We start from the raw sequence: 288358 nt of genomic DNA, 5'->3' as shown, positions 1-288358 counted from the left end.
AGGAATGGCTCTTTCAGTCGCCAAAACTTTTCTGGATGTGGATGGGGTGACTTTGGAAGGTTTGCAAAAGGTGAGTAAGGCTGAGCTGCAAGAATTAGTAGAGAAGCTGGAATTGGAACTGCCTGCTTCTGTGAGGTTAAAGATCACACGACACCAGGTTATAGTCCAACAGGTTTAATTGGAAGCGCACTAGCTTTCGGAGTGACGCTCCTTCATCAGGTGGTAGTGGAGGGCTCAATCCTAACACACAGAATTTATAGCAAACATTTAGTGTGATGTAACTGAAATTATACATTATTATATAATAATATTACACAAAATAAATTATACAAAAATTTTCAATGTATAACTTCAGTTACATCACGCTGTAAATTTTTGCTATAAATTCTGTGTGTTAGGATTGAGCCCTCCACTACCACCTGATGAAGGAGCGTCGCTCCGAAAGCTAGTGTGCTTCCAATTAAACGTGTTGGACTATAACCTGGTGTTGTGTGATTTTTAACTTTGTACACCCCAGTCCAACACCGGCATCTCCAAATCATGACTGCTTCTGTGAGGAAAGCAGAGATAATTACAGCAGTAGCTCAGCATTTCAACTTGCTGGAGAAACCATCAGAATCTATACAAAAGGCAAGGATTCCATTGCAAACAAAGCAGCTTGAGTTAGAGGTGAGAGATAAGGAAAGGGCAGCAGAAATGAAACAGATTGAATTATGATTAAAAGCCAAAGAGAGGGAAAAAGAGAGAGCAACAGAACTGAGACAAAAAGAGAGCAGCAGAAGAGAGGGAAAAAAAGAGCAGCAGTAGAGAGGCAAAAAGAGAGAGCAGAGAAAGAAAAAGAGAGAGCTTTTGAACTTCAAAAACTGACACTTAAAAAGGAAAGCCAGCTTAAAAGGCTGGAGAAAAAGGTTGAGGGTAGGCTTTGTGAGGAAGAGAGTGAGGAGGAGCAAACCCTTGATAGTCAGAAGCCTAGTAAGAAACTGTTTAAGTATGTTCAAGCATTACCTAAACTTGATGAGAAGGATATGGAAGTCTTTTTCATCTCATTTGAAAAAAGTGGGTAAACAAATGCAGTGGCCAGTGGCAATGTGGGTTTTATTGATCCAAACGAGACATACAGGTAGGTCTAGTGAGGTATTTGCATCATTATCAGAGGAGATATGTGGGGAGCATAAGGAGGTGAAAAAAGCCATTTTAAGTGCATAGGAGCTTGTACCAGGAGCCTACAGACAATGTTTCAGCAATCTAAGGAGGAACCCTGGTCAAACCTAAATTGAGTTTGAAAGGATCAAACAGAGTAATTTTGATAAATGGGTAAGAGCTTTAAAAATCAAGCAAACCTATGCTGCCCTTAGAGAGTTAATTATTTTGGAGGAATTCAAAAATTCACTGCCTGAAGTAGTGCAAGCTCATGTGGAAGAGCAGAGAGTTAAAACATCAAGGTGAGCAGCTGAAGTGGCTGGTGATTATGAGCTGGTCCATAAAGCACAGTTTGGCTTCCAGAATCAAGTTCAGTACATGAGGGATAGAAACTAGGGCAAAGAGAAATCCCCACATCGAAAGGGAAAGGTAGATCTCAGTGAAGATCATAAGGATAACTTACCACAGGGTAAAAATGAAACGTTCAAGGGGGACAAAGAAGTTAACAGGCTCCGATGTTGTTATTGTGGGCCCCACAAAATCACAGTGTTGGTGGGCTAGGAAAAAGCCAGATGGAGATCTAGGGTGGCATGGTGGCACAGTGTTTAGCACTGCTGCCTCACAGCACCAGAGACCAGGGTTCAATTCTTCCCGTGTCTGCATGGGTTTCCTCCGGGTGCTCCGGTTTCTTCCCACAGTCCAAAGATGTGTAGGTTAGGTGAATTGGCCATGCTAAATTGCCCGTAGTGTTAGGTGAAGGGGTAAATGTAGGGTTGCTCTTTGGAGAGTCAGTGTGGATTTGTTTCCACACTGTAAGTAATCTAATCTAATCTAAAAACCAGACAAGCCTGGGAGTTTTGTTGGACTAGTAACAAAAAGCACAAGGAAAGTTAGATAACTGCCTCAGAGTGTACAAGATAATCAGAGGTTGACTAAGGAGGAAGTGCCAGATCTGCTTAAAAAATATACAAGCAAGGGTAAAGCTTATTCACATAGACCAGAAACTATAGGTTAGGATGTTACAATATGAAGGAACACAAGACCCTCTCAGTCTGTGATGATGAAGGATGAGGATATATGTACTCCTGATTATTGCCAGGAATTCATGGTGAGACAAAATGTGCTGTTATGTAAAGTGAGGCAAAACAGTCCCGAGAAGAGTGGATAATTTGTGGTAGGAGTATTGGACAAACTCACAGCACCAGGAATACAATGTGTCCTTTCAAGTGATAATCTGATTTACCGGAAGGCATGCTACCTACTGTAGTTGAAAAGCCAGTGGAGACGCAGGCAACTGAAGACATGAAGAATGTTTATCCAGGAAATTTCCCTGATTGTGTGATCACAAGTTCATAGAGCACAAGCTGAAGCATTAGAGAACAAAAGGCACAGGTAAGGAAGCTGACATAGCTTTATCCGAAACTTACTTTGATCAGATAAGTAGAACAGAGAAGGAGCAAATAGGTAAACATGCAAGTATCTTTAACTCTGCTAAGCTGAATGAATTCCATCTGAAAGATGAGTTAAAACAGTTATATCAAAAAGCATTTACAGAGAAAGAGAGTGAATGCTTTGCTGTGTGTTCTTACTTAACAAATGATGTCTTAATGAGGAAACGGAGACCATCTCCTATTCAAGCAGATGAGAAATGGGCAGAGAATCATCAAATTTTGCCAGTAGGGTTTGGAAGGACGTGCTGTGAGTGGTGCATGAGCTACCACTTTGGGGTCATTTAGGGGTGAGGAAAACATAGGCTAAAATACAAAGACATTTTTACTGGTCTGGTCTACACAAGGATGTAGTTGAATTTTGCCAGGTGTCATGCATGTCAGCTAATCAGAAAACCACAGGCAGTAATTAAACCTGCACCTTTAAAATATATTCCAGCATTTGAGGAACCTTTCACAAGAGTCTTGATTGATTGGATAGGTCCTCTGCCTTAAACAAAAAGTGGGAATAAGTATTTATTAACAATAATAGATGATTTGACTAGATTTCCAGAGGCAATCCCATTACACAACATCACAGCTAAATGTGTTGTCGAAGAACTATTTACATTTTTTTGACTAGATACAGACTGCCATTAGAGATCCAGTCAGATCAAGGATCAAACTTCACATCTAAACTATTCAAGGAGGTTATGGATAACTTGGGAATAAAGCGATTCAAATCTACTGCATACCATCCGGAATCGCAAGGAGTGCTCGAGACCATGTTGAGAGCTTATGGTCAGGATTATCTAGATGATTGGGATAGGGGAGTTCATTTGAATGTTTTGCAATCAGAGATGCACTGAATTAATCAACCAAATTCAGTCCATGTGAATTAATTTTTGGGTATGAAGTCAGAGGACCATTGAAATTGATGAAGGAAAATAAGTAAGTCAGAACTCAGAGACCACCCATTTGGACAATGTGTCAAATTTTAGAGAACAATTAAATAGAGCTGGAGAGTTGGCTGGACAGCATTTAAAATTATCACAGCATACAATGAAACAAGAAGAGGATAAGAAATCACAAATTCACAATTTTGCAATTGGGGATAAGGGGCTGTCACAAAGCTAGTCCAGGCTGGGCTCTGATCAGTCTGGTCTGGTACATAGCTGAAACATATTTTGAGAGGCCTTTTGTTTAAATGTAAACACATGAGACTTCAAGCCAAAGTGGTCATGTTTTAGAAGTGACCTGTATAATGAAAGGGGAGTGGTCAGCTCTTGAGCTGAGCAGTTTAGTTCAATCCTGAACTGGTGAGGGGTTCATGAGGGAGTTATATGGAAACTCTCTCTGTCTGCCCTTCAATTGCAACCTGTAAGCATGTGTTCCATTTAAACTGGTTTTTAAAAGGAGTTTGCTTATTGAGACCATTGTGTATATTTGGAACAAGATACTAGTTTGGATAGTCTGAGTTCTGTAGGGGTTCTTTATTCTGTTCTTTGTGTTTCATTGTGTAATTTTGTGAATAAACTTTTTGTCTGTTTTAAAATCTATAGTCAACCTAACTAACTTCCTCCAGGTAATTTTTACTGTACACTTACTGAAACAAATTGCAAAGTTATGGTCTGGGCTGCCTGTTTAAGAATGTTTTGAGTGGTCTGGCCTAGTCCATAACAATACAGTTTATTCAAGGAGAATGAATACTGAATGAACACAGCCTGCCGATTTCTCAGCAACAAACCTGAAGAAGCAGACAAAATGCATCCAGAAACCCATACCACTCTCCCCTACATCAAAGACATTTTGGAAATGAATGCTAGACTACTCAGACCTTTTGGCATCATGGTAGCCCACAAACCCATCAACACACTATAATAGCAGTTAATGAATTTGAAAGTCCCTATACTGACCACAAGCAAAATTAATGCCATTTACAAAATATCTTGCCAGAACTGTAACAAACACTACATTGGACAAACAGGCAGAAAACTAGCTACAAGGATACATGAACATCAACTGGCCACAAAAAGACATGACCCACTCTCACTACAGAGTGGGGTCTTTACATACAGATGAGGAAGGACACCACTTTGACTGGAACAACACATCCATCCTCGGACAAGCCAAACAGAAACATGCATGAGAATTCCTAGAAGCATGGCATTCCAACCAGTACTCTATCAACACATGCATTGACTTGGATCCCATTTACCACCCCTTGAGAAAAAGAACAGGAAATGACATCACCAAATCCAAGGAAACCCAAACACATAAATGAGAAGCAGGCCATACCACCAGTGCTTCACTGGCACTTACTGATGATGGTTACCTAGTATGGTGATGAAAAGTCTGAAAATGAACCTTCCTGCTCAGTGAGCAAACTTACATCCAGAACCCCAACCTGAGCTACATGTCTTCTTTGTAAAAAAACACATGTCGTACTCAACAGTTCAATATATCTGTAAGTAGTTTGAGGTCATGATCCATTTTCATGATAATGTGATATAATAAAAGCAAAAGGAAAGCTTGCATTTATATAACTCATTATCTCATCTCTTCACATAATTTGAAAGCTCTTCCCACATTGTTTAGATATTGTTTTTATCTAGATACATATATAATACATTTTCATACATATTATGCCCTCAAACCACAATGGAATTGATGACCAGCTAATCTGTTTTAATTGGTGTGGGAGAAGTATGATTGTTGGCTAGAACACTTTCTGCTTTTCTTAAGTACTCCCACAGAGACTTTAGTAATCAACTGAAAGGCAAATGAGAACTTTGTTGGTAGATTTAAAATCATTTGTAGTATGTTATCTCCAGCAACACAATATTCTCTCAGTATTATACTGGGTTAGTTTCGAGTATTGGAGTAAGGATGCTCTGTTAAATACTGCACATCACCAACATATAACAGAATGTATTATATACAGATAAAATGGCCTTTTTAATCAATATAGTCACTTTAATATGACTCATCGCTGACACAATGAACTGACTGCTGACCTGAGATACTCAAACTTCTGTTGCTTCACATAAAGACATGACACATTGCAGAAATTCCTGATATTCGAGCATCTGGAAATTGCAATGATGTATGCATTTCTATTGACCCTGCAACGTCCTCTTTACTAAGTTTTTTTAAATATTCATTCAAGGGATGTCAACATGTCTGGCTGAGTTAGTGTTAAGTGACCATTCCTGGTTCCCTAGAGAAGCTGCCTAGCCAACCACTACAATCCATGTGATGTAAATTGACCTACAATATCTTCAGGAAGGGAGTTCCAGCATTTTGACCCAGTAACAGTTAAAGATTAGGTGACATATTTCCAAGACAGATAGCGTGTGGCTTGGAAGGAGACTTGCAAGTAGTGGTGTTGCCATGGTGTTCTTGTACTTTGACATGGTGGTGGTCATGAATTTGGAAGGTGCTGTCTATGGAGCCTAAGTACATACTGTTAATACTGATCGATGCTGATGGAGGGAGTGAATGGTTGTGGATGTAGTGCCAATCAAGTGGGCTGCTTTGTACTGGATGATGTCAAGATTCTTGAGTGTGAATGGAGCTGTTTTTATCCAAGCAAGTAGGAATCTCATTTCACTACAGTGCAGCCCCAAGTTTTTCACTACTTTGTCTACATTATTCCATTACTTTCATTTACACAGTTATTGTAAACATTAGACAATAGGCAATAGACAATAGGTGCAGGAGTAGGCCATTCAGCCCTTCGAGCCTGCACCGCCATTCAATGTGATCATGGCTGATCATTCCTAATCAGTATCCGCTTCCTGCCTTATCTCCATAACCCTTGATTCCACTATTTTTGAGAGCTCTATCCAACTCTTTCTTAAATGAATCCAGAGACTAGGCCTCCACTGCCCTCTGGGGCAGAGCATTCCACACAGCCACTACCCTTTGTTTCTTAGAAGCCAACCAATTTTCAATCCAGTCTAGTACTTTGCCCCCAATACCATGCGCCCTAAGTTTACTCACTAACCTCCTGTGTATGACTTTATCAAAAGCTTTCTGAAAGTCCAGGTACACTACATCTACTGGACCTCCCTCATCCATCTTCAGAGTTACATCCTCAAAAAATTCAAGAAGATTAGTCAAGCACGATTTCCCCTTCATAAATCCATGCTGACTCTGTCCTATTCTGTTACTACTATCCAGATGTGCCGTAATTTCATACTTTATAATAGACTCCAGCATCTTTCCAACCAGTGAGGTCAGACTAACTGGTCTATAATTTCTTGCTTTCTCTCTCCCACCTTTCTTAAAAAGTGGTATAACATTAGCCACCCTCCAATCCTCAGGAACTGATCCCGAATCTATCGAACTCTGGAAAATAATCACCAACGCATCCACGATTTCCCGAGCCACCTCCTTCAGTACCCTGGGATGTAGGCCTTCAAGACTTATCAACCTTCAGACCTAACAGTCTCTCCAACACCAAATCCTGGCAAATATAAATTCCCTTCAGTTCAGGTCCTTCAGCCACTGTTACCTCAGGGAGATTGCTTGTGTCTTCCCCAGTGAACACAGATCTGAAGTACCCATTTAATTCTTCTGCCATTTCTTTCTTCCCTGTAATATATTCCCTTGTTTCTGTCTTCAAGGGCCCAATTTTAGTCCTAACCATTTTTTTGCCTTGCACATACTTAAAAAAGCTTTTACTATCCTCCTTTATATTATTGGCCAGTTTACCTTCGTACCTCATTTTTCCTCTGCGTATTTCCTTCTTAGTAATCCTTTGTTGTTCTTTAAAAGCTTCCCAGTCCTCTGTTTTCCCACTTATCTTTGCTATGTTATACTTTTTCTCTTTTAACTTTATATGTTTCTTAACTTCCCTTGTCAGCCACAGCCGCCCATGCCTCCTCCTGGGATCTTTCTTCCTTTTAGAAATGAACTGATCCTGCAACTTCTGCATTATACACAGAAATATCCGCCATTGTTCCACCACGGTCCTCCCTGCTAAGTATTACACCATTGAACTTTGGCCAGCTCCTCCCTCATAGTTCTATAGTTCCCTTTATTCAACAGAAGTATTGTCACTTCCGACTGTACCCTCTCCCTCTCAAATTGCAGATTGAAGCTTAATGTATTATGGTCACTATTGCCCAATGGCTCTTTCACTTCGAGGTCTCTGACCAATTCTGGTTCGTTACACAATAATAGATCCAGAATTGTCTTCTCCCTGGTCGGGTCCAGCACCAGCTGCTCTAAGAATCCATCTCTGAGGCACTCCACAAAGTCTCTTTCTTGAGGTCCAATACCATCCTGATTCTCCCAGTCTACCTGCATGTTAAAATCCCCCATAACAACTCATCATTATTGTTATCACCATTTTCGCCCACAAAATCTGAATCTCACAAGCCCAGATGATCTGGAACAATAAAAGAGTCCAGTCTGGTTTGGTTATGCGCCACACTAGGGTAATAGTGTTGTACCATTTCTGGAATAGTTGTGCTAATCTGTGTCAAGATTAGAGTGGTGCTGGCAAAGCACAGAAGGTCAGGCAGCATCCAAGGAGCAGAAAAATATATGTTTCGAGCAAAAGCCCTTCATTGGGAAGGGCTTTCGTGCTCCTCTGGTGCTGTCTGACTTGCTGTGCATTTCCAGCACCACTCTAATCTCCAGCATCTGCAGAATGCACTTACGCCCTGTGCTAACCTGTGTACTGTTTGATATAGGATCAGTATGGTTGCCCCATGTAATCACAGTCCCATTCATAGTTAGAATAAGATCAATGCCTTCTTATTCCTCCTGTATGTTCCTTTAGGCTTTCTGCCAGTATCAAAATCTCAATTGATTTGTTTGTTTGATGACTGTGGGTTCTGACTTTCTGTACCTTAACCAGATCGTCTGCCCTTGCTTTAAAGTTGACATTTGTCGAGGTGGTTTACATTTTGTGGTCTTGAGAGGTTATGTTTGATTTGAGGTTGTGTTCTGAAACTGGTAAATCTGTTTTCAACTTGCTCCACATTAACCATCTCGCTGGTGAGTAATTCTAACCCGTTCCCTAGCTTGTGATGTGCGGTTGCAACTTTATCTTTACAGGGTAAGCCCTTGCAAATTCAGATCTGAAAACCATGAATATTTACTTTTTTAAAACCTCTGGCTCCCATGCCTTGGCCCTGATTTGGTCCATGTCTGTTTTCTGAGGTTCTGAGGAAGGGTCGCTGGACCTGAAATGTTAACTCTGATTTATTTCCACAGACACTGCCAGACTTGCTAAGCTTTTCCTGCAATTTCTGTTTCTGTTTTCAGCTAGTCAGATTCAGAGAGCAGATGAACACTGGCTGTTGCTAGGAAAATGTTTCTAGGACAGTGTTTTAACGAGCCAATTTAGGAATGCAGTAAGTTTGAAGTCACCGTAATATTGTTGACACCAGAAAGAGGCATCCAACTTTATGATTTTGCCACCATCTTTTCCAGGGATCAGCTTCTGTTCCAGCCCATCACAGATGGTGAAAATCCACACCCAGGGCCAATTGAGCATTTCAAAAGAGAAGTTTATGAATTTTGTTATTGCAAACGATATGAAGTTTTTGCAAGGACAAGAGCAATGTGCATTTAGTTAACGGATTTGACGTAGTCAGCTTCCCAAGGTCCTTCACAGGGATGTTATCAAACAAAACTTGACACCAAGCCAGGAGACATCAGAACAGAAAGGACATAAGTTTTAAGGAGTATTTTCAAGAGAAATGTGTTTTGGAATGATGAAGCAATTTAGTGTGGGAAGTTCAGAGCTCAGGGAAGATGCAGCAGGTAGCACGGCAGGTAATGGTGGAATGATGAAATTCATGGATGCACAAGAAGTCAGAATTCAAGGGAAGCAGAACATTTGGTGGGTCAACACAGGGATTATAGTGATCAAGGAGAGATATAATCAATGAGAATTTTGAAAACAAAGACAAGAATTTTAAAATTATGGAATTTCTCAATCAGGACCCGATGTAGGTTAGCATACACAGGGATAATGAGTGAATAAGTTTTAAAATTATTTTATTTTTATGGAAATTCGAAAGATGGGACATTAATCTGGAGAGCATTCAAATATCCAAGTCTAAGGAACAAAAGCATGGATGAGATTTTCAACAGTAGATGAGGAGAAGCAATGTCAAAATGAACAAGATTCAAGTAATATAAATAGGTAATAGAAAATTCAAGTAAATGGAAGTCAGTCATGATTTAATCGAAAGGTGGAACAGGCCCAAAGCACTGAAAGGCTTCATTCTGTAATCAATCAAGGAGGCTAATGGAGCGCTATCCTCTATTACATGAGGAATTGAACATAAAAATAAAGATGTAATTCTTCAGCTATGCAGGCATTGGTGCGACCACACATAGAATATTATGTGTAGTTTTACTCTCTTTATTTAAAGCAGGATGTAAATATTTTGGTTCGAGACAAAAAAGCTGCAGATGCCAGAATCCAAGGTAGAGAAAGTGAAGGCTACAGATGCTGGAGATCAGAGTCAAGAGTGTGGTGCTGGAAAAGCACAGCAGGTCAGGCAGCATCTGAGAAGCAGGAGAATTGATGTTTTGGGCATAAGCCCTTCATCAGGAATCAGATTTCCCAATGATGAGCTTATGCCCGAAATGTTGATTCTCCTGCTCCTCGGATGCTGCCTGACCTGCTGTGCTTTTCCAGCACCACAGTCTTTACTGGAATCCAAGGTGGACAAGCAGGAGGCTGCAAAAACACAGCAGCCAGGCAGCATCAGGAGATGGAGAAGTCAACATTTTGGGTATAATCTTTCTTCAGGACTGGGTGTAGGGGTAGAGGGAGGCATATTTGGGATGAGGAGAGTAGCATCCCACCCCAAAATCCCATCCTGCTTATCTGGAGCTCCCCCTACCCTGACCTCCAGTATATACATAATGTTAACTTCTCCACCTCCTGATGCTGCCTGGCTTGCTGTGTTCTTCCAGCCTCCTGTAAATACTTTGGAGCAGGTTCAGAGGAGGTCAACTAGATTTATGTAAAATAAAAGAAAGTTTACAGATGTTGGAAATCTGAAACAAAAACAGAAATTGCTGAAGGAACTCAGTAGGTCTGGCAGCATCTGTGGAGAGAAAGGTCCTGGTGAAGGGTGCACTAGACCTGAGATGTTCACTGTTTTCTCTCCACAGATGCTGTCAGACCTGCTGGTTTCTCCAGCAATTTCTGTTTCTAAATGAGATTTATACCTGAGATGAACAGGTTATCTTATGAGAATAGCTTAGACAGACTGGGCTTGTTTTCACTGGAGTGAGTGAGTGACTTGATTGAAGTATATAAGATTCTGAATGGCCTTGATAAGATGGACATGGAAAGGATGGTTTCCTGTTGTGTGTGAGTCCAGAACTAGGGAGCACTATTTAAAAATTCTGGATTGTCCTATTAGAATGGTGAAGAGGAAAATGTTTTTCTCTCAGAGGATTGTGTAATTTTGGAACTCCCTGTCGCAGAAGGCCATGGAAGGAGGGTCATTAATTATTTTTAGGGTGGAGCTATATAGACTCTTGTTAGGTAAGGGAATTAAAGGTTATCAGGATGGATGGGAATGTGGAATTTCAAACATAAACAGATGAGCATTGACCGTATTAACTGATGAAGCAAGCTTGAGAAGTTGAAAGGCGACTTCTGCTCTTATTTTGTATGTTTGTAGAAAAGTGCTGGAAAGAATCCCATAGCATATCAGTCAGAAAATAACAGATAAATTTATCTCAATTAACCTCTTTTTCCAAACTAAAAAATAAGAGTTGAGAAACACTTGAACAGTGGAGGAGGTCTCAAATATTGAATGGAATCTTCCGGTTCTTGTGCTTTGATAAATTAAACTCACAGATCAGTTTGAATCTGTAATAGACAGGAGCAGATGCAAGTAACAAAGTGTATGTGAGTGACTGAGGAAGTGAGAATCTTGGTAGAAAAGAGAGAATAGGGGCAATAGAAAATATACACAGATATGAAATTAAATGATGTTTAGAAATAACAATATCTAAAGTCATTTCTGAGGAGCTTTTGTCAAGTAATGGCAATGGGAAATTGGAGAAACCTTCATAATCAAAGGGCCACTTTTCCGCCCCATATATTGTAAACTCCGACACATTAACTGAGATCTATCAATCCTTTACTGAAACAAAATTCAGGCATATGGTGGTGAGAAAGTTGTGAAAGTTGCAGCAAAAAGCAACTGTGGGTTTAAAGCTCTTCGAAACGACCACAGAAATTCCACTGGGATGACACACCATCTGCTCACCCTCCACAGGACAGCTCAGAGAAGCAGGGCGTTGCTCTTCTTGCTGGGTGGTCCTTTTGGACTGCCATTGGTATAGGAACCTGCTTCCTTTGTGGTAATGGCTCTATCCTTGACATTTAGGAAATGGCTGGGGCTGGGGGGTGGGGTCAAGTGTTGCTTAAAGTCATGTGCTTAAAGCAGCAGTTCTGTCCCTAGCTCTAATGAGACTGTAGCAATTTATCCAGATTTAGGTATGTAATTATCCCAAAATAAACTTCAGTAAACGTCAAAAACTGAAAAATACTTAATTGACTGTGAATGCTTTAAGATGTCCATTGCTGTGGAAAAGTACTCAATTAATGCAATTTTTTAATTAACTTCCTAAATTAGTTATCAGCTTGACTGAATAGTAACATGCTAACCTTCAAATCAGAAACTGTAGATTCAATCCTTACTTCTTAATTTGAACATAATCTGATCTAATATTTACGTACAAAACTTCCACATCAAAATTTGGGAAAACAAATCTGAATGAGAGCAGAGACATTTTCTGGTTAAAATATTATCCCCAACCAAAACCATTGAAATAGATTAGTTATTGTTCAATTAAATTGATGTATGTGAAACGTCTATGAAAACTTTCCTAAATATAATGGTGTGATTATACAATCAAAACTTGGTGTAAAGTGTTTTGCTCATTTTTGGGCAACTCATCTAGTAGTTTAGTGCAAACATTTTGTCAGATGACACCCCTATAAAGGACCCTGGAATATTTTCTTATATCAGTAGCGTTACATTAAGTTTTTTTAGCATTTCTTTTTTTTTCTTGGGATTTCAAAGGATGTGAAACACCCTAAATGAAGCCAATCAAATTGGATTAAAATCCCTCCTGGCATTTGTTCCAAAAAGCAGGTGTGTGCTTATATTCTGTTTAAAACAGGTCTATGTTAATAGCCCACAGTGGTGCCTTTGTCAGGGAGAACTATTTTTCTATGTTTACCAGCTGTTGGTAACCAGGTGGCTCCCTCAGCAGCAATAACAGCAGAAGAATGTCAACTGAAGGATTCCCATCCAAACACCTCTCCACTTTTCAGCACAGCATATATAAACAGTACAATACCTCCCAACATTCCTCGTGAAATACTTTCTGAATTATTCATTTTTCAACTGCGCAATTCAGATAGAAATGAATTTATTTAAAAAAAAATTGTGTCCATGTCTATTATTTATCATTAACTGGTGTAGATGGAGAACAATAGGCTGGACAAACAGGCGAAGCGCTTCCAGGCAATGTTTGCACCTTGTCTATGATTTTACTTCATATTTGAACAGACAATGAAAACTCTTGCCATAGATAAGCAGAGGAATCATTCTAATACTTCCATTTTGTTCTCTCCTCCAAACAAATGGTCTGGATCACCACTTTGTTAATTTGTATTTGTTGGTCAGGAGGCCTAAGGAGCACAGTTCAGTTGGAACAAATATCAATGAATTGTCAGCAAATGCATTTTCAGCTTTCTTTTTGGCCAAGTTTTCAGTTTTTTATGCTAAATTGGTGTATTTTAAACATATGTGGGTGGAATTTCCCCTCCCGGGCGTCACATGAGTAATAGCCAGAAAGTGAAAATGAGCAAGTCTTATTCTCTGCATTGAGAATGATTTTTTTTCGATTTTCCCCTCAAGCTGTAAATGGCAAAATTTTGAATCTTACCACGGAGCAATGACTTAGAGCGACTGAGTCATAGAGATGTACAGCACGGGCCTACTGCATCCAGAGGTCCAAGCTCCACTGCCAGACCAGGCTGTTCTCTCACCACTCCAGCTGTTCACCTTCCAGATGTTGCCTTGCTAGCATCACCACCATTGCACCATCTCAGTACACTAGCATAGAAACAAATCATGAGGACTGTAATGATCTAAAAAGATGGACGTCTTGAAAGACAAAAATGAGTGAAGTAAAAGTCATGATTGAAGAATTCCATGTTTTCTGAGTGGAATTTGAATCGGAAGAAAAGGCATCTATTTCCTCACAAGTGAGCAACACATAGGGCAAAAGTTGGATGAGATGCTTAGTCAGACATCCAGGATTTATTGAACACTCCAGACTCAATAGCAAGTCTCATATAGAATGTATAACTTCCCTGGTGACCCTCCCATTCATACATCCTTTCAGTATTTGTGTAACCTGGATGTTTATTGTGTCCCAGAATACACTTCTGAGCACAATGAAGGCTCTCCACTTCTTGGAGTTATGCCTGACACAAAGAAACTTGGTTGCGGTTGTTAGATATCAGTTGACGCAGCTCCAGTATATGCCTGTAGGAGTTCCATTGGGTAGCATTCTAGGCCCAAACATTTTCAGCTGCTTCATCAATGACCTTCCCTCCATCATAAGGTGAGAAACGGGGATCTTTCTGATGAGCACACAATGTTCAGCACCAAACCAGCATGATGGCTAGAGCAGGCCATGTGCAGCACAGAGGCTTCTGCCGGTGATCTCCTCTGCTTTTTTCACCCACCATCTGTTCTTGTTATTATTTGTTTTGTTTGTATTACTGCTTTTCGGATGCCTAGTGGACTGTTGGTTATCTTATGGTGAATTTTCAAGTCTGTAAAGGCTATGTGCTTATGTTTGATTCAATTTTGCTCAAGTTAATCACAATGACAGAAATGTGGAGGACATATTGTTAAGGTGAACTTTATGTATTGAAACACTCCTAATTTAACTAATTTTGAGTGGGACCGATTTTTAGCTTCTCCTTCAGGCAATATTCAGGTTTAGTCCATCCCCTGTTTTCATTCTATTGGTATGAACAGAATAAAGCTCTCTTTATGTTTAGAGCTCAGACACCAAATCCTGTTGAACAAAGGTTAAAAAAAATCCTGATACTGAAAATGTGAAATGGATCAGGAAATTCTGGAAATGTTTAGCAAGTCAGTCATTACCTTTGGAGAGGATAAAGAAATTAATGATTTGGATGGAGACGGGGGTTGAAACTGGAATATATTATAACATTTCAAACAGGAACATAACTGGACAGAAGAGGAGAAAAAAGGTACTAAAATTTGTATGCAGGAAAAATTGGAATAGAATAATATGAAGTATGTAATTGGAGGACAGGAGATAGTCTGTTGGATGATGGGAGCTTAGTAGACTACAATAGAAGATAAAATAGGAGTAATCTAACTATAGAATGTAGACAAGTGACAGAAGACGTTTGAACTGGTAAAAAAGATGAAAACTCAACAGGTGGGAATGGAAGCATGAGAGTAGTCTAGGAACATGATAGAAGAGAGCAAGAAGAGCCTCAGTTATTTGAGCAATTCTATCATGTCAGGTCAAAGTAATTGTCATCCATATTTTGAAACCTGATACTCAGATCATAGGTGTCAAATACAAACTTATAAAAAATATAAAATACATTCTATGTAACATGCATAAATCTTATGTAGGTAAAGATCAGAGTTGAAAGAGAAGACATTTAGAAATTCATTAAATTTTTAAAAACTCCTTGCTGTGTCCCCAAAGGTTCAGCGTATAAACAAAATAACTGTTCTCCTTATGTTTGACAATAAATTATATATCAGAGAAGTTATTCCAGTGTGCTGTTTGCTCCCGCAGCAGCATCACATGGAGCATGGCCAAGGGGTCTTGATGCCAAGAGTCGTAGAACTCATTTGATGACTCATTGCCCACTTCTGGCAATAAATCTCTCTTTTGTTTTGCACCACCTGCTCACTGTGTTGTTAAACACAAGTAACTATCTCTTCTGGAGAAGCAATCAACTGTTCTATTACTTTGAACACTTTTATCTTACACGTTTGAAATATTTCTAACATTCTTGAAATGAGTTAGATCCTCTAGTTCAAACAAGTGTAATTAAACAAACAAATAAAAAAAGTTCAAAAGGCACAGCAGATCTATAGACAAAAAGAGGATTAGAAAATGGAAAGATTAGAGAAAGGATAGGAAAGTGTTTTGAGATCGGAAGCATTGATGAAGACATGTTCTTTGACAAACGCTGCCTGAAGTCTCAATAGTTTCAGCCCATATCGGGGGCTTTTTGATATTTGTTGCAGATGAGCAACAAGCAAGTGAAATAGACATAAAATCAAATGACTGGAAAACTCAGGCAACATCTGTGGGGCGAAACAAAATGAACATTACTGATCTGGTAACCTTTCATCAGAAAAGAAGCAAGATGGAAATGTAAGAATTTTTACATAATTGCAAGGATGCAGGAAAAGCAAAGGAGGAGAGTTGTGAGGGGGTGGAGTGCAGAGGTGCTTAACTGATAAAAAGATTTAATGAGACAACAGCTGAAAGTGTCATTAGATTAGCAAACAAAGGTTGTGTTGACAAAAGGCATACTGTAAATGGCTATATAAGAAAGTCTGAATGTAACATAAAGGAATACAGACAAAACAAAATATGACCACCCAATTCAGAGAAAAACAGAAGCAAAAATCACAGAACAATTTAAAGGCAGAGGCTATAATCTGTGGATATTGAACTCGATATTGAGTCCAGAAAGGAAGATTGAACCAGGCTGTGGATAGAAATTGAGATCAGCGTGGGAGACTTAAAGTGGAGAATTAAGTGGTAAGCAACGGAAGCACGGGTTTCTGATTATGGGCTGAACTGGGGTGTTATCAGGATGCATTTGGTTTACCTAGTGTGGAGGAAATCATATTTTGATCAGTAAATACAATATAGTAAATTGCAAAAAGAACGAGTAAGTCATGTTTCACTTGGAAGAATGCTTGCAGCCTTGGATAATTGAGAAGGGAGTAGATGAAAGGACATCTCCTGTGCTTGCGCAGAAAGGTGCCTTGACAATGGGAGAGTATTGGAGTGAAGGAGAGGGCTAGTGTTTCTCAGAAGGAATACCTCATACCGAATGCTGCAAGGAGAACCCGGGGAAGATGTATGTGGTAGTGGGATCATGCTGAAGCTGGCAGAAAGGGTGGGGGATGATATTTTGAATACAGAGGTTAGTGAGGTTTCATGAGGACATGGGGAAGTCCTCCATATCATGGAGCTGACTTGTAAAATTTCTGTGCTTCATATCGGTAGCTACACCCACTGGGTTGTTTCAGAGGGAGTTGCAGAATTTTGACTCAGTGACAGTGAAGAACTGATAATATTGTTCAGAATCAGGATAGTCTTTGGCTTGGAAGGGAACATGCATGCTGTGGTGTTCCCAAGCATCTGCTGTCCTTGTCCTTGTAGGTTGGAAGGTGCTTTTGAAGGAGCCAATGACAAGTTGCTACAGTGAACTTTGGCAAGGGTACATGCTGCTGCACCTTGCAAGATACTGGAGGAACTAAATGTTTAAGTTGTTGAATTGGAATTGGATGAAACAGGCTACTTGTGCTGGATTATGTCAAGCTTCTTGAGTGCTGCCGGATCTGCACACATCCGGGCAAGTGGGATGTATTCCATCACACTCCTGACTTGTGCCCTATAGTTGGTGGACAGGTTTTGGGGAGTTCGGAGCAATAATGTAACTAAGCTGTACAGCCATGAGAAACACTGTGCTCATTGATCATCAAGCAACTGACATGACTTCCATTTCTGGAAACTGCTGCCATGCACCCACCTCAGATGTCTGCACAGGATCACAGAACTATAAAATCCTGACAGTTTGGAAGCAGGCCATTCTACCCACCAAGCCCACACTGACCACCTGAAGAGCATGCCATCCAGACCCCCATGCCCACCCTCTCCTGTAACCCTGCATTTCCCATGACTAATCTACATAGCCTGCACATCCCTGGACACTATGGGCAATTTAACGTGGCCAATTCACCCAGCCTACACAAATTTGAACTCTGGCAGAAACCAGAGCACCCGGAGGAAACCTATGGAGACACAAGGAAGAATATGCAAACTCCACTCAAATAGTCGCTCAAGAGTGGAGTTGAACCCAGATTCCTGGTGCTGTGAGGCAGCAGTGCAAGCTACTGAGCCACTGGGAAGAAAGAAAATAAGAGGGAATATTGGTCAGGAGATTACTCAGCTCAGAGCTGACCTGTTCTAGCTGGATTGCTCTTATTGGCACCTTGAGAGACCAACGTCTCTTTCTGTGTTAGAACATTCTGATCTGTCCCAAGGAATCTTGGCCACTATAAGGTCAATGCTTAGGAAGGGTGATGTATATTTCAACAGGGTGCTATTGTAGTGAGGCCTAGGTTAGGGGAGGCATAAATATATCTGGTCTTCCAGACCCTCAAGAAATTTTTTTTTATAATTCATTGGGATTCCAACATTACTGGCTGGATCAGCACTTCTATCTTTTTGAACTACTGTGGTCTATTTGTTGTCACTGCACCTATAGTGTTGTTATGGATTCAAGACTATTGACCCAGTCACAGTGAAGGCATGGTAATATAGCTCCAAATTAGGATGCTGTGTGGCTTGGAAGGGAACTTACAGGCAGTAATGCATCTGCTGCCATTGTCTTTCTGGTTGATAAGGGCTGTGGGATTTTAAAAATTCTGTTGAATTTGCTGTAGTGCATGTTGTGAATGGTACATACTGTTGTTACTGAGCGTTTGTGGTAAAGGGATTGCATTTTGCTTTAGGTGGATGGGATCCCAATCAAAGCGACCATTTTACTTGTTGAGCTTCCTGACTGTTGGTGGAGTTGCATTCATCCAGGCAAGCGAAGGATATTCCATCACACCCCTGACTTGTGCCTTCTAGGTGGTGGACAGATTTGCAGAGCTAGGAGGTGTGTTACTTGCTGCAGGATTCCTAGCTTCTAACCTGGTCTTGTGTCCACCTGAAGAACATAAAATGTTACTTAACTTACCCTCCTCTGCCCACTTTGCTGCATCCATTCTCTAACACCAAACAATTCCCTCATTCTCATAATTGCTGGTTAAAATCACATTGAAGCATGAGTAGCATCAATAAATCTTAACTTTTAGATTTAAATTAGCAACAGGACACTTATCCAACTTCAAAGATGACAAAAATAAATGGCATGGTAATATCTCTAAGGTGCATTGGGAAATCAATTCCAATATTGTGCAAGAAATCCCAAAATAAGTTCAATGTAATTTAACTAGTTCATTTGTTTTTATCTTCAGGTTTGTTGGCCAATTCTTGGTAGCATTTGACTTGCAGACCTGAATAATGCAAATCTAGTGTTTAAACCAATACTAACATGAGGAGGAGTTGAGAGTTGGAACATAGACAGCAAACCCCTATAAGCTGAAAGCAGGAAATTGATTGTTAGCACCCCTCTTTAATAACATCTCTTTTCATGTTCTGCTGGTGGCTGTAAAGTAAACCACAGCGAAATATTGCTCCTCAACAAAGCGAGAGAAAAACCTAAAGATATAGTGCAGGCATCGCAGAAGGACAGCAGTCTCTCTATTGAAGGATTCAGTGCAATGAGAGCTTTAATGGTGTAAATAGATATGAAGTTCAAGTATAGTTACACATTTGGTTATGTTCTACTGTGCATATCATCTGAAAGCTTCACTCTCCCTTCTCAGATCTTTTGTCCACTCATATTCCTCTTTCATTGCACTCTCTTCAGATGTCCATCACTCCTTCCATTCACACCCATGCTTAAACTGTTTCCAATCTCCCCCTCTCCCAACTGCCTTATGGTTGATCTGGCCATTTTTGGATTCCACGTGCACAGACAATGCCACACGGCACCTGTGGCAAACCAACCAAAATCACAAGCTGAGAACCTGATCATGGTCATCATAAGTGAATTGACATCCCTTTGGGAGTTGACATAATTGCTGACATTAGTAAACAAGCCATCAGCTGACTGTCAACGGACCACTGGCTGGGAGACTCTGAACATTTCTGCACAGGAAAAGGACACGAAGACAAAAGAGTTTGAGTAATGGAGTCATTGGTAGCCACTGGAAACACACAGTCACAAGGTCCAGCAGAAACCAGTCGTCTTTGAGAAAGCTGCTGATGTTTGTGGACATGTGATATAAGATTCCATGACTGCTGAGGCATTACTGTTTGAACTCATCAAGAAAGCTAAGCTTGTGCCCATGCACCCTATTTTCCTGGGGTGGGGGATTGGGGAGGGGGGGAGGGGTGGAAATGGTCCTGAAAGCTACGCTTCCCTGCAGTTCTCCCTGCTGCAGCTGCAGGTGTCTGAACACAAGCCTGCTTCTGCTTCTGCTGTTTGATTGTTCCTTATCAAGGTTCAACCTAAAATAGACAGATCACCACCCATTCTGATGGGATGCATCAAGCATCCAAAAGGTAGAAAATTGTCTCTTTGTAAAAGTATTATGGACATCACCAGCTGATGATAAAACAGCCACATGAGAATTGGTGATTTGTTTCAGTATTTCCACATTTTGAATTGGTTCCTTCCTTGCTACTGTGTTCTTGTCTTGTCACTGGTGAGTTCCAGTAAGCCCAGTAAACCTCTGCATGGCCAGTTAAACGTTAAAGTCAGTTGAAACATTACACCAGTTAAACATTTGACACAAGCAATCGGCTCTTCCTGAGTTTGTTTCATATGAGCTTCCTAATGCACTGCAGGTAGGAGCTGCTTCCAAAGTGCTGATGTTTTGCTGGATTTAAGTTTTACTGCTGTCTGCACCTAAACCCAAGCACTTTGCCAGATTAAATGCACCATGCCAGCATTGGTTCTGCCAGGCACAGCTGAAATTGAACCCTACATCTCCTCAGCTTTATCAGGGACCATAGCTCCTCTAATTATACAATGTCAGGAGTCTTGCAATTATATAATTAATGTTTCCACTGCTTCACAATTCTGCCCAAGTTGGAGTCAGTCCAAAATGTTAACCTGCCTTTCATTTTAAAGCACATATGCTCAAACAGAAAAATTTGGAAAGACCTGTCAATTATGGTTGATTTTTCAGATTGATGCCTCCACATATTAGGATAGGAGAAATGAAACTATTATGCACACAAAACCAAATCAAAAACGATGCTCATGTTTACTGCTGCAGCAAAGGTTTAAACAATAAACTCAAATGTTGGGAGATTGAAGGATATCATCCATGCTAATACTCTCGAGATTGTAATTAAATAGCTTGCCTCCTAACTACTTTTGCTGTAGTTTCATTCCTATTCAGTAGTTAGATTCTGAGAGTTTTCTTTTTTTCCTGTGTGCATCATTAGGACGCATTATGATCTCTTTTCCATCCTATTTACATATTTCACTTACATGGTCGATGTATGCACAAAGCAGTGTAAAGTGCAGCAAATTGGAAAACTGAATTAATAAATGCTTTAAAATGTGGTCAATATACATCTGCATCAAAGATATAGATCATTTTATTTCAGATAAAGGTTACACACTTGCAGTGCATAATAAAAGAGTATAGTAATATTCAGGTGGTATCTTGCACTTGGTGCCAATAAATTGCTGATCATTCATGAATCATTATATCCATAATTCATTAGAAGGGTTTGTTCACATACAGATGCATAAAACAACATTCAATTTATATCGGGTGCAATTACATTATGAGAGGATCGAAGGTTCACATGCAGAACTATTTCCAGTCAAATTATTAGCATACGTCATCTGGACAAAGAACATAACAAACATTTGAATAAATGAAGTAGAGGCGAGCAAACAAACTTAAACACTTCACCCAGTCAAAAATGGGATAGGTGCAATTTAAAACAGCGACACGAATACTCACTGCAAGGTTCCTGTTCCATTAGTGCCTACCATAAACTTAGCTGGATATTTAGTTTAAGTAGATGAGGCACTCACCAAAGTGGGTAGTAATCTCACGGTATATTTTAATTAGGGTCTAATGCAGTCTATAGAACTCTAATATTATTTTAGCAGCCCTTTAATCAAGTCTCTTTTTGTTGTTTGACAAGGTCAGTCAATCACTAGGACATAAATGAGACCCAGCTATTAAGGTCAGCAGAAACTGCCAGGTGTAAGACTGACAAACAACTTCTGGATTTGAACTAAAATCCGTCCTTTCAGGGAACGATTCAGGGCTCTCCAATCAAGAGTCATAGAGTTACCCAGAAAGGATACTGATCCTTCAGTCCAATTTGTCCATGCTAACCAGATATCCTAAACTGATCTAGCCCCATTTGCCAGCATTTGGCCCATACCCCTCTAAACCTTTCCTATTCATGTACCCTTCCAGATGCTTTTTAAATGTTGTAATTGTACCAGCCTCCACCCACTTCCTCTGGCAGCACATTCCATACACGCAGCACTCACTGTCCCTTAGATCTCTTTTAAATCTTTCCTCTCTCACCTCTCACCTAATTTCATTGTTATGTTTGTCCTTTAAACAAACAACACAATCCACGCCCAGTGGTGCACAATGTACTTCTGCTCCTGTGCTTGAATACAGCCACAAACATAAGCATACACACAGAAGCAGGCAGGCATACCCAGGTACTTGCAGAAAGTAGTCTCTCTCTCTTCTCTCTCTCTCTCTCACACACACATACACACACACACACACACACACACGTACACATTCACTCATGCACTCACGTCATGGAGGCAGTAACAAAGGACTTGCAAACCTTACGCTACTACTCTGAGGGGATGAATTCAAATCCTACTATTTAGCTGAGGAATTTTAAATAAAAATGATAAATTAAACTTGGGCAAAATGCTATTCTCATTAATAATTATCAGGAAACTGCTGGATTGTCTTAAAAATAATCCAACTGGTTCACTAATGCCCTTTAAGGGTGGAAATCGGCCACACGTTCCCTCTCAGGGCAAAATGTGACTTCAAACCCACAGCCATATAGTTAATTCGTTGCATTCGGAAAAGGCCCAGCAAGCCAATGTGTGCTATCAAACATGCACAGGATAAAGCATTGCAAATGTATCTAGCCTGTAGGGAAGTGATGGTCTCGTAGTATTGTTGCTAGAGCTAGTAATCCAGACACGTGTAATATTCTGTGGACTTTGCTTTAAATCCCATCATGGGAGATAATGGTTTGAACTAAATAAAAATCTGGAATTAACAACCTGATGAAACCGTTCCTTTAGGGAAGGAAACTGACAACCTTTCCTACATGTGACTCCAGATCTGCAGCAGTGTGGTTGACCCCTGACTGTCCTCCGAAATGACCGAGCAATCTATTCAGTTATATCCAAGGGCACGTCGTGATGTTGAATTAATGCTGGCCTAGGCAACAATGTTTACGTTCAATGAGTGAATTAAAAAATAAATTGAAGCAGAGAAAAGATATCACCTTTTCAGGAAGATGTAGGGGTGGTCAATAAATGCTGGCCTTGTCTCTGACAGTCACATCCCAAAAATACACTGTTAAAAATCTTGCATTTAAATTTACAATCACAATCACACAGATTTCCATGCACTCATATGTGTCTGACCACTCACATATATACATATGGGGGATACGTTTCCTCAGGGTTGCCTTTGCCCCTCTGTTGTAATTGCAGAGGAAGAGTCACCAAAATCCTGGAAGAAAACAGCATTACTCTGTTTTGCTTGGATTTCTGTGGTTCTCCTGTTTAGGTTTTGAGTGAATCCTGGCAGAAAACCAGCCCCATGAGTAAATACAAATACATGCATGCAAGCAAAAACTCACAGCCGAAACACAAACACAATTCATAACCCAATATACACAAATGTGCACCTAACATACACATAAGTACAAAGAAGGAATACCGGCTAGGACGCCAACAGAAATTCCGTCTACATCAAAGACTCTCATACAAGAGATTTTGATATTGTTGGTACAATGGTCTGGACTTTATATTAAAGTATGTGCAGATTTGTTCAAAGGTGTCACTTCCACTTCGGCCTGTGGGCTTTCTTGCATGACTACACACTTTTCAACTCATCACATATGCAAGTATCCTGGAAAGTTAATTACATAATGAATCCACATGACTAGTGGGTGAAAGTTCTTGTCCCTGTCAGGACTTTCTTGGCTTGAAGGGTCTGAAATGGGCAATTCTGCACTCACTGCACCACAGGAACATCAGAGGTTGTTCTGTAACACCTTAGTCAGAACCAGTGAGAACAGTTGCAAAAGAAAATTGCCAAAGATGACCACAATAAGAGTTGCAAAAGACCATGATCCAGGAATGAGAGTATTAAAGACGTTACTTTGAATGTTTGTTCATTTTGGTCGCACAGAATAATTTTCGCAACAAGTAATTTTCAAGAGCAAACATGCCCCAAATACTAAAAACGTTACGATGACTATCATGTCAATGTCACACCAGATACAGAGTATTGAACTCACCAGAAAACCAGCAAGTGAGTCTGTGCACTAGCCAGGATATTCAACAACTCAAGAATGATTGTGATGCATGCCAACTATAACAACACGAGTAAAGGCAGCCTTTACAACTATATGATGTCCCATCAACTCCGCAAATGAATATAGCAACAGGCCTATTCACAACATGAGGGGAAGATTACTCCATTGTTATGAATTACTTCTCCAAATATCCCATTGTTCTAAGGCTTGGCAACACATTGAGTGCAACCATCACTAACACAATGACCACTGTTTTGAGTTTATTCTGCATCTCAAGATGGATGGTATCTGACAACGGACCACAACTCATGTCGAGACATATATTAAGTATGAATGATCCCCACAAACCTCACTCAAATGATCTAGCAGAATGTATGGTACTTAGTATCAATTCAATGAACATCTGATGGCGAGCACAAAACAAGATTTTCACACTGCATTGCTATAATTTTGTGCAGGACAAATTACCATCCCCAGCAGTATGCTTGGATGATAAGTGTGGACACCAGTGCCCAGCAGCAAACTGTTCTAACCATTCAGAGACACAGGGCATTCATTTTCAAGGACAGAGGAGAATGAAAAAGATAAATAACAATTCAGAAGACAGAGAACTACCAAAACTGAGAATTGGGCAGAGAATATATGGTGGAAATACAAACATAAATACATGGATACCAGCAATTGTAAAATGTGTAACCAGTCCAGATTATACAAATTTCTTAGTTATCATTGTACTACACTATGAAAATCAGAAATCAGCTCAGACCAATCAGCAATGCACTAATCAGACAAGAAGAAAGTGAGAGAGGAATCTGTGATGATAATAAGTATGTTTATGTTGAGTAATAGCGAGCAGAAAGAAAATGTCTAGGTTGTCAAACATGTGCAACAGAGGATAGAATGTCCCTCTTCAGATGGATGCGACAATCACTAAAATAGGATAATTTATCAAGCTTCCAAATTGTGCTTTGAATAGTTAATCTGCTCCCTGTTTATCATATGTTATTGGGCTTGGTGATATTCCTAGCAGACAGTGTGCTAACTGCTTGGATGTATTGATTGCACATTGGCAGCACAAGTGAGGAGTGGGAGAATGAGATAGGAATGGGTGGGAGAATGCATAAAATTGGGTGACATGGCAGGAAGCATTATACCTGTTGCCTTCCTGCCTTTGTTGATCCATCCCCACTCATGGACAGGATGAACTTCTCACTCTACTGACTGGACCCACGCTGACAGCAGCTAACTATTCCCTGACCCAGCAACCTGAATTCTCGAGCTATTCTAAGGACACCTCCACTTACCTGACACACTATCTCTTCATCCACCTGGAACTCTATCACCTGACCCTCCACAGCAACCTGGAATCTTACTCTCAGTTACCAGCCTCCCACCCCCCTTGCTTACCTTCCACACTTACCTTCTCTCAATGGTTTGTAAATTAACTGCAGGACCTTGAAATCTGCTGTAAAAAAAAGGGGTGGGTTGGGTGGGTTGGGGGGGTGGGGGGGAAATGGGTGATGTGTCACAGTGGGGTAGCTGGGGGTGGTTTCCACATTGATCCACTCAGCCCCTGTCCAATTGTCTTTGCTGCTTTCAGTTAGAAGGCTCCTGGCCAGAAGCTAGTGAGCAGGGCTTCTCTAAAGGTGAGGAATTTTTTTGTCTGATCAGGATTGGAATTAGTGGGTGGAATTTTCTGTGCCTTCCTGAAGCTGCCGGAATGGCAGCTGGGGGCTTGTTTCTCTTGGTCAGATAATCTAAAACAAGGGAGGACAATTTCACCAAAACAGCCTAATTGTTTAGAATTAAGATGTATTGAATTCTTTTCATTTAAGTGTGCTGAATCTATGAAATTCAATCCCCAGACAGTACAGTTGCACTGTCGTTAAATATAGTTAAGACTATGAACTGCCTAGAGATGTCCTGAGATCATAAAGTCTCCATATCAATGCAATTATTCCTTTTATAACTTATTGTGTTACATGATAACAATGCTGTCATTTGAGAAGGATGAAAAAAATTATCTGAACAAGTGTATCATTTCATAAGGGATACACCAGGAACTGCTTGAGTGGTGGACATGTATTTTCCTCATCCCTGTTTATCAACATCATGCCTGAAGTACCAATACCACCTAGTGGCAAATACCCCTGACTAACTCCACTTGTACTTCTAGGCACTATTAAATCCATTCTAAAAGCATGTACACTGTCATCCACAAGATATGTGTATCTACACATGAATTAATAACAAAAGGAAGAGTGTAAACTAGTATTTTTTTAAAAATCTTCGAGGATGAATCAGACAGCAAGAGAATCGATCATTCAGATAATGAAAAGGAGGTTCTGATTTTCCCTACTCTTTTTTTTACCTTCCTGCAAGTCTTGCTCACAACTTCCACCCTACAAAATGCCTCCTTGCCAAGGGTCTCAGATGTTGTGAGTTTAAAAGTAGCATGTATACAAATACACATATAAAAAATAAGATACTGTGGATGCTGGAAATCTGAACTAAATACAAGAATGTGCTAGAGAAACTTAGCAGATCTGCCAGCGTTTGTAGAGAGTGAAATGTTTTGAGTCTGAGTGACTTTTCTTCAGCACTGTTATTGTGAATTGAAGTATAGGATTGAGCCTTCTTCTAGTGTTTGAAAGACTATTCTCTCATGGACCGAAATCTTGTTAAGTTGTCAGTGTTTTCTCCTGATAGCTAGAGAGCCGGTGAGAGAGCTGTGCTGTATTTTCCAGTGAAAATTGTCAAGCCAAGTGCATTGACGAGGAGATTGGCTGGCCATTCACTGGAAACAAGACCAGGGAAAGGGGGGGATACACAGTCATCCTGCCCAGAAAGAGTTGCCTGTCAATCAGAGAGTACCTGCATGCTGCATGATGGACGGGGTTGTGTCTGCTGGCGAAAGGACTATTTTCCAAACCCTTCAAGTCCCAGAGCAAGTTAAAGAATATAGTACAGCTAGGGAGTATTGTCATGTGGGGTTCACTGCTGAGGAGGCAGGTGAGTCAGAAATAGGTTCTGGAAGAGCACAGCAGTTCAGGCAGCATCCGAGGAGCAGTAAAATTGACGTTTCGGGCAAAAACCCTTCATCAAGAATAAAGGCAGAGAGCCTGAAGGGTGTAGAGATAAGCTAGAGGAGGGTGGGGGTGGGGAGAAAGTAGCATAGAATACAATAGGTGAGTGGGGGAGGGGATGATGGTGATAGGTCAGGGAGGATGGTGGAGCGGATAGATGGAAAAGAAGGTAGGCAGGTAGGACAAGTCATGGGGACAGTGCTTAGCTGGAAGTTTGGAACTAGGGTGAGGTGGTGGAAGGGGAAATGAGGAAACTGTTGAAGTCCACATTGATGCCCTGGGGTTGAAGTGTTTCGAGGCAGAAGATGAGGTGTTCTTTATGGCTCCCATAGCCATCTGGATTACACCTCTTCCCACCCTACCTCTTGCAAAAATGCCATCCCATATTCCCAACTCTTCTGCCTCCACCGTATCTGCTCCCAGGTGGACCAATTCCACCACAGAACACATCAGATGACCTCCTTCTTTAGAGACCGCAATTTCCCTTCCCACGTGGTTAAAGATGCCCTCCAATGCATCTCATTCACATCCCGTGCCTCCACCCTCAGACCCCACCCCTCCAACCGTAACAAGGACAGAACGCTCCTGGTGCTCACCTTCCACCCTACCAACCTTCACATAAACCAAACCATCTGCTGACATTTCTGCCACCTCCAAAAAGACCCCACCACCACAGATATATTTCCCTCCCCACCCCTTTCTGCCTTCCGCAAAGACTGTTCCTCCATGACTACCTGGTCAGGTCCACGCCCCCCTACAACCCACCTTCCCATCCTGGCACCTTCCCCTGTCACCGCAGGAATTGCAAAACCTGCGCCCACACCTCCTCCCTCACCTCTATCCAAGGCCCTAAAGGAGACTTCCACATCCATCAAAGTTTTACCTGCACATCCACCAATATTGTATCCATTGTTCCCGATGCGGTCCCCTCTACATTGGGGAGACTGGACGCCTCCTAGCAGAGCGCTTTAGGGAACATCCATGGGACACCTGCACCAATCAACCACACCACCCTGTGGTCCAACATTTCAACTCCTCTTCCCACTCTGCCGAGGACATGGAGGTCCTGGGCCTCCTTCACTGCCGCTCCCTCACCACCAGATGCCTGGAGGAAAAATGCCTCATCTTCCACCTCGGAACAGTTCAACCCCAGGGCATCAATGTGGACTTCAACAGTTTCCTCATTTCCCCTTCCCCCACTCACCCTAGTTCCAAACTTCCAGCTCAGCACTGTCCCCATGACTTGTCTGACCTGCCTATCTTCTTTTCCACCTATCCATTCTACCCTCCTTCCTGACCTATCACCTTCATCCCCTCCCCCACTCATCTATTGTACTCTATGCTACTTTCTACCCACCGCCACCCTCCTCTAGTTTATCTCTCCACACTTCAGGCCCTCTGCCTGTATTCCTGATGAAGGGTTTTTGCCCGAAACGTCAATTTTACTGCTCCTCGGATGCTGCCTGAATTGCTGTGCTTTTCCAGCATCTGCAGTCATAGTTTTTACCGAGTCAGAAACAGGGTCAGCCGCCAGCAAACCACCTCCTCCCGGCCCAAGGTCCAGACTTCTGATCAGGTACTGAATGCACTTGATCAAGGATTTTCACTCCCGCCTCCCCCTACCCCTGCAAGGTAAGAGGCTGCTGCATGTGAGCAGCTGCTACATGTGCTGAGTGTGAGGCTAAACCCGGTAGTGGCAGGTTGAGAACCCTTAACCAGCCCTTCATTGGCCATTAAAGGACCATTAAAGGGTGGGAAAATCAACCATGGGCCTTCCCACATGGAACATAATTCTGGAGGAAGTGGGAAGACAGTGGCATTTGGGTATACCATCCACCCTCCCTAAACTAAGTGACCTTCCTGTTGTTAATCTCACTGCCTCTGGGATTTCATTCAAGATTTTCTGGGAGTGGGAAGGCTGTAGGCCAACTGGAATACAGTTAGTGAAGAGTAGTAGATAATGAACGTAGAGGCAGGCTGAATTTCAGTGTGAGGCACTGATTGTACATTATTTCATATAATCCATGTAAAAGCTGCATGTATGTTTAGTGTTCTGTGCTCATTCTTATTAGGTACACGTCTTTGAGTTTTGGCAGCCCTGTGGTACAACCTAGAAGTAATAATAAATAACTTTTGCATTGGTAGGGTAGTGCCAGAGAATGGGCCCAATGCCCAATGGAGTTGATTTCAGGATCTGCCCCACCTCTGATCCCAGCATTGTCAGGGACCGTAACTCCAGCCACAATAATCTGCTTCATAAAACACATGAATGATAATTACACATTATTTGCTTCCAAAATAGTTTAGAAACTGCACCCTTCCTAAAGCTCCTGGATATTTCCAATTACATTCAATTAGGATGTACAGACCTACCATTGTCTGGGTTAGTAGCAGTTTCCTGAACATTTGAGAACTTGCCAAAATCTAAATTTAGTTGTGAAGCAATTTTCCCTGTGTTTTATATAGACCAGAATTGAATTCCTTCCCAACTTAAAACATATTTATCATCTGCATCCTGTTTCTTGGAGACATCATCCAAAAACATGATGTCAGGCTCTACTTGTACACTGACATCACCCAGCTAAACTTTACCATGACCTCTCTACTCCTCCACAACATCTTTATTGCCATGTTAAATAAAAGTCATTCAGAGAATGCGGGTGTCACTGACCAGGTCAGCATTTATTGTTCATTCCTACTTAACTTTGAGACTGTGGTGATGAGCTGCCTACTTGAACTGTTGTAGTCCATGTGGTGTCAAGGGAGGAGTTCCAGGACTTTGACCTAGAATCAGTGAAGTCAGGTTTATACGTGGCTTGCAGTGCAATTTGCAGGTGATGGCATTCCATATATTTACTCCACCTATCCTTTGGGGTCATAGAGATTACAGGTTTGGAAGACACTGCTGAAGAAGCCTTGGTGAGGTGACGAAGTGTATCTTACAGATGTTATACACTCTGCTGCCACTGTGCATTAGTGGGGAAGGATGTGAGTTTGAAGGTATTAAAGGGAGTGGCAACAACGGATTGCTTTGTCCTGGATGGTGTTTAGTTGCTTGAATGCTGTGCATGCTGCACTCATCCAGGCAAGTGGGGAGTGTTCCATTACACTCCTGACGTGAGTCTTGTCAGTGATAGACAGGTTTTGAAGAGTTATGGAGATAATTTAATTGCTGCAGAATTGCCAGTCTCTGGTGTGCTCTTACTGGTACAGTCCAGTGGCTAGTCCAGTTTGGTGTCTGGTTAATAATAACCATGAAATATTCATATTGGGAATTCAGCGATGATAAAGTCACAGAACATCAAGGGGCAATGGTCAGATTCTCCCTTTTCAGAGGTGGTCATTCCTGGCATTTGTGAGGCATTAATGTTATTTGTTACTTATCAATCCGATCCTAGACGTTTTCCAGATGTGGCTGCATTTGTCCAATAACCAATCCTGGATGAGCAGCAATTTCCTCCAACGAAACACTTTGAAGATCAACTGTCTTCAGATTTAACCTCAAACTTCAGCGTTTTGTATTTGATGCCATCACTTTGTCAGACTACTGAAGTAGGTTGTTTGAAATCTTGGAAATCTTAGCCTCCAAACCCATATTAACTATTTTACAAAAATCTGCTTGCTTCTGTAATATCTTCTATCCTTACCTTTCTGCATCCATGCTTATATTACCTCCATACTTAATAACTCCAATGTTCTCCTAAATAGCATCTCATCATCCACACTCTTTCGGCTTGAACTCAACCAAATCCTTGCTATGCATGTTCTATTTTCCATCGAGTGTGACCCATTACCATTGTGCTTCAGAAAATTAGATGGGTTCATCATGGCTGCTTGTGCTGAGGCCCCAGGCTCGGGAGAGAATTCTTTTCAGCAAAATCACTTCCATCACTTAAGAAAGTAGGAACATACAAGCATGATAGGAAATAGGAACAGAAGTAGACCTTTTAGCTCTTCAAATCTGCTGTGAAATTCAATAATATCATTATTGATCTTTTACCTCAATGCCATTTTCCAACACTATCATATCACTGCATTAATATATTGAAAGCTTTCAGTTTCTGCCTTGAATGGATTTAATATCTGAACTTACTCAGCCCTCTGGGGTACAGGATTCTCATGTTTCGCCATCTGAGTGAAGAAATTCCTCCTCATCTCTGTCCAAAAATAGTCTGCTTCTTATTCTGACACTGTGTCAAGTGGTTCTAGATCCCACAGACTGGGGAATTATCTATCCTGTCGACCCCATACGAAATTTTGCATGCTTGAATGATATGATCTCTCATTTTTCTCATCACAGTCTCCTCAATCTCTCCTCATAGGAATATTCCACCATCGCAGGGATCCATCTTGTGAGCATTTATTGCACTCCATCTATGCTAAGTATATCCTTCTTTCGGTAATGCGACCAAAACAGTACATAATACTCTAAACTATACACAATGCATGAGGTACGGTTTTAACAATGTGGTGAACAGCAGTGCAGATTTCAACTTGACAGTGCAAGCCCAAAGAAACCACTTCCACAAACATTATTGACATCTGATGAGAAGAAACTGGAATAAAAACTCGAGTCAAAAATATTGTGAGTGCATCTTCCAAGTCAGCAACTTAAAGGGGCAGATTTTAAAGTGAAAAGAGAAAGATTTGAAAAAGACATGAGGGGCAATTTCTTTTTAATGCAGAGCACGGTTCATCTTTGGAATGAACTTCCAGAGGAGGACATGGATGTGGGTACAGTTATGACTGTTGATGCCTGCATGAGTCCAGCAACCACCAGCTGCTGTCTGAGTCCAGCACTTACCGGCTGCAGCTGCTGGTGTGCGCAGAGAGGAGAAGAATTTACAAGTTACTTTATTAACGTACACTTATCTCTTATATATTCTCTTGCAATCTAGAGTTTATATATTTTCCCACAAACAGAATTAAAAACCTATTTATACACCCACTTAAGTCCCCTGACACTCCCTGAGTAGTCATAGAATCCAAAATATAAAACTGGATCTGGTTAACTGTTTTGTTGCTGCTGAGGATGGCTGATGCTGGCCACAACCTGTTTTCTCTCTCTTCATGTCCCTGACGTAGCATCTTACTTCTGTGATGGTGAGTCTTCAGTCTTGTCGCTGCCTGTATGCCTTGAGGGTCTTCTTTCATCCTCTCTCCTTATCTTTCTCTAGTCGTGGTGTCTTTTCACTGTTGGCCCAGGCTCATCTACTTATTGTAAGTCTTTACCTTATTGGCTCTGGATCAAGGAGCTAGGTAACATTACCTCATTGCCACTCGACCAAATAAGAGTTTCGCATTACCTCATCTTTCTTATTTTTTTTCTAAAGAATATGGTTGGTACAAGAGCACCTGGACTCCAGTCATTCTTAGTTCACAAGTTGGTTTCTCAAGAGGGTCAACAGTTTTTGAGCATTCTCAGCCCCCATCAGTGACTGGTACCTCTCGACAGCCTCCTGGAAAACATTTCATTTTCAGGAGCATGTCTTTGACTGGTCCCCCTGTCTCTCCCTCTGCAGCAGCCTGGCTAAAAGACATTAAAAGTCATTGATAAGTACTTGAATAAGAAAGGCTTGGAAGGATATGAACCAAGTGTAGGACCAAGTGGGTAGGACTAGTTTAGTTTGGGATTATGGTTGTCATGGACTGGTTGGACGGAAGGGTCTGTTTCTATACTGTATGACTCTATGACTCTATGAACCTACTCAGACCCTGTGAGTGGAAAGACTGCAGGAACTATAGAAGTTTTAAGCTGACCTGTGAATGCTCAAATAAGCCAGAAGCAGTGCAAAATATTTTAAAAGCTGGTGAGCACCAAGCAGAGTCTTATAAAAGTTGTTATTGCAATCCTGAGTACAGCAGTCAACAATGAACATGTAATTTGAGTTAAGTTGCCCAGTGGAAGGGTGAAACAATTTGTATTTAAAAGGAAAATTCAGACGGAAAGGCTGAAAGGAATATTTAATGTGCTTTACTTAGAAAATTAGCTTTGTTTTAATGCCTTTTAAAAAAAATCAGGAAACGTTGCTAGAAAAGCCATTGTGAGAAACATATACTTGTTGAGAAAATTTCCAAAATAGCAATATTAACTGTTGAATATTGAAAAACTGAAACCAGGAGTTCAGTTAAAACAATGGTTTGAAGTGAAATGATTGTTCAACTGAAATTACTGCTTAAGATGCAAGATCAATCCAAAGTCATTTTCTTTAATGTAAAATTGTGTGAAAAACTGGCAAAAGAAGCAAGAAGCATGTGAATTCTCCATTGTGCTAAAAAAGGCAGGAAACTCAGAGAGAAATGGAAGATAATATTCAGTTACTGGTTTTCCACCATTTTATACAAAACTTAAAATGCAGTTTCTCTTCACTTTAGTATTTCAATGATATTTAAATGTTGGAAAATAATTTTTTACAAGAAAACAGGAGGCTAATTCTGAAACATAGAAGTTTTCCAACTTTAAAGAACAGAAATTAAGGAGAATTTCTGATAAGGAAATCAGGGAGAACTTAACAATCTTAAAAGTCAGCAAAGCTCTTAAAACAATGTGCTATTAATCTTCATAATCCAGCAATTAAAGGAAATAATGACTGTATTTGAATGTGATAATTTTGCTGAAGACTGAATATTTAATACAATTTAATTAATTATAACAATTTAAAATACTGAAGTGTAAAATGAGTAGTATTTACAAAGTTTTTTTTTGAAACTCTGCAATTGCTTTCAAACAAATCATTTGAAACCAAATTAGCAACAATGGTTAAATATACGAGCAGCCCGGAATTGCGAATGGGTTCCATTCTGGAGTTATTTTGCAAGTCAGTTTGTATACAAATAGGAACACAATGCAGGGCAGGAAATGTTCATATGTGTTGGACATTTAAAATTACACCCTCCACTCCCATATGGGATAGCATTCATAAGTCTGATATTTATAAATTGGGGACCTTCTGTAATGACAGTGGAGAAAAATATGATACCTCCAATCAGATTTTAAATCACAAGTACTTCAAATAGGGAATTAAACTAGATAGTACAAAATAAAAACACTTCATGAGATACTTCAGAAGAAACCCTGAGCAGATTAAGTGAGCACATTTTCTTACTCTGTATATCTGAAAGCCCAGCACATTTTAAAATGACAAAATATACAAAAAGTGAGGTACCTCTGAAAATATTCTAACAGCATTTGAAAATTAGGTTAAATCACCACCACTGTATCATGGAGAGAGTAAGATTGAAAGCAAGAGTACAGCTACCTGAAGAACCTGTGGACAGTATTGAATTCAGGTTGCACAGTTCTAAGAAAAAATTCCCCAAAAAGCGAATGAACTTCTAGGCTACTCGTGTCATCTGCTTTTCCAGCTTGTATGTTGATTAAATTCTGCACGATTATCACTGAGCCTTCCTTAATGCTTCATCCTACTGGTTGCTTACTGTTTGGAGGGGAGAGGGGTGGGAGGAGTTAGAGCATGTTCACCCTCCCACAAGTGACTTCTTGCCATTCTGGCTAAGCTGCTGGCATCAGAATTAAAGCTCAATCGCATGCAATTTCAGATCCTACAAACAAGTAAGAACTTATCAAACTGTGATGCTCACCACTGATGTTAGAAGATGTTGCAGAGGAAAGTCCTACTCCCTATTTTTAAGACAGGGATGTGGAGCTTCTGGTGGATACATTGATGGAGAGGAGGGCAGTCCTGACAGTGTCAAGAACCTGGACCCAAACAGCAACACAGATCAGTGCTGTGTCCTTCATCAAGTGGGATGTTCGTGCTGACCCATGCCGACCAGATATTCTAACTTAATCTCGTCCCATTTGCCAGCACTTGGCCCATATCTCTCGAAACCCTTCCTATTCATATACCCATCAAGAATGGCTTTTAAATGTTGTAACACTTCCTCTGGCTGCTCCTTCCATACATGCACCACCCTCTGTGTGAAAACCTGTCCCTGAGGTCTCTTTTAAATCTTTCCCCTCTCACTCTGAACCTATAAACTCTAGTTCTGGACTTCTCCATTCTAGGGAAAAAAACCTTCTCTATTTACCCTATCCATGTCCCTCATGATTTTATAAACCTCTATAAGGTCACCTGTAAGCCTCTGACAGTCCAGGGAAAACAGCTCCAGGCTATTCAGCCTCTCCCTATAGCTCAAATTCTCCAATCTGGCAACATCCTTGTCAATCTTTTCAGAACCCTTTCAAGTTTCACAACATTCTTCCTGTAGGCGGGAGACCAGAATTGTACGCTGTATTCTAAAAGTGGCTTAACCAACGACCTCCTAACTACGATATCAATGCTCTGACTAATTAAGGAAAGCATACCAAATGCCTTCTTCACTATCCTATCTATCTGAGACTCCAATTTCAAGGAGCTATGAACCTGAACTCCAAGGTCTCTTTGTTCAGCAACACTCCTCAGGCCTTTACCATTAAGTGTATAAGTCCTGCTCTGATTTGCCGTTCCAAAATGCAGCACCTCACACTTATCTAAATTAATTTCCATCTGCCACTTCTCAGCCCATTGGCCCATCTGATCAAGTTCCTGTTGTAATCTGAGGTAACCTTCTTCACTGTTCACTACACCTCCAATTTTGTGTCATCTGCAAACTTACTAACTATACCTCTTATGTACACATCCAAATCATTTATATAAATGATGAAAAGCAGTAGACCCAGCTCCAATCCTTGTGGCACACTACTGGTCACAGGTCTCCAGTCTGAAAAACAAATCTCCATCACCACCCTCTGCTTTTTGCCTTTGAACCAGAGTTGTATCCAAATGGCTAGTTCTCCTTGTATTCCATGAGATCTAAGCTTGCTAACCAGTCTACCATGGGGAACCTTGCCAAACACATTACTGAAGTCCATATAGATCACATCCACCGCTCTGCTCTCATTAATCCTCTTCATTACTTCTCCCACAAACTCAATCATGTGTGAGAGAAAATACCCAATTGAACAGAGACCACATAAGCACAGATCGGGTGAAATTGACAAGCTGTTTATTACAATGATATGGCTGGAAGAGAAATTGACAAAGCTGACACAGAACTGACAGTCCGTACACGTAGAGCAAGGGTTCTCTTCCTCCAGCAGTGGGCACAGGCAGGTTTATAGGGGTATAGTAATGTGGTGTGAACTACAATACAATGAAGAGTAAAACATAATCAATGGGAGGACAATCAACCATCTGGGTAGCAACAATCAGTCCGTGGCTGAGTTAAGCAAAAGTAATGCTGCAGCTGCTGGAGATTAGAGTCAATAGTGTGGTGCTGGAAAACCACAGCAGGTCAAGCAGCATCCAAGGAGCAGGAAAATTGACTTTTCAGGTAAACACTTTTCAGCAGGAATAGTGAGTTAGGAGATTACAATCCTCTGTGAGAGTGGGTGCTAATATCTCTCATCCTGGCATGAATGGGTTTCCATTGTGGTTAGTCTGCAATTTAGGTACATTGGTGCCTTTCAGTCTGAGCATCTTTTGTGGAGTTCCAGTCTGTATGAGGAGTGAGGCTGCCCTTAGGGTTTTGGGAGCAGTTGTACTTACTAAGGGCTAGGCAGTCTATCATCAGGCTGTCTCAGGAAGTGTATTCCCCAGTCTGGAAGTGGCTTGAGTCATCTCCGGTTTGCTGCCTAGTGTCTTTGCCTGTTTGGTCAAGGCTGAGGAACTCTGGGTAGTTTCTGTTGTGGCTTAGGCAGACATGGTTCCTTGTGTTCTTTGTGGCCATGCTGTGGATGGACAGGGAAGCAGATATTCTCCCTCATCAAGTTAGTGAAACATGATTTCCCATGCACAAAACCATGTTGACTATCCCTAATCAGTCCTTGCCTTTCCAAATACATGTACATCCAGCCCCTCAGGATTCCCTCCAACAACTTGCCCACTACAGACATCAGGTTCACTCGTCTATAGTTCCCTGGCTTTTCCTTATCACCTTTCTTAAATAGTGGCACCAAATTAGCCAACTCCCAGTCTTCCGGCACCTCACCTGTGACTATCGATGATACAAATATCTTAGCAAAGGATCCAGCAATCACTTCTTTAGCTTCCCACAGATTTTGAGTGTATACCTGATGAGGGCCTGGGGATTTATCCACCTTTATGCATGTTAAGACATCCAACATCTCTTCCTGTGTAATATGGAAATTTTTAAATATGTCACCATCTATTTCCTCACATTCTCTATCTTTCATGTCCTTCTCCACAGTAAACACTGATGCAAAATACATGTTTAGTATCTCCCCATCACCTGTGGTTCCACACACAGGCTGATCTATGAGGGGCCATGTTCTCTCCCTTGTTACCTGTTGATCCTTAATATATTTATAGAATCCCTTTGGAATCTCCTTAATCCTACTGGCCAAAGCTATTGCATGTCCCCTTTTTGGCCTCCTAATATACCTCTTAAGTATACTCCTACTGCTTTAATACTCTAAGGATTCACTCGAACTCTCCTGTCTATACCTGGCATATGCTTCCTTCTTTTTCTTGACCAAATCTAGCATTCCTTACACCTACCAGTCTTGCCATTCAACCTAATGGGAATATACTGTCTCTGGATTCTTGTTGTCTATTTTTGAAGGCTTCCCACTTTCCAGCCATCCGTTTACCTGCAAACACCTGCCCCCAAACAACTTTTGAAAGTTCTTGCCTAATACCATCAAAATTAGCCTTCCTCCACTTTAGAATCAGTCTATCCTTTTCCATCACTATTTTAAAACTATTAGAATTATGGTCGCTGGCCCCAAAGTGCTCCCCCACTGACACTTCAGTGACTTGCCCTGCCTTATTTCCCAAGAGTAGGTCAAGTTTTGTACCTTCTCTAGGAGGTACATCCACATAGTGAATCAGAAAATTTTCTTGTACACACTTACGAAATTCCTCTCCATCAAAGTCCTTACACTATGGCACTCCCAGTTTATGTTTAGAAAGTTAAAATCCCCTACCATAACCACCCTATTATTCTTCACAATCTCTTCACAAATTTGTTTCTCAATTTCCTGCTATCTATTGAGGGGTAGGAGTAAGGGCCACCATCTTCTTTCTAGTATTTCTTCACACTCAGAGTGACACCATTCACTCCAACACAGTTATTGTGCACACATCTCAACAAGGTTTATGGACCCCAACTCACTTGCATGCACCTTGTTCATTCAATGGCTGTCATCAACCACATCGTCACACTCAATCTACTACTTCCTTCCTCTGTGCTTCTTAATCACTGACTGGGGACATCAGAGTTCTTCTCCTGCTTGTACATGGCCATTAACTACGGTTGCGCCCAATCCCATCAGACTCAATCCCTCCATTTTATTAAAATGATATCAAAATTAGGTTCACTACTGACCCCTGTCTTGTAGGACTTTCTACATGCTGACTTAAAAAAAAACCTCCTCAGCACATTTTAAGATTTCTGTCCTTCTCAAGCTTGTATACTTGTTTTTCTCAGTTAATAATGAAGTTGAAATCCCCTACTATTATGAACCTATTCATTTTACACTTCCCTGAGACTTGCCTGAGTAGCTATCCTTCCATTCTAACCTTAGTGTTTAAGGGTCTATTGTAAACTCCAAGCAATGTGATTACCCCCTTACTATTTTTAAGTTTCACCCCTAAGGCCTAATTTGAGGAACCTTCTATGACATCATCCCTCCCTCTTGCAGTTAGATTAGATTAGATTCCCTACAGTGTGGAAACAGGCCCTTCAGCCCAACAAGTCCACACTGACCCGCTGAAGAGTAAAATCCAGTCCCATTTCCCTCTCACTAATGCGCCTAACACTGTGGGCAATTAGCATGGCCAATTCACCTGACCTGCACATCTTTGGACTGTGGTAGGAAACCGGAGCACCCGGAGGAAACCCACGCAGACACAGGGAGAATGTGTAAACTCCACACAGTCACCCGAGGCCGGAACCGAACCTAGGACCCTGGTGCTGTGAGGCAGCAGTGCTAACCACTGAGCCACCATGCCACCGTGATTCCTTGATCAATACTGTGACATCACCTCCTCACTTACACCCATTCTTCCTCCAATGTGCTATTTGAAGATTGCATATCTTGGACTGATGAGCTGCCAGTCCTATCCCTCCCACATCCATATCTCTGTGATCGCACTGATGTCAGATTTCCGTGCAATAATCAATACTCTTAACTCATCTCCCTCATTTGCAAGACTTCTTGCATTAAAATATTTATATCCAGCTATGCTCCCTTATTCCTTAACATCACCATTATGCTCTGCCTTCCAGACTGACTTGATTATTCCTCTATACTTGACTGACCATCATCCCTTATTGTATCTTCACTCTACATCCCATTCCCCAAATAGTTTGAACACAAACCAACAGCACCAGCAATTATACCCACCTTGGCAAGGATGTTGGTCCCATTCCAGTCCAGACACAACCTGCCAGGTCCCACCTTCCCCTAAAATGGACCCAATGTTCCACAAATCTATAGTTCCCCACCCCCACCAATCAACTCTTCAGCCACTCATTCATCCACCCTCTCTGCCTGTTCCAACATCCACTAGCATGTGGCAATGGGAGTAATCCAGAGATTATACACTTTGAGATCCTGCTTTTCAATCTTACGTAATAAAATAACTCCACAGAGGCCGGTATCCCATCACCAAGTCACCTGTATTTACACATGAACAATTGTTAACTTTAGTACTGCCTCTTCTGAGTCAGCTATCAGAGTGTCAGTATCGTTGACATTCCTCATTTTTATCTGTCAGCCAGGACTCCCTGATTGGACCAGAGTAACAGCCCCAATCAGGGAACTCATATTTCATGAGGTCCAGCTGGCTGACTTCACTACAATACTACATCTAGCTCCCCAACCCGTTGTTGCATGACATGAACACTCTTTTTTTTGTTTTATGTTATTGATACCAATGTATACAATGACTGTTGAATTTTCACTCTCCCCCCTTCTGAATGCCCTTCAGCTATTCAGTGACATCCTGGCCACAAGGAGACAAGACCTATTTTGGGTTAAATCTGCTGCTGCAAAACTCCCTGTTTGTATCCATCACTATTGAGTCTCCTACCACAATTGTTCTTCCTCTCTTTCTCCTCCACTGCCTAGGTTCTGGCTGCAGTCCCCAGAGGAAAGGGGACTTCAACACATGCTCCCAGAAGTGATTTCAACATATGCTCTAAAATGTCCACCTCCTTGTCTAACTAATCAATTGACAATGCAGCATTCCCCACTATCAAAGCTGCCTGTCTCTTTTTCTGCACAGAAAGGCAATTTAAATCATAGAGGCTGGCAGCATATAACAGAACATTAAAGATCTGAGTGCCAAGATAACAATGCAACCAACACAAAGATTGGCAGCCTGTACACGAGTGCAGATGTCAGTGTGAATAAAGAAAGCAATTTGAAATTGTCAGAAGCTAACAGCTTCTAAATAAACACTAATGTCATTAGGTTTTGCACTATGAAAGCAAGCCAAATCTTAAGATGCATGTGTCAATGTCAAACACAAAGGCATCCTACATAGGCTCATGAGATGCATTTCTGTCTCTGCACACAAAACCACCTGGCAATCTTATGCAAGTCTCTGAAGTCAAAAGTAAAGAGTTGAAGGGCTGAAGTGATGTGTGATTTGGTCTGGGAGTAGACATGATAATGGGGTTTGCCAATATCGACTTATGTAGATGAAAGGTAAAGGAGGATGATGACCATGGAGAATGCTGGGACATCATGGCAAATAAGTAATTGGATGACACCTGGGACAAGAATTCAGTGAAATGCAATTACTGGGTATCTGCTTTCATTTAAATGCCAAAAATTTGCAATGCCAAGTTTCTTAGTGAAGGAAGAGGGAATTGGAAATTTTAAATCAGGTGAATTGTGATTATGATGAGGTGCAAATGCATGAATGTAATGTAATCTTCATCCCAGGATGAGAATTTGAATTTGCTTGAGGTGAAAATCAGGAAAATATTTCTCGTTGTTGAGAATCTGATTTTTAAAATTCACTTCTTGACATTACTGTCATCACACGGGCAGGCACAGGTCTGTCCAACATGCTGGCAGTGATGTTACAAAAATGGAGTGCAAGCCTGAATCTTTATTCCACATCAGCAAAAACCACATGGGCTCATAATGGGGCTAGATATCCCAGTATTGTTATTATTCATCATTTTGAAATGACTCTGGGGTCTTTCCAACTCTAAGAAAGTCTGTGCCAGAGAAACAGAAAACATACAATGTAGAAGGAGGCCATTTAGTTCATCATGTCTGCAGAGAGTGGGAAAAGAACATTTTAACCAGTCCTATTTTCCAGATCTTTCACTTGTTATATCCAAATATTTTTAAAAACAAGATTCGTGTTTCCATTGTCCTTTAAAGCAGTGAGCTCCAATCCTTCATTACCTGCCTTAGTGAAACAGCAAATCGTCTCCACTGTCTCCCTCATCGCATCCTTAACCTTGAGTCTCTTCCCTTTCAGATACCCAACAGCACAAACTGGATGAGAATGGAGGCAGATCTAGAAGACAATGCTGGTGAAGATACATCATCTCCTAATTTTACAATCACAGCTATTTGTTCAGACTCTGAACCTGTGCATATAGTGGATAGAGGTTGGATCAGTACATGGTGAGACATCCAGCACAAAAGTGCTCTAGCCAGGGCAGGGGGAAAGGATAACAGACCCCAGCCCATGGGAGGGGGAGATCAAACTCAAATTCTGCTTCCAGGGATTCATGCTCATTTTGATTTGCTGGGTTAAGAAGAAAACTGCTGGGTGTAAATAATGAACTGCCTGATGCATTAGGAAGTCTCCAGGAAGCTCACAATCAATATCAAAGACCATGGACTCTAGGACTGACTTTAAGGACTGACACAGGTTTTAAGTAAAGTTTGGAGTTTATCCTTACAAACATTATTTAGTTTAAAGCACTACCCATAGCACCAGGTATATGATTCACAAGGACATCCGAACAGCTCACTCCTTCCCCAGTACTGGTGCCAATGTCTCAGAATTTGCACCTGTTTCTCCCACACAAATCTTTGAGACACACATTAATCTCTGTAATCTTGTTTGCGCTGTCCCAGTTTGCTCGTGACTCAGGTCATCATCCAGAGATTATTACCTTTATGGTTCTGCTTTTTAATTTAACCCCTATCTGCTCATATTTTCCTCTTTTTACCTATGTTATTAGTACCTACATGGACCAAGACCCACTCAATCTTTCCCTTCCAACTCCAAGGTTCTCTGCAGCCTAGATGAGACATCCTGAACCCAGGTAGCTGGCAGGCAACACAGCCTTCAGGACTTGATCCCTTTGTCGGAGAACAGTGTTTTTTCCCCTGACTATACTATCTTCGATTACAACTACATTTCTCTTTCTCCTCCTTCTTTAATGGCTCCTTGTACCACAGTGTTATGTCAGTTTGCTTGTTATCCCTATAGCCTCTACTCTCATCCACATGGGGAGCAAGAATCTCAAACTTGTTAGACTAGCTCAAAGACTGAGGCTCCTTCAACACTATCTCCTGGATCCCACAACTTGCTTTACTGCAGTCACACCCTCATTCCCTGACAACTGACAAATTCAAGGTTGTTAATTTAAGGGGTGTGACTACTTCTTGAGACACGGCGTCCAGGTAACTCATCTCTCTCCCTGAAATGTCACCATATGCAATGCTCAGACTCCAGCTCATTAACTCTGAATCGGAATTCCTCAAGCAACCAACACTTACCACAGATGTTGTTACTAAGAACCAAAATGGGGTCCCACACCATGCAGCTGCAACACATCACCTAGCCTGGCATCTCTGTCTTAGTTACTTAGCTGTTAATTTGATGCTCAAAAATTTCATTTGATCTTTTAGTTTGGAGCCTGTAAATATTTCTCCTAATTACCTGCAGTCTGAGAGTAACATACAATAGATAGTCAAATTAGTAAATATCAACAAGTAATGAACTTAAATTAGAATTGGCTTTCAGAATCAGATCTGGCTTTATTTTCATGTGCACTCAAATGAGTGCAGTGAAAACTTTGTAATGTTGTTGCCTTTGGTTGCATTTTAGGCAGAGGATACCCAGGTACAGATACTTATCAGAGCTGAAAATGTATTGCTGGAAAAGCGCAGCAGGTCAGGCAGCATCCAAGGAGCAGGAGAGTCGACATTTCGGGCATGAACCCTTCTTCAGGATAACAGATACTTATCATTTTGTTACAGAATTGAAAGAATAATACATGTGATGTCACACTTTTGTGGTGAGCCCCTGATCCTGGGCTTCAATTTATCCTGTTAATAAAAACCTTACAAACTATGAGCCAATAAATAGCAAACAAAAAGCTTCTCCTCTGCATTGAAAATTCCCTGAATGATATATGCGTTCGGGGTATGTCAACTCTGGATGTGATCTCTCCTTCTTGACCATGTGAAGCTTACTTTTGATCAAACCCCATTTTAATATGAAAAACAGTTCTATTCTCATTTTGCCTACAAATTCCCTGAACTATATACTTAGGTTATGTCACCCTCTGGATGTGATCTCTCCTTCCTGACTGTGCAAAGCCTACTGATCTGTGTGACAAAACCCCTTTCTGTCTGAAGGTGGAAAGATAGGGATTTCCTGAGAACCTTCCGATAGATTAAACTATCACACATCCAAGTGGTACACAACACTCACTCAACTTCATGGCAGCAAGTAGTTAAATACGATTATGTGTACGATTGCAGCTCCTGAACTTGTCATTTCTAATTCTAGTATTTCATCTCCCACATGCCCTTAATGAGCCTCACAGGAAATGGTGCAGGAGGAAACTAAGAATGTTCCAAGGATGCCTGTCAGTATCGCTGACAATGTACCATCACACCACAAACGCAGATTATGCATCAAGGTACACACACTTTGATGGGACTAGCAAGGCCAGTTGTGATACCCAGTAAGGAGTTAACCTCATTAGCAGAGACTGCTGATCACATTCTTGAAGGACAATTAGCTCATTGGAAACAAGTTATCCTAAATGTGGTATTTCCTGGGTATTGTACAGTAACAACACCACAACAGAACTTATATCTTTTGGAGCCAGGATGTCTCCACCAGGAATGGACAAGGGATGAGAGGTGCCAACCACCCACCATTTCGTAGAATGGGCCCAAGTAAAGAAGCAATTAACAGCACAGTGTGCTTGACATGTTGAATTTCACTGCGTGGAAGGGAAGAAGAATAAAAGTAAGTTTTTTAACTGTTTAATGCAGGAGCTCCAGGAGACAACCCAAAGCTGGGACTGCAAGAAGAGAACCCCTGGGCCTGATCTGATCGCCCTGAGGAAAGATGGGTCATATTATATAAACACTCAATGGTTGTTTAGTTTGTATAATTGTAGTATTTCGTTAGTAAGTCACTTCTAATGTAATAAACCATTGCAATTGTGAAAACAGTCATTTGTTTCTCAGGGTTGTGAAGGTAGGGACAAAACTGAAAGAGCCCTGTCAGAGGGCAAAGATGCTGTAAGCTCCGCACAGTTGGACACAGATTTAAACCTCGAAGACTACTCATGAAGATGCTAATTCTGGAGCAGCAAAAGAAATTGTGTAAGGAACTGTTAATGTTTCCATAGACATTGTGCAAAACTGAAGGGGTCCACCTGTATCATGAGTGTCATGATGTTACAGCCTTTGAGGCTGATATCTATGTTTCCAAGTGGTCAATTGAATGGAGTATCAAATACATTATTCACATGAGTGTACAATGATCCTTGCATTGACTTCAGTGCTCTGAATGTCACTTTAAACAGGACTGATAATAGCCTAGTCTTGACCCTTTGGTCTTGCTGTGCAGAACAGTGTTCTCCAGGACATTGTTAGCCAGGAGGTGAGGGTAAACTATGAGAGAAAAGATGGAGGAAGAGGATGTGGAAATGGGAACATGCTGAAAGCTGTTACCCTGCATTTCTCAGTTGTAACTTGTCATACTGCAATGGCTGAGTCTGTCTTCATTCAGCTGCAGATGAGTAAGTCTTTGGCATAAACTCCCAAGATCTCTAAATCCCAAAGAACAGCAGCCAAGATCATCTGCACAGGGACCTGAGTTGCCTCCATCTAGCTCTGCTGAAACTACAGCGTTGCACTACCTAGGAACAGGTGAGAAAGAAAGAGTGAGGAGTTGCATAAAAGTATCTGCAAGAGTGTTTAAAGGCAGATAGGCAGAAAAAGAATAGGAAGGCAGTGCAGGTGTCCCCTGCGGTCATCTCCCTACAAAACAGGTATACCATTTCGGACACTGTTGGGGGAGATGGCTCACCAGTAGAGGGCAGCAGTTGTCAAGATCATGGCACTGTGGCAGCACTGCTGTTCAGAAGGGTGGGAAAAAGACTCGGAGGGCCATAGTCATAGGGGTTTCTTTTGTGAGGGGAGTAGATAGGTGGTTCTGTGGCCGAAAACGGGACTCCTGGATAGTATGTTGCTCGGGTCAGGGATGTCACCGATTGGCTGCAGAGCATTCTAAAAGGGGAGGGTGAACAGCCAGTTGTCTTGGTGCATATAGGCACCAATAATATAAGTGGAAAACAAGATGAGGTCCTGAAAGAAGAATTCAGGGAGCTAGGAAAGAAGTTAAAGAGGAGGACTTCAAAGGTAGTGATCTTGGGATTACTACCAGTGCCATCTGCTAGCCAGCGTAGAAATGAAAAAATAGGCAGTATGAACACGTGGCTTGAGAGATGGTGTAGGAAGGAGGGGTTCAGATTTGTTGGACATTGGGACCAGTTTTGGGGAAGGTGGGACCATTACAAAAATGGACAGTCTACATCTGAACCAGACCGGAACCAATGTCCTTGGGGAGTTTTTGCTACTGCTGTTGGGGAGGTTTTAAACTGATGTGACAGGGGAGTGGGAACCAGAAGAAAAAACAAATAGGCAGCGAGGGGGAGACTGGAGACTGTAAGAATCATGAAGATAACATTAATAAAGGGAAGAATAGGCAGAGAGCAGATGAATGCAAAAGAACTTGTGGTCTGAAATGCATCTACTTTAATATAAGGAGTATAGTGTGTGAGGCAGATGAACTTAGGGCTTGGATTGGTGCCTGGGAGTATGCCGTTATTGCAATCACGGAGACTTGGTTGAAGGAAGGGCATGATTGGCAACTACATTTTCCAGGATATAGATGCTTCAGACAGGACAGGGAGGGAGGTAAAAGATGGGGGGTGGAGTTGCATTGCTGGTCAGGGATGATATCATGGCTGTGCTAAAGGAGGACACTATGGTGGTCTTGGGTAGTGAGGCATTATGGGTGAAGCTGAGAAATAAGAAGGGTGCAGTTACATTGTTGGGTCTGTATTACAGGCCTCCCAACGGTGAGCATGAGGTAGAAGAACAAATAGGTAAACAGATTATAGAAAGATGTAGAGGCAATAGGATAGTGGTGATTAGAGATTTTAATTTTCCCAACGTTGACCGGGATACACTTAACGTCAGAGATCTGGATGGGATAGAATTTGTAAGAAGCATCCAGGAGAGTTTTCTAGATCAGTATGCTAAGAGTCTGACTAGGGAAGGGGCCATATTGGACCTGGTAGGGGGGAACGAGCCAGGACAGGTGGTAAACGTTGCGGTGGGGGATTTCTTTAGGAACAGTGACCACAATTCTGTAAGTTTTAGAATGCTCGTAAATAAAGATGACAGTGGTCCTAAGAGAAGAGTACTAAACTGGGCCAAGGCCAATTACATCAAAATTAGTCAGGAACTGGGAAATGTGGATTGGACACAGCTATTTGAAGGGAAGTTCACATTTGAGATTGGGAGGCTTTCAAAGATAGGTTAGAGATGGTGCATGATAGGCATGTCCCGTTGAAAGCAAAGGATAGTAAGGGCAAGTTTCATGAGCCATGGATGGCAGGAGAAATTGTATGACTAACCAAAAGAAAAAGGGAAGCGTACATAAGGTCTAACCGGCTAAGAACAGAACGGGCCCTGGAGGAATATCGGAAGAGTATGACATCTTTAAAAAGGAATCAAGCAGGCTAAAAGAGGTCATGAAATAGCTTTAGCAAGCAGAATTAAGGAGAATCCCAAAGTATTTTATTCTTATTTAAGAGGGAAGTGGGTAACTAGAGAAAGGATTGGTCCACTAAAGGATAATGAAGGAAGGCGGTGTATCAAACCTAAGAGCATGGGTGAGATTCTGAATGATTACTTTGCATCAGTGTTCACTGAGGAGAGGAACATGATGAATCTTGAGATTAGAGATAGACGTTTGATTAGTCTGGATCACGGTGACGTAAGTAGAGAAGATGCGTTGGGTAGGGTAGAGGTTATTAAGGTGGACAAATCCCCAGCACCAGATGGATTCTATCCCAGTTTGCTGAGGGAGGCGAGAGAGGAAATAGCTATGGCTCTGACAGATATCTTTGTGGCATCCTTAAATACAGGTGAAGTGCCAGAACACTGGAAGATTGCTTATGTTGTCCCCCTATACAAGAAGGGTAGTAGGGATATTCCAGGTAACTACAGATCAGTGAGCTTGACGTCGGTTGTGGGAAAGTTGCTGGAAAGGGTACTGAGGGATAGGATCTATTTATGTTTAGAAAAGAACAGGCTTATCAGACAACATGGTTTTGTGTGGGATACACCGTGCCTTACCAACTTAATAGAGTTCTTCGAGGAAGTGACCAAATTGATAGATGTCAGAAGGGCTGTTGATGTCATATACATGGACTTTAGTAAAGTGTTTGATAAGGTTCTATTAGTTTGGTAGACTAATGGAGAAAGTGAAGTCACATGGTATGCAGGGTGTTCTAGCTAGGTGGATAAAGAACTGGTTGAGCAACAGAAGACAGAGAGTGGCAGTTGAAGGGAGTTTCTTGAAATGGAGAAAGGTGACCAGTGGTGTTCCACAAGGGTCAGTGTTAGGACCACTGTTGTTTGTGATATATGTAAATGATCTGGAAGAGGGCACTGTTGTGATGATCAGCAAGTTTGCAGATGACATGAAGGTTGGTGGAGTAGCAAAATGCATAAGGGACTGTCAAATAATACAGGAGGATATAGACAGACTGGAGAGTTGGGCGGAAAAGTGACAGATGGATTTCAATCCAGCCAAATGTGAGGTGATGCATTTAGGCAAGACTAATTCTAGAGCAAATTATACAATGAAAAGAAGAGCCTTGGAAAACATTGATGAGCAGAGAGATCTGGGAGTGCAGGTCCATTGTACCCTGAAGATTGCTGCACAGGCGAATAGAGTGGCCAAGAAGCCATATAGTATGCTTGCCTTCATTGGACGGGGTATTGAGTAGAAGAGCTGGCAAGTCATGTTAAAATTTTACAAGATATTGGTTCACCCGCATTTAGAATACTGTGAACAGTTCTGGTCGCCACATTACTAAAAGGATGTGGACGCTTTGGAGAGGGTGTAGAGAAGGTTTATGAGGATATTGCTTGGTATGGAAGGTGTTAGCTATGAAGAGAGGTTGAGTAGGTTAGGTTTGTTTTCATTAGAAAAAAGGAGATTGAGAGGGGACCTGATTGAGGTTTACAAAATCATGAAGGGTATGGACAGGGTAGATAGAAATAGCCTTTTTCCCAGAATGAGAGGTCACATGTTCAAGGTGAGAGGTGGGAAGTTTAGGGGTAGATTTGGATCAGCTCAGACTTGGAGGGCTGAAGGGCCTATTCCTGGGCTGCAAATTTTCTTTGTTCTTTGATCTTTGTTAAAAATGGGTGTCTTGTACATGAATGAATTGTTGATTTTGTAATTGTTTATGTTGGGTTTGTAGGGTTAAGGGTGGATATGACTGCCAGACAGATACACTGTTTCATTCAAACTAAAACACGTTCAAATCAGGCCAACCCAGCAACCTCCATTTGTAGGCATTTCCCCCCACTATATCCCTCTCCCTGATACTCATTATGGTCCACCTTATCCAAAGCAGTAATGTACTCACCACATTCTTGCCCCTGAAGCTATAGTCCTCACTCTTAAAATAGAGTAGAACAGAAATTTATTGTTATGTGTACTTTTATGTAAACAATGAAGTGAAACATTTTATAATTCTCTCCACCATGGCACCTACGTCAATAAGGGAACTGCAAGCTTTCTAGTTACTCAAGCTCACACATTCGGATGAGCACCCTGTATCTGACCAGGCACCCTAGTGTCACAGTTGTTCACTTGATGATGGCTCTTGTGGTCAAGTCACAAAGATTATCTTTCCTAGACATCAGTGTCTGAGTTCCTCACAGAGCTCTTCTCTCAAGGATCATAGAAGTTCCCTAGTAATCTTGCACAAACATGCATGATGAATTTTTTGAGTGATTACACACAACATCTTATCTCTAGGTAAATAAACTTTTGCAGTTAACAAAGGCTCCAGAGTGAGCCAGGAGGTCATTGATTGCCATATGTGCAACCTGGTCCTTTTGGAAGTCAGCAAGAGCCACAAAACTGAGAACTCATTCATTTTGACTAATATCACCAGCTGAAGTGTGCAAATAAGTCTGGGTGAACATGACTTGGTATGTTGGACCAAATAGTTCCTTTTATAGCATCATTATCTTCTAATGCAGTTACCTGTGTAATAAAATGACCAATTAAAAGAGTATTTGCACGACTCTGCATATGTATTCTGTAGACCCTAGAATGAAACAAAGATAAAGAAATTAAGGTTAACTTCCACTATGGCTAGTGGTTGGTTCAGTTGACAGAATGTCTTCATCTAGGAGGTTACTAATATCCACAGCTATCTTGCAAGCCAGCCTGGACCTTCTGAAGCACTGGTGCTTGCTCATGTCTGGAAAGTTGATCCTTTTTATATATAACATCTTTGTATATATCCTCTCTTGGAGTAATACACTCCTATTAGGTGGAATTCTATACTTATCCTCTCCCTCCTGGGAGGTGGCTGGTGAGTGAAGATGAGGATACTGCGATTCATTCAGGTTCTCCATCTGAGTTCCACAATAAAATGGTACCCAAACTGAACTGAAGCTTCAAATTCACTAAAATCCAAAGTAGCAAAAATGATCTTGAAAGCACTAAAAATCTCCTCCAAAGCAGTTAAAATACATTCACAGGTAGACAAGCAGGAGGCTGGAAGAACACAGCAAGCCAGGCAACATCAGAAGGTGGAGAAATCAACTTTTCATGTGTAACCCCAAATACATTCGCAGGTAAAACCTATGAAAAGGTCCTTTTCAGCCATGATAGAAAACAGTTACGAGATCTTTAGCTTTAAAGGATTTTTTTTGTCTGTTATTTGTTTAACCTCTTCAAATTCCATTCTGCTTTCATCTGGATTTCCTTGGTGAGTCAGCGAAGGTTATGAAATGCAGATGCATTTTGTTGTATTATGTCTCAGTATGTCAGTTCAACTTTAAGAGACACTTTCATGATATCAGCACTGTGTCATAATATGTGAGCTGAGAGTATAAAGGTCTTATCCTCCATCTTGACTCGGGTCACTTGAGGTATGACATGTTAATGGAAGCATGTTGCTTTTTGGTTACTCAATAGCTAAATATGAGTCCAGATGCTTATGTGCCTGTGAAGTATTGTTGTAAATAATAACAATCCATTATAAACATCTTTAATGATAGACTTTTTAATACCACAATTCCAAGCCTAGTTTCTTATGTTAACATTAGCACCGCTGCATGACGTAAAGTACTCTGCTGGAGGCAAAAACTCACAGCAACACACAGTTATATTTGAAATTCACAGTGAACCAGCTTTAAATTAGCTTAATTTGTATATTATAATTACCAATACACCTCTCCCAGTAGGCTTTCCTGCCTTTAATCAAATACACAGAAGTTAACTGGTTGCTGCAGGCTTCCTAATGTGCTGTCAATTGCAACTGTTTTAAACATCAGCCTATGTCTGAAATCACTCACTTCTTCAGGTTAAAATGTCCTCCTCTGTGTCTCTTTATATAGCTGATGGATAACATGCGGAGTGTGGCCAAAATCTTCTATGTTTAGTTGCAGATTTGAGAACTTTAACTCTTTTCCTTTTGGATTGAGGTTACTGTGGTATTTCAATTACTCAAACAAATGCAGCCCAAGGTAAGAAGACACTGCTGGTCCCCTCGCTTTTCTTCCTTTTCCACATCCTCATCCTCATAGTCCTGATTCTTAATTTTCCATGCTGGCAATGGCCATCTTATGAAGGCAAGGTTTTGTAGCAAGCCTCCAACAATCTTAGCTAAGTACAAGAAGGCTTCTCCAGACAGTCCAGGCTGAAGTATTGTTCATTCAGCATGCCTGTGAGTGCTCTATCACATTTCTCGCATACATGCGATTGTGAAGTAGTGATAAACTCTGCAGCCCAGTAATGCTCTCTTAGGCTAGCTTTGGGTCAAATACATCTGGTACCATTGACTGCTACACAAAGAAGGCATTATAACTACCTCCTTAAGTCTTGATCTACATGATAATATCTCACATATGGATTGTATGTTGAGGAACAGCCAGTGTTATTGACTTTATTACAGGGTGAAGTTGAAATGTGGCATCTACAAATCAATGTGCAATGGGGCCGTTTACAAACTTTGTATTCACTTTGTCCACTTCTGTCCTGAAAAAAAATGAATTAAATGAAGTTTTCTCACTTTGCCCAAAGATCCTCAGTGACCTCTTTTATGCAACAGTGGGTACAAACTGTAGGATAGTAAATTCTCCAGTGCCAATCTAGAAAGAATGAGACTTGTAAAAGATCACAGCAACGGTCACTTTCACAGCCACTAGCAATGTAATCCTTTGTGTACTTGGGGGTTTCCATTGTGACTGCAGCAAGGGTGGATGTGGTCTCCTGCTGAGAAATCTTTTTCTCCTCTTCCTTCTGCTTCTTGTAGCTGTTTCTTTTACTCTGTGTGTCACTCTATCAGAAATGCTCAGTTCCAAATCCCGCATGTCTGACAGCATCAACATTGTAAGTCCTAAAGTCAGCAAAAACAGCTTGAGCATCGGCCACATTCCTCATTGACTTGGGAAGCTTCTGAAGGAAGCACCAAATGACTTAATTGGAGTAACAAATCAGCTTTGCATGCTTGTGGCAAGTCATTACTTTGCATGAGAATGATGTGTGTGTATGTCATTTTTAAGTGCATTATTGCACCCAAAACCTTACTCTTTTCCTTCCATATATTTGTGCCCCTCTTAAGGACTTGAAAATGTAGCCTAAACTGATATTCCCACTATTGCATTAATGAGAGAGTGCTGTGTTGGCAGAGGTGTTATCTTTCTGTTTGAGATAAAACACAAAGGTGTGGTCTACCTTCCCTTATTAGGCTGCACACATGTCGGGAAAATGTGAGTGGGACAAACTTAGTTGCTGATATGCTCAGGGCAGCTCAAAATCAGAAAGGCCCTTTAAAACCCCCCTCATATATCTAAAGAGATTAATGTTTGCTTTAGGTGTCTGCTATGGATACCTGAAAACCCCCCAACACAGCTTCATATTTTAGTTTTGACTATTGTATGAACAGATACTGGATATTATGAGTTAACTCTAGCAAATAAAGGATGGGGCATTTTCGTATGGAGGCGAAATGCCACTAAACCCAGGAAAGCACACCCAAGTTTCTTACAAGACCTCACTGCATTCCTGGCCAAAAAAAAACTGCAGAAGAATGTCATGGAAAAAGAACATTGTTGATGTTATGTTGACAATTTCATGTACTAATGGTTTTACTCTTCTGCTTCTTATTACAAACAAAATTACAGCCTACAGAGCAAAGGATTTTGGTATGGGTCATGTGAGCAATATACCATGAGTTGGATTTCATGTGATAGTGACTGTTTGCATTTGACTGTTGCCATGCAGAGTAAAATCATCTTCCACTCAATGAAAATGGTCTAGTCTGAGCCATTTTCTTGTTAAGCATAAAAAAGCTAAACTATCATTGTGCAGCAACATTGCAGCCACCAGAGCTCCATACAATATCCTATTATTTGGAAACCATGATGGATTCTGTGGAGCAGGATCAAGCCACACCAGTCAAAATCCAGTTATACTTTTTTCTAATTATTCTCCAATCTTCCAGGGTTAATTTAGGCCAAAGATCATTGAAAATCTGTTGAAATATACCAAATCAAATAGAGCAAAAAACTTTAAGTGCATCAGTAAATGCATATCTTTGGAGCAAAAAGAAAGATTAAGAAAAATTAATTCACAGACATCTTATTGAAGTGTCAGGTGGCATAATATACACATTGCTGGTGGAGACCTGGCACCCAATATATTGGTAAGGAATTACACAGAGATAGGACAAAGGTGGATATATTGAGTTAGACCATAAAGCAGTCATGAACTCATCGAATGTCAGAACAGGCTTGAAGAAACGAGATTTCCTATTCCTGTCCCAAAGTTCCCATACAGTTTCCATTATTCGTGGCCAGGGTCCACATCTGCAACATATGTTAGGCTCTTTGCATGTGTTTACTATCAAATGGAGGCCCTCATTTCAAAGAATTGAACTGTCCAAAAAAGCCAGCACCACATCTGCAGCATTCTGGATAGTTGCATCTATTGCAGTCAAATGAGCAGTCCTTAGGTGGAAGTTTTAATAATGCCCAAGCTCTTTAAAAATCTTGCCTTTTATTAATTCTGATTTTTCTGTTTGGCAGCAAAGTTGAAAATCAGCCTTCACTTATGTTGCAACTTCCAGATATAGTTTATTCTTTGTAACTCTGAATCCTGATAATGTGCTGTTACTTTGCTCTGCAGAGTCTTCTTAAATGAGCTGAGTCAAGAAAAGGGTGAATATAATTATATTGAAAGGAAATCAAATAGAGCATTATTTGTTGTCAACTTTTTTTATTTGTAACTTAAGCTATTCTGATTTGAATTCCATTGAAATAGCATGTCCTATTTTTCTGCTATCTTTTGATGCTACAGAAATGTAATCAACCTTAAGTTTCATCTCATTCAATTAAGCATTATGGAGTTTATTGAATTACAGAATTATAGAGTCATTGAGGGGTACAGCACCAAAACAGACCCTTTGATCCAACTCATCCATGCCGACCAGTAATCCTAAATTAATCTAGTCCCATTTGCCAGCACTTGGACTATATCCCTCTAAACCCTTTCTATTCAGGTACCCATCCAGAAGCCTTTTAAATGTTGTAATTATACCAGCCTCCACCACTTGCTCTGGCAGCTCATTCCATACACGTACCACGCTTTGCACTAAAAATTTGCCTCTTTAAATCTTTCCCCTCTCACTCTAAACCTATGCCCTCTAGTTTTTGACTCCCCTGCCCTGGGGAAAACACTGTCTATTTATCTTGTTCATGCACCCTTGATTTTCTAAACCTCTATAAAATCACCCCTCAATCTCCGACACTGTAGGGTAAACAGCCCCAGCCTATTCAGCCTCTCCCTATAGCTCAAACCCTCCAACCCTGGCAACGTTCTTGCAAATCTTTTCTGAACCCTTTCAAGTTTCACAACATCCCTCCTATAGCAGGGAGCCCAGAATTGCACACTGTATTCCAAAAGTGGCCTCACCAATGTCCTGTTCAGCCACAACATGATCTCCCAATTCCTATACTCAGTGCACTGACCAATAAAGGTAAGCATACCAAATTCCTTCTTCACTATCCTGTCTACCTGTGACTTCACTTTCAAGGAACTATGAATTAATTCAATTATTTGAAACACAAATTTCTGCAGTTGTAAGGCTGACTGGCCAAATACTTGGACCAAACCGATTACAAGGTAAGATCAAAGGGCCATGCATTATGCAGAATCAAGAGCTTTGGGAAACTGGAAGCTACATTTCTGATTGGATTACTAATCATTGACTAAGCATTCACATGCTGTGGTTGCAAAAGATGTGAAACAGATTGCCAGAGTAAACACAGGAGGCAGGTAGTGTGGAAATATTAACTGGACAATTAGATGGATATTTGAGAGGCTGATTGGCTCAATAACTGAGGCCTGCAGCTCTCGGGGTCATGCTGTGCTTCAGGTCAGGCGTGACACCACTACGGTCAGGTGAGGCTGCTGTTCTCATGTTGGGATAGGGTAATTTGTGTACAGTTTGGGTGGGTGGGCTCTGCGCTCGGGTTGGGGACAAGGTGGCGACGCTGTGGTCCCACGATTTCTGTCATTAACCCCTTATAGACAGCAATAAGACAAAATAGAGAGATTGGTCAATATTTTCTGCCCCATGCTATTCAGCATGTTCCTGATGTGAAAAAGCCAACTTGAAAGTTAATCACAGATTAGGATAGATGTCAAGGCATTTGGAAGTAATTTGAAAGATTCAATGGTAACTCTGTGCAACTTGCTGATGAGATCACATTTGGAATATTGTGTGCAGATTTGGGTATTCATCCTTCAAAATATGTTTATTCTTTGGAAAGTGTTCAGAGAGGAAGAACAACAAGGATGGATTCAGGATTTAAAGCACCATGTCATGAATAACTATACTTGCAGTGTAGAACTTGTTTTAACTGGAGACTAGAGGTCAGAGGGAACATGATCTGCATCTTTAAAATGTTCAGAAGTATAAATAATGATGAAATAAGTATTTAACTTGGACTCTGAGCACAGACATAGGTCATAGGTTTCAATGAACAAGTCTTAAGCAAAAGGAAAGAAAATTACATCAAAGCAAATGCAAAATGCAGTAGATGCTGGAGATATGAAATTAAAATAGAAAGTGCTGGAGAAATTCAACAGATCTGGCAGCATCTGTGGAGAGGGAAACAAAGTTAATATCTTGAGAAAGCATTTTGAAACTCAATTCTGAAAACATCACATTAGACCTAAAACATTAGTTTAATATTTTATGTAAATATTTGGGTAAAATATGACGTGTTTTCTCCTGAAAAGTGAACAAACAGACATCAAGGAAAAGCAGATGATGACTTGTTGATAAATCTTTCAAAGCTGCCTGCCAAAACATTCAGATGAGATCAAGGTTAGAGGTTACACTTAAGAGAATCTGATACTCCACAGGATGCAATGGTTTTTGTGATCTAGGGTCTAAAACAAAAATGTCTGGAAATATCTGCAGAAGAAAGTAGGCTTGTAATTGAGCTGTAGGCATGTGTGAACTAATCAATATTCTGATATTTTAGCTTGAATGTATTTGAGGATCTGAGATTATTTATGTGAGAATTTCAGGAGATCAAATGTGAGTGGTTTTAAAGTTCATTATGAGATCGATGACTAATGGACTGTGGAAAGGTGGGCTAATTTGAATTTGTTTCCTATTTCCTTATTCTACATCGAAATTAAATTAGGGCAATTTGAATAATTTTCAAAATGCTGATACTAGATTAGAAAGTCTGATGTACACTCTTGAGATTTTGGGCCAACTTATGGGGAACTTGGGGATTTTACTCGCCCCAGGCTTGCTTTGAAAGCTTTGTTGGTAATTGTCTGGGCACTTGCCCTATCTCTCTTGGTCCCTCATGTCTGCTCTTTTGTTCATTTTACCCCAGTTTATTGAATTTTGAAGTAATGTTTATCACTTCCTCATCAGTACAGAATTGTAGCACCATTGAATAGTTATAGAAAGAGGCCATTCAAGTCAATCCAGTTTTTTAGATTAGATGAGATTCCCTACAGTATGGAAATAGGCCCTTTGGGCCAACAAGTACATGCCGATCCTCCAAACAGTAACCCACCCAGACCCATTCCCCTACTGTATACTTATCCCTAACTAATGCACCTAACACTATAGGCAATTAAGCTTAGCCAATTCACCTGACCTGTACATCTTTGGATTGTAGGAAGAAACTGGAGCACGCGGAGGAAACCCATACAGACATGGGGAGAATGTACAAACTCCACACAAACATTCATCCGAGGTGGGAATTGAAGCTGTGAGGCTACAGTGTTAACCACTGAGCCACTGTGCCACCCATAAAGAATATGCAAGAGTAACTCAACCAGAACTATTCCCTCACTCTCGCTATAAAGCCCTCTCAAACGTTTCTCCTCAGATAGTTATCCAATTTATTTTAGTCTGCCATCACCCCACATCCAGTGCATTTCAGATCCTAATCACCTCAGAATACACTCTCTGAAATAATTAAAATTTTGCTATGCAATATTAGTAATAATATATTCAGGCTTATACAAGGTGTCATTATCTGCCTTTATGAAAGCAAGTTTAACTGTAAAAAACACCAGCAGAGGAGTATTTGGTATGATATAATAGTAACTGGTGTTTTAATATTTAATGTGAGTCATGGAAACCTAGAGTGATATCATAGAATCCCTTCAGTGTGGAAACAGGTAATTTTTGCCCAACAAGTCCACACCAATCCTCCGAAGAGTATCCACCCAGACCCATTCCCCTACCCTATTACTTTACATTTCCCCTACCTAAGGCAACTAACCTACACATTGCAGAACACGATGGGCAATTTAGCATGACAAATTCACCTAACCTGCACATCTTTGGACTGTGGGAGAATGTACTGGAATCACCCTGGGTCCCTGGAACTGTGAGACAGCAGTGCTAACCATTGAGCCACTGTGCCACCCTATGGTACAAAGTAAAACTGACTCTTTGAAAAGTTTTCGAGTAAAAAATGAGGTCTGCAGATGCTGGAGATCACAGCTGCAAATGTGTTGCTGGTCAAAGCACAGCAGGCCAGGCAGCATCTCAGGAATAGAGAATTCGACGTTTCGAGCATAAGCCCTTCATCAGGAATAAGAGAGAGAGCCAAGCAGGCTAAGATAAAAGGTAGGGAGGAGGGACTAGGGGGAGGGGCGATGGAGGTGGGATAGGTGGAAGGAGGTCAAGGTGAGGGGTCTTGCGGAACGCTGCCTTCGTCTCCGCCGCATCTGCTCCCAGGAGGACCAATTCCAACACCGCACAGCCCAGATGGCCTCCTTCTTCAAGGACCGCAGATTCCCCCCAGACGTGATCGACGATGCCCTCCACCGCATCTCCGCCACTTCCCGCTCCTCCGCCCTTGAGCCCCGCTCCTCCAACCGCCACCAAGACAGAACCCCACTGGTTCTCACCTACCACCCCACCAACCTCCGCATACAACGTATCATCCGCCGCCATTTCCGCCACCTCCAAACGGACCCCACCACCAAGGATATATTTCCCTCCCCTCCCCTATCAGCGTTCTGCAAGGACCACTCCCTTCGTGACTCCCTCGTCAGATCCACACCCCCCACCAACCCAACCTCCACCCCCGGCACCTTCCCCTGCAACCGCAGGAAATGTAAAACTTGCGCCCACACCTCCACACTCACTTCCCTCCAAGGCCCCAAGGGATCCTTCCATATCCGCCACAAGTTCACCTGTACCTCCACACACATCATCTATTGCATCCGCTGCACCCGATGTGGCCTCCTCTATATTGGTGAGACAGGCCGCTTACTTGCGGAACACTTCAGAGAACACCTCCGGGCCGCCCGAACCAACCAACCCAATCACCCCGTGGCTCAACACTTTAACTCTCCCTCCCACTCCACCGAGGACATGCAGGTCCTTGGACCCCTCCACCGGCAGAACACAACAACACGACGGCTGGAGGAGGAGCGCCTCATCTTCCGCCTGGGAACCCTCCAACCACAAGGTATGAATTCAGATTTCTCCAGTTTCCTCATTTCCCCTCCCCCCACCTTGTCTCAGTCGGTTCCCTCAACTCAGCACCGCCCTCCTAACCTGCAATCCTCTTCCTGACCTCTCCGCCCCCACCCCACTCCGGCCTATCACCCTCACCTTGACCTCCTTCCACCTATCCCACCTCCATCGCCCCTCCCCCTAGTCCCTCCTCCCTACCTTTTATCTTAGCCTGCTTGGCTCTCTCTCTTATTCCTGATGAAGGGCGTATGCTCGAAACGTCGAATTCTCTGTTCCTGAGATGCTGCCTGGCCTGCTGTGCTTTGACCAGCAACACATTTGCATCTTTGAAAAGTTTTGTCCTGCCACCCCACCCCACCCCCCAGCCCCTCCTCTTTTTCCATAGTGCTGCAAACATTTCTTCTTCAAGCATTCATCCAATTCTGTTTTAAACCTATCATTGAAACTTCCATATCACCAGCACTCTAGATCATAACAAACTGCAATGTACTTTTCCCCTATACTTTGGGTCTGCCGCTTTTGTAAATTGTACTAAATCTGGCTTCTGATTATTGACTGATGACAGTGAAAACATTCTCTCCTTCTTGTTGTATCTAAACCTTTCATGATTTTGAGCACTGCTGTTAAATCTCTTAAATTTCTTTCCCATGAAGGAGAACAACCCTATTCCCTTCTCTCTCTCTCCACATAACTAAAGTATTTTGTCTCTAGCACCTTGTTTCACATAGTGCCACTAAAATGGTCATAAAGCTGTCAACCTGCCACTTTAGACTGCAATAACCAGTATATGGTGGCTTATTTTCTGAGAGTCACCACTCCATTCTGAACAAAGTATAATTCTGAGAATGACTTGTTCCTTGGCTGATAAATTATCAGTGAGGGGACCTACTGCAAATTGCAAATCTAGTGAGCTCTGCTGGTAAATGCTATTCTGTGGATTGCAGGCAAGGAGAGGACTGGGTTCAATTGTGAGGTCCTCCACAGGTGAAGAGCTTACCAGCATTCATTGCTTAAGCTCATTTCTCGGAGAATGCCGCTGAAACTGTACCGGAAACAGATATACTGTTATCAAGTCAAGAGATTAAGAAAAATAATATAAAATGTGGGAAGGGCTCTTGTGGCAGTGATAGTGTCCCTGTCTCTGAGCCAGGAAGCCTGGGTTTATATTCCACCTACTCCAGAGATGTGTAATAACATCACGGAGCAGGCTGATTAGAAAATATCTACAAATGTGGGGAAGGATTTAATGGGATTTAAAAGGATCTAATGACCAGTAATGAAAATCACAGAAACTAGGCCGGAGTGGAAAATTGTACCCTGTAGCAACATTGTGTACATTATATATTGAAAATCAAGTATACAATTTTCTCTTACAGCAATAACTTAAATAGTCACAAAGTTGAAAACTGACTCAGTCATCTTTTATGCTATAATCAGCTAAGTTACCTTTGGTTTAAACAGTTTTTTGGATGTTTTATAGAGTAATGATGGTCTACATCACAGAAGAATCTCTGCTAGTCAAAAACAAGCACCTAACCATTCTAATCACACTTTCAAGTACTTGGTCCATAGCCTTGCTTACCTTGGCATTGCAAGTGTACGTGTAAATTATTCTTAAATTTTATGAGGGTTTATGCCTCTACAACTGTTATAGGCAGTGAGTTCCAGATTCCTACCATTCTCTGAGTGTATTTCTTTCCTCACAGCTCAAAACATCCCATTCTTTACCATAAATCCATAACTCCTGGTTTTTGACCCCTCTACCAAAGGGAAAAGGTGCTTCACATCTACTCTGTCAATGCTGTTCATATTTTTATACATCTGAGTCATAACCCCCCCTCAGTCACCTCTGCATCAACGAACACAACCCCAGTTCATCCAACTTTTCTTCATAACTGAAACTCTCCAGTCAAGGCAATAGCTGGATGAATGTCCTCTGCACCCATTGCAATATAATCACATCCCTCCTATAATGTAGCTTCTAAAACTGCACACAATAGTCTAATGTGGCTTAATCACCCTTTTATACAAGTCCAGAATAACCTCCCTGCTCTTAAATTCTGTGCATCACCTAATAAAGACAGGGTGCCTCCTTAAACACTTTATTCACTGCCCTGCTATCTTAAATGACTGGTGGACATGCTCCCAAGGTCCCTTCGATTCCTGGTCCAGGGTTATTGTGGACTAGACAATATGTTAGTGAGTCAGGTCCCATTGCAAAAAATATTAATAGAAAATGTTAGATTTTTATGATTTTCAATGTAACAGTATTTTAAATGAATTTTGAGATTAGCACAAAAGAATATAAGAACTAGAAGCAGGAGAAAGCAATTAAGCCTCTCAGGCCTGCTCTAAACCATAGCTGATCTCATCTTGGCGTCACTTCCACTTGCCTGCCTGCTCTCCATAACCCTTCAACCTATTACTAATTACAAATCTGTCTAGCTCTGCCTTCAAATTAGTCAATGTCCCGATATCCACTGCACTCTGGGTTAGCAAATTCCACAGATTCATGTCCTTTTGAGAGAAATAATTTCTCCTCATCGCTGTTTGATATCTATCACCCTTTATCCTAAAACTATCATCTTTCATTCTAAATTGTCCCCCACGTGAAAACATCCTCTCTAAATGTAATTTTTCAATCCCATTTAGCAACTTATAAACCTCAATTTCATCTGCTCTCATCTTTGTGATTTCCAGTGTGTATAGATCTAAACTGCTCAATTTCTCCTAATAAAACAAGACTTCCACCTCTGGAATTAATCTAGTTGAACCTGCTTTGATCTCCCTTCAGTGCAATTAAATCCTCTCTGAAATGGAGGTGCCGGTGTTGGACTGGGGTGGACAAAGTTAAAAATCACGCAACACCAGGTTATAGTCCAACTGGTTTATTTGGAAGTACTAGCTTTCAGAGTGCTGCTCCTTCATCAAGTAACTAGTGGGGTAGGGTCATAAGACACCGAATTTAGAGCAAAAGATCACAGTGTTATGCAATTAAAACCAACACTGTTGTTAAGTTTTTCATCGTTTAGAATGGGTTGCAGGTTTTGGTTCATTTATATGTAAATCCCAGAACTTCTTTTAAGTCACCTTCTCGAGAAAACTTAGGATTTTATTTTAAAAAGTGAAATTTCAGCTCAGACAATATATTAAAGGTGTGAGGTTAGAGTCTGCCTGTATCCCAATCTTGAGTCAGACTGGTTCTATTTCCAAAGTAGGAAATAATAAAATGTTACATGGACTGATTGCCTGCATTGACTGCCTTTTGTGTGCTTCTTGAGCAAAAATAGAATATATCTGCAAATACAATTCTCACTTTGGAAATAAAACAAGTGGTATGTATATGGAATGAGCTGCCAGAGGATGTGGTGGAGGCTAGTACAATTGCAAAATTTAAAAGGCATTTGGGTGAGTATATGAATAGGAAGGGTTTGGACGGAAAAGGGCCGGGTGCTGGCAGGTGGGACTAGATTGGGTTGGGATATCTGGTCAGCGTGGACAGCTTGGACCCAAGGGTCTGTTTCCATGCTGTACATCTCTATTCCTTTATGACTCAAGATTAGGATTTACATATCAATGAGCCAAAACCTGTAACCCATTCTAAAAGATGAAAGACTTTACAGCAATCTAGCTTTGTTCAATATATCGTTTTAATTGCTTGACACTGAGAGCTTGTGCTACAATTTCTGTGTCTTATGATCCTGCCCCACTAGTTACCTGGTGAAGGAGCAGTGCTCTGAAAGCTAGTAATTCCAAGCAAACCTGTTGGATCATAACCTGGTGATGTATGATTTTTAACTTTATCCTTCCTGAGGTAGGAGGATCAAGGCTGTACACAATACTCTAGATATGGTCTCACAAATGCCAAACATAATTGCAATAATACTTCACTCCATTCCTTTAGCAATAAATCCCAAAGTTCAGTTTACCCTCCTTAGTACCTGCTGTACCTGGGTACTAGCTTTCTGTAACTCATGCACGAGTATACCCAGCTCCATCTGCATTGAAGCATTGTGGAGTTTCTCTCCATTTAGATAATAGGTTGCCTTTTTATTCTTCAGACCAAAGGGGATAACCTCACATCTACCCTCATTTGCCAAATTTTGGCCCCATGCACCTAACCTGTCCTTATTAATTTGTAAATTTCTTCTTTATTCATTGTCACTTACTTTCCTATCTATTTTAGTGTCATCTGCAAGTTCGGCTCCAGTACTTTCTATCCCCACATCCAAACCATTAATATAGATTGTAAACAATTAGGGCTTGAAAACCAAAGCCTGTTTCAACCCACTAGTTAAAGCATGTCAACCAGAAAAAGACCCATCTACCCCTGACTCTTCTTTCTGATGGTCAGCCAATCCTCTATCCAAGCTCATGTATTGCTCCTAATCCTGTGTATACCTTGTGTGTTAACCTTTTGTGCGACACTTTAGCAAATGTTTTCTGGCAGTCCAGATATACTACATCTATAGGACCTCCGATTATCTACTTCACTTGTTTCATCTTTAAAGCACTCTAGCAAATTATTCAAACATGATTTACATGATTTCATAAAACCATGCTGACTTTGATGAGTTGCTTTTCTGCTTTTCAAAAGTCCCTTTAAAACTTCCTTCATAATAGATACCAACAATTTCCCAACAATAGATGTTAAGCTAACTGGCCTTAGGTTTCCTACTTCCTCCTTTCAAAGAAAGAAATGGATGCTAAAATATAAATGATTTCTGAAAGAATCTGATGGCGTTTATCAGATCAACTATCCCATTGCTTGGCAATGATAAAAAGAAAATTGTTTAAATATAAAAACATAAATTGTCAATCTCACAAACTCCAGATGACTAAAGATCTTAAAAAGGTAAAGAAAAAGCTGGCAATTGCATAGAACCTTTCACAACCTGAAGGTGTCACAAGATTCTTTACAATTAAAGTATTTTTGAAGTTTACATATTATTGTTACGTAGTTAACAAATCAGTTTCAAAATTAAATAGAGAATGTGGAAAGTTGTACGCCAGCTAGTAAACTGATGTGGTGTAATGGCCACCATTACAGACAGGGACAAACAAACTGCAGATGCTGGAATCCAAAGTAGACTAGTGGGAGGCTGGAAGAACATAGCAAGCCAGGCAGCATCAAAAGGTAGAGAAGTCAATATTCTGGGTTTAACCCTTCTTCGGGACTGGAGGTGAGGGTAGGAGGAGCTACAGATAAAGCAAGGGGGGAGGGTTTTGGGTGTAGAGAGGGGCAAAATGGGGGACTTAGTGATAGGTTAACATAGGTGGTGGATACGACATAGTTGCCCAATGGGAGGGATGAATCCAGGTGGTAGCTGGAATGAAGGGTCAGAAGGTAGAATGGAAGGGAGGTGGTGGGACTGGATGGGAAGGTAGGGAATGGGTAGAAAGCTTATTTGGAATTGAGTTTATTTGAAATAACCTTCCCACCCATCCCCTGACTCCTTTTCCTCCTGATGCTGCCTGGCTTGCTGTGTTCTTCCAGTCCCCTGCTTGCTTGCCATTATAGATATAGTTCCAGTTCCATTGATATTCAATTCTTCTGGCCAATACAATTCGTAAAGTTAGCAGTTAATAATTTTATGTTTAAGCAATATTTACTTTAGCCACTGTCGTACAATTCCTTGAGAACATTCAGGAGGCAGAATCTGATAATCTCAGAAAACAGATTATGGAGATCATGATGCATGATTAGCTACTGCTATTCGGTTGAAGGTAGACAAAGAGAAATATTCTATTGCCTTAGTTACTGCATTAACTAACCAATACTAACTGTGGTGTTCAACTTAAAGTTACATTGTATCGCTTCATTCTCACCTGCACTTTTTTAAAAGGGTGATGCAGTGTATCTGATTGACATGCTGGGAGTGTTAATTGAAGAGAAACTGATCTGTGAAACATTGGGTGGAATCTAGTGGAGACCAGAGACGTTTCAGCCATCAGCTGAAGAGTGAGAGAGGGCATCCTTCAAGAAATCCTGTTGCATCTTATTGCATCAAGCATTTCACAGGCCAATGGTGGGCCTTTCTCCGGGATCAAAGATCCCAGGAACAGAAATTCCTCTTCTCAATAATGCCACCTAATCACAGACCAGCAGTTGTATCGAAAGACAATACCATTGCGAGGCTGTGAGAGTGCTACCATTATTACATATATTCTAGGTCTATGTTACTGATCTCAGGTCACAGGCAGGAAGGGGATCACATGGTGGTAACAATAGAGGAGGGACGGAACTGTCAGCAGTAAGGGCAGAGGTTGGCTCCCTATAGGCATCCCCCACTTCCCAATGTCAGGTCCCTCAATCAGGCACTGAGTTCCTATGAGTATTTTTCCTGAGAACCCAGAAGCAACCTTACATTGGTTTGTGTGTCAGTATCTCCCCATGGTGAGCCACTCACCCACATCCGGTTAATTCAAACACTGGAAAGTAAAGTTCAGTTGTTTGACTAATCATTAAGCCCTTATAACCATATTTGCTTCAAAAAACAAGGAATCATCCCACATGGCAGCATGGCTTCAAAATGACTGTTGATTTTCCTTTTCCCTTCAGCTCATTATTAATGGTCTTTAAGGCAGCAAATCATGCAAATGTGGATATTAGTGCAAGATTTGCCATGAATACTGATGCAGTCATTATGCCCACATCCCATCAACTGAATTTTTAAAAAGCACTAAGTAGATGCAAATGGCTGAAATTCAAACACTATTGTGTCTCAATCCTTAAATTATCATTGGTGTGGAGAATAGGAAATCAGATATGATAATCATCTGACCAAAACCACACTATGACAAGGAACCCTTAAGAACAAACATTTGGTGGCATGTCAGTCTGGGAGATAAGGAGGGGCTGAGGGAAGCGATCCAGCCCAGATCCAACCCAGCCTAGAATTCAGTAACAGGTATAACAGGGGAGGGGAGCCTGCCTTTTATTGACCAATTTGTAGACACAGGTGAAATCTTCATTATAGAGGTTCAACTAAACCTTGACTCAAGGAAAGCTAGAGACTACCTAATAAGGCAGTATAAGTTCATCCCCAGAAACCTCCAAATACCATTTCTTCAGTGATCCAAATGGAAAATATCAGACCTGCAATATTTTAAGACTCAAGTATAACAGTTTTGAACATATTTAATGTGGAATCACATTCTACCTATTTGTTATCACGTTTTCTTGACTGCATTCGTGTCTGTGAATGAAGTTTGTTGTAAATAAATTTGAATGTTAAGAAATAAAAATGATTTATTCTATTTTTAAAAGAAAATTCAGAAGAAAAACCTGCCTTAGTCTGTTAAGAGTCACAGCATTAAAATCAGTAGAACACTTCTTTTAAAATATACCCATCTCCAGTCAGTTGAGAAGTGAAGAGAGGAGGAAATATCCTATTACATCCCCCTTTTAAGAACAATGTAAAGCAATGGAATAAGTTATTTAGTCCAACTTGTCTGTGCTGGCAGTGATGTCCCACACAAGATTCCTTCCAACCTTCTCTATTAAACCCTCAGATTCTGCCCTTTTTTCCCTCGCGTGTTTGATTGTTTTTTGCTTCCACTTATTCAGCTTCCCACATTACAACAGTGATCACAGCTTAGAAGTATTTCAATGGCTGTAAGGCACTTTGAGACACTCAGTCATTGTGTAATGCACTATATAAATGTAAATCTTCTTTCTTAAATGCTTGTATTCTATTATCCCTTATTTTTTGGTTATTTGTCTTAAATATTGTTTGTAGCAGCATGCTTCACATTTCTGGGTAAATGCTTTTCTCTGGAGTTCCACTCAGATTTTTAAGTGACGACCTTGTATTTATGACCTCAAGTTTCTCAAAAAGAGAAACATTTTACCTTCATCTTGTTTTTCAAATCTTTCCACTATTTTAAAGGCCTCTATTAGATTATTTTCTATTTTCTACACATTAAAGTTCTTTGATATCTTGACAGTTCTGATGAATTAATGCTTTTTATACACACATTTATATCTGCATTAAACAACCTCACAAGGCACTTAACCTTTCCAAAACCTGGTCTCTCCCAATGGGCATGTGCCATCTCCCATTGGTAGAAAGTGAGGACTGCAGATGCCAGAGATAAGAGTCGAGAGTGTGATACTGGAAAAGCACAGCAAGTCAGGCAGTATCTGAGGAGCAGGAGAATTGATGTTTTAGGCATTAGCCCTTCATCAGGAATGAGGCTTGTGGACTGGGGTGCTCAGAAATAAATGGGAGGGGGTGGGACTAGGGAGAAGATAGCTGAGAATATAATAGATAGATAAAGGTGAGGGGGAAGGTGATAGGTCAGAAAGGAGAGTGGAGCGGATAGATTGGAAAGGTGGTGGACAGGTTAGGAGGGCAGTGTCAAGTTGGCAGCTTGGGCCTGGAATAATGTGCAGGGAGGAGAAATGAGGAAACTGTTGAAATCCACTGATTCTCTGTGTTTTCAGGGTCCCAAGGTGGAAAATGGGGCATCTTCCTCCAGATGTCAAATGGTAAGGGTTTGGCGATGGAGGAGGCCCAGGACCTGCATGTTCTTGACAGAGTGGGAGGGCAAGTTGACGTGTTCAGCCACAGGGTGGTACAGTTGATTAGTGCGGGTGTCCCAGAGATGTTCTCTGAAACGATCAGCAAGGAGGCGTCCTGTCTCCCTGATGTAGGGCAGACCACATTGGGTGCAACAGATACAGAAGATGACATTGGTGGAGATACAGTTAATTATCTGTCGGATGTGGAAGGATCCTTTGCGACCTTGAACGGAGGTGAGGTGGAGGGTGTGGATCTAACAAGGGAGTCATGGAGGGAATGGTCTCTCCGGAACGCAGATAGGGGTGGGGAGGGAAATATGTCCCCAGTGGTGGGGTCTGTTTGTAGGTGGCAGAACGTAATGTGCCCTTAGTTTATATTTGGTGTCATTGAAGACCACATCAGGAGCACCAGATACAGTAAACTAGGTTGGAGGAGAGGCAGATGAACTACTGTCTCACCTGGAAGGACTGCTTGCGCTGTCCTGGATGGAGCTGAGGGGAGTGGTGCACCAGCAGGTTTTGCATCTTTTGTTTACTTTGGATTCCAGCATCTCTAATTAAAATCCAAGCCCACAGTTAACTACCCTGCCATTCTTTGATTGATGCCCAAGAAAGTATCTGGAGCCTCCACTTGACATGGTAATAATGGTAGTCCAACATTCCCTCGGTGTTGCTCTGAAGTGTCACTTCAAGTTTCACAATTAATTTCTCAAGTGGGACTTCAAGCCAGAATATTGTGATTCAGAGGCCAGATTGTTATCAGCTGAGCCATAGCCGATATTGAATTGAGGCAAATATTTTAAAATAAATGTTTCAAATAAAAATGGACAGGTATTTGAATGCAAGAACATAAAAGTGTTGATAAATTTGATCAGAGTAAAAGTGAGAACAGCCTTCTAGCATCCAGCCACAGAAATGTCACTGAAGGTTACTGTAACATAATCCCTGATTAAAATAAACTCATGTTCCTGAAGTTGAAATTGGGGGGGAAAACAATGACTCTTGAATTTAGTTGCAACATTTGAGATGGTCTCAAATATAGTATGGGCAATATAGAGGTAAAATTCAACATTGGCAGATTTTAAAATGAGTGATGATAGATGGAAAATCTAAAGGAAGGAAAGTCAGGCAGGGTCTGCAATGAGTGACCTATCCACCCATGCCTGTTTTGGAATTCTCCTGTGGCTCAGTTTTACCTGCTGTGAATTTTAGGTTGTTCACACTGTATCATTTTTGTTATTAGTACATGTATAAACAAAAGGTGCAACTTGTGTTTCTTAAAACATTAAATTTGTGTGTCTATTCATAAAGAGCTAGTGGAAACCTCTGTCAATCTACTAATGGTCTCCATCCAACTCGTGGTAATTTAGTGTCGGGAATTTTTCCAGTTCCTTAGTTGTGAATATACATGCAATTCTTTAGCAGCTTAATGGTAGGTATACATAATCCTATTCCCTGTGGTTGAGCAATGGGTATCTAGTTCCACTTGCACAGAGATGGATTACAGCAGTTTGATCATCATGCAGACCGCAGGGAAAGTTGGTAATTCATTCCTGGTGTCTAGAAGAAGGATGTCTATGTATTCTAACTCTCCAGCCTTCAGACAAAAAGCGTTACTGGCCTACGGCGGCCAAGGAAGTTTTAAAGAGGAGTAAAGTTTGAACATTCTTAACTTTACAGATTTAAAATGATCTAAATTTGTAGGACTTCAAATAAAAATTAAACTTTAAAAACCAATAGGCCGGTGTTGACAGGTGCCATTAGTGAGGTTTAATGAGAGAGAAAAAGATCAGGGAGAATTGAGTGGAAAATGTAACTAAAAATGCGGAGGCAGCTGCCTTCAATTTAGTTTATTTACTACAATATGATCATGCCAGATTCCCTCATCCCACTCTCAGTGACAGCTGGCATAAACTAGACTCTCAAGCTGGATTTAACTCAAAAATGTAAAGGTGAAACCATTAGTCTGAGACTCTTTCAACTCCTGTGAAGTTAGCCAACAAAATGTTGGAAGAAGAATGAGTATGAAATAAATGGATTGGAATGAAATGTGAATTACTGGAATCTGACCACCCCCTTTAGTGAGTCAGTAAATATGACAAGCAACTATATTAAAATAAATGGAAGGCAAATGTGCTTATGGACAGAATTTCAATACAAAGTCAGGCGTTTATTTTAACTTAATGAATTCTGCATGAATCCTTACACATATGTTGTAAGAAAGCACCTTTGCATCCATAACCTTTGTAACCAAAAAGTCATGTAAGGGAGAAACACAAAATTTTATTAATGCCATGAATGTTCACTACGTGAATTGTGTTGGCCTGACTTTTGCAGTTAGTGGTGAAGCAAGGGTGCTCTTCCCTTACCTCAAAGAAAAATGTCAACAAAGATCAGCAGTCCCTGTGATGTGGTTTTCCCTTTCTTCAAGGCAATTTAATTCTGGAGCCAGGTCAAGAGGATATCTTGGCAAGCAACACAGTGATATCAGAAAGCAGCCAAGGAAACAATCACATTGATGTATTCACAGAACAAACAAGCACTTAACATCCTCTAATTTCAACTTACATTTTCAAATTGTGAAATAAATTAAGACTGAATTAAGGCAGAAGCTAAAATAAAGATAAACAAAAATGAAAAAAAAATTGAATGTTGAAGCGTTTAATTATTATGGAGAAATTTGAAAATCCACAAATATAAAATTGACTTTTCACAGCCAGTGAGGATGGTTTGCAATAATTCAGAAATTAGTGTGCTTTAAAATTTCAGTTGCAACTTAAGATGCTACATTTTCAATGGTTTTACACCCAAACTAAGAATGTTTGAGTTGAAGGTTTTGTCAAAACATGATTGTAATAGTGATTGCAGTTTTTGAGAAACTCTACAGATCACTATATGGAGGGGCATGCGAACATGAACAGTAACTTTGTGTTTATGTAATATTCTGCCTCGTGTTGCCATCCATTCAGTGCAGTGAACAGAACAAGGATGGAAAATGGTATCATTGCCATGGCAAAATTCAAGACATTATCTCTACCAGACGGTTCAAAAGGAGGTTACCATACTTGAAGATGATCTGTCAGCTCTTGGTTATTCATTAAGTCTCAATTTTATCTCAAAATGGCTACCATTCTCTGCATTTTTTTCTGTAGCATGGTCTCCAGTACAAGATCAAGAGTTTGGAATACTGGAAAATACTCTGCCACTTTGTAGCATTTTGTAATACGTCCAAGTATAGATTCTTTACCAAGTGTCTCAAACCACCTCTTTATGCAGGACATAAAGCAGAGAAGCAAGTTATTTGAGCCAACCTGTCCATGCTCCTATTTATGCTGCATGTAGCTATCTACCCATTTTTCTCATCTAAATCCGTCATCATAACTGTCTCATTACTTTCCCATGAAACGTACCTGACATATTCCCTGTGGTAGAAAGTTCAGCAATCTCACCACGCTTTGGGAAATAAATTTCTCTTAATACCCAGTTGGATTTTTTGGCGGTTAGCTTATATTAATGATTTCCACTTCCCCATTGGAGCAAACATTCTGTCTGTGTCCACTCCATCAAAATAGTTAGGTCACTGCTCCGGCTTCTAGTTTCACAAGAAAAGAGACTCAGTCTCATCCTTTGCCTGGAATTTAAACATGCACATTCTTGGCATCATCTTTTGTAGAGTTTTGGTTTGCATACAGCAATTCACTGATTTTAGGTGGTTCAAATCATCCCCATATCCCTGGTTCTAGACACAACTTATTTAGGGAATGTTAAAAAGAAGAAGGCAGTAGACAGGTGCTTCAGGGCAAAAGAATCTCTGCATTTATTTAAATATAAAAGGCAAGTATAATACAAGAAATAAAGGCAAATGCAACAAACAGTGAAATTATACAGAGGACAGTAATGAATACTATTCAATTAAACACAGATTAAATTAATCACTATTGGAACTTAAACAGCAGTTTTAAGCACAGATACTTACATCAGACTTCCTACCCTTGGGGTCCCACACACTGCTGCCAACTGCCTTTCCTTCCTTGCTAGCTAGGTCAAATATGGGGCTGCAAATGTGTTGCTGGTCAAAGCACAGCAGGCCAGGCAGCATCTCAGGAATAGAGAATTCGACGTTTCGAGCATAAGTCCTTCATCAGGAATAAGAGAGAGAGAGCCAAGCAGGCTAAGATAAAAGGTAGGGAGGAGGGACTAGGGGGAGGGGCGATGGAGGTGGGATAGGTGGAAGGAGGTCAAGGTGAGGGTGATAGGCCGGAGTGGGGTGGGGGCGGAGAGGTCAGGAAGAGGATTGCAGGTTAGGAGGGCAGTGCTGAGTTGAGGGAACCGACTGAGACAAGGTGGGGGGAGGGGAAATGAGGAAACTGGAGAAATCTGAATTCATACCTTGTGGTTGGAGGGTTCCCAGGCGGAAGATGAGGCGCTCCTCCTCCAGCCGTCGTGTAGTTGTGTCCTGCCGGTGGAGGAGTCCAAGGACCTGCATGTCCTTGGTGGAGTGGGAGGGGGAGTTAAAGTGTTGAGCCACGGGGTGATTGGGTTGGTTGGTTCGGGCGGCCCGGAGGTGTTCTCTGAAGTGTTCCGCAAGTAAGCGGCCTGTCTCACCAATATAGAGGAGGCCACATCAGGTGCAGTGGATGCAATAGATGATGTGTGTGGAGGTACAGGTGAACTTGTGGCGGATATGGAAGGATCCCTTGGGGCCTTGGAGGGAAGTGAGTGTGGAGGTGTGGGCGCAAGTTTTACATTTCCTGCGGTTGCAGGGGAAGGTGCCGGGGGTGGAGGTTGGGTTGGTGGGGGGTGTGGATCTGACGAGGGAGTCACGAAGGGAGTGGTCCTTGCGGAACGCTGATAGGGGAGGGGAGGGAAATATATCCTTGGTGGTGGGGTCCGTTTGGAGGTGGCGGAAATGGCGGCGGATGATACGTTGTGCCTTGGGTATTTCAGCTCACCATTGAGGGAAACACAGTTTTAAAATGCATCCAGTTGCTGAGGTTCTTGCTGTCAGTTCTCTTGGTTTGGAACAGGCCTGTGCCTGGAAGCTCTTGTTCAAATAGTGCTTGATTGGTTTCTCTCCCTCTCAATGTCCTTTGTTGCAATCATACTCATGGTTCAGCTTCCCGATTGAGCTTCTCTGTTCAGCCTTTGTAGTTCCTGGTTCAAAAGCTGCTTTTTGGGGCTGAAGATCTGTGGGGAAGCTGTTTCTGCAGAAGCTTGTTGTGAAAAAAGCTCTCTCTCAGGTAAACTCAAGGCTGGCAGTTATGTGTGCTCCGTTATCTCCCCTCAAATCTGTGTTATCAACTGTGTGTCTGGTGTTTCCTTCTGAAGTCAATTGGTTTCCCAATGGCTAGAGTATGTGTGAATGGACTTTGATTGAGGTTAAATGTTCAGTATCTCTGAGGTTCCATACAGTCTGTACAGTGTGGCCTGACATGTAAAGGTTAGTTTCAGTCTAGAGAGTTAGGTTTGGTTGATTGTTCTCTTAGAGCAGAGGTGTAAATTGGAATTCCAGGCTGAACAGTAGTCGAAGACTGAAATCATTCTGGCTCTGTGTGTATTTGTTGTAATCTGAGCTCAGGATATTGTCCATGTTTTTGGATGTTAGAAAGGTGTGGGGTCTTGTCCAGTATTGTAGATGAGAGGGATTTTTGCTCAGTCCCACACCTTTTAAATCTGCTCTGCAGCCTTCCAGTGCCTCCGTATCTATTTTGCAATATTAGTAAGGACAGGGAAGAAAGGAAAGTCAAAGTGTGCATTCCCTTTTAATAAGACAACTTGCTTTAAAAAAAATTATAACATCTGAGTTATTTTGATGACCAAGAAAAGGCAAGTGGCAAGTTTTAGTAAGTTTGTTAAGTAAGAAAAATCTTTTATTTTCGAGACATCTTTATTATATTTGCCTTTCCCTGAGATCATGACTTGAAGTGATCCAGGCCTGTAATCATTTATGCCCAAAAGCTCTGGTCATTTTGAGGGACAGACTGATGGTAGTTTTACATTGGCAGTAGCAGATTTCCCTTACACTCCAGGCAAGGTGCAGAGCCCCAGGACAACTTCTCTGAGAGTTCAAGGCCAACTCGAGTTTCTGCCTACATGTGGGGTAGGAACATATATTCTTAGCTAGGGTCTTTTGGCATGGATTATGCTGAATTCGAATCATATTGTCTTTTTAAACCCTTAAGTCAGAAATTTTGATTGTCACGTGATCAAAGCATTTTTAAAATCATTGTCCTTATGCTCTCAGTGAATATCTCTCATCTTCCCACCATCTTGATAAGATAAAACTTTTCACACACATTTACTGAATCTTAATTGTTTTTGGCTAAATCCAAGTGTGTCAGGTTTTTTGGTGGGTACTTCACCTTGAGGTTTAGTGAATTACTTTGTGATATCTTCCCAAACTCACCTCATTTGTTACCTACTATTCCCCTATGAAGTTGCTCCACAACAATTTGGCACTCAGCAGATATCCACCAATAGACTAACACCCCTTGTGCCCATGACATCTTTGAAAAATCACTGAGAAACTGTTCAGGTGTTGATGATCGTTCATTGCCCGTCACCAGCACCGTCAGGAGTCAATGCCTCCTGGAAAATCAGTTTTTCATTGACGTAAAAGGGAAGTTTACATGCAAGCAAACAATTGACCAAATAAATGGATTGCAAACAAAGTGAACAGAGCCTGAAAATCACCCACAACGGAACCCAAATTTTGTCATTATAACAAAAGATTAGTTTACAATCCACAACAAAAACAGAAGTTGCTGGAAAGCTCAGCAAGTCTGGCAACATTTGTGAAAAGAAATCAAAGTTAATATTTAAGATCACCAGAACAAAATGTTTAATTTGATTTCCCTGTTATGCTGCTATGATGCTGCTGATCCAATGAGCTTTTCCAGCAACTTCTGTTTTTGTTTCTCATTTACAGCATTCGCAATTCTTTTGGTTTTTATTTTAGAGTCCAGGATGGTCTGCTGCACACAGCTCTCATCTATTGAAAGTGAGTGACATTGTAGTTCTGACTAGCTTTTTGCCCTGAAGAGCTGAGCTCTGTCATGGACAAGGAGAGCTCTCTCTTCCCCATTGTCCTCTTCCTTCCCTCTCCTCCTCTGAAGACTGCTCCCATTGCCCCATTCCTCAGCATCCATTACATCATCTCATTGTCTGCTCCACTTGTGCACAACACAACACGCCAGGATGATATGGCACACACTGCCGAGACTATACTCAGGGAACCCTTCAGACTGGTCCAAAGATTGGCACTGTCCCACCGTCTGCTCTACTGTGGCACTGGGTGAGACCATTAAACATGCATCCCACATCAACCCGGTGGTTGCACAAATGTGTTGTGAGTCATGGCTGCAGGAGTAGCCCTAGACCCCAGTAAACAGCTCTGAACCCTCACAAGTACACAAGAGTGTTCCAAAATGTCAGAGTCATAGCAGCATAACAGGTACACGCCTCCAGGAAGCGGTAATGATGATCAAAGCTGAAAATGTGTAGCTGGTTAAAGCGCAGCAGGTCAGGCAGCATCCAAGGAACAGGAAATTCGACGTTTCGGGCTAAAGCCCTTCATCAGGAATGATGATCAAAGGTCACTTGACACATTGACCAAAAGGAGCGCTTTCCTGTTGATGAATTCCGCAATGCTGTGTTATGGCCTTCTCAGTGTTACAGGTGTGTGCATTTGATGGTACTCTATACCTGTGGAAAGGAGGTACGACTAACGTGGTGCCACTATTTAAGAAAGGTGGTAAGGAAAAGCCAGGGAACTATATACCGGTAAGCCTGGCATCGGTGGTGGGAAAGTTGTTGGAGGGAATCCTGAGGGACAGGATTTATATGTATTTGGAAAGGCAAGGACTGATTAGGGATAGTCAACATGGTTTTGTGCGTGGGAAATCATGTCTCACTAACACAATTGAGATTTTTGAAGAAGTAACAAAGAGGATTAATGAGGGCAGAGTGGTAAATGCGATCTGTGTAGACTTCAGTAAGGCATTCAACGAGGTTCCACATGAGAGACTGGTTAGCAAGGTGAGATCGTATGGAATACAGGGAGAACTATCCATTTGGACACAGAAGGTGCTCGAAGGTAGAAGACAGAGGGTGCTGATGGAAGGTTGTTTTTCGGACTGGAGGCCTGTGAAGAGTGCTGTGCCACAAGAATCAGTGTTAAGTCCATTGCTTTTCATCATTTATGTAAACAATTTGGATGCAAACATAGGAGATATGGTTAGTAAGTATGTAGATGACACCAAAGTTGAAGGTGTAGTGGACAGTGAAGAAGCTTACCTCAGAGTACAACGGGATCTTGATCAGATGGGCCAATGGGCTGAGGAGTGGCAGGTGGAATTTAATTTAAATAAATGTGAGGGGCCACATATTGAACAGGCCTTTTCTTAGGGCGGCACGGTGGCACAGTGGTTAGCACTGCTGCCTCACAGCGCCTGTAGACCCGGGTTCGATTCCCGACTCAGGCGACTGACTGTGTGGAGTTTGCACGTTCTCCCCGTGTCTGCGTGGGTTTCCTCCGGGTGCTCCGGTTTCCTCCCACAGTCACAAAGATGTGCGGGTCAGGTGAATTGGCCAAGCTAAATTGCCCATAGTGTTAGGTAAGGGGTAAATGTAGGGGTATGTGTGGGTTGCGCTTCGGCGGGTCGGTGTGGACTTGTTGGGCCGAAGGGCCTGTTACCACACTGTAAGTCTAATCTCAGTCTAATCTAATCAATACGGAAGGACTTATACACACTAAATGGTAAGATCCTGGAAAGTGTTGCTGAACAAAGAGACCTTGGAGTGCAGGTTCATAGCTCCTTGAAAGTAGAATCGCAGGTAGATAGGATAGTGAAGAAGGCGTTTGGTATGTTTCCTTTATTGGTCAGAGTATTGAGTAAAGGTGTTGGGAAGTCAAGTTGCTGCTGTAGATGCCATTGGTAAGACCACTTTTGGAATATTATGTGCAATTCTGGTCTCCACGCTATAGGAGGAATGTTGTGAAACCTGAAAGGCTTCAGAAATGATTACAAGGATGTCACCAGGGTTGGAGAGCTATAGGGAGCAGTTGAATAGGCTAGGGCTATTTTCCTTGGAGCATCGGAGGCTGAGAGGTGACTTTACAGAGGTTTATAAAATCACGAGGGGCATGGATATAGTAAATAGACAAGATCTTTTCCCTGGGGTAGGGGAGTCCAGAACTGGAGAACATCGGCATGGATGAGAGGGAATAGATTTGAAAGGGACCTAAGAGGCAATTTTTTTCATGCAAAAGGTGGTACATGTATGGAATGAGCTGCCAGAGAAAGTGGTGGAGCCTGGTACAGTTACAACTTTTAAAAGACATCTGGATGGGTATATGAATAAGAAGTGTCTAGACGAATATGGACCAAGTGCTGGCAAATAGGACTAGATTAATTTTGGATATCTGGTTGGCATAGACAAGTAGGACTGAAGGGTCTGTTTCCGTGCTATACACCTCTATGACTCTATGACTCAATATTGCAGACTCTTTCTGCCCAGGCTATCGCACTGACCTCACCATCAGGAAATGAAATGAATTGCCATGAGCTGTTCTGATGCATTTGTTGGTGCATGACTGAGAGAGCCCGCACAGGTCACCCATTGCTTCCTGGAAGAAACCAGCAGCGTAGAAGCTCAAAGCAGCAGGTTCACAGCCATTGGGCGAGGATGAACTCCCTCCCTGTAGCCTTCGGATCCCATTCCAACATCCGGCACAAATCTGCCACTGTGGCCCAGGAGATATAGAGCATGCATCAGCACTGCGCTTCTCTCATCCTTCGGAAATTGAGTTGGGACCAGAAAACTCTGGGCCACCCCCTATTCATCCTGAGGGTCCCTGCGGTAGCAGCCTCTCACTAAATTAGGTGCTTCTTATCTTCTGTGAGTTCCTGCTGCTGCTCCTGGACTGTCAGCCTTACTCCTCAGCCTGTGCAGTAACATGGTGAAGGTACTGTACCAGCTGAGTGACCACCAAAAAGAAAATGCCAGCAGCATATCACCACTTTACCATCTCTGGACCCACATTCGTAAGATGAGAACCTGTGGTGTTGGAGGTAGTTTTTCAACATGAATAGAGGATTGGTTAACTCATAGAAGACAGAGTTGGAATAAGTGGGACATTTTCAGTCTGGCAACCAGCAACCAGGGGATTTGTCTTGGGGGTGGGGGGTTGTCACAAGTACTTATGTTATGTATTAATAACAGCAGATAAGGAGAGTGCACATACTATATCCAAGTTTGTGGATGACTGATAAATAGTGGAGGAAGGACAAGTGGTAAGAATGATACAAACCACCTACAGAGGGTAAACGAGTGGCAATAACTTGACAGATGGAATATAATGTAGAGAATTATGAGGTTAAGCATGCTGGCAGAAAAACAGAGGAACTAAATATTATTTAAATAGAGAAAAGAAATGAAATGTTGGCCTTTATTTGAAATGGAGTGGAGTATCTAAGTGGTGAGATTTTGCTAAAATTGTATAAAGCAATAGTCAGATCAGAGCTGGAATACTGTGAACAGTTTAGGGTGTCTTATCTTTGGAAAGATATACTGGCTTTGGAGTAGAGAAGCTACACGAGGCTGATACCAGGATTGGAAGAACTATTCTCGAAGAGAAGTTGTCTACTCATTAAAATATAGCATAAGCGGTGATGTAATTGAATCATTAAGCCTTAGAAGACTTGACAGCGTAGATCCACTTCGACACTACAGTCAGGAAAGCACACAAATGCCTCTACTTCCTCAGAAGATGAAGGAAATTAAGCATGACCACAAAGATTCCGATCAATTTTCATAGATGTACCATAGAGAACATCCTATTTGAATACATTGCAGCTTGGTATGGCAATGGCTCTGCCTAAGACCGCAAGAAATTACAGAGAGTTGTGAATGCAGCCCGGTCCATCATGAAAGCTAGCCTTCCTTCCATTGACTCCATCTACACTTCCTGCTGCCTCAAGGAAGCAACCAACAAAGTCAATGACCTCTCCCACCCCAGTTATACTCTCTTTCATCCTCTTCCATTCGGCAGAAGATAGAAAAGTTTGAAAGCACATACCAATGGAGACAATAACACCTTCTTCCCTGCGGTTATCAGAATTATGAATGGACCTCTCATATATTCGAGTTGATGTTTCTCTATACATTCTCTGTAGCTGTAACACTATATTCTACATTCTGTTCTGTTAACCTGATGCACTTATGTGAGGCATAATTTGTCTGGATAGCACAGAAACAATGCTTTACACTGTATCTCAGTACATGTGACAGTAATAAATCAAATCAAATCAAATCAAAGATTTTTTTCCCCTTATGGAGGAATCTAGGACCAGAGGATATTCAAAACAGTACCAGAGAAGAACTCTCCAAAATTTAAGGGGAAATTGACTGCCCTCCAAAGCTCTTCAGTCTTCCCTATTCTTTCAATCACTAATCCACTTAGTGCAGAGTTTGACAGAACCATATCTGACAGGTTCAGGGTGAAGAATGGAGTGAAACAGTCCTTCTTTCAACTCTGTTAATATCTTCTTCACAATGTCCCTGATCTTTGTCTTTCCTGGAGGTATTGAGGGAATTTACTTGAATACTCGGTCAGTTACCAAAGCTGAATAAGATAGGGGAGGCGATGATCTAATGGTATTACCGCCAGACTATTTATCCAGAAACTCAGCTAATGTTCTGGGGGCCTGGATTCAAATCCCACCTTGGTGGAGAAGAAACACTTATGGAAAAGGAGCCTACTGATTATCATGAAACCATTTCCAATTGTTGGAAAAATGCATCTGGCCCATTCAGGGAAGGAAACCGGTCATTCTCACCTGGTCGGGGCTACATGTGACTCCAGGTCCACAGCATTGTGGTTGGCTTCCAACTGTCCTCTGAATTGGAATAACCACTCAGTTAAAGGGCAGTGAGGGATGGGCAGTAAGTACTGGCTAGCCGGAAATGCTCACATTGCATGAGCAAATAAAAAAATGCAAACTGAAAACAAAGACAAAACCTCAGTATGTCTGAATCAGAGAACTCCTCAGGGCTGATTATGCTCTGCTACTCACTCACACAGAATCTCAGATTCTCACAAAGAATCATGGACTGTCTCTCCCATTCCTATAACCTGTTCTCCCTTATTATAAGCATCAAGAAAACCATAGTCAAAGGACCAGGTGTTGTTCCTCCAGCCTGATCATATTACATAACACCAGTGACTGACAATCTCCGCCTTGATGCAGAACTTGATGTACGCATACAGAAAGCTGCCACATTTGGCCAATGTATGAAATGTGCATGGAATAATATTAAGTTAACTTTAGAACATTTTATTAATCAGCACCTGTGGGACCAGGTCTGCTCCAGTTGCTCAAATATTCCAGTTTGTCAAGAGATCCACATCATCAACGTAAAACACACACTAAGTAATAAAAACATAATAATGCAATGGGTATACACGTCACTGTTATACTTTATTTACAACATAAATCATCTTAAATAATAATAAAACTTTGTCTTAAAGAAAACTTACCAGCAGAGAACTTTCTCTCACTTTCAACTGACTACTCAGACATCAGAGAGATTGTGACAATAAGTAAACTTACAGTGTTTGAGGAGTATAATTTTTGTCAGTTTATTGAAAGTACCTGTTCATAGGTGCCAGTTAAAACATAGTTTGCTGGTTATAAGTTCCCTGATCTCAGCACTTTCTGGTATGTCTGTAAATCATGGACGAGTTACAAAAATGAAGAAAGAAAACTCGAATGCAGCACATTCTGGGCAAATCATGGAAAAGCCAAAATCACAACTGGGACTGTACTCCCAAAAGCAAAACTCACAAGTATGCTGGTAATCATCAACAGACATGATTTAACTGGCTGAGGCATGTTTAAAGGATGCAAGATGGTCGCATACCTCAGGTTTATATGCATGGCAAGGTAACTGAGCCAGATGACCAACAGTTCACCCAAAGTTGCACGTTAAGAATTTTTGCAAGCTTAACAAGAAGGCCCTAAACATTCATTCTCACACTTAACAGACACTAACTGTTGCAAGAAGAAAATGGCAACATCACTTGTTGGTTGTTCTACATCATCTTGGGGATCAGTTGCACCAAAACAACACCATAAAATAACAACACTCTTTGATATCTGATAATCACTTCATTATGTGGCATTTGTGGCAGAACTGCCTCTCACGGATTGTTCTCTTCAGCTTTCTGCAAAAGTGTACTATGTCATTGTACCTTCATCACCAGTAGATCTAATTTGCTGCCTATCCATCACTGAGTGAAGATGGAAAATGCAAAAGTGATGGCTTCAGAATGATAGCTTAGTATAATAAATTTCCCATCTCTCAAGATATCCCAATGAATTTAAATAGCATAGTTTCAACATCCTTTACATAATGAGATAGCCAAAATGGAATAATTTGTTCTAGATGTTGCCACAATATGCCCTTGGTAAAGAATATAATTTTCTTGGCTGGATTTGAACACCAAGGTAGTTGAAGATAATTAAATTCAACTGTTGGTTCCTATTCATTTTTCTTCCTTGACTTTACAGATTTATTTTGAAATTGTTCTTTCTTGTATTAGAAACATACTTTTCATTAACTGCCAAATACTAATATTCCATCTGACAGAAATCTGTGCTGAACTAGTATTCAAAACCACAATTCAATGAATTAATCAGCATTTCAGAAGAAAAACTGAAGACTGCATTTCTTAATCACTATTTCACAGAAATAGCTCTCTTGTTAAATCAAGAGAGTCAGTCAGTTTATAGTAGATGTTTTTTAAACAAGTCGAGGCTCCGCCGAGATCTACTATAAACCGACTGACTCCCACAGCTACCTAGACTACACCTCCTCCCACCCTGTCCCCTGGAAAAACGCCGTCCCATATTCCCAATTACTTCGTCTCCACCGCATCTGCTCCCAGGAGGACCAGTTCCAATACCATACAGCCCAGATGGCCTCCTTCTTCAAGGACTGTAAATTTCCCCCAGACGTGATCGACGATGTCCTCCACCGCATCTCCTCCACTTCCCGCTCCTCCGCCCTTGAGCCCTGCCCCTCCAACCGCCATCAGGACAGACCCCCACTGGTTCTCACCTACCACCCCACCAACCTCCATATACAGCGTATCATCCGCCGTCATTACCGTCACCTCCAAACGGACCCCACCACCAGGGATATATTTCCCTCCCCTCCCCTATCAGCGTTCCAAAAAGACCACTCCCTCCGTGACTCCCTCGTCAGATCCACACCCCCCACCAACCCAACCTCCATTCCTGGCATCTTCCCCTACAACCGCAAGAAATGCAAAACTTGCGCCCACACCTCCTCCCTTACTTCTCTCTAAGGCCCCAAGGGATCCTTCCATATCCGCCACAAATTCACCTGCACCTCCACACACATCATCTATTGCATCCGTTGCACCCGATGTGGCCTCCTCTATATTGGGGAGACAGGCTGCCTACTTGCGGAACGTTTCAGAGAACACCTCTGGGACACCCGGACCAACCAACCCAACCACCCCGTTGCTCAATACTTTAACTCCCCCTCCCACTCCACCAAGGACATGCAGGTCCTTGGACTCATCCATCGCCAGACCATAACAACATGACGGTTGGAGGAAGAGTGCCTCATCTTCCACCTGGGATGAACACAGATTTCTCCAGTTTCCTCATTTCCCCTCCCCCCACCTTGTCTCAGTCAATTCCCTCGAGCTCAGCACCGCCCTCCTAATCTGCAATCTTCTTCCTGACCTCTCCACCCCCACCCCACTCTGGCCTATCACCCTCACCTTGACCTCCTTCCACCAATCACATCTCCATCTCCCCTCCCCGAAGTCCCTCCTCCCTACCTTTTATCTTAGCCTGCTGGACACATTTTCCTTATTCCTGATGAAGGGCTTATGCCCGAAATGTCGAATTTCCTGTTCCTTGGATGCTGCCTGACCTGCTGCGCTTTTCCAGCAACACATTTTCGGCTCTGATCTCCAGCATCTGCAGACCTCACTTTCTTCCTGAATTCTTTCTGTGACTACCACCTCATGTCAAGGAGACTGAGCTTTAATATTCCAGACGACATTCTCAAATGTTCTTTCTTCCACTATGTTCACGATCGGATCTTAACATTTGTCCTGTAAGCACCTTCCATTGTTTTGGCAAAGATTGACTTCTTGTCACCTATTTTGTCAGCAATACTGTCCCACTTTTCTGTACATTCCCAATAATTTAATCTTCTTGCCATACCTTTTCTTCAAATTGCCCACACCTTCTCTGTTACTACACGTCTGTTCACTCTTAACCTTTCTCTTCTTTTTTTCTTCTGTGTCTTTCCTATCCATTACTACCCAGTGCACCTGTAAAGTGTACAAGGATTTCATTTTTTTAGAGGAAAAATAGAATTTCAAATGAAGAATTGTGATTGTAAAGTTGCACTTATCCTTTGGTTTCCTTTGTCTGGGACCAAATAATTTCTTACTACATCAAACAATTACCTTCAATTCTTTTTAACTCCTTCTGTACTAAAATACAATAATGAAAGTATGTTGTATTTGTTAGAAGTCAGCCAACTTTACAGACAAACCATAAGCTGTATCTGGTAACAGTGTCTGACATCAACAGAGAATTAATTTTAGATACTCTTGAGAGGTAATACTTAGGTAAATGTAAATTGCCATTTTAAGCATAATAATATCAATGGGTTTGAGTGACAAGTAGAACAAATGTCATAATGCTCTTTATATAATGCATGTGACCTTATCTATTCATGAATTTATTTAAATTAATGTAATTGCAATACTTTTTTTTAAGATTAGATTACTTACAGTGTGGAAAGTCCACACCGACCCTATGAAGTGCAACCCACCCAAACCCATTCCTCTACATTTACCCCTTCACCTAACACTACAGGCAATTTAGCATGGCCAATTCACCTAACCTGCACATTTTTGGACTGTGGGGGGAGGAAACCAGAGCACCCAGAGGAAACCGCAGACACAGGGAGAATATGCAAACTCCACACAGACAGTTGCTTGAGGCAGGAATTGAACCTGGGTCTCTAGCAGTGCTAACCACTGTGCCACCATGCCGCCCACTTCTAACAATGAAAGTGAACAACTGCTCACTTGCAGTCACCAGAAGTTATGTTAGTTGTAATAAATAATCATAGGCATTTTGGAACAAAATTCATATCCTCATTCTACATTGCTCACCAAAGCAAGACATTGCTAAACTAGTTTATGCAGTTGACAATTAAATAAATTAATTAATAAAACTCTCACACAAACCAGCACCCATTTAGGCTCCTTATTGAATATTTCTCAATAATTCCTGCAAAGTTCTGAGATATAAATTTTTACAGGCCAATTCTGCTGAACTTTGACCTGGAAGTAGAAAGGGAAACTCGTAATTTATTTTGAATGTCTGTAGAATCTAAAATTATATTTAAGAATATTTGAAAAGGACTTTTAAGAGTTCCCATTAATTGTAATTTAGATAGTAAGAAGTACTGCCCCATGTGTCCTGACACCCCTTGACCTGAAAGCAGTACCAATAAGAAGGAAGTTAAGAAAAAAATCCATGTGGCTGGCAGACTCAAAGCAGAGCTCTCAGCATGAGTGTTTCAGGTAGAATGTGATCAGCACATTGAAGCAAATATAATGAAAAAACAGACAGAAATAAAAGTGGAACATACAAGCTTCTTCTAAGCGCAAGCATATATCTCTCAGGAAGAAATCAAATGTTCTGTTTGTTAAGGAAAAGAGATAAGAGCTTCTAGAAACATTATGCAATTTGACTCAAAAATCTAAAATGTGTGTGAATAGCTCAGTTATGCTAAAGAACTGAATGATTTTACAGAACTGAGCAAAGTGTGATCTGGGGTGTGTTTGGGTGTGCTTTTTTACAAATACATTGGACAAAAGGGAGAAAATAGGGCCCCTCAAAGATCAGCAAGGCAGCCTTTGTGTGGAGCTGCAGAAAATGGGGGAGATGCTAAATGAGTATTTTGCATCACTATTTACTGTGGAAAAGGATATGGAAGATATAGACTGTAGGGAAATAGATGGTGACATCTTGCAAAATGTCCATATTACAGAGGAGAAAGTGCTGGATGTCTTGAAACACATAAAAGTGGATAAATCCCCAGTACCTGTTCAGGTGTGCCCTAGAATTCTGCTGGAATCTACAGAAGTGATTACTAGGCCTCTTGCTGAGATATTTGTATCATCGATAGTCACAGGTGAGGTGCTGGAAGACTGGAGGATGGCTAACGGGGTGCCACTGCTTAAGAAGGGTGGTAAGGACAAGCCAGGGAACTATCGACCAATGAGCCTAATGTCGGTGGTGGGCAAGTTGTTGCAGGGAATCCTGAGGGACAGGATGTACATGTATTTGGAAAGGCAAGGACAGATTAGGGATAGTCAACATGGTTTTGTGCATGGGAAATCATGCCTCACAAACTTGATTGAGTTTTTTGAGGAAGTAACAAAGAGGATTGATGAGGGCAGAATGGTAGATGTGATCTATACGGACGTCAGTAAGACATTCGACAAGGTTCCCCATGGGAGGCTGAATGACAAGGTTAGATCTCATGGAATACAGGGAGAACTAACCATTTGGATACGGAACTGGCTCAAAGGTAGAAGCCAGAGGGTGGTAGAGGGTGCTTTTCAGACTGGAGGCCTGTGACCAGTGAACTGCCACAAGGATTGGTGCTGGGCCCTCTTCTTCATGTCACTTATATAAATGATTTGGATGCGAACATAAGAGGTACTGTTAGCAAGTTTGCAGATGACACCTAAATTGGAGGTGTAGTGGACAGTGAAGAGGGTTACCTCAGATTACAACAGGATCTTGACCAGATGGGCCAATGGGCTGAGAAGTGGCAGATGGAGTTTAATTCAGATAAATTCGAGGTGCTGCATTTTGGGAAAGCAAATCTTAGCAGGACTTATACACTTAATGGTAAGGTCCTAGGGAGTGTTGCTGAACAAAGAGACCTTGGAGTGCAGATTCATAGCTCCTTGAAAGTGAGGTCATAGCTAGATAGGAGAGTGAAGAACGTGTTTGGTATGCTTTCCTTTATTGGTCAGAGTATTGAGCATAGGAGTTGTGAAGTCGTGTTGCGGCTGCACAGGACATTGGTTAGGCCACTGTTGGAATATTGCATGCAATTCTAGTCTCCTTCCTATCGGAAAGATGTTGTGAAACTTGAAAGGATTCAGAAAAGATTTCCAGGGATGTTGCCAGGGTTGGAGGATTTGAACTATAGGGAGAGGCTGAACAGGTTGCGAATGTTTTCCCTGGAGCGTCGGAGGCTGAGGGGTGACCTTATAGTGGTTTACAAAATCATGAGGAGCATGGATAGGGTAAATAGACAAAGTCTCTTCCCTGGGGTCGGGGAGTCCAGAACTAGAGGGTATAGATTTAGGGTGAGAGGGGAAAGATATAAAAGAGATCTATGGGGCAACCTTTTCACTCAGAGGATGGTATGTGTATGGAACAAGTTGCCAGAGGAAGTGGTGGAGGCTGGTACAATTGGAAGATTTAAGAGACATTTGGATGGGTATATGAATAGGAAGGTTTTGGAGGGATATGGGCCTGGTGCTGGCAGGTGGGACTAGATTGGGTTGTGATATCTGGTTGGCATGGACGGGTTGGACCGAAGGGTTTGTTTCCGTGCTGTACATCTCTATGGCTCTATGGTCAGTCAGTTTAACAGGGATTTTGCAAAGCTACACCATCAGAACTGTCTTCCCCTGGTGGAGAGAGCGTTTAGAGAAGTGCGCCATGCTGATGAAAATTGTACCCTTGAAACTTAGAAATAAAAACTGTTGGCTGACTGTTACTCTACCTGAATAAACAAAAATATTTTGAGAAACTGTTTATCTAAATAATATCACACATCTCTGGGAAGGGATATGGTTGGTTATCGTGGAGCAAGATGTAACTGTGTTATGTCAACAATTTAAGGTGACATACTTTTATGTTAAATATCATTTTCCTGTTAATTTATCTTAACTTTATTACATTGGCTCTGTTTTAGTTTTAAAATTTAAGTTACGTAATATGAAATCTTGCTGGTATTTTTTTCTTTGGAAAGGATTCAATAAATTTGATTATCTTAAATGATGTTCGCCCTTGAGATTCATAACACAATGCAGCTCATATTTTCATCATTCCTTGTGAATCATGTAGTCTTTACACTCCTAACATAAAGGTCATAATCAACAAATCCAAATGCAGTCCCTTAATTAACTGGTAACCAAGTACATAGCTCAGTAATTAAATAGAATTAGAAGGTCAGCTTTCTTTTACCCTGGGATTATTTTGGGAAATCTAATTAAAGCAAAGTGCTATAGCTTTAATTTTAATTATTCCTATCCCTTCTTCATCATGGCAGCATTATTCCCCAAGTACTGGAGGCTTTTCTAGGTCATCAACAGAGTAATGACCAGCTGAACACAATCGTGATTGCAATACAAGCTTGAATATTTCAACACCTTGACCTAAAAAAAATCTCAATGGCTATCACCAAAGGCAAAGTACATAAGCAGAAACACTTGTATGAAGATTAGAGGAGGCAGTGAAAGTTCTACCACAAGTGGAGGATTTGAGATTTTTCATGTTTTTTTGTGGTTAGGATGGGACTTAAGAAAGGAATACTACAATCAGGGCTCTGGTTAGTGTAGCTTCTGCTGGTGATCCAGAGCCAAATGTAGGATTGAAATCTTAAGATGCGATATTATTTGATGTATTGATAGCAAGAATGGATTTATCATATGATTGAGAAATTCAAAATAAATTCTTTGGATTGAAATTTATTATGGAGTATTGGGAGATGGGGTGGTATTGGGGGATAGGGTGGTGTGTAGTGGTTGGCAAGAATTTGAAAGTGAAGTTCTTTACCAGATGGATGTTTGAGGGCAAAAGCATAAATCCGCTCAAAGTGAAGTAAGATACACACATGGGGCAGAGAAAGGATAGAACAATATATTGATAGGATAAGATGAGCTAAATAAAGCAGGATCGGACTTTTGTAAAGGATAGACCTGTTGAGGCTTGTTTCTGTAAAATGGCATCTAGCCCTGTGTAAAAGCACAAATATTGTGTAGAATGCAGAAGTTGAAGGTTTTGTAGATTGGAATTAATCTTTTAACACAATAAGAATAAAAAGGAAAAAGAGACAGTGTTACAGTTTATGTGATGTTGGTTTAGGTGAATTTCAACTTGTAACCTTTAGAATTGTTATCTTTTTATAGATGTAGCTGATACTTGTTGGACAATATATGAACAATCACGGGTGCAAAATAAGGTTGGGTATTCTTATATAATTAGAAATCATTCACTGACAGTAAGGCTTTGAAGAATATAAATCCCGACACTGATTGTTTCTAAGGGTTGGAAGAATGTAGTGATTAATCAGCAACTAAACAAACACATATTAGCCATAGATGATTTCAGAATGTTTACAGTGGATGATAGTCACCTAGTGCTTCGAAATAAACCTGTTGGACTATAACCTGGTGGTGTGTGATGTTTAACTTTGTCCACCCAGTCCAACACTGGCACCTCCAAGTTACGGGGATGAGGCATCACTCTTGACAAGAGATTAACTAATGCCAAAGATTTGGCAATGAACTCATCAAGAGAAACTATTTTCAGAGCATGATTGGTTATATTGGAATGGATAGGAGCAATATAATTCCGAGATAAATCATTTCATCTTTATCCACATTCTAGTACAAACTTGGAAGGAAACATTTAAATTTAGAAGTACTTTGGAGTTTTATTTAATGAGAAAGTAACATTGAGTGCATGCAAAGCAACAACTATAATTTGCTTCTGCATCTAATACACTTAATGGTTATAGAAACTTGGCACTGAATCTTAACTTTTTTGATAAAGTGTGAGTCTTGTCAAGTTCTGTGGAGCAACTCTTGCACTGAGGCCGAACAAGTTTCTTGCAGTATTTTACCAAATTTGTTGCTTTAATTGCCATTTCAGGCCTTGTGACAAGAATCATGTTAGCTTTCCACCCCATCTTATCACACGCAGTTCCTGGAGCAACTTACTGCTCAGCACAGGTCCTCCAAAAGACCAACAGCCCTCGGGGCTGCACCTTCTTCTGAAGCACTGCCTGCAGGAAGCAGTCATTGGCAAGCAGTGCTGCTCGATTGAGGAGGGAATGAGGAGAGATGGTGGAGAAAGGAAGGTTGGCAACATATTTTCATGGAGGGCCTTGCAGATGAGATGATGGAGAGGAGAGGAATCCTTTTTCCCAGCATAGCTCACACATCACCTATCATATTAACATTTTCAGCGATCCTCACCTGGTGAGGAGGACTGGGCAACAGTGGAGGATAAAGATCTACAATCTCCCCTGTTCTGCCAGTGCAAGTGCAATGCTCTATCCTCTGCTACCTCACACTTACTGGTGCCACTGTACCCACCTCCCACCAATGTGTATGTTCTGATAGCCCCTCTGGTGCATGCAACACCTTCTCTCACTTGCTCTTGTAACCCTCTATCACCCCACCCCACTAACCCTACCTGCTGTCTGTGCTGCTTCCTCACTTCCTTGGAACATCTTAATACCCTTCCCCCACCCACACCAGCCCTATCGGATGTGCTATCCCGTTGCATGTTACAAATTCAGCTCCTTTATGTCATTGCAGACAAAAAGGTCCCATAACAAATAAGAACGACATAGGGCAGGAGCTGAAAATTCAGGCCCTCAATCACTCAAATGAAAAGATGCTTGCTCTGGAGAAAACAGGGACTGCACCTCTCGGGATTAGGAGATACCTAGTCCTGACACATTTTAAATGACAATTAACATCCCATTGCAATGGTTACATGAAGCACACATCTAACACCACAACTAACCAGTGGCTGCAATGTTGTCTACTTCGCATGCAGTATACCCATCCTCCCAAGGATCAGCTCATCTCCCACAAAGTTCTTCAATATTTCCAGATGATAGTGTAGACACATCGGAGGAACCATTGTCTCCAAAATTACAGATAATGATATCTCAGTAGATTCCAAAAGGGCACACGGCGTGCATCTGCATCTTCTCAGATGGCCAAGGGAGAATTACTTCAGGTCACTGGCACCCAGAGGCCTGCAGAGACCAGGTACCAGCAGAGCCTCCAGGAGGAGAGGAGACTGCAGTCTCAGCAATGAGGGATTTCATTGAGATGCACAGGGAGGAGGAGCAGTGGCAGGCTGGTGTACAAGAGGCACATAACAGAGAAGCTAAAGCATTGCAGCTGGTCCAGCTATGTACTGCCCATTATCTATCAGACACTGCAATGTTGCATCCAGTCCTGTGACTGTCAGACTGTGTCCATGAATATGTTGGCAGTTGCCATGGAGAGGCAGGCTCAGTGCCCTCATATACTACCCAAAGAGATGAACACACCTGCACTCCATTGCCCAATGTATTGGTCACCAGGACCAAAGGCAAGGTGAGCCTTGAGCTTAGTCTAGGTGTCCCCTCTTCACGAGGAGGCATGACAGTGCCACAATATACCAGCTGAGGAGCAGCCTCGCACAGGTTCCTCGATAGTCTCCACTCAGGAGACAATGGAAGTGGCTGGACTTTCCATCTCCATCCTGCCTGCCAAGGGGTGTCAACTTCCCATGGTAAAAAGACCCTTGACATGTCTGGCCCACCCAGGCACAAGCACCCCCGGGGTTACCCCAAACAAATCTCCAGGCAATGGGGCTCCAAGGCTTACAGAGCAGGGTTCCTGCAATCCATTTGCAGAGCAGGGGCAAGACAGCAGGAGAGAGAGGAGAAAACTCTACAAATAGAATATGTGGGTGATGGCTGGGAAACTCATGTAAGTAGTTTATGCAGCATACAATGTCATCTGAATTTTATTTAGCATACAATGTGATGTACATTTCTTTACAAAAATTATCATATTGGAAGTTTGTTTTCAAATAACATCAGTTCATTAGTTATTACAAATCATAAACCTTTGTGTTTCATCGTTGACATGGTTATCCCTGTATCTATCTGTTTTGCCTGTAGAGGCTTTGTAGTGTCTGCAGCATCACTCCTGGGCCATTAATGAGGAGAGTATGCTGAGTGCCAAATACAGCGTGTAGGAGTAGGTACTGCAATGTATATACATGCCATTAGCTCATTCCAACATCTTAGCTCCCATAACTCCCATCTGCTGTTCACACGACTGTGTGCACAGGAGTGTGTATCTGAAGGAGCTCCCCATCAGTGATGCCTACAGGGATGGCCAGAGGGTCCTACTCACCCTATTCCATGATTACAATGATAGCAAATGGTCCTCTATCTGTGGCTTACAGTCTCAGTATTAATATGCTGTAGAAACCCCAAAAATCAGCTGTAAATGCCTATCTGTCCTCCTTCACACTTACAACAGACTCCTAACCATTGGCCACTTTCACCACCCCCTTCTCCTTTAATTCTTGTGAACGAAGGCAACAGGATCACTGTGGTCCACCCCCTTGATTGACCTGAACTGTCACCCAGCCCTCAACTCTCCAGGCCCCCGACAGTAGAAGTCATCCCCCTAGTTTCAATAGTCCTCCCTCCCACATTGACTCCAATGGCTAAATGACAAAAGACTATGACCCACTCTCGGGAGCACAGAGGCACAGAGACCTGTGCAGTGCCATTCCAACCAGATACCTAATCATGGGCGAAGCCAGGGACTGGTATGGCAGGCTGCCTTTGACTAACTGTGCCTGGGCCTCCATGGATTTCATAATGGGCTCTTCCCTCGGACTTTCAGGCATAATGTACTTCCTGCTGAGATGGTGCCCATGTGCTTGGGTCAAACACTGCATGGTACAGGTTCTGGAGTGGCGTGACACACTGATGTAAGGCAAAATGCAGGTACTGTGTTTGAGGACTGCTGCACATCAAAATCACTGACTCCATACAAGGCATGGTAGTGAAAGGTAGCAATGTAGGCTGTGGTTATGTTGCTATCAGGCACACTGACAGAGCAAGGGAGGAGCCCTGCTGAGCAGTCTAGTACGTGTTATGTAATAGAGTTCGTTCTCTGTGCATTACTTGTACCTGATGCAATATACATTGCCCTGTTGTTGCCCTGCCCAGTCTATCCTTGTACGGTGCCCAATGCAGGAGGATGCCAGCATGATTACATTACCTCCCTTGAAATGACATGTGCTGCCGATGTTGGTGGATTGTGTCCTGTCCTGCAGTTTGTCCATGGTTCAGTTGGAGATCTATAAAATCAAGGTGAGTTGAAACCACCGTGTTTCCAATGACAAGTTATCCAAACAGTTTTTCCTGGTGAGTTGCTAAGATTGTAATCCATGGCAAATTGGTCTGGTGACAAGACAATTAAGAAGCAGTAATGATCCCCACTGACTAACAAGAATCTTTCCACAGTGCTTGAGAAAAGCAAAAAAGGTATACAGATCAACCTTAGTTATCCGAACATCAATTATCCAAATTTCGGATTTTCCAAACAAGGTCTCAAGGTCCCTGTACATGCATTTCAACCAAAGCAGGAAAATCCTATTCCTCATCCATTTAATGCATCATTTTGTAAATTGGAACTGGAATATAGATGCAAGTATGCTTTCAAAATAATTACACACAACCACTTGATGAATAAGCAGCACTTCAAAAGCTCGTGCCTCCAACTAAACTTGTTGCACTGTAATCTGTTGTGTGATTTTTAACTTTGGATTAGTGGTGCTGGAAGACCACAGCACTTCAGGCAGCATCCGAGGAGCAGTAAAATCAATGTTTTGGGCAAAAGTCCTTCATCAGGAATAAAGGCAGAGAGCCTGAAGGGTGGAGAGATAAGCTAGAGGAGGGTGAGTGTGGAGAGAAAGTAGCATAGAGTACAATAGGTGAGTGGGGGAGGGGATGAAGGTGATAGGTCAGGGAGGAGGGTGGAGTGGATAGGTGGAAAAGAAGATAGGCAGGTAGGACAGTGCTGAGCTGGAAGTTTGGAACTAGGGTGAGGTGGGGGAGGGGGAAATAAGGAAACTGTTGTAGTCCACATTGATGCCCTGGGGTTGAAGTGTTCTGTGGCGGAAGATGAGGCGTTCTTCCTTCAGGCGTCTGGTGGTGAGGGAATGGCGGTGAAGGAGGCCCAGGACCTCCATGTCCTTGGCAGAGTGGGAGAGGGAGTTGAAATGTTGGGCCACAGGGCAGTGTGGTTGATTGGTGCGGGTGTCCCGGAAATGTTCCCTAAAGCGCTCTGCTAGGAGGCGTCCAGTCTCCCCAATGTAGAGGAGGCCACATCGGGAGCAACGGATACAATAAATGATATTGCGGGTAAAACTTTGATGGATGTGGAAGTCTCCTTTGGGGCCTTGGATAGAGGTGAGGGAGGAGGTGTGGGCGCAGGTTTTACAATTCCTGAGGTGGCAGGGGAAGGTGCCAGGATGGGATGGTGGGTTGTAGGGGGGTGTGGACCTGACCAGGGACTCACGGAGGGAACGGTCTTTGCGGAAAGGGGTGGGGAGGGAAATATATCCCTGGTGGTGGTCTTTTGGAGGTGGCGGAAATGTCGGCGAATGATTTGGTTTATGCGAAGGTTGGTAGGGTGGAAGGTGAGTACCAGGGGCATCTGTCCTTGTTATGGTTGGAGGGATGAGGTCTGAGGGTGGAGGCACAGGATGTGGACAAGTTGCATTGGAGGGCATCTTTAACCATGTGGGAAGGGAAATTGCGGTCTTTAAAGAAGGAGGCCATCTGGTGTGTTCTGTGGTGGAACTGGTCCTCCTGGGAGCAGATTCGGCAGAGGCGGAGGAATTGGGAATACAGGATGGCATTTTTGCAAGAGGTAGGGTGGGAAGAGGTGTAATCCAGGTAGCTGTGGGAGTCAGTGGGTTTGTAAAAAATGTTAGTATCAAGTCGGTCATCATTAATGGAAATGGAGAGGTCCAGGAAGGGGAGGGAGGTGTCAGAGATGGTGCAGGTAAATTTAAGTTCAGGGTGGAATGTGTTGGTGAAGTTGATGAATTGCTAAACCTCCTCATGGGAGCACGAGGTGGCGCCAATGCAGTCATCAATGTAGTGGAGGAAGAGGTGGGGAGTGGTGCTGGTGAAATTATGGAAGGTGGACTGTTCTACGTAGCCAACGAAGAGACAGGCATAGCTGGGGCCCATACGTGTGCCCATGGGTAGCCCTTTGGTGTGGAGGAAGTGGGAGGATTCGAAGGAGAACTTGTGAAGGGTGAGAACCAGTTCGGCGAAACGAATGAGAGTGTCGGTGGAAGGGTACTGTTGGGGATGTCGGGAGAGGAAAAAAACGGAGGGCTTGGAGGCCCTGGTCATGGCGGATGGAGGTGTAGAGGGATTGGATATCCATGGTGAAGATGAGGCATTGATGGCCGGGGAAACGGAAGTCTTGGAGGAGGTGGAGGGCGTGGGTGGTGTCTCAAACGTATGTGGGGAGTTCCTGGACTAGGGGGGATAGGACAGTGTTGAGGCAGGTAGAGATGAGTTCATTGGGGCAGGAGAATGCTGAGACAATGGGTCGGCCAGAGTGGTCAGGCTTGTGGATCTTGGGAAGGAGGTAGAACCTAGCAGTGTGGGGTTCCTGGACTATGAATTTGGAAGCTGTGGGTGGGCGATCTCCTGAGGTGATGAGGTTCTGTATGGTCTGGGAGATGATGGTTTGGTGATGGGGGGTGGCGTAATGGTCAAGGGGGCAGTAGGAAGAGGTGTCCTCAAGTTGGCGTTTGGCTTCAGCAGTGTAGAGGTCAGTGCGCCAGACTACCACTGCACCCCCTTTATCTGCTGGCTTAATGGTGAGGTTGGGATTGGAGCAGAGGGATTGGAGGACTGCGCGTTGTGAGGGTGAGAGGTTGGAATGGGGGAAGTGGGTAGACAGGTTGAGGCGGTTAATGTCCCAGCAGCAGTTGGAAATGTGGAGGTCGAGGACAAGTAATAGGTCAGTGTGGGGTGTCCAGGTAGATGCAGTGTGTCGGAGGTGGGCGAAGGGGTCCTTGGAAGTGGGTGGGAATCCTGATTGTGAAAGTAAGCTCGGAGGTGGAGGCGACGGAAGAAGTGTTCGCCGTCATGGCGTGTATTAAATTCATTGATGCATGGGCGGAGGGGGATGAAGGTGAGTCCTTTGCTGAGGACTGATCGTTCGTCCTCAGTGAGGGGGGGGGGGGTCTGGAGGGATGGTGAAAACTCGGCAGGGCTGGGAGCTGGGACAAGGTGTGGGTGTGGAGCTGGGAGTGGGGGTGGAGCTAGTAACTGGAGTGGGTGCGATGGTGGGGGGAATGGGGATGGAGTCATGAGCAGGGGTGGTGTTCCCCTCAGGGTTCTGGGGGTCATGAATGGTGACAGTGGGATCTGTGGGGGGGGGCGTGTCAGCAGAATGCAGGTGAGTGGTGTTGGTGGGGGCGGAAGTGGTGGCAGACATGGCAGTAGGGGTGGCGGAAGTCATGAGCGTGTGACATCAGCAATGATGTGGGGTCGGAAGTGATGAAGGGGGCATGAGGAATTGTGAGGGGTGGGAGTGATTGTGGGAGTGGCCATGATGGGGGTGGAAGTGACATCATCTATCAGCGTGGGGGTGGCAGCTGCACCAGCCGCATGGCTAATTGTGTCCAAATAGTTCCAGAGGCTGGGAGAATCTTCTGGAATGTTTGAGGAGCGCTGGTTATGGAGGTGGGTAGGTAAAAGTTTGTTATACTTACAGTTTTTGATGTTTGAGATGTTTGTCCATTCCAGTATAACACCAGCACTCCAAATCATAATTTCAAATATACACTCAGCAGCAAGATTCCTTTTCAACATTGGCTAGCTCCATTTTGCAAACCCAACAATTTTTTTCCTCAGCTCATTTTCTGGAGATTTAAGTCAAAAAATGGGCTTGCATTTTTTTGTTTCCGTTATTTTTTCCTCCCGTTATCCCATGACGACTCTTTTTCTTCCAACCAAAAAATAGTTCAATATCTTTCAATTGACAAGAAAATTTATGTAACTTCTTTTTTGATGGGGAGAGCAAATTGTAGTGAATTGGCACATGTGAAAATAAACAAGAGGAAAATTTGACTGGAGGAAAACGTTACCGCTCTCAAAAAAAATTGATGAGTGTATTGAAACTGAAGTCAGCAAAGAGACCTTCCCTCTTTCTCGTATTCCCCCTGTATTTTGCACCTCTCTGTCTCTCTAAGGGCTCTGTGGTCGCTGAGGAGGGAGGGACAACACTTGGTTAGTCTGGACGGCAGGACAAAAAGATGCTTACTGCTGTCGAGGACTGGGATAAAACCGAAGAAAATGTCAGTGAAACATTTCACAGACTTCAGTCAAACTCTAGCCTAACAGAGATTTTATTTGTAAAATATCATGAATCTTTAAGCAATGTCCAATGTTTGTACACATTTTATTGACTGAATTAAATAAAAACTCTGTAAACATGCTTTTTTATGTAATTATGTTCAGTACTGTTTCCCTAGTTTACGATCAGATCAGTTATCTGAAAAATCAGTTATGTGAACAAGATACTCCCCACCTGTCTTGTTCCGATAAGTGAGGTTGTTCTGTAATGAGATGGTCTCCACATTGAGAAGGGACTCAGTGAGTATCTCAACTGATTCTACCACTCACATCCAAAAACACACATAAAAGCAAACAAACACTATTGACAAGATTTTCTGCTGCAGGTATGGAGCCACTGATTCTGCCTTCTACATAACTATCCAGAAGTTAGAATTGATCCTAGTATGAGTGGAAGATAGATGAGAAGATTGGAGAAAAAAAGAAGTTCTCTTAGTGAGCCAGAAATAAGCTGCAAGGAGGTGATGTAATGTACTGGATCTCATGATTCATTTGTGGTGAAGGAACAGGGAAAGGATTTAAATGCAGTACATGTGATAATGACACTTGGAACAGCATGCTATCAGCATGGGTGTAAATCAAAACAGGAGAAAGCCAGTTTAACATCGTGTGCATATCAGGTGAACTGGATATTTCCGTAATCAGGTGAATGTAAAGTGAAGACTCAAGTCTTGCTGATACACACATAGACGTAGAGACAGGAAGTAAGTTTAGATGGAATAATTGAAGTACTGTAACAAAACAGACAGAATAAAGAAGAATCCTTCTTTCTTCTCCTGCAGCAAGGAAAAGAAATTATGATAGGAAATTTGCACCAGTAAGACTTGAAAAAGACTTGAACAAGGAAGACACATACAGTCATGGAAACAGACGCTTCAATCCATGCCAACCATGTTCCCAAACTAAACTAGTCCCATCTGGGTGTGCTTGGCCCATATCCCTCCAAACCTTTCCTATTCAAATATTTACTCAAATGTATTGTAACTGTACCTGCATTCACCACTTCCTCTGGTAGTTCATTCCACACACCACTCTCTGTGTAAAAAAGTTGCCCCTCATGTCCTTTTTAAATCTTTCTCTCTTATCATAAAAATATACCTCCTAGTTTTGAACTTCTCCCCCTTATGGAAAAAGACCTTTGTCATTCACCTTATCTATGTCCCTCATGATTTTATAAAACCCTATAAGGTCACCCCTCAACCTCCTATGGTCCAGTGATAAATGCCCCAATCTATTCAACCTATTTTTATAATTCAAACCCTCCATTCCTGACAACATCCTGGTCAATCTTTTTTGAACCCTGTACAATTTAATAATATCCTTCCTATAGCAGGGTGATCAGAATTGAACACAGTATTCCAGAAGAAACCTCACCATGTCCTGTACAACTTCAACATGACATCCCAACTCCTATACTCAAAGGTCTGAGCAATGAAGTCAAGCATGCTAAACGCCTTCTTAACCACCCTGTCTACCTGTGACACAAATTTCTAAGAATTATATACCTGAACCCCTAAGTCTCTGTTCTGCAACACTACCCACGGCCCTACCATTAATTGTATAAGTCTTGTCCTTGTTTCTTTTACTAAAATGCAATGCTGTGCATTTATCCAATTTAAACCCCATCTGCCACTCCTCAGCCCATTGACCTAATTGATCAAAATAGCTTTGTCATCTTAGATAACCTTCTTCACTATCCACTATACCACCAATTTTGATATCATCTGCAATCTTACTAACCATGCCTCATATATTCTCATCCAAACAATTTATGTAAATGACACACAAAATTGGACCCAGTACCACTCCTTGTGGAACACTGCTTGTCACAGGCCTCCACTCTGAAAAACAACTCTCCACCATCACCCTCTGCCTCTTATCGTAAAGTCAATTATGTATCCAATTGGCAAGTCGACCCTGAATACAATGTGACCTAATTTCACTAATTAGTCCACTATGCAGAACCTTATCAAAATCCAAGTAAACAACACCTACCACTCTGCCCTCATCAATCTTTTTTGTTGCTTCCTCAAAAACTCAGTCAAGTTTGTGAGATATAATTTCCCTTGCACAAAACCATGCTGACTATCCTTAATCATTTCTTGCCTCTCCAAATGCATGTAAATCCTATATTTCAGAATCACCTCCAATAACTTACCCACCACTGATGTCAGATTTACAGGTCTATAGTTCTTTGACTTCTCCTTACAGCCTTTTCTTAAAATAACAGCACAGCGTTAGCCAGCCTCCAGCCTTCAGGTTCATCACCCGTAGTTATGGATGATACAAATATCTCCATAAAGGGCCTTGCCAGTTCCTTCCTAACTACCCACAAAGTCCACTTGATCAGGTTCCAGAGATTTATCCACCTTTATGTTTTCTAAGACCTCCACCACTTCCTCTTCTGTAATGTGAACTGTCTTCAAAACATCAGTATTTACTTCCCTGAATTCTCTATCCTCCACTGCTTTCTCCAGTAAAAACTGATGCAAAATATTCATTTAGTATCTTTCCCATTTCATGAGATTCAACATAAAGATGACCTTGTTGATTTTTAAGGGGCCCTACCTTCTCTCCAGTTGCTCTTTTTCTCTTCATGTACTTGTAAAATCTCTTTGGATTATCCTTAATGTTACCTGCCAATGCTATCTCATATACTTTCTTTGCCTTTCTGATTTCCCTGTTAAGAAAGCCTCTGCACTCCTTATATTCTTCATTTGAACCCAGTTGTCTATATCTAATATATGGTTCTTTTTTATTCTTGTCTAGAACCTCAATAGCTTTATTCATCCATTGTTCCCCAATCTTATGGACCTTACCTTTCACTGTAACACTCCAATAATGTTTCTGAACTCTTATATCACAGTTTTAAATGCCTCCTACTTTTCAATCCTCCCTTTACCTGTGAACAGTCTACTGCAATCAAACTTTGAAAGTTCTTGTCTCATACCATTAAAATTTGCCTTACTCCAATTAAGAACTTTAACTTTTATGGTCGGCTAATCCTTTTCCGTAATTATTTGAAAACTAATAATATTATAAACATTTGCCCAAAACTTTTCTCTATTAACAGTTCAGTCACTTGCCCTGTCGTATTTCCCAAGAGAAGGTCAAGTTTTGTTTCTTCTCTAGTAGCAGCATTACATTATTGAAATGTAAACAAGGTCAGCATTGGAACAAATAGTGAAGCAGTGCAGTGTGTTAGACACCTGAAGGGCTGCATGACATGTTAGTAGGATATGGACTTATGGTATAAACCTTTTGTGCTGTGGTTGACAAGAATAGAGTAAAAAATGAGGTCTGCAGATGCTGGAGATCACAGCTGCAAATGTGTTGCTGGTCAAAGCACAGCAGGTTAGGCAGCATCTCAGGAATAGAGAATTCGACGTTTCGAGCATAAGCCCTTCATCAGGAATAAGAGAGAGAGCCAAGCAGGCTGAGATAAAAGGTAGGGAGGAGGGACTAGGGGGAGGGGCGATGGAGGTGGGATAGGTGGAAGGAGGTCAAGGTGAGGGTGATAGGCCGGAGTGGGGTGGGGGCGGAGAGGTCAGGAAGAGGATTGCAGGTTAGGAGGGCGGTGCTGAGTTGAGGGAACCGACTGAGACAAGGTGGGGGGAGGGGAAATGAGGAAGCTGGAGAAATCTGAATTCATACCTTGTGGTTGGAGGGTTCCCAGGCGGAAGATGAGGCGCTCCTCCTCCAGCCGTCGTGTAGTTGTGTTCTGCCGGTGGAGGAGTCCAAGGACCTGCATGTCCTCAGTGGAGTGGGAGGGGGAGTTAAAGTGTTGAGCCACGGGGTGATTGGGTTGGTTGGTTCGGGCGGCCCAGAGGTGTTCTCTGAAGCGTTCCGCAAGTAAGCGGCCTGTCTCACCAATATAGAGGAGGCCACATCGGGTGCAGCGGATGCAATAGATGATGTGTGTGGAGGTACAGGTGAACTTGTGGCGGATATGGAAGGATCCCTTGGGGCCTTGGAGGGAAGTGAGTGTGGAGGTGTGGGCGCAAGTTTTACATTTCCTGCGGTTGCAGGGGAAGGTGCCGGGGGTGGAGGTTGGGTTGGTGGGGGGTGTGGATCTGACAAGGGAGTCACGAAGGGAGTGGTCCTTGTGGAACGCTGATAGGGGAGGGGAGGGAAATATATCCTTGGTGGTGGGGTCCGTTTGGAGGTGGCGGAAATGGCGGCGGATAATACGTTGTATGCGCAGGTTGGTGGGGTGGTAGGTGAGAACCAGTGGGGTTCTGTCTTGGTGGCGGTTGGAGGAGCGGGGCTCAAGGGCGGAGGAGCAGGAAGTGGAGGAGATGCGGTGGAGGGCATCGTCGATCACGTCTGGGGGGAATCTGCGGTCCTTGAAGAAGGAGGCCATCTGGGCTGTGCGGTGTTGGAATTGGTCCTCCTGGGAGCAGATGCGGCGGAGACGAAGGAATTGGGAATATGGGATGGCGTTTTTACAGGGGGCAGGGTGGGAGGAGGTGTAGTCCAGGTAGCTGTGGGAGTCAGTCGGTTTATAATAGATGTCTGTGTTGAGTCGGTCGCCCGAGATAGAAATGGAAAGGTCTAGGAAGGGGAGGGAGGAGTCTGAGACAGTCCAGGTGAATTTGAGGTCGGGATGGAAGGTGTTAGTAAAGTTGATGAACTGTTCAACCTCCTCGTGGGAGCACGAGGCAGCGCCGATACAGTCATCGATGTAGCGGAGGAAAAGGTGGGGGGTGGTGCCAGTGTAGTTGCGGAAGATGGACTGTTCCACATATCCTACGAAGAGGCAGGCATAGCTGGGGCCCATGCGGGTGCCCATGGCAACTCCTTTAGTTTGGAGGAAGTGGGAGGATTGAAAAGAGAAGTTATTCAGGGTGAGGACCAGTTCAGTCAGTCGAAGGAGGGTGTCAGTGGAAGGGTACTGGTTGGTGCGGCGGGAAAGGAAGAAGCGGAGGGCTTTGAGTCCTTCGTGATGGGGGATGGAGGTGTACAGGGACTGGATGTCCATAGTGAAAATAAGGCGTTGGGGACCGGGGAAGCGAAAATCCTGGAGGAGGTGGAGGGCGTGGGTGGTGTCCCGAACGTAGGTGGGGAGTTCTTGGACTAAAGGGGACAGGACCGTGTCGAGGTATTGACAAGAATAGAGCCTACTCCTGACAAATTTTCTCCTTGTGAAAAACTGTCTGGCTTTTGCTTTTTGCATCTCAATGATAATAAAGTCAAGTTATTCTGTTGAGATACCCTCAGGATCATTTTTATGAACCTTTGCCCTATTATTAGTGGCTTAGAAAGGGCACCACCCATGATGTCATCGTATTACTTAGCAAAAAAATTTACTAATAAGACAAAACCGCACATCCACGCGTGAGAGAGATATGAGAAAGTATATACATTATCCTACAGGGCTGCTGCATAATTCTTAGTGTCTACATTTATAGTATAGCCAAATCTTCAGAGCTGATGAAAATGTCAAGAGACAGTGCAGATTGAGAATCTCACATTTGGTTGTGAGACAGATTTGTTTGTGTGTCAGTGGAATGGTTGAATTTCACAGCTGATTGAAATGTCAGGAGACTAGGTTAGGAAATGAAAGTGACCTATGTTTCACAGCCAACTGTTCAATTCCCTGAATCTCCAATTTCCTGTGAATTTTCTGTCAGACGCTGCTGTTGTAACAGTATGCAAATAGAGTGGAATCTCATGACTAATTTAACTGGTCCTGTCTTCTAAGGACTCAGGAGTTGGATTGGAAAATTGACTTTAACTATATTTGACAGACCCCTACATGATGAGTTCCACACTTCTGTTAGCATAAAGATTGTTTCAATTGGTTACAAATGATGAAGAATTTATTGCTGACATTTAAAAGTTTTTACCCTTCTACCAGAGGATCAAGACCAAGCAGAAAATTTTCTAGCAATCCAACTAATCAATCACAAATTCCTGGTGATTCCAGGCCCCAGGGGTTTAGGGCCAAGTGTGGATAATGGTCAAGGCCCCAAATTTCTCAGCACTAACCTCAGAGGTGAGAATTATTGCCAGAGTGAAAAAGAAGCTGAACAAGGGAAATTTGAAACATAAAATAGAAACCTGAGGAACAGATGTCGGGGTTTTTATGAAGGGAAGTTTTGCAGTTGGTGAGAATCTTGTGAATGGCAACAGATATTTGATATTTGAAAATCTCCTTTCGTTGCTCAGTCTTTTGTTCTAGTGCAGCCTTGTAAGAGACATCTTAATCCCTCTAAATAACCAATTTTTATCTCAATCGCTCATACCTCCAAGGTAATTGGTTGAGCACTTGCCCCAGTATGCTCACTTAGGCAAACATACAGTGAAATATTTCTCATCAACTTATAGCCCCTCCGGGACATCAACTACAAAGGCAACATCAGAGTCAAATGAAACACTGATGAGACCTAGCTCTGCCTTGCCGGCACTTCTTTTAACAGTTCCATTGTATAGCATTTATCATGCTGCTACCATGATACTCGATATAAAATGAAAAAAAAATTTCCTCCAAGTACATTTTGGCAGCTTAGGCCTTGATCCTGTCCTAAACTCTCTCCTCAACCCACCAATTCCATCCCCTTCATAGGACATTGAAGCTGAACTAGACTATTCACAACCTCAACAAAAGTGAAACTGTGATGAGTCAAATTATAGGAGATCTACACAGAAATTTGTGTTAAACAAAGTCTTAAGATAAATGAGGAGCACCTATGTAACACATTAAAATTTTTTCTTGGTACACAGTCATTTAAGATGTGAGTGAGACCAGTCACTTGTTATTGCTGCCATAATTGTTCCAAATGCTCGAGCATGAGAATAATTGACAGACTCAATCATTGAACTTCCCACTCCTTTGTCATGTCCACCTTCTGCCACGGTTTTCCCTTTGCTTCAGTTTCTCTACAATTGACAACACACTTAACTTTCTTGCAGGTCTAGCCACTTGCTGGGTTTGAATATTCTTCCACAGGGACAGCCTAGCATCAAATGAAAGTTTACCTAGATCTCCATGAGTTCTTGCTCTAGTGTGGTCTAACTTGGAATCTGATTGGCATGGTCATATGAAAAGATTGCATGAGGTCAGCTGGTCTGCAATTACCAGTCCACAAATTCAGTTTATCGAGGTCATCATTCTATTGGGTTTGTTATTCTGCTGGTAGTGCTCCTAGTCTGACAACTTAAATACACTGGAATTATGGACTATCTATGCAAGATGCATCATGATTCCACTCTATTTGGCTCTGAGATAAACTTCTAATCTCATATCTTTCTTAAAACCAAGATTACCCCTTTTGATCTCCATAATATTGCCTACTTCTGCCCCTTCAGTTACTTACAGAATGGACTCTTTAAGATTGACCTGCAGCCTCCCATCATCTAACTGCCATGAACTTCAGTTCATCCAAGCTCGGGCTTCTGTATCATGACTCACACCAAATCCAATAACTCACACCCAACCATCAGCCTTGATCTACATTGGTTCCAAAATCATTAAAAGCAATATTTTCCTTTGTTGATGAGTACATATAGTATTGTTTAATTTATGAGATTTTGGCTCAGATCCAAATAGAATCAAAACAACAGGAAACAGAATGGTTATATTTAGGAGCTTGACTGGAAAGAGGTTATGAAAGGGATATCCAGGAATCTACCTTGGGACTTCTGTTAACTTTTTATCTATATTAATGGCTTGAACGAAGAATTGGCAAGCAATGGATGGAATTTTACCGCCCTTTCCTTGCTAAAATATGGGGCCGTTTCCAGACAGAAAACCTAAACTGATGAATTGTAGCTCTTTCTGTTGCTCTTTGCAGATGGCAACCACTTAATAAGCTGCCTCTGGGATGTTTTCAGTTAGGCAGTTTGATGCTTCAAAGATTCCGTGATGTGGAGGACCCAGTGTTTGATAGGGGTGGACAAAGTTAAAAATCACACAACACCGGGTTATAGTCCGACAGGTTTAATTGGAAGTATGTGTTTAAAGGGTCAATAGCAGCCTTTGGAGATGCAGCTGTGAATTGCCTTCATAGTTATCACAAGGAGCATTTGCTTCTGATTGTTGTCCAAAAATATGGGAGAAGGCAGAAGATCTCCAGATGATTGTCTTCCAACATTTTTTTTTAAATGCTACCCCCCTCTGATCTCAGATCTTTAGTGACCTGAGAAAATTCCATTTAATATTTCCAAATTTCTAATGAGACTAAAGTAGGGCATGAAAAGGTACTATAAGCAATGAAACTGGAGGTTAGGAGACTGAAATTTAGATTTAGATTACTTACAGTGAGGAAACAGGCCCTTCGGCCCAGCAAGTCCACACCGACCCGCCGAAGTGCAACCCACCCAGACCCATTCCCCTACACCTAACACTACAGGCAATTTAGCATAGCAAATTCACCTAACCTGCACGTTTTTGGACTGTGGGAGGAAACTGGAGCACCCAGAGGAAACCCACGCAGACGTGGGGAAAATATGCAAACTCCACACAGTCAGTCGCCTGAGGTGGGAATTGAACCCGGGTCTCTGGCGCTGTGAGGCAGCAGTGCTAACCACTTTCAGATAATCAGGCCATTTGATGTCAAATGTAATTTAATGTTCATCAAATAAGATAATTTGCAGGAGATAGAAATAAAGATGAAAGATATGTTAATGGTAACATTGTGTATTGCTCAGGAAAATGTTAAATCCTGAAATAATAAGGGCAAGTGGAATATTGAGTTAGAGCACCAGAAAACCTGCTACAATCTAAACTTGTTGCTAGTTGATATGTTAGGTTATATTCAGATAATTTGCATGGCTTTTCTCTTCAACTTCCAATCCAATTAAAAACAGACAGCGCTTAACTTGAAACCATATCGCTTTTACAAGCTTTCTTTGATTAATTCATTTAGTATTTTGTGAGTGCTCACCTTTGAAAAACATTTCTGCTTCAGACTTCATTCATTTGTGGGCAGAATATTGCATGTTTACGCTGGTTGGGATAAAGGAGAGGTGAATTGTTTTGCATATGTTAGCAATACACAATCTTTTCTTGATACGTTATTGGAGTAAGTATGGCCTGAGGTGGAAGGCTGTTGATTTCATTGAGGGCAATCAATATTCAGAAAGAACTGCTCTTTGTAACCTGTAAATGGGTGCCAATGTAAATAAGGTGCATATTATTCAGCAAATCAGCTGTAATTTGGAGAAACGACAAAAGGTCTCACCAAGTTAGCGAAGCTAGGGTGATTTACAATGCCCATTTTCAAGGCCCACGCTACATTTCTCTGGAGTTGGCAATCTCCTGGCTTTGGACCAGCGTCATATCGGATAGCTCAGTGGCAAATTGCATCTGGATCCCAGTGCACAGGTAATGTTGAAAGATTTAGAGTGAAGTGATGATATGGATTGACAACATCCCCCAATGCTTTTGCAGAGCAAATAGGAGCAATCCTTTTCCATGGGGTAGCACTAAATTATAACAATGGAAAAAAAATCCTTTGGGAACAATTTTGGGCAGCAAGTGGAAACCTTTCAACATCAGGCAGTTGAATTCTAGGATACTGGCATCATTGTGCTGCTGAGGGTGTCTCATATTTTGATTATAGAACAGATTTTGTTTTAATTGAAAGACAATTAGTTTCTTTACTCTTCTGTAACCAAATAAACTATAGCCTAACCCAGGATTTATAACAGAGCAACTTTACTCTCATGGTATATGTTGTATGCTGCTATATATTCTTTCTTTCCATCAGATAGTTTACTGGACAAAAGCATTGATTTCCATCATAATATACTTCCAATGATCTGATTAATTGTCAAAATAACCACAACATTTGCTTTCTCTCTGCAAAAAAAATTGAAGATTGAAATATTTAAATGTACAAGATCCTGAGGGGATTTGACAGGGTGGGTGCTGAGAGGATGTTTCCCCTTCTGCAAGGGTATAAAGCTAGAGGGCACAGTTTAAAAATCAGGAGTGTCTCAGGTCAGACGGGGGTGAGTTTTTCTTTACTCTTAGAGGCTCATAAGTCTATAGAATTCTCTTCTTCAGAGAGCAGTGGAGGCAGCACATTAAGTATTTTGAAGGCTGAGTGGGATCCTTAATTAACAAGAGAGTCAACGTGTAGGAAAGTGAAGATGAAGACACAATCAGATAAACCTTAATCTTGTCCAATTGTGAAGTAGGCACGAGGGTCCACTCCTTCACTGAATTCACATGAATTACATGGCACATGGGAAGACAGTGCAGTGACAACTAGGGGTCCTGATTTGTATAGGAAAGGGGCCCATTACTTGAAAGCAATGGCGTTTCGAGACTTGCATGATGAAGTCATTTGTACAAATGGTAGCAGCTGAAGAGTTGATATGAAGAGGCTTGTGCATTTATCACCCGATGTGAAAGCAGTACTGCTCTGTTAATGACTTAAGCTACAATCAACAAATTATTATTCACCCAGAGTGCAGTATTTCAAATGTAGCTTTTTAAATCACCTGACCCAGAAGGGTTAGGAATTACTCCACACCGTGCAGTTTTAGTGCCATCATGTATCCATCACAAACGTTTCACCAAAGTGAGGCATCAGCCACGTGGAGAGGCAGTGACTGATGGCAGTAGCAGCAGTTACCACTGCAACAGGAACAAGGGCAGGAAGGGAGCAATAAGGAGGGTTGTGATTGTTATCACGGGTTTGCAGGAGGGAACTACAGCCAAAGAGGGCAGCAGCCAGGCAGGAAATTAGATGTTGCAGCTTGGAGTGTGATAGCATTAACTGGATAGTGTCAGCCAGAAGCTTGGTGGGGGCTCATTAGGGAACGATATTGTGGGGAGGGGGTGAAGCTGTTGATATGGAGTCTGAAAATGAATGAGATTAAAGGCCCTGGAGGGGTTGGCATGGACAGGGTCCAGGTTGTGGGTGGAAGAAGGGTAGAGGACAAGGAGGAGAGACAGAGCATGGGTCATGGTGATAGATTGTAAGGTAGTGAAAAGTTTGGAGGGCAGAGGCCTTTGAGAGAAAGTCATTGGGTGTCCAAAGAGTGGAATCTTCTCAGGCAGGACCCTGGATCCAAATCTTTATCTTAATGAAACTGTCAGGTGCCCCAAGTGCAGAACGAGAATAGCATTGAAGGTCGCAGCCTCCGAATATATTTTTCCATGATATCATCAGGTCCGCAAAAATGCCTGGCACCACACTCGCAAAACAATGGCTCTAATTGATATGGTTAAGGGCGTTTGCAGAAGATGTTGGAGGACTGGAGACAATGAGGAAGTGGTGCAAAAGAGAAGAGTTCTCTTCCTGGAGAATCAGCAGAGGAGGCCACTTCACCAGACTCTGATCCAACATTACCCCACGCACAGGCATCTCAATGGACTTTTTCTCCATTGTCAACCAACAAGTCTCAAAGATTAACTTGGTAAAAACAATGATTGCAGATGCTGGAAACCAGATTCTGGATTAGAGTGGTACTGGAAAAGTACAGCAGTTCAGACAGCATCCAAGGAGCAGGAAAATCAACATTTCAGGCAAAAGCCCTTCACCAGGAATACAGGCAGAATGCCTGAAGGGTGGGAGATAAATGAGAGGCTCATTTATCTCTCCACCCTTCAGGCACTCTGCCTGTATTCCTGGTGAAGGGCTTTTGCCCAAAACGTCAATTTTCCTGCTCCTTGGATGCCGTCTGAACTGCTGTGCTTTTCCAGCACCACTCTAATCCAAAGATTAACTTGCCAAGGCTCCCTCCCATATCATCAGCTTCCTTGGTGCTTACCACCAACCTAACCCCACCCATTTAGCCAATCATTTAGTCTTTGTGGGCAGACACAACTGATAGGTTGTTGTCTAACTCCAAGGGCAGCTTAACTGGATAGTCCAGGTGAGAGTTGCACAAATCCATGAATGGTTGCTATGTATCCCCATGACCACATTAGCTTTAGCAACCTCCAATCCCCTGATTGACGGGTGCTTCCATGGATTTTGGTGAGGACTACTCTGCTAAAATTTTAAGACATGGCTGCTCACTTGATGCATATCTGCTACCAAAACTGCTGGCATACGGTGAAGGTGTGATTGACGTAGCACACTGGCATACAGCAAGACGCACACTCCATTGACATGGCCAGTAATGCAAGCTCTTAGCTGTGTGTCCATACTAATTGGCACAGCAAGGCTGGTAAGGATGCATAGAGTTTGCACAAAGGCGAGTGATGGAGTACCAGGAGAGAAAGTGAACCACCCTGAGATGCACCCTAGTCTAATCTGTGAGCTGGCTCCTTATCTGTAACAGCAAAGTGAGCCTGCTATAGCATCTCAATGCTAAACCCTATAATACAAGGCTGTGGTTTGTGAGTGGCCAACACAATGGATAAAATCCTTGCAACAACCAAAATGGGGTCAGTACAAATTCAACACAACATTCAGAAGGTCCTGATAAGTTTAGGTTTCCATTATATTTGAATCTTCTTTGTCTTACTTATAAAAATTGGATCTGTCAGAAATTGAGGTGGGACTTCCACATCTGGTTCCCTTCCACCACTTTTTAAGGTCTGTGGAGTCTTCTCACTTATGTTTAAATCTGATTCCTAAGAGTTTGAGTAATTATCACTGCAAAATATAAAATTAGTTTTGGTGTACCTGTGGGGTCAAACTCAGTAACTATGCTGGAAAAACTACACCATACGAAGTATTTCTGTCTCATTATCAGCAGCAGCACTTGAGAAGGCTGAAGGCACATGCTTATCAATGTTGTGCAGGTTAACTCAACTAATAACAGTTGATGTGAGTGGACTTTTTTTGAAAATCATACATTATAGTTTATGCCTTTAATTATAGATCTCAAAGCAAATTTTCTCACTGATAGCAGGTAATGGAAACTTTTGATTTCATTTCCTGATGACTTGTCAAATATTTACATTATTTTCTTTTGTTAAGTTACTCAGTGCAGAGTTCCCTGTCTCTCTCTAATCTGCCGTGACATTAGGTTGCAATATTAGTATTTCTATAGTTAAGCCAATCAATAAATTCAATTATGGAGTGTAAATAAGCAAAATGAAGTAATTTCATGTCAAAGAATTGAATAGTCAGCTGATTGAAAAATGTAACTTTAAATTAAGGATTGGTTATACTGTGTGACTTATCTAAGTTAGGTTCCAAAACAAACTGATACACATCTGAGTCCATAAAAGTTCCAGTGGGAATTTCATATTTGAATCAGCTATTAATTACAGCTGGTCTTCTCAACTTTGAATGACTGCTTAAAGCAATTCCATGAGGATTATTTGCTCAAGCATGATTTTTGGAAAGAGGTTTTATTAGCTTGAGGATGCCAAGACATTGCAAAAATCTGTGTAAATTCTGTGATCACTTCTAATTAATGTTTAGAAAAAACTGAAATGTACAAATTAATAAAAATGCCTCACCATCCTTAAATTGACCACTGCTCCTGCTCTACCTGGTTTTAAAGAAATGTTAAAAGAAAGGTAGTGTAAAAAACTGCAATAAAATACAGGTACACCAGTGTCAGGATCAGAGAAGATGTATAGTCGTGCAGATGGAACTGGAAGTAAAAAAGCAATCACGTGCCTCTTCATAAATTTGATTGAGTTTTTTGATAAAGTAACAAAGAGGATTGCTAAGGGCAGAGTGGTGGACGTGATCTACATGGACTTCAGTAAGGCATTCAACAAGGTTAGCAAGGATAAATTGCATGCTATACACGGTATAAATTACACTAGACCTATGCCTGCTAGTTCTGGAGTCACCCATACCAGGGAAAATACGTTGCCTATTTAGCCTATCCGTGCCCCTCATGATTTTATAAACCTCTATAAGGTCACCTCTCAGTCTCCGACACTCCACAGAAAGCAGCTCCAGCCTATTTAGCTGCTCCCTGTAGCTCAAACCTTCCAATCCTGGCAACATCCTTGTAAAGTTGCTGTTTCGAGCATAAGCTCTTCATCAGGAATGAGGGAATAGCTCAAGTGGGTTGAGAGATGGGTCATGTGTTGCTGGTCAAAGCACAGCAGGCCAGGCAGCATCTCATGCTGCCTGGCCTGCTGTGCTTTGACCAGCAACACATTTTCAGCTGTGATCTCCAGCATCTGCAGACCTCATTTTTTACTGAGAGATGGGTCATACCCTCATTTCTGATGATGGGCTTATGCACAAAATATTGACTCTTCTGCTCCTCAGATGCTGCTTGACCAGCTGTGTTTTTCCAGCACCACATTCTTCAAATCTGATCTCCAGCATCTGCAGTCCTCACTTTTTTTTAACATCTTTGTAAATCCTTCCTTAGACATTGGGGCCAAATACGGCCTGACCAGAGATTTATACAGCCCCAACAATACATTTACACTTTTATGTTCTAGTCCTCTCGAAATGAATGCTAACATTGCATTTACCTTCCCGACTGCCTGTTAAACCTATGTATTAACCTTAAGAGAATCCTGAACTAGGACTCCGAAGTCCCTTTGTGCTTCAGATTTCCAAATCATTTCCCCATTTAGAAATTAACTTATGCCTCTATAACTCCTACCAAAGTGTGTAACCTCATATTTTCCCATATTGAATTCCATCTGCACTTCTTTGTCTAGCCAGTACAAATCCTTCTGCAGTCTCACTGCTCCCTCAACATTACCTAGCCCTCCATCTATCTTTGTGTCATTTGCAAACTAGCAACAGTTCCCTCAGTTCCTTTGTTCAGATTGTTAATATATAACATGAATAGTTGTGGTCCCAACATTGACCCCTACGAAACTCCACAAGTCATTGGCTGCCATTCTAAAAAAGGCCCCAGTTATCCCCACTCTCTGCCTTCTGCCAGTCAGCCAAATGTCTTACCATGTCAGTACCTTGCCACGAACATCATGGGCTCTTATCTTATGTAGCAGCCTCCTGTGTGGCTCCTTGTCAAAGATCTTTTGCAAATCCAAATGCAGCACATCCAATGGTTCTCTGTTGTCCAACTTGCTTGTTACCTCCTCAAAGAATGCGAATGAATTTCCCCTTGACAAAGCCATACTGAGTCAGCCCGACTTGACCATTCACTTTCAAGTACTCCACAATCTCATGCTTAATAATGGATTCTAAAATCTTTTCAATAACTGAGGTCAGGCTAATCAGTCTATAATTTCCTGTCCTCTGCCTCCCTCCCTTCTTAAACAGGGGTGTTACATTCGCAATTTTCTAGTACTCTGGGATTCCTTACTCCGGTGATTCCTGAAAGATTACCACTAATGCCTCTACAATCTCCTTAGCTATCACTTTAGCAACCATACAAGAAGGAGTGCCTTGATTGAGTTTTAAAGATATTAACAAGAAAAGACGGTGGCACAGTGGTTAGCACTGCTGTCTCACAGCGCCTGAGACCCGGGTTCATTTCCCGACTCAGGCGATTGACTGTGTGGAGTTTGCACGTTCTCCCCGTGTCTGCGTGGGTTTCCTTCGGGTGCTCCGGTTTCCTCCCACAGTCCAAAGATGTGCGGGTTAGGTGAATTGGCCATGCTAAATTGCCCGTAATGTTAGGTAAGGGGTATATGTAGGGGTATGGGTGGGTTGCGCTTCAGCGGGTCGGTGTGGACTTGTTGGGCCGAAGGGCCTGTTTCCACTCTGTAAGTAATCTAATCTAATCTAATCTAAAACCATTTCCACAGGTTGGAGGTTCTAGAACTTATGAGCATTGTCTAAAAATTAGGACCAAATCAATCAGAAGAGATGCTAGGAAGCACTTCTACACACAAAGTGATATGAAGAACGGGGGTTTGAAGACAAGGTATTCGTGACTCTTCTGCAGTTCCATTTTTTGCAATAAAGTGCCCTTTGTCAAAGGTCCAGGCAAAGGCATTGACCCTGCTGACTGCTCACATTACTAAGGAATTAAGCTTCTCATGTTCTTCACACAGATTTAATGGATCCAACTCTAATAGGGGTTATCATCACTGAGGTTCTGGTGCTGCAAAGGGGCAGTGAAACAAAGGACGAACAGATGTGACAGTAAACCCAGAAGTAGCAACAACCTCCAAAAGCTGTTGAACAGATTCCACATGAAGAAGTCGCAGCTAAAGGTCCCCTCAAAATATAGAGAAAGTACAAGAGTTCCGGAGTCCATCATCCTTTAGATGGCACAGTGTCGTCAAAAACAAAGGATGTGCTGGAGCATTGCCACAGTAACTTGAGGGGATGGGTGGTCTTCCTGTACCCGTGGTCAACAAGGTGACAGCTACATTAAACTTTTTATAAAACACAATGTTTCCAAGGTTCTACTAAAGATCCGTGTAAGATCTCACAATGTTCAACAAAAATGGATCAAAGCTGATCCCAAAGTGCTGAATCACAACGCTTTTTCTTGGTTTGCTGTGCCGAAGTCAGTGGTACAGCCCAGGCAATAGGTTGTGACAACCTATGCTGTGCTGTACAAAATTGCAGCAAGTGAAAATAGGATTTGATGGAAACTGAAGAACTGGGAGAGTGGCAGCAGTCTTCCACTGAAGAAGCTCATGACACCATGCAGGAGAAACATTACCATCAGCATGATAGAGCAGAGTAGCATCAGGGTCAACATGCCAGACATGACTTATTTATTTATTTCTAATCAACCTGTTTGTAGATATTATTATACACCTCTGGGCCAGGTAGGACTTGCAGCAACAACAATGGCATAAATATCAACATCCTTACTTCCCTGAAACTGACAGCACTTTATGAAACATAATTATGCAATTTATGACCAATGAAGCATGGCAACCAAGAGGTTGCTGTCAATGATCTTAATCTTTTGTTGAAGTGTTTTCAGATTGCAATGAATTAAAAGCCATTGAACGAACAAGAACTTTTCCTTTGAACTTAAAGTTATTAAAGTTTCCCTGAAAGTTTTACAAATTGTTAATGAGGAAAAACTGGGTTTTTAGTGGTGGATTGAAGATTGAATATTAGCAAATAACCTCTTCGACTATGGAAGATGACTTCTATATTTATGCACCATCACTTTTCTCATTTTGATTAAAAAAGTCCAAACTTTTAAATTTTTTTTATTTCTCAACCTTTTCAGAAAATTCAGTTTCTAAGATTAATTGCTATAATTATTAAAATATTAATTTTTATTCTTTTTTCTTTGAAGTCCAATAAGAATTCAAGTGAAATATAAATTGTTGTATTTTACTTCCTGGCGTCTTCTCTACGAGAATACTTCAATGTCTTTTCTTTTCATCCTACTTGATGGCATCACTGCTGCTGGACATCTGGACAGTAGATTCAAGCTAATGTTGGGAAAGGTGATATCCCTGCCATAGATGTTGCTGAATCATCATTGCGCAGCTTTGTCCAAAGTCAGTGACAAGTGCCATCAATGCTAACAACATTTGAGCTGATAAAATCAGTTCCATTATCATATAAGTCATATCAAAGACCTTCGACTTCATCCTTCCAGGAGAGACTCATGCAATTTTTGTATAATTTCAAAAATATAACAACTATATTACTATAAGTAATAGACTTTTGTTTTTATAATAAGTGCAGAAATTACTTTTCTAAGTAAAATACTGCATTCTTAAGAATGTCTTAATTCAATAATTCATAATTAAAGTGGTTGGTCATATACTAATTCTGAGGAACTCAACAGATTTAATTTGATTTGATGTATTGTAGTCACATGTACCTAAGTACAGTGAAAAGCTTTGTTTTGTGAGCAGTACAGACAGATCAAAACAAGCAAGGATATACAGAACATAGGGTGCTTAGACAGAGCAAGGCATACAGGTTACAACTGCACATGAGGTGCACAAAACAAGATCAACATTAGTAAGTTTGACATTACTTGGAGTTAAAGAGTCCATTCAGAAGTCTAGTAATGGCAGGGAAGAAGCTGTTCTTGAACCCATTGGTTCAAGCTTCAAGCTTCTGTATCTTCTGTTTGATGGAGGAGTTGTAATGAGAGCCCACTGGGCTGGGAGGTGTCTTTGATGATGTTGGCAGCCTTGCCACGGCAACGAGAAGTGCAAATGGAGTTCCTGGATTGGAGGTGGCTTCCGTGATGGTCTGGGCTGTGCATACAACCTTCTGTAGTTTCTTACGGTCCCAGGCAGAGCAGAGTGACCAATAAGAAATATGTTTACATACCTTACAAAATTCTCCAATTATTCCTCTAATTCATGTGGAAAAGGTAGATTATATCAATATAAGACTTTGTGGAAGATGTTTTATTAATTAAAAATTTTGGGCTTGGTTAACTTCTGTGACTCTGTTTTTTTCTAATTATTTAAATGGGGTTCTAATTAATTTGATTAACTTTGCATTTTGGAACTTAGCGTTTGATTTGGAACGATATTAAATGTAACTGTCAAATTATATCTAGTAGCAATCCCTCACATATGAAGCATGGGTCAAAATCCTGGAATGCCTTTCCGATGAGCATTATGTGTGTTCCTAAACCCCAAGGACTGCTGCAGTTAGAGAAGATAGCTCACTGTGACCTTCTCTGGGGTAGTTAGGAATAAACAATTAATTCTGGCCTAATCAGTGACTTCCACATCTGATGAATGAATTTTTCAAAATTATATTTGAACACTGCAATAATTCCTTAAATTAAAACAGCAATTTACTGTAAGTAACAAACTAGCCAGTTAACTTGGTTGGCATTTGCATTGGAACAGAAATATTAACCCATCTTTCTCTCTCAGATTTTGACCAACACACTGTGCAGTTCCAACATTCAGGTTTTGAATATTTGTCAGTTTTTTTTCTCATTTGTAGTTTATACTTCGCATTTTGAAATATATTTCCCTATTACAGGACTTACAGTGGCCCTGTCTTCAGCCATAAAGTTGTATGCTGGTTTTATGAAGGTTTTAAAAACATAATAAACAACTTTGACATTTGCCATCATGACTCAATCCATGTGTAACACATTTTACTATCATATTTTACCACTGGGAATATATCATAATGGAAACAAAATTTAATATGACCCATTTAATGGAAATAATAAAATCCTGTTATCGTTTGATTCACTGCTACATTTTTATCACCTGCAAACTTTCAACTCTGCTGAAACAAATCAGTCCAGTATATTTGTCAAACGATTAATTCTCAGTCTTACTCTAACTCTTGCTATTTTCGTCAGAGTTTCCTATGCAGTTCCAATGAAGTTCAACATAAGCTTTAGAAATAGCTCCTTGTCTTTCAATAAGGCATTTTACAGACTTCCAGACTCAATACTGAACTCCGCAATTTCTGATTATAAATTTGGACAGCAGTGGCTGCTGATGATTCTGATAATCCTTACACCTCCTCTAGATGCATTTTTTTATTTGTCATGATCATTTTTTTTCTGCACTTTGTTATTTAATGCCTTCTGTCTTCCACTCTATCAATGAACTTTCCTTTTGCTTTTTTTTTCATCTTTCTTCTTATCTTGTCTCTGGGCTTGGTTCAAACTGCTTAAGTCCTGAATTTAATCCAGTTCTCACTGACCTGAAAGATTAAGTCTAGTTCCCTATCCTCATATGCTACCACTTACGGAACATTTTCATCATTTTCTGATTTTAACTTCAGATTTCCAGCATCCACAGTATTTGGCTTGTCAAACTTTTTTTGGTACAGAAATGTCCAAGATCCAATTAAAGCCATTAAAATTAAAAGTATTCAGTAATTTACATATTTCAGCCTGAAAGTTGATACTTCCTGAAGAAGGACGTTATTTTCATCAGCTGGCAGGGATAAAACATGGAGACAGTAAGGACTGCAGATGCTGGAAGCCAGAGTCAATAGACGTAAAGCTGGAAAAGGATTCTGGGTAGTCCAAGATGGAGGATGGGGAAAAGGTTGTGGCTGCAAGAGCTGAACCTTGTTTGATGTAATTTCCTTCAATTTCAGGAGCTGTAATTACTGTTTTATAAGCTGTTGCATTGTTTTGGAACTTCAGGGGAAATTTTTCAAAATAACAGCACTTTAAAAAGGAGAAAGAGAGGAAAGGCATCTACCACATGGTCAGTGTGAAAGAGAGAGAAATAAACCTACCTACCCACACTGTTGTCTGGCACAGCAGTGAATCTGCACAGCTACTTTCTTTGCTCAAATATTTCTGGACATCAGAGTGTGTCTAAGAAAAATTAACAAACAGTGAAATTCAAAACTAACCTTGGAGGAAATTGTGCAGAAGAGCTTACAGCTCAGGAGCAGATAAGATGGCTTTTAAGTGTAAACTTGCTCTTTTTTTTAATAGTGAGTGGAGTGAGTACTTTTGGTTATATGTTTTATTGAGATCTGTCTCTTGATTAAAATTAAAAAATATAAAACATCAGTACTAAGTAAGCCTGGAGCAGTTTTTTGTTCAACAATAAGGTTGTGCTATTTTCTGTAGATTGTTATGGTGCAAAGATGGTCTTTAGTAGAGTGATGTGCTCTTCCTGTCAGATGTGGTTGGTTTAACAGCGTTTTCATCTTACTGATGATTATGTCTGCAGTAAGTAAGTTTGGTTACGAATCTTATCAGATTGTATGGATCGGTTGGATCAGCAGTTAGAGGCAATGAGGAATTTACAGGAGCAAAGGGGTGTGATGGATGGCAGTTATAGGAAGGGAAAAAAGCTGCAGATACAGTTTGGTAGATGAGTTACTGGCAGAAAAGGTAGGAGATGGAGGCAGGTAGTGCAGAAGTCTCCTATGGCTATCCCCATCTCAAACAAGTAGGGAGCGGAAAACGTAGGGGGTGAAGGCCTCCCAGGGAATGTAGCACAAACAGCAAGTTTCTGGTACTGAGCATGGCTCGAATGTAATGAAGGGTATGTCAGGTTCCAAGTGATAGATTGTGATAGAGGACTGTCTAGTCAGAGGCACAGACAGATGTTTCTGCAGCCGGCTCTGAGAAATCAGAATGGTGTGTTGCCTCTCTGGTGCCAGGATCAAGGATATCTTGGAGAGGGTGCAGAATGTTCTCAAAGGGGAAAGGGACAAGCAGAAAGGGAAAAGGATGAGATTCTGAAGGGAGAATATAGAAGGGCAGGAATTTAAACAGGAGGTCCTCGAGGGTAGTAATATTTGGATTACTCCTGGTGCTACGAACTAGTGAGGATAGGAATGGGAGGATAAAACAAGTGAATGAATGGCTGAGGAGCTGGTGCAGGGGAGAAGGGTTCACATTTTTGGATCATTGTAATTTCTTGGGTGGAAGTGACCTGTATAAGAAGGACGGATTGCACCTGAGTTGGAAGGGGACTAATATACTGGCAGGGGAATTTGTTAGAGCTGTTTGGGAGATTTATACTGGGAAGGTGGAGGGATGGGACTCAGGAAGATAGTGAGGAAAGGGAGAAGTCTGAGATTGGTACAGTTGGGAAATGGAATAAGCCAAACACTCAGGGGAGGCAGGAATAAAGCAGAGAACGAGATAATTAATCTGTATTTATTTCAATGCAAGATGCCTAACAGGAAAGGCAGATGAGCTCAGGGCATGGTTAGGAACAGGGGACTGGGATATCATAGCAATTACGGAGATGTGGCTCAGGAATGGACAGGACTTAATGTTCCTGGATACAAATGCTATAGGAAGGATTGAAAGGGAGACAAGGGGGGGTGGGGGGGTGGTGTTTTTGATAAAGGATAACATTACAACTGTACTTAGGATATTCCTAGGAATACATCTAGTGAGGAACTGAGAAATAAGAAAGAGATGATCACCTTTTTGGGATTGTACTATAGACACCCCAATAGTCAGCAGGAAATTGAGAAACAAATTTGCAAGGAGATCTCAGTTATCTGTAAGAATAAAAGACTGGTAATGGTAGAGAATTTTAACTTTCCAAACATGGACCGGGACTGCCATAGTGTGAACGGTTTAGGTGGAGAGTAACTTGTGAAGTGTGTAGAAGAAAGTTTTCTGATTCAGTATGTGGATGTACCTACTTGCGAAGGTGCAAAACCTGACCTACACTTGGGAAATAGGGAGGTGATTGAGGTGCTAGTAGGGGAGCACTTTGGGGCCAGTGACCATAATTCTGTTATATTTAAAATAGTGATGGCAAAGGATAGACAGGATTTAAAAGTTAAAGATCTAAATTGGAAAAAGGCCAATTTTAACGGCATTAGGCAAGAACTTTCAAAAGTTGATTGGGTGCGCGTGTTTGCAAGTAAAGTGACAGTTGGAAAATCTGAAGCCTTCAAAAATAGATAACCAGAGTTCAGAGACAGTGTGTTCCTGTTAGGATGAAAGACAAGGCTGGTAGGTATAGGGAATGCTGGATGGCAAAAGAAATTGAGGGTTTGGTTAAGAAAAAGAAGGGAGCTTATGTTGGGTATAGACAGCAGAAATTGAGTGAATCCAAAATGGTAAGTACAAAGAGAATAGGCCACCTTAAAGATCAGCAGGATCACCTATGTGTGGAACTGCAGGAGATAGGGGAGATACTAAATGAGTAATTTGCATCAGTGTTTATTGTGGAGAACGACATGAAAGATACAGAATGTGGGGAAATAGATGGTGACATCTTGAAAAATGTCCATATTACAGAGGAGGAGGTGCTGAATGTTTTAAAATTAATAAAGGTGAATTAATCCCCAGGTCCTGATCAGGTGTATCCTGGAACTCTGTGGGAAGCTAAGGAAGTGATTGCTGGATCCCTTGCTGAGATATTTGTATCATCGAAAGTCATTGGTCAGGTGCCAGAAGACTGAGGTTGGCTAAAGTGGTGCCACTATTTAAGAAAGGTGGTAAGGAAAAACCAGGGAAATATAGACTGGCGAGCCTGACATCAATGCTGGCCAAGTTGTTGGAGGGAATCCTAAAGGAATTTGGTGTATTTGGAAAGGCAAGGACTGATAAGGGATAGTCAACATGACATTGTGCATGGGAAATCATGTCTCATCAACATGATTGAGTATTTTGAAGAAGTAAAGAAGATGATTGATGAGGGCAGAGCGGTGGATGTGATGTACATGGACTTCAGTAAGGCATTTGACAGGGTTACTCATGGTAGACTGGTTAGCAAGGTTAGATCACGTGGAATGCAGGGAGAACTAGTCATTTGGATACAGAACTGGCTCAAAGGCAGAAGACAGAGGGTGGTGGTGGAATGTTGTTTTTCAGACTGGAGGCGTGTGGAGTGCCACAAGGATTGGTGCTGGGTCCACTACTTTTCATCATTTATATAAATGATTTGGATATGAGCATAGGTGGTATACTTGATAAGTTTGCAGATGACATTAAACTTGGAAGTGTAGTTGACACTGAAGAAGGTTACCTCAGTGTACAATGAGATCTTGATCAGATGGACCAATGAGCTGAGAAGTGGCAGATGGAGATTAATTTAGATAAATGCAAGGTGCAGCATTTTGGGAAAGCAAATCTTAGCAGGACATATACACTAAATGGTAAGGTCCTGGAGAGTGTTAGTGAACAGAGACCTTGGAGTGCAGGTTCATAGTTCCTTGAAAGTAGAGTCTCAGGTAGATAGGGTAGTGAAGAAGGCTTTTGGTATGCTTTCCTTTATTGGTCAGAGCATTGAGTACAGGAGTTGGGAGGTCATGTTGCAGCTATACTGGACATTGGTCAGGCCACTTTTGGAATATTGCATCCAATTCTGGTGTCCCTCCTCTCGGAAGGATGTTGTGAAACTTGAAAGGGTTCAGAAAAATTCTACATGGATGTTGCCAGGGTTGGAGGATTTGAGCTACAGGGAGAGGTTGAATAGGCTCGGGCTGTTTACTCTGGAACCTCGAAGGCTGAGGGGTAACATTACAGAGATTTACAAAATCATGAGGGACATGGATAGGGTAAATAGACAGAGTCTTTTCCCTGGGGTGGGGGAGTCCAGAACTAGAGGGCATAGGTTTAGGGTGAAAGGGGAAAGATTTAAAAGGGTCCCATGGGGCAACTCTTTAAGGAAAAGGTGGTGCATGTATAGAATGAGCTGCCAGAGGAAGTGGTGGAGGCTGGTACAATTGCAACATTTAAAAGACATGTAGATGGGTATGTGAATAGGAAGGGTTTTGAGGGATATTATCCAAGCGCTGGCAAATGGGACTAGATAGGTTAGGATAACTGGTCGGCATGGACAAATTGGAGAAAAGGGTTTGTTTCTGTGCTGTACGTCAGTATGACTCTATGACTGTAACAGGTCAGATAGCATTTGAGAAGCGGGAAAGTCAATATTTTGGGCCAAAACCTTTGGTCAGGACTGGGGAGGGGAGCCCAGAGGTAAATAGAGAGTAGGAGGTATGGCTGGGGGAAGGGTAGGAGAGATGGTGATAGTTGAAAGCAGGTAGGGGGTTATTGTGATTGGTTAGTGGGAGGGATGGAGCTGATTGGTGAGTAGGAGGATGGACGGGTTAGGTCAAATCAGGAAAGCGAGTAACTGGGGGATGCTAGACATGGAATAAGGCTGGGGCTGGAGGGAGTTTGAGGCAGTTGAAGTCAAATGTATTCCAATTTCACTCCCATCTATTGGACCTATTACAGTTTACAAACTCATCTTGCTGATGTGCAGAAATTTTAAAATATTCAGCAAAAATTTTATTCCATAATATTTTCTCATTGTTTCTTTTCTTCTTATTCATCAATTTCCTGAAACCAATGAGATGTTGGGAGAGACATTAGCACAGATATCAGCAGCTCTCTGCAACTTGCCTCAAACAGAGACACTTTGAAGTTGAGCCTAGCTAATGAATTTCAGTACTGAAGGTATCAAAGCCTAGTTTTATGTTGCCTTTATGTTCAAACAGAACCAAAACAGTGCATAGAGTTCACGAAAAGCAATTAAACAACTGTCGTATTCCACATCTGAAGAGCCTGAGATCAGGAATTTATTCTTATATTCTCAGTTCGTGTAGCTTAGATTCACATCAGGCACTACATTTTAACACCTAATAATGAGTACCTGTACTTCTAACTTCTATGTTTTCACACAGATTGAAAATAAATCCCAAGCAGAAACCGACAGCCAGCTCAAACTGTGTCCACAATAAACTTGTAAATAATGGTGTGCACCCCATCCTCTCTCTATTCTATTATTCCTTTTTCCAGGTTAAACCCCCTCATTAACACGATCTTAAAATAGCTGATTCGTAGTACAGACATTGAGTAGTGTCTAAAAAAGACACAATTTTGATGAGGGTTAACAATCTGCATTCATCAAGACTTGTGTAAGAGTACCAGTGAGAAGGGGAACAACACTTTATACTGTATGAGAAGACTATTGATGTGTTGGCAAATGGGCTCTGATTGGTCAAGGTGATGGCATGGAGAATATACCAGTTAGGTGATCACTTGTAATTAACTGTCAAGCATTAATTCAATCTAAACCAGGCAGTGTACGCAATATAAAATATTGTTCCCCTTTACTTTGGTATTGTTGTAAAGGTACTAATAAGTGTGGGACAAAATGCTTTGACAAGGTATATCATTTTTCACATATCCTTAAAAATTGACTTGTCATCTGCATTAATCACTAAGTTTCATAGTCCATACCCAGCCATACAGACTACTGAGTGTGTTAATATCAATTGAAATTTGTGTGGACGCGGATAGCAAATTAAATATAATCAGATACATATTTATGGTTGGCTTAGCTATAATAATCTGACTTAACTGAACTTAAGAATGGATAAAATACAATTCTGGAAATACAATGGCTTTTCAAAAGAACTACAAGTAAACAGGGCAGCTGTATAAAAATGTGTAAAAACACCAAATTAAGACCATAAGACATAGGAGTGGAAGTAAGGCCATTCGGCCCATCGAGTTCACTCCGCCATTCAATCATGGCTGATGGGCATTTCAACTCCACTTATCAGCATTCTCCCCGCAGCCCTTAATTCCTTGTGACATCAAGAATTTATCAATCTCTGCCTTGAAGACATTTAGCGTCCCGGCCTCCACTGCACTCTGCGGCAATGAATTCCACATGCCCACCACTCTCTGGCTGAAGAAATGTCTTCGCATTTCTGTTCTGAATTTACCCCCTCTAATTCTAAGGCTGTGTACACGGGTCGTAGTCTCCTCGCCTAACGGAAACAATTTCCTAGCGTCCACCCTTTCCAAGCCATGTATTATCTTGTAAAATTAACAACTCTAAATATACTCTATCTGAATGCATGGATCACTTGCGATAATTTTCAGCTCAAATAATTCAAAACTGTTGGTATGATTGTAATTACATGGCTGCAGCATGCCCAAGGCTGGCATCTAAACATTCAAGGGTATTCAACTTTTAGGAAGGAGAGGTTAACGGAAAAGGAGGATGCTTGACATAGTCAGTATAAAATGAAATCGTACAATAGTAAAGAAGGATCTTGATGCAGGAAATGCATGTGTGAAATCTGTCTGGATGGAGCTCAGAAGCAACACTGGATGGAAAACATTACTGGGAGTTATGTATAAGCTTGCAATCCATGTGATAAGATAGGAAATGGTGCTAAACAGGAAAATAGAAATACATGCTCCAAGGGTGCTACAGTAATTTGAGTGACGTTAAGTTACATGTAGACTGGGAAAACCAATCTTTTAGATCCAATTGTATGGCTTCAAGATGACAAGGATTGATTATTGAGTATTGAGGGGTATAAAATATCCAAGGAAAATACAAAATACAATTGTCAAACCAGATGGGGAATAGGCTATCTTAGATTTGGTTTTGTGCATTGTCCCATGGTTACTTAATAATCTTGGCGTCAGGAGTCCTTTCAGAAAAGGCAACTGTAATAAGAAAGAATTCTACATTAAGATAAAAACTGAAGTCATCCAATCTGAAACTAGGGTTCTAAATCTGAAAAAAGGAAACTTAAAAAATATGGGCTGTGATGTGGATTTCTTCATTAAAATGGATAGCAGTGGATAGGGTATAGCTAATATTTATGGGAAGGTGCCTGCATTACAACAGTTTTACATTATTTTTGGGAAGAGAAGACAATAGGAAAAGTATTTCATTCATGCTTATAGGCCTAAAGACAATTCTCAGTAATATTTTCCAGTCATTGTTTTCCTCATGCTCACCCAAATGGAATCAACATTCTGGTCTCCTGATCATCACTTATTATTGGACATCTTTGATTAAAAGTGCTACACCTCCACCTTTACCCACTTTTGTAATTGCCTTGAATATTTTATACCCCTCAATACTCAGTAATCAATCATTGTCATCTTGAAGTCATACATCTATAATGGCTATCCAACCATATTTATTCACTTCAATGTATACTATCGATTCATTTACTTTGTTTTGAGTACTACACACTTTCTGATATCGAGTCTTCAGTTGTGTATTTTTAATATCTTTGTAACATCTAATCTTGATTGTTGATGGATTGCTGAATTTTTCTCTGAGCGTCTTCCTGCTATTCTCTGGTCTCACTTAACATATGACTGACTATTTTTCTCTTACTTTGTCCCATCTCTTTTCAATGCATTACATCTTTCAACATTTGATTCCTTACCCCCATTATTAGTGTAAAGCCCTCTCCACTTCCCCCATTATGCACTTTAATAGAACACTGGTTCCAGTAGTTTCAGGTATAGACTGTCCCAATGATATCGCCCCCTCATTTTCCCTAGTATTGTTGTCAGTGGCTCACAAACTGAAACTCACTTCTCCTACCTCAGATGCTGAGTCACATATTCATCATTCTAATTTTATGTATACGAGGCCAAGTTGCATATGGCTGAGGTAATGACAATCCAAAGATTGTAACTGCTGAGGTTGTGCTTTTTGATTTTGTGCCTAGCTCCTCATACTTTCAATGTGGCACCTATTTCCTCTTTCTATCCATGTAATTGTTACATGGACTTTGATCAGTGGATCCCTCCACTCTCACAGCAAGTTCCATTCCAGCCGTGAGCAGATGTCCCAAAACCTGGAACTGGGCAGATAATACAGCCAAATGGGTGATCTCTCTTTGCTACACAGGATGGTGGCCAGTCTCTCTCACTAAGTTATTACCTGCTTCTCCTAAATACATTTTAGCTCCACCCACTTGAATACTGTAATACTGTAAAATGGTCAGTTTGGCCATTCACCTGCAGTCCCCGTTGTTATTCAAACAGGATGACACAATCTCAAACACGCTTTCCTCAATATTTGGAGATGCTGGTGTTGGACTGGGGTGTACAAAACTAAAAATCACATAACACCTGGTTATAGTCTGACAGGTTTAATTGGAAGCACACTAGCTTTTGGAGCGACGCTCCTTCATCAGGTGATTGTGGAGGGCTCAATTGTAACACAGAATTTATAGCAAACATTTGCAGTGTGATGTAACAGAAATTATACATTGAAAAATTGATTGTCTGTTAAGCCTTTCATCTGTTAGAATACAGTGATAGTTTCACTTCTTTCATGTGTAAATTACAAAACCCTTCTTTTTAAAATTGCATTCTCGGGTTAGCTGCTAACAACGATGATAGCTAGACAATATGTTGAACAATATGTTTGCTATAAATTCTGTGTTATGATCGAGTCCTCCACAATCACCTGATGAAGGAGCGTCGCTCCGAAAGCTAGTGTGCTTCCAATTAAACCCGCTGGACTATACCCTGGTGTTGTGTGATTTTTAACTTCCCTCAATATGTTTTGCTGCAAGTTGACAGAGCTCCGTAAGATGGGGACTGAGATCTTTGTAATCAGGTCATATGTCATGATATAGTGATGACATCATAAACATGTCCTTTAAAATGATATTGCATATCTAATACAAAGTATAACACAACAGCCCCCCTTTTCTAAAGCAAAGAAATCTCAGCCAGAAAGATATTGTACTTTGGCATGTGTTGTCAATTCAATCATAATGTATGCACATAAAAACAGAGTCAACAAGATTAATAGTTCAAACTTCAATATAAAGTTTTGGAGGCTTAATAACTCATTCTGATTTGAGCGATGACATCCCCGTGGAGATTGGCATATGTTGTTATTATTAGCTGCTCTTGGTTGACAACTTGGTTGTTTTGCTGCTAGTTGCTGTTACTCAGTATTATTGCCTAATCATCATTATTAGATTCTATTCCACACTCTGTGTGTCCATGATTGATCTGAGCTGACTTTGGTTTCTTTGTAATGTAGCACCATGTAAGCAATGACTCTGTGACCTGGACAGATCGCATATCTTCAAACCCTTTGCTGGTTTCCAGGTAACTGACTTGCACTGTCTGCCTGAAGCAGAGAAACATAAAATAAAAGCAGGAGTTGGCTGTTCGTCCCTTCAAATCTGCCCTGCCATTCAATCTGATGATAGTTAAAAATCACACAACGTCAGGTTATTATCCAACATGTTTACTATACATGAAAGTACAAGCTTTTGGAGCACTACTTCTTTGTCAGGTAGTTAGTGATAATATGATCATCCAATACATACCTAATTCCCACTTTTTTTCTGATCCCTTTGGCCCAAGGATTATATCTAACTCCTTCTTAAACAATCAATGTTTTGGCTTCAATCACTTTATGTGGGTGAAGAAATTTCTCCTCTCAGTCCTAACTAAGCATAGCTCACATCCCTTAAACTGTGGCAATTGGTGACAGTTCATGGGACCTCAAGGGTAGAAAGCCTAAAATGTCTGTCATCAAAACGGTTGTTTAGGTTCTACTAGTATTTAATTACTGTCCTCTGTATAATTCTGTTAATCCCACCATTTTATCGCATTTGCCTTTAGTTCTTGTTTCATACCTACCCTTTTTGTATTTAAACAAAAACAGAGATTCTTTTACTCTGAAACACCTGCCAACAGCCTTCTTCATTTCACATTCTCTAAATAAGTCCAGTGTCTAAAACCAGAGATCGGGGGTTGATTGAAATCACTTAAAATCAGCAAACTACTGAGTGCAAACGAGGGCCCTACATTTGTCTAGTCCTGTTCCTCTACTCCTGATGAAGGACTTTTGCCCAAAACATCGATTTTCCTGCTCCTCGGATGCTGCCTGACCTGCTGTGCTTTTCCAGCACCACTCTAATCTAAACTCCAGAATTTTATAGGTGTCTATGAGAACACCCCCCTCATTCTTCAAAACATCACTGAATGTAGTCCTGACTGATCCAGTCTCTCTTAATCCTGTTGTTCTAAGAATCAGTCTGGTAAACCTGTAACTGTTTTCCCTCCATTACCAGAATATCTTTCCATAGATAAGGAGGCTAAGATACCTGCTCCTGGGTGATATGTCTCTTTAATTCTTGTCTGCCATTACAGAATAATATCCTTTTGGCTTTATTATTGTCACACACCATTGTGGTTTGAATCTCATGGATGGTTCCAGTGCTATGATCTGAGCATACTGGCAATCTTGCACTGTTAACCTGCACACATTAACTCGAACATAGGTTCATGTTGATGCACCTAATGGCTGTTTAGTGGTGTTGACGTATACTGGCAAGAAGTGGAGCTATAAGTGTCAAACTATTTCATATAATCAGTCTCAACTGAATACCAACCACCTGGGAATTTACATCTGGGTTTTAAATAATAGTTCTTTTTTTTAAAAAAAGGCATGCATTTCCCAGAGGTTTTCATGATTACAGTATGATCAGTGCTGCAGATCATGGCCATATAGTGATCTGCAAATACATGGAGCTAAGTCTCTCTCATTTTAATTTGACAAAAGTGGGTCTGAATGAAATGAGGTGGAAGAGAATGAAGTCAATGCCCTTTCATTGTTTCACTTTACCAAAGCTTCATTTTTGCAGACTGCTTGTTTGCAGTAAGTCAACACAGATGATGTTTACTTCCCCCTTAATATGTGATATCTGTTTCCATGGGAAATCTCACCTGGCAACCAGGTTAAAAACTGATGACACTGTACATATTTATGAGTATTTCAGCACAAAGCAATACTGAAACATTAACTATTGGTCTCCAAAGTTTAATATTAATCTCTTGTAATTTGCCAATGTGACAGTCATTTTACATTTGCTATATTCCTTTTTTTCTGCAACATCATTATTACAAGAGCTGTGCACTAATCATAAAATCATTACTGGACGGAAGGAGATTATTCAGCATGCCTTGTCTGCACATGTTCTCTGAAAGAGTAACTCAGCTCTCCCAATCCTCTGACTCTTTCAAAGGGAAACTCTGTAACATTTTTCCTTTTCAGTTAAGTATCAAATCCTTTTGAAAGCCACAGTTGAACCTGCTATCATCAGACTCTTAGTCAGTGCATTCCAAATCCTAATCACATGCTGCATCACCATCCTGTACTTCGTGTCACTTCTGTTTTTTGTTGGTAAATCACCTTAAATCAATATTTTGATTCTTGACCCTTTCACCAATGGGAACAGTTTCTTCCCATCTATTCTGACCAGAGTTTTAATGACTTCCAACTTCTCAATTAAATCTCCTCTCAAACTTTCCTTCTATTTTAAAAAAAACACCAAGTTTCTATTCAGTTAATTGAAGTCCCTCATCCTTGAAACATTCCTGTAAATCTTTTTTTTTAATAAGCCCAAGGTCTCCATATCTCTAATTGTTTATCCATCCTGCTTGGCCACCTTCATTGATTTGCACACAAATACCTCCTAAGTCCCCTGTTCATGCATTCTCTATAGAATGTTATCCTTTGTTTTCTATTGACCTCATTATTCCTTCCAAAATGCATTAACTCATACTTCTCAACATTAAATTTCATCTGCCTCACATCTTATGAACTTGTGACTTGCACACCAATTATTATTATCATATATCAAGAAAGGCAGTAGTTCTGATACCTGCTCCTGGTTAACCCCACTATATACTTTTCTCCAGACTAAAAATCGAATGTTCACTACTACTCTCTCTCTCTGTAGTAACTCAAAACTATTTTGGTTTGATGAAAATCAAGCCTGCAACATGGCACCTTTTGGAAGTGAATATACACCACAACAACAATATTACCCTTAACTATTCTTTCTGTTTCTTATTGAAAACTTCAATCAAGTTCTCTAAACACAATGAGTAAGTAGCCACATGAGGACATTGATTCCAGTTCTTTTCAGGTATAACCCATTTTGCTTGAACAAGTCCTACTACAATCCAGAACTGGTCCCAATGTGTTCGGAATCCAGATCACTCCCTCTTCCATCATAGAATCACAGAATACCTACAGTTTGGAAGCAGGTCATTCAGCCCATCGAGTCCACACCAACCCTGAGCATGGCTGGTCTTTGAGGTTCAATGCCCTAATCCCACCTTTTCCTTTGATCCCTTCAACCACAGAGCTGTATATACCTACTTGAAAACAAAATGCTTTGGCCTCAACTTTCTGCAAAAAAAATGCCACAGGCTCACCATCTCTGGGTGAATAAATTTCTCCTCATCCCAGTCCTAAAACTGTGACTCCCTAGTTTTGGACTGACCCACCACTTCTACCCCTAATCTGTCTAGTTCTGTTAGAATTTTACAGATTTCGATGAGATAATCCCTCATTCATCTGAACCCCAGTAAAAACAATTCTAATCAACTCAATCTCTTCTCATATGTCTGTCCTACCATCCCAGGAGTCAATTTGGTAAACCTTTGCTACGCTCTCTCTTTGGTAAGAACATCATTCCTCAGATAAGGAGACCAAATCTGTGCACAGTTTTCCAGTGTGGCGTCATCAAGGATCTCTATATTGCAGCAAGACATCCTTGTTCCTGTACTCCAATCCTCTTGCTATAACAGCCAACAGACACTTTGCCCTCTTTACTGCCTGATGTACCTGCACACTAATTTCAGTGATCTAGTGCACAAGACACCAGATCTCGTTAAACATTCTCCTTCTCAATTTACAGCTATTCAAATAATAATCTGCCTTCCTATTTTGCTACCAAAGTGGATAACCTCACATTTATCCACATTATACTGCATTTGCCCACTCACCCAGCCTGTCTAAGTCTCACTGTAACATATGTGCATCCACCTCACAGCTTAGTCTTCTACCCAGCTTTGTGTCATCTGCAAATTTTGAAATTTTACATTTAGTTGACTCATCTGAATTATTAACATATATTGTGAATAGCTGGGGGCTTAGTATTAATCCCTTCAATATCCCATTAGGCACTGCTTGGCATTCAGAAAAAGACCCATTTTCTCCTACTCTTTGTTTACCGTCTGCAAACTGAATTACTTCAATGTTATACAGTCACCCAATTCCTGTCTATGCACCCTTAAACTTGAGGGTGACCATATCCAGCAAAGGGGTGGCACGGTGGCTCAGTGGTTAGCACTGCTGCCTCATAGCGCCAGGGTCCCAGGTTGACTCTAGCTTCGGCCAACCGTCTGTCTGAAGTCTGCACGTTCTCCACGTGCCTGCGTGGGTTTTCTCCAGGTGCTCCGGTTTCCTCCCACAGTCCAAAGATGTGCAGGTTAGGTGAATTGCCATGCTAAATTGCCCACAGTGCTAGCTGCTGGTCAGAGGGAAATGGGTCTGGTGGTTTACTCTTCGGAGGGTCGGTATGGACTGGTTGAGCCGAAGGGTCTGTTTCCGAACTGTGGGGAATCTAATCTAAAAACATGGTCTTTAACAGGAAGTTGAGATTGAGGTGATGTTATGTTTTATTTACCACAAACAGTAGGAGGCACATGTCCAAGTTTTCTCACCAGGCTACTGCTGAACATAGCTGGGTCTGATAATCATATTATGCACACAGTTTGAAAGTACTCAGTTTATTTATTTAAAGATTGAAGGATGTGCCTTAAGAAAAATGTTAATAATGGAAGGGCTTTTCTCTTAGAGGACTTCAAGTTTAAAAAAATTAATAACTTTACTATAACCTTAGCTATATGACCGAGCAAGACATTTTCTTATTAACTACCACAACTGATGTTTACAGCTTCTTCAAATATTTCTTAAAACGCAAGCTTCATAAATAGCTCATCAATATTTAGTCAACATGCCACCAAGAAATTGGATTTAAAATCTGTTTCCAATTTTCTTTATCTACATTGTCCTCTAGAACATTATGCTCTTTATCCTGAGGTTCTCAGGTAAATAATTAATCATAGAAGGGTTGTGTTTTGAAACAATCTGATCCATAAGGGTGAAAAAATTATGATGCTGAAAATTTGAAAGAAAACGTCTGGAGTAACTCAGCAGCTCTGTCAGCAACTATGGAGAGAGAAACAGTGTTAATATTGTGAACCCAAATAATTCAAAGATTGAGCCTGGATTCTGGACTCAAAACAAACCTGTTTCTCCACAGATACCGTCAGACCTGCTGAGTTTCTCCAAAATACTTCATTTGTTTTTCTAGTGCATTAGAGGACAGGGCTTTGTAAGCATGTTAAAATAAATGACTCCTAATTAGAGACATTTCTTGCTCAATAGAAGATCATATTGCTGGAATGAAAGAATGATTTGCAATTATACAGTGCCTTTCACAAAGGGTTGTCCCAAATATTTTGCAACATTTGCTGAAGCACAATTAAGTACTTATGAAATGCAACATCACATCAAAAAAGCACTTCATACAGTGCGACACTTCCTCAGTTCTATGCTGAAATGTTAGCTTTGATCCCTCTAGAGTGGTATTTGAATCAATAAGCTTCAGAGGTAAGAGCACTATTGGGGAGGCACAGCAGCTAAAGAAAAATCGTCTGTATTTTGCTGGGGAAATGGTGGTGAGGTTAACAACCTTCACTGTTATTATCAAGTAACCAGGTCAGCAGCTTTTAATTGCCATTGATGCACACTTAAGTATGGACTACAAGGGAATTACTGTCCAATTTGAACTGCTCCTCTGAGTTATACCAGTAGCTCATTGAAAGACTTAAAGTATTTACAAAATTGGGAGGCAGTAATGCTAAGAGACTATATCATTAGGGAGATAGATAGAGTTTTTTTGCAGCCATTAATGTAAGTCCCAAGGGTTGTCTTGCTTATTTGATGCCAGGATTGAAGATATGTTCTCAGAATCAGAGAGTTATTTGGAATGGGAACTAAGAGGTCCAGTTTTCTTCATTCACTTTGGCAGTAATGACATTGATAGGACTACAGAGGGGGTTCTGCTGAAAGATTTTGAACAGTTAAGAACTAAACTGAAAAACCTCCACGGTAATACTCTCAGGATTACTAACTGAGCTACAGGCAAAATGACTCATTTTAAATAAAGTTAAGGAGTTAAATGTATAGATTTAAGGATCGGTGTGAGAGAAATGGGGTCACTGGTACAAACATTAGAGTAGAAGGGAGCTATTCCATTCAGATGGGCTTCAGTGAAACCATGCTGGGACCAGTGTGCTGTTGAACTGAATAACTAGGGCTATAGGGGGTGTTTTAAACTAATTAGAGGAGAGGAGGGCTCTGCACGGGTGTTATGGTGACTAAGAAAGCAAAAGGATATGGTGGCATTGCAGGGCAATTATTTTGATATTGCTACCCAAAGTGGGGTAGGAAGGGACAGAGAACACAAACATATTGAACACAAACAGTTGTAAATAGGGTCAAAGAGGGAAAAATGACACCAGCAAAATAATGACTCTTTACTTACATGTGTGTTTTATTTGGAACAAAACTAACTGAATTGTTAGCACAAAGAGGTTAATGGGTATGATCTCATAGCTATTGTGTAAACATGGTTCCAAGGAGATCACAAAGTTGACAGCTAAATAGCTAAATGATGTTTCAATAAAGAACTGGCAGAAAAGAAAGGGTGATAAATAGCTTTGTTAATATGAGATAGATTCATTGCAATAACAAGAGGTGGTTTTGGATACAATGATGTTGAATTTGTATGGTTCAAAGAAAGAAATAACTGGGGTAGAAAACACTGGTGGGAGTAGCCTAACAGGATCTGAGATCTTGGGCAGAGAATAAACCAAGAGATAATGAGTAAAAAGTGACGTCTGCGGATGCTGGAGATCAGAGCTGAAAATGTTTTGCTGGTTAAAGCACAGCAGGTTAGGCAGCATCCAAGGAACAGGAAATTCGACGTTTCGGGCCAGAGCCCTTCATCAGGAATGAGGAGAGGGTGCCAGGCAAGCTAAGATAAAAGGTAGGGAGGAGGGACTTGGGGGAGGGGTGATGGAGATGTGATAGGTGGAAGGAGGTCAAGGTGAGGGTAATAGGCCGGAGTGGGGTGGGGGCGGAGAGGTCAGGAAGAGGATTGCAGGTTAGGAGGGCGGCGCTGAGTTCAAGGGATTTGACTGAGACAAGGTGGGGGGAGGGGAAATGAGGAAACTGGAGAAATCTGAGTTCATCCCTTGTGGCTGGAGGGTTCCCAGGCGGAAGATGAGGCGCTCTTCCTCCAACCGTCGTGTTGTTATGTTCTAGCGATGGAGGAGTCCAAGGACCTGCATGTCTTCGGTGGAGTGGGAGGGAGAGTTAAAGTGTTGAGCCACGGGGTGGTTGGGTTGGTTGGTTCGGGTGTCCCAGGTGTTCTCTGAAACGCTCCGCAAGTAGGCGGCCCCTCTCCCCAATATAGAGGCGGCCACATCGGGTGTAGCGGATGCAATAGATGATATGTGTGGAGGTGCAGGTGAATTTGTGGCGGATATGGAAGGATCCCTTGGGGCCTTGGAGAGAAGTAAGGGAGGAGGTGTGGGCGCAAGTTTTGCATTTCCTGCGGTTGCAGGGGAAGGTGCCAGGAGTGGAGGTTGGGTTGGTGGGGGGTGTGGACCTGATGAGGGAGTCACGAAGGGAGTGGTCTTCCGCTACATCAATGACTGTATCGGCGCTGCCTCGTGCTCCCACGAGGAGGTTGAACAGTTCATCAACTTTACCAACACCTTCCATCCCAACCTCAAATTCACCTGGACTGTCTCAGACTCCTCCCTCCCCTTCCTAGACCTTTCCATTTCTATCTCGGGCAACCAACTCAACACAGACATCTACTATAAACCGACTGACTCCCACAGCTACCTGGACTACACCTCCTCCCACCCTGCCCCCTGTAAAAACTCCATCCCATATTCCCAATTCCTTCGTCTCCGCCGCATCTGCTCCCAGGAGGACCAGTTCCAATACCGTACAGCCCAGATGGCCTCCTTCTTCAAGGACCGCAGATTCCCCCCAGACGTGATCGACGATGCTCTCCACCGCATCTCCTCCACTTCCCGCTCCCGCCCCTCCAACTGCCACCAAGACAGAACCCCACTGGTTCTCACCTACCACCCCACCAACCTCCGTATACAGCGTATCATCCGCCGTCATTTCTGCCAACTCCAAATGGACCCCACCACCAGAGATATATTTCCCTCCACTCCCCTATCAGCTTTCTGCAAAGACCACTCCCTTCGTGACTCCCTCGTCAGGTCCACACCCCCCACCAACCCAACCTCCACTCCTGGCACCTTCCCCTGCAACCACAGGGAATGCAAAACTTGCGCCCACACCTCCTCCCTTACTTCTCTCCAAGGCCACAAGGGATCCTTCCATATCCGCCACAAATTCACCTGCACCTCCACACACATCATCTATTGCATCCGCTGCACCCGATGTGGCCTCCTCTATATTGAGGAGACAGGCCGCCTACTTGCAGAACGCTTCAGGGAGCACCTCTGGGATGCCCGGACCAACCAACCAACCCAACCACCCCGTGGCTCAACACTTTAACTCTCCCTCCCACTCCACCGAAGACATGCAGGTCCTTGGACTCCTCCATCGCCAGAACATAACAACACGACGGTTGGAGGAAGAGCGCCTCATCTTCCGCCTGGGAACCCTTCAGCCACAAGGGATGAACTCAGATTTCTCCAGTTTCCTCATTTCCCCTCCCCCCACCTTGTCTCAGTCAAATCCCTTGAACTCAGCACCGCCCTCCTAACCTGCAATCCTCTTCCTGACCTCTCCGCCCCCACCCCACTCCGGCCTATCACCCTCACCTTGACCTCCTTCCACCTATCACATCTCCATCGCCCCTCCCCCAAGTCCCTCCTCCCTACCTTTTATCTTAGCTTGCCTGGCACCCTCTCCTCATTCCGGATGAAGGGCTCTGGTCCGAAACGTCGAATTTCCTGTTCCTTGGATGCTGCCTAACCTGCTGTGCTTTAACCTGCAAAACATTTTCAGCAAGAGATAATGAGGGCCATTAAAAGGCAGTACACTGATCATGGGTGACTTCAACCTTCATGTAGATTGGGAAAATTAGGCCGGAAAGTATCACCTTGAAGAAGAATTCATAGAGAGTATTTGGAACAGTTTCCAGGAATAATATGTTGTGGATAACCAGGAATTAAGTAATTTTGGATTTGTGTAATGACTCAGGCTTAAGGAATTATCTTCAGAATTATCCCCCAAGGAACAGTAACCATAACAGTTTGAAAGTGAGAAACCTAGATCAGAAACAACTGTACTAAACATACATAAGGATAATGACAAAGGAATAAGTGGTCACTTAGCCTGGTCTGCGAAAAGAGTTTAGTAGAAAAGTCAATGAGGAAATGATGGCAGATGTTTGAGAAAATAATTCATCACCCACAACAAAAATGCACCTCAGAGAGGGAGAAAGGCTATCTATATTAGCTCCATCTGTATGTCCTATTGCCTTGAGAAAGCAATCAACATAATAAGAATAGCTTCTTCCTCACTGTTATCAGGCTTTTGAATGGATCTCTTTAATGTTAATGTTGACCTCTCTACACCTTCTTAGCAGCTGTAACATTGTAGTCTGTACTCTGTTGTGCTACCCTGATGCAATTTATATGATATGATCTGCCTGTATAGCACGCAAAACAACACTTTTCACTGTATCTCAGTAGATGTGACAACGCTAAATCAAACTCAAAACTCAAATATAAGGTAGTGGAGGCAGTCCAGAGAAGGTTCATTGAGTTGATTTTGGTAACAAAAGAATTGCCTAATGAGCAAAAGTCAACTAGTTTGGATGTCTACACATTGGAGTTTAGAAAAATGAGAGGAGACTTTGTTAAAACATAAAATTAATAGGGTTAATGGGAGATTGACAGTGTAATGAAGAGAGGTGTTGCCCTTGTGGAACCTGAAACAGAGGGAATAATCTCAGGGGAAGGGCTCATCTATCTAAGATAGAGAAAATGTTTTTTTCTCTCTGAGGGTAATGAATCTGTGAAATTCTTTATCACAGAGGGCTCTCAGACTATGTCATTAAGTATATACAAGGCTGAAATGAGCAAATTTTTAATAAGTAAGGGAGGTGAGGCTTATGGGGATAAGGCAAGAAAATGGAGTTGAGAATGATCAAATTGGCTAAGTGCTTACTGAATGAAGGAGCAGACTCAATGGGCCAACTAACCTACTTGTGCTGCTATATCTTTTGGTTCTGTGGCCACCAGACTGAGATGAGCTGAAATTTCTTCACTAAGAGGATGGTGAATCTGTGAAATCTTTACCACAGAAGGTAGTGGGGACAAACTCACAGACTATATTTGACAAAGAATTAGATTTCTGAGAACTGGAAGTGTCAAGTTGCATGAGGGGAGAGCTGGACTATGGCATTTGCATGGAGGATAAGGCACGATCATGTTCAAAGGTGGAGCAGTCTGATTAGCTGAATATCCTACTTCTGGTTTCCGTGTTTCTGAGTTCCCTGACTCATTATGGTACCTTTTCTTACAACAGTTTGATATCAAACTCTTAAAGCAAAGATGTAACCTTGCTTCAAAGAATATGTCTTCACCCTTAAATACTACACAATGTGACTGTGACTCTTGTAAACTGTACCTCTTCATCCTTCTTAACTGTTTACAGTTAAGCCTTTGACACACTTGACCATGCCATTCTCCTCCAATCCCTCTCCACCATCATCCAGATCGAACAGTAATCACGGAACCACCTATCATAGCTGGGTTTCTTATTCATTATCTCTGGTTACCCTTGAGGATCTGTCTTTGGGACCCTCTTACTTCTCATTTCTCTGATGACCTTCAGTGGTCTCATTTGAAAATATAGAGGCAGGTTCTGCATATATGCTGATCACAGGCCACCTTACCCCATACCACCGCTCTTAATCCTCCACTACCTGTAAATTGTCAAAATGCTTGCACCTCATGTAATAATGAACGAGCAGAAGTTTTCTCCAACCAAATATTCTAGACTGAAGCCATTGTCTTCAGTCATTGCTATAAAGATCTCATCGCAATCTCATCTCACCCTTTGACAACTGTCTGAGACTGAATCAGATTGTTCACAGCCTCACGGTCATATTTGACCCCAAGATGAGTTTCCAATTGCATTTTCACAACATCACGAACCTGCCTATATCCACTTTGATAGCACTGTTTAATTCTATCGCAGCCTCAGGCAGTCTGTTGCTCTAGGTGCTGGGTATAAGGTCCAGGAGGCGGGATTGCTGGAATCAGGTCAGGTCTGGGGAGGGTTCCCTGTTCTGAGGGGTTGTTGTTGGCTGAAATGATTAAGGGAGGTACAATTTAGCTGTAGAGGGGAATGAGTGGTAGGGGAGGTAGGGTAGGGGTGTTTGGAATCAGTGATGAGCTAAGGTTTTTGATAATTACTCTGGAGTTACAGTAAGATTCTAACGCTTTAATTTTTCTGAGGTAAGCTATTAAATATTAAGCTTAGGTGAGCTGACACGTTCAAAGAATTCTGACTTTAATGGACTCTTTCGGAGTGTCCCAGAGGCAGGAAATTTTAATTTCTCAGCCAATTCCAATGAAGTCAGCTGTATCGTGGATTTTCCATGGTGCCAATATGAAACTCTAGTCTGCTCTACTCCAGTGGATCTGTAGCATGGGCTATTACTTTCAGGGCTTAGTGAATTTCTACATTGAGTAGGTATTCTGCGCACCTCAGGTCATTGCCAAGTTCAATCCCTGGTCTTCGCTGAATTAATTGATCTCAACTAACCATGCAATTAACTGCAGGATTTATGAGTCAAGGAAAGGAATATTTACCATGTTTCCCAAATATAATTGCTACTGGATGTGTATTTGTGTCAACATGAGGTGAAGACCGCATCAGACACAGCAGAGGTGCCCATATGATCAAATAAACTGCCAACATTCATTGTCCAGAGTCACCTATGTCTGTCCAACAGCCATGGATGAATTGCAGAAAGTGATTATCACTGATAGAACTGTATCCAAAGAAGCAATTAATGATTGGGAAAGGGGAGAGGGGAGAGGAGAGGATGGGACAAAAATGTGAGAGAACATTAATGGGAATTTTTTTTAAAACAAACAGAACCCACTGAAAAGCAGAAGAACTAAAACATTAAAAGCAATCAAATTCAAATTTGAATAAACTTTGTGCAAAATGGTTATTAAATATCAATTTTAATTTTAAAGTTTAAAATCGATGTACTGCGTCCATTTCTGGCCAAACTCATCCTCCTGAATGTTTCTGCAATATTAAGGTTTCTCACCTTTAGTTAGGATCAGAAGAAAATTGTCAATCTGTAATTATTGGGACTGGATTTTTAATGTTATCATTAGCTTCTTCTAAGTCAAGCACAAATCTACATTTACTGCTGAATTTCTTATAGCATGGTACATAGTACAGATGTAAATCTGACATTTTATGTTTTATTTATAGTATGTCACCAAAGTTATGGTCTATTCTATGTAATTAAGGAAGCTAACACTTACACATTTAAATATTGACATTTAGATTTATTTTTATCATTCAAATAAAGACTGTCAGTGTTGGGGAATGTAGCAGTCTTCCATTTTGTGTACCCAGTATCAGGGAATTCAGTGTTAATCAGAGGAAACTAAAGAAAATGAGTTCTCGCTTTCTCATACTAGAGAAAATGTTTTCCCTCATTCTGCTTTATGAATGGGTTGTAATTTCACAGTTCATTATGGAGTTTTCTATTTTCTCAACCAATTATGGCTCTCTAAATGAGATTGGAAATAAGAAAGGATTTCAAATAATGGAAGTTGTCAGTGACAGTATAATCAAACGGGACTCAAATCTGTTCACAAATGCTCAGTCTGGGTTTCACTAGGGTTAATTGGTCCCAGATCTCCCTATTGTTTTGGTTTAACTATGTACAAATGAATTAAATGTCAGAAGTGAGAGGAGAGTCACTGACTTTGACATCAAGACAGCAACTGACTAGATGTGACATTGAGGAATCTTAATAAAACTTGAAGTCAAATGAGGATCAGGAGAAAACCTTTCCTTCCAGATGCTTCCTGATGATTGTGCAATATTCAGCAACTTCTCAGACACTGAAATAGTCCTTAACTACCTGTAATAAGACCTGGACAACACTCAGGTTTGGATTTAGAAGGGAAAAGATAAATTTGTTCATGCAAGAGCCAGGCAATGTCCATCTCCAACAAGAGAGAATCTGACTATCACTCCTTCAATTCAACAGCTTTACAATCACTGAATTTCCCCATTATCAGCATCTGGAAGGTTACTATTGACCAGAAACCAACTAGATCAATCATATCAATGTTGTAGCTACTAAAGTAGGTCAGATTCTGGGAAATTTGAGGCTAGTAATCCACCACCTGCTTTCCCCAAGCCTGTTGACTATCTACAAGGCACAAGTCAAGAACTTAATGGGATACTCTTCACTTGCAGGATAAGCACACCTCCAATAACACACAAGAATCTCAAAGCATCTAGAAAAAAGCAGCCTAATTGATTGTTACTTCATCCACCAACTTAAACATTCATTCCCTCCATCACTGATGCACAATGGTAGCAGTATGTGTTGGTCAGTGGTTGGCACTTGCCTGACAGTACCAGGAACCTGGGTTTGAATCCAGCCTTGGGCGACTGTCCATGGGGAGTTTGCACATTCTCCCTGTGTCTGTGTGGATTTCCTCTGGGTGCTCCGGTTTCTCCCACAATCCAAAGATGTCCAGGTTAGGTGAGTTGGCCATGTTAAATTTCCCATACTGTTCAGGGATGTGTAGGTTAGGCGCACTAGTCAGTGTTAAGTATAGAATGATAGGGTAGGGGAATGGGCCTGGGTGGACTTGTTGGGCCAAATGGCCTGTTTCCACACTGTAAAGATTCTATGAATCTACAAAGTGCACTTCAGTAATTTACTCAGCCCCCCTCAGTAGCATCTTTCAAACCCTGACCAATACTACTCAGGAGGCAAAAGGGTATATGTGTAAACACCCAGCACCACCTGCAAGTTTATATACCAACTTGATGTAGAACTATATTACATTTTCTTCACTTCATTTGTTCAAAAACCTGGAAACCATCCTCTAACTGTATTGTGAATATGCCAGAGACTCTGTGGACTGCAACAGTTTAACTTGTGGATTATTATCATTTTCTCAGTTGCTGGGCAACAAATACTGGTCTTACTGGTGACAAGCACATATAATACATGGATAAACAATTCACATAAGAAGCTAAGAACCTCAAGAATGGAAAACAAATTAAAGCCTTCTTTAAAATCTTATCCTATTAGTACTTTAACAACACCATTTTAGCATCTGATTTCATTTCATAAATGTCCCAGTGATTGAATCACAAACTCTTCTAAACAATTTAGCACAAAGGGCATCTGGATGGGTATATGAATAGGAAGGGTTTGGAGCGATATGGGCTGGATGCTGGCAGGTGGGACTAGATTGGGTTGGGATATCTGGTCGACATGGACGGTTTGGACCGAAGGGTCTGTTTCCATGCTATACATCTCTATGACTCTATAACATCTTAAGAGAAGAACTTTGGCTAATGGCTATTTTAACTAATTTGTGCAGAGGAGTTATTGTCCTGAGTGAAAATTGACAAGAAATAAGTCATGATTTTTTAAAAATTCATTTACAGACTATTGCAAACAGGAAATGAAATGATCCTATGAGTCTAACCAGAAAATTGCTTTTACCCTGTTCTCCTTTATAATACCTTGCAGGGAAAAAAAACCTCTTCATATAAAATGAATTACGTTATGCAGTAACTTGTTTGAGTTGAATTCAAATGGCAGAAGCTTAAGTAAAAAAAAATTCTTGGCCAACTCAGCACCCAGTCCCATCTTTTACTACATTTTAAAGTAAAAGCAACACAATGACTGATGTTGGTTATGATTTTTGAGGGTTGTTTTTGTATTTGAATGCGCATCCATTGGGAAACGATAGGTACAACTTAAAATAATAGAGGAAATATGGTTTAAAAGTGATTTTCCACTGAAACGCCAGGTTTTATTTTGAACTTGACTAAAGCTACTTTAGAAAATAATATAAATATTTGACAGAAATTTTCTTTCGCTATTGCTCCAAGGAAGTTTTGTCTTTGGGGCGAAAGTTCAGCATGAATTCTGGATACTGAGAAAAGGGTTTACATTGACATTGTGGCAGACAAACAGGAAAACTCCTTCTGAGTGAATTTGCAGTGATATTATCAATGAGGGTCCAGTAAAGAACTGCAGTACAGAAGATGGTAAGGTATCAGATACAATGCAATATATAAAAGGAACAATAAGAAAAATTGAATAAACAGATATGACTTGTTTATTTGTGGCTAATTATTTGGCAGCTGGAATTTTTGCTCACCCATTTAGGTTTAGATTACTGGAGAAAATACTGATTCAGGTATTCCAATGGGAAGGTTGTCTTTGCAGCAGAATTGACAGGAATTGCATGTGGAAACCATGATGCAGCTGATTCCATTGGATTATTGAGTAAATTGAGACTTTTGATGGGTAGTTAGCCTGCGTCTAGAACCTACCAAAAAGCTCTGACTGATTTAACTTCACAGTTATCCAGTAAAGATTAGAGGAATTTATACCAACTCTAATTCCTGGCTAAATAAGTTCAGATCCTCCACTTTACCACTGAGTCCCCTCAATCCTTTCCCAGGACACTTAGAGCCATCCCAATCCCCAGATCCAACATTTAATACTCAACAACTCCCTGATAATACCCACCCCAACTTGAGAACAACCCCAATGAATAGCCTAGGGTTACCAATGCTCAAGAACTGCTTCCCTGTTCAACAGCAGAAGAGAAAATAAAAGCGCAAAACCTGTTTACAGTTAATAAAGAATAAAACTAAAAGCTACTTCTTGCTACTTTACGCTAGTGATAAAAGACAATTGTGCTTCTCGTAAAACCAGTGCACATGCACCATCTACTGGTGAGAATACAGACTTGCTCAAAACAGTCGTCCATGTGGACAGATACAATTGTTCTATTTGCAGAACTGAAATGCTCATTGCAACTGAGTTTGACATTCCAACTTTCAGCTTCAAAAATCTAAGATCCATACAGGGACTGTCATGATTTGAAAATCTTAAAAACACTATTCTAACCTTGTCCACTTAGTAGAATCCAGGCACCAGGCGACACACCCACTGGCTTGTCATTCTTTTCCTAGTCAATTTAGTATTTAAAGAATATGCCTCCTGGTCCCACAAGGGGTGTTCAGGCCTCCTCTTCCTACAGGGTCCTTCATCCTTGATGGCAAGACCTTCTGAAACACTCACTTCATGACAGACCCAAATGGCATCCTGGTGCATTCACGCACTGACTGCAGCTCAAGGTTATCTTCACCCTTACTGTGAGAAGAATGAAGAGTATTAGCATAAGGAGCTAGGTTATAATGACACCTGATCACATGAGAATTGGACCTGCGCCTGTAGAGTTCCAGAGTTGTCCGTTCTCACCACACGTTGTATATGCATGAATAAAGTCTATTAATACTCACTTTATTGAGTGCAAAGCTGAATTTATACACTGCTAATGGTCATCTTAACAAAAATAAAGAAATTGGATTTATATCTTCTGTACTTGGTTAAATTGGTAAATTTGGCAAATCCCTTTATTTGCGGGGTTTTCCTTGAGTGACTTACAGTATTTTTAAAACTCCATTTCAGAGTAGGTAGCTGCCTACACTATCCACAGAGCCAGATCTAGTCATGATCAGATCAGGTTTGTGCCAGTGCTCTGATCTTGGATGTCTCCAGATCACCATGTGGTATGTTTTATTCAGGAAGAAGACATTAGTTACACACAGCTCGTGGTAGCAGCAAAGTAGATTCGCTGCCCATTCTCATTTATCTTGATGCCACGATGTCTGCGGCAGGAGGACCATGCCTCATGGACTATGGTTACACTTGCATTGAAATGAATCTGGAGATAAAGTTGTTCTGACTTAAGAATTCTGCTGATAGCAATGTCAAGCTCCTCATTATTTCATCTCTGTAGTGCAGTACAGAGTGGAGCTTTGGAGTATAAGGTGCAATACTCACGACTAATACAACCGAGGGACAGATCTTTGGGGTTTAAATCAAGCTGGAATAGAGATGGGTGATCTAGAAAAATGGCAGCAACATTGCGTTCAGACATCCCACCTCTGTTTCCAATGTCAAAAAGTTCCCAAGGATGGAGCTGGCTAGGATTCAGGATAATTTACTTGCAGTCCGAAACAGGCCACAGTTGTATAAGAGCTCTTTAAAAGCCCAGCTTTGCTTTTTTCCATCTCTCTGGAGCTGCCCATTCAACAGCAAGTTACAAAGGCCAGAAAAATTAGCTGCAAGTGCTGCTAAGCAGTTAAAATGCATATCCCTTTGAAGTCAAACCAGAAAGTTAGGCCTCAGGTGTTAGGTTCTGGACGCAACACAACAAGAAAAATGTGAACACATTGGAGAGAGTACAGGGCTGAGAAACTTCAGTTATGAGGATAGATTGGAAAGTTTGGAATCATTTTCCTTGGAAAGGAGAAGCTTAAGGAGAGATTTGATGGAAGTTTTCAAAATCATGAAGGATCTGGACACGCATACATATGGTTAAAGAGTAAAAATAAACAGATTTCTAGTGAGTTTTGAGAAAATTTGTAGCTCAGGTTGAGGTTCTAGATGTAGGTTTGCTCGCTGAGCTGGAAGGTTCATTTTCAGATGTTTCATTACCCTACTAGGTAAGGTCATCAGTGAAACTCTGAATGAAGCTTCTGAGAATGAACCTACCAGCTCAGTGAGCAAACCTACATCCAGAAACCAATTTCTCTCTCTGCAGAAGTTCACTTCAGGATTCATTTTTGAGTAATAGGTCTTTGTTCTTGAAGATAACTTCAGTAAAGCATTCGACAAGGTTCCCCATGGGAGACTGGTGAGCAAGGTTAGATCTCATGGAATACAGGGAGAACTAGTCATTTGGATACAGAACTGGCTCAAAGGTAGAAGACAGAGGATGGTGATGGAAGGTTGTTTTTCAGACTGGAGGCCTGTGACCAGTGGAGTGCCACAAGGATTGGTGCTGGGTCTAGTACTTTTCATCATTTATATAAATGATTTGTATATTAGCAAAAGAGGTACAACAGTTAGTAAGTTTGCAGATGATACCAAAATTGGAGGTGTAGTGGACAGCGAAGGAGGTTACCTCAGATTACAATGGGATCTTGATCCGATGGGCCAATGGGCTGAGAAGTGGCAGATGGAGTTTAATTTAGATAACTGCGAGGTGCCGCATTTTGGGAAATCAAATCTTAGCAGGACTTATACATGTAATGGTGAGGCCCTAGAGAGTGTTGCTGAACAAAGAGACGTTGGAGTGCAGGTTCATAGCTCCTTGAAAATGGAGTTGCAGGTAGATAGGATAATGAAGAAGGCATTTGGTATGCTTTTCTTTATCGGTCAAAGTATTGAGTACAGGATTTGGGAGGTTATGTTGGTTAGGCCACTTCCAGAATAATGCATGTAATTTTGGTCTCCTTCCTATCAGAATGATGCTGTGAAACTTAAAAGGGTTCAGAAAAGATCTACAAGGATGTTGCCAGGGTTGGAGAATTTGAGCTATTTGGAGAGGTTGAATAGGCTGAGGCTGTTTTCTCTGGAGCATCGGAGGCTGAGGGGTGACTTATAGAGATTTATAAAATCATGAGGGGCATGGATAGGATAAATAGATAAAGTCTTTTCCCTGGGCTTGGGGAGTCCAGAACTAGAGGGCATAGGTTTAGGGTGAGAGGAGAAAGATATAAAAGAGATCTATGGGGCAACCTTTTCATGCAGAGGTTGGTACGTGTATGGAATGAGCTGCCAGAGGAAGTGGTGGAGGCTGGTACAATTGCAACATTTAAAAGGCATTAGGAAGGATTTGGCTGGATATGAGCCGGGTGCTGGCAGCTGGGACTAGATTGGATTTGGATATCTGGTCGGCATGGACGGGCTGGACCAAAGGGTGTGTTTCCGTGCTGTACGTCTCTATGACTCTATGAAAAGGATAAAAAGGATAAGGCATGGATTGCTCAGATGGCATTGGTCTGGTAGCCTAGCAGACATATACAGGTGTCACCAAACACAGGCAGTGTCCCTAGAATCTTGAACAATATAACTTGCTCAAGAAACATTATATTGAGAGGTCCTCTAGTCTCACTTCAAGAAATTGCAATTAGCTTTCATGCTGGATTCACCACAGAAGGGCTTCAGAAATAAGTGACACAAACTGACCAGACTTTGTTTTGTAGTCTCCCTCTCCACCTAAAAGTTCAAAACTTTATCCAAGCAATAAAATACTGTTCCAACAGAAAATACTTTAAAAATCATCCTAGAAGCAGTCAGGTGTTTTCAGGAGAGATTCTAGTCAGCCATATGATAGAAAGGAAGTTCAAAGTTATATTATTATTAGACATAGTTCTGGATTTATCACGCATATAAAAGTGCGTGATACCACTGCCACTGGGACTCCCTTAATGATGCATAACGCCCTGTAAGAACTGGAGTAAGTTGTTTCATCCAAATTATCATGTAACCAACCTTTATTTTATGTTTGTCAGGACAGGAGTTTGGTCTTCAGGATTCAGCACTTAGGCTGTTCAATAATCATCCAATAATTGAAAGAAACATCACATCTGTTAGCACTTGGAGCCCTTGGAGATCACAACACAAAAACGTTGACCGGCAACCTCATTGAAGGTCACCACAACAGTTTGGGAAGCTCCATGCTAAGCTTCTGTAGAGTAATTGGCCCTGGCTGTAATATTCTGAGCACAACCTTTCAGGAAGTTTGTTATGGCCTTAGATTCAAACAGATTAGAATGGTGCCAGAGATGAATGTCATAGAATCAGACATGGAATGGAAACAGACCCTCCTGTCCAACACATCCACATCAACTAGGTTTCCTAAACAGAACTCATCACATTTCCCTGTGTTTGGCCCCTACCAGTCATAGAGTCATAAGGGAAACAGACCCTTCAGTTCAACTAGTCCATGCCAACCAGACATCCTAACATAATCTAGTCCCATTTGCCAGCACATGGCCCATATCCCTCTAAACCCTTCATATTCATATACCCATCCAGATGCCTTTTAAATGTTGTAATTGTACCAGCCTCCACCACTTCCCCCGGCAGCTCATTCCATACACGCACTACCCTCTGCAAGCAAAAATTGATCATTAGGTCCCTTTTATATCTTCCCACGCCAGGGAAAATACTTTGTCTTTTTATTCTATCCAAGCTCCTCATGATTTTATAAACCTCTATAAGGTCACCCCTCAGCCTCCAACACTCCAGGAAAAACAACTCTTTCCTATCCAGCCTCTCCCTGTAGCTCAAATCCTCCAACCCTGATAACATCCTCATAAATCTTTTCTGAACCCTCTCAAGTTTCACAACATCTTTCCGACAGGAAGGAGACCAGAATTGCATGCAATCTCCAATAGTGGCCTAACCAACGTCCTGTACAGCAGCAACATGACCTCCCAAATCCTGTACTCCATACTCTGACCAAGAAAGGAAAGCATACCAAAAGCCTCTTCACTATCCTATCTATCTGCGACTGTACTTTCAAGGAACTATGAACCTGCACTTCAAGGTCTCTTTGTCTAGCAAAACTCCTTAGGACCTTACCATTAAGTGCATAAGTCCTGCTAAGATTTGCTTTCCCAAAATGAAGCACCTTCCATTTATCTAAATTAAACTCCATCTGCCACTCCTCAGCCCACTCCAAATGCCTTTTAAGTGTTAAAATTGTATTTGCGTCTACCACTTCCTCAGGCAGCTCATTCCATATATGCATCAGCGTCTATGTGAAACGTTTGCCCCTCGGGTCTCTCTCAAACCTCTCCTCTCTCACCTTAAAAACTATGCCCTCTAGTTTTGGACTCCCTTACCCTGGGGAAAGTCCTTGGCTACTCATTCTGTCTATGCCCCTCATAATTTTAGAAATCTCTATAAGGCCAACCCTCAGCCTCCCATACTTAAACCTGCCAGTTTCAGTAACATTCTTATAAATCATTTTTGCACCCCTTCCAGTTTGATAACATTCTTCCTAAAGCAGGGCAGCCAGAATTGTATGCAGTACTCCAAATCTGGCCTTACCAGTGTCTTGTACAGCTATAACATGATATCCTTACCTCTATACTCAGACACCTAGGCGTGCAGGAGCATGGTTCCATGTAAGTGGAGTCGCCGGTAGACAGGGTGATGAAGGCAGCTTTTGGCATGTTTCTCTTCATCCATCAGAGGATTGAATCCAAGGAGGGTTTGATTTGTAAGAGGGGTCTGGAGAGGCTTGGATTTTCTTCCCTGGAGCGTAATGGACTGAGGGTGACCATACAAAGGTTTTTAAATCACGGGGGGCATAGATAAGGTGAATATTCAATGTCTTTTCCCCAGTATGGGGAGTCCAAAATGAGAGGCCATAGATTTAGAGTGAGAAGGGAAAGATTTAAAAGGTTCCTGACAGGCCACATTTTCATACAAAGGGTGGGACATACATATATTGAGCTGCTAGAGGAAGTAGTGGAGGTGAGTACAATTACAGCATTAAAAAGACATTTGTACAGGTACATCAATAGGAATGGATGAGAGGGATGTGATCCAATTGCTGGGAAGTGGGCTAGTTCAGTTTAGGAAACCCAGTATGGACAAGTTGGGCCAAAGGGTCCATTTCTGTGCTGTATGATTCTATGACTCAATGTACAGCACAGAAGAAATTATAGAGGTGCTGATGTTGGACTGGGATGAACAGTCATAAGTCACACAACATCAGGTTCTAGTCCAACGGGTTTATTTGACATTACAAGTTTTCGAGCACTGCTCCTTCAAGAGATGGAGAAGCATTCCAAAAGGTTGTGATGTCAAATAAACCTATTGGACTATAAGCTGGTGTTGTGTGACTTCTGACAAAACACAATTGACAGTTTTGAAAGATATAGTTGAAAATGCAAGGGATATAGTCAATAAAATAAGTATGATGTCATACTGTCAAAGTGTCTAACAGAAATTTGGCTTAAAGAGAGGTAAGGATGATAGCTAAATATTCTGGGATATAAAGATTGCAGAATGAATAGAGAAGAGGATTAAAAAAGGTGCTTTTCATATTGTTGGTTAAAGTGAGGATCTAAAATCTGGATTTAGGCTATTGTCAGGAGTAACCATTTAATGCATACTTTTACTAACTACAAAATGACTTCTTAATGCAAGTAACGTAAAATAACATAACAAAGTGGCTTCTAGGAGCAATTGCATCTAACGCTGCTGAAAACTGCATTCCTGAACTAATTGAAAGAATGCCGTGTTTATATACTATGAATTAACTAAGTAAAATATGACATTATTCAAGTATCCTAATTGACCTTGGAAACCATGTGTCCCAGAGATAAACAATCGCAAAACAAGTTAGTTCCCAGGAAATATCATTGGCTTAATTTTATATCTATTTGTCATTTCATTTCAATTTATTGGATTAATTTTGCAATTAAGGCTGTTCTGTTTGTTAAGAAACCTACAAAAGTTATTTGTATTTTAAGATTGTGCACAGCTTTTCCACAGTACACAGAGGGCTGGATAACCTATGCCTGGCATCGTAATAAATTGTTAAAATAGATCAAACTGCTCGTGTTTATTTGACCAATTGCGGAACCGTGAGGCCCCTCCTTGGGGTCCAGATTTACAAAAGAATCAGTTGCAGCTGGGAGGAGTGATGATGTGCTAAATGAAGTATCAAATGAGCACATAAGTTGAGCTCAGGAAAGAAGAGGGCAACTACACTGTGAATGTGTGTAAAATACCACCAAATTGTGGTAGAGAATTTGAGGTGGCAAGAGTGTGTGGGCAAATTTGAGAAGGCTGTAATAATAAGGCATTAAACACTTCAACTACCCAAATATTGATTGGGATACAAAGTGTTAAATGCACAGAGGGCATTAAATTCATGAAGTGCATTCAACAGAACTTCTTTAGCCAGCATGAAACAAGATCAATGAGGGGTAGGATAATTCTCAATTTGTACAAAGGAAATTAAGTTGGGAAAGTGATTGAAACAGCAATGGCCAATCACTTTGGAACAGTAATCATGATGCAGTTAGATTTAGCAACATTTTGGAAAGATATAAAGATAGGAGTAAAAGTTCTAAATTGAAGGGAAATAAACTTCAAAAGGTTGAGACATTAGCAGACAAAAAATGGACTAGTTACTACTTGTAGGAAAGAATATCAAATCAGTAGAAGGCATTCAGAAATTAGATTGCACTGTCACAGTGTAGGTATGAGTCCACTAAGGAAAAGGTTGACACTGCAAATTCTCGACTCCCCTGGATACCAGCTGTGAGTCATAGAGATACACAGCATAGAAACAGACCCTTCGGTCCAACTCATCCATGCTGACCTGTTATCCTAAATTAATATAGTCCCATTTGCCAGCATTTGGCTTGTATTCTTCTAAACACTTCCTATTCATATGCCCATCCAGATACTGTTAAATGTTGTAATTGTTCCAGCTTTCTCCACCTCTTCTGATATTCAGAGATGTTGCCTAAGGCTGAGATAAAGCACAAGAATGGAGCTTTTAACAATCTCAAAGAGAATAATATTTTAGAAAGCTGAGAGGAGGAATGAAAATACAGGGTTGAAGTGAGAAATTAGGAAAATAAGTATAAATAAAATCTGGCCATTTTTATTGAAAAGAATCCAAAGATATTTTAATTGGTACATCAAAACAAAGAGGATAAGTCAGGAAAGAGTTGGGCTGTTCAGATGTAAATGTTAACTTGTGAATGGATGCAGATTTGGTTAGGGCTCATAATAAAAACAATGTCTGCCTTCACAAAAGAGAGCAATGATGCAGGCATCTAATTAAAGAGGCATGTGAAACTTTGGATACAATAAGCAGAAAGAAAAGGGCAGTTTTTGAGGAACTGACCCCTGAAGGTGGATAAATCATCAGGGTCAAACAAAGTAGAAAAGGAAAACAAAGCCAGGGACACTGAGGGTCATATGTCTATTGTCAGAGGTGGGCAAGTTACTGGAGAACTGGAAGTTTGCAAACATGGTAACATAATTCAAAATGTTATGAGAGAGGTCAAATAAATGTCAGCCAGTCAATCTGATCTTGGTGGTGGACAACTTACTAGAATCAATATGGGTAGGTAGGATTATCTGTTACTTGGAGAAATGTGGGTTTATTAGGGATAGTCGGTGTGGTTTTGTTAAGGGAATTCCGTGTTTTACACCTTAAATTCATTTTTGAGAAAATATCAAAGCGGCTTGATGACAATAGTGCAGTGGATGTTGTCTACATGGATGTTAGCAAGGCTTTTGAGAACGTCCCACTTGTCAATGGAAAGCGGTTCCATTGGGGGTTCAGTGGTGAGTGCTTTGCTGTTTGTAGTAGATATTAATTACTTATGCTTTGATGTGGAGGATATGATTGGAAAATTCGTACTGAAGTTACGTAGGATGCTTTCCTTCATAGGGGAGTATTGCCTACACAGCAGGGATATAATAATGGACCTTGACAAGGCACTGGTTAGGCAACATCTTTGAATATCAGAAGAGGTGGAGAAAGCTGAAACAATTACAACATTTAATAGTATCTGGATGGGCATATGAATAGGAAGTGCTTAGAAGAATACAAGTCAAATGCTGACAAATGGGACTATATTAATTTAGGATAGCAAGTCAGCATGGATGAGTTGGACCGAAGGGTCTGTTTCTATGCTGTGTATCTCGATGACTCACAGCTGGTGTTTTGTGAATAGTCATAGAGTCATCGAGATACACAGCATAGAAACAGACCCTTCGGTCCAAATTGTCCATGCCAACCAGATATCTAGTCCCATTTGCCAGCACTTGACCCATATCCCTCTAAACCCTTCCTATTCATATACCCATCTGGATGCCTTTTAAATGTTGTAATTGTTTCAGCCTCCACTTCTTCCTTTGGAAGCTCATTCCATACACGTACCACCCTCTGTGTGAAAAAGTTGCCTCTCAGGTCCCTTTTAAATCTTTTCACTCTCACCTTAAACCTCTGCCCTATGGTTCTGGATTTCCCCACCCCCCAGGGAAAAGACCCTGTCTATTTATATAATACATGCCCCTCATGATTTTATAAACCTCGATAAAGATAACCCTTCAGCCACTGACGCTTCAGGGAAAACAGTCCCAGCCGATTCAGCCTCTCCCTATAGCTCAAACCCTCCAACCCTGGCAACCACCTTGCGAATCTTTTCTCAACCATGTCAAAATCCTCCATAAAGGAGGGAGACCAGAATTGCACACAATATTCCAAAAGTGGCCTAACCAATACACTGTCCAACCATAACATGACCTCCCAGCTCCTGTACTCAGTGGTCTGATCAATAAAGTATATGAAACACCTTCTTTACCATCCCATCTACCTATGACTCCACTTTCAAGGAACTATGAATCTGCATTTCAAGGTCTCTTTGTTCAGCAACACTCTCCAGGACATTACCATGAAATGTATTAAGTCCTGCTCTGATATGCCTTTCCAAAATTCAACACTTCACATTTATCTAAATTGAACTCTATCTGCCACTTTTCGGTCCATTGGCCCATCAGATCAAGATCCCATTGTACTCTAAGGTAACCTTCTTCGCTATCTACTACACCCCTAATTTTGATGTCATCTGCAAACTTACTAACTATACCTATGTTCACATCAAAATCATTTATACAAATGAAGAAAAGCAGTAGACCCTGCACCAATCTTCGCAACACACCACTGCTCACAGGCCTCCAGTCTGAAAAGCAACTCTCCACCGAAACTCTGTCTTCTACTTTTGAGTCAGTTCTGTATCCAAATGGCTAGTTCTACCCTGTAATTCATATGATCTAAACTTGCTAACTAGTCTACCATGAGGAACCTTGTTGAATGCCTTACTAAAGTCCAAATAGATCACATCTGCCTCAATTGTCTTTGTTACTTCTTCAAAAAACTCAATCATTTTCGTGAGATATGATTTTCCACGCACAAAGCCATGTTGACTATCCCTAATCAGTCTTTGCCTTCCCAAATACATGTAAATCCTGTCCCTCAGGATTTCTTCCAACAACTTGCCCTCCAATAATGTCAGGTTCACTCGGTATATTGTTCCCAGGCTTTTCCTTACCACCTCTCTTGAATTGTGGCACCATGTTAGGCAACCCCCTGTGAATATCAATGATACAAGTATCTCAGCAAGTAGCCCAGCAATCACTTCCCTTAGCTTTCCACACAGTGTTCTAGGGTACACCTGATCAGGTCCTGGGGATTTATCCACCTTTATGCATTTTAAGACATCCAACACCACCTCCTCTGTAATATGGACATTTTTCAAGATGCCACCATCTATTTCCCCACATTCTGCATTTTCCATTTCCTTCTCTACATTAAACATTAATGCAAAATATTTTAGTATCTCCCCATCTCCTGTCATTCCACACATAGGTTGCCTTGCTGATCTTTGGAGGGTTCTATTCTCTCCTGAGTTACCCTTTTGTCCTTAATGTATTTATAAAATCTCTTTGGATTCTCTTTAATATCTTTTGCCCTCCTGATTTCCCTCAAATATAGCTTTGTACTTTTCAGGATTCACTCGATCTCTGCTGTCTATATCTTACATATGCTTCCTTCTTTCTCTTAACCAAAACCTCAATTTCTCTAGTCATCCAGCATTCACTATACCTACCACCCTTTCCTTTCACCCAAACAGGAATACACTTTCTCTGCACTCATGTTATCTCATTTTTGAAGGCTTCCCATTTACCAGCTGTCCCTTCACTTGCAAACATGTGACCCTCCCCCCCCCCGGTCAACTTTTGAAAGTTCTTGCCTAATACTGTCAAAATTAGCCTTCCTCCAATTTAGAACTTCAACTTTTATATCCTGTCTAACCTTTTCCATCATTATTTTAAAACTAATATAATTATGGTTGCTGGCATTTAAGTGCTCCCTGCTGACACCTTATTCACCTGCCCTGGCTTACTTCCCAAAAGTAGGTCAAGTTTGACTGGTGCCTGGACTGGTGTGGGAGGAGGAGCCAGGAAAGGTGGAAAGAATCAGCGGAAAAAGGGAGTAATCTGGATTGGGACATGTTATGAACATCCAGTGTTGGCGCTTGACCTGAATTAGAAACTCTTGGTGACTCGTTTGGAGCACTCGTTTGTGGGCGGCAAGGTGGTTAGCGCTGCTGTCTCACAGTGCCTGAGACCCGGGTTCAATACCCGACTCAGGCGATTGACTGTGTGGAGTTTGCACATTCTCCCCGTGTCTGCGTGGGTTTCCTCCAGGTGCTCCGGTTTCCTCCCACAGTCCAAAGATGTGCGGGTCAGGTGAATTGGCCATGCTAAATTGCCCCTAGTGTTAGGTAAGGGGTAAATGTAGGGGTAAGGGTGGGTTGCGCTTCGGCGGGTCAGTGTGGACTTGTTGGGCTGAAGGGCCTGTTTCCACACTGTAAGTAGTCTAATCAAATGGAGAAATGACTGTGAGCCTCAGATGGCGATAGATCCCAGGTTACTATCTTTATTGGGTTAGAGACAAAGAAAACTGGAGTGGAGATGCTGGAATCCAATTTAGACAAACAGGAGGCTGGAAGAACACAGCAAGCCAGGCAGCATCAGGATGTGGTGAAGTCAAAGGTTATACCCAAAACATTCTTCAGGACTGGGCATGGGGGTACGAGAAGTTATAGGCAAACTGGAGATGGGAGTTGGTTGGAGTGGGGAGAGCAGCAAAGTGGTGAGGTAGGGATGGGGGACACAGGTGGGGAGCATGACCTGTTTGGTGGATGGGAGGAATGAATCCAGAACTGAAACCAAGACAAATGTTTGTCTTTTCTTAATTTGTATTCTGGACTGAGTGATTTCACTTCTGTGAATTCATTTTACAGGATATTGTTTGAGACTTGGCTCTCAAAACAAGATCTGATAGTCAGAGTAGTCATCAGGTTTTGAATGTGGATCTGAATATCATTGGCATTTAACTGTGGAAGGAAAAAGATTGTCTGTTCTTATTTGGGAAAGTAAGTATCTCCAAATGTTTGTCAATTGAAAAGCAGCAAAGTTAAAAATCACAACACCAGGTTATAGTCCAATAGGTTTAATTAGAAGCACTAGCTTTTGGAGCGCCGCTCCTTCATCAAGTGATTGTTGTGTGATTTTTAACTTTGTACACCCCAGTCCAACACAGGCATCTCCAAATCAAAAAAAGCAGCAAGATATTCAAATTAGTGGTTAGATCACTGCTGGGGTATACATTTAGTTCTGGGCCCTGCAGCTGATGAAGGACATATTTGCCTGAGAGGGAGCACAGAATTATCCAAATTACACCTTGTCTCTTTGAAAAAACTGTCATATTTAGTCCCAATCACCCATTTCATGCGTTTAACATATCAGCTTCTTATTCTCAAATATATATGACAATAGACAATAGGTGCAGGTGTAGGCCATTCCGCTCTTCGAGCTTGCATCACCATTCAACATGACCATGGCTGATCATCCTTAATCAGTATCCTGCTCCTGCCTTATCTCCATAACACTTGATTCCACTATCCAACTCTTTCTTAAATGAGAGTGGGCCTCCACTGCCTTCTGGGGCAGAGCATTCCACACAGCCACCACTCTCTGGGTGAAGAAGTTTCTCCTCATCTCTGTCCTAAATGGTCTACCCTGTATTTTTAAGCTGTGTCCTCTGGTTTCTCTGAGCACTTTCTCCCTTAAAATTCCTTATGGACTTGAACTCCAGTCTCTTATCATGTGGAATGTTCTAGATCCTGACAACTCTCTGTTTATTGTGAAACTGGTGAAGTCCATATTGAGTGTGGAGGTTATGAAGGGCTGAACTTGGACTGAGCTGCATTGGAACAGTGCAGGAGGTTGAGGTCAGTATAGAAATGAGCAATCAAAATGACAAGGCTACACTGTGAGTGGAGCTTGGCTCAATGAGTGCTTTGGAGTTGGGTGAAAACAAAGTGAGGTAAGACAAGGAGAGGTGAAGCTGAAAGGTTAAGAGTGGTGCATCAGTCTCAGTTCAGGCCATTCAGAAAATAGGCAAAAGTGAAGACCGCAGATGCTGGAGATTAGAGTTGAGAATGTGGTTCTAGAAAAGCATAGCAGGTCAGGCAGCATCCAAAGCACCAGAAAATCAACGTTTCGTGCAAAAGCCCTTCATCGGGAATGAGGCTGGTAGCTGAGTGTGTGATGGGTGGATGGAGATGGGGGTAATGGTGATAGGTAAGAGGAGAGGGTGGAGCTGATAGGTGGGAAGGAAGATGGACAAGTAAGACTGTTCATAAAGGTGGTGCTGAGCTGGAAGGTTGAAACTGGGATAAGATGGGGAGAGAACAAGGGAGGAAACTTTTGCTATAGGGTTGGAGGGTCCCAAGACATTCTTTCTCTAGGCGTCGGGTGGTAAGGTTGTGGCGATGGAGGCAGCTGAGGACCTGCATGGGGTGGGGGGAGGGGGGCAGAGTTGAAGTGTTTGGCCACGGTCCTGGAGATGTTCTCTGAAGTGCTCTGCGAGTAAGCGTCCTGTCTCCCCACTGTAGAGGGGGCCACATTAGGAGTAATGGATACAGTAAACTATGTGTAGGAAGCGCAGGTGAAACTGTGATAGGGCCTTGGCGGGGAGGGGGGGGGGGGGGGTGGAGAAGAGAGGGGGAAAAGAGAGTGGGTGCAGGTTTTGCAATTCCTGCAGTGGCAGGGGATGGTGCCAGGAGGGCAGGGTTGTTGGGTGGGGGTGTGTGGACCTGATGAGGTAGTCGTGGAAGGAACAGTCTTTATGGAAAGTGGGTAAGGGTGGGGAGGGAAATATATCTCTGCTGGGGGGGCCTGTTTGTAGGTGGTGGAAATGGTGGAGGATGATGCAATGTATACAGAGGTTGATGTGGTGGTATGTAAGGACCAAGGGAGTTCTGTCCCTGTTGCAGTTGGAGGGGTGGAGTTTGAGGGCATAGGTGCTGGAAGTGGATGAGATGCGCTGGAGGGCACGATCAACCATGTGTTGGTGGTGGTGGGCGGGGAGAAATTGCAGTCTTTAAAAGAGGAAGTCATCTGGTGTGTTGAAGTGGAACTGGTCCTCCTGGGAGCAGATTCAACGGAGATGGAGGAATTGGGAATAAGGGATAGCATTTTTACAGGAGGCAGGGTGGGAGGCTGTGTAATCCAGGTAGCTGTGGGAATCAGTGGGTTTGTAGAAAATGTCAGTGTTGAGTTGGTCACTGTTGATTGAGGCAGTGAGGAGATGCAATCTAACTGCTGCTCCAATTCATTCATGTGATATAGAACATAGAACATCACAGCGCAGTACAGGCCCTTCAGCCCTCAATGTTGCGCCACCCTGTCATACTAATCAAAAGCTCATCCCACCTACATCCATATGCCTGTCCAATGACTACTTAAGTGCACTTAAACTTGGCGAATATACTACTGTTGCAGGCAAAGCATTCCATACCCTTACTACTGAGTAAAGAACCTACCTCTGACATCTGTCTTATACCCATCTCCCCTCACTTTAAAGTTGTGTCCCCTCATGTTTGCCATCCCCATACTTAGAAAAAGGCTCTCCCTGTCCACCCTATCTAACCCTCTGATTATCTTGTATGTCTCTATTAGGATCTGATAGGATTTCTGACTGTGTTTGCAAGCAAATACACTTACTGCAGACATAATCATCAGTAACATGAAAACTCTCCCTAATCTCTCACATCTGACAGGAAGAGCATATCAGTCCACTAAAGGCATTTTTTTGCACCTTAAATCTACAGACCCAGAAAATAGCACAATCTTACTCTTGAAAGAAAAATCATTACTCCAGGCTAACTTAGTATCTAATGTTTTATATTTTAAAATTTTAATCAAGTGACAGATCTCAATTAAACATAACAGCGCGGTGGCTCAGTGGTTAGCACTGCTGCCTCACAGCACCAGAGTCCTGGGTTTGATTCCCGTCAGCCTGTGTGGAGTTTGCACATTCTCCCTGTGTCTGCATGGGTTTCCTCCGGGTGCTCCGGTTTCCTCCCACAATCCAAAGATGTGCAGGTCAGGTGAATTGGCTATGCTAAATTGCCCACAGTGTTAGGTGCGTTAGACAGGGGTAAATGTAGAGGAATGGGTTTGGGTGGGTTTCTCTTTGGACAGGCAGTGTGGACTTGTTGGGCCAAAGGGTCTGTTTCCACACTGTAGAGAATCTAATCGAAGTGACCAAAAAGAGCCCAGTGTACTCACTATTGTAAATTTACAAAAAAAAAAGAGACAGTAGCTCTAGATAGAGTTCAGGCAGAAAATTGTTGTACAATGTTGCCAAGGCGTGAATCTTGTAGGTAGAAAAGGACAGACTGGATATACTGGGGTTATTTTCCTTGGATAAGGAAAGGCTGATGAGCAACTTAATTGATTTATACAAAATAATCTACAATTTCAATCAATTGGACAGGGAAGACCTGATTCCCCAGGCAGAGGGATTAATTTCCAGGAAAATCTTTCAACCCAGAGGGTGGAGTGTGTTTGGAGAACACTGTTCGGGTTAGTGGTTGAGATGGAAATCTCACTTCATTTAAAATGAACCTGGATCTGCGTACAAAGTGTTGTAACCTGTCATGCTATGGACCAAATGCTATTAAGCAGGCTTATAATGGGTAACTGGTGCAGATATACGGCTGAATAATCTCTTGTTGGTGTATCTTTTCAGCATTCAGTGTATGTAGCATTCGTAGCATTCAGCCTATGGTCTTTGTTGCCCAAAGAATAGAAGAAAAATTTTGAATGACCAAACCATTTGATTCAGTAAATTATGAGGCTCTGTGAATTGTGTTCCTGGGATCTTCAGTTTCATCACAATTCTGCAATTGCTTCAGGTTGATAAATTACTATAACTGTCGTGAAATGAGATGTGAAAAACATCTGTCTTCAAAATCCAAAGTGGTCAAGTAAGCAGTATGGTAGCCCCAGATAATTTACAACATACTCAACATTAGCAGTCATGTCATTGCAGAACAACAGCTTTTTGTCAATACTAAGTACCTTTTAGAGGTTGAACACTTGAACCTCAATCACCTCTGTACCAAAGCTAAACTAACTACTATCAACACACAATCTATAGTTCGCAGTTGACTGCAGTATTTTGCCCCTTCTATACAAGTCACTCGATTTCTCAACCTGGCTTACAAATTGTTAGATCTATTCTTGAATACTGTACTGCTGAAACAAAACTCAGAACAGACCTGATCAGCCAAACATTGCAACTCCCATATTTGAAGGGGGTGATTCCAGGATATGTTGAGAACTTCCCATAAATCAGCAGTCACCTCTCTCAGAAGACCATTGTGGATGAGAACATTCAACACTGGACCACAACCGTGACAGCTGTCCTTTTCCAAACTACAGCAGCAAATGTTTAGCAAAGATCTTCACAAGTCATCAAAAGTCTTAGTATATGGAGTAACTATTATCACCATACTTCTAATTACTCAAAGTAGCAGCAACTTGTCCCTCAAGCTGCATCTCACACAGTCCCAATATCTTAACTAGGAACAGAATGGTGGGAAACATGGAAAGTGTAGTTGTAAAAGGTCTAGTTTGCCTTGATTTCTTTTAGAGGCACGAAAGTAAGGACTGCAGATGATGGAAATCAGAGTTTAGATTAGAGTAGTGCTGGAAAAGCACAGCAGGTCAGGCAGCATCTGAGGAATCGGAAAATTGACGTTTCGGGCAAAAGCCCTTCTTTTAGAGCGTGTAGCACCCAGGTGCTGAATGGTCAAGAGAAGATCAAACAACTTGTGAAGCCTTGGGTGTTTTGCTCTTTGCATAACAGTTGGAACTATAGAAGTAGCCTGAATGGGTGTGGCCAAATTCCCATCCATAGAACCAGGGATTTTAGGTATAGCTTTCAGTAGTTGTTGAGATCTTTAAGAATTATAAGTTTTTTTTGTTCCCCTTCTCTGTTACAGCCAAAAGGTGGGGGTTCTCTGTCTCACATGCAATTCCCGAGTAGCAATCGGTTTTGAATTTACTTTTTGCTGAGGGTGGTTTATGAAATGTTACTAATTGAAACAATTAGAATAGTTACTATTATTCTGTTAAGTTTTCTAATAGAGTTATTTGAGTTCCCCCTTTTTTTGTTGTACTTTAACTATAGAGTTTGAATAAATTGGGTTTTTGCTTAACATTGAGTAGTTTGACTAATCAAATTGCATCTGGAACACTGCATCTCACGTTTACTTTTAGAACAAAATGTTAGGGTCGAGGCTACCTTAATATATTTTAGGGGGTTTGGTCTGGTCTGGTCTTGTCAAAAGCAAAAGGAAAGGAAACATGTACTACTATGTTGGATCACACTACGTAGGATAATCCAGCCCATGTACCCCCAAGATCTTTAGATCAAGATTCAGGTTGTTCAGTTATACAAAAACCCATGGCAGAAACTGACGACCCTTGAATTGCAGAGCAACTAAATGTCAGATTTTACATACATGATAGCTTCTAAATGCTACTAAAAGAAATACTGATCTGAGTGTAATTATATACTGTATGCCTTCTGTACTGGTGTGTGTTATAAATAAAATTCAAATGCTATTTTCTTCAAAATGTTTATTCCAAGAACAGGAGCGGCAACTCGATGTCATATTTCTTAAATTATGTTATAAAATATTCAAAATGCATAGAAATTCACTTTGCAGTTCTTCCAAAACATAACAGACCTGAAGTTCAATAGCTACGAGGATATTTAAAGCATAAAATCTTAATTTATAGAAGTTGTGTTTACCCTATTAATGTCTAATTTGTTTACTAAACTGTATCATCCACAAACAAGAATTTAAAAAGCAGAAACCTTGAATTTCATAGTAATTTAAAAGCTCCTAACATTCAAGCTCATTTTTCACCAATTCTCATATCAAATTTGTAATCTATTGAATTTTTATGTATTTACACAAGGTCCCAAGTTGCACAAGTGATCAATTACAATAAAACAACTTTAAAACTATCAAGTGCACAGCGATGATGGGAAAATGCCCAATAATATAGCTACAAACAAAACATTCCTTTCATGACATATAAATGTGATTTTGTTTTATGGGGTCATGTAAGCATAAAACCGTTATTTTCAGTGTTGGTGCCTCAACTATTTACAATTTCTCACAATAACCTGGAAAAAAAGACCATAATTATGATCTTTAAATTTGATGACAAATAAAGCCAGGACAGTAAGTGGACACAGTGTCTGCAAAGGGTTGTATATAAGATTGCGTGCGACCAAAATTTGTTGGAGCACATGGAGTATAGCGTAGGAAAATGTTAATTTGTCTGGAGAAATAGAAAACAGCATTTAATTAAATGCAGAGATTTTGCAGAATTCTGAGGTACAGAGGGATCAGGGCATCCTCATCTCAAAGATTATTTTAAGGCAGCATATTTTGCCACAGTTTCACTGATCATAGGTGAGACGACACTTGGAGTACAGTTTTGGTCTCCTTAACAGACAATAGTTATATTAGAAGGTAGCTCACTTGACACCTTGAATTTCTGGGGCAAGAGGAATGGAGAGAGGGAGGGGAAGAATTGGGGTACCTCCTGATGAAAAGGTTGAATAGCTTGGGTCGTATTTATTGGAGTTCAAATGAATGAATGGTGATGTTACTGAAACGCACAAGAGCCTGAGGGAATTTGAGGTGGATGCTAGAATTATGTTTCCCATTGCAGGGTCATTTTAAAAACAAAAGGTCTTCCATTTAAGGCAAAGTGATTTTTTTTTCCCTTCAGAGTGTCTAAGTCTTTGGAACTTTCTTTCCGAGAGAACAACAGAGGCAGGTCACGGAGTAACTTTAAAGGCACATGTAGATAGGTTCGAGGTTAATATGGAAGTCAAAGGACATCAGAGGTAGGTGGGAATATGGAGTTAAAGCTATAATCAGACAGACAGTCACAATCTTATGGAATGGTGGAGAAGGCATGAGGGACATTATGACCTACTGCTCCAAATTTGAATGCTCATTTCCATTATTCTGTAATTTTATATCTTCTCTACTGAGGTGGCCAAGCAAATAGCCTGTTCCCAGGTTGCCTCCAATTAAAAGGCATCAACAACCACCTAGATAAGCCACTTAGCTTGAAATGTATTTCATCCATTGAAAGCAATCTGCACTGTGCCTTATCAACTGTTTGAAAGGCTGATCCTTGTTCTAAATCTGTGTAAGAAAATTTGAAAATTCTATTATCTTATTACAAATACCCAATCTATACTTAACATGATCAGGACAATCAAAATCAAGTACACCATCGACTAGCTTGATATTTATACTGATTTCGATATCCAATTCATGAAATGCTAAAGCATAAGGTTCAAAACAAGTATTTTCCTTTGTCACCATCATATTGTGATAGTTGCCAGAGTCCACAGCAACAAAACAGTAATAAAACGGGGAACATATTAAATGTCTAAACATAACATACAAACATATAGGTGTATACCCACTCTGGTGGAAACCACAAACAAGCTTTTCAGGAAATTAATCTTTTTTGATTGCTAGACAGCAAATATTACACTTTCAAAGAGTCTCAACAAAGACTATTTTCAGCATTAAGTATTGCTTTTAAATTACATTTGGAAATCCATACTCTGCAGGTTTCAAATTAGTTCAATTAGCATCAGCTGAGCGATTCAAATAAAAAGATTAACTCATTCATGTGTGGTGGGGAGGAAATAAGTTCAGATCACATTTTTCTGTGTAATCACAGCAGAGCAAAGGAAACCAGGAAAACAAAAAATGTAAAGTTTCTGGAATAATACTGCAATTCAGTACTGAATTTCAGTAACTTTGTATGTTTTTTGATTTACAGATGCCAAGATAATTTAAGCAAAATTGGGATAAAACAAACTAAAGGGAAGTATTAGTAAGTGTTTGATGTCTGAACTTTGAAAAAAATTAATCAGAGTCTTCATCATCAAGATATTCTTCTGCATTGCTTGCAGTTCTTGTGATACCTGGAAAAGGAAAAAGGCAAGCAGATTTAGAATACAGGCTTGCAAGTACAAAGCAAACACGTTACAACACACCTTTAGTATGCTTGCTAATCAGTACTAAAAGTGATTCTTAGGCCTATCGAAAAGAGGCATCTTGTCTTTAAGTTACTTTAGATACTGTTTCTAACCAAACTTCTACAAGATCCATCACTATTTTGTATGTTACAACAGAAATCTAGAAATAATTTGTTCCTATTCAAATGAATATTTTTGGCAATTCAAATCAAATCAAGTGAACAGTAGCTATGAACTTCATTTGTATTTTAAATAATGTGCTAAACTGTAATGTAATTAGTTCTCTTAGAGATTTCCTTTCTCAACCAGAGTTACTTCAGTCAGAATTTTAACATGGTCTTCAATGGCTCCAGATAAAACCCATCACTTTCAAAAGTGGAAGTTAATAAAAGCATTAAAGTGTTGTTTAGTCCTTTAACAATTTAAACAACCGGATCAAAATCTCCCTTCCTCACAGCACTGTGGTGTTTCAGGGACTGCAGTGGTTCAAGATGGCGGCTTACCACCTTTTCCAGCACATTTAGAAACAGGGAATAAATTCTGGCCAAGCCAGTGACACATATTCCCTTGAACAAAAAGAAAAATTCAAAAGGAAATAGATAGTCATGTGTATGTATGTATCACACATTATGCCGTCTGCTTACATTAAAACAGACTACTTGGCATCATTCTCAAAGTCTTGGCTGCCAAGCAAGCTGACAGGTTTATGACAATAAAATAAGATGCCACATTCTTCTGACCAAAGTTCTTCTAAAAATCCTTGCATGTTTAAAGAAACGAATAACAATTTTGTGCATAATTTTGCTCGCTAATTTGTGCCAGCCAATACGGAACATTCTAGAAGGGACTTGGTGAAATAAATAACAGTTCCACAGAAAGCAGAGATATTTGGAAGCAAGTATTATCCTAACATTTCAACAAGGAGAATAACAACTTCAGAGTTTACGTTTAAAGCTTTCAGCCCCGAGAGATGCAAGTATTTGAATACAAAATATTTTGAAGAAATATTTTATACCATTTTTATTGATCTTTGATTTACAGCAATTATTCAATGCTAAGGGTGGAATTCTCAGGACAGGGTGAGCCTGTTCCCATACTCAGAACCAGAACAGAAAACAATAAGTTAGCTTTACCAAGGCACTTGACTTGGCATCATCGTGGCATCTGTTTCATGACCAATTAGCAATGGTGGACGGAGTGGCATGCCCATTTTATCAACGGAAAGATTTCTAATTAGCAATTTAGAAGAGCTCACCAGCACTTGGATTTTTAAAGCTGCAGCAATTACAGGAATGGTGAAGATTGGGAAAACTGCTCACCAGGTCATTTATTCTTAAAAAGAGGCCATCCTGAAGGATGTAAAGGATAGCAGTGAGATGCACTCTCACAAGGATGTGAGGAAGTAGCCAGCTTCTTAAACTAAGCAGACATAGATGGAAATGGCTAAGGAAGGCTATGCATGAAGTGCCTCTCGCCTGAAGGCAGTGCAAGAAGAGACCTAGAACATGAAAAAGATACGACAGGATAGTAGCATAACATCTTCAGGTACCAGCTAACGTGCACACAAATGCAAAAACAACATTTACATTAGCATTAATAATTTTGATTTTCTTTGTATTAATGAATGTAAACTAGTTTGGTGAAGTTGTGTGTTACTGGCTCAAGACAGTTGAACGGGCAAGGAAGAAATTGGTACCCTGACTGAATAACTGCATAATTGCATAAACCCCGACAGCAGGATGGAAAGATAATGGTTAAGCCACAAATGTGTGTTAATGTCTGCAAAATCAACTTTAACTAAAACACTGCTTGAGCTGAGAGAATATGGTCACTGATTATTCCTGTTGCCATAAATATTCTGCCTTCATTCCAACATTGAAGGCAACAAGGAAGGTGGAGATAACACAGCAGACAGGGGTGCGTGTGTTCATTTAAAACACAGCCTTGAAGAATGTCCTGGAGGAAATACAGCTGGCCATTACTTGGAAAAAGTCAGTGGTGTTCTTAAAAAAAAACAAACTAAAGGGGTCAAAACAAAGTTTAACCCTAAATGGCACTCAAAGAAAGGAAGTAATAACACCTCTGAATAAGCTGATTAAAATACCAATCTGTTGTATGCTGTTGTTATCAGGGCCAGAAACATTCTTTTAAAAAACAAACAGATGCCAGCTCTAGATTTTAACATTCCTGACATTACACAGGTCACCACAACTTGCAGTTGACCCTCTCTCCAAACACTTCACGTTCTCATCTAACAGCCACACTTCTTCAACCCATTAATACTCTTGCTCTCTCATGCTTATGTCTGTCATCCTCGACAAACGATTTCTCTCTCACAAAAAGGCATTACCATAGAATCCCTACATTGTGGAAGCAGGGCATTCAACCCATTGAGTCCACACCAACCCTCCGTAAAGCATTCACCCAGTTCCCCCCCCTGCCCCTGCCTAATCCTATCCCTGCATTTTCCATGGCTAATCCACCTAGCCTGCACATCCCTGTACACTACAGACAATTTGGCATGGCCAATCTACCTCACCTGCAAGTCTATGGACTGAATACCTGCACCTCTGTTTTGGTTTGCAGAAGATGGCACACAACTTGCCAAGTGATAGAGGCTCCAGGGGAATTGGGGAGGCTGGAAGTACCAAACTCCAGTGATAGACAAAAAAAATTCCAAGAGAACTGCAAATGCTGGGCATCAGAAATAAAAGCAAAAATTCTGGAAAAGCTCAGTAGGTTTGGCAGCATCTCTGGAAAGAAAGCTGAATGAACGTTTTGGGTCCAGTGACTTCTTCAGATCCTTCCAGTGATGAGCACCTTTTAAGCGTGCATTCTGAATGATCAACAGGGGTCTTATTATAGGAGTCTGCACAATAACAACAACCTATGTAAAAAAATCCAAGCCTCCTGATAAACAAGCTCTCAGTAATGTCAGGAGAGCTATTTCTGTGCCTTGAGACCCTGTATTGCTATTTCACCTGCCAGCTGTATCCATCTCTCCTGCTCAGTACATGGGTTGTTAGGAATTAGAGCTGAATTGCTGCCTCCTGCCCTTTGAGCCCACTCTGCCATTTAACATGATCACAGCTGATTATATCCTGGTCTTAACTTGACTTTCCTGCCTGCTCCCCATCATCCTTTATCCCATTTTCATTAAAAAAATCTATTTTTAGTATCTATTAATTAATTCTGTCTCCACTGTATTGAGGGAGTGAATTCCACGTATTCACAATCCTCTGAGGAGGGTCTCATCTCAGTGAAAGGAGGTAGGTTCAAAACTATGACCTCTTGTTCTAAACGGTCTCAAGAGGAGATCATCTCTTCGATACCTACCTTATCAATCCCTTTACATTTTATATGCCCCCATACATTCTTCTGAACTTCAAGTACTAGCCCAAGCTATTCAATCTAGAGGCAGCATGGTGGCTCTGTGGTTAGCACTGCTGCCTCACAGCGCTAGAGACCAAGGATGGATTCCAGCCTTGGGTGACTTTGTGGAATTTGCACATCATGTCTGCATAGTTTTCCACCAAGTGCTCCGGTGTCCTCCCAAAGTCCAAAGATTAGCCATGGGAAATGCAGGAATAGGGTAGGACGATGGATCTGGGTGGGATGATCTTCGGAAAATTGGTGCGGACTCGTTAGGCTGAATGGCCTATTTCATAGAATCCCCACATTATGAGATGCTTCTCACATGACATCCCTAGAATCAGATTGCTGAACTACCTCTGGTGCCACATCTTTCCTCAAGTGAGACCAAAACCGGACACAATATCTCAGGTGTCGGCTCACCAAAACCTTATATAATTGCAACACCACTTACAATCTTATAATCCAGTTCTTTTGTAGTAAGTGTCAATTCCATTTGCCTTGATTATATGCAGAACCTGCATATCCACTTTCTGTGACTCAAGGGACAAGTGCTTTAGGAGAAGGTAGTTGCTGCTGGACTTGGTGCTAGAGCTGTTGGCGATGGTGCAAAGTACAACTGCACAGGCAATTTCCCTAATGAAGTGGAGCTGAGGAGAGTCAGGTACTGAATGAAGTAGTTTAAGATGTTGTCATGCGTCAGTCAAGCAGTGATAGAACGCTCCGAGAACAAGTGTTTTGACTTTGCAGTCACTCAACTGACCATAGTTTAGAGTTCTTAATTTTACAAATTGGTTTTTTTAAAAAAAGTAGTCCAAAGTAGAATAAGCCCAGGGGGATATTTTTAAGGTGGTAACCAGAGGTGTTGATGAGTAATGCAATTTATATGGTCAACATGAAGATTTAATGTTAAGGTCCCTCATGTAGACTGGCCAAGAAAGCAAGACCACGTGGGATTCAAGGCAAAGTGCCACATTCAATCCAAAATTGACCGTCAGGAAGCAGAGGGTGATTGTAGAGTGTTATTTCAGAGATTGGAATTCTGCTTCCACTGGGGTCCTGCAGAGTTTGGTACTAGGGTTCGTGCTTGTGGTGTACATAAATAATTCAAACTCAAACATAGAGGGCATGAGCATGAAATTCATGAATGGCATGAAAGTTGGTAGGATGATAAAGAGGCTAGCCATAAACTGCAGGAAAAGCAGTAGACTGATTAGGTGGGCAAAATGAGAGGTGATGTACTTGGAGAGCGCTAACATGGCAAGGGATTACATTATGACTAGTACAACCCTTTAAAGTACTGAAGGTCAGAAGGACCTGTCAAAGCATTGAGCAGAAGAGTCAGGATGTCCTGTTTCAGTATTGGCAAGACCACATTTGGAGTAGTGTGCGCAATTTTGGTCACCCTACAATGGAAAACAATATTAAATGAGTATGAGTGCAGAAAAGATTTACTGGGAGCATTTGAGTTTAAGGAGAGGCTGGATAGCCTGGGACATTATTTTCCCCCCTACAATAGGAACCTGAGGGATGACCTTATAGATGTCACTAAGGTCAGAGGCATAAATAAGGTAGATAGCAGACAGCTTTTCCCCCCAAGGTAGGGGAGGAGATGGCATAAGTTTAAGGTGACAGGAAAGAGATATAAAAGGGTCCAGAGGGTGGTGAGTGTCTGAAAGGGGCTGCCAGAGGTAGTGATGGAGGAGAGTACAATTTTGTTATTTAAAAAACATTTGGGCATGTACATGGATGGATGGTATGGAGGGATTTGAACCAAATGCAGATGAATGGGACTTGTTTAACTGTGAAAACTAAGTGGTATGGACAAGCTGGGCTGAAGGGCTCGTTTCCATGCTGCAAACCTCTATGATTCGATGACTCTGTCCTTCATGTGGTATCCACCAATCCCTCAAAGTAGGGAGGAGGAGGAGGTTAGGTGCCATATGGGATACTTATCTTTATTCCTTGAGGCATAACATACTGAACAAGGTGATTATGCTGGGACTATATAAAATGCTGGCTAGGCCATAATCAGAGAACTGCATATAGTTCTTGTTGCCACATTATAGGAAGGATACAATTGCATTTGAGAGGGTGCAGAGCAGATTTACCAGGGTGCTGCCTGCATTGGAGGTGTTGAGCTATGAGGAAAGATTGAACAGACTGGGGTTGTTACTCTTGGAGCAATTAAGATTGAAAAAGGGACTCGGTAAAGGGATGCAAGATTTTCAGCAGCATAGGTTGGGTGAATAGAAAGGCACAGTTTCCATTAGTAAATAACTAGGGCACAGATTAAAAGCTAAGAGGCAAAACCTTCAGGTCCTGAAAATTAATTTTATATTTGTGTAATGTCAAATGAAAATTCCATGTTTAAAATAATAGTACATATTTGAAGCGGGCAATATTTCAGCTTTTAATGTACAGTCTCACTGTGCAAAACTTTTAAGTGATGAAAAAGTCTTTACTTTTTGATTTGTGATCCGAGAGAATGATTCAGCATGCTTGGCTGCTAATATTCCCCTGTCCGTGGTATTCTGGAAATCCCAAGCCTAGCATGATATTCAAATTGATGGTGGAAAAGGTGACATTCGTGCCACAGAGATGGTTAGATCCTCGTGGACAGCTTCTCTTTAAAGAGATCTTTATTGACAGTTGTCACTTTGCAACCGTCTACAAAATTCATGCGATTAATATTACTCAGATTTTATCTTGCAACAACCAATCCCTTTTGGATCAATACAAGATTGACCGGGAAATCAATTTCTCAAACTCAAGTCAGAAATTACTTTCCCATCAACATTTGATTATTTTTGACTTAAAATCAGAGATCTTCAGTCAATTCCAAATAAAATGTCCTTTTTGGTGAAATTACTAGTAGTGTCAAGGACAAGCCACAGAGTCCTTACGTGACTCCAAACTAATTAAATAGGAATGTAGCTTTTTGTTGTATTGTAGCATAGCAAAGTGTTTCACAGAAGCACTATAAAATAAACAATGAAACTCAGCCACATAATGGATGTTCGTTCAGATGACCAAAACATTAAGTAGATTTGAAATTGTGTCTTTGAAGAGAAAAGGTAAGGATGCAGATTGTTAGTTCCTAAAGTCAACGATGTTAACATTACACTCATTTCTCTACTCATTTTGCAGATAATAGCATTTTCTTAACAAGTTTCTTGACTGGGAACAGGAAATGAGAATTCACACAACTTCCCTCAAGTTTAGAGCTCAAACAGTGAATATAAAGAAACTAGTTATTTTAAAAGCATGCAAAATATCTCAAGGAAGCGAAACTATTGCTGAACCAGCTGTACAAATCAGCAAAAATAATTTGTTTTGAGACAATTCCAATAATCTGACACATTTCTGCAACCAGCTTAATCTGTAAAACATTAAAATTAGAAAATACATCATATAAAACTAGACTTGATTAAGTTCATACTAGTTCCCTGTGTACGGGATACATCTGCCAAACTGTTTTCAAACATTTCCACGGAGACAGCATCAGAAGCACAAATTAATTGAAAAGAGAAATAACTAGGTCGGGACCTTTTCGGTTTTCTCCCCCTAATAAAAGCTGACACTAGGTAGCTAGACCTGAATTTCAAAATTTTAATAATTCAAACTCATTTTTCCTTGTACAAAATTATTTCAGATTTCTTACATAGTATCTCTTGTATCTAATAGGGGACCAAAGCATAAGTTGTGAACAGATGGAGATATTTACAGAGCAATATTAAGAAATCTCAATAAAACACATTGGCTCATTCTCTCTCTTACATGGTTAAACGTCAAAACCAATTATAGAAACTTCAAAAATATATCTATTGAAATAAAGAGGACATTTTGAAAAGATGCACAGATATCAAACAAGAAAATGAGAAGTGAACATGGGTTGTAGGTACTTCAAACAATAATAAATTCTTCCATTACTGCATTAACATCAAGATCATCAGGGAGGGAGTGAAAGCCATAAAGAATACCAGTGAAGACAAAACCAGCACTTGTTGAACACTAATATTCGGGGACAGAGTTTCAGAGAATTGTTACATTCAATTCTACGTTGCAATGGGTCCTAGGCCTGTTGCAAAGCTCATTGGTTACTGAAAGTCAATCCTGGATCACAGTTCTAACAAGATTAGAGCTGAAAATGTGTTGCTGGTTAACCAGCTCTGATCTCCAGCATCTGCAGACCTCACTTTTTACTCTAACAAGATTAGCCAAGGTAAAGGCAGGAAAGATGTTCCTGAAGACTAGGGAATCCAGTACCAAGGGTCATAGTCTAAAGATACAGGGTAGACCATTTAGAACTTGAATGAAGATAAACTTATTCACCCAGAGAGGTTTGAACTGTGGAGTTCTCTGCCACAGAAAGCATTTGAGGCTAAAACAAAGTTTTCAAGAAAGAATTAGATAATAGTTCTTTGACCTAAAGGGATTAAATGAATATGGGTAAATGGGGAGCAGGGTATAGAGTTCAATGATCTGCCATTAGTAGGTGGAGTATGCTCCAAGGGCTGAATTGCCTTCTCCTGTTCCTATTTTCTAAGATAATTGGAAAGGGAGACACGGAAGTAAGATCCATGCATAAAAGAACTATTTAGCTTGACTGCTGAAAAGGCTGCGAAATCAGCAAGGTCTGCATTGGTGCACTTGCTATTTAATGTATTTTGTGGAGTGTTCCACAATGGTTTGTTACCCCATATTTGCCTCATTGGGATGTTAACATCCTGAACATTGAAATGCTTTTGTCAATAATCTGGATGTTTGCTTGGCTAAGTTTGTTTGTAACAAAGTAGTTTTTCTTTGTAGACTTAAGAAAACTGGCTGGCTTGTTTTTAAGACTAAACTAGAGGACAAATCAGGACAGTGCAGCTGGCCATATTATTAACCTGATTAAATTTAAAACTTCTTGTGACCAAAGGAGGAGTAAGGCTAGAAAGGAATCAGTGCATCCCTCCAACCCCAGGAGTAACAATTCTTGCAGCAGTCGTCATGAGGGAAAGCTATAACAATATTATAATCCACACTGACATAAACACTGCCAAATTAGGTGAAGAGGTTCAAACAGGCTTAAATGATACAAAATGAACATATGTGTCAAGACTACACCCACCCACTCGTGATGGGAGAGGTACAGACCATCAGGGAGGTATCATTATGTTGGAAAGAAGATCACAAAATGATAAAACAAAAGCTATTCAAAAAAGACTATTTTAATCCAGGGAACATCAAATTCCAACAGAACAATGAAACTGATTCTTAAGAATACATCTGATAATTATATAAATGGCAACAATCAAGGAAAGACCAGTCATCCAGTCATGTGGCTTTGGAAAAGAATAGTTGGCTAACCAGGTTCCTTATCGAACAGTGAAAAAAATTCACGTAGTGTATTTCAGAATTTATAGAATACTCATGAAGTTTCTCACAAAACATTGTTTCTAGAACTGAACAATAGAGAAAGGGAAAATTCAAAATGGATAAAGTTCTGGCCAATGAAAGAAAGCAGATCCAAACCATATATGTTGCAATTGCATTTAAACATTGTTATAGATTCATACAAACTATATTAGGTTATAATCTGTTGCAAGACCTACAAACTAGCTAGCCCATATTCTTTAATTAGGTAAATGTTCAAATAAAGTTCCCTTTGTTGACATGATCAGACAAATCTTATACACTTTGTGCTCAGTTTTAACTCATGACACAGAGGTGCTGAGCTAACAGTTCCTAATTGTGCCCAGAGGGCACTTCCTGCCAATTCCACAAGGGTGCTACATTAGCATGAAATGTTTCAAGGAGAAAGTGAGGACTGCAGATGCTGGAGATCAGAGCTTAAAAATGTGTTGCTGGAAAAGCACAACAGGTCAGGCAGCATCCAAGGAACAGGAGATTCAACGTTTCGGGCATAAGCCCTTCTTCAGGAATGAGGAAAGTGTGTCCAGCAGGCTAAGATAAAAAGGTAGGGAGGAGGGACTTGGGGAAGGGGCGTTGGAGATGCGATAGGTGGAAGGAGGTCAAGGAGAAGGTGATGGGCCGGAGTAGGGTGGGGGGGGGAAAAGAGGTCAGGAAGAAGTTTGCAGGTTAGGAAGGCGGTGCTGAGTTCGAGGAATTTAACTGAGACAAGGTGGGGGGAGGGGAAATGAGGAAACTGGAAAAATCTGAGTTCATCCCTCGTGGTTGGAGGGTTCCTAGGCAGAAGATGAGGCGCTTTTCCTCCAACCGTCGTGTTGTTATGGTCTGGTGATGGAGGAGTCCAAGGACCTGCATGTCCTCGGTGGAGTGGGAGGGGGAGTTAAAGTGTTGAGCCACAGGGTGGTTGGGTATTCCAGAGGTGTTCTCTGAAGCGTTCCGCAAGTAGGCGGTCTGTCTCCCCAGTATAGAGGCCACATCTGGTGCAGTGGATGCAATGGACGGTGTGTGTGGAGGTGCAGTTGAATTTATGGCAGATATGGAAGGATCCCTTGGGGCCTTGGAGAGAAGTAAGGGAGGAGGTGTGGGCGCAAGTTTTGCATTTCTTGCAGTTGCAGAGGAAGGTGCCAGGAGTGGAGGTTGGGTTGGTGGGGGCTGTGGACCTGACGAGGGAGTCACGGAGGGAGTGGTCTTTTCAGAACGCTGATAGGGGAGGGGAGGGAAATATATCCCTGGTGGTGGGGTCCGTTTGGGAGGTGGCAGAAATGACAGCGGATGATACGCTGTATACGGAGGTTGGTGGGGTGGTAGGTGAGAACCAGTGGGGTTCTGTCCTGGTGGCAGTTGGAGGGGCGGAGCTCAAAGGCGGAGGAGTGGGAAGTGGAGGAGATGCGGTGGAGGGCATCGTCGATCACGTCTGGGGGGAATCTGCAGTCCTTGAAGAAGGAGGCCATCTGGGCTGTACAGTATTGGAACTGGTCCTCCTGGGAGCAGATGCGGCGGAGACGAAGGAATTGGGAATATGGGATGGCGTTTTTACAGGGGGCAGGGTGGGAGGAGGTGCAGTCTAGGTAGCTGTGGGAGTCAGTCGGTTTATAATAAATGTCTGTGTTGGTTCGGTCGCCCGAGATAGAAATGGAAAGGTCTAGGAAGGGGAGGGAGTAGTCTGAGATGGTCCAGGTGAATTTGAGGTCAGGGTGGAAGGTGTTGGTAAAGTGGATGAACTGTTCAATCTCCTCATGGGAGCACGAGGCAGCGCCAATACAGTCATCGATGTAGAGGAGAAAAAGGTGGGGGTGGTGCCAGTTATGAAATGTTTCAACCCAATTTGTTCTCTTCTGGCAACAATGGAAAATTCAAACCATGTTTAACCAATATTGTTGATCACATGTGAGCTACGCAAGTGCTCAAGTCAAAATCTTGTTGCAAGATCCAAGATGGTGGCAATCTAATTAGGTTTGCCCTGCTAAGCTCTGCACCCTAACACAGGCAAGACGATGCTTTTACCCTTCCTTGATTAATTATTTTAGAAAAGATCAACAATTTTAGGTCCCCAGAATCTTTGTGCATTAGTTCTGGTGATTAGGAAAGACGACCAAGAGGAATACAACAAGAGGGCATTCCTCTGCAGCAACAGACATGTCAGCGGCTGCAGCATCTATCTTTGCAGACGTTCCTTTCGACCTACCTACGCAGCAGATCCTGGTCTGAGTTCGGGGATGGAGGAGACCTGGACCAGGCTGGAACACATCTCAACCATGCTGCAGAAGTACGAGCAGGAGAGCCAGCATCCTGGGCAGCGCATGGAGAAGGTGGTGGAGCAGCGGACCGCGGCAGAGACCTCGGCAGGTTGGGTTCAGGCACTGGGAAGGCAGGCAAGGGCCTTAGTGGAGCTGCCGAAACAGGAGTAAGGAGGCCAGCTAGTCAGTTTTCTGGAGCAATGGCTCCTGCAGTTCTTGGGACCGGAAGTCAAGGTGAGCTGGGTGTGAACCAAGCGGGCCGGCTAAGTCACAGCGCACAACCTGGATCAAACCAGCGGCCCTGCCTGGTCCTAGTGAGACTCCAGCACTGGAGAGATAAGCAAATGGTGTTGGCAGCTTCCTGAGCATTGGGGAAGGATCCTGATCTACAAGGAATCAAAAATCATTTCTTCAGGTTTCTGTGGCTGTGAAACACATGAGGAAGGCCTTTGATGAAATAAAGGAGAGCCCGAAAGACTTGAATATTCAGTACTCTAAGGTATCCGGCAGTGTTACATTTCAGCCATGGAGGGTCCGTGCATAATTCCGATTCATCAGAAAAGGCAAAAGACTTCCTGGGGACATTAAAATGGACTGGCTGGTTCAAGTAATATGGTCGATAGTGTTTCCTTTATTTTTTGTTGTTTACCTGGTTTTGCTCTTTTAATATATGGGGGGGGGGGGGGGGGGGGGGCTTCCTTTCTTTATCCTCTTTCTCCCCTCCTGTTGTCTTTTTTCTATTATTCCTCTTTTTCTGCTCTCTCTCGCTTTGGGCTTTTAAAAAATCAGTAATGATTGGGGTGGGATGGGTTGAATGCCCATTTCAACTTTGTTACAAGATAAATGTATTCTTTATTTTGTTTTGCCTAGGTTTGGGGCGCAGCTTCAGCTAGGAGTCATGGAGGTGTTAGTGGGTAGCGTGAGGGCTACATGTGTGCAAGGAGGAAAGTCTCCTCTTTTTGTGTCTGTGTGTTGGTTCAGTGCAGGAGTAGTTTTTAAGAGGTTTTGCTTTGGTAGTTTTTGTAGTTGTATTTTATAGTTTATATAAATCTTTTACCGTTTCCACTCAGTGCATTAGGAGTAGTGTTCTTCCTCTCGGGGGGGTCATAGGCTGCTTCGGGTAGCTATGGCTAATTGTTCATTTAAATAGTGTACGTGGAACATTAAAGGGAGTCATTCACTGATATTTTGAAGTCTTCAAAAAGAAAGGGTCGATGTTGTCCTGTTGCAAGAAACACATTTAAGTGACAAGGAGCATTTAAAATTACAGCAGGGAGTGTTCGGCTGGGTGTTTTTCTAGTCTTTTCATTCTAACAGCAGGGGAGTAGCTATAAATAATTCAGAAGAATCTCCCTTTTCAGCTGTTAGACCAAATTAAGGACAATTTTGAGCGGTTTATGATCCTCACAGCTTTAATACATGGGGAGGAGTACGGGATTTTGAATGTTTTTCACCTCACAGGCTTTTTTTTGGATTTGGTATTGTCCTGTAGAATTGGTAATATAGCCATTTCTGACCATGTTATTCGAACAGGCACGACTGCTTTCCAACCTCAGAAGGTAATATCACACTAAAGCCCAAGAGAGGGAAAGCCGCAGAAGACTGCTTTATACAGGGTCATCTTGCTGCTAAACGTGGACTTTAAAATTGTCAGACCTTCTGCAATTAGTGATAACCGCTGCCCTAAAACTTTAGTGCTGAGGTTGGAGAAAGTATTGCCCCCTATTGTAAAGGAGGACCAGACAGGTTTTAGGGCAGCGGTTATCACTAATAGCAGAAGGTCTGACAATTTTTGTATTGATAGAGGTAGCCGACAAGGGTGCCCTCTCTTACTGCCTCTGTTTACATTCATGATTGGTTAGCTTCCACTACCAGCTCAGAGGGACCCCAACTATAGTTGCTCTGGAGGTGGGATCGGAGGGGGGGGGGGGTTGTGTGCATAAACCACCTTTTATGAGAACAGTCTTCTCTATCTAAGCCGACAATCTGTGCTCCATTTAGTATAAAAGTTGACTTATTTGGCTCTGTCTCAGGGTCTGAAATCAATTTTATGAAGGCGGAGGCTATGCCTGCGGGAGATCTTGTCAGAGTACCTGATCTTGAGGGTGGAATCGGATTCCCTTTCAGGAACCTGAAAATACAGGGAGATTTCCTGTATTGAGGCATTTTTATCACTCCAGCCTTTAATCAATTATATAATGCTAATTTTGTGCAGTTGCTGGAGAATATAAGACAAGACCTTGAGCATTGGGAGGCTCTACCAATGTCTTGGCTGGGTAGAATAAGTCTAGTTGTTTTTCAATGTTATTTCTTGTTATTTATATCCCATTCAAATGCTCCCTCTGATGCTACCTCAAGTGTTACGGAGGCTTAACAGTTGACTCGGTTCTTTCTTCTGGTGTCGCAGGCGACCTCTTATGAAGCTTGCTAAACTACAGGTTCCACAGGGAATGGGAGGGGTTGACTTTCCAAATTTCAAGAACTATTAATACAAGTTCCCTATTATCCCATGTGAATGATAGGGCTTGCCAGGATTAGAGGTCAATATGGCTACATATTGAGGCCTCCCAGGCAAAATGCTCCCTTATTAATTGGTTGTTTATGGACAGGATGAGGCCGGTCATGGAGCATTGCACCAATCAGATTGCCCTTAACATGGTTAAAAGCATGGAAAATGATGCAACAAAGCAAGGGCAATTTATATAAACCATGCCTTTTCACTCGCATAGTAGGAATGTCAGGATTCTGGCTTTAGGTTCTGGGAGGCTAGAGGAGTCATGTTTGGGAGACCTATTTGAGGGGAAGGTCAGAATGTCTTTTGATATGTTGAGCCAGAAATATGAATTGTCTAGTAGGGACCTCTTGCTTTTTTCAGATCAGGGACTTTGTAATGAAAAAGACGATATTATTTGTTAATCCCTGTACGTCTGATGTGTAGAGGAGAGTATTTTGGTCCACAGGTACTGTGTCACTCAGTACTGTCTACCGTTTACTGGGAGATAGTGTCTCAAAGGACATTGAATGGCTGTGCAACAGCTGGACTCCGAAATTGGGGGTGAAGATCTCGTCAGAGGCACAAGGGGGTATTTGGGAGAATATGAGGAAGATTTCAATTTGTAATAGGATGCAGGCTGTGCAACTGAAGGTGGTCAGGGTCGATTTGGCTCTGGAACAGCTTGCAAAGTTTTTTAAAAATCTGCATTGTGTCCCAAACGTAAAACTGATATTGGTACTCATACTCACTGCTTGTGGTCATGCCACAAACTTCATTGCAGTGGGGCACTATAGTGTTTTAAAGATGACTTTAGGAACAGAGGTCAAGGTAAATCCTGTGTCCCTCCTTTTGTGCCTCCCGAATTTATCCTCGTGAGATGTGTATGGGAAGGAACTGTTTAATATTCTTTCACATTGGAATGTTCTTCCTTGGACAATGAGCTGGATATTGGAAAATCCCCCAAGACTTTTGGGATGGTGTAGGTTAGTTATGGAACATATCCCCCTAGACTTCCGTACAAGTATGTTGCAGCACTCAGCACAATCCCACCAAAGCTCCCCATCACTGGGAACGTCAGTTGGCTTACCCACATTTATTCAGGATTCTTCCTCGCGGGCCTCCAGCCCATCAGACATAGCCCTCACGGCTATACGAAACCCTAATCAGTATAGCCGACAATTCTGCGTCCAGTGGTGAATAAAGCACAAAGAATTAGCCTCCAAAACTAGAAATTCCTGAATTGTGAAAGATAAAGTAATGAAGTTATAGAAAAAGGAAGTTCATTGTATATTCAGCTTGGTTTTCAACAATACAGAGTACAAGACAGCTCCATGTGAAAGGAAATAAGGAAGCCAAAGAGATTGAGAATAGCTTAGCAGCTAATGAAATGGAACCCAGATGCATTTTATAAATGCACATACAAAAAATGTAGTCAAAAAAGGAGGGCAGGACAAGTTAGGGATCAAAAAGGAGATATCCTTGTGGAAGCAGAGAACAGGCTTGACATATTAAATGGAAATATCTTCTTTCTTCGTGAAATTCTCAATGAGGCAGTCTAACAATTTATAGTAGCAATATTCAGTAAGGAAGGAATAGCTGGAGTAGGTCAGTGAGCAGCCCTCAAAATAGAAAAGTTATCTTGTCTTTGTAGGACATGAGTGGGTGAAAATTCAGAATCATCATGGCCCAACAGGCTACCATTTGACCCAAGTCAGTGTCGACTCTATTTAGAGCAATCTAGTCTGTAATCACCCACTCTCGCACCCACTCAATTTTCTAAAATCATTGATCATCTCTACTTGCAACAATTGTGAAAGCAGTAAATTCCACATTATGAAGCCTTTGCAGCTTCTCCTTAGGGGACAGCACAACGAGACAAGAGGCTGCAAACATTACACACCCATTTTAAAACAAGGAGAGGATATACTTGGCAACTACAAGCCAATCAGCCTAATGTCAAATAATAATCCAGTTATCACTTAGAAAATCTTGGGCTAATAAATGAAGGCAATTCGCAACAGAATTGAGTTCACTGACATAGTAACAGAAAGCTAATGATGTGAGTGCATTTGATATTATGCATTGGTCTTTCAAATGACAAAGCATCACCTTACAGACTTGTTAGCATAATTAAATCAATAGTGGAACGAACAATAGAGTCAGTGTGGATACAAAATTGGTGAAGAGGCAGAAAGCAGTGATAAAAGGTTGCTTTTCAGATTGGAGAAAAACCAAATTGGTATACCCAAGGGTTGGTGTCAAGCTAAGTACACTGTACTCTTAAGAAATAGATGAATCATCTGGACTTGATCATATAATGCATAATTCCCAAGTTTGAAGATGTGTTGCTCGTAAATATAACAAACAACATTGAGGACCAGAGATTTTTGATGTGTGTTCTCAGCATTTGGCTCTCTCTGGTTAGGGCAGGAATTCCCATACGAAGAATACAACTAGATCACTCAACTCTTCATCATCTTTCTAAAAGATCATGGCTGATCTGATTTTAACCCCTTCTTTATTTCCACATTTCCCTCAATCTACTGACATCTTGATAATCAGAATCTACCTAGCTCTGCCTAAAGCTATTTAACAATTCCCCATCCACTGCACTTTGAGGAAGGTAGTTTCAAAGATTCACTTGGAGAAAAAAAAATGTTTCTTCATCCTTGTCTTAAATGGTTGACATCTTATTTTTATACTCTGGCTCCTAGTTATAGAAAGTGCCACAAGAGGAAACTTCTTTTCCATATTCACTTGGTCATGTCCCCTCAGTATCTTATATGTTTCAAAGTAGTCATCTGATTTCTAAATTCCACAGGATACAGACAGATCCTGTCAAGCCTTTCCTCAAAAGGCAACCCACTCATTCCATGTATTAGTTTAGTAAATCTTCTCCAACCGGCCTTGAATGTATTAACATCCTTTAAGACACATGGCAACCACTACAGTACTGGACACTCCAGGTGTAGTGTCATCAATGTCCTGTGTAACTGATGCATAACCTTCCTAAATTTGCATTCAATCCCTCTCACAATAAAGCAAAACCTATTAGCTTTCCAGATTACTTACTGCACCTATACTAATCTTCTGCGATTCAAGAACTCAAACCCAGGTCTCTGCAGTTCAGAGCTCTAACCTCGCATCATTTAGATAATTTTTCTTATTCCTTCTGCCAAAATGGACAATTTCACATTTTTCCACACAGTACCTTACTTATTAGATCTTTACCCTTTCACTTGAATCATCAGCAAATTAAGCCACCATACCTTGGGCTCTTTTATCCAAATTATTTACATAAATTGTAAAGAGTTAAGGCTCAGCACTGACCCTTGGAGCACACTTTGTGGCATCTTACCAGCCTAAAGAGACCTAGATGTCTAATCTCTGCTTCCAGTTAAGGCCTTTTTCTAGGTCAATATTATCCCCTATAGTACAAACTTTAATTTTCCATAACCACCTTTAATGTGGCATGTTATGAAATGCTTTCTTGAAATCTAAATAAAATACAATACGTCTACAGGTTCCTCAGTCTAAAGCACAAGTTTAAACTTCAAATAATTCAATAAATGAGTTAAACATGATTCCCCTTTGACAAAATCATGTTAGCTCTCCGTCTATGGTAATGCCTCTCTGTCGATCATAATGTCTTTAACAATAGCTTCTAAGTTTTCTTAAATTCATTTGTGGGATGTGGGTATAACATTCTCCCTGTGGAAAGTGTTGAGCTAGCTGGCCTGTGCTCTCCCATTTTCTGTCTCCCTCCTTTTTTGAATAAAAGATTTACATCTGATATTTTCCAATCTAAAGGAATCTTCCTGAATCTAATGAGTTTTAGAAAATTAAAACCAACCCATCAACTATAATCACAAGTCATTTCTTTTAGAATCCTAGGATAAAATCCATCAGGACCCAGAGTTTTGTCAATTGTAGCTTCACCAATTTACTCATACTACCTCCTTGCTAACTAATTCCAAGTTCCTTGTTCCCTTTCAATTTTACATTTACATCTATTTCCAGGATGCCACTGGTATCCTCTCTAGTGATGGTCAATGCAAAATACTGGTCTAAGTTATTTGCTATCTCTATCATCCATTGCTAATTCCCCAGATGCATTTCCTGTCAGAAAAACACAACTTTAAATATCTGAAGAATCATTTCATGTTTTGACACTGAGCTCTCTTTTTCGGTACTCAAATTTTTCCCTGGTTAATCTTTCAGTAATTTTTTGCCGTTTTACATATTGTCCAATCTTCTGACCTGCCACCTATTTGCAAAATTATACCCTTTCTTAGAGTTTGATCCTGTTGATTTTTTTTTTCCCAATTAACAGATGTAGGGTCCATCTGTTAGAATTCTTATTAGTTGAAATTCACCCATTCTGCATTTTATGGAATATCCCATTAAATGTATGTCACTGGGTCTCATTAGTCAATTTGATAGAAATTAATAGTGCATTTGTTCATTTTAGAATGTAAGCACAAGACACTTTGCCTTGGGTCTAGAATCACATGTAGACCAAGTCACAAAAGACAGTAGATTTCCTTTCCTAAGCAATGGTAGTGAACCAGATGAGTTTATATGTTAAATTATCAATTTCATGGTCATCATTACTAATGTTAGCCATTTACTCAAATTTGACTAAATTTGATCACAGGAAACAAACAAAGTCAGTAACATGGGGAGAGAGGGGAGAAATTAAATTCAATGTAAAGTGGAGTGATGCAAAATAGAAAATGTAAATAATCAATCAGCAGACTAGCAGCAGCTCTGGGGAAACATGAAAAATCATCACAACTCCCACATGACCATTTCCAGTATTGTCTTTATTTCAGATTTCAAGCATCTGCAATGTTTTTGTTTTATGAAGTGATACATAGAAGCATAGAAAATAGGAGTAGACTATTTTATCCTTTGAGCCTGCTCTACCATTCAATGTGTTTATGGTTAACCTCCAACTGAGTACCCGCTTCTATCATTCACCACATACCCTTTGATCTCTTCAGCACCAAGCACTGAGTCTGTTCTGAAAACATTCAATGCTTTAGCCTTAACGATTTCTGCACCAAATAGTTCCGCAGGGTCCCCACACTGAAGACGTTTCTCATCTCCACAAATATTCAATCTCATAATGCTGGGCTGTTAATTTTTTAATACTCTCCTAGCTTCTATCTAACTTTTATGAAGATGTGACCAGTACAGCTACAAAAAAGTCCAAAATGATCTTTCCTGTATCCTTAGTGAATGATGGATGCTGACTTCCTGGTCACCAGATACAGCCTTTGTCCTGTTAGAAGTTGATAGATTTCTAATGGGATTCCATCTCATTCTTCTGAACTGCAGTGAATATTGTCCTAATCAATCCAGTCTGTCTCTTTATATAACAGTTGCTGCTGTCCCAGGAGTCAGTCTGGTAAACCTTTGATGCACTCCCTTCATTATTTGAGCAAGAATGTTCTGGGAAAGTGACAAAATTGCACACAGTAAGGGGTGTAGGTCTCACCAAGGTCCTATAGGATTGTAGCAAGACATCTGTCCCATGTTCAAATCTCCTCACAATGAAGGCCAATACACAATTTGCCTCTTTGCCTGTTGCACCTCCCTGCTTACTTTCAGCCACCAGTACACAGGGACATGAAAGCCTCTTTGCAGCCCTCCTTAATCTATCACCATTCAAACATGATTCTGCCTTCCCATTTTTGCGACCAATAGGAATAATCTCATCTTTCCATATAGATTATCATTCCACTGCCATGCATTTGCTTGTCCATAGTTGTCCAAATCATAACAAAACACTTTCTGCATCCTCTTCACAACTCATCCTCTCACCCAGTCACCTGCAAACTTGGAAGTACTATATTTAGGTCCCTTCTCTAAATTATTAATATGGATTGTGAATAGTTGGGATCCAAACATTGATCCCTACACCACTAGTTACGGTCAGAAAAAGACCCATTTATTCCTCCACTTTGGTTGCCAGACAGGAAACAATTCTCTTTTTTCACACTAATCTCTTGTATGGGACCTTTAAAAATAGAACATAGAACAGTGCAGAACAGGCCCTTCATCCCTTGATGTTGTGTCGACCTGTGAACTATTCTCAGCACGTCCTCCTACACTATCCCATCATAAGGATTGTTTAAATCTCCCTAATGTGTCGGAGTTGACTACATTGGCAGGTAGGGCATTCCACGCCCTTACCACTCTGCATAAAGAACCTGCCTCTGATGTCAGTCTTAAATCTATCACCCCTCAATTTGTAGTTATGCCCTCTCGTACAAGCTGACATTGTCATCCTAGGAAAAAGATTTTCACTGTCTACCCTATCTAATCCTCTGATCATCTTGTATGTCTCTATCAAATTCCCTCTTAGCCTTCTTTCCAATGAGAAAGTCCAAGCCTTCTGAAAGTCCAAGTAAACCACATCCACTAGCTCCCTCTTATAAGTTATAGTTCCTGTGCGTAAATCTGTGCTATGCCGACTAATTTGGTCATAGTTTTCCAAGTGTTCTGCTGTTAAATTTTCCATAATGCACTCTAGTATTTCAAAGTGGGTACAAAGACAAAGACCTGAAGAGGTGCAGAATCATATAGTGTCGGCTTCAATGCTTCAGCCCAACATGTCTAGGTCAATCAAGTTTTCTAAACTGAACTAGCCCCATTTGCCTGCATTTGGCCCATATCCCTCTAAATCCTGACTATCCACGTCCCTGTCCAAATGTCTTTTAAATGTTGCAATTGTACTCATTTCTACTGTTTTCTCTAGTATCTCATTTTGTACATGCATCACCCTCTGCATGAAAACATTGCCCCTCAGGCTCCTTTTTAATCTTTCCCCACTCACTTTAAACCTATACCTAGAGTTCTGGACTCCCCTACCACAGCAAAACACCTTGGCTATTCACCCGATCTATGCCCCTCATGATTTTATAAACATCTAGAAAAGGTCACCCCCTCAGCCTCCTACATTCCAGGGGGACAAAATCCCAGTCTCTCCAGTGTCAGTAATAAAATAAAAGCAAATTACTGCAGATGCTGGAATTGAAACCGAAAGAGAAAATGCTGGAAAATCTCAGCAGGTCTGGCAGTATCTGTGAGGAGAGAAAAGAGCTGATGTGGAGTCTAACAGACCCTTTGTCAAAGCTTTAACAAAGGGTCAGTTAGACTCAAAACATCAGCTCTTTTCTCTCCTCACAGATACTGCCAGACCTGCTGAGATTTTCCAGCATTTTCTCTTTTGCCTCCAGTCTCAGTAACTTACAATAATATACCATAAGGCTTTAAGATTAGCTGAAAATGCATTTTCTAAAACTGATTAAATGATTGCTTTTGCTCACAGGGGCACGGAGTGCAAAAGCCAGGTAGTTATGCTGAGACTTTAAGACCTTAGTTAGACCACAGCTATCAGATTCAATTTTGAGAAATCACACTTAAGGAACATCATGGCTTCAGAGAGGGGGCAGGAGACACCTGGATTTATACTGGCAGAGGGACTTCAATGGAGGTGGAGAGAAGCTAGAATCAATGTAAAAGATGCCGAAGTCCGCAGAGATGGTTCTTCTTCAGAACAAAAGATTCAGGAAAAACGCTGGGATGGACCTACTCTGAGCAGTAAGGTTAAAAGAAGATTTAATAGGTGTTCAAAACTTTCAAGAGCTTTGATAGATTAAATAAGAAATTATTTCCAGTTGCAAAAAGGACTGGTAGCCAGAAGATAGATTTAAGGTGTAAGTCAAAAGAATGAGGCGCAACAGGACGAACCACCTTCTTAAAATGAGCAATCTTGTGATATTGAATTTATTGCCTTCAAGGGAAATGGAAGGTGAATAAATACTAACCTTCAAAGGAGGATTGAATAAACAATAGCAGGGGAATAAAACCATGGGGTTATTAGAAAGCAGTTCATTGGATATTTGGACATAAAGCTGGCATAAGAGCTGAATAGTCTCCTGTGCAGCATCAGTTTATGGTTTAAAGAGAAGGGGCTTAGAAGCAGAGCATATATAAGCAATATCATTACCCTCAGCTCTTTGGGTCTTCATGAAATGGTGTGTTCCAACATTCGAGCCTACATTACTGTTTGATTCAGAAAAATGTATTCTTGTGTACAAAGTATCACCTGATACTTTCATGTTTAGATAAGAATGGCATTCAAAGAGGAGGAGAAAGATGTCCATTGTGAAGATCTAATGCAGGGCTGATGATTTGCAATTATACAGGCTACTTAGTGATGCAAGTTGACGTGTTAAAAAGTTTCCACGGCAGTTCTTCCTTACCTTGGCCAGATTTCTTTTTAAGAAGAGAAGAACATTGTGGATTGGTGGCCATGTCTAGTGGCACTTTGTTCTCATTGTTTTTCAGATCTATCCTGGCACCTATAGATAAGAGACATAATTATACATATGACATTGTGTTTTTTCCATATGTCTGGAGAGGTAGTTAAAAGTTTGATGTGGAAGTTAACAAACCATTCAAAAGCTTCAGCTGACACTATGAAAGGTTGAGACTTCAGCAGGAATGGATGTCTCAGGGTAAAAGGTTCAATATATAAACACTTGGATAGCCACGATAATAGAAGTTGTCCTGTGTTTTGTCTTGGACAGCAAATGACATCTTCCTTGGCCTGTCAAACAGTCACCAACACTAAAATGCCACTGCTTCAAAAATAATCACTAGATTTCAGTAAAGGGGATGCAGGAGGATAGGAACGAAATGTAATACTTCCGCATATACAATTATTTCTGAAGGAATTGGTATCAAATACAAAGGCAGTTTGATTTCAGATTGCCATCAACAGGTGTTTGAAGTTTTCGTAAATTTCATTTTAATCCATTTCTGAAAAAGTTGGTGTGCTGTTATGCCCTTCATAGCAACTTTGATCCATCACACCATGAATCAGTATAAATTGAATTCAAACACAAGAACTAGTTCAGGCAGTCGAGTTCAATTTTAACACCAGCACCATGCATGCCCAAAGAGGTGATGATGCCATAGAATCCCCATTAGACTCAGCTCTCAATGACCTTTTAGCCCCATGAGAAACATGCCTTCATGGAATGGCACCTAAACTAGAACCTCTTCCAGTTGCCAATAGGCAAATTAAGGTTTTACAGTATTTGAATTATCAGCTGCACTCATGATCTTAGAGTTAGAGTCATAGAGGTGTACAACATGAAAACAGACTCTTCGGTCCAACCCATCTATGCCGACCAGATATCCCAACCCAATCTAGTCCCACCTGCCAGCACCTGGCCCATATCCTTCCAAACCCTTCCTATTCATATATCCATCCAAATGTCTTTTAAATGTTGCAATTGTACCAGCCTCCACCACATCCTCTGGCAGCTCATTCTATACACGTACCACACTGCATGAAAAAGTTGCCCCTCAGGTCTCTTTTATATCCTTTCCCTCTCACCCTAAACCCATGCCCTCTAGTTCTGGACTCCCCCACCCGAAGGAAAAGACTGTCTATTTATTCTTTTTTAAACAAAACACACACCATGGGGCAAATCCTGCCCTCAAATTCACCTCTGAAGTGTCACAAGCTCCCTCTCTTGACATCTTAGTTGAGAAATGAGCTCTATTTGAAACAAAGGAATGTCGATTACGGTCTTCCTCAAGTCTGCCTTTACTGGCCAATACATGCATCTGAATTTCTACAGTTATAGGCACTTCAAAATTGGTGTTATCAGCAATCTTAAATATAATTGGAACAATTTGTTCCATGCATGTTGGCATAGGAATACAGCCGCGTGTTGAAGAGGCAGACAACTGGAAGTTCGGTGTCATTTTGGTGGACCACAGGCAATCTCTTTGATCCTGGAAAGTGCCCAGTCTATATCAGAAGGGAAAGGTACCTCAAAGGATTGATGAACAGGTGAAAATAGATGGTTTGTATTGCGACTGTGCAGTAGCATCATGAGTATTGTTTGCCCCGAATAGGACACTGCCATTAAGCAAAAAGACACTTCATGCGTCACATGAATGAGCAATATGATATGATTTTCAGTGCCAGTGAGATTCTAGGTATGCAAGCTATACATCTCAGACTGGCATATTCCTTTAATTGTTTGCAACAAGCTGTGCCTGACCAGACTGTCTGCAAATCTCAACAGTGAATTGTGATTCTGCAGTGGACATTTATTAAACAACAGTGTTCTAAGAATTAAATGGACAACAAACTTAGAATGGTCAGCCAGACTCAACAGCAAAGAATACACTGTGCCCATTTCAACTCAACAAAATCAAGAATTAACTCAAACATCCTGGAACTCCCTAACAGCACTGTAGTGTACCTACACCAAAGGGAATACTGCAATTTAAGAAAGCAGCATACCACTACCTTTTCCAAAGCAATTAGAATACAATATTAAATGCTAGCTCAACAAGTGAAACCCACATCATGGATGAATAAAATGGCAACAGATACACTGGTTCAACTCACAAGCAAAACCTGAATTAATCAATTTGTCTGATTTCAATCTCCAAGGCAACACTTCTGTCAGTCAAAGTCTACTCGCCAACCAGTCAGCATCTTATTCAATAAAAAATTGCTGTTTTCCTTGTACAATTTTTATAAATTGCCCAATAAGTGGAAAACAGTTTGCTTTCTTTTTAAGCAATATTCAGTTATGTCTCTGTGAATCAAATCAGAGGGTTTGGTACATCTCACTTAGTAATAGAGTTAAACACATGAAGATTGTATCAAATGGATGGAACCTCCCCCATTAAATGGGCACAATGAAATATCATAAAATTCCATTTTCAGAGACCATCTAAAAGAAATAACTAGTATTTCTTACAATTCTATCCTCCCAATGTAGGAAGTGTACCTTGGTGGAAAGGGGTAACAGGAGGAGAAAGAAACTAAATGTTTAGATGCAAATAATGCTCCATCACCAAGAAATCCAAACATAATAACAAAATGAAAAAAGTTAGATCAAGTTGTAGAACTCAAAGAACTGCGCAAGATCAAAAATCCATGTCCTGTCATAACTAATTGTCCAGGTCAGGTTTTCTATTTCTTCAATAAGTCACTTTTCCCCCAAAAAGTGATGTACCCACCTCCTATTTACAATTACAGTACCATTAATGTCATTTTCTAGCTAACAATTCTTACATTAACATTTATAACAAAAACACATATTTAAAACATGCTGTAATTACTCCCTCCATCCAGAAATAACAGCACTTCAGTGTAGAATCTCAATACCTTAGCGTGAAGGCAAATAAACCCCCTACTTAAATCATCACCACTTCGTTGATTCCCAAGTAGATATTTCAGTACAAAATACATGATCAAACAATATACAAAAACAGCCAAATACAACTTCATCCAGGAAAAGAAGTGCACTGAAATACTTTAATCCAATTAGCTCATTATGATCAATTCATCTGAAGAGTATACTTCGTTTACACCAGTGCAATGCGGAGAGGTAGACCAGGTAAATAGGACATTTCTTTCTCAAATTGGTTTTAGGACAAAACATTGCAGGTTAACAAACAGCAATATTTAATTATTACATTTTGTAACTTGTCAAGATGCAATTTCAGCTCTTGACCACAGGGTTATAATCACAAAACATCTGATCCCTGTTCCCAAAGCTGAACTAATAAATAAAGAGAAGCTGTGTCTATTAACATGCAATATTATTTTAACATATAAAACGAAGTATTTATAACCCTCTTAATCCATCTATTTAATTGAGGAAATCTCATTTCACTAACCAGAATAAATTTTTACCATTTGGTGGTATGCTCCTCTTCGAGCTGATAAATTAACTCAACTTTACTGAAGATGGATTTAACTGCAGACTTGCAGCACTGATAACTCTTGTGCTAGACTTGGAGGGGTCCAAAGGAGGTTCATAAGAATGATGCCAGAGATGAAGGGCTTGTCATCTGAGAAGCAGTTGAGGTCCCCGAATCTGCTCTGGATGGAATTTAGAAGGATGAAGGGGACCTAATTGAAACCTACAGAATACACAGATCTAGATTGGTAGGTGGAGAAGATGCTTCCAGTTATAGGAGAGATGAGGACCTGAGGACACCATCTCAGAGTGAAAGGACAGCCCTTTTGAACTGAGATCAGAAATTTCTCCAGCCACAGGGTGGTGAATCTGTCAGAGGGAATTCACCGATGCAGAAAGAAGGCTGTGGAGGCCCAGTCACAGTGCATTTAAGACAAAATAGATAGGTTTTTGATTAATAAGGAGATCAAGGGCGACAAGCAGCCATGATCAAAAGGCAGAGAAGACAAAAGGTTGAATGAACCAATTCTGCTGTGGTACCTTAAAAGCAAGTGTCTTAGAGAGGACTCTAACCAGTGGAACTGGTGTCTGGAGGTTAGGGTGTGATGGTTGTGCACATGACAAATCTGGAAACCCTGCAATTAATAGGTGTGCAAAAAATTCAGATTCTGTCCTCAGGAATCAACCACAAGATGGGGTCTTCACTCCCAGTGAGAATCTGTTTCAAGACCTGTTCGCAGATCTCCAGATGGACAAATGAGACATTGTACCAGTGTACTGGTCAAGTTTCTGCCGCTTTGAAATTGATAGAATAAAATTGGACAAATGACTGGTCCAAAATGCCATAATTTCATCCCCACCTACATTGGCAATTAGATTTATTGTAGCATGACTAATCTCCTTTAAAAACAACAAGCTAAGGTAATCTTTTCTTATTCTGTTGAACTTGCATTTTAGTTAATTAGATGGGTCAAAATTTAATCCATCTATTTCTGCAAAGTCAGCACAAATAACAAACATTCATTGTGATTCCACAAATAATTGTCTCTATCATTTCCATTCCAAAAAAATCAAAATTTTGTTTTGGAGAGTAATCAATTTGTGTTTGATCATTTGAAGGAAAACTGCACTCCAGTCCTTAATACCAGGTCATGAAAAGTTAGTAGCAAATTAAGATTAAGGAGTCATGATTTGGAGATGCCGGTGTTGAACTGGGGTGTCCAAAAGTTAAAAATCACAACATCAGGTTACAGTCCATCAGGTATAACTGGAAGCATTGCTCCTTCATCAGGTGGTTGTAGTGTACTTCACAACCAGCTGAAGGAGCAGTGCTCCAAAAGCTAGTGTGTTTCCAATTAAACCTGTTGGACTATAACCTCGTGTTGTGTGATTTTAAAAAAAGATTGAGAATCCAAAGACTTAAATAAGCAAGGTAGCCAGGGAAAGGGTTGACCCAATCAAAAGACAAAGAATGGAATAGGTGCGTGGAGCCAGAAGTAGGTGAGGTCCTAAACAAATACTTGGTGGCAGTATTCAGAGATGGCATTGGAGGAGGATGATGATCTCAAGGAAGGGAATATTGAGTTTCAAAGCCAAGTTGCAATTAAAAAAGGAAGAGGTGTTGTGCATTAACAAGTATGAAGGTAAATAAGTTCCTGGGACCTGATGGAATCTATCCCAGAGTATTGAGGAAGGTAAAAGAACAAATTGCTGGAGTATTGACTGACATTTTTGTATCCACTTTGGCCACTGGTGAGGTCCCAGAGGACTGGAGAATAGCTAAAAGTTGTTCTGTTGTTTAAGAAGGGTAGTAGGGATGGTCCAGGAAATGACAGAGCTGAGTATCTCATGCTGTTTGTAGGGAAATTAGAAAAGATCCTCAGGGAAAGATCTATTTGCATTTAAAAGCAAATGGACTGATCAGCAATAAATAACATACCTTTGTGCAGAGGAGGTTGTATCTCAACAACTTGATAGAGTTCTTTTGAGATGACGAAGATGATTGTTGAGGGAAAAAGTGGTTGCGAACATCTATATGGACTTCAATAAAGCGCTGGACAAGGCCCCTCATGGCAGACTGGTACAAAGGGTGAAGTTACATGGTATCAGGGTGAGCTGGCAAGACTAATTTAGAAATGGCTTAGTCATAGGCAGAGGGCAATGGTGGAAGGATGCTTTTTGAAATGGAGGGTTGAGACTTTGTGGTGTTCCACTGGGTTCAGTGCTGGGACCTCTGTCATTCATGGTCTACATCAATGATTTGGAGGAAAATGGCTGGTCTAATAAATAAGTTTGTGCATGATACAAAGATTGGGGGAGTTGCTGATAGCGAGGAGGACTGTCAGCAGATACAGCAGGATATAGATCAGTTGGAGGAATGGGCAGAACAATGACAGATGGAGTTTAATCTGGACAAATGCAAGGTGACGTATTTTAAAAGGTCAAGTACAGGTGGAAATTATACAGTGAATGGCAGAAGCCTTAGCAGTGTTAATATGCAGAGGAATCTGGGTGTGCAGTTTAACAGATCACTGAAGGTGGCAGCACGGGTAAGTAAGGATTAAAAAAAAAAGAGGCCTACATTATGCTTGCCTTCATTGGAAGGGGGATGGAATACAAGGACATACAAATTGCACTGCAGCTTTATAGAAATTTAATTAGGCCATACTTGGAATACTGCGTACAGTCCCGGTCACTGCACTGCCGAAAAGGATGCGAACGCTTTGGTGAGGGCACAGAAAAGGTTTACCAAAATGTTTCCTGATGGGGGGATTTGAGTTCTAAAGAAAGGCCGTATAGATGAGATTTGCTCTCACTGGAACGCAGGAGGTTGAGGGGCAACCTGACAGAAGTTTATAAAGATGCTGAATGTATGCGTAGAATGCAAAGTAAGAAGCTTTTCCCAGGATGGAGGGGTCAATTTATCAGGGGACACAGGTTCAAAGTGCCAGGGTGTGGCACTCAAAAGAGATGTAGGACAGGTTTTTCACACAAAGATTAGATTAGATTACTTAGTGTGGAAACAGGCCCTTCGGCCCAACAAGTCCACACTGACCCGCCGAAGCGTATACCACCCAGACCCATACTCCTACATTTATCCCTTCACCTAACACTACGGGCAATTTAGCATGGCCAATTCACCCAACCTGCATATTTTTGGATTGTGGGAGGAAACCGGAGCACCCGGAGGAAACCCACGCAGACACAGGGAGAATGTGCAAACTCCACACAGAGTCACCTAAGACGGGAATTGAACCCGGGTCTCTGGTACTGTGAGGCAACAGCGCTAAGTACTGTGCTACCAAAGGATGGTGACTGTCTGGGACGCACTGCTAGTGATGGTTGAAGCAGACAATAGCAGCCGAGAAGAAAACCTGGGTGAATACCCGAGTACAAAGGGAAGAAAGGGATATTGATTCTGGAAGCGAAAACGGTTTTAGTATTTAAGGGCAAAATGTATATCAGTGCAGGTTTGGAGAGCCAAACCTGTGCCGTATTGTTCTTCTGTTATTAACAGTTCAGACAAACCAGTTCACAAGTGAACCAATGGACAATCATTTGCGGCAGCTATGAACTTGTCCAAATTCATTCTTCACGTTAAGAAGAACACAGACCAGCAAAGCTAACTTGTGGCAAGAGCACACGAAGGGTGGGATTAAAGTTTTCTTTAAATATTCAAAGTTTGAGCGAAGATTTGTAGCTCGGGTGCTCGTTGTTGTGGTTCTGTTCGCCGAGCCGGGAATTTGTTTTGCAGACGTTTCGTCCCCTGTCTGGGTGACACCCTCAGTGCTTGGGAGCCTCCTGTGAAGCGCTTCTGGTGATTTTTCCTCTGGCATTTGTAGTGGTTTGAATCTGCCGCTTCTGATTGTCAGTTCCAGCTGTCCACTGCAGTGGCCGGTATATTGGGTCCAGGTCGATGTGCTTATTGATTGAATCTGTGGATGAATGCCATGCTTCTAGGAATTCCCTGGCTGTTCTCAGTTTGGCTTGTCCTATAATAGTAGTGTTGTCCCAGTCGAATTCATGTTGCTTGTCATCTGCGTGTGAGGCTACTAAGGATAGCTGGTCGTGTCGTTTCGTGGCTAGTTGGTATTCATGGATGCGGATCGTTAGCTGTCTTCCTGTTTGCCCTATGTAGTGCTTTGTGCAGTCCTTGCATGGGATTTTGTACACTACATTGGTTTTGCTCATGCTGGGTGTCAGATCCTTCGTCCTGATGAGTTGTTGTCTGAGAGTGGCTGTTGGTCTGTGTGCTGTTATGAGTCCTAGTGGTCGCAGTAGTCTGGCTGTCAGTTCGGAAATGCTCTTGATGTATGGTAGTGTGGCTAGTCCTTTGGGTTGCGCCATGTCCTCGTTCCATCGTCTTTTCCTTAGGCATCTGTTGATGAAATTGCGCGGGTATCCATTTTTGACGAATACATTGTATAGGTGTTTTTCCTCTTTTTGCAGTTCTAGTGTACTGCAGTGTGTTGTGGCCCTTTTGAACAGTGTCTTGATGCAACTTCCTTTGTGTGTGTTGGGATGGTTGCTTTCATAGTTCAGGACTTGGTCTGTGTGTGTGGCTTTCCTGTATACCTTTGTGGTGAATTCTCCGTTAGGTGTTCTCTGTACCGTCACGTCTAGGAATGGGAGTTGGTTGTCCATTTCTTCATCTCTAGTGAATCGGATTCCTGTGAGTGTGGCGTTGATGACCCGGTGTGTGTTCTCTATCTGTGTTTTTAATGATTACAAAGGTGTCATCCACATAACTGACCCAGCGTTTGGGTTGAATTTGCAGTAAGACAGTTTGTTCTAATCTTTGTATTACCGCTTCTGCTGAGTCCAGAGATGGGTGAGCCAATGGGTGTGCCGTTGATTTGTTCATATATTTGGTTGTTGAATGTGAAGTGAATGTCGTCTTTGTTGATAGGTTCAATGTCCTGTTGCCTGTTCTGTATGTCCAGCAGACACAAAAGTTACATCAAGACACTGTTCAAAAAGGGCCACAACACACTGCAAAAAGAGGAAGAACACCTATACAATGTATTCGCCAAAAAAGGATACCCGCGCAATTTCATCAACAGATGCCTAAGAAAAAAATGACGGAACAAGGACATGCCGCAACCCAAAGGACTAGCCACACTACCATACATCAAGAGCATTTCTGAACTGACAGCCAGACTACTGCGACCACTAGGACTCATAACAGCACACTAACCAACAGCCACTCTCAGGCAACAACTCACCAGAACGAAGGACCCGATACCCAGCATGAGCAAAACCAATGTAGTGCACAAAATCCCATGCAAGGACTGCACAAAACACTACATCGGACAAACAGGAAGACAGCTAACGATCCACATCCATGAACACCAGCGAGCCACGAAACGACACGACCAGCTATCCTTAGTAGCCATATACGCAGATGACAAGCAACATGAATTCGACTGGGACAACACCACTATTATAGGACAAGCCCAACAGAGAACAGCCAGGGAATTCCTAGAGGCATGGCACTCATCCACAGATTCAATCAATAAGCACATCGACCTGGACCCAATATACCGGCCACTGCAATGGATAGCTGGAACTGAACCAGAAGCGGCAGATTCAAACCATTATAATGCCAGAGGAAAAGTCACAGAAGCGCTTCACAGGAGGCTCCCAAGCACTGAGGATGTCACCTGGACAGGGGACGAAACGTCTGCAACACAAATTTCTTTAAATATAAAGACAATGTAAATTGATAATTAATACAATTAAAACACAGCATATAAGGTTAACTTTAAAAAAAATACCTTTCATGAGCAACAGCTCTAGAATATCTTCATATCCTTTCCATGCAGCAGCATGCACAATGGTGTCTCCCAGCTTATTCTGTGTAAATGCAACACAGACCAAAACTTACACAGGTGTACATTGTTATAAAAGGTACTCAATATGGAATATTAATTTGTAACTGCATCAAGTGAACACAAAACCATTCTTAAAAAAGAATGCTAAATAAAGGACATAGACTGGAATTAGCTGCTAATTTGCCCCAGCAAGTGAAGTTCCTTTCCATGGAGACATTAAGCCTGAAGAGAGGAACATTTCTTTCCACACAAGATCGAGAATGGATCATGCAGGAATTAGTGGCTGGGATTTTTAAAAACAATAATCTTGGTTGTGAAACAATGGCTAAAAAAGGTAAGCTGTGCATAACATTAGTAACCATTCTAAATTCCTTGGGATACATGAATGATGGGGGGGCGGGGGGAAGAAAGGTGTGTCATATTCAGCTTGGAAACAGCATCGCTCTCCATTTCTCTTAACATTCCATTCAAATTCTGAACTGTATTTAACAGAGGATAAGTATCTACACATCCTTTTAGCAGACAGACTAAAAGCTGTTGTTTTTTTCTGTTATTCTGGTAAAGGAAACAATCAACCATAAAAAGAAAAGCAATGGCTTCAGAAAAAAAAAGCTGGGTGCAGTCAGTGAAGTGTTATTATGTGACTTTTTATCTGTATCTAACTAACTGTCAGGTTTGACATTTAACACACTAAAGTTGTGGTGGCTTTCTGCAAGATTGGAAAGCGTGCACGTTTGCCTGTATTAACTGCAAGTAGAAAGTAACGCTTATAACCTCTGGGAAAATGAGATCTTCCTAAAGAATAGTGATGCTTCTTTACAGAAAGTGAACCATCCAAAGTGAACATTTGCTTTTTGACAGGATATCAAATTAGTGGTACAATTTCCAATGCATTTACTGGCCATGTTTTAGGAACATGGCATTAAAAAAAACAGGACAACGATTCAGCCTTTCAAACCAGTTCCACAATTCAACTAAAACAAGGCCAATATTCTTTATCAAAGTCTATATCACTTAATATCTTGCACTCTTACAAACCTATTAATTTTCCTATTGAAATCAATGACAACCTATACAGCCACGTCGGGTAAGCACACCACAGATTCATCACCCTCTGGGTTAAGAAATTCCTTATCATATTCCCAACTCTTATCCAGAATGCATCCCTTGGTTGTGGGCCAAGAAGCAGGGGAAACAGTCAATCCTGCACTTACACTATAAAGTCCACTAAAAATTTTGTCTGCTTCAATAAGATCATCTCTCATCCTTTGAAACTCTAGAGAATAAAGATCGAGTTTCCTTATTCTCTCTTCACAAGAAATCTAGCCAACCCACAAATCAGTGGTGGATACTTCAATGCACTCGCTCTTCGTTTACCTTGAGTAAATTCTAAATTGACTTTTCCTTGTTCTTTTTCTAACATTCTAGTAGTCACTTTGTAAAATCACAAAGTAAGGCGAATCATGGATTGCAAAACATATGGGCACAAACATGACTCTGTACTTCTCCAAGCCTTTGAAAGTATAAGGCTCTTCAGTTACATAGGCCCTTCAAATACAAGCCATTTCTTTGTGCAAATGCTGACAGGCAGTCCCTGGGGTGCGAGCACTCTTCATTCTACAGTCTGCTTACAAATTAATTTGTGTGTAAGTCAGAACACAATAAAAGGACAATGGAAAACAGCTATTAGTAACTGCAGGAAATTTTCATATATTGGGCCTTGATGCTTACAAATGAGATCCCATCTGTGATTGTAACTGAGTGTTTATATGTTGGATGTTCAGAACTAGGGATCTCCCGTACTCTGCCAGTTAGGGCTGAAATCTCAGTCATATGCAGTACTTGCTAGCTTGTTGCTAGAAATGCTTAATATTAGAGATGAATTCTGACCATGTCACCATACTGATCCAGGTGAGACAACTACATTAGCCCATGCCAACAATTTTGATTAGGGCAAGCAAGCGGGGACTTGACTCAAAAGGCCATCTTGTGATTGCAACCTTGCCCCAAGACAGCCTTGAGGACAGATCGTGCACTGGAGCCACATTCTTGAGCTGACCATGATAGCTGACCTCCACAAACATCTCTGTTTAGGCCGGTTTTGACAATCAGAATAACCTCTTAATGCCACCCTTAAGGAAAAATCTTTCCTCTTCAGAGGGACAGCTTTCAGAAGAACCTCCAGCAAAGCAGTGCTGCTCATATGACTGGTCTCTGACATCTCCAAGTGTTGGTGGGGCTGATTAAAATTTGAATGATACTCCTGTGTTACATAGGGAAGCGCTGCTCAAATGCCTTTTGAATACAGTGCCAAATGGTGGAGCGACCAAAATACTTCAAATTATTGTCCCTTAAATATGGCATTTCATCCACACAGGTGAAGAACAAATATGTTGGGAAACCTGCATTGCCAGTGAGCAGAAGAGCTTTTTGCTTTTCAAGCTTCACCATGAGACTTGGTCTTGGAAGAGAAAATTCTGCCTAATGCTTGGAAATGGGCCTCAGTTACACCAAAATAATCTCAGGATTGATTTTGGAAAGGATCAAATTCAAAGAATGAGTGCCTTGGCTCAATTTATTCCTTTGTCATCAAGTAAAATTTTGCCTCTAAGGAAATTTATAACGAACTCAAATTTAGTAAAGGAACTTCTCAATCTAGTTCTTCTTTCAGTTACGCAAGTTTCTATGGAATTGAGACATTAAGCTATACAAAATGTGGCATGTTTGTCGCTCTGTTATGCAATTCGACACCAAAATGTTTCCTGGGTTTAGCAATAACTGCCAGCCTTAATTGATCAAAATTTGACCAAAATCTTGCCAGATATATCTGACACTCCATGATAAATCTAAAGCCAAGTCTAATTGTCTTACCTGTTGATTTAATTCAACTTGCGGTTGGGAAAGCAGAATTTTCACTATTCCTAGATTTTAAAAGAAACAGTTAATTCAGAAAACACAAAACTATTGCAAGAATCTTCAATTTCAGCGGAATAGATTTTGTGCTGAGTGACAGAACCAAAATATATGAATTTCTTCGTAAGGCTCAAGTTCAGCTAACTAAAACCAGGTTGTTTACGAGCACTGAAACATGAGTAACATTTCCACAAGTTGTTTATTTGATGTCACCCTACTTTTAATTAATGTTGAATGGTAAGTTTTCCAAGTTGAAATTCTAGCTCTACCAGAGATCCCATTAACAAGCCTGGCTAGCTGGTCAATTGGTAATAGCACCCAACATTAGAAAGAGAGAAACCCAAAATAGAAATTGCTGGAAAAGCTCAGTAGGGATGGCAGCATTTGTGGAGAGAAATCAGAGTTAATGTTCTGGTCAAGTGACCTTTTCTCAGAACTTCAGTTTTTATTTAAAGAAACCTGCCCTGGCTAAGGTATAAACAAACATTTATTGATCGGCCATTAGCCTAATTAACTACAACTTATGACAATATCATAAGCTCAATATCACCTTAACTTCTCAATATTTCAAATCCCATGCATTTTATAAACTTACAGTAACACCATTCACCTAAAGACAACTGCAAGTATGCATTAGGCAAGAACTTTTAAAAGCTGATTGGGAGCAGATGTTCACAGGAAAATTGGAAGCCTTCAGCAATAAGATAAGGAGTGTCCAGATATAGTATATTCCTATTAGGCTCAAAGGAAAGGCTCATAGGTTTTGGGAATGCTGGAGAATGGAGGGTTCGGTTAAGAAAAAAGAAGTGTGTCAAGTATAGACAGGATAGGTCAAGTGAATCCTTAGAAGAGTATAAGGCAGTAGGAGCATATTTAAGAGGGAAATCAGGAGGGCAAAAAGAGGACATTAGATAGTTCTGGCAAATAGAATTAAGGAGCATCCAAAGGGTTTTACAAATACAGTAAGGACAAAAGATCAACTAGGGAGAGAATGTGGCCCCTCAAAGATCAGCAAGGCTGCATTTGTGTGGTGCCGCAGAAGACTGGTGTGTGTGTGTGTGTGTGTGTGTGTGTGTGTGTGTGTGTGTGTGTGTGTGTTGTTGGGGGGGGGGGGGGGGGGGGGGGGGGAGAAAAGAGAAGGAGATAGTAAATGAGTACTTGGCATCAGTATTTACTGTGGAAAAGGACATGGAAAATATCGAATCGGAACTGGTGGTGACATCTTGAAAAATGCCCATATTACAGAAGAGGAAGTCTTGAAACAAAAGTTGATTAATCTCCAAGTCCTGATCGCTGGGCCTCTTACTGAGATATTTGTATCATCGGTTGTCACAGGTGAGATGCCGGAAGACTGGAGGTTAGCTAACGTGGTGCCACTGTTTAAGAAGGATGGCAAGGACAAGCCAGAGATCTATAGACCAGTGAGACAGACATCGTTGGTGGACAAGTTGTTGGATGGAATCCTGAGGGACAGGAAGTACGTGTATTTGGAAATGCGGGGACTGATTAGGGACTGTCAACATGGCTTTGTGCATGGGAAATTATGTCGCACAAACTTGATTGAGTTTTTTTGAAGCAAAGAGGATCGACAAGGGCAGAGTGGTAGATTTGATCTACATGGACCTCTAAGGTGCTTGATAAGGTTCCCCATGGGAGACTGGTTAGCAAGGTGAGATCTCATGGAATACAGGGAGAACTAGGCATTTGGATACAGAACTGGCTCAAAGGTAGAGGAGGGTGGTGGTGGAGGGTTGCTTTTCAGACTGGAGGCCTGTGACCAGTGGAGCGCCACAAGGATCGGTGCTGGATCCTCTATTTTTTGTCATTTACATAAATGATTTGGATGTGACCATAAGAGGTACAGTAAGTTTGCAGATGACACCAAAATTGGAGGTGTAGTGGACAGCGAAGAGGGTTATTTCAGATTACAACAAGATCTTGATCAAATGGGCCAATGGGCTGAGAAGTGGCAGATGGAGTTTAATTTCGATAAATGAGAGGTGCTGAATTTTGGGAAAGCAAATCTTAGCAGGACTTATACACTGAATGGCAAGGTCCTAGGGAGTGTTGCTGAACAAAGAGACCTTGGAGTGCAGGTTCATAGATCCTTGAAAGTAGAGTCGCAGGTAGATAGGATAGTGAAGGTGGCATTTGGTATGCTTTCCTCTATTAGTCAGAGTGTTGAGTACAGGAGTTGGGAGGTCATGTTGCGGCTGTACAGGACGTTGGTTAGGCCACTGTAGGAATATTGCATGCAATTCTGCTCTCCTTCCTGTCAGAAAGATGTTGTGAAACTTGAAAGGGTTCAGAAAAGAGTTACAAGGATTGTGCCAGGGTTGGAGGATAAATGGATAAAGTATTTTCCCTGGAGTGTGGAGTCCTCAACTAGAGGGCATAGGTTTAGGGTGAGGGGCAGGGGGACATATTAGAGATCTAAAGGGCATTTTTTTCACACAGAGGGTGGTACGTGTATGGAATGAGCTGCCAGAGAGTGTGGTGGAGGCTGGTACAATTGCAACATTTAAAAGACATTTGGATGGGTATATGAATAGGAAGGGTTTGGAGGGATATGGGCCAGGTGCTCACAAGTGGAACTGGATTGGGTTGGGATATCTGGTCGGCATGGACAAGTTGGACCGAAGAATCTGCTTCCATGCTGTACTGATATGACTGACTCTCTAGGCACATTTGTTCCACTGCTAAACCGTCGATCTATTTGCTACTTTTTCTAGCCACTTAAGGGGTTCAGGACGAGGGCTGAAACAGACATTTAGTGACCTGTTACAAAATTATCAAGTGACTGAACTCTCAAGAGTATGTATTCAACTTAATCAGATTAACTTTCACCAATGTTGCAGATATCTATATTTACATATAAACAAATATTTAAAGATTATGTATACTTCTATTTAAAACTTGGTCAGATTTTGCCATAACAGTGAGACCAACAGACTCCGTTATAACCAGGTAACTGTATATGGTTAACTACAAAAATGTTGATGTTGCTTTCCAAGGTAACCTGTCCCTTGGTTTTGGAGAACTGTTTGTGGTCCTCTGGTGATCAATTAGATAGAAAATTAATAAACAACATGAGCTGAAAAGATTAGGCTGCAAGTGAGAGTTTTATGAACATGCTTCTGATAATTGTGAATTAACCTCTCTGGCCTCAAAGGGTGACATCTCTTTCCCTCAAAAGATGATTAGCTCTGTTTAAATATTTTGGACAAAGTTACCATCTTGGAGAATGTGTTGTCTTCACTTGCTCAAAAACATCACTGATCCTTTGTGATCAATACTGCACTGGATCAGATATCAGAGGAGAGCAAGTCTCCTTTGCTAATGCTGCGAAAACTTTGTCGCCAGCAGTTAGCAAACTGAATGGCAAGATACACTACTCCACCATAAAATCTGGGCTATTATTCCAAACCCAAGTCAACACTCATTATTTGATTTATTTTAGATTATTGGAGATAAGTATAATGCTGCCAAGTAGATTTTAAGTTTTTATTTTCCATTAAGGCACAACAGCTAATTTGTTTAGCAATTTTACATTTAAGCTTCACAATATGAGATACTAAGGGGAATTTGAACTCCATCTCCCAAAAAAAAAGGTGCGTTGGTTCAGAGAAGGGAGTTAAAATATCAAACAGGAACATAACCCACCCACTTTTTGACTAAACAGAGGTTGGGGAAGGAGCAAGCAGGCTGTAACCTTTACTTCTTGTGATGTAGGCTATATTTTTACATGTGCTTAAGTTAATGATAATGCTGTTACACAAATGAAGTGATGCTGTTTAAAATTAAGACCATCTTTTTGCTTCAGCCAACATCATCTAGAATAATTTAATCATACTATTTGTGGGATTGTGCCATTTGCATAATCATTGTCACATTCACCTGAAGTCTCCTGTCAGTCAAAACAAAGTACAACTATGTCTTCATTTTAACAACATCTAATTAATCCAAATTGACTGTCGTCCCAAGGCTTGCTATAATTTAAATGTACAATAATTGACAAGCAGCATTCATCCGTAATTCTCTAGATTCATATATACTAAAAACAAAAAACTGTTTAGCACTAAATAGTTGCAAACAGAGTATATTTATTTCATATATATTCTTAAAGACATGCTTTCTCATGAAATGTGACCTGCCTCATTAACTTCAAAAGGACCGAGTTTGACAACCACACACTCCTCCAAAGCAGTAAATGGAATTCTATGAATTTTAATAAAGGAAAGCTGCTTATTCGATACACTTCACCACGCAGCATGCTTTTATTCCAATGAATAAACTTGCTCAGTCCTCAACCAAACTGCCCTCCAACTAATGGAACAGTACAATTTTGTGTTTAATTAATCAGACTAATTTGTGATTAATCTTTCAATCTCTTCTGTACACAAAATTAAAATGTAATTGATACTGACAAATTTAAAGACTAAATTTTATCATTTGCCTAACAGCTGCTTCACCAGAAATTTAACCAAAGGTCTTAGTAAGCTAATATTTTGCAACAAGTTCAATGCTATACATGGATAAGAACACTTCACTCCACGAGAATATAGTGTACACACAAACACAGTTTTCTCATTCAATAGTAGCATTACTTTCAGGAGCCGTCAATTTAATTGTTTTTGACATGCTATCCTTTAATTTCAAACATGACAACAATTTTGCAATCCCAAAAACGAGAACAATGATAACTTTTTAAGAATAGCATTATGAATCAACTCAAGCACTTAAATAGCCTACACAACACAAATAAGAGCGGACAAATTTGGAATACACCTTGGAAATGAAAAATAATGTAATAAGATTTGCGTAATTATGAGCTCTTTTTTGGCAGCAAAAGTCTTACCAATGTGTCCTCCATGGCATGCCCAATAGAGAGCAGTGTTTCCAGCTTTGTCGAGAGCATTGATTGCAACCCTGTTGTCTAAACATTCTTTCAACCAACTTTCATTCCCTGAAAAATGCAAATATCAGCATTAGAAGATTTTTTCAATTTAAAATCAGCTTAACAGTAATGTAGAATGCAAGAAATCAGATAGCAGTTTGACAGAAGGTGCACTTTATATCCCAGGAGATAGAGAGAACGGCAGATGCTGTAGAGTCAGTCAAAAACTGAGGTTACAAAAGCACAGCAGGAACAGGAAAGGTGACATTTCAGGCAGAAGCCCTTAGGTCATTCCTGACCTGCTGTGCTTTCCAGGGCCATGCTTTTCAGCACTGTATATCTTTTCAGGTATTGGAAAGTGCAAAATCATAAGGGCTGGCTTAAATGAATAAGCATTTGAAAGTTCTAAAGAAAAATTGGTTTGGCTAGAGCAAAGGAACTGCTAAGCAAGGCTGACAAGGACCTACTTGTTTGAATACATTCTACCTAATGGTGCATTAAACTAGATTTATATCAATGTCAGCTATAAAATTAGAGCGAAGGAGGAATATTGACAAGAGCAAAAATGAAATGGGGGAATTAAACAGTTAGAAGAATTTACAGACCTTTCTGTGGTTGCAGATGTAATTGGCTCTGAAATTCAGAGTTTGGCAAGGTGGAAGGGTGAACAACCAAAGGTCATGATGCACATAACTCAAAGCACACAAGTGCGCCTTCCAAGCTGGTGTCATTTACCACCAAGAAGCACAAGGCTAACAGATGCAAGTGAGCCAATTTGCAGGTATTCCTCTAGACTTAGAACAATATCACCATTCCTGGGTCAAAATCCAGGAACTCTTCTCTTAATGTGGGTGTATCTACACCACAAAAACAAAAGGAGGAATAAAATAAACTTCAAATTAAGTACATCACGTGTTTTGTAAATAAGCCTGGCGAGCTGCAACAGTCAAAATCGGACAGTATGGACTGCACCCGCTTTATAACCAGAACTTTACAAAGCTTCAATATAACTCTCCTGCTTTTGCATTCAATACTTGATCTAAAATTGCCCAGGCTTCAATAGGCTTTGTTAATTTTTCAAACATTTCTCCATCTTCAATGACCAAACATATACACCTCAAGGTCCCAATCACCTTAAATAGAACTCTGCCACTTAGTCTACACTGCTGCTTCCCGTCTCTTTTGCCATGACAGAATAAGGGAAACGGTCACATGGAGGTATCATCACTGGCCTAGTCTCAAGCTAAAGCTTTGGGAACACTGGTTCAAAGGCCACCATGGCAGCTGCTAATCTACAGCTGCATTGCCAAATGGGCAGGTCTGCTCCTAGTTCATGGTGTAAAATGACCTTGGGGAAGAAAATGTGCCATCCTTACAGGTCTGCTTATAGGCAAATCCAAACCCACATTAGTTGGCCCTCTGCTTAATTTTCCTCTGAAATGAACAAGCAAACCACATTAATGAGGTGAAGGCTTCAGAGAATTAACAGAAGATTTAAAATTAGTTTCCAAGAATAAAGCAGTTCAACTGTACAACTAATTCAAATTAACCGGGACTGTCTTTCTTATAGAAGTTTGAGAGGAGATTAGATAGTAGTTTTCAATATCAGAAGTCCAAACAGCATAGATAGAGAGAAGCTGCTCATCCTTTGAATTCAGAATCTGGAGGAGTGGAAAGTGAGGAAAAAGGGAAACTATCCTTGTTCAGTGAAAGAAGGGAAAGGATGAGGGCAGAAGTCAGAGCTGGCTAAGGGCTCTGATCACCCTGATGGGGATTTGAGGCAATTGGTCATGTCGGAAGCTTCCCCATGGAAGGTGCCATCACTGACACAGATTCGACCAAGATTGAGAAACTGGCACAGTGGAATGGAGCCTTTATAGAGAGCAAGGTGTGAGGAAATGTAGTCAAGGTAAAATATGGAAATCAGTGGGTTGGCATTGTCAATTCTAATCCCACTTTCCAGTGCCTTAGCCTTTCGTAGCCTTGCAAGTTCTGGCTCTTCAGGCACAGATCCAGGTTCCTTTTAAATATGCATTGAGCATTTGTGTCTCATACACCACACTGGGCAGAGAATTCCAAACATTCATCATCTGTTGGGTGAGATTTTCCTCCTGCTCGCTCAATCCTTTTACCAAAAACTTCAAATCTGTCTCGGTAACTGATTTCTCCATTAAAGAAATAGGGCTTCCCTGTCCACTCCATCCAAGCCCCTTACTATTTTGAACACTTGGAACAAGTCAGCCCTATCTCTGCCAAAGAAAATAAACCTCATACACCCAAATTTTTCTCATACCTGCAATTTCCAATTAGATGCTTGTCTATCGACAGAGCAATAGTGTCCTTTCTGTACTATGACGACCAGGTCTCTCCACAAAACTCCAGCTGTGGCCTAACCAAAGTCAGTCTCAGCACTGGATCCCTGCTCTTTTATTCAATAACTATCCCAGGAAAGAAAGCATTCTACATGCTTTCTTTACCACTTTGTTTATCCGACCTGGAATGTGAACATGCATTCCGTTGTATCTCAATTCCTCCACGCCTTTCAATAGCCCATCATTTGCTTTGTTTGACCTTCCTAAAATGCAGAATCTCCAACTTTTCCAAACTGAATCTCATTTGCCAGTTTTTCACTCTCAAACAAATTACTGATATTATCCTGCAGTCAACAGTCCATTTCACTATCAACCACTTAGACTATTTGAGTTATCTGCAAATTTTGCAATCATACCTCCTACATTTAAGTCCGAATCATTAATCTGTACAACCAACAGCAAGAGGCTCTGTTGAACAGCATGGGAAGCCACTTGCTATTTGCCAGAACATCCCATTGATCATTATCGCTTTTCTGTCAGAGTGAATTTTGGATCCAATTCACCATATTCCCTCTAACCTGTGGGCTTTAATGTTTCTGGCTAGTCTGCCATAAGGGACTTGTTAAATGGCCATATTCAAATCCATGTAGACAACATTTATTGCATTATCCTCAATCCTCCTTGTAAACAAAAAGTAATGCAGTTAGTAAGGCATGATCTTCCTTTAATAAAGACATGCTGATACCCCAGACTATTCTATGACTTTTCTAAATAATGGTTAATGCTATCCCTAAACATGGATTCTAAATTTTCCCACTAACATCAGACTGGCTGACCCATAACTAGCACACATTTTTGAGTAATGATACAACATGCAAATTTCTCCAATTTATTGGTTCTTCACTTGTTTCTCAGGGAGTTAAGAAAATCATCCTCACAGCACCTGTTTTATCCTCCCTGGCTCCTTTAATGGTTTAGGATACAATTAATTAGGTTACAGATTAGATTACTGAGATTAGATTAGATTACTTAGTGTGGAAACAGGCCCTTCAGCCCAACAGGTCCACACCGACCCGAAGCGCAACCACCAGTACCCCTACAGTTACCCCTTAGCCAACACTACGGGCAATTCACCTGACCTGGACTTTTGGACTGTGGGAGGAAACCGGAGCACCTGGAGGAAACCCACGCAGTCAAGGGGAGAACGCGCAAACTCCACAGAGTCAGTCGCCTGAGGCGGGAATGGAACCCGGGTCTCTGGCGCTGTGAGGCAGCAGTGCTAACCACTGTGCCACCGTGCCGCCCACAAATCTGATGAGTTATCCATTTTTGAGGTGATCAATGTCTCCAGTATTTTTGTTCACATTATGCTTGTTTTGTGTGTCATTTCCTCCTTCACTGGAACTTCTGTATCATCCCCCAACTTTGCCAAGATGAATACAAAATATTCACTAAGAAACCTGATCTCATTTTCTGGATCTACAGACAAGTTCAATGTACAATTCCAATGGGCTCAACACTTAAAAAGCAAAACGTGGAGAAACCCAGCAGGTCTGGTAGCACCTGCAGAGAGAGAAACAGGATTTTAGTGGTTGGCGTGAATAGAAGATCAGTCATATTTACTAACATTCTACTGATCAATATGATCAGAACTCATCATTCAATTTAGTACCCTGTTTCTGCTTTCACCACATACCATTTGATGCTTTTATCTCAAAGGGCTATACCCAATACTTCCTCGAAAACAAAATGTTTTGGCCTCAACCACTTTGTGACAGAATTCCACAAGCCTACCAATCCGAGTGAAAAAACGTCCCCTCTCAGCTCAGTTCTAAATGGCTCATCTTGTATTCTCAAGCTCATTCTTGACTCACTGGTCATGAGGAACATCCTTCCCACATTTACCCTGTCTGGTACCATTAGACTGTTTTATGTTTCAGAGATTCCCCTTCATTCTAAACTCCAATGAATATAGTCCTAACTGATCCAGGCTCTCTTCTTAAGTCTGCTCCCCACCCCCCGCTCCCCAATGCCAGGGATCAGTCTGGTAAACCTTTGTTGCATCACATCCATTACCAGAACATCCTTCCTCCTAAGACGACCAGGACAGCACACAATTTAAAACTTTTGAAATGCAAAAAACTGTTACATTACAGGAAAATATGGCCGTCAATTCTCATACACAGACGGACCCACAAACAATAAAGAAAAGCAGATAATCTATTTCTGTAGCATTAGTTCTGGATAATGCTAGCCAAGACACAGCCAATCTTCTGCAGTTCTTTTTTGACAAAAACTATGGCCTCATGTCCATTCTGATAAGTCAATCCATCCTCACTGTCTAATTGAAAAGCAATACTTCCATAGTCACAGCATTGCCTCAGCCCACAATGAAATGTATACAGCTATGTTCAAATTTCTAGTAAGGATCTAGAGTTGGCACTTTTAACAGTTTCACTTTTTTTGCCCAGAGATAATGGGAAGATAAATTGCAACTGTTTCAGTGTTGTGAAAGTTGCATTTGTAAATATAATCAGAGAAAAAAAAGTTATACATTGTAACAGAATTTAGTTCACCTTGTATTTGTAGGTTATTTCCATGAATACTTACCACGTTTGGCGGCTTCGTGCAATGGGTTGTCAATTGATTCTACATGCTCAGCCACTGTAGAAAGAAATTAGAAGATCAATTATTCAGAAAAGTTACAATCACTGGACAGTAAATCTTCAAAGAAAACAAAATTGAGGAGTATCCAGCAAGTCAGAGGAGAACATTTCAACATCTGTTTGGGCTTTTCTTAAATAATCTTCTACCCAACCAAGAGTTTTTCAACATCCCTCTATATTTGGACTTGCTGTATGGTGCATGCAGGTTTTGAGCAGTTTGTCAGGAAACAAACAAAAGAGATATAATGACAGCACAATTCCAACACAGTCTGGAAATACAAGTTTCAAAGCATGTTCCGACTGGAGAAGAAAATCTGAAAACTAATTTATGTTGACAAAATAATGGTATGAAAGGGTCTACAAATCAATATGCAATGTTTCATATTGTAGTAGTAACCTGGTTTATTCCAACAGACAACGCAAATTGCTCTTGCCCTCAATAAAACAAAATGCAGAACAAAAACAAATTGCTGAAGTGCAGCATATTCAGCAGCATCTGTGGGAAGAAAGCAGAGTTAACACTGAATTCAGTGAATCTTCATCAGAACTGATATTACTTGGGAAAAGCTAGTACATACGCTAGCCAAAACGGGGAGGGGCAGGGGAAATAGTAAGCAGTTAGGTGGAGGTGGAGATGGAGCAGAGAAGTGTATGGTGGGGTGGGGGGTGGAGGGGGGGGGGGGAAAGAAGGTTGAGAAGGTATGAAAGGGGTCAGGGTGACTGTTCAAAGCAACCCATGTCATAACAGCACCGGTGTGGGCGTGGGTTACAAAAATTGCAAGGATGGAACCAGTATTGAAAATTATTCAACTCGATATATACAGTCCTACAGGTTGAAGGGTCCCCAAGTGAAAAATAAGACTTTTACGAGCAATGCAGCTCACTGGAGCACTGCAGCAGGCTTGCGACACAAGTGTTGGAACACGATGGTGTCACAAAGTGGCAGATGGCTGGAAGAGGGCGATTTAGATGACTTTTGCTGACACACCAATCGGTGTTCTGAGAAATGGTCACCCAGTCTGTATTTTATCTCAACGTAGAGAGGAGACTACTTTCTGACAGCAAATGCAGCAGGCTAGATTGAGTCATCGAGTCATAGAGATGTACAACATGTCCAACCTGTCCATGCTGACCAGATATCCCAACCCAATCTAGTCCCACCTGCCAGCACCCGGCCCATATCCCTCCAAACCCTTCCTATTCATATACCCATCCAAATGCGTCTTCAATCTTGCAATTGTACCAGCCTCCAACACTTTCTCAAAATGCAGCTCTGCGCATTTATACGAATTAAACTCCATCGGCACTTGTCAGCCCAATGGCCCATTTGGTCCAGATCCTATTGTAATCTGTGAAGAAGCTCTTTCTGATGAAGGGCTAATGCTTGAAATGTCATTCTCCAGCTCCTCAGATGCTGCCTGACTGGCTGTGCTTTTCCAGCACCACACTCACGACTCTGATCTCGAGCATCTGCAGTCCTCACTTTCTCCCAAAAAGCATGAAGCACAGGTAAATTGCTGCTTCACCTGGAAGAGTATTGGCTGCTTTGGATGGGGAGGACTGAGGAGTTATACAGACAGGCATTACACCATTTTCAACCAGATAGCAAAGTGCATGGGAATGAAAAGAGATGTTGAATGGAGGACTGAATCAAGATGCCTTGGAGGAAACAGGCCCTAAGGAATGCTGCCAAGGGAGGGGAAGGAAAGGAGTGTCTGGTTGAGAGAGATGACACTGTGGCTTTCATGTGCTCTGTCCTGATTTATTTTAGAAATAGATCGGGGACAGGTATTGTGCAGTCTGAGAAGATAAACATGAGGCTTTTAAGAAAAACAGAAAAATAGAAGCAGCCCAAGTGACTGTGGTCACATTCAGATTTAGGATTATGGTTAGCTTTCAACTGTTTTGCTGGGGCTTTAGAAGGGTTGGAAGGCAGTGAATCTCTCTTGGCTGCTACTCTGTTGTCTTTGTATGTTCTTTCCTCCTGGATTGGAAAACTGCATGTAAGACAAACTGTTTTCTGCATTTGTCTTTTTCTCACAGGGGACTTTCCTGGAGCAGTTACTGGTTTGTAGTAAAATAATTATTCTCAATTTTTCCAATAGACATGAGTTATTCAAAGTTCCTTTCTTTTGTTGTATTTTTAATAGAGTTGGAATGAACTTTTGCTTTACGTCAAAACATATGTCCAATAGAATTGCATCTGGAAAACAGCATCTTGCATTTAAAATAAAAATTTAGGGTCTACATTACCTTGAACTATTTTGAGGGGTCTGGTCTGGTCTGATCCATAAATTGGGGGCTAGGATCAAGATCAAAATCTCAAAGTCTGCATGAGTTTAAGATTATTGGACTCAAACACAGCAACTGATATAGGTATGAATGCATTTTGGGCATTGAATTCGGTTGGTTTAAACAGGGTGTGCTTTATGTAGTCATGACTCGTTCAGTCACCAAGAGTTGTCTGAGAGGACAGGAATTTACTTTGGTAGATTTAAAAAAAAAATGTGGGCAAGGCAAAGCTTTTGAATTGGGGAGCGGGGAGAGGCAGGCAGAGCGAGCGGGGGGGGGGGAAAGAGAGAAGAAAGAGAGAGAGAGAGAGAGAGAGAGTGTGTGCGAGAGAGAGAGTGTGCGAGAGAGAGAGAGAGAGAGAGAGAGAGAGAGAGAGAGAGAGAGAGAGAGAGAGAGAGAGAGAGAGAGAGAGAGAGAGAGAGAGAGAGAGAGAGAGAAGGAGAGAGAGAGAGAGAGAGAAAAGCGGGGGAGAGGGGAAGGGAGAGAAGGTAAGGGAGAGCAGGGGGGGGGAAGAAGGTAAGGGAGAGCGGGAGGGGGGAGGTAAGGGAGAGCGGTGGGGGGGGGGGAAGCTAAGAGAGAGTGGGGGGGGGGGGGGTGAAGGAAGACAGACACAGAGGAAAGCAGGGAGAGAAAATGTGAACTTCAGAAGAAGTTGGTGATTAGATGGGAAAGTTGACCAAAAGGGCAGAGGTGAAGGTACAAGGTAGGCATAGGTGAGGAGGATAGTGACGATGAGCAAATTCATCATAGCCAAAAGGCCCGGTTGGGATCTGTTTGAACATGTTCAAGCATTGCCTAAGTTCGACAAGCCAGTCCAAAAGAAAAGACAACTGAGGTGTTACAAGAAACATATCCTGGAAATTGTCTGGACTGAGATAACAAGGTCACAAAGCCACAAGTTGAAATAGGAGGATAAATCAATAAATAAAACGATAACGAAGTTGAAATACAATTTAATCAGAGACTGTTTGATCAACTGGTTGAGAAGAAACAACAGGGAGGCCAGAGTGGATATTTTTAGTTCAGAGAAATTAACTGACAAACAGAGAAAGATGAAAAACAAAGTTGGATCAAAAAGCACAAATAAAAGGAGTGTATCCTGAAATGTTACTATCCAAGGCTCCAGACTACAGTATTCACTGTTCACAATGTGGTCTCCTCTACATTGGAGGCACAACAGGTTGGGGGAACGGCTTTGCAGAACACCTAAACTCGATCTGAAAAGTGACGACATGCCTGCAACACATCACTACACTTCCCGACGATCATTTCTATGGCAGACCAGTTGCAGTGTTCCAAGGAGCCTGTGCACAAGCTTGAAGAACAACATTTCATTTTCTGCTTGGAGACATTGCAGCCTCTAGGAGTCATGGAGTTCAGTAAGTTCAGTAACCTGATTCCATCTTCCACTTTTTCTTTAAAAGTCCACCCCACACCAGATCTTGTTCTGCCAAGGGTTGCTTTTCACACAGTCACCCATTTATACCCACAGTCAGGCCTATTACCACATTATATGGGTTGCATTCAGCACAGCCAATTCATTTTCTGACTCTTAACTCTTAATATCTCTTATTCAGTTTTTCTACTGACCTGACCACCTATCCATTATTTCCTTGTTTATGGACTCCTTTCACGCTTTTCTCTCAGCTGCATCTCTACCTACCCTTTCCAGTTTTAACTATCCACTAAGTTTTGATAGAGTCACCCAGCTTGAAATGTTAGGTCTACATTCTTCCCACTGATGAAAATATGTTGCTGGTTAAAGCATAGCAGGTCAGGCAGCATCCAAGGAATAGGAAATTCGATGTTTCGGGCATAAGCCCTTCTTCCCACTGATGCTGCCAGACCTGCTGAGTTTGTCCAAGTTTCTCTTTGTTTGAGGAGGACTCATCTGGTCATACAGACCCATTGGTTCAACTGGTCCTTGCCAACCACATTCCCAAATTAAACTTGTCCCACTTGCCCAAGTTTGGCCTATTTCCCTCCAAACCTTTCCTATTCATGTACTTATCCAAATGTTTTTAGAATGTTGTAACTATTTGCAACCACCATTCCTTTGGCATTTCATTCCACACACAAACCATTTGTTTAAAAAAAAAACCCTATGTGTCCTTTGTAAAAACTTTCTTTCACCTTAAAAATATAATCTGGTGTTGAACTCCCACACCCTCAGGAAAAGGCTTTTTCTTCCACCTTATCTATGTCCCTCATGATTTTGTAAAATTCATGAAAATCACCCCTCAACCTCTTATGCTCCAGTGAAGCAGTCCCAACCAATTTTTATCACTCTCTCCATTCCTGACAACATCCTGAACCCTCTACAACTTAACACCATCCTTCTATACGACAGCAACTAAAACTGCACACAATTCTCCTACGAGGCCTCACCAGTGTAAGTACAACCTCAATTTCAAGTCCCAACTTGTACACTCAAAGGTCTGAGCAATGAAGGCAAGCATACAAAACATCTCCTTCCTTAATGACTGTGTCTACATGCAAGGTAAACTTCAAAACATTATGTTTCTGAACCTCTTGGTCTCTGTTCTACAACACTACCAGGGCCCTACCATTAATTGTGTAAGCCCTGCCCTTGTTTGTTTTACCAAGATGCAATACCTCACATTTATCCAAATTAAACTCCATCTACCACTTGTCAGCTCATTGACCCAATTGATCAAGGTGTTTTTGTCATCTTAGATAACCTTCTTCACTGCCCATTATACCATCAATTAAGTGTTTGGGGAGGTCATTGAACATCACCAGCACCCATTGTTCTTTCTTTGAAAAAAATATGGACTATTTATGACGGCTGTGAAAAACCTGATTAATTCAGAAACCCATGGGAGAGAAGAGCATGATTATAACTGTAACATAAATGAGATTTTCGGACAGAGTCTCAGAATGCTTAGAACTTGACTCTGGTTCTCAGCCTAAAGATGTGGTATTAATTCGACGCTCGAGTCAACAATTTTGGGCTTCTATCAAACACATTAAGAAACGCACCTGTTATTGCTAGTCATAACTTTAAAAATAATTGAAAATATTAGCACAATCCACTATACTTGCCATAGTTACTTGGAATTAATCCTGTTCGGCCTTTGCATGTTCCTTTCCACCAATTGGGATCACTCTTAACATCAGAAAGAAATTATTTAAGATTACTGATCAATAAATCTTGAAATGTATAATTAAACAATGATATACAATTGACCAAGAACTTACAATATCTGAGATGTAAAGTACGTCGCCTTCCTCAAAGTATAGTTCATCGGGCTAAAGAAAAGACAAAAACATCGAGTTAAGCAGTTATCAGTCCAAAGTTAACACTGAATTGTGGTGAACGAGTTTGGAGGGATACAAGATTCCCTCTAGTCTCTATCCTTCTCTCATCATTAATTTAACCATTGAGATAATTATACAGGCCTCAGACTATACTCAGAAAAAGTCAGTCAATCTATAAGATTTTACTCAAAGGACAAGCAATGTGAGTTGTGCAAATACGTAACTAGCTTTCCAAAAATTCAATACATGCCTGAGCTAAAACAAAGAAAACTGAACTTTGGCTGAGCAATAGCTAAACTGAGGAGAAAAGTTTAAACAAATGATCCAAATGGTATTCTGTACTCAACATTCTTCTGCACATACCCCTGTGCCAATGATGTGTATCTTCCTGGAACAGGTGTAATTGGCTCAACTCTGCTGAACATAGAGGTAGATTCCCAATTCCTTTCCAGGAATCTTCTATGAATGGTAACAAGTGGTAAAAAAGGGAGAGATTTCAGCTCACACATTGGAGATAATTTCCAAAGGAAGACAGGATGCCAAAAGCTGTTACTCTTTAGGCAAGATCTCTTACTAGACTCAAGACCATATAGTGTTACTTTTTTGCGACCACAACTAGGTCTCATTATCTTTATCCAAAAGCCTTGTTGACTGGACAAACAGAAGATTTGGCAGCATCTAACAAAGAGGAACAAGTTTAGCCCAATCTAATTCTTCCTCAGTTCTGAAGAGGAATCAAATTAGACTCAAAACTTTCACTCATTTCTCTCCATAGATGCTGCCAGGCCTGATTTTACCAGCACGGCTTTCATCTTGTCAACTGGATGTCTCAATTCAAACTCCTACTTGTGCACATGCCACATTGTTATTGTCCCCAGTGCTTTTTACCCATTTACAAACCTTTTCTATAGAGAGTTCTATATTATTAAAATCTAACAATGAATTAGCCAATGTTATGAGACAAATATTTGGCTCACATCTTCATAACATTTTCAAGTAAAATAGCTAATTGGATCATAAATATTGAATTCATACATTGTGGTTGTGTGTCATTAACAATTTCACAAACATACAGAAGTCATAATACAAAACAAGCAATTCATTTCAAAGTGCTGACATATATAAATACTTATGTAATTACCCATCCTATCGTAAATTTCTCTAAGCACAAAAGACACTAAACTACACCATCAAAATCTACACACAGAAGGCCAAGGATTATTAGCCATGCATATACAAGTGACCCATCGGCCTGAGAAAAGCAAATATCACAATTGTGCTGATTGACGTCAGTCAGGACAAAAAAACACTTGAGCATTGCGGATGAAAAATTGTAACTGACAGATTTTAGACTAAGAGCTTCCAAATTTGAACAGTAGCACGACCACCATACATCAGGTTATATAGGTGGAATAGTGTCTACTTGATTAACTGCAATACTCTTGCTGATCTCACATCTTCCCCAAACTCCAGCTGTTCATGATTTTGTCACATGGCCAAAATTTGTGTTTGCTTATGCCATTTTGAAACCAACTATGTTATTATTAAACATTGAACACCTTTGCAACAATACTTAGAATTTAAATACTACTTTCTAATTTTCCCAAGATCATCTTCTCCAATGTCTGCAATCTCTTTCAGATAGGTACCTCTTTTCATTCTGCTAATACTGTAGTCCTGTGGCACATACCCTGTGTGTAAGGTCTCCCTTTGCACCATCATTGGTAGTAGAGTCTTCAGCCATCTTGTGCCCCTTCCTCGAATTTCATTAACTTTCAACATCTTCACATTTAGAGCCAAACTTTCAATAACACCACAAAATTCTTCCTCTGTCAGGATTGCTTTATTTCTATATTTTGAAGTGCTGTTAGAGAATGCTCTTTGACCTTACACATGATCTTGTCTGATACTGGTCACTCTTGCATGCAATCCAAACAGTTGATGTTCTGGAGTGATTCATTGCTATCCAATTTCTAAACACCCGATAGCACAGCACAAATATGCTACATTATTTCCTGAGCCAAAGTGAATATTGTGACAGTACATACATGAGAAAGACAAATACGACTTCAAGAGTTTTGAAGGTAGATATGGAAAAATTTTAATGCAAAATGAGATTTTTTTGAAGCATTTTCTTTCTCAGCTAAAGTCCAGTAAAACAGTCAAAACAAGTTTACCTTTATTTCCATATAGTATGGAAACAGACCCTTTGGTCTAACAACCTTCATGCCCTGACTGACTTGTTTAACAGCAGATTTCTTTCTGGTTACTTCCCAAAGCAAAATCTGAATGCAAAAATGTTACTTCTAGCCCTAGATATACTCTGTCGCGTGTTTAAATCCTACCTGTTTCATCTTTTCCAAATCAATTCTTAGACATGAATAGAATTGTCATAATTTCAGTGGATGTGAAAATAGGCGATGTAGAACATAGAACATTATAGTGTAGTACAGGCCCTCTATGTCACACCGCCCTGTGAAACCAATCTGAAGCCCATCTAACCAACAATTCCATTCTCGTCCATATGCCTTTCCAATGACCAATTAAACGGCTTTAAAATTGGAAGTCTACAACTCTTGTAGGCAGTGCTTTCCACACCCCTACTACTGAGTAAAGAAACTACCTTTTACATCTATCACCCCTCAAAGTAAAGCTTTGCCCCCTTGTGCTAGCCATCACCATCCTAGGAAAAAAATCTCTCAATGTCCACCTGATCTAACCCTCTTATCTTGTCTCAATTAAGTCACTTCTCAACCTTCTCTCTAACAAAAATAGCCTCAAATCCCTCAGCCTTTCCCCAAAAGACCTTCCCTCCATACCAGGCAACTTCCTAGTAAATCTCTGAACCCTTCCTAAAGCTTCTACATCCTTCCTATGTGGTGACCAGAACTGTACAAAATACTCCAAAAAAGTGGCTGCAGCACAGCCTTATGGCTCTGAAACTCAATCCCTTGTTTTAAAATGTGTGACAATATGCTGAATTCTTCATTGTCTTTTGGTGATCATAGCAAATGAGCCTGGAATGAGGCAATGGATTCCTTTAGCATGGCTTGTTCAGCTTTAATGCACACTGTGTAATTTCACTTTTTATTTTAATTCCAACTATTTAAGTATTAAATTCCAAAATGCTTTTTGTAAAGAAAAACTGCAGTCATAATTCCAAAATGTGATGAATGCATTAGACTTGCACATCTTGACAAGTGAAAACTTAGTTGTAATAGAAAGTATTAACTTGCAGCATATTGCAGCTTTTTTGGGGTAACATGCTGTAGGTACTGGACAAATCTGACTGTTGAAGATATAATTCAGCTGTTAGATTTGCTGTTGAATAGCTGCAGTTAAAAATACAGTTCATTGTATTAATTTGTTAGTACAAACTCTCATTTATGTAGTTCACTCAGGACAGTTGAGTTATTTTGACAAAATACAATTTTCTAGTCTTTGTAGTATGGATACTGATGGCAGAGACTCTACCTGCCTTTTCATCATGACTACCAAGAATCTCTAATGCTTGCCACTGGAGTCTGTTGGAAGGACTTGATGGTGGAGGCTCAAACTGTTTGGCTACATTCTGAAGGTAGCTGATCTGATGTGAAGCTATAGATAATTACAGAATCAAACCAACCATGCTGAACAAGCTGCTTTGTACACATGATCCACACTTATGTAGTACTGCGGATTACATTAAGTGCATTATTTAAATTATCTTAATTATACTTTTCAACAATTTAAACCTCATTTTTGTCGCAACTGTAAATTGTTTGTTTTTGCTAAGAGTCGGATAGTCTGATAAATGCACTTCTGATCATGCAACTGGAGATTGCAAAAGTGTAAATCTATCAAAATCCATTGTACTTGCATCTGTATCATCATATCTATTTCACTGAAAAGTAAGTTAAGTTATATACCTGTGTGTCTAAATGAGGCTAGGATATACTAGCTGCAAATTGTTCCACAGTTGAAACTGTAAAAGTACTGTGGGAAGGACAGTCAATGTAGAGGAATAGTGTACATGAAAGTACATACCAATGGTGAACTTAGCAGTTCCGTAACATGGGGTGTATGTGTTGATTTTCTTAGTTGCAGAACTATGGTTAGGGCTGTGACAATCCTTAGCATTTCTCAAGTAAAAATAAAAGAGGCAGTTATCTTCAAAAAAAAAGTCAAACTTTTAAAATATTTGTAAATGATTTGTTCTGCTTATTTTTGAGGTGCACTCACTTGCACATTGACAAGACCATCCCCCCGCCAAAAAAAAGCAAAAAAATTGTCTGTTTTTGGTAGGACTGATCAGGACAGCCATGTTCAATCAGACAACAGAAGCAATTCTTTGCATTCTCTTCCAAAGTACATGGGACCACAGTTTAATATCACAGTTTTTTTTCACAATGCCAACTTCCTTACTCTAGCCTTAATCCCAACAGCTTTTCGTTTCTTTCATGTAGACTTTTAGGAAGAGAATTCTGAAGAAACAATTGAAATGTGTCACATTGACATCTTCTATTGAATGAATGATTTACATTATCTTCCAAGAAATTAAGGAGCAGTCAGCAAAACTCATTTCTTTAGTAACCTAGAATATGCAACAAAAAAATCCTATTACTTTTTCGTTAATACCATGTGAATAACTGGTCTGAAGTTACTTGATTATATTTGTCAACCATTAGTAACAAAAATATAGCTGCTGGTTCCATCAATAAGGTTACAAATCACAATATCATGTTCATCTGGAAACACTAGCTCTTCATCACCATCTGACGAAGAGGCTGCACCTCAAAAGCTAGTGCTTCCAAGTAAACCTGTTGGACTATAAGCTGGTATTGTGTGATTAACCCCAGTCCAACACCAACACCTCCAAATCATGTTGATCAATAAGGTCAGAATCAGTGACATTTTATTCCTCAGATACTCAAGCAGTCCATACCCAAATGCACAAAGACTGGGACAGATAAGTAGACAGACAGATACCATACACATCTCCCAAATGTCAGAGAGAATCCAATCACTATCCTTGACATTCCAGTTTTGCCATTACCGAATCCCCCACTAACAACATACTGGAGGATACTATCAACCATGAACTGTCATTAACCAACGAGACAAGTCAGGAGTGTGATGGAATATTCCCCACTTGCCTGGATGAGTGCAGCTTCAACTGCACACGTCACAGAGCTGTACAGCATGGAAACTGAGCCTTTGGTCCATTTCATCATGCTAACCAAATATCCTAAATTAACCTAGTCCTGTTTGCCCATATTCCTCTAAACCCATCTTATTTTTATACACACCCAGATGCCTTTTGAAATGTTGTCATTGTATCAGCCTCCATCACTTGATGAATTCCCGATAAACAGCTTGTGCCTGAAACATTGCTCCTAACTTACTGTGCTTTTCTAGCACCACACACACTAATCTTCAGCATCTGCAGTCCTCACTTTCTCCACCACTTCCTCTGGTAGCTCATTACATACATGCAACACCCTCTGAAAATGTTACCCTTTAGGTCCTTTATATGTCTTTTCTCCACTCATCTTCAACCTATGCCCTCTAGTTCTGGACTCCCCCATCCTGGGGAAAAGACCTTAGCTATTTACCCTATTCATGCCCCTCATGATTTTATTAACCTCTACAAGGTCACCTCAGCCTCCAGTACACCAGGAAAAATAGCACCATCCTATGCAGCCTCTCCTTATGACTTAAATGCCCTAACCCGACATACTTGAAAATCTTTTCTGAGCTCTTTCAGGTTTCACACCATCCTTCCATAGCAGGAAGATGAGAATCAATGCAGTATTCCAAACCTGGCCTAACCAATGTCCTGTACAACCGCAACATGACCTCTGAACTCCCACACAATGCACTGACCAATCATAAAAGCATATGCCTTCTTTATCCTATGACTCCACTTTCAAAGAACTATGAACTGGCATGTTGACTATCAGTCCTTATCGTTGAGAATACCTGTAAATTGTGACCCTTGCAGTCCCCTCCAACACATATCATGCTCACTATTTAAGAAAAGTGTAAGAGCGAGCCAGGGAATTATAGACCAGTGGCACCATGTCAGCCAATCTTCTGTCTTCAGGCACCTCACTTATGGCTATTGATGAGACCAATATCTCAGTAAAGGGTCCAGCAATCCCTTCTAATGCCTGCTTCTATGCACTATGGACATTTGTAAAGATGTTGCTATTTGGCTTCCAAAAGGTCTCTAGCTTCTATATCTTTTCTCACACTAGATATTGATGCACGGTACTCATCCATAGCTTCCTTATCACCTACGGTTTCAAAGAGGCATTCTTGCTGATCTTGGAGGGGTCCTATTCTCTCCCTAGTTACTCATCCTTAATGTATTTGTAGAATCTCTGGATTCTCCTTGACCCTATTTGCCAAAGCTATGTTCCCTTTTTACCCTCCTGATTTCCCTAAAGTATACTTCTACTGCCTTTATACTAGAGCTCCAAGCAGCCTGAACCATTGATACACAGCAGCAAACCATCAAGGCCTCTTCGAAAAAGTACCATAAAAGAGCAGTTGCTTGGGAAACACCTCAGCCTCCAGTACACCAGTTTTCCCTCCAAGCAACGTACCATGATTACAACCTGCAGTGAAAACAAAACTGCTCTTTTCCCTTTGCCACCTCGCTCCCAGACTCCCCCTTCATGGCCTTGATCTTTGGTCACATCGCTGCCATCATTGGCCTCCAGCCTTGCACCCTTGGGACCACCCTCACTTCCCATTCTCTAGCTGGGCCACAGCCAGGTCTCTGACCCTAGTTGCCAGCCTTGCCCATTTTCTTGTCCAGTAGCTCTACCCACAATGCCCCACCCTTAGGTTCTAGCCTTAGTAAATGCAAGCATGAACCAACCCATGAGTGGATGTCGCTCCTGAGATTCTCTAATCCATTCACTGAGGCAACATTTTCCCTCAATGGTGACCCTCTTAATTGAATTGGCCCCAGTAATGTTGTAGCTACCAGCAACAAGTGTGCTTGCCATTGCGTAATTTGAATGTTACTAAGAACAATCATTCCTCCAGTCAACAGGTCAAGATCCAGATTCACATTTGTTCACAGCATTCAGAGTACATCTACACTGTAGAGTGAATGCAGTGGTTCCAGGTGGCAACTCAAACCTTCTCTTACAGGTACATTAGAATGAGCAAATGCTGGTCTACCCAACAACCAATGAAACAGTGAAAATAAATTAAGCTGATGGCATGGAACACTTGTGACAACTCCCTTAGCCATGTTTGGGGAGGGGGGGGAAAAAAAAGAGGGGGGGAAAAAAAGAGGGGGGGGAAAAAGTTAGGGAGAGACAGGTTTCTGCATGCAGCGTAATGCCATAAGACTGGTGTTTGCCAAAACAAGAATAAGACTTTGCAAAATTTCCTCCGCACTCTCCCTCACAATGTTAGTGAGGAAAAGGTGAAAGCAGGGACACAAACTATTTTTCAAAGTTGTTCAGTCATCAGGACATTGGATAGTCCCAAAATTTCATTCAGTCACGCAAAATATGCAGGACCTGATACGACTGAATTTTCTGGAACTTTTAAAATCACTACCCTTTCTACAGTTTTTTAATCACAGTTCCTATCTCAAGTATAGGAATTTTTTTTTCCAGAATAACTAAATAAATTTAAAGTTAATTGTGGACTTTTTGTTGCACCAGTTCTGTCTGGTACAGGAAGTATTTGCAGCAACAGACATATCCGGCTTTTAGTAATCTACTCACAAAGCACAATGGCAGCAGCATGTTTTTAAATCTAGTTGGGATAATGCACTTCCTAAGAGAAGTGCATTGCTCAACATTTTTGTTTGCAAACCATTTGAAAAATGTGTTTGGTTTAAGCAGTCATTACATGACAAAACCAGTTATTAAGCAATTCAATTCAGTACCCTAGTTAAAATCAGTAGTTCTCACGCCCTGTATGCTGAACAACTTTGACTTGGGAATCTGTGCCTAAATGATGCGTTACTGTATTTGCTTTAATTGCACTTAATTTTGAATTCTGCACTGTTGCTTTAGTCATAGAGGAAGGAAAAGACTTTGATTTAGTTTCCATTGATGCGTCATCCTGCCAACCTCCTCTCCACATTTCGCAATTTTCAAAAATATCACTTTTTAAATCAACAAGATGACATTCAATGGATGTCTCCTCGTTACTAAATTGGCTCAAAGGAGTCAAAGCACTTTGAATGAACATGGTCAGGAATGGCAGGCCATGATTTCAAACTGAGTTTAGCCTTAATCCAACATGTTTGGACACTAAGAATCAATATTTTCTGGGAAATTTGCAACCAGTCTGAAATTGGATTGTCCTAAAATCCCACAACTCCAATAGTGCCCTCCAGCTAGCTTTAGTACATGTCCATTATTTGCCATATAATAGCACCCATTGGGAACATCACAGTCTAGCAAGTGAGCCTTTAGGAGGCCTCACCAGAGATGCTATTTCTAATTAAAGATGCATTGCTTTAAATACTTAGCCAAGCAAAACTTTTGTTGAACTTTTTGAGTTAAAATCATTTTCATACCTCCCCTTTACATTATTATAATATTTAACAGCTATTTTGGATTAAGGAATACCAAGATTTGAAACAAACTTTACACATAGGTTAAATGGACAGAATCATGTCTGACAGTAAACCCAAATGATTAGGTTGCTATGTCAAAAGAAGACAAAGTTACAATGTGTTATTGAAAGGGAGATGCAAATGATTAACGTCTGGAAACAATGAGAACTGTTCGAGTCCATAATAAAAATGACCCAGGTCTTTTGAACTCAAAAACACTACTGGTATCACATTGTAATCCATAGTGTTTAGTTTTGTTCATTTGGTTTTAAAGTAAAAGCATTGGCAAACAAAAATTGCTATCCACAGCCATTTCTGAACATAGGACTAACACATTTCCCATTGTCATGGGAAGAAGGAGAATGGAGAACTTTTCAGATCAGATTACAGGCTTCCCAACTAATCCAGGAGTTGCCACGGAGGGAGTTTCAGTTTATGTCATGGGTGACCTGCAGTCCATTGGGAAGGGAAGGCGAGAGCCAGAAGCTAAAGGTGCAGACTTGACCAACATCCGAGTTGAGAAAATGCTGACTATCATTCACCATGTCGATGCTCACTTTCAAAGCTTTTTGGTGTGGCCGTACAACACAGCTGGAAGGTGAAGTTAAAAAGAAGCATCTCCAAGAAACTCCAAGTGGAAAATACTATTGGGAAAGGAAACAAACAGAACTATACCCTTCGGAGCAATGAAACACTTTGACTGACTTCTCCTGGAAGCCATACAATGTCTACTTTAAAGGACTAAAAATGCAACAAAATTGAATTTTGGATCGTCAGTGAAAGACAGGGCTTACATTACTAACGGTAGGGCCTTGGACAGTGTTATAGACCAGAGACCAAGGGGTCCAGGTACATAGCTCACAGAGTTGCATCACAGGTAGACAGGGTAGTAAAAGTGTTTGGCATGCCTGCTTTCATTGCTTAGACCATTGAATACAAGACTTGGGATGTCATTTTGTGGTTGTACAGAACATTAGTAGACCACGTTGGGAGTGCTGTGTACAGTTCTGGTCACCCTGGTACAGGAAGGACATTATTAAATGGCATTGCGTGTAGAAAAGATACACGTGATATTACTGGGACTGAAGGGTTTGAGTTGTAAGGAAGGCTAGGACTTTTTTTTGCTAGTGTTTGAAGGGTGACCTTAAATCGAGCTTTATAAAATCACAAGGGGTGTAGATAGGATGAGTAGCCAAGGTTTTATTCCTAAGGAGAGGGGAGTTCAAAACTAAAGAGCATATGAGAAGAGAAAGATGCAAAAAAAGGGACCTGAGGGGCAACATTTTCAAACACAGGTGGTTTATATGTGGAACAAACTGCCGGAGGAAGTGGTAGATGCATGTATAGCTCAACATTTAAGACATTTGAGCAGGTACATGAATAGGAAAGGTTTCGGAGGGATATGGGCCAAATGTGGGCAAATGGGACTAGTTTAGTTTGGGAAATTTGGTTGGCATTGACAAGTTGCCCCAAAAGGGTCTGTTTTCATGCTGTATGACTATGAATTATGTTCAGTAGTTAAAAGAATAAGCTGTGACAAGGATTAGTGAGTATTAAAAGATTATTTTAAAATATAATTTTGACGTCACCTTTCAGGCTAGTAACAGGAAGTTTGAATTTCACTTTAACCATTACCAGTTTAATATTATTAAAAAGGAGATAGCTAATTTTCTTTTAACAGATAACAAAAACGAAGAGCTGAAAAACCCAACAGTGTCTGCAGACAGAAAAAGAGAGAAACAGTTAGTACTTCAAGTCCAACATCACACTTCAGAGCGGAAGTGAGATGAAAATATAATGTATTTCATGTCAAAGTGTGGAGAGGGGAGACAGTCAGATATATTAAGAAAGGTCTGGAATAGACTAGAGAGCAATGAAAACATGTTATGGAACAAAAGGTGTCGGGGCTGGAAATAATTGTAGAAAATAACAAAGCATGAGAACCAAATAAGAGTTACGGACAGCAGTGGTTTAAGAAGGCAGTTCACTACCACCACCTCATGGGATGGGGAATAAATGTTGGTCCAGCTAGTGACATCACATGACTTAATTAAAAAATGACAAACTAAAAGACTGCACTGTCTAAAAGCAAAAACATCAGAACATGATGCATTCTGCAGTCAAAAATAAACTGATCAAACTGAAGGACGCCAGTCATATGAGACTCAGTGTTAAAATGTTTCTCCCTTCATAAATGTTTCAATACCTGGAGTATTTTAAGGCAATTTGTGTTTTTATGCTAGATTTCTAGCATGCAATTTTTTTTTGCTTTTATGATAGCTCATATTTAGATTGGAGATATCAATATCAATCCATTTTTAAGTGATGGTTGCAACTGAGTATTCCTAATGTACTCAAGAGAACTGCAATACAAGATGGAACTTGAGTAGCAAGAACAACTTATTAAAGCATCAAGATCCAAACCATGATACTCTATTCTGAAAACAGTAGTTAAGAGTAAAGAAAATCAGAAAAATCCATTAAACCAAACTAACACATAGCTAAGGAAATAATAGAACATAAATTTCATTTTGAATTAAACTTGAAATGCTCAAGTGAGACTGTCAAGAACACAAACTTACATACATGCAATTTATGTATTAACTACATTTTAAGCATTTATTAAGTGTTTTGCAACTAATGTATTGGTTTAGAGATGCAAGTATTATTTAAGCAAAGAATACCTAAGTTGGACTTATTTCTTCTCCAGACTGGATGAGATGTTACTCAACTGCACTGTAAGCCCTTCATGAAATTTGGCCATGCATGCAGTGTAAAACTCAATTAGTTACTACATATAAAAAATACACAACAACCTTTGTCACAACTACTGTGCTGCTGGCAATCATGTGCTTTCAAGAACACAGTATATAATGCCTGAAACATTCACATTCAAGTTATTTTGGATCAGAATTCTCTGTCACAAATTAGCAACAAAATGGGCCATTTGGTACATGGAGCTTATTTCACCATTCAGTAACAGCATCGGATTATGGCTCTGATAACAGCTGACTCCCTTGTTAGTCAAGATTTGGAGGCACCAATGTTGGACTGGTGCGTACCAAGTTAAAAATCACAACACCAGGTTATCGTCCAACAGGTTTAGTCGAAAGCTCGGAATCACTAGCTTTCCAAGTGCTGCTCTAAATTAATCTGTTGGATTATAACCTGGTGTTGAGAGATTTTTAATCTTTTTCGCCAAGGATTTATCTGCCTGTCTTTTGTAATCACAATGCAACCTCCCCTGTTTTCTGGAGAATATCATTCCAAAGACTAGCAGCCTTCAAAACGTTAATCTCATTTTAAAAGGGAAATCCATTACTTTTAAGCTGTGTCACCTAGTTCTAATCACTCCCACAAGGGAAACTGACCATTCAGCATCATGTTTTGTTTGCTTTCCGAATTGCTTAGTGTTCTTGCATACTAACTGTTTTGTGGTGTGCGTGCGCAAGGACACCAGATCCTTTCAGTTCTGCAACTGCTGTAATTTCAAAAGCTATGCCCTTCAATAATTCTTGCTCAAGTGGAGCAGTCCACTTTTTCATACATTATACTTAATTTGCAAATTTTATGCCAACCCACTTAACTTCTGCTTATGTCCTCTTTGCAACTTACTTTTCTACATAAATTTGTATGACCAGGAAATTGAGCAGACATCGTCCCTTCATCCAACTCATTTATTCTGTTGTAAACAATTGAGGACAAACATTGGTCGCTGCAGTACACCACCTGTCATATCCTGCCAACCCAAAAATGACACATTTATGCCCACCCACAACTTATGACCCGACTATCCATAGATCAGTGTTGATATCTTGCCACTTATGCATGCTTATTTTGGATCACAACTTGGGATTCAGCACCTTGTCAAACATCTTGAGAATTAGAACAGTACATCCAATAATTCCCCTTTATCCATATTGCTTGTTAATTCCTCCAACAAACCAGTCACAGACAGTTTCACTTTTACAAAACCATGCTGACGCTTCCCGTCTCCATTGAGATTTTCAAAGTGCTCCACTATAATCTCCTCAGTAATAGATTGCAGCTTTTTCCCATCATGGGTGTTTAGGTGAATTAGCCTCTCATTTCCTGTTTATTGTCTCCCTTGTCTCCTGGTGATCCCTAGGAGGAATCACATGGCTATTTACCAACAGCAATATAGTTTTCAGTACAAGTACTTACTGTTCTGGGTTCAAATGCAAACAGAGCTCTGTAAACTCTCACCTGACCTGGAAAACAAAGACAAAACCGTGAACTCTTCAGTCTATTGTTAAAATGCATTGCATGCAAATGAAACCTTCAGCTTAAGCAGCTATCAACGTCCAACAATTTTTCTTAGATCTGATGTTGCACGGCTGCTTAGAAACTTAGAATTGTTCAGGCTTTACACTGAAAAAAAATCTCAGTTAATGACCAGTGATATTTTCTTGACCTTGGAATATTTTTCACACATTGGATTCATTGTAGAGAGCACTGTCAAAACCAGTTGCTATCACGGGCAATATCTCATTTAAACCTAACTACAAGTGGCAAACAAAGCTATTCAGACTGAAGAAGTGTGCACATAATGGTGGAGAGCAATCGTTGGACAAACAGCTTTGACTCAGTGTACTTCATGGGAAACGGGGGTGAATGTAAGCCTAAAGGCTTTTTAGCCTCAATGCGTTAAGCAGCGAGTAGACCAAAGATGTTTGCATTCCAATTTGGTACAGGAAAGGCAAGTATGCTTCAGTAGCTGACTACAACGAGAAAACAGGAAGTCATTTGGTTGTGCCAGAAAGGGGAGTGCTGGCTTCTGAGTTGTTTTTCTTCAAGTTATAACAATAGTAGCAGCATGAATGGTGCAGTCAGGTTCCCAAAGACCAACTCTCTTTATTTGTATTGCAACTGAGTGCAAGAATTAAGTGCGTTTCATTTAATGACCAATCAAATCACATCCAGAGCATAGCATGTTAGACTTGCCTAGTTGGTAACAATATAGAATAAATATATAATAAATCAAACTTTCACAATTGCATACTGAATGACATGAAATAGCATGGTAACATTTTGGTTTTTGTTGATAACCTGACTGAAGATAAATTGGGGTCATACTGGAAACAGTCAAAAGAAGTGTGACACTGGAAAAGCATAGCAGGTCAGGCAGCATCAGAAGAGCAGGAGAAGAATTGACATTTCGGGCATAGGGCAGGCAAATGGTACCTCTAAAATCAGACTTCAAGCAGTGGAACAAAGTTCTTCCACCTTAAAATAATTTGTTCATTAAACAGAATGGTGTGGATAATGAGAAATAGGAACATTCTGACCAACAGTTAAGCACAAGGCCAGGACTTGGCTCACAATTTGGATCTTCTAATCACAACCACAGAACTCCATACAATGCAGAATAATTGACAAAGTGCGCAGTTCTTTCTGTCAATGAGTCGCGAGTGAGGCATACAACCAAAGTACGCTACACAAAACAAAACACATATGCGCTCAATAAAAATCAAAAGCAAATCAGGAATCATTTTAGGCTTGAATTCAGCTGGATATTGTTCTCTCTCATTTAGCTGTGGGGTAGTTTTTATTGCTTTTCCATGTCTGTGTCCTAGTGCAACATACATTCTGGAAGTGACCTATTGTTTTACAATGAAAGCGTTCAGTTTCTAACATACCAGTCACCAGAAATGCCAGTGAAGTTCTTTTGCACCAGAGAGCTCAGAGTCTTGGCTCCATCCTAATTATTTGTGTAGATCATAAACTGCAGTCCAAACTGCATACAGAAGTAAATTCTCTTCAGCTTCTGACTCAAATGTTTAGATGCCATTTTAAACAAATGGCATTGTTTTCACCAGGATGTCCAATTTTGTATTCTGATGTGCTCATCTCTGAAATGAAATATTCCTAGTAATACCATTTAGTATGCCGCCATGGTTTTGTAATGTGTTCAGTAGATTTTTATTTGCACTGAATGACTCTGTTCAACTCCAACTATAAGTTTGCTGATGACACCAAAGTTGCTCAGATTTTAAACCATGATGTGACAGAATACAGGAAAGAGATAGAGGAGAGAAGAGAACTTTGTGGCATGGTGTAAAGACAATCTCTTCGAGGCCAGCAAAACAAACTAGCTGGTCACCAACTTCGGTAAATGGAGTTAAAGTCATTCATCTGTATCAAAGGTGGCAAGGTGGAGGGATTAGAGTGCTTCCAGTTCCCCAAAGTAAATACCACCAATTTGTTCTGAACACAACAGTCAAGAAACTATACCAACGCCTCTGCGTCCTCAGAAGACTATGGAAATTCAGGATTTGGAGATACTGGTGTTGGACTGGGGTGTACAAAGTTAGAAATCACAACACCAGGTTATAGTCCAACAAGTTAAATAGGAAGCGCACTAGCTTTCAGAGCACCGCTCCTTCATCAGGTGATTGTGGAGGACGCAATTCCAAGGCATAGAATTTATAGCAAAAATTTACAGTGTGATGTAACTGAAATTATACATTGAAAAATACCTTGATTGTCTGTTGTCTTTCATCTGTTCGAATACCATGATAGTTTCACTTCTTTCATTTGTAAATCACAAGACCTTTTTTAAAAAGTTGCATTCTCAAGTTAGCTGTAACAATGGGCGATAGCTAGACAATATGTTGAAGGTGTTAGCCCCATGTGTTCTGTCAATGCCATGATGTTTAGATTGTTATCTCCTGTTTTAGATTAGAAAGCTAGTGTGCTTCCAATTAAGCCTGTTGGACTATTACGTGGTGTTGTGTGTTTTTTAACATGGAAATTCAGCACAGTTGTGAACGCAGCTCAGTCCATCAAGCATACCAACCTCCCATCCACTGACTCTGTCTATACTTCCTGCTGCCTTAGAAAAGGAGCCAACATAAACAAAGACCACCCCCACCAATTTATAACCTCTTCCATCAGGCATAAGAAACAAAAAAGTTTGAAAAAATGTGCCAGATTGCAGAACAGCTTCTTCCCCAGTATCAGACTTATGAATGAACCTCATTTATTATAGTTCATCTTTCTCTGCACCTCCCTCTCAGCTGTAAGGCTATATTTCACATTCTGCTCTGTAACCTTGATGTACTTGTTATGACACACAGTAATCCCTCTAATTTAAACCAGACTCAGAAGCTCACCTCACACCGTAATCTTAAAATTTCAAGAGACAAAGAATTCTCCCAATCTCACTAAATAAAAATTAACAATTGCATTCTTTAAATCCAAAGCAATAATTAAAAACAACTTATTTACAACACATTTCTCTTAAGCCTTTTTTTTTAAAACCTCCCACTCAACAATACTGGTCTGATATAAAAAAAATCAAGTTTAAAAAAAAAGCCAGCCAGTTGTAGATTTTCCTTTTTTCCCCCCCTTCAGTCTTCTGCTGCACAACGTTTCTTCTTATGGACAGGTACCTTACAGAAAGCTATTCAGCTAGCAGTCTGTACTTGTGGGTGCTCTTTGCTGTTCTCCCCCTTACTGTTCAAAATGTCCAGTCTTATACCCCACTACATTGGATCATTTCACTGGTTCAATGTCATTCCAAACAGTAAAATTCAAATTTGATTGGATTTGGGTCTCTAGGGCATAATTTCAACTGATTGGCCAAGTTTGAATGTTTTTGCATACTGGCAACACAGCAGTTCTTTGTCAAACAAATGGTTACTTTAAATTGTTCATACACTCTGCTTTCAATCAGCCCTGGTCAGCTTCCTCTCTGTCTTAAAGGTACAGTACACATGTACACCTTCACAACATTATGTACAGTATGATTTGCCTGGATTAGCCCAGAACGGACTTTTCGATGTATCTCAGTACATGTCACAATAAAAAATCCAATCAAAAGACAGCACTCTTATCAATTGTGACCAAACTGGAGCATGTCCATGATGTGTGGCTGAAACGAATGGCTCCTGCTAGCTTCTTGGTTTTTCTGAAGGATTCCACTTTTTCATGGCTTTCGCAAAAGATCCCCCAACTTGCACTGCTGTAAGGAATTTTAAGCAAACCATTTCCATTGAATCAGAACAGCTCACATTAACGCAACCAACACTAATCCACTTTTAATTAATGAGTCCATGATTTCAGGCAGGGACAAGTTTCTGACAAAGCCCTGTTCCTTCTGTTTCTTTTCTAGCTGTACCTTGTGGTATCTACATACTGTGGTAGTCATGCCTGATCGGAGTTGCAACTTTTTTTAATAATGCATTATCCATTTAGCCCAGCTTGCTGTGCTTCATTCTGACTATTTCACTTCAGTCAGAACCACCAGCTGAACTGTCACTCCAGACAGCTCTTAGCACCACCTTGTGATGCAGCCTGTGCCATTGATCAGAACTGCAAACTTCATCTATTCTCTTTTTGCGTTTCTTACCAATTCTGAAAGGCTTCCTGTCTTAATTTGAAGCATTCTGCAACATTGATTGTGGCCCCAAGATTTTATTTTGCTAAGGTTCATTAAATCCTCAGATCTGTACACATTATCTCAACAGTACTGCTCAGTTTTGGATAAGTAGGTAGATAAGTCTTCAAATCACCACTGCAGATCAGCATGCTGCACAGCAAAGCTAAAGCAAATCTTCAGCTTGCCACCACTGCTCACCATGTTGTTTGCTGCCAAGAATGCATTCTGGTATGTATCCAGGACCCACAGTCTTGTGCTGAAGTAACCAGCTACCTTCCTAGTAGAAGAATCACTAGTCATAAACATATGGTATTGCATAACTGCAACTATTCACATGTTACAAAAATATGGAATACTTTTATTCATTTATGGGATCAATGTGTCAATGGCTAGGCCAATATTTATCACCTATCCCTAATTGCTCAAATGGCAGTTAAGGGTCAACCACATTGTTCAGAATATAGAGTCACACATAGGCTGGACCAGGTAAGAATGGTAGCTACCTTCCCTAAAGGACATTCGTGAACCAGATGTGTTTTGTTTTGACAATCTACAATGGATTGAAGGTTATCAGACTCTCAATCCAGATATTCACTAAATTCAAATGTCATTCAGATTGGAATCTGGGTCCCCAGAACATGAGCTGGGTCTTTGGATGACCAACCAACAGACCTTGGCCCAAAAAGCATACATTAAAAAGACTATTCAGCTGACTTGATCTTAGGTCAGACTCTGTCAATATCAGTGTTTGATAGTACAGAACTTTCTGAAAAGATGACTCAAAAGATATTCATCATAGCAAATCTGGAGGAAAAACGATGTCAAGGAAAAAGAACACTAAGACAGCAGTGTACCAATTGCTTGGCAAGTGAACAGATAGAGGTGTTGTCATGGAGAACGCATTAGTTAAATGTTGGTTGATAATGACACTCTGTCACTCAAATCAATATTAGCCCTTCCAAACCCACTGTTTCCACAGGCTTTTATAGTGTGATGGTAATGTTCCTACCTCTAGGCCAGGAGGTCTAGGTACATGACCTACCTGCTCCAGAGACATAACATATGAGCAGGTGAAGTATAAATATCTGCAACAGTGCTTTGACAAATACCATTGTTCTCATTGATTGTAATTATATGCCAGAAATTAGTTGAAAATTTTCCCCTGATTTAGTGACCACAACATCCATCTCCACCCACTGTCCGCAGCCAAAGAAAATAGCATTTCCACTGTAGTTAATCTGAAACAGCCAAGTTGGAGTAGTACTTAGCATACATAAGCAGCCTTCTACTCAATGAAATACATGCCAGTTGCCCAGTTTAAAGTTCATGTAGATCAAGGAATTGAACAGAACTCACCTGGTAGGCGAGTAGGTACAAAATAAAATACAAACCACCACAGCTGATGAGATCAGTCTACATAACAGAAAAGCAACATGGGAACATACAAATTAGAATCAGGGACAGGAACAGGCCATTTTCAAATCCACCAACTCCTCGTTTCATGCTTTTGCAATTGCCCACATTTAATCTTAAAATACATCTCTTCTCTCACTCAAACGGATCATAAAATTCAATCATTATGATCACAGCTACAAATGGATCCTTCACTCAGAGGTCATTGATTAATCCTATTGCATTGCACAAAATTAGATCTAATCCCAACAACAAACATTCTATGAATTCCTCTTCAAGACTTCTTTTACCTATCCAGCTTTTCCAACACATATCTAGATTGAAAGTCTATATGCCAACCTAAAATGTTTACTGCAGCATTGTTTTGTCAGGCTCCCAGTATACTCCATCTTATGTGGTTAGTGTGAAGTTGATATTTTGTTAAAGCAACAGAAATATCTTGTTAAAACACAACTGAAGTCAGTGTGATCAAGTTTTAACAACATGGAAAGAGTGCCTTTTGCCCAGCTGTGTCCACACTAAACACCTATCTTTCATGCTATTCCCAACACTTGGTGCATAGCCTTGCATGCTAGGGTAGACTGCACTTTCTAAGGATATATTGGGGTTTGGAGTGCAGATTCCCCAGGGTTACTATTTTTAGGAGTATATGGACTATGAAAAAAGTGAACCATGAAACTGTTTGGACATTACTGGGTTGAAGATAAATTCTGATGCAATTTCTTGGAAACAAAATGTTTAAAGTTTCATGAAAAATATGGATTATTTGTTATTTACTAGAAAAGCAAGTAATTTGGGAAAACAAGTCCAATAAATCTTAGAGAAATGAGGTGGATTTTATGACTCTTCAATGCTGGACAAAATAGGAAAAATCCTAGATTCTATGCTGTATGTTGCAACAGACCGAAGTTGCAGTTTCCTTTCACAGACAGAGATACAGAAGCTTGCAGGCAACAGCAGATCTGTCTCTCTTGTTTCATGCTAACCAAGTAAAACCAACTGGAAGAGTGCTCAGTGAAGTATGCGTGAAACATAGTCTAAAGATCTTTCATCATTCTGAGAAAGTCAACAATTTGATTCCATTGACAGGAAATCAAGGTACTGTAAAAAGCAAAACCATTCTATCTTCTAAATTAATAAAAAGTACTTGAGTTCCTTTTTTGGCTTTTTGTTAAAACCTATATCTCTGCAGAACTGACTTGTCTGTGTATAAAAGATATAGTTTAATTCTTAAGCATGATATAGTTTTTAACCATTTCTCTTACTTGGCTGAAAAATAAATGTTGCTTATAATAAATGAATTATTCTGGAATGCATTAGAGAAGCCTATGTTGCTTATATTTTGGATAGTACAAAAGACAAGCAAATTAACAATTTTGACAATTCAAATTGTTACACTTGTGTTATGGCTTTTGGAATATGGGACTTAATTAACCATGGAAAAGTCTTTAGAATTTTCTATTCACATTGGGGTCTAACTCAACCCTCAAGATCTTAACTTCCCTCCAAAAGTGGGGATTAACCGAGATAGTGAATACAAGGGAGAACTCATGGTATATTTGGTCACCATTTTGATGCTTGCCACACAAGATATGCCTTCCCAGAGAAAATCCTAAACACAAAGCATTTTCAAAACAAAACCTGCTTAATCCCTTACACCAGGTTATAACTCATCAAGTTGCAAGCTAAACATCATTGTCAGGCAAAAAAATGGAAGCTGACTACAAATCCGAGTACAGCATGGTGTGGCTGGAACGGAGAGACAATTGATAAGGCCAACAAATGCAAAGCGTGATTTTGGAAGCAGAGGAAAGAGCCATCTTAAATACAAAGAAAAAAAATCACAGGGAAAAAACCTCAGGTCTGGCAGCATATGAGAAAAAAAGTTAAAGCTCTTCAGAACTCAATTTTGTACAGAAAACAGAATACAGAGGAACCTCAGTTATCTGAAGGACACGGATGGGGAATATTTGGTTCGGTTAATCGAATGCCAGCTAATATAGTTTAGCAAAGTATCAGAACCTGGCCATCTTGTTTGGACAATCCAAAATTTGCATAATCAAATGCCGGGTAATTGAGGTTCCTCTGTAGTTTACAGAATCTAACTACAGAAAGGATTTCACTTTTAAGACAAATAATCACATTTACACTCTGGATTATTGTATAAAAATACAAAAAAACAAATGAAGTGATGGTCATACCATCCCTAGACTAAAGTGAATTTCACTGCAAAAGTGAACTAAAATTTTATGAATGCATAATAATTTTTCATGCCTTGCTGGGAGTGTAACAACTTGAATTTGTTAATACAGACAGACATTTTCATTCACGGATTTTCATGCTGCAAATATCTCGTTTATGTTACTATTAAGTAACGCTTAATTCTGGGAAGATTTCATGAAGCTAAGGTAATTAAAGTAATGAACTTTTGAATGATTGCCACCAAAATTAGTTGCCAGTGTGTTTAACAGAGTCAGAATAAGACATGCAGTACAAAAATTTATCTAGAAAGATTCTAAAATAATTGATAACTAGTTTGAGTATACCCATAGCTTACCATTTCCAAATTAAGACAGATCTTACAGAGGCTCTCAAGTTTCAATTTATATGGCTGCTTGCTAGAAGAGCTTTTCAGTTTCAATTTGCACTTTGGCTTGCAGCTCTTATAAGTTAGCCATAGCAAGTGACTGATTGTTAGACAGAACCGCACCATAAACAGAGTCAAACAAGAATTTCAGACAATGTGGAAAATGGGTCAGGTTTATTCTCTGCTTTATCGAGAACACAAACTAGACAATTGCTCAGACTGAAGCTTGCTTGGGGAATCTACAGAAGGCTTCATAATATCATTCACAAAATAAAGTAACTTGGAAAAGTACAGTAATCAGAGCAAGGACGGAGACCTACATTATCAAGAAGGGTAAATAAAAGCTTCACTTCTAAAAATAGCTGAAACTAGAGAATTAACCAGAGAACTGCAGTATACTTTTGAGCAGTCTCTACAGAGGTAGAACACAAACAATTAACATACCTCAAGGAAATTATTTTTGGTGGCCAGTGAAGGATGGCCATGAGAAAGAGGTGTACAAGCAAACAGATGTAGGAGGCAATACCGACTATATAGCATATTTAATTATAAACCGTAATGTTAAGAAACTTGTTTTAACAAACAAACTGATAGTATAGTTCTATTGAAGAAATATGAAAACAAGGAATTCCCATATGTTTGAACTGTTAACTGTCTTTGACGACTGGTTTACAATTCCAATTTCCTTCGATATTCTCCAGGACCAATTCCCAACAATCAAGGAACTTCATCACGATAGCACTCAGTCAAATGAAACCTAGCAAAAATGCACAACTAAGTTCATAAATGAAAACTTAAATAATGGAGGAACGTTGAGTTTCAAAAAGGAAAAAAGTATGGTTAGGTTTAGGAAGCTAAAATTAGACAGGACATGTGAGGAAGATAATGAAAGCAGCAAAGACCTCAAGGAGGGAAATAGGAGAGCATGAAAGGACCATGAAATCACCCTAGCAACTAGGGTTAAGAAAATCCCCAAACTACATATACACACACGAAAAACAAAGGATAATTAGGGAGAAGACCACTGAAGGATAAAGGAAGGAAATTGTGCTTGGAGGCAGAGGATGTGGGCAAGATATAAATGGGTTCTGTGTGTCAGTATCCGCCCAGGAGAAAGATGGGGGGAAAACAGTGAGATTAATGTGGAGCATGCAAGTTTCAGAGAATTTTCTGATCAAGAAAGAAGGGGTATTAGGTCTTTTGAAAAGCATTAAGATGCATAAGTCCCAAGGTCTGATGATCATCGTGATGGCAAGAGGCAATTCTGAGGCCTTGACCAAGATCTTATATCATCTCTCACCACTGGAGGGGTTCCAGAGGACTGGCAAGTAGCTAATGTTAGCCTTTTCAAGGAAGGATTAGGGATAATCCAGGAAACTAATCGCTAGTTGGGAAGATATTGGAGAAAATTCTTAGGGATAGGATTTACACATATTTGGTAAAGTATGACCTAGTTAGGGACAGTCGTCATAGCTTTGTGCAGGGCAGGTCACATCTTATTAACTTGCTTAGATCGAGGTTCCTCTGTATATAGCAGGGTTGCATTTGTCAGAAAGATGTCATGGTGCAACTTTATAGGACTTTGGTTAGGCCACACTCGAGTATTGTGTTCAATTCTGGTTGCCACATTACAGGAAGAATGCGAAGGCTTTGGAGACAGTGCAGAAGAGATTGACCAGGCTGCTGTCGAGATTAGAGGGTATGAACTATCAAGGTGAGGCTAGAAAAACTCAGGTTGTTTTCTCTGGAGCAGTGGATGCTAAATAGTCTAAAATTATGAGATGCATTGACAGAGTTGACTGCCAGAATCTCTCTCCTCTTTTCCTCCCCCTTCCCTAGGAGTTGAAATGTCTAATACGAGGGGACATTTAGGGTTGAGGGGGGTTGTGGGAGTTTCAAAGGAGATGTGACGTGCAAGTGTTTCTTTGTACACAGTGGTACAAGTCTGGAGCACATTGCCAGGGGTAGTGATGGTGGTTGTGGGACAGAATATAACAGGGGCTTTTAAGGGACTTTTAGATATGCACATGAATATGCAAGGAATGAAGAGACATAGACCAAGGTCAGGCAGAAAGCATTAGTTTAATTTGGAGTCATGTTCGTACAATATCATGGGCCAAAGGGCCCATTCCTGTGCTGTACAGTTCTACGTCACTAATAATCACATAGAACAATGATAACAAAACGGTTGGGAATGAGTGTGATAAAGAGAAAATCACAACTAAAACCAGTTCATGTCAAGAGAAAGTAAAATTTATTTTTGTGCAAATATGAAAATAAATTTTCTTCAAATTTAGAAATAACAAACATCAACTTCCACTGCAAAAAAGGTTATGATATAATTTATCTCAAAAAAACTTGAAATCCTCGCAAGGTTTGCAATTCAGGTTGAGGTTTAGAGTGTAGGTTTGATATCCAGATGTTTCATTACCTGGCTAGGTAACATCATCAGTGGCGACCTCCAAGTGAAATAAAGCTGTTGTCTCCTGCTTTCTATTTATATCTTTCTCCTGGATGGGGTTCCTGGGGTTTGTGGTGATGTCATTTCCTGTTTGTTTTCTGAGAGGTTGACAAACGGCATCTAGATCTATGTGCTTGTTTATGGCGTTGTGGTTGGAGTCCAGGCCTCTAGGAATTCTCTGGCATGTCTTTGCTTAGCCTGTCCAGGATAGATGTGTTATCCCAGTCGAAATGGTGTTTTTTTTCATCCGTGTGTAGGGCTATGAGGGAGAGGGGGTCGTGTCTTTTTGTGGCTAGCTGGTGTTCATTGGCAATGGTAGTGCACAGAAGAGAGGAGTCTGTTAAATACACTACTCGAGGGTTGAAGAAATTTGCAGTCACAGTACAGCAATGCCATAAAAAGTGTGATAGAAGATGACCAAGATCTTTACTGTGTTATTGCTCAGGTGAAGGTAATGGATCATGTCTGGGGTCCACTTCAGGATATTGTAGAATCCACTGAGATTGCTACAAAATGAGATACTCACTTATTAAGTTGCTTAAAATCTGCTGAAGGCAACATTTGCAGATGCAAGTCAGCATACACAAACTTCCCTCAACCGTGAAAGGGAACCACAGAGGAAATCACTTGCAAAATGGTCTCAAATCTATGAGCTCCATGTTGTGACAAAACTATCCCATTCATGATTCCTGGCTGTTTTATCAGCAAAAGGAGAAATGGATACCACAGGATCTTGCCATCATAGCAACTTGGCACTCTCATTCAATTATGACACCTCTCCAAAAGGAGATAAGATTCTTTTCTTACCATGAGAGGACTTCCCGATTTCAGTAGATGCCTAAACAAATTCACTTTTAAAAAAGAAAAAGCCTGCTTACCACTTTTCAAACTTTTGCATCCATACAAATGTAGTTTTCCTGTAAACCTTGCCTCATCTTAAAACCACTGAATCACTATTAGTATGAGAATCAATACTCATGCACAAAAATGAATACAGGTGAGACAGCTAGCAAAAGCTAATTGTGCTGGCAGCAAAGATCCATTTTGTGTTAGTGACAACATTGGAACAGAAGTCAATTTTGCTTTATCTGCCACAACAATTGTTTTTCCTCACCCATGAGGAAATTGGAATCAATTTGAAATAACAAAAGGAGACCTAACATTGTGCTGAGTGGACTTATCAAGTGCAAAACTGCCAATCTCAGGACAGGTCAGTGTCAGATTTCAGGTCTTGCCAGATTTTTGATCTGGCATTTCAGGCTGTCTTGACAGAGCGTGTTGAGGGCATGCTTTTCCTTATTTGAAATCTGCAAAAGGCAATTTTGAAAACAATGACAATGCTGAGACACAAGCCAGCACATTCTTTGGAGCTACTTCAGCTCCAGTGTTCCTTAGGCTCATACAGGAGTGAGACCAGCTCAAAGACACTTCCTAGTCAGTTTGACTAAAGACATCACTGTGGAAGTAAAGTCGAGTGATGATGGTAAATTAAACAGGAAAAAAGGAGATTGCTTTTCAATGTAACCAGATTTGATACATTGTACCTATACAAGAACATTTATTGATTAATACTGTGCCATTTAAACCTTTGGCATATTTCATAAGGTTAAAATGTTAAAAATTGACAAACATTGAGGGCAATAAGATCAGTCACATCCAACACAACTTAGTTACCACATCCATACAGTAAAGCCAATCCAGAGCTGAGTGGATACCAATAAACATGCACCAATGTTTGGAGAACATCCACTTATGGAGTTGGAAATTATCATTTCAAATGAACATTTTTGCACGCGAGCAACATAAAAGTTACTCAAAAGGCCCAAACGAATTTGAGTTTCACATGTTTTGTCTGGATCCTCCTTGCTTCATGTATAGGCTAGAATAATTTTAAAATGTTCTTCCAGAACTACACCATCTGTTCTGAGCAAATAAATGTCTTAAAATATTTCTAAGAAGCATAAAATTTCCCAAGGACAAGGGCAGATGAGATCTTCCAAATTTTAAACACCATTACTAGGCAGCAACCCATACTGTCAAAGTGTTATGGATTGGGGTCAACTGTACAACACATCCCACAACCGAATTCAGTGATTGAACCAGTGTAGTCTGCATTTCATACATACTTCCAGGAAACCAGAAGGAATAAACATCATACACACGTTACATTAGCATTAGTGAGATAGAGGCCTGTGCCATGTTCAAGTATCCTAGATCATCTCTCCTACCAGTCTGGTACATGGATCAATATTCAGATACATTAACCATTAGCTGATTCAGTTCAGCAATAACATAATCAACTAAGTATCACCTTCACAACCTGAGACTTTTCCCTCTTTGAGCCTGACTCACTTGGTAAAACCCCAACCTGAATCACATTGATAAAAGCAATGCAGAAGAGCTTATACTGCTACCGTAACAACACGGATGAAATAAAAATGGTTTCCTTCAGCACAAATATTAAACCATTATTCATTTCACTATTTCTACAATTTGTCATTATTCCACCAATTGGTTTATTCTCATTTCAATAGCAATATCAACAGCATGGAATTTCTGAATGGTCCAATCCAAAGATTTCATTTTGGATGATCTGAAGTTAATGGAGACTTGACTATGCTAACAAAAACATGCATGAAGGTTTCAGATAAGCTAATGTGTAGTGGGGTAGTTGGCTACCATTAGAATGGAAATTGATGGTCTTAGTGATGAGAGGATCAGTTGGAAGCTTATGTTGGGATGAAATATGACAAACTTGTTTGACAAACATTTGACTGAACCTCAGTGGTGTGGGGTTAAGAAATGAAATTGATCAAGGAACAGAAGATATCAGCTTTGGCCCTCTCAATATCTTGTTAAGAATGTTTTTACTCTCCAGGACTGGATATCAGACAAAGTAAGGACAGTGGAAAGATCAAATAATGGAAGATATGTTATAGCAGGATTTCAGAATTGTTACTGCATTCTAAGATGATATTGTAAAGGTATAAATTAATTTCTTGCATTTAGAGTAAGAGAAATACAGAATGGAAACAGACTCGTCCATGCGACTAGACATTTGAACCTAATAAGAGTCCCGTCAGCCAGCTTTTGGTCCATATCCCTCTAAACCCTTCCTCCATTCAGGGATTGATACAGATGCCTTTTAAATGTTCTAATTGCACCAGTCTCCACCACTTCCTCTAGCAGCTCATTCCATACATGTACCACCCTGTGAGAAAAACTTGCCCCTTACATCCCTTTTAAAGTCTTTCTCCACCACCTGAAACCAACGCCCTCTAGCTCTGGACTCCCCGACCCAGGGGGATTTATCCTATCCATGCCCCTCATGATTTTATAAACTTCTATAAAAGGTCACTGCTCAGCTTCTGATGATTCAGGGAAAAACAGCCCCAGCCTATTCAGCCTCTCCCTACAGCTCAAATCCTCCAACCCTGACAACATCCTTGTCAATCTTTTATGAAGGTTTTCAAGTTTCACAACATCCTTCCTACAGCAGAGAGACCAGGATTGCACACAATATTTGAAAAGTGGCCTAACCAATGTCCTGCACAGCCTCAATATGCCCTCCCAACTCCTACACTCAATGGAATGACCCAAAAAAGGCAAGCATACTGAACACCTCCTTCACTATCCCATCTACCAAGCAACTAAACCTATTAAACTGTCTTTGTTCAGCAACAGACTCCCGGACCTTACCATCAAGGTAGATGAGTCCTGCCCAGATTTGCCTTTCCAATAGCATCTCACATTTATCTAAATTGAACTCCATGTGTCATTCCTAATAACAGGGAGTCCAGAAGGAGAGGCTAAAGTCTCAGGATATGGTGATGTATCTTCACTTAGTGCTGAGTTTGTGGAATTCACCAACAAAACAGTAGAGGCCAAAACATAGTACAATTGAGGATGGATTGGATATAGCACTGGATGCTGAAGGTATCAAAGGATTGTGGGGAAAAGCAGAAACAGGCTGTTGAGCTCATGAGCAGCCATGATTATGATGATAAATGGCAGGGCAGACAAAGATCCAACACTACATATGCATACAAAATTGGAAATCCATTTGTTTTCCAGTCCATTTGTACATGTGCAGGACCTAACATCCAGTCTCAGCATGTGGTATGATCGAGTATTGTATTCTTGGGATGAGAAAGAACTGCACATGCAAACTGAAAAGGCGCACATTATTGAATTACAACTGAACTGACCTGCCTGGACACGTTCCTACGTTAGCATGGATTTTAAGGGTGATTACTTATGAACTCTCTTAGTTAAGCCACTGTTCCGGAGTCTTAGAACAGAGTCTAAGGAGGAATGGATAAATTGCAGCATGCAGTCTCTAGTAAGACTGTAACCAAAGCAAATGTAAGTAAATGCTGACATTGATGAACAATCAATTCAGCTGAAAAAAGTGGGTGTCATGGAATTGTTCATCTCTTTGAAGTGTGCCTTGATACTGAACAAGTTGGGAACCATTGGTTTAATCAGATATTGTAGTAAATAGCTAAATTAGTTGTTCACCATAGCTGTTCAAATCTCCTTCCCTTGAGTTAGAGAGGAGACCTATACCAGGGCAATGATCAGAGCAAAAGAGGATATTGGTTTTAACATGAATTCAGGTGCCTAAATGGAAGCGAGGTCACACAACGCAAACTATTAGATTAGCAGTCCATCCAACTCCTTAAACATACACTCCTTTCACTAGGAACGCTTCAGGGAACACCTCTGGGACGCCCGGACCAACCAACCCAACCACCCTGTGGCTCAACACTAACTCCCCCTCCCACTCCACCAAGGAATGCAGGTCCTTGGACTCCTCCATCGCCAGAACATACCACGACGGTTGGAGGAAGAGCACCTCATCTTCTGTCTGGGAACCCTCCAACACAAGGGACGAACTCATTTCTCCAGTTTCCTCATTTCCTCTCCCCCCACCTTGTCTCAGTCGATTCCCTCGAACTCCGCACCGCCCTCCTAACCTGCAATCTTCTTCCTGACCTCTCCGCCCCCACCCCACTCCGGTCTATCACCCTCACCTTGACCTCCTTCCACCTATCACATCTCCATCGCCCCTCCCCCAAGTCCCTTCTCCCTTAGCTTGCTGGACACACTTTCCTCATTCCTGATGAAGGGCTTATGCCCGAAACGTCGAGTTTCCTGTTCCTTGGATGCTGCCTGACCTGCTGCGCTTTAACCAACAACACATTTTCAGCTCTGATCGCCAGCATCTGCAGACCTCACTTTTTACACTAGTAAAGTATTGCAAATCCTTAAGCATCCATACCAAGATCCTATTCTCAAAAATCCAATCAGTTAAGCTTTACAATGCTTAGGCAGGTTGTATAACAATTGAATTAATATCCTGGGTCTCTTGAATGGCAACTTTCATTACCTTCATGTACTTACTGGTACCGTTTTGCAGTTTGCCATTCTTAAACTAGCGACAAATGCTGCACATCACTCCAAACGCAAATTTGCTCCTTGAACCCTTAGTCCCCTTTAGTTCTGTGTCCAGTTTGTAATGTTGAGCTTCCAACATATATAAACAAACAGTCACTAGGACCACTAATTCATCTCTACATCACCCACTTACCCCAATGTCTCAGCTCATCTGGTACTAAACTCTCATTCATAGCTTTGTTGTTACTTCTACACAGGATTATTCCAATACATTCCCCCCAATTGGCTCAGCTCATGCTGACCAAGCTTTTGGTCATCTGACCTAATCTTGCAGCACATTACATTTTACAACCCTCCTGTGATGCGCCTTAGACATTTTATTAAATTAGTTCTATTCATGTAAAGCTATACTTCATCGTATGCAAAGTTAATTATTTTACACTTGCAAGTTTAAAAAGCCACACATCTGTTATCAAAAGCATTATTTCCATCCCTGATCATTGCTGATGTACATGTTTCTGTGCCATTGATCTAACAAGTAACATGAATAGCACAAGGTCAAATACTTGGTTGTTTTGACAGTTTGACAACCATCCACTAGCCTTTCACCCAAGTAATACTTAAGAATTCATAGCTATTGAAAAACAGACATTTCCTTAGTTCCAGTATCTAAAAGACTTTTTAATTAATAGTTACAATGAAAATCCCTGGTCCTCAAAGAAAACAGCCTTCTTTTCAGAAGAGGAAAGTCACTTTGGATGTGTTCTTCTCGAAAACAGAGCTTTCATATTTTGTCCAAAGACACATCAACTTGAAGCTCTGCATCATTGACTCTCCCTGGCAGGAATAACAGCTTAGATGTAGTCCATAATGTCTCGCTCAGAACAGATCAACTTATTGAAACATGAATATTGAAGGTGTATATTGTCTAGGTGGCCAGCTGCTAATTAAGTTACGAAGCAGATCACCTTCTCCACAAGGATCACCACAGCGAAACACTCTCCCACATGCTTTATTTCAGACAGAACATTTCTTATCTTCCCATTCCACTACCATCCAATCGATATTGTCCATTAAAAAAAATGGATGGTAAATGTTCTCTCTGGCTTCCTTCAATTCTAAGATTCCAAGTTATCTGCACTCATGCAATTCTGTTTGGTACTTTTGTTTGAAATTGTTCCATCACTGGCGGCCATATCTTCAATTAATCCAGCCCCGTGTGTTAGAATTTCTTCCTCCCATCTGTCACCTTTCCTTTCTGCTTCAAAACTCTTTGGGCAAGCTGTTGGTCAACTGTCCTTGCATTAGCTTCTGTGACGCAGTTTCAGAGTCTGTTCAATAAACAATCCTATTAAGTGTCTCAGGATGTTTCACTAAAGTAAAGGCAATATCCAAATACAGGCTTTGGTTGTATGTTAGGAATGAATTGCCATTACTATGAGCAAACAGAGGGACTGGCACTAGATTGTGGATTTAAAAGAAATATCGATGGTCAACTCTATTTTTAGTTCTCTCAAGTAAAGCTAATGAGAAAGTTAATGAACTGCGTATATTACTATTCAGAGTGAATCTGGTAATTTACACTGCACTTCCAAATATCTTTAAACTTGTCAGATGCCACTTAATTGCATAGTCAAAGAGTGCAGGAGCCCATTGCCGCTGACTTCATCCCTTCAAAAATGGTTAAAAGAATATATTTCAAGACAAATGTTTGTTTTAATAGTGAATATTTGAAGAAATTCACATAGGTAACTTTAGAATGATGTCATTCATTGTTAGAATGAATCTTAGACAAAACAGGCAACAGAAGTTAAATGCTATTACTCTCAAGCTATGCCGGTTGGAGGGACAGTGATGAGATATAATTAAACAATAGTTCTATCTGGTAGTAAAAACATGATGATATAAGCCATGTATAGTAAAATGAGGAGAATCCATTTCAGGGGCAAAGTATGCTGAATCTATTAGTTTTGATACTACAATAGAAAACCATAAATTGCATTCTGTTCATTAATTTTATACAATAAACCTGTTTATTCAACTAAAAGGGCATCAATGACTCATTGGACAGCTTATCAGCATGCTCCATCAGAAGAACTGAATTTGGGCTCACATAAAATGCAAGGTATCTAATGAATAGAGGTCATACTACTACATCTCAGGGTCACGCTTTTGCTCAAGCCTCACTCCTGATGAAAGGCCTATGCCCAAAATGTTGACCATCCTGCACCTCAGATGTTGCCTGACCAGGTGTGCTTTTCCAGTACCACACTCTTCAACTCTGACCTCCAACATCTGCAGTCCGCACTCTCTCCTCAGTTTTGTTTGTCAGGATATTAAATAAAGGCATGCATTTGATCAGCCTGATGGAGAGGCTCCAGGTATATTGAACAGCTAATACAGGCCTAAAGCAACTGAACTGTTTATATTTCAAGCATTGGTTTGGGTAGTAAAATTCTGCTATTATCAAATTGTTAAATTTCCTGTTGGCACTAGTCAACAATCAGACCAATTGCATCTCCCAAGTAAATAAACCCCTTTTGGTTGTTGCACAAGCTTCTTCACAGCATGATTAAATAACATAAAATTTAGTTTAATTAACGCTTTAAGTCATAGTTGGAAAAAAAACCTCAATTATGATTGTTAGTGGTAACCCACAAATGCGAGTTGTGCATGCACAAAGAATGACAAACAGGCGTTTGGAAAAATATGCTGCAGAACCATTTAACCACCAGAGCTTGGAAGATGGCTGTTTTATATTAACACGAGGTCACAACTTGACACCACAAATAAACACAACCTGGAAGATATTAAATATTTACAGTATTCATTTTAGCCAGAGCGGAGCTGCGAAATTGTCAATCACAAGGGCGGCTGCTCCTACACCCCACCCATTGAGCGGAGCTGCTTTCAAACCAAGAGGTGGGGAAGCAAGGATAGGAAACTTACCCGCACTCAAACGAAAACCTTGACATTTATGGCGCAGCAAAGTACCAAAATATTGTCTAACTGGAGAACGATTAAACGAAGCAAGAATCAATCAAGCAACGGAGAATTGTAACTGAAAAACCACGAGTGATGGAGAATGGATTGGCCTGCGTTGAAAATTCGAGTCAGAGATATAATAATGACAGCTATAATGAAGTGTACTCCGGGGAGATGTGGCATCAACTTCTCTATGGGAGGGAAAAAAGACCCAAGTCAATCAATTTGACATTCAAGTTCTTTAAACCTGTAGGAAAACGACGCCTTACCTGGCTTGGCCGGTTTAGGCGGCGGTTTCGACATTATTGCGGCAATTAATGTGTAAGTTTTTCGACTGAAACAAAGTCTAAGGTCACTCCTACCATAAGATCTCCTCAAACACTACACCGGATTGAGGAAGTCTCAAACACGGGGTGGAACCAGGAAGTAAGGGCATAGGCGCCCCGCCCATTACGCCGAGCGGAATGACGTCACGAGCGGAATCCCCACCCTTGCAACGTGCTGTTAACGTGACGAGACGCGTCCCGCCTTTCACGTCGTGTAATATGATGTCACCAAACGCATCCCACGTTCCCCGTCGTGCGTAGGGTGTGAGTTGACGTCACCGGCGCTATGGGAGATTTAGATGAAAGAGGTAAATGGTTGGCCGCTGAAGAAAAGTCAATGACCTGAAAAAATAACGGATTTTTATTTTGTTTTGAACCTTTCCGTGATCTGCTGAGTATTCCCATGTTTGTATTATAGAGTTTGGGTTGGGGAGCTGGGGGTATTAGAGCTCCTGCTGTCGAGGCCGATCACCAGTTGCCTGGAGAGGAGTCACCTTTCCCACAGTGAATTGTTCTCGAACTTACACTGATCCCATAAAACACAGAGTATGAGGAGAAGAGCAATGTAGTCTATTAACTGAAAGACGTGAAAGTAACTCGTTGTTTAGCTTCAAGGATGTGGTTCTGACGCTCTGGGTGATAGAAGGAGCGAGTTGAAATGCAGGCGTTGTATTTCGTGGAAGTTAGCGTGGGCAGTAAGGATGGGTTTACAGCGTGAACCAGGCCAACAGACAGTGAAAGAGCTCTTCACAGTACTGGAGGAGAATGGACCGTGTGTTCAGTGGCATCTTAGCATATTGATTAACTATGGCAACGGCTGACCTAATCAATGTGGAATACCAGTGGAGTGGAGTGGAGTTCAAAACAAGAACTCGAGGTTTCTGAGATGGGGACGTGGTGAGGGCAGAAGTGTACGTAATGAGACAAACAAGGTTGGGAGCCCTGACACTAGCTTTGCAGAAAAAAATCCTCAATGGAGGAAAAAAATAAAGCTCTATCTGAAGCACTAGTAGCAGTTACTGAACAGGTATGCCAGCAAAAGAATGGAACAATCCACATTGGAATCAATTTATGAGGAAGTATATTCAATTTACCTTGGTAAGTAGGTGGGTTTTTAGTAAGCTACAGCTATATCCCACAATTTGATATGTTAGAATGGTTGTCGTGGATATACTCTTGTTCCCCACGCAAGAGTGCTGACCACGAGTGAGCCACAATCTGGTGTTAATTGTGAATAATTTATACCACTTAATGTTTAAGTAAATCTATTCAAAAGCCCCAGAAGCCTGAATTCAATCTTAAATTTGATTTTCACCTTATTAATAATATATCTCTAATCTGAAAGAAGTTCATCAACATGCATCACAAAATTACTTGAATACTTTGATACCACTAAAACATTTGAATTGAAGAAAGCCAACTTTCATTAAACCAGTCCTCATGAAATGTGTTTTTTTTTACATAACTTTAAAGCAGCTCTTTTGTTGAAGGAGTGTTAGTCTTATCCCAGTTAATCATACCAGGTGATGACAGAAGGAGGATGTCACAGCTACAAGAGAAATAAAGCATTTGTGAAGCTTGATTAGCTCTGCAGTCAAAGAAGGCAAAATGTTCATTTTGATGTATTTGATAAGTACAATGATGAGGCATGCTACTGTCAAAGATATTTCAAGGCTAAATAAAATATCAAAATGATTAAATTTTGAGAAATGCACACTTAGATTTTCATCCTTGGGTGATACAAGAACATTAAATTATTTTTGAGACATATCTCATGCTAATTTTCTTCATTATTCATATACAACTGGTTTTCCATATTTTTGGTGATAGAAAATTGGAAGTTTTGCTCTTGGCAAGCTAAGAAAACATTAAGGGATGTTAAAAGACTTTGAAAACAGGATGTCAGGTGGGAGGGAGGTTATATCATGAACGGGAAGTAGGTCATATATAGAAAGGCCTTTCAATCCCTCTTTTCTTTCTTAGGGTTAATTTATTTCTCATAGCTAGTTCAAAATAATGATAAAATGAACTTTAAAATACACAGACGTTGGCACCTCCAGCAGATTCTGCTGTTACACACAACCGCGATTTTGGTGCTCAGCCATTTCTTCCATCTTTGAGCTGCATCAATTTACCGGGTATAAAGCATTCCCAAACATTTTCCAGTCTAATGACCAATGAATGAAGTGAGCAGTGAGAAAATGCTTACAGTTGACTCTGACTGGCTCAGCAGTTTATTAATTGGTTATTTAATAATGATGGGCAAGCTTCTAATTTACATGCCCTCTGTAATAAAGGAGACTTGTGTGCTGATGTCAGATTTGCTAATCTAATTTGTAGTTACTTATGCATACAAGTTGATGGGTTGTTGAATTAGGAGCTATACATTTATAATGTCTCACTTCATGAATTAATTTAAAACTGAGTGAGATTGAATTCTGATCTCCTTCAAGTGACTGTTCAGACGTTTAACTCTGTTGTGATGTTGAAGGTGAGTGGTCCTCTGTTCTCTCTGCTTTTTGTACAATACATCTGGTCAAAGTGAATAAATTAGCAAACAAAATCAAAGAATTGCAGATATTGGGGATCTGAAACAATAGTAGAAAGTGCTGGAGAAATTCCCAGATCTGTGGAGAAGGGCACAAAGTCAACATTTCAAGTCAACATGACTCTTCTTTGCAACTGAGGATTAAAATTCATATTTTGGCATTTTGTTGCTTGGAGATAAGGAACACTGATTCTGCATGATGCTCAATGGCTCAACTGTTACAGCATTGTTCAGAATAAGGTTCACGGTAAAGAAAGGAGAGTGGTATTCAGAATCTTTTCTCGCAGTTGAGTATAAAGGGATGACAATGGGAAAGCAGTCAAAGATAAATAAATTTAAACAATTCCTGAAGAAGTTATGTAAGATCTTCCCCTAAACAATTTAATGTAATTTTAAGTGTTTATGATTTTAACGGGAGTAGAGATTAAATCTTAAAATGTTAAGAAATACTTGCATTTAAACAGTGCCCTTTACACCCTCTGGATACCCCAAAGATCTTTTAGCCAGTGCAGTACGTTTTGAAGTATTGCTCACAAAGGAGCAGGAACAGAGCAGAGATATGAAAATAATAGCAAAAGCAAATTACACATCGCAGATATTAAAACACGATGTAAATGCTACAAAAGCAGTAGAACCTGAGATTTTTATGAAATAAAAACCAAAAAGAATTGTGAATGTTGTAAATCAGAAACAAAAACAGAAGTTGCTAGAAAAGCTCAGCAGGTCTACCAGTATCAGTGAAGAGAAATTAAAGTTAACTTTTTGGATCCGGTTCTGAGGAAAGGTCACAGACACTACTCGACTGGCTGAGCTTTTCCAGCAACTTCCGTTTTTGTTTCTGAGATTTTTATGGCAGGTTTATAAATTGTCAGCATACTAGACATTTATGTGTTTCATATTTTTAGAGTTTGTCAAGAACTAAAATAGCAGAAACATAAAGGAGAGAGATAGAACTTCAAAATGAAATTGCACAGAAAAAGAAGCTGTTGAATAAATGGTGAGTTTTTTTTCTTTCAGTCTTCAATGTGTTTATAAGTTTATAGCTTAATACATAGATTGGCAGCTTTAAGCATATGGAATGCTTATGCACAATGTGGGAAATCCAGGACATTTCATGAGTCCTTGATAACCATGTTCAGGAAGTGTTGGCATCCAAGTTTCAATTTTCATAGGTTGAGAAGTAGTTGGGACGACTGCAGTGCATTCGTGACATCATGATAGCGTTTTGGGAGTTAGTCGCAAATTAAAAATGTGCAGGCAGAGCGGTAATGGGACACAGCCATACAGATGAAAAGGATCAAGCAGATGTTGTAGTAGTCCTCAAAAAACATTTACTCACTAACCAGTATTCAGTTCGAGAGGGTTCCTTTCGAGAGTACAATCAGACCCATGGCACCATTTAGTGGCTGAGCTGGACATGGAGAAGAGAAAAATTGGAAGAGCAATGGTAATTGGGAATTTTGTAGTTAGGGGAACTGACATGCTTTTCTGCAGGTGCAGATGAGATTTGGGAATATAGGGAATTTTGAAAGAGGAGGCTGAACAGCTGACAGTTCTCATTTCCGTACCAATGACATAAGCAGAAAGTGGAATGGAACTTCTGCAGCTTCACCTTTGGGAGGAAGGAAAAAGAATAATTAAGCAAGACATTAGAGATGGCAGTTTCCTGATTTATCTTCATTCACACACTAGTGAGGATAAAAATAAAAGGTTAGAATAGATGCGTGTTTGGCTAATTAGATCTTGCAGGAGAACACGTTTTGTAACAGGATTAATGGATCAGTTTTCAGGGATGAGGTACTGTATAGGCTGGATAGTTGCACCTCAAACAAGTCAGAACTAATGTCCCCATGGGTTGGATTGTTCATGTTTTAGGACAGTTTAATCTGAAAATGTAGTAAATTGCTGGATGGAATCAAGCCAAGATGGTACACAATAACATGGAAAGTAGTTCTTTTATTGCATGTTTGTAAATGCACAAAGTATGTCAAATAAATCCTGCCTGACCTGCTCAGGATTTCTAGAATTTTCTATTTTTAGTTCAACTTTCTGGAAGAGTTTACTGATGATTAGGTCTGCAGGAAGTGTGTTTGACCGGCAGTTAGAGGCAATGAGGAATTTACAGGAGGTGGGGATATGATAATTGCAGGGAGCGACATAAACTGAAACTACAGCCAGGTAGATGGGTTACCTCCAGGAAAGGTAGGGAATGGAGGCAGGTAGTGCAGGTGTGTCCTGTGGCTATTCCCAAAAAGTATGTTGCTTTAGAAAAGGTAGGCAGTGATCGACTCTCGGGGAGTGTGACACTAACAGCCGGGTTTCTGGTACTGAGACTGGCTCTCATGTAATGAGGGCTCTGCCAGGTTCCAAGCGATTGATTGTGACAAGGGACTGTCTGGTAAGAGGCACAGACAGATATTTCTGTGGCTGACAGCGAGACATCAGAATGGTATGTTGCTTCCCTGGAGCCAGGATCAAGGATATGTCAGAAAGGATGCAGAATATTCTCAAAGGGGAGAGGGATCAGCAGGAGTTTGTTGTACACATTGGAACTAATGACATAGGAAAGGAAAAATACAAGATTCTGAGGAGAGAATGGCGGAGGTTAGGCAGAAGTTCAAAAAAAAGTTCCTCCAGGGGAATCTGCACAATTACTGCCTTTGCTGTTTGAATTTGTGTATTGTTGGACATTGGAATGCGTCTGGGAAAATTAACACAGTAAAATTCACAACTGATCTTGAAGGAACTGTTTGGGTGAAGTTCACAGCACAGAAGCAGATAAGTGTATTTTGTTTTTAAAGTGGGACCTACAGAAAGTCTACCGTGGAGAGTAGAGTGGGTTCTTTCTTGATTATATATTTTTGAGATCTGTCTCTTGATTAAACTTAAATACAAGCTGTAACTATTAATTTAACCTGGGGCAGTGTTTTGTAGCGGAATAAGATGGTGTTATTTTCTGGGTTTGTAGATTGTGAAGGAGCAAAAATGGCCTTTAGTAGAGTGATATGCGCTTCCTGTCAGATGTGGGAGTTTAAAGACAGTTTAAGGGTTACTGTGGATTATATCTGCAATGAATGATGTTTGTTGTGAATCTAATCAGATTGAATGGATTGATTGGAGAGGCAATTAGAATAAGGAGTTTGCAACAGCAACAGGATGTGATGGATGACAGTTATAGGAAGGTGAGAAAGTCTCAGATACAGTCAAATAGATGGGTTAACTCCAGGAAAGGTAAGAGAAGTAGGTAACTAGTGCAGGAGCTTTCTGTGGCTATACCCATTTCAAACAAGTATGCTGTTTTGGAAAATGTAGGGGGTAATGGATTCTCAGGGGAACGTAGCACAAACAGCCAAGTTTGTGGTATTGAGACTGGCTCTAAAGCAATGAGGGGTACGTCAGGTTCCCAGAGATCAATTGTGTTAGGGGATTCTCTAGTCAGAGGTACAGACAAATGTTTCTATGGCCAGCAGCGAAAAATCAGAATGGTGTATTGTTTCCCTGGTGCCAGGATCAAGGATGTCTCAGAGAGGGTGCAGAATGTACCCATGGGGAAAGGGGCCAGCAAAAGATCATTGTCCACATTGAAACCAACGACATAGGAAGGGAAGGGGTTGAGGTGCTGAAGAGAGATTATAGAGAGTTAGGCAGGAATTTAAGAAGGCAATCCTTGAGAGTAGTAATATCTGGATTACTCCCGGTGCTATGAGCTAGTAAGGGCAGGAATAGGAAGATAGAGCAGATGAATGCATGGCTGAGGAGCTGGTGTATGGGAGAAGGATTCACATTTTTGGATCATTGGAATCTCTTATGGGGTAGAAGTGACCTGTACAAGAAGGACGGTTTGCACCTAAATTGGAAGGGGACTAATATACTGGCAGGTAGATTTGTTCGAGTTGCTCGGGTGGATGCAAAGAAACCTTGGAGTACAGGTATATCGTTCCTTGAAACTGGAGTCGCAGCTAGGTAGGATAGTGAGGAAGGCGTTTGGTATGCATACCTTTATTGCATTGAATATCAGAACTTGGGATGTCATATTGCAGCTGTACAGGACGTTGGTTAGGCCACAGTTGGAATACTGCTTGCAATCCTGGTCTCCCTGTTACAAAAGCGTTCAGAAAAGATTTACAAGGATGTTGCCGGCGTTGGAGGGTTTGAGCTAAAGATAGAGGCTGAATAGGCTGGGGCTATTTTTCCTGGAGTTTTGGAGGCTGAGGGATGACCTTATAGAGGTTTATAAAATCATGAGTGGGCATGGATTGGGTAAATAGACAAGTTCCTTTCCCTGGGGGGGTCGAAAATTAGAGGTGGTGGGTTTAAGGTAAGAGGGGGAAGATTTAAAAGAGGCATAAGGGTCAAGTTTTGCATGTATGGAATGAGCTGGCAGAGGAAATGGAGGAGGCTGGGACAATTAGAACATTTAAAAGGCATCTGGATGGATATATGAATAGGAAGGGTTTAGATGGATATGGCCAACTGCTGGCAAATGGAAATAGATTTATTCAGGACATCTCATTGACATGAACGAATTGAACCAATGGGTCTGTTTCCATGTTGTATATCTGTATGACTCTCTAATTGAGAAATTACAAAAATAAAAGTTATATTACAGCTGTACACAGTATAATCATAAAAACAAGAAGCAAAGTTAAAAAGACAAGACTATCTCTAAGAGGAGTAGACCTGTACAGAGGCTTCCAAATGGTCTGACCCCTGGTTGCTGTCATGGTCTGCACTTGGCTGGTGCCCCAGCTCCCACACCGGGGCTGTTGCCCCTACTTCGCTTAGTGCCACTGGCGACTCCACTTCAGGCCATTTGTCACTGCAGTCCCTGCTTTGTATCACCAACGTCGGTTCGGAGATGGAGGCCAGGGCTGGGTGTCTTAAGTCCAAGAAGACAGAACAGAAGGGAAGCAAAGAGGAAGATAAAAAAAAGGCAAAGAATGGGCAGAGTGGGCGAGCTCCGGCTGAGCTTTTTATTCTACCGCTATCTTACTGGAAGCAGAATGTCACTTAGGGGCACTGAGGATGGCAAGTCTACAGAACGAATTCCGGATGGGATGTTTCAGTGTCCACCATCCAGAGTTGCTCAGCAGCAGCGCTACTACTTGAGCTGTTTGAGTGCTAAAGTACATTGCTGCTGGATTAGGACTGCAGCAGGTGGTGAGAGAATCAACTGGAAAGCAAGATGTACTTGACCTTATCCTCACTAATCTGTCTGCCACAAATGCATTTGTCCATTATATTATTGCTAAATGTGACCACTGCATAGTCCTTCTGGAGACCATGTCCTGCCTTCAATTTGAGAATTCCTTATATTGAGTTGTGTCGCACTTTCATTGCACTAAATGGAATAGACTTTGAACAGGTCTAGCTTTCATAAAATGTCATAGGCCATCAACAGCAAGAGAATCAGAATCCAACACATTCTGAACCTCATGGCCCAGCATATCCCATACTCTAGCATTATTGTCAAGCCTGGTTCAGTGAAGAATGCAGGAGGGCATGTCTAAAATTGAGGTGTCACCCTGGTGAAGCTACAAAATCAGATGACTTGTGCACCAAACAACATAAGCAGCAAGTAATAGTACTCAGCAATCCCACAACCAGGGCATCAGATTTGAGCTCCATTGTCCTGTTACATCCAGTTGTAAAAGCTGGTGGACAATTAAACAATCACTGGAGAAGGAGCCTGCATAAAATGTTCCATCCTCAATGTTGGGGGCAGCCAGCAAACGATGAGGTTGAAGAATGCACGACAGTCTTCAGCCAGCAGCCCAACTGGATGATCAATCTTTGCCTCTTGTAGAGGTCCATAGTATCATAGTTGCCAGCCTTTGGCCAATTCAGCTCACTCCATGTGATATCAAGAAACAGTTGTAGACACTGGCTACTGCAAAAGCTGTGGATTCTGACAACATTCCAGCAACTGTATTGAAGACATTGAAGTGTTCCAGAACTTGCCACACTCCTAGCCAAGCTGCTCCAGTTCTTCTCCAACATTGATATATATGTACACAACAAGTGAATGATTGCCCAGCCAAATCTTGTACACAAAAGCCAGGACAAATCCAACCCATCTAATTAGTGCTCCATTAGTTGACTCTTGATCACCAGTAAAATAATAGAAAGTGTCAATAAGCAACACTTGCTTAGCAATAACCAGCTGACTGATGCTGATTTTGTGTCCTGCCAAAACCACTCTGCTTCTGACCTCCTTATGACCTCCTATATATTTCACATATAGAATTTTGGAGGTGAGGTGAGAGTGACTGCTCTTGATATCAAGGTTGCATTTGACCGATTATGACACGGAGGAGCCCTGGCAAAAATGAAGTCAATGAGTATTGGGAGACGGTAAATTCTTTAACTAGTTGGAGTCATAACTGGCAGAAAAAAAATATGTTTGTGATCAGTCATCTAAGTTCCGGCATACCTCCACAGGTATTCATTATTCGTGTCCTCGACCCAACCATTTTTAAAGATTCCCTCCCTCAATTGGTGTTTGTATAATGATCAGCATCATTCGTCCCCCAATATCAACACCCTAGAGGTTATTAGTGAAGAGGGAGATGGCACGGGGCAGGATGACACTAGGCACACAGACACACAAGATGACCTCTGAGCCATCAGTCGGCCAACTTGACACATAAGATGGCTGCTGGTTCACAGCATGAAGAGAAACAACAGAGCAGATACAGACACTGCCTGAGGCCATCAGAATGCCAGCACAATGCACTTGATTATTTTAAGACTAGTGGAGGAGAGAACACTGCCTGCCAAAGTGTTTGGCTCCAGCCAGCGCCTCTTATAGAAATGCTAACAACTTGATACAGACTCAATATGAAATGTTAATGGCCAGGGCTGCAGTAATCATCCTTCTTAGGAAGAGCAATTAACACCCATTACTACAGCAATGGAATTCCGTGCAGACATTGAAACTGACATTGTCTACCCTGAAACTGACAATGACTGTATCGAAACTATCAATAATTCTGTACCGATTGCTATAAACAAACCATTTACAAAGACAATAATCTCATCACTGACCTATTGTATCACAAGATGTATAAAAATTTCTTGACATGTGCTCCGGGTCAAGAGAAGGATTCTGGGTAATTCAAGATGGAGAACGGGAAAAATTTCTGTCTGTAACAGCTGCTCCTTTTTTGAGGTATTTTAGGTGTTGGAGGTGATTTCCTGGAATTCCAGGAGCAGCATTTTGTATGCTGTTGCATTGTTTTGCAACAGCAACAGCAACAGCAGGACTTTTAAAAGAGAGAACATACAAGGAAGCATATAGTGAGGTCAGTGCAGGAGAGAGAGAGAATTATTGGAAAGCAAATGTTAGCAGGATGTACACACTTAATGGTAAGGTCCGAGGGAGTGTTGCTGAACAAAGAGACCATGGAGTGCAGGAGTGACCATAAATCCATAAGTTTTAAAATAGTGATGGAAAAGGATAAATCAGATCTAAAAGTTGAAGTTTTAAATTGGAGAAAGGCCAATTTTGACGGCAAGGACTTTCAAAAGCTGATTGGGGGCGGATGTTCGCAGGTAAAGGGATGGGTGGAAAATGGGAAGCCTTCAGAAATGAGATACCGAGAATCTCGAGAAAGGATATTCCTGTTAGGGTGAAAGGCAAGGCTGGTAGGTATTAGGAGTGCTGGATGACTAAAGAAATTGAGGGTTGGTTAAGAAAAAGAAGGAAGCATATGTCAGGTATAGGCAGGATAGATCGAGAGAATCCTTAGAAGAGTATAAAGGCAGTAGGAGTATACTTAAGAGAGAAATCAGGAGGGCAAAAAGGAGACATTAGATAGCTTTGCCAAGTAGAGTTAAGGAGAATCCAGAGGGTTTTTACAAATGCATTCAGGACAAACGGGTGACTAGGGAGAAAATAGGGCCCCTCAAAGATCAGCAAGGAGGCCTTTCTGTGGAGCAGCAGAAGATGGGGAAGATACTAAACGAATATTTTGCATCAGTGTTTACTGTGGAAAAGGACATGGAAGATATAGAATGTAGGGAAATAGACAACTTGTAAAATGTCTATAATACAGGGGAGGAAGTGTTGTATATCATGAAACACATAAAGATAGATAAATCCCCATGACCTGATCAGGTGTAGCCTAGATTTCTGTAGGTAGCTAGGTAAATAATTGCTCAGCCTCTTACTGAGATATGTGTATCATTGATAGGTGAGGTGCTGGAAGACTGGTGGTTGGCTAATATGGTGCCACTGTTTAAGGAAGGTGGTAAGGACAAGCTAGGGAACTATAGACCAGTGAACCTGACGTCAGTGGTGGGCAACTTGTTGGAGGGAATCCTGAGGGACAGGATGTACATGTTTTCGGATAGGCATGGACTGATTAGGGATAGTCAACATGGCTTTGTGCGTGGAAAATCATGTCTCTCAAACTTGATTGTTACTTCTTCAAAAAAATCAAAGAGGATTGAAGAGGACAGAACAGTAAATGTGATCTATATGGACTTCAGTAAGGCGTTCGACAAGATTCCCCATGGGAGACTGATTAGCAAGGTTAGAAATCATGGAATACAGGGAGAACTAGTTGTTTGGGTAAAGAACTGGCTCAGAGGTTGTGGTAAAAGTTGTGGTTCTGTTCGCCGAGCAGGAAGTTTGTGTTGCAGACGTTTCGTCCCCTGGGGAGCCTCCTGTGAAGCGCTTCTGTGATGTTTCTTCCAGCATTTATAATGATTTTTATCTGCCGCTTCCGGTCATCAGTTCCAGCTGTCCGCTGCAGTGACCGGTATATTGGGTCCAGGTCGATGTGCTTATTGATTGAATCTGTGGATGAGTGCCATGCCTCTAGGAATTCCCTGGCTGTTCTCTGTTTGGCTTGTCCTATAATAGTAGTGTTGTCCCATCGAATGGTGGTAAAAGGTTGTTTTTCAGACTGGAGGCCTGTGACCAATGGATTGCCACAAGGATTGGTGCTGGGTCCTCTACTTCTCATCATTTATAGAAATGATTTGGATGTGAACATAAGAGGTATAGTTAGTAGGTTTACAGATTACACCAAAATTGGAGGTGTAGTGAACAACGAAGAAGGTTACCTCGGATTACAATGGAATCTTGATCAGATTCAGATGGGCCTATGGGCTCAGGAGTGGCAGATGGAGTTTAATTTGGATAAATGTGAGGTGCTGCATTTTGGGAAAGCAAATCTTAGCAGGACTTATACACTTAATGTTAAGGTCCTAGGTAATGTTGCTGAACAAAGAGACCTTGGAGTGCAGGTTCATAGCTCCGTGAAAGTGGAGTCGCAGGTAGATAGGATAGTGAAGAAAGTAATTGGTATGCTTTCCTTTATTGGTCAGCGTATTGAGTACAGGAGTTGGGAGGTCATGTTGCGAGTATACAGGATTTTGGTTAGGCCACTGTTGGAATATTGTGTGCAATTCTGGTCTCCAAATCATGCGGGCCATGGATAGGATAAATCGACAGTCTTTTCCCTAGGGTAGGAAAGTCCAGAACTAGAGGGCATGGGTTTACGGTGAGAGGGGAAAGATATAAACGAGACCTAAGGGGCAACGTTTTCATGCAGAGGGTGGTTATGTGCATGGAATGAACTGCCAGAGTAAGTGGTGGAGGCTAGTGTAATTGCAACATTTCAAAGGCATCTGCATGGGTATATGAATAGAAAGTGTTTGGAGGGATATGGGCCAGGTGCTGGCAGGTGTGACTGGATTGGGTTGAGATAACTGATCGGCATGGACGAGTTGGACTGAAGTGTCTGTTTCCGTGCTGCACATCTGTATGACTCTATGATTCTAAGACTTGCAGCTGACCTCTGTTGATGTCTTTCTCTTCCCGGAGCTTTGCTATTTCCTTGTATAATAAACTCTGTCATTGCACCCCGACTCTGAGGTTGGTGACTTTCCCCACAACATGAGAAAGTGAATTGGATTAGCCAATGAATACAGTGGCTGCAAAGGAAGACCAGAGGCTAGGAATGCTGCAGTGAGTAATTCAACTTCTGACTCCCGAAGGACTATCCATCGTCTACGAGGCATAAGTCAGGAGTGTGAGAGAATATTCCTCACTTGCCTGGGTGAGTGCAACTCCAGAATCATTCAGGAAGCTTGACAGTGTCCAGAACAAAGTAGCCTGCTTGACTGGCACAACATCTACAAATATTCATTTCCTCTACTAGCAACATACAATAACAACAATGTGTACCATTTGTGGGCGGCACGGTGTCACAGTGGTTAGCACTGCTGCCTCACAGCGCCTGAGACCCGGGTTCAACTCCCGACTCAGGTGACTGACTGTGTGAGTTTGCACGTGGGTTTCCTCCGGGTGCTCCAGTTTCCTCCCACAGTCCAAAAGATGTGCGGGTCAGGTGAATTGGCCATGCTAAATTGCCCATAGTGTTAGGTAAGGGGTAAATGTAGGGGTATGGGTGGGTTGCGCTTCGGCGGGTCGGTGTGGACTTGTTGGGCCGAAGGGCCTGTTTCCACACTGTAAGTCTAATCTAATCTAATTTCCAAAATGCACTGCAGAGGTTCACCCCAAGGTCGATGGGAATCTGGAATTCAAAACACAAATAGTTCAGCAATGCTCTTATTGAATGGTGGAGCAGATTTGAGAGGCCAAATTGTCCAATTCTGCTCTGTATTTGTATTTTCTATATAAAGTAGGTTAGCAATCACAGCTGAAAGTGAATATAAATTGGTTATTGTGATGCAGGAGCTCACATAGATTTTCAGTTCATCATCTTATATAAATTACTTTGCAATGCCGTCCACTTTTAACTCCTATAATATGCCAGAAATTGTGCAGGGTGCACTGATATGCATCATGTGTTTCTTAAAAATGAAGACAGCCAAAGATTTCTGATGGTAAAAACATAAGATCAAAATAAAATCTGCAAATAACAGTACAGACATTTGTATGATCTGACAAAAAATTCAAGAAGTCAATGATTTGTCAGAAATACAGAATCATAAAGCAATTTGCAAATAGATTAATAGCCATCCTTACATTCTCAGGATGATTTAAAACTCCTAAATTATCTTGAATTAACTACTGAACAATTACTTTGTCCAACGGCAAAGGTTGCTTGCCATTCTTGTTGGGTTGTTTTGTTGTCAGCCTGAGTTGACAGCACAAGAGAATGCTACCGAATAACAACAGCCTTGGAAGTCATACAGAAACAAGAAAAACGTTGAAATCTTGCATTAGATATTCCTAATTAGAAAAGAAATTAATTTGATATACAAAATGGAATGTATCAGAGATAATTTTCAGAAAACCTATTTGGAGGATTTCTATATTTGGAATACTTCACATTTGATCAAATAAAAATAAAAGTGCATTGTTTTCACTTAAGAGTACCATTATTCAGACTGGCAAAAACCCTTATCATTTTATGGATATTAAAAAGAAATGTTGGACTCTTGAAGGTGCATTACTCCTCAGCACAAAAATCATTTTTGCGTATTCTTTTGTTCCATCAACTTTAAAGATATCAAATATAAGCTGGGATTGATGCTAAAAATGCTCTATCTACTCATTGTCAACAGAATGCACTGACCTCGCCTCAACAGCGTTTTTCCTTGTAAATTAGTTTATTTTTATTGCCATTACTAGCAATCATTGTGATTTCCCTTGAGTGAAAATTGCAATTTCATACCCTTTGTGTTTTATATAGACACTTTTGTGATATGGTCTGAAGATCACTGATTTATCCTTGCCGTCTTTTTCAAATTTAAATTCAGGCCTTAGAGATGAGATGCGCTGCATCATGCAACCACTAAAGTGATTCTTGTCAAAGCCGCTATCTGTTCATTCTGTCATGGTAGAAATCAAAAGTCACACAATGAAGAGACCATTTGATGGGATGATGCATTTTGAGATATGGATATCCAATGGTAACAAAAGAAGAGACATAGTTGTGTGAGCAGAATGCACAAATGAGAAACTGGGGTGTGTTTTGCATCCCTTTTTACATTTGAAAATGGGGAAGCAAATTCATTTCTGTGACTAACTTTCCTGCTGCATATCCACACCCCCTCTGGCCCTCAAGGCCTGACATTTATAGGAGGCAAATTATTGTTTACTTAAGGGCCTCAAATTGCCCTAGTAAGTGCATTAACTGTAATAAAGAAGGGAGGTCCATTAGCTTTAACAAGGGAAGTGAGTTACCCCTGGGCTAACTGGAGTGGGATGGGACCATTCGCCACAGCAGATTTGCCGCCAACAATTAGCCACTGCCCTTTGACCACCGAGGATGCTTAGCCACCGCCCATTGGCCACTGAAGATGATTCGCCACCGCAAATAAGTTTAAAATGTTAGAGAATAAGCATATCTAAATGATATAAAATTGTCATTATATTGGTTAAGGTTGTGTTTGCGTTGCTTCAGTAACAACTTATTTTTGTTACAGGAGAGTTTTTTTGAGCTTGTATTTTTTTTCCATTTACCCTCAAGTCTTCAAAATGGAAACAGAAATTATTAGTAAACATGGAAATAAGAAGTTTTGCCACGATGGTTTTATATATGTTTTTGATAAACTGTCCAAGAGTAATTCAAGCATTACGTTTTGACGATGTGAACATTCTTATAGTGTTTTTAGATTAGATTAGATTTACAGTGTGGAAACAGGCCCTTCGGCCCAACAAGTCCACACCGACCTGCCGAAGCGAAACCCACCCATACCCCTACATTTACCCCTTACCTAACACTATGGGCAATTTAGCATGGTCAATTCACCTGACTCGCACATCTTTGGACTGTGGGAGGAAACCGGAGCACCCGGAGGAAACCCACGCTGACACGGGGAGAACGTGCAAACTCCACACAGTCAGTCGCCTGAGTCGGGAATTGAACCCGGGTCTCCGGCACTGTGAGGCAGCAGTGCTAACCACTGTGCCACCGTGCCGCCCATTAGCTACACATCAGCTACACATCAGCTACACATTAGAAACTAATGTGTAGCTGATGTCCCTCATTCAGTCCTAGCATCTTTACCGACGACAAGCTACATGAAGAAAATAATTTGACGAAAAAGGAATGATAGGAGACCCAGACGATAGAATACAAAAAATTGTTCTTGAATACAGTGAAAGAGATTATTTGGAATATCTTAGAGAAATAGCGCATAACTATCAAATGAACTAAAATTTCATTGTTTAATATTAATGTGAGATTTTACTGCCATTATAAAGATTTTTAAAATATATTTCCTTTTTCTGGTTAACATTTGTAACTCATTTTTATATATAAACCAATGAAATGATATTTATTTTACCTCTTTTTTTTAATCAATATGTAGTATGTAGTTGTGTAAATAAAGGGGAATGAGAAGTATGAAAGAACAGTTGAGAGGGAAAGCAATCAGTACATATACATATTTCCGGTGGTGAATCGTCTCCAGAGGTTAAATGACCCCAGTGGAGAAACGCTGGTGGAGAACTGGCAGTGGCTAATTATCGGCGGCGAATCGTCACCAACCCAACCGGAGCCAAAACCAACTGCCCATAATCTCATTCTTCCCATTTAACGTTCCTGCAGCCTCTTGAATGTGCACCATCCCACCCTCCCAACAGCAACTTCCCATGTGCTCTTCGCTAAGACCTTCAGTGCTGAGTTAATCTTGCTCCATAGCACTTGAGACTACCTGTGTTCCCACCTGTAACCATTACCCTGACTGGTGCTGCCAAGCCTGTTGAGTTGCAGGTGATCTGATCGTTTGTCAGGAACTGCTCCCAAAATTGGGGCAGGAGTCTCTCAAAAAATAATTTAATACTGTTCCTGCTGTTAAGTTGCTGTGTAGCAGTATTGGCAGACTCCCTCATTGTTTAGCGAGGGAATTGGTAGTGAAATCACACTGCCCCATAAAATGTAGCCCATTTAGTGAGTGTTTGCACCTTTTCTTTTCAAGAAGAGAATGTTCCCAATTTAACAGTAAGGTACGAGGTTGCAGTGAGATTAGATAGCTTAACAATAAAGATAATTAAAAGGTTGACAAGTAGTAAGTTGGGATGAGTTGCATCCTAAGTTACTGAAAGACCTAAGGTTGTGAATTACAGTGACGCTAGTACTATCATTTAAGTTCTTGGAAATGAGAGTGGTGTAAGTTCTGAAAGTTTGCAGATCCTACATCCTGATGGAAACTGAGGAGAGAGATAAACTCTGTCGACTAAGATGTAATGCTTTTAGAAACAAAAATCCAAGATAAGGTTAATTAGCATTGGAAAAGTATGTGCTAATAAATGCACATCTACTTGGATTTTTAAAATGAAAAATGTTTGGTTGACTTGATTAAATCCTTCCATGAAACAGGAGACTGAGTTGACAAGGAATGTTGTCAATGCCATGTAATATGAATGATAGCAAAATTAAACATTTGTGTACCACTGATTGAGAGCTCTAAGATAAAGGAAGTAAGAAATGAAAAAGTAACAGAAGTTGGAGACTCGCCTCAATTTCATTGAGCTTGCACAAATGCATAAGCATAAATATCCATTTCTTTTTAGGTGACAGCAAGATTCGTGTACCACTGCCTTCTGAATTCAGTAGCAAGATTAATTCAAGGTCATTTGAAAATCAAAATGAGAACATTTATTGTTGGAATTGGAGGGTAAGTATAAGTTGATTTAAATTACTATTACTAAGTTTGTTGCTTACATGATGAAAGAACATGTTTGAGTTTACTTTCCCCGTATTTGTAAGATGAAACTATTTTCACAGCAACTTTAAAAAAAAATTAGAATTATTACTTATAACATATTACACAGTGAGGTAAAGTTGCAGACCATAGGTCTGCTGTCTTGTTTGAGAAAAATGTCTGATAGTGAGTTTAACCTAAGGGTCTCCATGTCTCAGGTGAGTGGCCCAGTTGAGAACTGGGACCCTCATGCTAACTTCAGCTGGTATGGGAATTGAATCTATGCTGTTGGCATCCTTCTGCATTGCAAACCAGCTGTTCAGCCAACTGAGCTAACCAACACAGAAACAGGCCAAAAAGATTTGTACTAGTGCTTGTAGTACTCCTTTCATCTTTATTCATTTAATCCCATCAACGTATTGTTGTATTCTTGTCTCCCTAATACTTTCTACCTACTTTAAAAACATCCATACTCAGGGTCTCAACTACATGTGGAAGCAGGTTCCATATTTTAACCACATTTTAGCTCTGGATAGCCAAGTCTTTTTCTAAACACTTTACTGGATTGGTTAGAATGAATCTTATGTTTTTGGCCTTAGATTAGCCTTAACAGCAATTGGAAAAGCATGTGGAATCTAATGCCGTCTTAACAGACATATTTGGAGGCAGGACAGAGGATACACTTTGTGGACTCCTCTTCCTCTGCTTCTGCTGATTAAAGTTTCTTAAATGTCCAGTTAAAGATCTAATCCAGCCATAGCTGTTATTCAACCAGCAGTGGATGGGACAGGCACTACATGAGAAGCCCAAAGACTAATCCTAGGGCTTGTGGTTTGGCAGGTTGAGAAGGGGAAGGTTTTACTTGTTCATGTCTGATTGAGAGAGATGACATTGGGCTACTGAAAACCCATCAACCCTTTCTTACAGCTATCTGCTTTCCATTCCCTAGTCAGTGACCAGTGAAGAAGGCGTTTGATATGCTTGCCTTTATTGGTCAGTGAATGAAGTACAGGAGTTGGCATATTGTGTTGCGGCTCTACAGGACGTTGGTAAGGCGACCTTTGGAATATTGCATTCAATTTTGGTCTCCCTGCTGTAGAAAAGATGTTGTTAGACTTGCAAGGGTTCAGAAAAGACTTACAAGGATGTTGCCAGGGTTGGAGGGTTTAAGCTGTGGGGAGAGTCTGGAGCTATTTTCTCTGAAGCATCGGAGGCTGACAGATGACCTTATAGAAGTCTTTAAAATCATGAGGGGCATGGATAGGATAAAAAGACAAGGTATTTTCCTCACGGTGGGAGAGTCCAAAACTAGAGCGCATCGGTTTAGGGTGAGAGGGGAAAGATTTAAAAGGGATTCACAAAACAAGTTTTTCACGCAGAGAATGGTATGTGCATGGAATCAGCTGCTAGAGGAAGTGGTGGAAGCGAGTACAATTACAGCATTTAAAAGGCATCTGTATTGGTATATAAATAGGAAGGGTTTAGAGGGATATGTGCCAAATGTTGGCAAATGGAACTAGATTTACTTAGGATATCTGATCGGCATGGATGAGTTGGACTGAAAGGTCTGTTTCTGTGTTGTATATCTGTATGACTCTGACTGTTCCTCATGACTTCCATCCTGTTCTCACTCTCCTGTGACCCAGGTCTTTTGGCTATCCTGTGTCTTTGGCAGCTGCATTGCCAGCAGCAATCATCACTTGATGCTGTCCACAATAGTTAGCTTATGTTTTGCTGTGAGATGACGTTTCTCAGGATTATAATACAGTGGAAAAAAAACTATATGGACTGCCTATGAGTTAGTCCCTGAGATATATAGGCAACGGTTCCTCAATTTAAGGAAGCTGAAAAATTCAAAAGTCCAATTACCGATGAATAAAAGCATAACAAGGTGAAGGTATTGGATTGGTGCTGTAAGACACTCAAACCATGATTAAAGCATATTGTCGCAAGTATCCACAGGATTGGGGCAAAGGATTAGATATGTTGGCATTTGCGATCAGAAATTCGCAAAATGAATCTACTGGTTTATGGTCATGAGATTAGATTGCTGCTAAAAGTAATTAGGGACAAGTTCTTAAATGAGAAAAGTGAACTTCAATGTTGGATTACATGTCCATGTTTCTAAAAAGACTCGAGGAGCATGTAGGGTGGTACAAAACATTTAAATTTTCACAGGCAAAAATGAAAGAATGGGCAGAGAACGATTCAGCAAACCAAGTATTTCAGGTGGGAGATGAAGTATTGGAATTGTTACCATTACAAGATGAACCATTGAAAATCAAATTCACTGGCCTGTATAAAGTCGCTAGAAGGGTTATTCAAGTAACTGAGCTGATTAATACTTCTGATTGTAGGAAGAAGAATCAATTTTGTTACATAAACATATTATTATAGGAAAAAGCATAAAAACGAACAAAGTTATCAGATAATAAGAGTAATGGAAGATGATGTAGCTAATGGGAATGAGATAGAAGGAGAGGTACACTGTTCTCAAAGCGAACTTCGTATAGTTCGACGAGCTAACACAGAAACACTGTGACGGTTAAAAACTGCATTTTCATATTTAGAGAAAGGACAGCAGGAGGATCTTGTAAGATTACTGAAGAGGTATGAAGTAATCTGTAGAGATACACTTGGTTGTACTACAGTAGCTTGACGTAATGTGGCTATAGAAGAGAAAACAGTTCCATGATTGGAAGACTGCTTTGTTTGGGTTGGCAACTCATGCACGAGAATACCTAGATCCCTCTACAGGTTCATTTTCTGATATTGTTTTCTGTTTAATACTCCACATTTTTATTCTTTCTACCAAAGTGAACAATTTCACATTTTCCCATATTGTACTCCCATGTGCCAAAATTTTGCTAAGTCTCAACCTTAAGTCGTCTTCACAACATACCTTTCTATCAATTATTGTGTCATGTGCAAGTTAGTTTTCACATCTAAATCATTGATATAAATTGTAAAAGCCAAGTTTATTTTATTATTTTTTGTTATCACCACTGACTGGCATTTTCTTTTGGTTCTTTGAGCATGCTTTCTAATATTTTATTATTGCATTCTGTCTTCGAGGTCAGCTTTCCTTCCTTCCTTATTAGTAACTGGTTGTCCGCTAGCATCTAAAATTTATTGCTACTGATGCTGGTGTTTCTTTGCTTTATCTCGCCAGGCATTGAATTTACATGTCATTAGTGTTTCCGAGGTAAACTCACTTCAATTTCATACCAAGTTTGACAGTGCAGGAGGGAGACTGCCTGCTCCTTTTAGATTTTGACTTGAAGTTTTGTAAAAATGGAAAAGGTTTCTGGCTTAGTTGATATGGCAACAGAATCCCACTTCCCAGAAATCTTGCCGTTGAATTGGGCATCCATGAGTTTTGGAGAAGAGAAAATAGGGACAGATTTGTACTAGTTTAGAGAGGCATTTGCCTTGGTGTTGCTGCCCCCAAGCAGAAACAATTTTTGTAATTGTGATGTCCAAAACCTACGATGTCCACTGACCTCTAAACCTGTTAGAAGATTGAAATCTGCTGGAGTTCTTTCGATAAGTATCTATTTTGGATAGATTGAGGGACACTTCTGTGAGTAGTAATCTGCTCTTTAGGCGAGTTCAAGGATGCTTTCTGATTGTTAAAAGTAGACATGAATATGTGTAAAAGGTGATAAACTCATTGGCACTATCAAGCTGATTAGAATTGCCAGGCTTTGCAGGGAAGTTCAAGCTCAATCGAACTATAAAGCTGTGATCATGAAAATGTTCCCGAAATTCAGTTCCCAAAAAAAATATCGAGTTGGACTCAAAAGTCTAACTTAGTTTGTCTTTTCACAGGAGCTTCCAGATCTGCTGAGTTTCTTTTGTATTTTCTATTTCTATCTGTGAGGTGCATACAATGGATTGGTACATCTAAATTTCAAATATTAAAAATACTCTTACTATTAAACAAAGAGGGATGAACAGAAATACTGTTCCATTTCTTCATGCCTAGTCATAACCCTGTCAAGATATTTAAGTAGTATGGCCATTATTATAAGTTTTTTTATTATAGATTGATTATTAGCAGCCTCAAAGATATTCTGGCCTGCACTGGAATATTTTTCTACAAAAATCATGGAAAGTTAAAGTGTCGGAACAGGAAGCAATTAGAGAAACAAGAAGAGATTGAATAGACCAGTTCTGAATTTCCATAGTTGAGATAGAGGAAAATTTGCCTGAAACATCGATTTTCCTGCTCTTCGGACGTTGTCTGACCTACTGTGCTTTTCCAGCACTGCTCTAATCTTGACTCTCAATAAAGGGTTGGCCATTTAGGACCGAAATGAAGGAAAATTTCTTCACTCAAGAATATTTGATTTGTGGATCCTCAATTATTGAACATATTCATATAAGAGATTAATATATCTTTTGATTCTAAAGGGATCGAAGGTTATGTGGACAGTGTGGAAGGTTGAATTGACTTAGAAGATCAGTCATGATCATGTTGAATGGTAGAGCTAGCACAAAAGTTCAAATGGTCTATAACTGCTCCTATATCTAACGTTCTTATATTAACTGCTTGTAATTGGAGTCATATGTGGACAAGTCTGAAGTGTTGAAAAGTTCCATTCCCTGAAGAACACTTGTGAGCCAGTTAGAGCTTTATAAAAATTGAGCAGGTTTTATAGTCATTACTCATGTGCTATTGCATTAATTCTCTGATTTATTGAGGCATCTGTTTGTTGTTTAGTACTATAATCTGCAAACGACCATATTGGTTTAGGACATGTGAAAAACTTCTGGATTCAGTGTTGGTTTACACATGAAATGTAGCTGCCATGTTCTCATTTAGCCTATGTAAGTACTTCTGAAGCCTCTATGTAACTGCCTTTTAACTCCAGTTTGGTGTCAACAGCAAGTTTGGAAATATTACAACTAGTCCCCACATCCAAATCATGTGTATATGTTCTGAACAGTTTTGAATCTATGGGGAGGAATAAAATGTGAAGTACTAGCAACATAAAAAACATATGGAGAACCTTAACATATGTGACGAGATTAGAAAGCCAAAATCGTAGACTGATGAGACATGAGTTTAAATCCCACTACAGGAAATGGAAATTTTAAATTAAGTTAATAAATCTAGAATAAAAATTTGGTTTCAGTAATAGTGATGATGTAACTACTACAGCCTAATTTTAACAAACTGTGGGGTGTCACATGAGAATCCCAATGAAGCTCCAGGTTATAACTGGCCAAGATGAGTATGGGATGGGGATAGGGGGTGGGAATGAGAGAATCATTGCAATGGAAGGGTCATCTGGAGCAAAAGCGCTGTAGTTTATTTCTGTGAATTGTGAAGGTACCTTTCTATTACAACATTTTGATGGCACTCCAGAGCATTGATGCAAGTTTGCAAAGTATGATCTAATTGCAATTTGCAATTGATGTCTAGTTGAGTGATGCAGAAACTCAGGCTACTCTTTGGAATCGTGAGTTCAAATTCTACAATGATGGAATTTTAATAATTCTTGAATTGAAAACTCATCTCAGTAATGGTAATGGTTCGCCTATCATGAATTGTTGTAAAAGCTCATCTGGTTCATTAATGTACTTGAAAGAGAAAATCTGTCATCCTTACCAAGTCTGGCCAATATGTGGCTCCAGTTCTGCAGTAATATGGTTGCTTCTTAACTGCCTTGAAATGGCCCAGCAAGCCATTCAATTCATGGGTAGTCAGGGATGGGCAACAAATGCTGACTATGCAGATGATACACACATCCCATCAAAGAACAAAAGAAAAATTATTGTGGTCTTTTTTTAAATTCAGAATCACAAATGGTGGAAAAACTACACTTGCAAGCAAACTTAGGAAGGCTCTTCCAAACAGCATGTTACTATGTCAAGATACATTTTTTAAGGTAAGTCTTAAAATTTCTATTGTTGGTTAATTTCTATTATTATTTGAAATACATTAACACTGTTTAACAAGATGAGAAAAAAAATGAAATACCCATTCACACTAATCTAATATTGAATAAACTTATTTATACATCCTGACTATGCTCCGCCGATATCGCTTCTTCGGCAGGTGCCATCAAGTTACCTGCCAAACACTGCACGTCCTTCAACCAAATGGCCACGTATGAAAATCTAAGGGACGTAATCTTAAATAAAAGGAAACTATGGTCAGTAAGAGCTGCTGCCGCAATCACTTAAGGACTTCATCCAACCTCAGTCAGGGTGGGGTCAGGAGCAGATGTGTGGTTGTTTTGGGCCACAGTCAGTCCTTCAGGTCAGGTCCAACCAATGTGGGGATTATCAGTATGTAGTTGAAAAGTGGCATAGAAACCAGTTGGGATTCAGTTGTCCTTAGTTGGGGCTGTTCTTCAAAGTTTGTTCAGGTGTAAGCCAGAATCAGTCCTGGGAGACTGGGCAGTAAACATTAAGAGCGAGGGTGTTATCTGTGGCACTGCTGTGTTTGGGAAAACAGGGAGCTCAAGTGGAGGGATTGAATGATTGAGGCATAATGATTGAATGACTGCTTCCTCTGCTTGTTATCTCTTTGAAGAATTCTAATAAATTTGTCAGGCATGATTTTCCCTTCATTAAACCATTCTGACATTGTTTGATCATATTATACATTTCTAAATACTTGGTTATTCCATCCTTTACAATAGACTCTTTAACATTCTCTCACTAACAAATGTTAAGCTAATTGCCCTATACTTCCCTTTTATTGATCTCTTTCCCATTTGTATAAGATGTTACGGTGGCAGTTTTCCAAACATCTGGCACTTTCCAGAAACTAAGGCGTCTTTGAAAATTCTTACCAGTGCATCAACGAATTCTATAGCTACTTTATTTAATTTAATATCCTAGTTTGTATGCTATCAGGTCTAGGGGACTTAGTGGTCTTTATTTGTTTCAAGAGTATTTTTCTCCAGTGATTATTACTTCCTCTCATCCTGTTACCCCTTGAATATTTAGTAATCTTGGAATGGCATTCGTATCTTTTGTTGTGAAGACTAATGCTTAGAATTTATTCATCTCCTCTGCCATTTACCAGCTCCCCATTATTATTTCTCTATGGCAGCTCAGTGGTTAGCATGCTGCCTCATAGTGCGAGCGACCTGGGTTCGATTCCACTCTTGGGTGACTGTCAGCATGAGGTTTGCACATTCTCCTCGTGTCTGTGTTGACTTGCTCCTATACTGCAGTTTCCTCTCAAAGTCCAAAAATATTGTTATGGACCAGACCAAACAATCTCAAGATATTCAGAAGATTGTCTTTTCTTATTTTAAGGTAAACGTGAGACATTGCATTCTAGGTGCAATTGGATTGGTTAATCTACCGGATTTAAAGCAAAACAGACTTTATTCTTCTACTATAGTTAAAATACAATAAAGGTAAGAAGGAAATGCAATAACTTAACTCGATTGGAAAACTTTACAGAATAATAAATACAGTAACTATGACTAATTAACTGTTCCAATAGTATAACATCCCAAAGACACACTCTTGACAAAAGGCAAATTCAGAAAACAGATTATCTCATATGCAACTCTAGTAGCCCAGGAGGGAAGAAATAGCGAGAGAAAATTCTGAGATTTACTCCAACCCTGCTAGAACCTAGTAACAACTGCTGAAAGCTAAAACCAAAAAACTAAACTGACAGTCCTGGTTCTGTGAGAGCTTGACCACACCCATTCAGGCTACTTCTATTGTTCCAACATTTAACAAAAGTTCCAAGGCCCCTCAACCTGATAGACTGCTTGGTATCTCTGCCTTAAAACTTCTCTTCGAAAAAAAGGACAAAATTATCTTTTAAAGCCATAGTATCATCACAGTGTGGGTTGGCCATGCTAAATTATCTGTAGTGTCCAAGATTGTACAGGCTAGGTAGGTTAAGCTATGGTAAATCCATGAGGTGGGGAAGGTGGTGCAGTGGGGTGGGGTGGGATGTTTTACAGAGGATCGGTACAGACTAGGTGGACCAAATGGCGTCTATCTGCACTGTTGTGATTCTATGATGATTCTAGCCTCATTCCCTGAGGGGCTTCTCTCTTCCTTTATATATATTTAAAAAAGCACTAGCTATACGTCTTGCTACTACTTGCAAGTTTACCCTCAAAGTTTATCGTCTCAGTTTTTTCCAGTCATCTCTTGTTGGTTTTAAAACATTCCTAAACCTCTGGATTATCACTAATCTTTAATACACTAGAGTTAGCACGATATTGACAACATTAGTAGAATCCTTCGATCTTTTAATTCTGAGGGTCTCTGACAAACCTACCTATTGCTTCTGTATTTGTTTATCCTTTTGCGCAAACGTATTAATGGCTGACACCATGGGGTCATCTTCAGCATGGAGCTGATCAGGTGCCTGTTATCTCGGGCTTCACAGTGTCAGAGACCTGAAGAGTTTCTTCCTCGGTCAGCTGTGTAGACACGCCAGACAAACCAGAATATTCTCCAGAGTCTAATTTAGATAACGTCCCTACAGAGGTAGAAGTATCTGAGCTTTTGAAGTATACAGAAGACAGCCTTGCACAAGACAAGAGGGGGAATTGCATTGCACAATAGGTATAGAAGCTTGAGCAGGTCAAAAGGTGTACACATTGTTGGTAATAGGGGAGTAGCACAGCATAGGGCAATGAAGTTTAATCAGCTGCCAGGATATGGAGATCTCAACAGCACGACATGAGCAGTCATGGTCCTCTTTCACGAGTTCAGGAATTACTCCCCTTACGAAATGAGATGAAGGTTTACTACCCACCTTTGGCCCTTTCAGCCCTATTATGGCCTGTTTTTTTTCCTGCAGAGAAACAAAGGGAGGGATTGAGTGAAATGAAAGTGGTTGGAAGAGTTCTTCATGTTGCAAATGCCAGAAGGTAGTGTGGTGTCCCAAAAGAGTGAATGGAACGTACTGAGGGCAGGAAGCTTTGTATTTAGGAGGTTGAGTTGAGCAAGAGCTTTGAGAAAAGATGGTGCATGCATTAGTGGTAAACCATGAGTCTTGGCGGGAGAAGTGTGCAATGACAGGGTTAAAAATCACACAACACCAGGTTATAATCCAACAGGTTTAATTGGAAGCACTAGATTTCAGAGCGCTGCTCCTTCATCAGGTGGTTGTGCTTCAAAAGCTAGTGCTTCCAATTAAACCTGTTGGACTATAACCTGGTTTTGTGTGATTTTTAACTTTGTACACCTCAGTCCAACACCGGCATCTCCATATCATGCAGTGACAGAGTTAGAGTGAATGTGAGGTAACAAGGAGAACATGATGGCACTTACCCTAGCAGAGTGCAGAAATTCATTAACCTCTTGCAGCGTTGTACCATGTTCCTCCAAACTGACAGTGTCCATTCTATGGTCACTTTCATCAATGCTAATGAAAGAAAATGGCTCTCCTCTTCACTACACCAGCCATACGGGCCTCCAGGTCCCTATCAGGGATCCAGAGTGCCAAATCCTGTCATGGGCCATGTCCTTTGGAATTGTACAAGAGCACTGGCTTGTAGTATTTGAAATAGGATGCACCTGGGGTTTAAATATGGTGCCTATAGCATGAACACCAGGAGGTCCTGGAATTGCTGTCTGTTCTGCCTTGCTCATGCAAGACTGCATGAGAATGGCCCTGTGAAGACCAGTGCATAATTAATGAGTTGAGTTGTACAGAATTGTATGAGAAAATTTGCCAGAGGTCGCAAAGAGAAAACATTAAAGAAACTTGCAGCAATTGATAGAGCCAAAATATAGGAAGGTTCAGCTCGTTATTACTGATCAAGTAATCCACATGCCCAGGGTAATGATTGGGATCCCATCCTTCAAATCCCATCACAGTAGCTATTCTTTCAGTCCCATGAATGGATAAAGAAAAAACTATTTGTTGCTTCTTGATCATTGGGTCAAAGTGTCGAAACTTCCTAATGGCACTGTCAGAGCATCTACAATATATGTACATGGATTGCAACAGTTCAAGAACGCTTCTCATAACCACTTTCTTAAAGGCACCTAGGGATTGATAATATATGAAAACATTTACTGTACCATCACTGATGACCACTTATTTCCTTTAGCCGTTGATAAATTAGGTCTGTCCTTGTTTCGCATTAAATCTTAATTTAGCCTTCATGCTTTCCCCGATACAATATATTAAAATATGCTGAAATGAATTCATCAGTGAAATGAGATGTGCCTTTAAGAAGGATTTGTTCTGTCATGTTTCTTTTGAAAGCAAATATTGTAAACTTTGAGCCAAGCTGTCTGCTCGGAGCCCAACTAGCTTTGGTATTTTTTAAAAGTTGGAACAACAGAAGATGTATGAAGAGGTGGGGCCAACCTCTCACAGAACCAGGATTTTAGTTTTCTCCAACAGCAGTTGCTGGGGTCTTGAAGCTGGATGTGGAAGCTGTTATTCCACTCTCTATTGAGCTTGGGTTCTTTTCCTGCTGCTAGAATTGTATGTGAGGCAATCTATTTTATTGAGTTTGCCTTTGATAAGGGTGTGTTTATGAGATGTTACTATTTTGGAACAGTTGCTGTTTTATAGTTAAATAATCTATTCTTCTGTAATGATTTCCAATGGATTTGAGTTATTCCAATCATCTTAATTTTGTTTGTATTTTAACTAAAGTGTGAAAATAAAGGGTGTTTTGCTTCAAGCCTGGTAGTTTGACCAATTGAATTGTATCTGGAACACAATACTTTACACGTACTATTAAAAGTAAGAAAAAGTTGGGGTCTAGGCTTCCTTCTTAATACATTTTGAAGGGTTTGGTCTGGTCCATAACATAGGTGATACAAAAGTGATTAAAAGTAGAAACTAAGTCCCTGAAAAGTCAGGGGGTTCCACTGTTGTGTTTGGCGTGAAACTGGCAGAAGTCTTTGGAAAATGACAAGAGTCCTGATACAGCAGGTTTTTACCATTTTCAGGAACATTTGGCGTGGCATAGGGTTTCAGTAGACAAATTCATAAGAATGATGTGTAGTTGTTGTTAAGGCTTTATTTGGAACCCAGTATTGTTTTAGATGCGAATTAGATACTGTCCCACTTATACTTCAAACTCAATTCAAACCACCACAGAACATCTACAGATGCAATGCTAATTTAATCTGTAGGATCATGATTAGTAGGATCACAATATTTATTAAAATGTACTTTTAAGCTGGTGGTACCATCTATAGTTCTGGCTGCATAATGTTTCAAGTCTTCTTTATTTTCTGTAAAATGCTAAAATGATTTATTGTGTTTTATTAAGTTGAATTGTGATCCTAATTTAATTTTGTTCTGCCTTTTTGTTTACATCTTTTTGCCCACTGAAAGATATCTCTTAGAGCATGTTACTTAGCTAAGTCTCCATGAGCCATTGTGGCTTCCGCTTATTGCACAAACTGTTCTTACAACTCTGCCATCTTTCATAACTTTGTTTTGAAAGTGTCACATCTTCTTTGTTCATTGTAATAAATATCTCTTAAATCTTTTTTCTATTAATCCGCTGGTAATTCTCTCTCATTTTTGGGAGTTGAACTTCTGAAAGAAAAGAATCAATATGTCACCGTTCCTAAATTTTTAATAGCTCCAAGCTTCAAATCTTGTATGGACCAGAAGCTGAGGCTAATTCCTAAAACTATGGATGAGGAATTTTATTTTGGACTAAACTTTTATATTTATTTTTTTCCAGCCAGCCAGTGAAGTAAAGGTCGGACAAGATGGGTTTCAGCAGTATGATGGTAAGATTTGTCACAGAGAGTCAGAGGCATACATTAAGAAAACAGACCCTTCAGTCCAACTCATCCATGCCGATCAAGTTTCCCAAACTAAACAAGTCCTATTTGCCTGCATTTGGCCCATATCTCTCTAAAGCTTTCCTATTCATGTATCTGTATCTTTTAAATGTTGGCACTGCACCTGCATCTACCACTTCCCTTGTCGGTTAATTCCACATATAAATCGCCCTCTGTATGAAACAGTTTCCTCTTATGTCCCTTTTAAATTTTTTGCCTCTCACCTTAAAAATCTAGTTTTGAACTCCTCTACACTAGAGAAAACACCTTTGCTCTTCAGCTTATCTATGCTCATGATTTTATAAACCTCCAGAAGGTCACCCCTCAAATTTCTATGCTCCAATTAAAAAAGTCTTAGCCTATTCAGTCTCTCCTTATAACTCAAACTCTTCAGTCACAGCAACATCCTTGTAAATCTTTTCTGAACCCCCTAAAATTTAATAATATCCTTCCTATAGCAGGGCGACTCGAACTTTTAATGATACTCCAAAATTGGCCTCACTAATGTCCTGTGCAACCTCAACATGACATCCAACTCATACTAAATGGTCTGAGCAATGAAGGCAAATGTGCTACATGTTTTCTTAACCACCCTGTCTCCCTATGATGCAACTTTCAAAGAACTATGTACCTGAACCCTTTGGTCTGTCTGTTTGGCAACATTACCTAGGGCCCTTCCATTAATTGTACAAGACCTGCCTTTGTTTGTTTTGCCAAAATACAATAGCTCTCATTTATCCAAACTAAATTCCATCTGCCAGTCGTTAGCTAATTGCCATAATTGATCTAGATACCTTTGTAAGCTTAAATAACCTACACTGTCCACTGTACTACCAGTTTTGGTGTTATCTGCAAACTTATTAACCATGGCTCCTAAATTTTCATCCAGATATTTTATATAAATGACAAACAACAGTATGTCCAGCACCGATACATGCAGAACACAGCTGGTCACAGGCCTCCAATCCAAAAAACAACCCTCCACCACCACTCTCTGTCTTTAATCAACAAGCCAATTTTGTATCTAATTGACAGACTCTCCTTGAATTCCATATGATCTAACTTTACTAACCAGTCGACCATGCAGAATCTTGTCAAAGACTTGACTAAAGTCCACGCAGACGACATCTACCATTCTGCCCTCGTATATCTTTTTGGTCATGTTCTCAAAAAGCTCAATCAAACTTGTGAGGCACGTTTTCCCATGCACAAAGCCATGCTGAATATCCCTAATAAGTCCTTACCTCTCCCAATGCATGTAAATTCTATCTCTCAGAATCCCCTCCAACAACTTACCCGCCATTGCTGTCAGATTCACCAGTCTGTCATTCCCAGGCTTCTCCTTACAACCTTTCTTAGGTAAAGGCAAAACATTAGCCATGTTGTAGTCCTCCTGCACCTCATCCGTGGCTGTACAGGATACACATATCTCTGCTAGGACCGTGTAATTTCTTCCCTAGCTTCCCACGATGCCCTGGTATACACTTGATCAGGTCCCAGACATTTATCCACCTTTATGTTTTTCAAGACCTCCTGCATCTCCTCTCCTGTGATGTGGGCTGTTTTCATGACATCAATATCTAGTTCCTAGCCTCCATATCCAAAATAAATACTAAGCCAAAATAATATTTCTGTGACAGGTTTTCAATGCAACTATCACAACATAGTGGTCATAGTTTTCAATTCAAAGGAACAGATACCCTATTGAACTGGACTTGGCCTAATTGTTCTACATGATTCAATGTTATAAGAACCTGTATGAAATAGTTATCAACATATACTGTAATAGATTGCGGCACATACTCAAGGAATTCTCTTGGTATTTGAATATTTCATTTCTTTGTCACTACTTGCCTCTATTGGTAACTACAGTTCATCATTCGGAATTAAGCTATTCTGTATTACAGAGTACAGTGTGAACTATCCTAAGCTTTGTTAATAAGAGGATAGGATACTAAAGCAAGGATGTTATGCTGAACCTTTAGCCCTCAGATGGAGTACTGTGTACAGTCCTGGGCACCACTTTTTAAGGAGGAAATGAATGCACTGGAGAGATTGCAGAAGGGGTTTATGAAATAATAAAAACTTGAGTTATAAGGACAAATTGATAAAGTTGGGACTGTTTTCCTTGAGAGGAGGAGACTGAGGGGAGGTTTAGCAGAAGTTTTAAAATCATGAGGGGTGGTGGAGATTCAAGACAGTGGCAGTCTAAATAGTCTGCTGTGTTGGGCTCTGTACTGTATCCCAGGCAAAGTGGGCTCCTACCCTTCACCCTCAGCCATCCCTGAGGAAAGTTTGTAATGTAAAATAGGGAGAAACCTAGAGCTCTTTAAAATTAAGATTTGACAGATCTGGAGCTGAAATGAAGACTTCCAAGGGAAAGAGAGTACAACAGGCAGGTAACTCCCCTACTATGTTGAGCACACCCGCAATCATTACCTCAACTCCTGTGGCGGCACCCTTAAGTTCAGTGGAGCAACAGCATTTACTAACGGAGTTTGCAGAACTCCATGAAAATATCGAGAGAGTGCTGGAACCAACTACTGCCATGCTGACAAAGTATGAGCAGGCTTTGGATCAGCTTGTAGAAGCAGTGGAACAGAGGACCGCGGCCTCTGAGGCCACGATAGAGAGCTCCAAGGGGTGGGTCTGAACCTTGGAAGGCCAGGTTTGGGCTCTGCAGGAACAAGAACTGAGGTTGGAGAAAAAAAATCTATGGATCTTGGGCTTACCAAAGCATGAAGAAGGTGAAAGCCTTGCTGATTTACTCAAGAGATGGCCTCCGGAGTTGCTGGGGATGGAGATTGAGTCAGGCGGGGTGAATGTGGAGCAGGCCCACTGGATCGCAATGTGCAGGTGTGGGCCGGCCCAGCGCCCTGCCTGGTCCTCATGCAACTTCAGCATTATGTGGAAAATCAATTAATAATAGAAACAGCCAGAAGATAGGGCGAAGATCTACAGGCTTTGGCTTATAAAAGTTCGAAGATAATGTTCTTTCATGACTTTTCTGGGGCCATAATTAAGAAAAGGAAGGCCTTTGATGATGTAAAGAAAATATTAAGAGTTTTAAACATTCACTATTCTCTGAGGTACCCAGCAGTGCTACGTTTCAATTATGGGGGGGGCTGTTGACAACTTCGACTTGGCGGAAAAAGTACAAGAATTTTTGAACTTGCTGAAATGATACACTTTGGCCGAGGAGGAATGAGGAAAAGAAGAGTGCGGGTAATGGCATAATATAATTTTTTTTTATCTTCTCTGTCTTTGTTCTTTTCCCTTTTGGAGTCTTGGGCCTTATAGGCTTAGTGTTGCTTTGGTGTAAAATCCGTTATGTTTTATGTTATATCTGTTTGGTGGTTATTAGTTATTCTGTTGTGGGTTTTGCTTGGTGAGGTCGCAGCTGAAAATGTGTTGCTGGTTAAAGCACAGCAGGTTAGGCAGCATCCAAGGAACAGGAAATTCGACGTTTCAGACCAGAGCCCTTCATCAGGAATGAGGAGAGGGTGCCAGGCAGGCTAAGATAAATGGTAGGGAGGAGGGACTTGGGGGAGGGGCGATGGAGATGTGATAGGTGGAAGGAGGTCAAGGTGAGGGTGATAGGCCGGAGTGGGGTGGGGGCGGAGAGGTCAGGAAGAGGATTGCAGGTTAGGAGGGCGCTGCTGAGTTCAAGGGAATTGACTGAGACAAGGTGGGGGGAGGGGAAATGAGGAAACTGGAGAAATCTGAGTTCATCCCTTGTGGCTGGAGGGTTTCCAGGCGGAAAATGAGGCGCTCTTCCTCCAACCGTCGTGTTGTTATGTTCTGGCGATGGAGGAGTCCAAGGACCTGCATGTCTTCGGTGGAGTGGGAGGGAGAGTTAAAGTGTTGAGCCACGGGGTGGTTGGGTTGGTTGGTCCGGGCGTCCCAGGGGTGATCCCTGAAGTGTTCTGCAACTAGGCGGCCTGTCTCCCCAATATAGAGGAGGCCACATCGGGTGCAGCGGATGCAATAGATGTGTGCGGAGGTGCAGGTGAATTTGTGGCGGATATGGAAGGATCCCTTGTGGCCTTGGAGAGAAGTAAGGGAGGAGGTGTGGGCGCAAGTTTTGCATTTCCTGCGGTTGCAGGGGAAGGTGCCGAGAGTGGAGGTTGGGTTGGTGGGGGTTGTGGACCTGACGAGGGAGTCACGAAGGGAGTGGTCTTTGCGGAACGCTGATAGGGGAGGGGAGGGAAATATATCCCTGGTGGTGGGGTCCGTTTGGAGTTGGCGGAAATGACGGCGGATGATACGCTGTATACGGAGGTTGGTGGGGTGGTAGGTGAGAACCAGTGGGGTTCTGTCTTGGTGGCGCTTGGAGGGGCGGGGCTCAAGGGCGGAGGAGCGGGAAGTGGAGGAGATGCGGTGGAGGGCATCGTCGATCACGTCTGGGGGGAGTCTGCGGTCCTTGAAGAAGGAGGCCATCTGGGCTGTACGGTATTGGAACTGGTCCTCCTGGGAGCAGATGCGGCGGAGACGAAGGAATTGGGAATATGGGATGGAGTTTTTACAGGTGGCAGGGTGGGAGGAGGTGTAGTCCAGGTAGCTGTGGGAGTCAGTCGGTTTATAGTAGATGTCTGTGTTGAGTTGGTCGCCCGAGATAGAAATGGAAAGGTCTAGGAAGGGGAGGGAGGAGTCTGAGACAGTCCAGGTGAATTTGAGGTCGGGATGGAAGGTGTTGGTAAAGTTGATGAACTGTTCAACCTCCTCATGGGAGCACGAGGCAGCGCCGATACAGTCATCGATGTAGCGGAGGAAAAGGTGGGGGGTGGTGCCACTGTAGTTGCGGAAGATGGACTGTTCAGCGGAGGAAAAGGTGCGGGGTGGTGCCAGTGTAGTTGCGGAAGATGGACTGTTGGGAGGAAAAGGTGAGGGGTGGTTACTCCTTTTGATGCAAAGATGTGTGGAGTTGAGACGTGGAGGGGGAGGGATAGGCGTCCATTGTTAACTTGTAGAAGTATAAATAATGAGTTTTTTTCCATTGCTTGGTTTTGGGGTGCTGCCTTAACTGGAAGGAGCTAGGATGATTGTGAGGTTGGGAGTGAGCGCCCCTATGGGCAAGGAGGGAGAGGGGGATCTCTGGAGATTTGTGTTTTTTGTGTTTATTTATTCAAGTTAGAAGTAGAGGTTTTTTAATTTTAGTAGTTTTGGTAGTGTTTATAGGAATAGTCTTGAGATTTGATAACGTTTTTTCTCTGCTCATCGGATATTGAATAGTTTCTTCCTCTTGGGGGACCACAGCCTGCAGAGGGCACTCATGGCTAGTGATCTGTTCAGGTGGTGCACCTAGAATATAAAGGGGAGCTATTCCCCCATTAAAAGGAAAAAGGTGTTGTCAAATCTTAGGAAGGAAAGTGTTGACTTCGTACTCTTGCAAGAGACACAACTGACTGATGGGGAACATCTGAAGTTAGAGCAAGGGGGATACGATAGGGTATTCTTTTCCTTGTTTATGTTCAAAAGCAGACAAGTGGCCAGACTAGTATGAAAGAACCTCCCATTTCAGGTGACAGATCAAATCAAGGATCAGTTTGGATGGTTCATCATTCTCAAGGCACTGATACACGGAGAAGAATATGACATCCTGAACGTTTACTGTCTCCTGGCACATCCTATCAGATTTTTAGTTGATGCAGTCTCTAAATTAATGGCTCTTGGGGTGCGCCATACGATTATAGGAGGAGACTTCAATTGTCTCATGGACTCTGGGAACAGGATGCCAGGAGGACTGTTGGGTATACCTCCTTCAATATTTTTGTGCGAGGAAGAACATCCTAATGAATTGGATATTAGAAAAGCCTCTAGGTCTTGCAGGGTGGCACAGACTTGTGATGGAGCACCTCCCTCAAGACTACATTGTTGGAATATTGCGTACAATTCTGGTCTCCTTCCTATTGGAAAGATGTTGTGAAACCTGAAAGGGTTCAGAAAAGATTTACAAGGATGTTGCCAGGGTTGGAGGATTTGAACTATAGGGAGAGGCTGAACAGGCTGGGGCTGTTTTCCCTGGCACGTCGGAGGCTGAGGAGTGACCTTATAGAGGTTCACAAAATTATGAGGGGCATGGATTGGGTAAATGGACAAAGTCATTTCCCTAGGGCCGGGGAGTCCAGAATAGAGGGCATAGGTTTAGGGTGAGAGGGGAAAGATATAAAAAGGACCTAAGGGGCAACGTTTTGACACAGAGGGTGGTATGAGTATGGACTGACCTGCCAGAGGAAGTGGTGGAGGCTGGTACAAATGCAACATTTAAGAAGCATTTGGATGGCTAAATGAATAGAAACAGTTTAGAGGGATATGGGCTGGGTGCTGGCAGGTGGGACTAGATTGGGTTGGGATATCTGGTTGGCATGGACTGGTTGGACCGAAGGGTATGTTTCCATGATGTGCATCTCTATGACTTTATGACTCTAAGTATGGTGCACCACGGAGCGGTGCAATTTTATAAGACAATTTTATAGGAGAGGGACCGTATTGTTGAAGAGGAGAGTATGAAACGGACTGGTAAGCTAGAGGAGATACTTGTTAGGAAGGAAGATGTGTTGGGCATTTTGAAAAACGTGAGGATAGACAAGTCCCTCGGGCCTGATGGGATATATCCTAGGATTATGTGGGAAGCAAGAGAGGAAATTGCAGAGCCGTTGGTAATGATCTTTTAGTCTTTACTGTCAACGGGGGTGGTACCAGGGGACCGGAGAGTGGTGAATGTTGTGCCCCTGTTCAAAAAAGGGAATAAGGATAACCCTGGGAATTACAGGCCAGTTAGTCTTACTTCGGTGGTAGGCAAAGTAATGGAAAGGGTGCTGAGGAATAGGATTTTTGAGTATCTGGAAAGATACTGCTTAATTAGGGACAGCCAGCACGGATTTGTGAGAGGTAGATCTTGCCTTACAAGTCTTATTTAATTCTTTGAGGAGGTAACTAAGCATGTGGATGAGGGTAGAGCAGTGGATATAGTATACATGGATTTTAGTAAGGCATTTGATAAGGTTCCCCATGGAAAGTCAGGAGGCATGGGATAGTGGGAAATTTGGCCAGTTGGATAGAGAACTGGCTAACCGGTCGAAGTCATAGAGTGGTGGTAGATGGTAAATATTCAGCCTGGAGTTCCGCAGGGATCTGTTCTGGGTCCTCTGCGGTTTGTAATTTTTATTAATGACTTGGAAGAGAAAGTCGAAGGGTGGGTCAGTAAATTTGGAGACGATACGAAGATTGGTGGAGTTGTGGATAGTGAGGAGGGCTGTTGTCAGCTGCAAAGGGACTTAGATATGATGCAGAGCTGGACTGAGGAGTGGCAGAGGAAATTCAACTCTGTCAAGTGTGAGGTCCATTTTGGAAGGACAAATAAGAATGCAGAATACAGGGTTAACGGTAGAGTTCTTAATAAGGTGGAGGAGCAGAGGGATCTTGGGGTCTATGTTCATAGATCTTTGAAAGTTGCCACTCAGGTGGATAGAGCTTGTAAGAAGGCCTATGGTGTATTAGCGTTCATTAGCAGAGGGATTGAATTCAAGAGTCGTGAGGTGATGTTGCAGCTGTACAGGACCTTGGTAAGGCCACATCTGGAGTACTGTGTGCAGTTCTGGTCGCCTCACTTTAGGAAAGATGTGGAAGCTTTGGAGAGGATGCAGAGGAGATTTACCAGGATGTTGCCTGGAATGGAGAATAGGTCGTACGAGGATAGGTTGAGAGTGCTAGGTCTTTTCTCATTGGAACGGCGAAGGATGAGGGGTGACTTGATAGAGGTATATAAGATGATCAGGGGAATAGATAGAGGAGACAGTCAGAGACTTTTTTCCCTGGGTACAACAGAGTGTTACAAGGGGACATAAATTTAAGGTGAAGGGTGGAAGGTATAGGGAGGAATGTCAGGGATAGGTTCTTAACCCAGAGAATGGTGGGGGCGTGGAATGCGCTGCCTGTGGGAGTGGCAGAGTCAGAATCATTGGTGACCTTTAAGTGGCAATTGGATAGGTACATGGATAGGTGCTTAAGCTAGGACAAATGTTGAGCACAACATCGTGGGCCGAAGGGCCTGTTCTGTGCTGTATTGTTCTATGTTCTATGGCGGCCCTTTCTAAATTTCATAGACATGGATCTGTCTGCAGTACTGATTAGGGCCTCTATATAGCCAGGAGGGCTATATGTGGTGGTCCGGGGACCCTGGGATGGGGTAGGGGCTAGTAAATACAGGTACAATAACTGTTGCTCCCATGGATGGGAGCCTTGATGGAGATACGCCAATTGGATTAATGTAATATAGTACAATATAGTGTAATTTAATCTAATGTTATTTTATTTAATTTGAGCTTATGCTAATTTGGTTAAAGTTAAATAAATATGAGTCAACTGTATCTTGAAGAATAGTAGGCAGTTTATTGTCAATCAGTGGTGCTGGAAGAGCACAGCAGTTCAGGCAGCATCCAACGAGCAGCGAAATTGATGTTTCGGGCAAAAGCCCTTCATCAGGAATAAAGGAAGTGAGCCGGAAGCATGGAGAGATAAGCTAGGGGAGGGTGGGGGTGGGGAGAGAGTAGCATAGAGTACAATGGGTGAGTGGGGGTGGAGATGAAGGTGATAGGTCAAGGAGGAGAGGTTGGAGTGGATAGGTGGAAAAGGAGATAGGCAGGTCGGACAAGTCCAAACAAGTCATGGGGATAGTGATGAGGTGGGGGAAGGGGAAATGAGGAAGCTGTTGAAGTCTACATTGATGCCCTGGGGTTGAATGTTCCGAGGTGGAAGATGAGGTGTTCTTCCTCCAGGCGTGTGGTGGTGAGGGAACGGCAGTGAAGGAGGCCCAGGACTTCCATGTCCTCGGCAGAGTGGGAGGGGGAGTTGAAATGTTGGGCCACGGGGCGGTGTGGTTGATTGGTGCGGGTGTCCCGGAGATGTTCCCTAAAGCGCTCTGCTAGGAGGCGCCCAGTCTCCGCAATGTAGAGGAGACTGCATCGGGAGCAACGGATACAATAAATGATATTAGTGGATGTGCAGGTAAAACTTAGATGGATGTGGAAGGCTCCTTTAGGGCCTTGGATAGAGGTGAAGGAGGAGGTGTGGGCGCAGGTTTTACAGTTTCTGCGGTGGCAGGGGAAAGCGCCAGGATGGGAGGATGGGTCGTAGGGGGGCGTGGACCTGACCAGGTAGTCACGGAGGGAATGGTCTTTGCGGAAAAGGGTGGGGAGGGAAATATATCCCTGGTGGTGGGGTCTTTTTGGAGGTGGCGGAAAAGTCGATGGATGATTTGGTTTATGCGAAGGTTTGTAGGGTGGAAGGTGAGCACCAGGGGCGTTCTGTCCTTGTTACGGTTGGAGGGGTGTGGTCTGAAGGCGGAGGTGCGGGATGTGGACGAGATGCGTTGGAGGGCATCTTTAACCACGTGGGAAGGGAAATTGCAGTCTCTAAAGAAGGAGGCCATCTGGTGTGTTCTATGGTGGAACTGGTTCTCCTGGGAGCAGATATGGCGGAGGCAGAGGAATTGGGAATACGGGATGGCATTTTTGCAAGAGATAGGGTGGGAAGAGGTGTAACCAGGTAGCTGTGGGAGTCGGTGGGTTTGTAAAAAATGTTAGTATCAAGTTGGTCGTCATTAATGGAGATGGAGAGGTCCAGGAAGGGGAGGGAGGTGTCAGAGATGATCCAGGTAAATTTAAGGTCAGGGTGGAATGTGTTGGTGAAGTTGATGAATTGCTCAACCTCCTCGCGGGAGTACGAGGTGGCGCCAATGCAGTCATCAATGAAGCGGAGGAAGAGGTGGGGAGTGGTGCCGGTGTAATTACGGAAGATCAACTGTTCTACGTAGCCAACAAAGAAACAGGCATAGCTGGGTTACACCTCTTCCCACCCTATCTCTTGCAAAAATGCCTTCCCGTATTCCCAATTCCTCCGCCTCCGCCGTATCTGCTCCCAGGAGAACCAGTTCCACCATAGAACACACCAGATGGCCTCCTTCTTTAGAGACTGCAATTTCCCTTCTCACATGGTTAAAGATGCCCTCCAACGCATCTCGTCCACATCCGCACTTCCGCCCTCTGACCACACCCCTCCAACCTTAACAAGACAGAATGTCCCAGGTGCTCACCTTCCACCCTACAAACCTTCGCATAAACCAAACCATCCGTCGACATATCCGCCACCTCCAAAAAGACCCCAATCACCAGGGATATATTTCCCTCCCCACACCTTTCTGCCTTCTGCAAAGACCGTTCCCTCCGTGACTACCTGGTCAGGTCCACGCCCCCCTACGACCCACCCTCCCATCCTGACACTTTCCCCTGCCACCACAGGAACTGTAAAACCTGTGTCCACACCTCCTCCCTCACCTCTATCCAAGGCCCTATTGGAACCTTCCACATCCATCAAGGTTTTACTTGCACATTCACTAATATCATTTATTGTATCCGTTGCTCCCGATGCGGTCTCCTCTACGTTGCGGAGACTGGGCGCCTCCTAGCAGAGCGCTTTAGGGAACATCTCCGAGATATTCGCACCAATCAACCATACCGCCCCGTGGCCCAACATTTCAACTCCCTCTCCCACTCTGCCGAGGACATGGAGGTCCTGGGCCTCCTTCACCGCTGCTCCCTCACCACCACACGCCTGGAGGAAGAACGCCTCCTCTTTCGCCTAGTAACACTTCAACCCCAGGCATCAATGTAGACTTCAGCAGCTTCCTAATTTCCCCTTCCCTCACCTCATCCTAGTTTCAAACTTCCAGCTCAGTACTGTCCCCATGACTTGTTCGGACTTGTCCGACCTGCCTAGCTCCTTTTCCACCTATCCACTCCACCCTCTCCTCCCTGACTGATCACTTTCATCTCCTCCCCCACTCGCCCATTCTACTCTATGCTACTCTCTCCCCTCCCCTAGCTTATCTTTCCATGCTTCCGGCTCACTGCCTGTATTCCTGATGAAGGGCTTTTGCCCAAAACATCGATTTCGCTGCTCGTTGGATGCTACCTGAACTGCTGTGCTCTTCCAGCACCACTGATCCAGAATCTGGTTTCCAGCATCTGCAGTCATTGTTTTGACCTAGTTTATTGTCAATGTTACTGTAATATATGAGTACAATATTGTTTTTACTTTTCTCTACTTGTGTACTTTTTATAACTTTTTGGTTTGTTTTTTGGAAAAGAGTGAAAACATTTTTCAATAAATATATACATTTAAAACAAATCATGAGGGGCCTAAAGAGACTAAATTGTGAGCTTGACAGGACAATTTGAAGCTTTGAGTTGTTGAAAGTTTAGGAATAGTGCTTTGCTGATGCTATGCTTTCAGAAGATCAGCTCCCAGAAATGAAGAGAAAATGAACAGTGGATTCATTGGAAAAGGACTTGAGAGACATTTTGGAAAAGAAGCAAAAAGTTTCGAGAAAAGCTTTTTCACACAGGAAGTGGTCCATAGTCTGGAAGTGTGGTGAGGCAAGTTTAATTAAGTTATTCAAGAGGACATTGATGATTATTTAAATACAAACAGTTAGCACAGTAATGGGGATATGGCAGGAAATTGGAATTTAATCAATGTGAGTCTCCTGCCAGTTCTGTGAGGATGCTTCCAGTTTCTTTTCTCCTTCAATTTCTCCAAACCTTTTTGATTTCCCTTCTTCCATTCCAGTATCTGCAGTCATTGTTTTTACCTACAGATTTGAAGTGTTGTACCAGGACGTAATATTCCTTCAGTCCTTTGAATGAGAACAGGTTTAACTCTTGACTCTATTTATGCTCTAAGTAAAATGATGATAATATTGGAATTCAAATCAGCAAGCTTCTGCTGGAAATATAGCTCTAAAATACAAGTAATAAAAATGTATATATGTGTGCATCAACACCTGTCACATTAATATTTTGTTACATCAGTGAGCATGTTCATTCTAAGGGCAGTCGTTTCTCATCAGGCACAATTATTTTTTAGTTATCACAGCTTTGGACATGGAAGCAATGATGAATTCAGTTTATGTCTGGATGGAGAACATACCTATTGTACATCCTGTACAAGCATTTCCGGATTTATCAGTGAACAAAGTCAACATCCTAATAGTGGAAGGTTTCCTCCTTTACAATTATAGGTATGTTTGCTGGAACTTGAAAAAATTCAGTTGGTTCCAATATGTAATTATTTGTCTTATATTTTTACTAAGTTATTATGTAGGACCTATGGATTAACTGGGGGCTATAAGAAAATTATTGAACTCCTCAAAGTCTTGCTAGTGGCAATGCATAAAATATGGTAGCATGAACTGGTTTAGCAACAACAGTGTGCAGTGCAAGTTCAGTTTTCCTTACTCTTATCAACTGCTAAGGCCCAAAAGTAAATGAATGCAAGAAAGTGGATATTTTTCTAAATTCTACCATTCCCGTTCAAATTAACTCAGAACTGATTGTTTCAGTAGACCTTTCCCAGTTTAGATAGGGATGTTGTACAACCTGTATTCAGTCACTATATATATGTAAAAATGTATATTGCTGTATAGTGCTTTACATACCGATATATGTTTTTAGGCCCTTAAATGATGTTTTTAACCTACGTTACTATCTGTCCATTCCATATGAAGAATGTAAGAGAAGAAGATGGTAAGAAAGGATTTAAATTATTTTAAACTGGTTATTATCATCAAATGATCAAATTTGATGTAAACAGAATCTTTCTATTTAGTTTAAGAATCTATGATCCACCAGATCCACCTGGCAACTTTGATGGACATGTGTGGCCAATGTACCTCAAAAATAGAAAGGAAATGGAAGAGAAAGTGTCTGACATAAGTACATTTTTTCACTTTCATTTACATTTGTAGTTATTTTCTGACTTAAGCATGATTCATTCTTGTGAAGGACAATTGATAGCCAGAATGCCTCCAATTTTAATTTCAAAGTACTTATACTGCCATTCAGAATTTTCGAAATAATAATTGTAAAAAAGATTAAAGCAATCTTTCAACCAAAATGATATATATATATATTAATTCTTATAAGAACAAAACATTATAAAGAATGAATTTACATAAACCTAATTCTATCCTTGGCTGTAATTGTTATGATGAACACAAACTAGGGAAGATTTTTGTGAAGGACTGTCATCGGGGAAAACTCAATTCTGTAAATTAATTCCAATAAAGAAGCCCTCATCTGCCAAAATTTCATTCTGGCGAAGTGAAAATGGAATGGAATCAGTTCTCAAGATCTCTGGGGTCAGGCACAGAGATGCAGCAGAGGCAGATGGATGGCAAGGCTGGTGTACTCGAAGGTCTGTGCCTGTTTATTAGGCAATAAACTCAGTTGTAATCATTATGATCATCCCTCACACCTTACCCTTTACCTCCTCTGAACCTCCACCTAACCCCCACGCTCCTCCTGAATGTCCCCCTGCCACATGCCCTCTTATTCCCAAAACCTTTGGTCTCCTTTGCCTCCTCCATGTTCCTTCATATCCTTGATGACCCTCATCACTCCCATACCATTTTCATGTCACATAAGCATCCTCCCTCACCCTCTCCCAGTATCCAGAACAGAACCAATAAACCACTAACAAGTCTTTGAAATTATCCTGTACATAAAATAAAGACTTTGAAAACTGAAAAAAACTGTTTAGCTTACAATCTGTTGTAAGTATGAATTAAAAAAGCACAAATTCAGTATTCTCATTTATTCTCTTCTCATAAAGCTGTCAATCAGTTACAGCATTCATAGTCTAATATCAGAAGTTTGTCTCCACTTTGCACTTGTTAATCTTATGTAGATAAACACACAAACTAGATCAAATTTTACTGATTAAAATATAAGAGTGTTTAAAAGGTGTAAAGTGGAGAGAAATTTCTGACATTGATAACATTTGATTGATTGTTATGAGAAAAAAAGAGAAGCAATAAATTCCAGTTTTTTTAAATTGGTGACTCAAGACTAGGATTTTCTGTGGTTTGCAATTTCTCAGAGAGACTGTGCATCTTTCCTGGTTATTGAAGGAGTCTACCTGCACCAAAATTGTAGAGGAGTCTGAACCATACATTCCATAATGGAGCCAGGAAAGGCAAGATAGCTGCATATGGGCTGAGTCTTCATACTCATATCTCACACCAGTAAAACTTGCTAGGACAGGAATGGAACTTCCAAAATTGGAACCTACCTGTCATTTCAAATGCCTCCTTAATATCCAGACTTATTGGAAATGTGGGACTTGAAATGTTTTGATGTGTGAAAATAATTGATTTTTTTCAGTAATTAATAAGTAATTTGTGATATATTTGTGTTATTTATCATATTAAATGCTCATTTCACATTTGGCACCTCCTTTTTTTTGAGGCTTTTGGCATTTGTAGTATTTTGTATATTTTTGGCTCATGTTTATGAGAAATTACTGTAACTAAAAATTACAGATTTGGTCATCAGAAGCATCAAATGATGCAAGTTTTTTTTTGCCTCAGTCTACTTGGATGGAACAAAACCCCCAGAGGTCCTGTTCGCACAAGTGCATGAAGAAATTTTAAGACAAGTTCAGAAACTCCAAGGTCAGTTTTTTTTTCCTTGTGGTTCCTGCTTCTGTCTATAAAAAAACGACACAACAGAAGCTAAATGTTTTAATTTTGAAATGAGTGCAGCAGCAAGACTGAGGTTTTGTCCATAGAAACATTTGGACATAGGACAAGCTGATAGATAAACACATGGGATCTTTGACTTTATAAACAGAGGCATAGAATACAATAATAGTGAAATTATACAAAGAATTTCTGAAGTCATTGGTCAGCCATTAGGCTGGGGCTGTTTTCCTTGGAGCGTCGGAGGCTGCGGAGTGACCTTATAGAGGTTTACAAAATTATGGGGGGCATGGATAGGGTAAATAGGCAAAGTCTTTTCCCTGGGGTCGGGGAGTCCAGAACTAGAGGGCATAGGTTTAGGGTGAGGGGGTAAGATATAAAAGAGACCTAAGGGGCAACTTTTTCACACACAGAATGGTACGTGTATGGAATAAGCTGACAGAGGAAGCTGGTACAATTGCAACATTTAAGAGGCATTTGGATGGGTATATGAATAGGAAGGGTTTGGAGGGATATGGGCTGGTTGCTGGCAGGTGGGACTAGAGTGGGTTGGGATATCTGGTTGGCATGGACAGGTTGGACCGAAGGGTCTGTTTCCATGCTGTACATCTCTATGACTTTATAACTCTATAATTGAGTTCAATTCTGGATATCTCACTTTTAAGAAGGATTTGAAGGCCTTGGTATGGGGTCAGAGAGGATTAACTTGAATGGTACTAGTAATTTGGGACTTAATTTATTTGAAGAGATAGATAAGCTGAGGTTTCTCTTCTTAAAATGAAGAAGATTAGGGGGACATCTACTGGCGTCAAAATGATTAAGCATTTTGATGGTGTAAATAAAGAAAAATATTTCCACTGGTCAAAGGACTCAACTTTAAGGTATTTAGCAAAAAAAACCAGACAGGGTGAAAAGTTTACGCTATATGTTTTAGAATGCATTGTCAGAAAAGAGGGTGGAATAATTCAACAATGTTTATTAACAAATTTAGAAAGGAAGTCAATGAAGTTCTTGAAGGGAAGGTTTGCACGGCTCCAGAGGAGGGCAGGAGGTTTTCAATAATTGGATAACTCTTTTAAAGAGCTGGTGGTGCTACAATGGGCTATGAGTAAAGGGAAGGATAACTTCTATCTTAGCTTTTAAAAATGACATTTTCTTCACCACTAGATTTTGAAATGGCTTGAATAATGTGTATGCATCATCCATTTGGCTTTCAAAAAAAAAATGTTGCCTGCACATCGTTCTAGGCAGAATGCTCTGACCAACATTATTTGCAAATGCAATTTATTAATTTAATACTAAGAAGTCTCTCTCCTGATGGCCTTATGCTTCGATCTATTTAAGCAGCTTGCTTTAATCAGTATTCTATACCACATGGTAGAATCTTGCTGTTTTGGGAGTGTAAAATCAATCTATCTTTCACTGAATGGATCATAATAAATGTTTTTGATGGTTCTGTCCTATTGATAGATGCTGACAAAATGACACCATCGAAACAGGATATTGAAAAATTGAAGATTCTAGCGGACAAATGACTTTCAGTACAGAGCTACAAATGAACTGAAGGAGATTTGGTGGAAATCCAGAAACTGCATTGGAATGTGAATAAACAAAGCTTTGCAACAATCTGTACGTTAAAATGTTACATTTGAATGCCTCATTACTCTCAATTTCACGTCCTGTTGGTCAGTATAACCATGGTGGACCGAAGGGTCTGTTTCTATGCTATATGACTCTATAAACGTTTATATGATTTTCCAACGTAGGTTCATACTAATCATTCAAATTCTCTATTTACCTGTATCAATAATTGTAAAGAAATCCAGGTATAATTAGAGGCTATAAGATACTATAATAGATTAGAAAATGCTTGTCCTATGTTTTAAGGATAAAAGCTGACTTCATCTGGTTTGGTAAAAATCTGGTCTGGGAAAACTTGGTGCTCCTCCAGTAGAACATCCTGTGCTTATATAAAAGAAAATACACAATAATCCAGTGCTTATTGTGTTCATATCCTAACACAAAGCAGTTTTCTGAAAACGATGAACATGATTATGGAAAGCATGATGGGTTAGTACAAATGATGCTCACTAGCAGTGTGCTCATGAGCTTCCTGCTGCTTCATTCTTCTGGTATGAAAATAGGAATCACTCAGGTATTTTTCAGATAAGAGATTCACACCAGCACATAGTAGAGGTCTTGCTGCTGTAATGTAACAATAATGCCTCTTCTCTTCATTAGGATAGAACTATCTCGCTAAACACAGTACATTTCTTTCCATGTAAATGCTGTGTAAATGTTGGCAGATTTCATTAATAGCTGTAACATTTAGTAAACTTACATTCTCTGGAAGAAACAAAATTATACTTCATTCTCTGAGAACTGTCAATACTGTGATTAACTTCCCAATAAATGTGAAATGCGTGTTCAGTTCTTCAATAACCTTCTGTATCATTTCAAAAGAATATATTGTGTCATATAGTCTTCCATTTCCAAATTCGAGCGCATTTTCATACATGTTTCATTGGAGAGTTACAGTATTGAGGAGAGTTGTCTGGATACTAATATACAGTTTTTAATAAGCTGGTTAAAACTTGTTAAAAAGGCTCTTTGGAGAACAGTAATATTCTTAGCTGATTCCTTCAGAGAGAGTTAATTAAGTTCTTTGGACCTGCCTAAGTG

The 288358-nt window shown here is 41.0% G+C and overlaps 2 protein-coding genes across 3 annotated transcripts; one reads left to right on the top strand and one right to left on the bottom strand.

Moving 5' to 3' along the window:
* Window positions 1–158127: 158127 nt before the first annotated feature.
* ostf1 (osteoclast stimulating factor 1) lies at window positions 158128–242273 on the bottom strand. The gene is made up of 10 exons (XM_060845066.1): window positions 242136–242273; window positions 222802–222848; window positions 209982–210032; window positions 209826–209889; window positions 204412–204465; window positions 199451–199558; window positions 194551–194600; window positions 191623–191701; window positions 182369–182467; window positions 158128–160517 (listed from the first exon to the last, which is right to left on the bottom strand). Exons 1-10 carry the CDS (start codon window positions 242167–242169, stop codon window positions 160459–160461), a joined length of 645 nt encoding a protein of 214 aa, XP_060701049.1. The 5' UTR covers window positions 242170–242273; the 3' UTR covers window positions 158128–160458.
* A 148-nt stretch (window positions 242274–242421) lies between these two features.
* LOC132823793 (nicotinamide riboside kinase 1-like) lies at window positions 242422–288108 on the top strand. 2 transcript variants are annotated; one of them, XR_009645592.1, is made up of 10 exons: window positions 242422–242500; window positions 245646–245737; window positions 259241–259344; window positions 265178–265268; window positions 271035–271083; window positions 283063–283216; window positions 283650–283721; window positions 283804–283910; window positions 284264–284391; window positions 285566–285649. XR_009645592.1 is itself a non-coding variant. In XM_060837830.1 (10 exons), exons 2-10 carry the CDS (start codon window positions 245735–245737, stop codon window positions 287209–287211), a joined length of 729 nt encoding a protein of 242 aa, XP_060693813.1. In that variant the 5' UTR covers window positions 242422–242500; window positions 245646–245734; the 3' UTR covers window positions 287212–288108. The 2 variants fall into 2 exon arrangements, 1 of the variants encoding a protein (XP_060693813.1); XM_060837830.1 differs by lacking the exon at window positions 284264–284391 and adding an exon at window positions 287147–288108.
* Window positions 288109–288358: the final 250 nt, after the last annotated feature.

The sequence above is a fragment of the Hemiscyllium ocellatum genome, chromosome 2, assembly GCF_020745735.1.
Source record: "Hemiscyllium ocellatum isolate sHemOce1 chromosome 2, sHemOce1.pat.X.cur, whole genome shotgun sequence".
NCBI lineage: Eukaryota > Metazoa > Chordata > Chondrichthyes > Orectolobiformes > Hemiscylliidae > Hemiscyllium > Hemiscyllium ocellatum.
The sequence above is the reverse complement of the archived record's forward strand: the minus strand, read 5'-3'. Positions and strand labels throughout refer to the sequence as shown.

Bases quoted from the DNA above. Each gene is read 5' to 3' on its own strand.
- ostf1 (XM_060845066.1), bottom strand. From the start codon at position 242,169: ATGTCGAAACCGCCGCCTAAACCGGCCAAGCCAG. The intron at 182,468-191,622 runs GTATTTTTTTTA...TCTTATCTATAG, and splicing joins AGAGCTGTTGCTCATGAAAG to GTGCCAGGATAGATCTGAAA. The intron at 160,518-182,368 runs GTAAGGAAGAAC...TTCCTTTTCCAG, and splicing joins TAAAAAGAAATCTGGCCAAG to GTATCACAAGAACTGCAAGC.
- LOC132823793 (XM_060837830.1), top strand. The intron at 265,269-271,034 runs GTAAGTCTTAAA...ATTTTTTTCCAG, and splicing joins GTCAAGATACATTTTTTAAG to CCAGCCAGTGAAGTAAAGGT. The intron at 283,217-283,649 runs GTATGTTTGCTG...ATATGTTTTTAG, and splicing joins TTCCTCCTTTACAATTATAG to GCCCTTAAATGATGTTTTTA.